The sequence below is a fragment of the Condylostylus longicornis genome, unplaced genomic scaffold (genome assembly GCF_029603195.1).
Source record: "Condylostylus longicornis isolate FDR11 unplaced genomic scaffold, ASM2960319v2 ptg000075l, whole genome shotgun sequence".
In the NCBI taxonomy this organism is placed as follows: Eukaryota; Metazoa; Arthropoda; class Insecta; order Diptera; family Dolichopodidae; genus Condylostylus; species Condylostylus longicornis.
The window spans coordinates 1939383-2227740 of record NW_026578043.1 but is presented as its reverse complement, the minus strand read 5'-3'; the positions used below and the strand labels follow the sequence as shown (position 1 = coordinate 2227740).

Below are 288358 nucleotides of genomic sequence, written 5' to 3'. Positions count from 1 at the left end.
AACTAATTAATTAATTTTTAATTTATTAAGTAATTTTTTGTATTTCTTTAATCTAATTGAAATATAGAACTAATACATCAAATCTAAGTTAATTACTGTAAAAATTTCGATTCGCAGCCATGGCAGTTTCAGAGATAAACTAGAAGAAGAGAGGAAATTTAGTTGAAGAAAACACTAACACCATATTTAGGAATGTAAAGAGATTAAGATAAATTCATTTTTAAGAAACATTCATGTTATAACAGAGTTCGATTTTGTAATAGGAGTTTTGACTGCATTAATTAATTCTATTTTGAATTACTGATTTTCTCTTATTATTGAAATTATAGCAAAAACTTTTTTCAAATTTGCCAACTACATAAGTGTTATTTTTAATGTTAAAATAAAAATCTTATGTGCGGTTTTAATGAAAAAATCCTTGAATTAATTTAATTTTTTTTCTTGATAATTTTTTTTAAAAATCAATATTTTATAAAAAAAATTTTTTTAGAAATATTATTTATTTTATGATATTAATAATAATTTTATATTTTTTTGTTTCTTTACAGGTGAGTGTTAAATATATTTCAAATATGATACACAAAGGTAAAATAATTTGATAATACTTGTATGCCTATTATGAATTTTGTCAGTGAACCCACAATTTGTGTTTAATATTTTTAATTTTAAAAGTTGAATTTTGTCTTATTGAAATATTCACATATTTATTTTATTTAGAACTAACATAAATTTTTACAAGTTGCCTTAATCAAGTTTAAAGGTTCTTAATTTCAGCAGTAATTTGGACTTCCAACCACCTTTATTCTATTAAAGTTTGATCAACTTAACAAATAATACAAAACCTAAGCTTTGAACTCATATGAATCGCGTTTTCTCAACTTACTGAATTTATATAACGGCATTATGTAACGGCATAAATATAAAAATGAATACAAATTTTTAAAATATTTACGAAATATGAAATTTTTTTGAAAATATTTGAAATTTTTCTAAAACCCAATCAATAATTTAAAAAAAAAAAACAAAAAAAATTTTTATTATTTTTCAGTTTTACAACAGAAAAATCAATAAATTTTTAATGAAAATTATGAAATCGCGTGTCGCTTCTGTAATCGCTTTTGTAATGCGGCAAAATACCAAAACATTAAAAAAAAATTTCTTTCTGCTTTTAAAAATAACTATAAAGAAAAAAAACTCATTGCCCATTCAATATCAATTAATATTCATAAATTTTTCATTATAGCAATTTTATGCATATAACAATATAGTCTTGCACATCTCCATAATTTTAAAAGTTTACATTAAAAATGAATAATAGATAAAACATAAAATGATAACGTAAAAGACCCAAGAACAACAACGCCTTTGAAACACAACAATAAATAAATAAGAGCAGCACATTAATAAAATAAATATGTACGATATGTATATATGGAGATAGTATAGGTCTACCAAATACATAAGCATTTAAAAAACATAAAATTTTTAATTGAAAATTTTGTACAAAATGTACAGAGGCAGAGTAAAAATGAAATAAAAATTCATTATTTCAAAAATGCAGAAACAAAAAAAAAAATTCGTATAAAAAAATTTTTTTTATGAAAATAAAGCAAAAAAAAATAAAAATTTTATAGTTGAATATTAATAGACATTGAACTGGATGATGAGGGAGAATTTTATATTGCATCGCATCAGAGAAATATTTCCTTTTTAACTTAAGTATTCGCGTATAGTAAATGGCAGGATGAATGAATAAAATGAACTTTGGACCATTATTATGTGAAATATATGTATATTTGCTTTTATATACATATACATAAATAAGTACTTATATAGAAGATACTCGTGAAAACACAGGCATAAATATGTATTAATATTTATATACGTATATGTTTAAAAAATTAAAAGACATCGTTTTTTAGAAGTGCAATGGCAAACGCATCACAAAAATAATTTCAGCAACATTATTTATTTATGTATAGATACTTTCAGCAATATACGTTTATGTAAGTGCTTTAATATTGTGTTCGTGCTCATAATTTTTTATAGAAATTCCCAGAAAACCAAAATGAGTACAAAAGAAAATTTATATTATTTCTTAAAGAGCACAAGATTTCAAATTTCGAGAGAATATCCACTTGACATTAAGAGCATTTTTTCGTTCTTTCTTTTCTACTCTGCAAATAAATATTTTATAATGATGAGAGATGACACAATTCTATATAAGAATTTATTCATTATGCATAATTTCTTTTTTGTTTTTCTTTTTCCTTTAAATATCTAAAATGAAATATTTAATTTGATCTTCATCTTAATGTTTATTCGAAAGTACATTGTAGAAGTGACCAATATTTAAAAAAAAAAATACATTGGAACAAATTTATATCAGTAATATTCAATGCAATAAATTTATTGCAAATTAAATTTTGCATATTTTTAGGCTACAGAAAAGAAAATCATTAAAGAAGAACTTTATATTATTTAAATAAAAATATCAGGGAATTTAATTTTTTATTTTTTCAATTTTTTTTAACATTAGAAATTTAAGTAAGAACTATACAAGTTAATTTATGAATTTATGTGCGCTTATGTGTAAATTTTTTTAAATTTATGTGGCATAAATTGTGTCTTCGTTTAATTTTTTAGTTCAGTATTTCACTTTTTGTTTTTTTTTATAAATTTAATGTAATAAAAAATGTGCAATGGAACTAAAATCATAAAATTAATTTAAAAAAAAAAAATTTTTTTTTTTAATTTATTATACAATAAATTTTATTTTATGCACAATTATTCATACGTAAACTGACAATGAGTGTGAAAGTTTTGAAAGATCGAAATGAATTTTATACCACTGTTTGAAAATGATTGTTCACAACATAAGAATCAAATAAAATTAAGTAATAATTGGGAATATTAATAAAAATTCACTTTTATATGTGTAAAAAATTCAAAACTAAGTGAATCTTTTCAACCACGTTAAAAAATTCTCTAAAAATAAGTAAACGTTTATCCTTGTCCTGAAAATTCTATTAAGTTACCCTTAATTTTATGGCAAAAAAAGAAAACGAAAACTATTGAATACAATTTTTTTCCGGAAATTCAAACATACTATTTTTAAATTTCAATTCTTGAAGGACCAAAATGTGACTCATAGACATGTTTTGTGTATCTAGAAAATTCCTTGTAAAATTACTTATTGCAAGTATCTAGTTCCAAATAATGTCAATTTATAATTTGATATGAATTGAAAAGGTGGACAAATTCATCTTTAAATCATTATTTTTTCAATAAATATCACAAAAATTAAAAAAATTTCTTCCCTTAGTTTTTCTAGAGCATCTTTGTATTCTATGTTTTGTTTTCTAGAACAATTTTTCTAATAAATCAACCAAAAAATTTTATTTAAGCATGTATAAATTTTATTTTTTTAACATTAATGTGTAAAATATTGTAAAATAGAAATCAATTGGAAAAATTACAAAAAAAAAATGTAGGTCTCTTGAAGCACATCCAAAGTATTTTACACAACAAATAAATGGGGAAATTCACAATTATGCAATATTTAAAATCAGATTTCAACGCAGAGTTTTTTACTATAAATTTTTGCATTTTGTAAAAGATACTCGTAACATAAGAAATTATGATATGTATTGAAATAATCTATGTATACTAACTTCTGCAAACACAATGTCGAAAAGCCATGGAATCAAGTTCTAAACCTCTTTAGTAATTGGAAAAGTAGTAAATATAAAAATTTAAAAGAGATTAATTATTCTCTTCAAAAATGAATATGATTCGCAAGGAAATTTCTTAAGCCGATTTCAATGATTCCATAATGAAGCTTTAAATTCCATACTCTATATTTTAATTTATTAAACCCGTATAATCTTATGTAAAGTTAAAAAATTAATTAAAATATGAAATTTTCAATAATTACGAATTTAATTAAAAACTTGCAAAATACAATGAATAAATTAAAATCTATTCAATTAATTTTCACCAATTTTATCTAAAAGTGTTACTTTTTTCACACGCAATAATAATCACTTCTAATTTGGATCAATTTTAACAAACTGAAATCGTTTCAATTCCATAATGATTAATGCTTTTTGGAGTGTGTAATAATTTTGAATTTTTATGCAGTACTAAACTGCTTCACTACAATATGTGTATTTTAATGAACTAAATTCGATCATATTTGTAACTATATAAAAGCAGTATTATTATTGCATTTTACATGAATCTATATTACAAATATATATATATGTATACATATAAATATATTTTTATAACATCTTTGTAAATTGTATATTGCACTAATTTTATGCTCCTATAAATATTTCATTTCCATCATTTTTTTTTTTCATTTTCTTGTACTTTTTTAATAATATTGTTTGCTTTATAAAATGCTTGTATGCTTTTCAATTATTATTAATAACAAAAATGTTGTAAAAATATTAAATGCACAATTTTCTTTTACATATTTTTCCTTTGTGCTTCTTTTGAAAATGAGATATTACAAAAAAAAAAGAAAAACTGAAATCATGATATTTTATTTCTAGATATTTTTACATTTTACAATTTTTAAACTATAAATTCTTTTCTACAATACATAAACAGGGTGATTGTTTTAGAAATGTTTTGATATAAGGATGTCACATAATGGGTACCAAAAATTGATAAAATTTTGATATAGAATTAAATATCGATTCTAAGACGTTTTTATAGCTTAAATTGAGGTTAAACAACTAAGATTGGATTAGGATAGGTTCAATTTCAATTATTTGGCAACTGCACTTGAAAACTGTTTTCTCAAATTAAGTAAAGTCTTCCAGGAATTAAGTAAAAACTTTCAATAATTCACGTGAAAATTCGGCATTGCAGAAGTCAATCTAATAGTGAAAATTTAGTTCTTAACAAATATTTTACTGCACATTTTTAATCCTCTATTAAATTCCAGGCAATTGAATAGCAATTATAAATGAACCATCCTGAGAATTTTTAAAATTTTAAGATACCCTATATTATACTCATTTTTTTGCAAATTATTATGTAAACAAATATACATCTAATAATTAAAAATTAATACATCAAAAGCACTAAAAGGCAAAGAAAAACAATATTAATTGCAAATTTTTTTATGTTTATCTATAAATACGTAAGAATAGTTGTATTTCATATTATGTGTTTGTAATTTGGCGATCATCTTCAGCTTCTATTTAGTCTTATAATAAAATAAATAGTACTTATACTTACGAGTGTATGTACATATGTGTACACGTATCATACATTCTTTTATTTTCAATAGAAAATAAAATAGTTCAAAAGCATATTTTTTTTGAGTAATTTAGTTTAGATTATTTTATCTTTGATTCAAGTATTCTGTATATTTGCAATTCAATTCATTTCAATTGTCTTAATTTTTAGTATAAGTAGTTTAAAAATGACAGTAGAGTTCTGAAAAATAGCATTTCCTTCACTTTAATAACATAAACACAAAAAAAAACTTTTGGTTTCTTTTTAATATGTTATTGAATTACTACAATACTTAAACTAAATCATTGCTATACGTAAATTGTTATTTGAATATTAAATCACCTAGTCCGTATTTTGATCACAAATACTTGATTATCGTTTTTACCTGATCTTTACTGTTTCTCTAAACTAAAATTTATTTTTAATATGAAAATATTCAGTTAATTTAAGCTAATAATTCTATCAGGGTTATATTTCATTCTTAACGTGCGTTACATTCATATATACATATATGTATGTACATAATAATTGCATAAATATTTTAGCTAATTGAAATGCTTAACAAAATTGTAGGTTATAGTTAAGTATTATTTAAAATTTTAGTTCAATTTAAACAATATGCGTACATGTAATATAAAATTATTGTCCCAAGATAATATTTATTTTTTTTTTTTTTAAAAATCGAGAGTAAATGCTCAGTATATAATTTATATTTTTAATTAATTTTCTAAATATAAAATTATTTATATAAATAATAAATGGAGTCAAAAAATTTAAAGAGAACGGGTTTTTTTTTAATTTTTAAACTAAAATTAAAAAAGAAGAAATTAAAGAATTTTCCAGTAGCTGCTGCAATTAAAATTCTAAATTATAAAAAATATGACGCAATGGATTGCTATTTAATTTTTATTAAATTCTCATTTAATGAAAGAAGTAGGGTGATATTAGATTTATCAACTATATACTAAAAAACGAGTGAAATTTTTATTTTATGCTTATAATAAAAGTTTTCTCGTAAAACTTTTAATATTTAATATTGTTAAACTATTAACAATAATAGTATAATAATTATTCTATTATGTATATATCTGCATATTCTATTATATATATATCTTTTTTATATATATTTTATATTTACCAAGTTTTGGTAAAGATATATATAATAAAGATGGTTATTAGAACGTTAGAGTAATAAATTCGGATCGAAACATTGATTTATAAAACCGGCTACTTAAATTATCGTTTTAAGTAAACCAAAATATATCAAATTATTTTGGTGTATGTACGTGTGTATGTACGTTTAGGATTAGAAAAGAAAATATTGAAAGAGTGTTATAAACATAACACACACATACTTACATTGGACGTTTAAGTAAGTTCATAAAGATAAATAATCAAATTTTTTTGGGAGAATGTGGATTTGAAATGGAATTTGGGTTATAGAAATTTGGAACATATTTCAAAGAATATATCATGATAATGATTTTCGTGCATTAATAAGGTTTTTAGAAAAAATAATCAATATTAAATTATTTTAACAACTGCAATAAAATAGAACCATCAACAAATCGTTCGGGCTACATACCGTTATACCTATATATTGTGTACGTTTCTTCTGGACAATTAATTTATTTTAATTTTATTATTTTAGGTTTTGTGAAATTTTAATAATTTTATATTATACGTTATTCATTATAATGTACATATAATAAAAGTGTGTAATTCTAAAGACATTATTCATTTTAAAATACATGATAGGTTGTATAAATAATTTATAATACATACTTAATATATTAAATATTAAAAAAATGGATTGGTCCACATCCTGTTCTATAAATAGGTAAACATATTACATTCATACATTCATATGTACATAAGTATATCAAAAATCTTGGCTCTAATCAAAATCGATAATTCATAATAAGCAATAAATAAATGTAAAAAATTTTAATGTGTACTAAAATTAGAAAATTAGAATCACCAATAAGACTTTTAATACCTATATTATTTTTAACAAATTAATCATTATTATAATTTATTACAAAAATTTATTCAGTTTAATATAATATACATAATATTATTAAAACATATAACATTTGTATATATAAGATAATAAAATGTAATACAATAACAAAATACTGTTATGGCACACAAAAATATCATTATAAACATAAAGAAATTAGGAAGTATCAGAGTATAACTTATACGATTATATAATAAATATTATTATTATTAAAACATAATATTAAAATATTAAATAATATGAAAAAAAAATATTTATTACCATGATGATGAGCTATATATACTATCGCATAATAATAATAACAATAAAAATTAATATATACACATTATTATAATTTTATACGTATACATATACTTATACGAATATATATTATACACGCATTACAACAGCAATTCGTTCACCCATATTACAAGTATAGTTGAAATTATTTTGTACCTTTTTTTGCCTTTTGTTGTTTATTTTTCTTTTAAATTATTCATTGACTTTATGCTATAAAAATATAAAAATACGTAAGGTAATAAAAAAAAACAGTATATGCATATATACAATTTTTTTTTAACACCAAAGCAATAAAAATTCATCTCATCAGCATAATGCTATCATTATTATTAGAGTAGGAGTAAAGATTAACATAAATACCTAAAAACTTAAAATTTTGATACAAATTTATACTGATATACATATGTATGTGTGTGTATGTTCAGTATTATAAATTTGTGTTGACAAAGTGCTCCTAGTATTAATAAAATTTTTAAAAATAGTAGTGAAGACATTGCACTTTATTATTTATTAGAATTTCCTAATATATATATAAAACATACATATAACAATAGATTTGAATTTAAACATGTATAACAGTTAGAGATAGATTACAAGGTGTAGTACCGTGACAATAAAATAAAATAAACTGATTTAGACTAAAATATATGATTTTTGAAAGAATATAACAAGCAGTGTCGAATTTAAATGTGAGAGGTTCTAAGTTATAATAAGGAATGATGTTTTACTATAGATAACTCTATGTTCACAATATTTTTAAGTTCTAAGTAAGTTATTTCCTAATAAACTTTTATAATAAGTGAGTTTATTTTAAAAAAATTTATATTTTTATTCAAAAATTGAGTAAAAAGCAAATTTTCGTTATTCGAACGCCAAGTACCTTTTTAACCCACAAGAATATCATATAATATTTTTGTTACACTTGCATAGTAGTAAAAGGCTTGAAATCGAGTGAATTATTTTTCAATTATTTGCGTTCTATTTAAATCTATATAAATATCGTAAATATTTAAGCTTTTAAGCAATATGGTCCTAGCCGTTTCTGAGTAGCTTACACTGTCATATACCAATGACATACAATCCTTACGTATAACAATACACAATTAAAATATATGTGTAATAAAATTAAAAATCTCATTGAAAATAAATCAATCTCGAAACATAGCTCGTTTTAAATTACAAAATTACTCTTAAAATTTTTATCTATTGACCAATGTTTTCATTATAATATTTAAATTTAAGGTCCTCTAAATTAATTTTAAAGTATTTTACATTTTCAAATATAGCTTCAATAAAACTATATACATAGGTATAGAGAAATAAAAAATTATGAGATGAATTTATAATTTCCAAATCTACTATACAGATTATTATACCGGAAATGAATAAAAGCGATATCTTCCTTCATTTAAGGATCTCTTGTTTTGTTTTTATAATTTTTCACTTTTGTTTTTTTTTTCATTTTCATTTTTTATCATAATATCCTGTCAGCGGAATACCTTGTATATTCTGTATATAGAAAATGTTATATATACAAATTATAAGTATATACAATTTACATTTATGTTTGTGCAATCATATCTGTACTTTTAATGGTATGTATATAAAAAAGAGAGAACTTTATCAAAATATTATAATAAAAGGATATAAAAATAGGAATATGATTTTGAATAGAATTTAATATTCTACAATAATAATAATAATAAAAAGAAAATAAATAAAGGTTTATATGATGGAAGGTATATATACAATTTTAGAATTCGTAGATTCATTATAGCCCGTAAAAACTTCCTTATATATTTGTAATAAGTTTCTATGTATATATATACATGTAATACACAAACACCCATTTAATATGTTAGTATTGCAATAATAATATTTTAGGTATTCATTTGAATTAAAAAAAAAAAACGTTTAATATCACCATTATTCTACCATTTTATAATTCAGAAGAAAAAAAAAATTACGATTTTTATTCTCATTTTTATTTCTCGTATATTTTTTTTGACGTACATATTTAAGTGCCTATCCAATTATGTCATTTTCTATTTCTATTCTATTCTACACCTATAACACTATTTAATATACGTATATATATACATATTTGTGTACAATAAATACGAATATAATATGTTTGATTCTATGTATTCTATGTATTGTCTATGTGTATTTTGATTAAATGTGCTAAGCGACGTACTAAAGGTACTAAAAAAAAAAGTAGTGATCCTGGGTATTTTGCATATTTTGTTGCTTAGTAAAAAAAAAAGTAAAAAAAAAAATTTATCTCTCATAGTCCTTATTATCCTTCCTTTTATTTACCATTTTTTTTTGTTGTTATTGTCACATTTTTCTTAATGAGTTTTAATATTTTTTTTGTAGGGCATTTTAGATCTTAATCGTTAAATAGCCTTAATGTTGTTGCTTTGTTTTTTTTTTCCTGTTTTTTAATTTTATTGAGTTTTTTTTTTATTTTTTGTGTGACTTCAACTGATTTTGTATATATTTTATGTAATATACGTAGATATTATGTAGACAGATTAATAAATCAGTTAAGAATTTGCATAAAACTAAAATAATGACCATAAATTTAAAATAATTTTGAAAAATTAAGATTATCAAAGTTTTTACAAAATTATTTTGATTTTATTACAAATAATTTTTATTTTTAAATTTTTGTGATTTATGGCGCACTGTTTAAAAGCTCTTGTAGAATCTTATTACAATAAAATCTGTGTGGGTTTAGAGAGGTTCTGTTATGGTACATAAATGAAAAATTTTAAACGCCACTATGACGGATGAAACACACTTGAGATTTACTTTTTCATTTTATCCACTGATAACCAAAAAAAATAAACTCATAATGTCGGTGGAGTTCAAGTAGCATTCAATACATTATAAAAAAAATATTTTGGAAATCTTTAAACTCGCAATTTCTAGCTCAATATAGGAGGCACTTTTTTTTTTGGTTTTAATATTTTACTAAGTTCTAGATCACTTCAGCCTTTAGATTTTCAAAATTGTGCACATAATGTTTGACCTCTAGAATATTTTTGAAATTTCCTTCGTTAATAAGATCCGTCAAGAAATAAACGTTGAACGTTTCACGAAATAAACATTTGAAAGAGTTTCACGTAGCATATACCATTCACTCCCATAGTTGGATGAGAATTTGATTAACTAGAGCACATTTTGTATAGTAATATGGGCTTAATATAAAAATCCATATATTTATAGCAGCTCACTCTTAGTAACCTATTTACTAATTTTATTTTTTTGAATTTCTCTATTTGATTTTCGAGTTCTCACATTTTTTTTTTATAAATTATTAAAAATTCGTTGATTTTTTCTCGAGTCCCGAAAAATCCACGCTTTTAAATTCAAACAAATTTTTAAATTAGTTTATGCTAAGTTTAGGTCCAATAAATTTTAGATAATATGAAATATTGATTTCCTTTTCCTGAGTGCGCTAAAATAATCCCAAATAATATATAAATGTGTACCTGGTGATTTATTGTACTCAATTTTTTACATAAATTTCGAACGTGATATTTATAAGTATTACACTCAACAAAATATCTACCGTTTAATTCCTAAAATATTATTATAATTCTAATTATAGTCGTACGTATTTTTATATTACATTTTGCGTATATGTATTTGTACTTGGGTATGTTTTTAAAATTTACTTATGAATTTAACACCGGAAACAGTCACTTGAAACTTTAGAATTAGATTTTGTGTTTTTTTTTCTTGCTCTTTTGTAATACGAGTAATGTCGGCTTTTTAAGTAATAGAAAGGAAAATCTACGCACATAGATTTACTAAATGTGCTTCGTACCTAACAAACACCCTTATATTATAAAAATTAAATTTCTATTCTTTTCGTATATGGGATTAATTAAATCCCTTTAATAATTATCTGTGAATGTATGTACATTTAGTTATAGAACTAATCTCCTGTATATGTACACAAATATAACAGTTCTATGGATGGTATAAGTTCATTGAATTTAAATAAAGGTTAAAAATATAATTTTTTGTTTTTGTATATACAAATGTATAACTATAAAGAAATTTACTTACAAAATAATAGAATTAAATGTATAAGAAATGATTTTGTAGATTTTCACTATTCAGGATGTTTAAAGCAATTTTACCAACTCTACACCTCAAATATACCTGCAGTTAGGCATGAAATAGTACAGAAAATTTAATAACAACAACAATAAATGATTATCATATTAAAAATTTATGTCATGTCTTTTGGTACATCCTTCTCTTGTTTTCTTTTTCAAATAATATTGCCCTCCAAAACCAAGTGTTGTAATTCCTTTGATAAGAAGAAGGAAAAGGAAAAGAAGGAGAATAATAACAACTATACAATAAAAACGGTTTATTATAATAATTTATTTATGTAAATTAAGGTTTAAAAATAAAAATAAAATTTATTTTCGGAACAAAATAATTTTCAAATTTGAAATTATAATGCGTTCTAATTGTCCATAAGAGATTTTTGCATATAGAATTTTAAATAGAAAATTGTTTTATTTAGAAAATATTTGTAATTTACAAATTTTAGAAATTTTATGCTTAACAATTTTATGTTTAAAATTAATTTTAAAAATTTTTAAGCGAATCTTATATAATTTTTAAATTTCTCCTTTAAGGTTCTACAATTAAATTTTATCATGACTTTTATCCAAAAAATATTGTAATTATCGAAATTCTTTCTTCTTGATTTTGCTTAAAATAAATAATTCACTAATTTTGTTAAAATGTAATTTGAATAAGTAAATCAATTATAGAACTACAGAAACTTGTAGTAAAATTGCTTTATTCTGAATACATACAAGAGGAAAATAGTATGTCCTTTAAATATGTAGGTACATATTATTATATGAATGTATGTATACCTTATATAAGATACATACTATTTTCCCCTTATAATTTATTTTATAGATGACTCTTTTTGGTGATCAACTTATATTCTTTTCTAAAAATTTTCAACTTGGGGCATTTTTCTGTATTTCATTGCCAAATTTTGAAGCAACTGCATCCGACATGGTTATTCTCAGCATTGGATCGTCCTCAATGAAGTCTTCGGTATTACTGTGAGCTAACTTTCGCTCTGCCTCGTTCTCGCCTAAGAGAAGTCAGTAAGCCGTTAGCCGAGTTTTTTCATTAATAGGAGCTGCAATGATGGCAACACAATCATTACCTACAACGCAGCGGTGTGACCTATGTACATTGCTCCAATACTTCTCATGCAGGCCAACCTCTGAAGCTTTTAGAGCTTGGCCTGCACTCCCATCTACTGAACCTTACGGCATTTTGCGATTGACGAGTGGGTGACGATAAGTCTAACAAGGGCCGTGCATAGCCACATTGCTATCCCAGAACTCATACCTCAGGTCCTGCTAATAAAGCTCCTACACGATCATAAGGCCATTTCAGCCCTACCGATGATCTTGTCTATATGGATATTTCAGTAGAGGCCATCATCCTGGGTTACTATCAGATACTTCACCTCCCTAGAGTTATCAATACGTTCACCAAGTAGAATTGGACCCATTACTTTATTCCTGCTTCTACGTTTGGTGACGGCAACAAAGCTACTTTCGCTGTATCTTATATTTATTATAACGGCCTGTCGTTATGAAATGTATCGGTTTCAAAGTCCGCTAATTGTAGAATCAAATAAATTCAACCTATATAATGATAAGCACAATGTGTTAAAAGACGTTAAAAAATCATAACCTACAAAATGATCAAATTAAAGAAATTGTATTTTTTGTGTAAATTTCAGCCATTGTAATTGAAGATCTAGTGACGTAAAATGTCAATTTCCCATTCAAATTAAACAAAAAATTGAGAAAAAAAAATAAATTACAAATAATTTACAAAATATTATTTCCTACTTACATAATATATTTATTTATGTATACATATATATATATGTATATATAAATTTTAAATAACAATTAATACTTAAGTTCAACTTGCCACATAAAACACAAGGTCAATTCCATAAAAACATAAAATTCTTGATCGTTCACCGAAACGAAATAATGATAATTTATTCTTTTAATAAGTATGTGTAAAGTTTTTCATTGTTCTTGTTATATTGTTTTAGTATGAAGAGTTCTCACATAAATTTTAAAAAATAATTCTAACTTTTCTACTACTTTCAACATTGTAAGTATAGGGTAAAATTAAATTTAATAAACATTTGAAAATATCAAAAAGATTTAAATGTATAAAAAGAAAACTGAAGGAAGAGAACCTTTTAAACAAAAAATACAGAAGAGGGGGAACTTTTAATTAACACAACTTTAATCACTTTAAATTATTTTAAGACACATTGTAACTATTTTTAGAAGCAACCGCACTACACTTTTTCAAAAACACTTTTAGTTTTTAATTTTAATATTACAGAATTTATTAATGAGTTTTTCTTACATTTCTCACTGTACAGGATGATATAAATTTTTATTTAGAGGGAAATTTGTTTTTTGAAAGGAAACATAAGTGATTTTTGAGAGAAATTTAAGAATTATATGTGAAGTCTTTACTTAAGAGCAAGAACTCCAAGTTAATGAGATATAAAAAAAAGTTCCTATAATAAAATATTTGGTGGTATTTATAAAATTTTTTAAAATCGAAACATTTTGGAGTTTTCCGCTTTATAAAAATATAGTACATAATTAGTTTGCAATAATTATTGCAACATATGATTTTGCAGTTTAATGGTCGAGAATGAAGACCGAAATTTAAATTCAAAGAGAACTACGCTGTACTCTGCAACGAAGATTTTGCTAAACTTCCATACCAAGTTAAAGTTACTACGAAAATGTCTGCGTATTCTTGTGACTCGGTGATTATATCTTCTATATATAATTAAAAAATCTAAGATTGGAAATGATGTTGAAACCGGCATTTTTAATGAGGCAGTGAAGCCATTTCAGCTGTTTACTATAAGCTGTCAGGCCAATTTCAACGGTTTACTAACTTAAAGTTTTTGCATTGAATCTTTGTATATACATTTTAAATTCCTTTCAATTTTGTATATTGAACTTCCAACATTTATTATAGAATCTATCATTCATTTAAGGTCCAACAATCAATCGAGTTGTTTAAAAATTTTCAGAAAAAGTGCAATGTTCCTGTAAATTTAAAGTACATAAATAAAATTTTTAAACACCATATTAAAAAAATGTTTACTATATTTACCATATTATAAAAATTCTAATAATAATTACAAGAAGTCAGAATTTATAATTATTGTATACACCAATGTATGTATGTATATTCAAGAGTATGTATAATTGTACTTTGTATTTAAAAAACAAAAATTCGTATTTCTGTATACTCTAAGGATTAACATTAGGGAGGGGAGGTGAAGAGAAAGAGAAAAAAACAATAAAAACATTATACATTGTAATTTTGTTGAGTGGTGAGTTAAGGTAGAAAAATGTGTATGTAACGTAATAGTAACGTAATATTTACTCATCTTTATGTTTAATACGAAAATGTATACGAACATAGATAAATACATGTTAGAGCGTACTAATTATATATTACATATATACATACTGTACTTTAATACATTTTCACATACACATTACATGTAGTTATGCATTAATCTTTAACAATTTCCATTCATCCACATTGCATATACAAAGAGGTTTTATACATATAACAGTTATATATATATAAATGCATAATATTATCATATTTAGATTATAAAAAGTCCTTGCTTTCTTATAATACTCATCGTATCCGATAACCTCTGTAGTAAAAATACACAAAAAAAATTCTGATTTTTTTTGCACGTTTTTAAAGAAATAGATTACATTATTATAATGCAGATCCATACTTTTTATAATAATTTGAGAGCATAAAAGTTAAAAGCATATGATAATTACACTAACATTATGATAAAAGATTATGTATATTATACATGTACAAGATATCCCAAGTAAAAAAAACTAGAGTACGAGAAAATATATTCGAATGAAATGGGCTCGATTTGAAATTAAACTAAACGGCAAGTATAAAGAATTCCCATGCAAAATTATTGAATCCAAATCCTGAATTAGAATTCTTAAGAATTTTTATTTGTGAAAGTTGACCACAGGTCTTGGCTCTCAGTATAGCAGGCTTAAGGTTGAAATATATCCAAATTCTTATTATATACTTTTTCCTTGAATTTAGTTGAAAAAACTGCATAAAAATTTTTCAAGGGACCTCTTACCTACACCTTATCATTTTTAATTAAAAGTTCCTATTGCCTGCTTATACAACTTCTTATTACTTATATTATGATCTTTTTATAAAAATCCCGCTTATTCTAGTCTTATTTTTGCGGAACACTCTATAAAATTAAAAATTTTGGATGGAGAATGTATTATTAAAGTCGGATATGTCATCCCCATTTCATATCATTATATTTTGAAATGTTTTATATGTTTTGCTTCTTGTTTTGGTTGCATTTTATTCGCATATTATCACTTATTTTACAATAGGTACATACATACACACATATACGTTATGAGGTATACATAATACGTTTCTGAAAAATTTCTTAAAATATAATCAGTTTTTAAGTTGAGAAAGAATTAATCTTGGAGTGTTATATGTACATATATAATATGTATATATAATCATGCATTTACATATATGTATGTATATTAATATAAAATGTTATACTTTGTAGAGTTCATTAAAATCTTAATACTTAAATAATATTCGAGTATTGTAAGTATCTATATAATATGTAGAAAATTTTTAATATTAAAAAACAAATTATAAAGAGTTCCCCTGTCACCTATTTTGTAATCATAATCACCATTCTTCTAAAAATTAAAAACATGAAAATTGTTTTACATTATAAGATACTTTTAGAGAAAATTATACTTTAAGATTTTAATAATTTTCTTTTAATATTATATAATATACTTAAAAAAATATTATTCTTTCATTATCGTAAAATAATTTTTAAAACGTAAAAACTTTAAAATTTCAAATCATTAAATGTTTTATGTGATTTAAAAGATTCTTTTTTTCTAATATATGAAATTACCAATTTTATGTGGAAACAGCAGATGGGGCTCCCACCTTCTCAATGGAAAATCAATTCTGTTCTATGCATTTTATGTATTACCTTATCATTATTATTTTCCAATTCATTTAAATAAAATTCTAGAGTTAAATTTGAGAGGACCAATTGTCACTTATTAATAACCGATTATTTGTTTCATTTTAAAAGTGTAGTCGGAAATTTAAGTAATTTGTAGTAAAAAATTGATAATTCGAACCTGAAATATTAGATCTGTGTTAGGCAACCTCTAAAAGGAATATAACCATTACATGCGGTCGTCCACTATTTTTGCATCCCTGTATTTAATCAAAAAGTATAGTTTACAAATTTTTGACTAAAACCATAATTAAAATCAATTTTAGATTGAATTTATTTCATTTTTAAATTGTTATTCTCATATTTTCAAATATTGATTTGTATGTTGCTACAATTATGGAGCAACATCTGAATTCGGGTTTAATTGTTCATTATCTTGTTATAAATTCGAGTACAATATTTCCATATAGTTGTGTCCATATTGCATCAATGTGTTCGTGTTTTTACTGGTTTCATCACTATACATTGTCCGATAAAATATCTTTTGCACAAACTAAACAAATTTTGCTCACTTTTCTGTAGATTTTACCAGGATGACAAGGAGACGACTATACATATTCTGTGTGACTGTCCTATTCTGAGTGTCAAAAGGTAAAGATTGTTTAGGTGAGGATTTCGTAGAATTGAAGAGCTCAAGTCCAACTCCCTGAGGTTTATCTCCGGGTATTTACTTGTAACCGGGATAGTTTAAATGGAATATAGGAGGGCTACAGTAAGGCATGGTTGGCTGCAGTGATCGAAGGGGACGAATTGCTTTACCTATATCTCGTTTCAACATTTTACATCTACAATGTTACGCCAATATTTGGCTGAAGTACCTCAGTTAGTTCCAAATCAATTAAAAAAAAAACTATATGAAAATATACAACTTTTTAGGACACCAAATTTTATTATTTATTTTATAAATTTTTTGTATGGTTTTCAATAAGACTACTTGTGATACTAACAACCTTAAGTATTTAAAATACATATTGTTTTTTCTTACTATAAAATTAACAAAATATTAAAACTGTGCAATGGATTAATTTTTGTTTCTAATTGTAATGATAAGGGTTAAAAACTTAATACATGCACATATATTATGCAAATTATTAATATCTCCATATATAAAAATACAGATATGAAAATATCAACATAATACTATATTTATGTGTAAGTATATATGCATAATAATTAAAAAAAAACTATGAGAATGAAGACATGAAGAGGTCTGCTTATTGCTTTCGTTTGCTATATAAAATCATCATATTATATACGAGTATATTTTATATATGAAAAAGAATGACTTTTAATAACTTCACCTACAATTTTACAATATTGTTGTGTAAAAAATAAAATTTTTCCGGCCGGTGAAAAATATAAACCGGAGGAAAAATACAATACTGTAAAAATGTTTTAATATTTTTGTTGTCAGTTTTTCTACTTATATTTTGTACTTATTGCCATCACCTCCTCCACATCTCATAATGTACTTATTTTTATATGATTTTAAGGTTTTTTTTTTTTAACTATATTTACTCGTCTATCTTTTGTTTTCTTTTTAAATTTTTTTTATATATTATATTTGTATATATATTTTTATATAAATCTATTTACAAGCATAATGCTTATTATATAAAATTTTTTAAGAGATTCCTTATAGTAAATAAAAAAAAAAATTGCTATACTACGTTTAAATAATGTCGTATACATATATATGAATAAAGTACACATTTATGGCATATTATAGTATACAACAAAAAAATTTAATAATATATTTGTATTGTTGTGTATGTTCGACGATAGTGCAAGTTGTATACACATATTTAATAATTATACAATTTTACTGTTTTCATATTTTTTTTTATTTTTGTTGCCATTATTTTACTATACATTTTTACTCTACTACAGTAAATAATAATGATAATTTTGTTTTGTACTCTCTGCCATAGTACACGGTACGATGACTTTTAAAGTTGTAGGTACTTCTTCTTATAAAATATGCGGCAACCAAAACTTGATTCGCACATGGATAAAGGAAAATGATTTCGCTTTTTTTTTTTATACATTTTGTTTTTTTCTTTTTTTTTGTTGTTTTATTTTCATTTTTTAATTTTTATGCTTGCAATTTTCATCATTTTATATACTTAGTATATCTTTCTTTTTATATCCTATTTTGAATAGAAGTTCAAGGAGATTTTTTGTAAAATGTATACCCATATAGTAAAAGAAGATAACAACAGAACAAAATATATCACTCACAATATATTAAAAACAAAAGAAAAATTATAGTAAAAATAGAAAAAAAAATAAAAGGATAATCAGAGGGAAGGTTAAGAGGAAGTTTTAAAAAATCTTTTCAATTTTTATTTTGCGTTTTTACTTTTCTTTTTGTTATTATTGTTGTTCTTCAGTCTACACTTTACTCTTCTATACAAAATCTATTTAATATTTTTAAATTTAAAAGGAATTTTTAATAAAATTTACTTTAATTCTATTGATTTAAAAGAGAAATTTTATATGCAAAATAAATTTTAAACACGGACTGTTTTTATATTTGAATGCTTTTATGAGTTTAATTTTAAGAAACTGTTCAATTACTCCCATTTTAGATTCGAGATCCTATTAATTTCTGGTTATTTGTAAATCTCTTATAATGTCTACGTTACCTATGCCTTCATTTTGAAAACGATGCCACAATTCCACAATGTCAAGGCAAAACAAAATTTTTGTATGCAGTTATTGCCCTTCCTAAACGAATTAATCACATTTTTTGAATCCTTTCCCTTCTTTAAGGCTGGAAAATGAAAAGAGATGTTTTAAACCTCAGTTTTCAAAGTATGATTCATTCAAATATCTAATTAATAAAATTACATTTTATGAATAAAATTATAGATAATTTTATCATTTAAATGCATTCCTGTTACACACATTTATACTTACACATGAATTTTTACGATTTATTTATAAAAAGCCCGTTATATTATTTATTAAATAAAAATTTAGACAATATTTTTTAATTCTATTTCACACTATACTTTAGGGTATGACAATTCCAAATTTCAATATTGTGAATGATTTCAAAATGATTGACAATTTAATAGATATTTTAATACAAATGTCAAATTTGACTAAATAAAAACAATTTTAAAGAAATAAGGGAAAATATTGTTGAAAATTTATAAAAAAATGTCAATCAGAAAGCATTTTACTTTCTCATTTAATGGATAAACGATTTTGTAAACTAAAAGTTATTATTTTTACTTAAATGAAATTTTTATAAATGAAAAAAGCCTCTAGTTCTAAATATTTCAATTAATTTCTTCATATTAATTTCGAAATAATTAAAGTTTATAACTGTTACCAGAAATTAAATATTAAATAATATTTTTGGTCATTTTTTATTCACCCTTCTGTTTTTTAAACAAAACGTTATAAAAAAACGTTTTCAAATAGAAATGTCAAACTTTGTCAAAAGCTTTCTACAAATATAAAAATATTTTTTGTTTTTTAGCGCATGCTTTATTTTCCCAAATAAAAACAAAAACTTTCATGAATTACAGAAAATTATCAAAAGATGTCACTACTTGATTATCCTTTAAAAATATCCTTAAAGTCAATAACATTTCGAATGTATATACAACAAATATGTATATATATACAGACTTATATAAACACAAATGATGAATTTTCATTTTCAAAAATTTTTTCTTTCTCATTTTTGAATTTTTTTTTCTCGAATATTTTCTCATTTTTCTTTAAAAATCTTTAAAATTTTTCTCTTTTTTTTGAGCAAGAGAAATGCTCTCATTATTTTCCTTGTGTTTTCAGTTCGGGCTTACTTAATTTTTCCTACTTAACATTACATATACTGTCAGGATAGTAATTATAAAATGAGTAAATTGAGATAAGTTCTCTTTACAAAAATTAATTTTAAATTTTCAATTTTTGTTGAAATACCTAAAGTCAAAAAATTAAAGAGATATAAAATATGAGAACATATGTATGAAAATAAGAAAAATGTTAAGATATCTATTTTTAATCTGTCAGTGCGTCTATGCTAAAAACATATAAAAATAAAAATATATTTTCGTGATTTACTCGTATTTACTCTAAAATAATGACAAATAAGAGAATAATAATATAATTTTGGAAAACAAAATAATAAGCAAAATATAGTTTTTTCTCTATACACACAAATAATTATTTTATATATTTTAATCACATATTCTGCATTTTTAAAAATTGACATTATAAATACACAGACTTGGACATTGAGAACAAAAGAGAAATTGTGAGAGGGATAAATGATGACTTAACATTGTTTTGTGTTCTTTCTTTTCAAATATCAATGAAATTCTGTGTCATATTATATTTTCCCATTTCACATTGACAACTGTTTTAAAAAAATGTTACAAGACAAATTAAAAATAAATTATATGATGTTGATATTTCGTTCAAGATATTCCAAATTTGTTTCTTATATAACAAATTTTACGGTTTTAATCAAGTGTGCTTTAATAATATACCAGTAATTTTTATAAAAATATTTTATACCTTATTATATTAATTTTAATTTAATCTAATGTCCAGACCTATATTATTCCCGTTACATAAAATTTTATTAGTACAAAAAATAAATAAAATTGTGTACCTATACGATACGATACGCATATACCTATATGTATATGCGTATACATTGCATATATTTTTGAGAGAAATCATGCAGTACCAGTTTAATATGTACCATAAAAATATAAAGAGAAATTTAAGAAAATAAATTCTAAAAAGAAAAACTAAATGGAAAAACCCAATAAACACAAAATAAGAATAAATGTGAACACGAGATATGAGAAAATGAGCGAAAAATAGAATCAAATACAAAAAAAAAAATTTATATTGCCGGGATTTTCCTCATAATATACAAAATATATAATAACAAAACGAAATAATAATGAGAAAAACAAAAAGCAAAAAAAATGAGAAAGAAAAATAAATAAAATGAAAAATATAAAAAACAAGAAAACATGATGATATTTTCAAAGTATCAGTCAGTTCTTTTTCTTATGGCATGATGTTCGGTCGGTTTTGTAATCAATAAAGAATATTTTCGTTTGAAAATGAATTTTATGGGAATTTAATAAATAATAAAAAAAAATAATATTTATGTACATACATGTGTATTTGGAAAAAATATTATTGAAAATGCCGAATATAAATTTTAAATAATTTCTTCTTAAAATAGTGAATTAAATTTAAATTTTAATGAGAAAAAAAACAGATTTTAAACTTAATTTTATTCAAAATTGAAAAAAATAATTATTAATAAAATTTTAATTTAAATGTGAATTTAATAAAAAATTTAATGCTGATATATTTATAATAATCACTTATTTATTCATTATAATACTCGTAGTTTAAATTGAAATTTCATACTAAAATTAATTTGTTTTTTTTAATATTCTATAAACAGTGTGCTTGAAACTAACTTTTATACATGCATATGTACAGAACATGTATAAAATTTTATGCATCCTATATTCCTTTAATATTTCATCTTTAACAATTATTATGATTTTGTAAAAAAAAAAGGAAAAATTTTTTTTTTTCTTTGTTGATTATTACGATCCAGGAAATTTCTCTTTTATTCCTAAGTATATATGAGTACATGTAGGTACATATAATTCTTATATAATATGCATATACTGCAATTCTTATATGCATATTTGCACTCATTTAAAAAATTACAAAAACAATAGAATTAAGAATATTGTAAAAAATCAGAATGCATTTTATATACCATTGTAATATATTGTTTTAATATAATATTGAAATTATTATACACATTATTACTTATGTGCAATATTAGTTTGTTAAATTATATTTATGTATAATATAAATTGCATATGTATACTTATTATGTGAAAATTTTTTAATATTTTTGTAAATTTTTAGTTCATAAACTGTATAAGCATTATACATACAATTTATTAATTTTGGTTTTTTTTTTTTTAATTGTGTTGAACGAAAAGGTTATATTTCGATTTGTACATGAAAATTGCAAAAAAAAAAATACCGGTATATATACACTTGTTTTTATGCAATTGTTTTTGATATACATATATATATATATACTTTTTTATGTATACATTATATACTAAATAATATTTAGATTTTAACATAGCACAAAAACAAAATTATTAATCCGGGTTATCCTTTTAATTTTGTTATTGTTTTGTGTATACGTGATTTACATATTATATATATATGTATGTAAGTTTGATTGGTATATACATATATACAATTATACCGGGTATTTTATTACACGAGAATAAGAAAATAATAGTTTTTTTTTTTGTGAAAAGTAAAATTATAATTTAGAAAATTTAATATACTAAAAAAATATTAAAATAAATTAAAAGGATTTTAAAAGAATATACGTAAATGAATATGAAAAAATAAAATAATATAAAAAATGCAATAACAAGAATATAATTAAAAAATATTTTAGAATATCAAGAAATGAAAAAAAAAATTAACTAAAATTTACAGGAAAAATTGAAAATTGTTTAAGAATAAAAAAATTAATGATGAAATATTGTAATCAATAATAAAAATTTTTATATACCAAAAATTTAATTGTGCTTATTAAAGATTTTTTCTCCATCAGAATTAATAAACATTTATAGGTATGTATGTATATATATTATTACATAGTATTAGTTATTAAATATAATTTTTATTCTATATATATGTAAAAAATATATAGTATGTATTTTAATACAGCTGCATATTACACCACGTTCTATATAACCATTGAAAAAAAATTAAGTTAAAAATTATAAAATTTACGACATTAAACTCTCTTTATGTAGAAACGAAATAATATATGTGTGTACATTATGTATAATTAAATGTTTCTTGAAACACTTAATTGAAATCTCTTGAAATGTTTTTTTAACCCTTATGTGTTAAAGGTATATTAGTATAATATACGTTTTGATCCTTTATACTTGTGTACGATGCATTTTACAAAATAAATATGTGAAATTAAATTAAATCAATAATTTAATTTAATTTAAATATTTAGATTTTCTTATTTTGAATTATAAAAATCTTGCATTTTCTTGACAATAGTAAATAATTAATCCTATTAGGAATCTGAATATATTTCGATTATGATGAAGATCTTGTTTAGTGGAGGCATTTGGTGATTGTGCTGAAAATCATGAAATATCAATTGCAATATACAAAACAAAATTGGTGCAGAGATTTTGGAAGCCCATTTTAAAACAATATTAATTCAAACTACATTTTTTTAAAGGATACAGGATTATATTGAATAATAAAAAACATTAATTACTATATATTGCCGCTAAATATAATTGAAATAATTCTATTGACTCTAAACAACAGGTTCTGTTTCAATGTGAATTGGGACTCCCTTTTTGACATATTAAGAAAAGCTTTAACAGCAACATGCTTATTTGTTGATTGATTTGATTGAGTTAATCAGTTACGAAAAAAGAGTGAAGTTCTTATTAATAACTGCATGTTATTTCTTTCAAAAAAAATATATCAAAACAGGCTTCATCTTTAATTATGCTTCAAAGAAACATACTTACACGTATATGAACTATTTTCACTAATACTATCACTTATATAACAAAATTTAATTGTTAATTGCTAATCAAACTAATTGCAATTAAAACAACTTATCGTGATTTTCAGAAAATCGCGATAATTAAATTCAGAAATCTTAATTAAATCACGATAATTCAGAAAATTAAAAAAAAAATTAATTTTTTTAGTATTAAAATATAAAGATCATAAAAAAAGGCTCAAACCTCAATTCAATAAAACTAACCCTGTACGAAAATCATAACAATTTATGCTTAGATCGTGCAGTTACACAATAATAATAATTAAATATCATTTTTATTAAGTTAATTGAATTATTAATTACCAAAATTTATAGTTATAAATCTGAAATTATTTTATTGAAATTGTAAAATTATAAACAACGAGAACACCAGCATTTAATAACCATTGTCAAGTTTTTTTTTCTCCAAAAATTTCCTCTTGTACCGAAAATGAATTTCATGTTATACCTATACTGACGGAAATTTCGTGCCACCCATATTTCATCAATTGGGGTTTTTTTGTACTATTTTTGTTATTACCATTTTTCAATATTTTTTGTCACAATTTGTTGCGATAAGATATGTAAATAATTCCATATGAAATACACCATTTTTTTTTAGGTTGTGTTATACGGAAATGAATTAATTTTTTTACTTTAATTTATTAAAAAATTCAATATAAATAAAAAAAGAAAAGTTTTTTAAATTTGCCTAAATAAAATTCTTTTTTACATATTATACCAGTATATATACATAACATACTCACATATTTACTGATATTTTCTATATATACTATTATTTAAATAATTTATGATTTTTTAAGTGTTTATTTTGTTTTATTTTCTGACTTATAAATATTTTATTAGTTATCCTTGCAAAGTTAAATATTTTTTCCCATTTAGTTAAGTGTATGTATAATATGTATACAAAATATATATATATATGAAAGAAAAATACACACACATGTATGTAGTACTTAATTATACACATACAAGGATTTTAATTTTTTTGTTTTGCAAAAACAAGGTCGAATTTTTTTTATTAAAACACAAAAATAAAAATATAACAAAATTGAATATTAAAAGATATTATAAACATTTACCTTGATTGTATATAAATTTTAATTGTTTTCCTATATAATATTCATTTATTTTTAATATTATGGGTTCAGTAAAATTAATTGAAAATTTGCATATTGAAAATCATAAATTATAAGTAGTATAAATAAATTTAAAAATTAAATTTAAATAGAACAAATAAAATCAAATTCGCAGTAAAAAACGTGTTGGAACTTAATTAAGAAATCAGCAAGACATTTATTGTAGAATTCTCATTATGGCAGAAAAAATTTAGTAGATTTGGTAGGAGTTTTGTAATTTAATTCGATTACTTTATACAATATCGATATAAAATTCTGAGTAAATACTGATTTATTAGAAAAAAATAATCATATTTAATTAACCAAGTAAAGTCACTCACTCCACTTCAAAATGAAATTTACTCTGAGTAGGAAGTTTCGCTTATTAATTTTCTTTAAAAAATTGAATTTTAGTAGTACGATTTATTCCAATTTTCCAAAAAAAATAGAAAAAGTGCATATTTTATTTAAAAAGTGCATATTTTATTTACTCTCGGCAAATTCTTTTAATATATTATAAATTGTAGATTTTTACAACCAGGATAACAGTTCACTACGACCACATATAAAGATCTATTGTTCTCCTCACTATTCTTTGAATACGGAACATGCCTTACATTACGCGCTCGAAACTCACTCCCTTTATGAATTCAAGGAACTTGTGAGTCGCGGAAGATCGTAATTTTGCCGCTGTGCTCCCATTATTTCCCTTCACCTATGGGTGAAAGCGTCACAATCTTCCATAATGTGTCCTTTGAAGACTATACTTTACAAAATCATTTTTGTAGTAAGTGTTCACTACTTTCTTACTATATACTATTGCTATGAAAATATTTCCGATACATTCCTTCAATTATTGCAATAATTTTACATGAAAATTTTTCAACAATCTCTTCAATTTTTCACAATTTATTTAAGTACTAAGAAAATACTGAAAAAGTACATGTATATAACAATTGACAAAAGCCATTTTAATATCATATTACGTATTTGAATTTTGCTGTTTTACCCCATTTCATACAAATAAAAATAATTGTGATTTAATTTTTAAAATAGATAGTTTTTGAAATATGGACAATATTTCGTTACTTCTTCTATTGTACATTTATTTTAGAAAAAAAAAAATATTTGTGCAAGGAGAGATTTCCTTGGAATTACAAGTAAATTCAATAAAATAACAATGCATATTTTTTAATGTTTTTACTTGAAATAAGAATATCTGATAGTGTCTATCACTCAATATTCAATATACACATGTATATACAATACTACTGTGTTTTGTATACAGAAATAGAATCCTTTTAATCATAATGAAAGTTATCTACAACATATTTTATAAATTGTTATATAAATTGATTTATTTGTTATAACTCTATGTATATGTACGTTTCATATCATGTGTGTATATTTAAAGATTGCTTATCATAGAAAATTTAATTCAATTAAATATATATAATAAATTTATATAATATAAAGAAACAATATAATGCAATTAGAATATAAAAAATAAATATTATTGCAATAATAAAAAATTAAATCAAAATTTGCTGACAATATCATTTTCAATTTCTTTATACATATAAATACGTTTGTATGTATACAAAATTTGTTTATAAAAGAAGAAATCAATTTTTGTTTCAATATTTTATTTATAAATGTTATATACAAAAAAATTTAAATATTGATATACAAAGTAATAAAAATTGTTATGGAAATAAAAATAGGACGATAAAATCTGGGAATGAAATTATATAATAAAATGGAAATTTTTAGGACACTTTCAGAACATTTTTTTTTTTGTTATAATAAGGATTTTAAATTCGTAAGTCATAAAATATTTCAAGAATAATATTTATAAAATTTTTTAATTCAAAATTTCGTATAATATATTTGGATTGATACTCGCTTGTCAGATAGTTGAAACCATGGGAGATTTTAACGTAGTTTGCTCAATTTATCGTAGACTCTTTTCAGTAGCAAAGTAAAAGATTCGAGTTATGGAAAAAATTTAATAGATTAGTGTACAGTCAAAGAGTAAATTCGGAGTAAAATCACCGATAATTATTGGATTTTATTCATTCATTGAATGAATATCGTGTTTGTTACCAATTTATTTTAGATTTTTGTGAAAATTTTTCAATTACTCAAATATCGAATTCTAATTTTTCGATATATGGCGTAAATTTTTACTGTCATCAACTTTTTATTACTACAATCATTATTGAAAATATTCAAATTCATATGGTTTCAATAATTATATATAAAAAAAATTTTGCAATATTGCTCAATAAGTACTTTTCTCCTTTATATATACGTATCAATAAATTTTATGGGCTAAACGAAATTTCCTGTAACAAAAAATATTCACAAATTATTAATTTTTGCTCATACTCAAATTATTGTGCTCGTCTATAACACGAAATCCTGGGTACAACCATTTAAATTCATATTTGTAGATTTGTATAAAATTTTATGGATAATCTCACACATACTCTAATTTTTGCTTAAATATGAAAAGGAAGTGTAAAATTTTTAAACCAAATATGACGAGTAAAGAAAATATAAATTTTGTCTACGATAACAAAACATAAATAAAAGTACAAGCATTCTTAAAAAATTTCCTAAAAAAATTTATTAAAAAATAAATAAGTGGAATGGAAAGATTCCATATATGTATATAATTCTTTCTCAGTGACTAAGTTCATATACTTACACTTAAATATAAATATATGAATTCATCTTAAGCATGAATGAAAGATCTTAAGTAGATTAAAAATATCATATAAGTGCCATTGCCATACAATTTAAAAAAACAAAAATTAATCTCTATTTAAATATTAAGGTAGCTAACTGTATATTTAAAAGTAAATACAGAAATTAATTATTTTGATTAGATAAAATATTTTCTTTTAAAAAATAATAATTGAAATTAAAAAAAATACACAAAATCACATAATATCAACTTTCATATATTTATATTAAAAATATTTTGGTTTTATAACTAGTTTTTCTAGGAATTAGGCGAATTGACGCAAAAACTTGGGAATAAAAATATTTGTTTAGATTTAAATACTTTCTTAGAAAAACTAAACTTTCTATTTATTATTTTATTAATTATTTAAACTGTTATACAGTAGCTAAAATGATTTATGAATATTTAATAATTTATTGTGGAAAAAAGTGAGCGAAATAAAATTACACTATTTTACCCTATATATATAGGGTAAATGTTACCTGTATTAGGAAACAATTTTTCATTTCTCGACAAAACTAGTTTTGTAAATTATTAAAATTCAGAAATAATTTCATATTTTACACGTTAGATTTTAGTTTTATTCGTGAGTATAGTACCTGTAATTTTTGTATTAAATATTTTCGGATTTCTTACACCAAATGAAATTAGTTTATTCAATTAAATACAAAATAATCTTTTATTCATGATCTGATTAAACGAATCTTTAAAACGCATGCTTCTTCGTTCTATTTCGTATAATATCGCGAATATAATCTTAAAATTTAAATGCTCTTGCTATTTTCTTTAATTCAATACAAAATTTCAAAATTAAAGCTATAAATACAATCTTTAATTATTAAAATTTAATTTACTAAGTATATATATAAAAGCAAGATAAATCTATATAATATACATATGCATATGTAATATGATATGTGAAACTTTGTGTATTTATATACAATTTTTGATTCAATTATAATTTCATTATTCGCTCTAATTAATATCAATTAGTATACCATATCATATTTATATATATACATAATATTTAACTAGGTGATTTAAATTTTACATTTTAACCATCATCATCATAATTATTTTGTATAGATGTAGGCATAATATGTTACTTTATGAAATAAAAATGTATTAATATAGAGAAAATGTTGAAAAACCATAATTTTTATACAAATAGAAAGTTTATTTGTTTTGCATTTTTATTTTGCAGTCTGATATTACACTTATAAATATAACAGTTAAGTATAGTATTTTCAATAAATATGAAATGAAGATGAATATTATGAACTTTTTGATTTTTTTTTTTTTTTGCTGGTTGAACCACAACCTTTTTCTTTCTCTTTTCTTATAATAAATTGTGCCAAATATGCATTAATAATGAAAAAAAATGAAAAATAAAAAACGAAATATAGGTTAAAAGAATAGAATATTTGCCAAATATGAAAATTGTTATATATTTCACTTCCCCTTTTCCTCCCCTTTCCCTTCCTATCTCTCTCTCTTTCTATCTCTTTATCCCCAATATACTCATTATTTTATGTCTAACACTATATTGGCGTCACTTATTTAATTTAATATTCAATTTTCCTATAGCGCTTTCAAAAAAAAGAAAAAGGCTTTTTACTCTGTAAATAGGAAAAAAAATGCAATTTAATTTTAGCATTTTTTTTTTATTAATTTTTTTAAATAATGCACAAGTAAGAATTCTAAGGAAGTAATTTTTTTTTTGCAAAAATATAGAAACATAAAAAATTCTTTTGTTTTCAAATTCAGCACAATTTAAATAAAGTGTATTGTTAGTGAAATTAAATTTTTTTTGGCAAATATTTTCATTTAATTTTCATTTTAATAAAAAATGCATATTTTTTGTTTTTTTTGGATAAATGGTGACAATTTAAGTTTATTGGGAGAAAATGGGGGGTTCTGTGCTTTTAAAGTTATAACCTTATTTTTGTTAATTTTATAGATAAAATTTAATTCAATTTATTGGACATACAAAATACATATTTAAATTTAATTTTAATAAAATAACTTTGTTTGGGAGAACCACTTGAATATTGACAATTAATAATTGTGTTGAGAGTCTCTACTCTTTTTTATTGAAATAATAAAATTTTCATTATCGATCAAATTATTACTCACTATTTAAAAATACGCATTAGCTTTTGTACTGTACTGTCTTAACTATTTTAACAGCCTTCAATGCAAAAACATTGGAAAAATAAATTATTTTTGCATATATTTAGGCGTTTTAAGAATAGTTTTTTTAAGAATAGTTAGTTATTTCTGTCGTTTCGAATAATTAATATGATTATTTATCTTAGTAAACCCACGTTATGTCGGGGTCTAGATCAACAGTTTATTATTTCATTTGCATTTAAAAAATTCAAAAGTAAAAATAAATCATTTTGGTATCCAAAATTTTTTTGTAACCATAGTGAATTCATCTTTGAAAATGCATATTTACATGAAAAATAAGAACTCAAAGGTAATTGAAAAAATTCACTTACTTATAGACTCGTAAATTACAATACTTTCTCTCTAAAACACATTTGTATTTTAAAATAGAAACGCAATAAACAATGAAAACAGAAAAAAAAAATTATTTCTTTTATGTCAATCAAAAAAGTAATTAAAAGGTAAATTTTTTACATAGAAAATCTAAAGGTTTAGTATGTCAACATATTCGAAAGGAAATTTAAGAATGCATACATAAAGATTGACGAAAGTTAATTAAAAAGGAAATTAGATGAAAGAAGAAAAAAATTGTACACATCATTTTTTTTTATAAAATTTTAGTTTTAAAACTTTTCTAAGAGAAATACTCAAAAATAAATGAATTTTTTATAATATTTCTGTGGTTACGAGACAAAATCGGATAACTTAAATTTCTGTACTTTAATTTTTGTAGCTTAAAAATTTTGAGCTTTAATTTTGTAATTTGCCTATAAATTGATTTAAAAAATTCTTTTTAATTGAAATTTTCATCGATTGTAAAAATATTCCTAAATAACAGTATTAAAAACAGCTTTTATTTTTTAGAAATTAAATCTAAATTTTGAGCTTAATTTGTTCAAAACAAGTTTTTCCGGATCTATCAAAATTTTGCTCTATAATATAACAAGTAAAATTCACCAGATGAAGACAATTGAAGGCAATTTTGATGATAACAAAGCGATAAGTAATAATTAGGTTTCAAATTTTAAATTTAATATAAAATCCTACAAATCGTATAGAGTCTTCATTTTTAAACTCTCAATATTATCACATAATCGATTTAAGATGGCTAATTTTCAATCCAGAAATTTATTAAGCTTTTTTTTCATATTATTCAAATAAAAAAAATGCACGAAATTTAATTTCCAATAAAAATTTCTTACGAATATTTTATCCTTCACCGTAAATTCTCTTTTATTAATTTATATTTTTTTTCTACACTCTTAAATAAATTTACGATAAAAAACTATAATAATATTATCCTTAAAAAATACTAAAGGAAATTAATTTCGAAATAAAATAAATAATGAATTCAATCTTTGCAAAAAAAAAAAATAAAAAATTTGAAAAAAATTAGAAAACAATACCATTAAAAACAATAGAAATAGCAAGCGCCAAACACAGGCAAAAATTTCTATTTTATAAACTTTCATATAAATTAATTAACTTTACTTTTAAACCACTTTTTAAAAGGTTAAAAAGGATATTTAACAAAGGTCATAATTTTACCGCAGCACAAAAAAGAAAACAAAAACAAATGAAGAGCAAAATATAAAAAAGTCTATACAAACACAAATACATACATACCCATAACACATACATATAAAAAATTATTAAATTTAACGTTGAATGTTATTGTTATATAACTGTTTTTTTTTTGCTTTGTTTTCTCTGGTTTTTTTATTTTTGCCTTTGTAAAGCTTTCTCTAACCAAGACAATTAGGATATGAAAGTTTTTTTCAGAATTGCGTGGTTTTGATAAACAAAAAGAAAAAAAGTTAAATAAAAACAAGAATAAGAGAACAAAATTGAAAACGATAAAACCACAAAGGATAAATAACAGTAAACCAAGAAATATACCAGATTATATAAAGGTTTTCTTCTCTCTATAATGATATTCTCTCGTCTTTTAATTTTTAATTAAAATTTCACATTTTATATCTTTTTTTTTTCATTTTATTTTAGTGTTTTTAACTTAATCTTTAATAGCAACTAACATAATACAGCTATAAGTGTATACGTATATTTTGATACCTTAAAATGTGAAATAGAGTCTTATATGATATAATAAGAAGAAATACGTCCTTCACGTGTATAGTCATATGCATGTGTATAATCGAGAATTATGGTTTCTTAATTAGTGTAGAAAACCCTAACTATATTTGAATTTTGTAGGAAATTTTAGTTTCTGCTATACATACATAAATAATATATGCATTTAGATAAGTAATTATTTACATAATATAAGCACGTAACAATGAATTTTTCCGATTGTCCATATTCTATCAATAATACGAGTATTATTTAAAATTTCACGCATACATTTAATATTTTGAAGAATACAGTGTCATGCCACATTTAGGACAGTTATTTCCTACTCTTCTCTTATTTCGATTCTTAAATTACATTCATGATATTTAAAATAATTCTAACCTTACATGTTTTCAAAATAATATGCAGAAATGTGAACCTTTGCTCAAATAAAGCTAAGAAATCTTTAAAACTCTTAAATTCTTAAAAGAATTAATTTCTGTGAAGAAGTTTTCAAGTTGTCGAAATCATTCTTATGGAAACACAAAATTGCAAGACATTCTCTAAGAAAATATAAAACCATACGTAATAAAACCATCACTACCCTTAACAAAACTGCCAATCTTCTAATATAAAATTTTTTAATTTTAGAAAATAAAATATTTTTATTAACACCATTTTAATAAAACAGCTTGTATTTTATATATACACTACATATACATACATATGTATGTTTTATATTCATGTATTTATATGTTTGCATTTAGATCTGTGGTTAATGTCCTTTAAATTTAAATGAAAAAATCGTGTGTCTGGGATCTTAATTTGTTTTTTATTATCTCCTCTTCTTTTTTTTCTTATTTTTATTATTATACATTTTATTTATAGTGTCGTGAAAGGAACTTACTATTTATTTTGTCATGTTTTAATGTAATTTAAGTCAGATGTCTTGAAGATTATTTTAAAGAAGAAGAAAAAAAAACCCATGTATGTATATATGTAGGTATATGAGCAATGTAATAATTATTTTTTCACATGTTTATATACAATATATTTAATAATACTATTGTTGCCTTACAAATAAAACAAAGAATTATATAAGTGAAGAAAATAGAAAAAAAAATATTATTCCTTAAAGCTATAAAAGGACTCAAGCTATACATGTATACGAACCTCGTCTTACGAAAATTTTAATTTTTAAAGATGACAATAGATTCTCTCTTCTATCACATCACATACAACGTTACCAATACACAGTGCAAAACATTATTATACTAAGAATTTCTGAGGCAAAGAAAATATTGCATTTTTTAAATTAAATAGCAATGATAAAAAAATTCTTGATTTTGTTCACATACGGAATTATTGTTAATTTTAATTTTCTTATACTTTTAAAAGGACAAGTCAAATTACAAATTTTTATTACCCCAATTAAATAATTGAAATTAGAATGAGTTTAAATTTATATGGGTGTGCCCAATAGTTTTAATAATATTATCTATTGTTGTACGATATAAAAATTTATTACATTTTAATAGAAATAAAAAACAAAAACACAAAAATGTTTTAATAATAGTTTTTGGAAACTTAAATTGAATTCTAATAATAAAATTCCAATACTATTAGAATGAGTAAGTAGAAGTGGAATACATTTTTTTCTATGTGTTCTTGAAAAAGGACATATTTTTCCTTGTATAAATTTGATTGTAATGTTTTGAAACTATTTTTATGTGTACATAAATATTTGGAAATGAGAAAAAATCGCTTAACTATATTTAGATTAAAAGTTCGAAATCGAATTAATTTTTTATTTTTTTCAATAAATTTTATGAGATTTTGATTAATTTCGTCGTAGTTCATTTACGAGTACGGTGTTAACACTAGGATTTCATTGGAATTTGATTAAATTGATAAATAAATCCTTAAGTATATTCTATAGATTAAATAAAATATTAAGATAAAATTTAATTATAAATCAAGAAATTTTATTTTAAAAAATTTAATCTAATAAGCAGTGGTTAGGGTAACAAAATTTTAATCAAAAGGTTCTCAAGAATTAAAATCTCGTTAACATTCACCTTTAAATATTTTTATAGTATTTAAATATTAATAATAATACATACATAAGTAGGAAAATATTGTTGAAACATTGAATAAACAATTAATTATAATATACGCCTGTAGCATATTATGAAAATAAAGCAAAAATAATTATTCTTTGTATACTTTTTTTTATACTCATATATAAATATTAAATATTGAAAATAAAATAAATAATAATTATTTTTCATTAATTAATAATCAGATATATGTAATTATTTAGGTCAAGTTATACAAGTTTTAAATAGGGTTTTAATTTTACAAATTATTGTTAAAAGAAAAATTTTAGTATATAAAATTACATTTATTTGAATCGCCTCCTATGTATGGGCATAGATAGATTCTTACAAGAATGTGATGCCAAACATATCGAATGGGATTCTAGAATAACCTCAACTTGGAGCAGATAACTAATGGAAGGTATTCAAGAATCAGAATGTTGTTATCATCCTACCGGAAATTTGACTTATTTGCCTACAGATGTTGACAAATCCCAGATTGACTTCTTTATTAAAAAAAATTTGGATAAAAATTTCTTTTAGACAATTCCAATAATAATTTTCTCACACTAAATTAAAACGTAAATAATATTAAAAATCATTTGTTAGCCCATATTCTTAATAATTTCTTTAATAATAATTTGTCATTAAATGACACGAGAACGTGAAATTTAAAAGTGTTTTATTTCATCATAAACTACATATTTTAAAGCATTCAAATGCATTCAAATTTATATTTCTTTTTCGTAAATGTGATGAACTAATTCTTAGCCTCCACCTGGGGCATAAGTTAAAAATTTTAAAATAGAAAATATATTTTTGTGTAATTTTTATTTTTCGGTTTTTAAATAAATGACACACTCTAGCCTCCCTTTTGCTATAAAAATAGAAAATATACGGAAGAAATTGAAAAATATTAAAAAAAATAAAAATAAGAATGGAATATTAAAACCATTTTACATAATTAGTAATCGTACTTTTTGTTTAATATTTTTACAAAATAATTTATTTTTGATTCTTTTTTTCTTTGTGTAAAGAGAAACAAAATGATTTTTGGCTTCTCATTCGAAAAAAGAAAAATATTGCTTATTTTTTACCATTTCGTTTTTTACATGTGTAAAAAATAACATTAAGTATAAATTCATTATGGTTATGCCATATCAAAAGAAAATATTAAGAAGTAGAAACAGCGAAATTTGTTTTTTCTGTTATAAAAAAATTCAATGGTACAATGTAATGGACTTTGATTAATATCAGAAATAAATTGTGTACATTTCATGTTTGACCTAAAACACAAGATGAATTGATAACGAAATAAAATTTCTTTTATAATTTTGTATAGACTGTATAAGTGGAATGATTGATAACTCTCTGTTAACTGAGTGAGAGACAATACGATACATACAAATTGCACGTAAATTTAATTGTAATAAAACAATTACTGGCATATGTGATATTATCAATGTTTCAAATATTTTATATAGGTATATATATGTCTGGGGACAGTTAACAATAAAATCATGTGACATGACTAAACAGAAAACAGCGATTTCCTCAAGCATTGCAATATAACAATATAACAACTCTTCAAAAATTAAGAAATCACAATCCTGTACAATTAAAATAACACTTTTGCAATAATTTTAATTAAATATTATTATGACACTGTTATCTAATAAGCAATTTTCTCATTTTTTGAGAGAAATTGTCCTAAACAAAAGATTTCAGAGTTTATGAATAGTACCTTTACATACATACAAGATGTTATACTAAAAATTAATAAAGGAGTAACATAATAACGTTGTAAAGTATACAGTTTACATGTACGACAAAATCTAAAATTTAATCTGAGTCTGATAAAATTCGTATATGTAATCAAAATTTGATATTAAAATTTTTCTGACAGCAAACAATATAAATATAACACTAAATCTCGTGAGATTTTCTGTTAAATTTTTTAAAAGTAAAATAGCTACAACTAATTACCTGAAAGAGTTTAGAATAGAACAATCAATTAATTTTTATTTTGATTATAATTTTTGCAGTAGAGTTATTAAATTTTGATATATAATCTGAGCTCTATCAGATAACTTGTGTTGGATATGTAAACAACAGTAATCGGAATTTGTCGTAAATATCTTATATTTTGTCGTACATGTAAATATATATAGACAGCACCCAACAGCTGTATTTGTAATTTTAATGGGAATATTTTTTTTTTAAATTTATACCATATTTAAATGTTATTCAGTTCATTTAGTATAACAGTTTAATTAAGTTGAAAGAATGTTAACAGAAGAGCTTACATTATATTATAGCTGTATATGTAAGTACCTTTCTTATTACTGTACAAACACACATATGTACGTACAGTAATGAGAGTAATTAACATGTAGAGATTAAAAAGACTATAATTTTTATTTAAATAAAATTAAAATTTCTTATAAGTTTTGTGATATTTTTAACTTAAATAAAAAATACTAGGTTCCTTTCTCATTCTTATGTCAAATGTCATTAAATAGCGTAAATATTATGCTTTAAATATTAATGTGCTGGAATATATTTTTCAGTTTCAGGGCTCATTAAATATGTTCTAAATTTTAAATTTTAAATTTTTTTTTTTGCCGTTTTCACATTAGTAAGTATAAAATATTCAAAGAATTTTGACATTTTCGTATTCGTGCCATCGGATTTTATACATACATATTTTACTGTATACATACATATGAGTATGTATTATGTTAGTATGTATAGGAGCAAAAATGTTCTTTTGTAAAAATATAAAAATTGCTTATTACGATGTTTATCATTTTACATACATATACACACATATTTTGTTTTTTTTTGTAAAGAAGTGTCAAAAAATTGCGAAATAATCATTTAACTAAGATGTAAAAACACAATTTTCAACATAAATATTTTTTTTTTGCTTGTTTTTTTTTTCAAATCTTTTGTATAATTTTGTCATATTATTGCTACAATTTTCATATTTTACATAACATTACAAGAGACATACATACATATATTTTATCTATTTTTATTACAACAATTTGTATAGCAATTTGTAGGGCATAAAATATTATGCTCATTTTTTTTCTAATAAAAAAATTTTGTTTACTATTTGTGTCTTTTAATAATTTTTAATGTTGCACATTTAGTTTTATATTTTAATGAGTGCCCAATTTAATTAAATGAAATTTGGATATTTTCAAATAAAATTGAATTTTATTAAGTTTATATTATTTTGAAGATAAAAATCAACATATGGCATTATTGAAAATTAAAATTCATTATATCTGAGCGTTGGCGAGAAAAATATCACAACTTTATCTTTACTTATTCATTCTAATCTCATTTCTATAATCTTTATTAATCTAGTTTAATATTCAAATGAATTTTATAAACGATATTTAAAACAAAGCAATTTATTGAGATTTAAAAAAAAATTATTAAGTAATCGAAAATATTAATTATACGTGTGCATAATTAAGTCACGCACAATTATGTCACGTCTTGATGTGTGTCACGTGTGTTCTTTTGTGTTAACAGCAAAGTAATTCTTATAACTTTAGAAACCATCCATATAAATTTTTTGAATCCTACTTAAAATCACTTTATCTATAGAAAACCATCGGTAAACTTTTGTGGTTCATGGTCAAATATGTATGTACTATGTGTGTACGAGTATTGGCCACTCGAATTTCTTACATTACCTGCTTACAAGAATAAATTGACATTTTCAACTGACAAATAATAAATTTGTATCGAATTTTATGTACTTATGTCCATTATCTATAGTTGAGTTCTAAAAAAAATTTTCTAATTTTAATATTGCTATCGAATATTGTTTTTTGCTACAAGCAAAATGATGGGCCGTATTTTGAAGTAGAATGGGCCGCACTTTGCCGACATCTGATCTATAGTAATCGATTTCTGTAAACTAGAGAAATAAATTCAATGAATTGACGTTAGAGTAAAATTTACATTATTTACCTCAAAATATAACGAAATTTGATACCAATTGATGTAACAAAAATTAGTAATTTTAATGTTATACTTATGTCCTTGAATAAAATGGAATGTCTTTTAACAATCAAACCTATAAGTATGATTATATTCACGTCTTTTATAAAAAAAAAAATAATCTGCATAAAGTAATTTGCATGTTAATACAATCTGTCAACACTTTTCATCCGTATCAAGAATATTGTGATACACAAAATTTCAAATTTTTTAAAAATAAATTTTCCTTTTTTTTGTATTCAACTTAAAATTAAGAAAAAATTCAGGTCATTTGATATTGCATTCGCTTACAATCAATTATCACAAATTGCAGAAACTTTTCAAAATATTTAATTTTTGGAATAGTATTACAAAAAAATTTCAAATGACAAGACAACAAAAAAATTTTTTTGAAAATTTTCTCTTTTGATGTTTTTAAATTTTGTACACAAAAATTTTGTTTTACTTTTTAATGAAAGCATCAATGCTAAAGGAACAGCAGCACGTTTTTGTTTTTTTTGATTTCGTAAACACGTCAAGAAACATTAGTGAGTGCATATTAAAATTCTTTTGGAATTTTTTTTTTCAATAATAATTTTTCAAGTTCTTTGAATTTCTTATTCACTCGAATTGAGTTTTTTTTTTTGATTTGTCATTTTAAATCTAAAAAGGCTTAACGATGTGCAAGTTAAGCTTCCGTTTGATGTTTAGTAATTGTGACAAGTACAAGCTTTCAGTTAATCTTTTCTTTCTTTGCTAAAAAAAAAGTATATTAAGTAAATGAAAGATAAATTTATAAATAAAATTTCTTTATTCGAAATTTTTTTATTATTGTTGTTTTTTCTGCTGTTGTTTATGCCCTTTTTTTTCATACAATTCAATTTGTTTTGATTAAAAAATAAGAAAATTGCGCAACATGGGGGATTTTTTTTTTTTTTGGATGAAATTTTTATGTTTGTACAGATTTTTTTTTTGTTTACTTTCACATTTCTTGATTTCGTTGTCAATTTTTAAATTTTTTTTTTTTTCAATTGTACATATAAACTTTTTAAATTGTTAGGAATTTAGACGCACGTAACAGTAAAAAAATTGGAAATTCTTAAACATTCGGGAATTAAGATTGTTCCGCTTAAAAGAACTCGCTAAGAAAGGGAAGAAACACTTGCATATAATGAAAATATCAATTTTTTTTCAAAAATTGATGAAGGTTTTCGTACTATAAAATTTTTGGAAACATTAGTTTAAAAAAGCTGATTTGTAAATTTTGTTGAAAATTTTAGTATTTTGAACAGTTTCTCTATTCTTAGGTATAACGAAAGGTATTTATAATTCCTAGAAAATTTCTTTAAAATTTAATTTCAGCATTCTTCAATATTAATGTCAAATTAAATTATTATCATCTTGAAACCATCTTCATGGTTTCAAAAATATTTATTGTTATTTTGTAAATTTCAATACTAATATTGCCTCTCTTCGAAGGAACACACTTAAATTTTTTGGTAATATTTTAAAAATTCTTATTGAAAACGACTTTATTCAAAATAATTTAAATCTCTCACGCCTTCGACAGAGTAAATGTAAATAATAAGTTTGAATTAAAATTCTAGTATGAATTCCAATCCAAATATGCTACTTTCATAAAATATAAAATTCGTCTTAATTCCGAACTTTATCAATTGGAAAGACAAAATATTTGAAAGGGAAATAACCGTTCATCGAATTTACATTTAATATAAAAATTTAAGAAATTCAGTAAAACAGTTCTCGAGTCAAAATATTGTGTGTAGAATAGAATATGCTACTGATAGTGACGTACAGCTACATAATACATAATAATATGTGCTATTGCCATTATACCAACCACGGCATACATACATATATGGACATGATATGTACATATATTTAAGTACGTTTGTTTATTATGTACGTTTGCAATATAAGTGTTTGGTATTAAGCAAAATGAAAATAGTCAAAATATATTTTAATGGAATTCAATCAAATTGAAATGGAATCATCATGCATCTGTGATTTTAATTGTATAATGAATAAGTGATGAATTAGAAATTTAAGAATATTTTTTTTAATTAAATTTCTTGTTTTTAATTTTTGTATATCACTTTGAAAAAAAAAAAAGAAAAAAAGAGGAAATGGAGGCAGAATTAAAAACTTTTTAACTTTTGAAATTTTGTTCCACAAGCAATTTTTTTATCTTGTATATACACATATTCATACACACATATTCGTATTTAATTTTCTGTTATAAAGCATATCTACAAATATACTAGGTTTCATTTGCTCTATACGCAGAATATCTACATATACTAAGTTTTATTATAGAAATACTAATATATACGTATTCCTACGTATATTAGGAAGAATATAGAAAATTGGAAATATAGATAAATGGGTTCATTGTGTTCATAGACCGTATTTTATTTGATATTAAGTGTAAGAGAGTAATTTGAACTTGAACCAAAATTGATGATTTTTTTAGTGTTTTCTTTTCTTGTAATTTAATATTATTCAATTAATTATTCAATATTTTCATAATTCTATAGGAAATTCTTATGGGTACCAAATTTTAAATTATACTAATAAAGGAGATATTCTTAAAATTTAAATTTAATTTAAAAATTTATATTACGTACATGTAGCGTCTATATCTTGTATATAGATTGTAACTAAAAATAAAAAATTGCACCTATAAATTTTGTGGTCAAATGAATTCGCTCTATAATGCTGCGCTACTACAGGAAATGTTTTTCAATTATTACGCCTTTATTGAACGATTTGCTGTACATTTCTTTTAAGGGCCTTTATCAATCCTAAAATTAAATTGTACATATAACATTATGGAACATAAAGCTTAAATTTTCTCAATTATAAATTCCTTGATTGATGATTTTCTCAAATTAACTTTAATATAGCTCAATTATTATAAATATACAAAAAAATAACAATGCAATTAACTAATTTCCATTTGAAATTGCAAATCTTCGTTATTATTTCTGTTATACTTTTTACATATACATATATACAAACCACAAATATAACTCTTTTTTTCTATTATCAACTAGAATACAAAAAGAACAGATAATTTTTTCCTATTTTTATTTTCTTCCTTGAATCCTTAATCATTCTGAAAAATATTTAATGGCAATAAACTCGTTTAGTATTTTTTTTTTTTTTGTATAATCTATCCCTTCTTAAACGCAAATAAAAAAAGTTAAATGTTAAAACAAATAAATGTGAAAAATACAGAGAAAAAAAAAAATTACAAACACTATAAAACGCGCTCCATTCTATTAAAAAAAAAAAAAGTTGAAATTTTTGCAATTTAAAACCATAATTTTAAATATTACCGAGAATTGAAAATCACGTTCAATAACTTCTTATAATATAACAAATCGTTATTTTTTGTGTAATGGCAAACAATGTTCTAGGGATGAGATACAAAATGATAAAGGCAACAATTCATAATGATTATTTTTTTTCCATGCTTAACTCCTTCACAGTCTTAATAAAAAAAAAAAAAAAACAAAAATGAGATATTGAAAAAGAATGCCATTCTTATACAAGTTTAAGAGCTTTTTTTTTTTTGCGCAATTCGATAATGAGATGGTTTTCTGTTTTTTATTACAAAAAATAAAATAAAAAAAGTTAAATAACTTTTTCCTTAAGTGTTTTTTGTTTTCTCTATAGAGACATGAAAAACTGTGAACACTCTCTTCTACGTCCACCTTATATATAATAATTTTTGTAAAAACTTAAAGAAAAATTTTCTCTTCATTCCTTGTAGACATTTCAAGGACAGAACATTATGTTAATGACACTCCTTTTAAGGAAAAGCGAGAGGCAAAATGAAATGAAAAAAACAACAACAACAACCGCAAACAAGATGCAAAATAGTAACCAAAAAAAAATGAAGAGAATCATCATTATCTCTATATAGAGTTGTAATAGTAGTTGTAATACGCCAGTACTATTAAGATTATTGGTCTTATAGTACTATACAGCTTAAGAAATCTATACAATTTAGTGGCATTAGTGGCAAATAGTACCATAATGGTAGTATTACAAAGAAAACAAAAAAAAAATATGTTAAATAAGTACTTCAAAAATTTTTATAGTATTTTCAAGTTGAATTTACAATATGTGTGTTTTTATAGTTATTTATTTGTAATCTCGTGTATTACGATATTTTTTATATTTTTAAAAAAAAATTTCTGTATTTACTTATATTAAAGAACTACTACACCTTTATTTGTAAGAAGAGACTTATTATTCCAATATTCAAAGTTTTAAAGTAGAGAAAAATATGCAAAATTTAAATTTATCATTGAATTAGAAGAGTTTTAATGATTGCGTTTTAGTGATTAGAGTGATTGTGTGTTTCAAAGCGAAGATTGTATGTAGGTTTGTTATGTCAACAAATAATTGGTAACCATGTAGATTACTGTAAAGCAATGTGAACAACTATTTGACGGTAATTTCTTTATAACTCTGTAGCTCAGTTAGAGAGCGTTCGAAATTTTTCGAAAACATTTTTATGCCTTTCTCAGTTGACAGTTTTTTCGCTTTTACAGTATTAACTGCTTTTGCAGACGCTTGCAATGTGAAGAACTATTTCCCGGTAATTTCTTTATAACTCTGTAGCTCAGTTAGGGAGCGTTCGAAATTTTCCGAAAACATTTTTATGCCTTTCTCAGTTGACAGTTTTTTCTTTTTTACAGTATTAACTGCTTTTGCAGACGCTTGCAATGTGAAGAACTATTTCCCGGTAATTTCTTTATAACTCTGTAGCTCAGTTAGAGAGCGTTCGAAATTTTCCGAAAACATTTTTATGCCTTTCTCAGTTGACAGTTTTTTCGTTTTTTCAGTATTAAATGCTTTTACAGGCACTTTAATTTGGCGTTTTTTCCGGTAGTACAAACTTTCACCACTCACGGAGTCCAGTCTTTCCCAGTGTACAAATTTTACTGCATTTTCAAACATTTTCAAATTTTCAGTATTCGAGTATTGAAAAGCTCAAAATAAGTAGAATGTCCATAAACAATATTGTCTCAGAGCAATAATCTAATTGCCCTTTGATTCTAATTCCAATTAAATTATATTTAAGCTGCAAATGAATGATCCTGCCAGTTTCCAATTTGATCACTAAATTCAAACTCTAATATAAATTTCGGAATTGGTCTTGTTCTATATTTTCTTCATTATTATTGTCTTTTATCATTCATAAGATTCTTTCAAATACAATATCTGTAGACTGTGCACGTTCTACTTAATCAACTCCATTGCTTTATACATATATTTTTTTTTTTCAAAAATAAAATTCAACTTTAAAATTTAAATTTATAGAATTTGAGAAAATTCGTGACAAATCAAATATCATGTTCGAAAAATAATGTTAGTATAAAAATTTCCAATTTATATTTATGAATGATTATCTGCACATGTTGTACAATGTACATATATACACAAACACAGTTGTATTATAATGAAAAATCTTATATGTAAAATTGTATACAAAGTTTCCTTTCAACTCACTTTGTATAATATGCAAAACGTAATAATAATATTTAAAATTCCTTGTTTCTTTAAAGGTGTACTATTAGTAAAAAAATTTCATTAATTTCTTTTACTTCTTCATCCTTATAATATTAATTTATCATCCCATTTTAAATAAAATATATAGACTTAAACATATACGTTGTGTAAGATCACATATACAAATAAATAAGAACTCGTATAAGAACAGTTCCTGTATTGTATACAATAACATAATGGATAATAAAAACCAAAAAGAATAAGGAAAAATAATAAGTTACATAAGATTTGATACTTGAATTTACAACTTCTGTATATACTTAGTATATTCGTATATATAACATACTATTATTGTGTATGTGAAAGGATATACAAGGAACCCATTTATATGACAGTATATTAAGTAAAAGAAGAGAATTGAAGAATTCCTTTAAAATATTTATTTTCCAAGACTATCAAATATAAAAATTCTATGTATACATAGGCATAGAGGAACCGCATGTATGTAGAAAAAGAAAAAAGAGCAAGGCTATATTATGATCATCTAAAAGCCAATGGATGAACTTCGTATTATAAAAATGAAGGAAGTGTTTCCTTATAGACAAGTATATAATGTACAAGAATATGGAAATAAACACTGCAATTCAATGTACATCGTTCGCTGTAAATATAAAAATATCATATTATATACCCATAAATACACAAATACAAACACAATATACTGAATGCAAAATTTATAATACGGAATAAAAATGCATCCCTCTTTCAATTATTTATTATATTGAAGTTGAATTCCATCGCATCTTTTATACATTATTTATTTTTTAGTGTGTGTGTGTGTGCATATATATCTTTATTGCCGGCAATAATAATATACATATATGTATATATATTATATACATACATATAACAAGATATCGTGTGACATTATATGGAATAAATTTATTCCGGGATGAAGATATTCTTAAAAGAATAAAAATAATATAGAAAAACTTTAGGAGAAAAAAATTTTTTTTTTATCGTTTTTTTCATCATTCTCTAGTCTGCATTTTCACATAGTTGCATCAAAGTAAAAATATTTTTTTTAAATTTTTTTTTTTTTGTTTTTTTTTTTAAAAAGGAATTCTTTTAAAATTTTCTTTCTTCCACATGAAAATTTCACAGATAAAAATTTTTTACAAATTTTTTATTTATTTGGTTTTTTTTTTTATTTTTTTTTTCGGTAGCAAAGTGAAATTTTAAAAATAAATTATTGTGCATAAATTTAAAAATTTTTATGTGCCATTTCATACAATATTAAATAATAAAATTTTGTAAATTCGCGATTGACTAAAATGGAATATTTGAATTTGCAAAAAAAACGGGTATAAGCCATAAGAAAAGATTGCCAGAATAAATTAAGGAAATTGCTGGATTTTCTGGAGTACTGCTCAAAATTGCGATTTTTGGTATATGAAGGATTTAAAAATTTACAACTTATATACAATTTTTTAATACAAGAGATTTTCAAGTTAGCCTCATCGGGCTGTGACATAGATGTTGATTTGCAGTTTCAATGTAAATTAGCATTATTAAATTAATTAATGTTAGTTTGCATTGGTCCAAAATAGAACTATATGATTCTAAAGAAATTAATATTATTAACAATAATTAAAAGTACGAAAGATAGCTCATTACAATTGTGGCTGTAATATGAGTCCTTTCTTCTATATATCTTAAAAATAATATACAAGTAAGTTCACAAGAAAATATATGTAAAAAATTTTATAAATATACCGAAATGAATTCTTAATAAATTTAAAATTATTTATTCTAATAATTATTATTAACTATTTTTATATAAAAATTATGTATATATAGTATAATGAAAACTTACCATTATGAATAACCTAACCTTGCCACACATTTTACTCATATAATAAGCTGCCTACATACGAACATTTTATATATTTATATTTTTTCTCTGTGTGATTTCATATTTTATTTTTTCTCAACCCTGAACAGAAAGCATGTCAATGCCTTACTCTTATACTTACTCTTATACTATATTTCTTAAGCATAATTACATGTACATATATACAATACAAATATATTATAGTGAGTGATGCACTTAATAATAAAATATTTGTAGAATTTTCTTTTGTTCGGTTTTTTTTTCTTATTTTCTTTACACTTATGAGACATAACACTAAAGCTTCGCAAATTAAGTGTATTCTATATTTTAAGTTTCTTATTTCTCGATTGCAATTTTCATTAAAATTTTTACAAATACAGAGGCATAAAAATATCTTGTATAGGTCTACACATGATGCAAATCGTTGTGTGCACAATATAAAGTTCAGGGCTAATATTTTGAAAAAAAAACTTTTTTTATTCTTTAATTTATTTTCTTAGAAAATTAAACTTTGAATTTCTAAATGAAAATTAAAAATATTAAAAAGAAAATAATAAATAAAATATGAAAATTAAAAATTGGTAACATAACAAATTTTTTTTAGTGAAAAATACTTAAAAAAAAAGCATTTTTCTCCTTGTCTATTTTAAAATCAGGTTACCAATTTACCTCAATTTTACCTTAAACGATCATTAAGTAGAAATGTGCCGGATTTAAGATTAAGTACCAAAAAATATCGTACTTAATCATAAAGATTTCGTATTTTATGATAACGAATACAGTGAAATCTCTATATAATGAATCCCAAAAAATTAACAAAATTAATACTGGTCTATACAAAAAAAAAACAAAAAATTTAATTATACCATAGATTAATTAATATATTGTTGTCTAAATAAGAAATTTTTGTTATATTGGCTGCCAAATATATAAAGAGTTCACTGTATTCACATGCATTATGGAATTTAAATTTGCATAGACCTTTTTCATAAAATGTAAATGCAAAATGTAGAGATCAACTCTACACTCTACGGAGGCCTTATACAAACCGGTGCAGTGGTGAAGCGTTAAAATTTCTGAACGTCATAATAGTAAGTTTTATTTATATACGATATAATTTCAATAACTAAGAAATTTAAAATATTTTCGCGTTAAATAATAAAAATAACAAATACCTTCATATAATATTTAAGTATGTACATAAATTATTACATATTCATATTGCATTAAATTAACATTTGTGTATATTTTTGCAAAAATACTTAATAATTATTTAAAATATTTAAATTTTAATTATAACCTACACATACTTATACATATTAATAAATATAATATCAGTAAAATTTCTTAAAATTTAACTTCAAAAACACAAATTGTGTATTATTTTTACTTTATTCTTCCTCGAGTAATAAATAACATAAAACTCTTTAATTAAATACTCTTAGTTTCTTCTTATAAAATTCAAATGAAAAATATTATATTATTTATTTGTACAATATTAAAATATCAGTTGAAAGACTCCATTATTCTAAACTTGCAAAGCATGAGCGTAATATAAAATAATTTTATTTACAAAAATGTGAATAAATTATTTACACATATTAGATGGCATACGTTTTGCACTGCTCACATCTGTAATTGTATAATAATTAAGATGGCAAGAAACAAAAATATTATTATTAAAAATTCCTGGAACATCACATACTTAATTATTGTTTGTATAACAGAACGCAATTTAATATATGTAAGAAGCATAAGATATTATTTATGCTTATTTTTAGCATACAAGGACCATATTTCTTAAAATTATTATTACACAAATTATATAAGATTAACATATAAGGTTCTTTGACTTTCATGTATATAAAGAGAATTTGTGTATAGAAGCATTATCGGCATTTCACATTTAATAAAATACAATTTTAATAGCTTAATTTACTGATCAAGTAATTATACGATATGTTGTATGGACTCAGAGTCAAAACGCAATTATTTCATTAAGAAATCGCATTTAAAAAATAGGGTTTTAAATTTTTTTATGAAAAATGTCTCAAACTTTTCGACTAGTTTGATTCTTCAAGTTTAGGCATTCAAACAATTCAAAAGCCTTTTTCTCATTCAAGCAAAATTGTTATACAAAATGTTAACAAAATTAGGCGTGTCTTTGATTACAAGCAAAAAATTGCAAAGTCGGGAAAGTCAAGATTTGAATTCTTTATTAATCCATGGAAATATTCGAAATTCGCAATATTCGAAAAAATCAAAAAATAGTGTCAATACTCGTAATACTAATTACTAAACTTATAGCAATACGAACTTCTTTATTAATTATTTTAATTTTTATTGCATTCATTTTTATTTATAATAAAAAATATTTCTTTTTATATTTTCAGGTAAGAAAGAATAGCCATCTTAAATATAACACCAATACATATAATATGCATTTGATGCAAGTAATGTAAGTTAAATTTAATTGCTTTAGTAGAATAAATTGTAGAAAAATATTGTGTCATCCGGTCATGAGCCGTAACGAGATTATAAAATATTACTTAGTTAACAAGTAGGAACCCATATGTTTCAATTACATCTTAAAATATCTATTTAATGAATTTAACATTATTTTTTCATTAATTTTTCAATATTCTTTTCATTTGATTATAAAATAACCTCGTTAACTATTAAGACCCTTAAATGTGTCTATTTTAAAAAGTCTTACACTATATACGTAATATATATTTTAAAATATAATTAATTATATTTTAGCCCTTATATAAAATTTAACAATATTGTTTAAATTATTTTTCCATCTTACAATAATTATAATTTATGATTATTTTTCATTATTATAAAATATTTTATATTAAAATTTTTCTATATAGTATAGTAGGAGTAACAATTCGGTCCTTGAACTTGTCAAAACTAACAAAACTAACAAGCATTTCCTAAGAATTTAATTTAACCATGAAAATACAAAAAAACAAAAAAAAATTTTTTCCCTCATTTTTTGTTTATTTTGTTAAAAATAAAATACAATGAACCTTCAATTTTATTCTTTGCAGCATGAAAAATTAATTTTTTACGTTATAGGGATCCTATGTACGAGAATGTATACATACATATATGTAAATAAAATGTGTGTAAATTTATATACCCTTAAAGAGACAAAAAGGAGAGAAAGAAAAAAAAATTTTTTTTTTTATTAATTTTTTTTTTTCGAAACCCTTAAAATACAAAACAATTGCCTTGACTGATCCCGCAGATCCTAAAAATAAAAAAAAAAATGCTTAAAAATTATATGAGTGTGTCATGTGTGTGTGTGTTTTTTTTAAAGACCTAAAATTAAAGATGAACATCTGATGTTGATAAAGATCTCTATCGCATTATACGAGTTTCGTTTCTTGTTTCTTCTTTAAATCACAAAATAATAAACTACTAAAGAAGGCATTTAATAAAAAGATACAGAAACATTTTATTTTTAGGATTGAATTCGAAGTCTTTAATTTTTGATACAAAAAGAAATTATTTTGGAAATACAATCAATTTTAATAATTTATTGTAAGTTAACCATAGGATATTTAAATGTATATGATGAGTGTGTATCACTAAATAAGATCATTAAATATATGGATAAGTCAATTTTCCAAATGAATTTCTGGAAGTCGAAGATAAATTTGTTAAATCAGCTTATACACTTTAGTTTGGTTTATTAGTGCTGAAATTTTTACATATAGAACCGGTTTTAGTGCATTGTGAACTTATTTAATACCTGGAATTGAAAACCTCTGAAAGGTCTAAAATATTCTACATCATATTAGTTTTGAATAAAATCTTTCACCGTTCATTGCAGTTTTGGAATGGTTCATTTTGAAAGTGCCCTATAGTTAATTTTAAATAAAAATTGTTTGTGTTCTATTATTCTTATTTTCCAGCCCAAAAACATGTCAACTTTTGGTTTTCCCTTTGCTTTGGGAATAAAAGAGTTTTGAAATTACAAATGAACTCAAGTCACTTTTAAAGTAAACCATCGGATTTGCAAGAAATCTCAATAAAATTGTCAAAACATAAAGAATTTAAACTTTTCATTCTTATAAAGAACGCTTAATAATTCTTATAAAGAACGCATTCTTATAAAGAACGCTTAGAATAAAAAGTAATCAATTTGGTAAGAATTCTACTTTAATTCTCTTTTCTGTGAACATTTCTCTTTTTTTCAAGGAAACGACAAAAAGATTCCCACTCTAACGTTGTCCCTAGAGTAAGAATCTGTTCAGATACTTATAGTTTATTAAATATTCGAACAATGCATAAGTAAAAGAACAATTGTAATCACGAAATTATTCTTGGGAATGGAAAATGAAATCTTAAATAAGTACCCATAACTTGCAACTGAATTCATCAAGGATAATATAGAAAACTGTTCACTTACACCCATAACTTATATACGTGCAATGCATATGGAGAAAAAGAAATGTTTTTGTTGAACATGCACATCACCAAGCTGTGAACATCAGTTGTCAGTTTTTTTTTTTCTCATAACAACCAAAATACATGTGCGCATACGACTTTAAAATAAGAAAAGAAAATAAGTTCATAAGAAGAAATCGTAAATTACAAAATTTAACATTTATTGTCGATTTTTAATTTACATACTATGTGTATTATGCGTGCGCTTATATTTTATACACACGTATCTTAATCTTTAAATTTTCATTTCATTGTTTACATTTGAATTTCAAGTTCGGGCTCTTTTGTAATTAAAAACTTTTGTTTCAAATTTTCAAAACTAAAATTAGAAAATTAAATATATAGTACTTTCTTTATATATATATATATATAGGTACTTTCTCGTGACAAAGATAATAATGTTACTAAGGCCAGGCACATTTTATTGGAAGAGAAATTTATAGTAATATAAAACTGGAAATAAATTTTGGGATTATTTATTTGAGATTGAAATTACTAGTGTATTATAGGTTTACTTGGTGTCTTTTATGATTTAGGTTCAAAAATAGGTTGACAAATCAATTAAAATTAAAATAATTAGGGCTATAATTGCTTTTTTTTTAGTATATAATAAAATTTAATTTTAATAAAATTAACATTAAATTTTTTATACAGTGAAAGTTTATTTTATATTTATTTTACATGATCTTTGGGATTTTTATTGTTCAGTATACGGAGGAAAATTTAATTCCAAATATTTTTTATATGCAATAATTTTAATTAATAAAAAAAAATCTAATACTGATTAAAACAAAAATTGATTGCTTTCCAAATTACTAAATGTACGAAATTTTTGGATTTACATAAGGTTAGGCACTCAGCACACTTTCCTTCTTGCAGTAAAGTTTAACAAACAATATTTTCCGTGTAAATACTAAATAGTTATGAAATATCCCAAGCTACACACATATTTGAATAATTTTTAATCCCTCATTTTTAAGTGTTTAACATGAAATGAAAATTGGAGGAATTATTAATTGTAAATAATTGCAGAATTTCATGAAACAAGGACTTGTTAATTGTTAATTTTGGTTAATTAAATACAACCGTAGTTTATTAATTGCGAAAATTCAAATTAATGACCCCGGTATGAACAATAGTTCTAAATGGGGCCTTAAACAATTATTTATCAAATTATAAAATTTACAAACTATTTTACTATGAAAACATTTTTTATCTTTTATTTTTTTTTTTATTTTTAATTTTTTACAAGTTTCTTTTTTTTGTGTTATTAAACACTTGTGGTTCATGGAATTTTATGCCCTTAAATTAAATTCTTTTTTTTTTTGTCTTCAACTTTTGAAAGCAAATAAATTAAAAATTTATTAAAAGAAAGAGCGAAAATTTTTTTATTGTTTTTTAGTAAAACTACAATTTAAAACAATTTACTATTTACTATGATAAATAACTCTTTTTAAAACCATGATAAAACAAGAAAAAAAACTAAAGCGACTATACAAACGTACAAGCTTCTCACACTATTATTTATGAATAAAAGTTTACTATGTACAAAATTATTATAAATTTTCTACTACACTTAGTATCTGTGAGTAGTCGTAAAATGTTGATGGTTAGTTCTTTTTAAAAGCTTTTCCTTCATTCTTCTTGGTTTTTTAAGTTTTTGGTTTTTTGAAATTTTATGTTGGGTTACAGAAGATAAGAATTTTATCTTTTGAAGAATTTTTAAAATAATAAAGTTGTAGATATAATAAGCACCACCTAAGAAAAAACCAAAAAGGAAAATTGTTAAGAAAACTCTAGTGGGTAAAAAAGAAATTCTTTAAATAGATTAACTCTTTTTTTGTAGATCTAGTTATAGTATAGAGACTTCACAATTTATATTCACTTGTTATATATACAGTATATATACACTATAGAGAAAAAATGTGATAATAAGAGGTTTCAAAACACTATAAAAAATATTCTGAAAAATTTCCTCATGGTTAGCACAATTTTTATGTAAAAAATATTCTTGTAAAAAATTACTATTCTCTCATATACCATGCAACGTACATAGAATACCCAGAAGTGTTAAGAATTACTTTCCAACATAGAAATAACAGACCATATCTATGTACATATGCATGTTGTTTATATTTCCCGGTTGGTTAATTTTCGATTGTATACCTCTATTAGCACATTTCCATTATACCAATACTCGTATTAGTAAACATTTTTAAGTAATATCAAAGAATTGCTCTTTAAATTGAAATTTTAAAAACAATTTTTGTTTAACACAATAATAAAATCAAAAATTGATATTGGAACTTTAGGCGAAAATGGGTTAATCATATACAAAACATGTTCATACTTAATTAAAAAACATTTTTAGAAATCTAATAAATTGGCATGCTGAGTATCATTGAGCCAAAATCCTAAAATGCGTCAATTTGTAAGAAAATCTTTTATAATAACTGTAGTTTACCTTAAATTTTATTCATAAGTAATTATCGGAAAAATTTAACCTTTGTCACGCTGAATAACTCAGTTTATTTTTAGTAATCGTTGAGCCTATCTTTACTGCAGGTACTCTTTTAAGATGAACTCTATACAAGTAAATGAATTTATTTTCACAAAATTTCAGGAAATTTGAAATTATAAAATTTCGATTTAAATTTATCGAAACCGGGTTGAATAAAACTTAAAAATTGCTAAACAATCTTATAGTAAAGCTTCTTTAAAATTAAAATTTTTTATTGGTTAATTCTAAAAACCGAGAGAGTATGAAAATTGAAATTTGGTTTATTTTTCTTTCTTTTGTTTTTTGTTTTTGTACAGAATTCTTTAAAAAATTCTCACAAATATTTAATGAATTCACCATAAAAAAAAATTTTGTTTTTTGAAAGTGGATTTCCTGGTATAGGAGACTTTTATAGTAAAAATATTTATTCTTTTCTCTTCATTCTCAGCTTGTAAGAGCACAAAAACAAAATAAAAAAGTTAAAAAAAGTTAAAAAATTTTAAAAGTTTACCTTTAATTTACTATTTTACTACATTCTGTGTACATTGGGAAATAAATTTTACTAAAAGGAAATTTTTAAGTACATCTATTACTACATATATATACCTAGTTACTTTATATTTGATTTAGTTGGCAAAAATAAATTGAAACTTTGAAAGTAAAATAATTTGAAATTTTCATTTAAAATACATTTTTTTTTGTATTACATAAATGTTTACAAACAAAATGTAATTTCTAATAATGTCCTCACATTGCCGTATATAAAGCTTTTTTCTCAACAACTCAGTACAATTAGAAAATTATAGAAACTTATTAATTTTTTATAACAATTTCAAAAATTCATGAATTTTGTTTTAATTGGAAATAATTTTGCATCCTTAAAACTAGTAAAACAAATAATTATCATAATTTCCATATTTAATGAATTTCCAAAAATTTTATAGCTTAATGATGTGACAAGAAACTTTTTTAAAAAGAAAATTTTGTATGATTTTGTATGATATTTAAAAATTGAAACCTACAATTTCATATCCGCTCACTTGTGTTACTTAATAAAAAAAGTTGTTTATTACAATTTCTTAAAAGATAACACTAAAAGGCTTTCCAAATATTCTGTTTAGAACAAAAATTTTTAAGTTTTTGTCACCTTCTTGTCGTGTCCACTCACCTAGACTAATCGCAAGAAATTGTAAAAACGTCCGCTCCGTTCTTCCTAGATCCTAGAATCAAAAAGTTATGTATAATATTAGCAGCTTTTCTTAAGATATAATTAAAATTTTAATAGATTAAAACTTTTGCCTGAGGTTATACATGCCAAATATCTAATTATAGAACCGTTCCTTTCTCCTCTTCACATTAAACCATCGTTTATACGTTCACAGGCCCGATTCGGACTTGTTTGATACCTTACGTAGTTTTCAAAAGTCACACCTTTCTTCTCGCCCAGTCTTCCTCACCCTTTTTCAAACCAATAAACAATATGCAATAAACATTGTATATTGCGTATGTGATAAATCACCTTCTTGGAACTTTGTCTTATAGGTGTACCTATGTACATGTTATCAAGTTAATTTCACTGCAAATAGAAAAAAAATGCAAATGCTTTGCATATATGGTAGATCCGGCGCTGTGTGTTCACATAATATTCAAAAATATCGAAATATTCACCCCTTTAATCTTTTATATGGAAATTTTCAGCAAAATACTGAGATTACTGTATTGAAAAAATCTTGTCTAAAATTCAATTTGTTTATTTTTTTTTTCTATTTACCGAAATATCATATACATACATACAATGCATACAATACAATATATCGAAATTATATTGGCGCCATAAAAATTTTCAATTTTACTCATAAAAAACAAAATATGATTTTCTGAAAAATTGCAATCTTTTTTTCCTTTAATGGTTATTATACATGGATATAGCACAATATATTTATATATTATACATATTATATATTACACACATATATTTTACCTTCTAAATTGCCTAAAAATGTTTCTTGTAATTCAATATCTTACTAATACAAACTATCCAAAATCTTAATAACAATATATAGCAAGCTACTTATTGTATTAAATAACAATAATTTCAAAATTCAACATTAATCTCATTTCTGTCAAAAAAAAAACTTATTTTTATTCTTCCCCAAACAAAAGAAAAAACAACTAAATTAAATGACTTCCCTCAATTTCTGGTTAATTTTAGAATAATTTCTAAAATAAGAAAAAATATAAGAAGGGATTCAATCAAATCGAACGCATATCTCGTTGCCGCGTATACATGACGTATGTATGTACGTAGTGAAAGCATGGGTACAGATTTAAAATATATGTATACATGTGCATTTTACATAATATTCTATCTACATACGTATATCATGTACATATATATACATACATACCTACATATAATAAACAAATAAATCGATTTACTTCATTCTTCTATGAATTAATCAATATTTTTTATTCCCTTTATATACATACAAATAATATATAAGCGTTTGTACATTGTTTATACATACATATATATGTACATATATATTTATTTTTTATTATTATTCTGAAATTATAAGATTTTTCATCTCAATTGTTTATTATTGTATAAAACGTTTAATAGCAAAAACAAAAATAAAATTGTAATGTGTGTGCAATCTACAATAAGCATAAATGCCGTAAATTCACATAATACATATTATTAAATAATAATATATGTACCTTCATGTGCATTCATTCATACACACATATATTATATAACAAAAAATTCGATGGGGATATTTTTTTATTTATAGGAATGCCGAATATTTTTTGATGCTTTCTGCAATATAAATAAAGCACAAATACAATTTTATATTTTGTGTTATAAAAATGATGCAGATTGTATATTTGTGTATGTATAGTTATTTATAACAGAAATACATATATACATACAAACATGTATGTAATAAGGTAGCAAAATATGCTTTTATTTTTCTTCTATTATATAAGAAAGATAAAAAAAATGAGCCAAAAAAATATGTACATAGTAAAACCCTCATAGAAATATTAGTAGGGGAGCTAAATTAATTTATTTTTACATACAAACGTAATATATATTGTATGTACATATTATATTTTATGTACTAAATAGTGTATATAATTTATAAAAGTTTAATATTTATTTTTCCTATTCTATTTATCATATTATATAATAATGTTTAGTTTATTTTCTATATTTTATTTTGTTATAAACATTAAATGAAATTGAAAAATGGGAAAATTTTATTAAGAATGCCAAAATGTTAAGAAAACTACATACATAATATTATGTGTAGTGCTTGTGTGCACTTGTGTGTGTATATACACTGTATATTTCTCGTTATATATATAACATTATTTTATTATGATATTAATAGGGCCATTGAACTAGAAAATATACATATACTATTTATAATAAATATAAACACATAAATATGTTATATATGTACATGTATGTATGTTCATGTATGAACATTTGTACAGTGTACTATCTTTGCTTTAAACAAATTGTATGAATATTTTTATTTAATTTGAAATGTTCTTCTCTTTGAATTTTCATTAAGTTCACTATTTTTTTTATATGCATGTATACTATGTATTATTTTGTGTGTATATGCATGAATGTACGAAAAATTATATGAAAATTTAATCAAATACGACACGGTCATAAAATCAATGCTGAAACTTAATAAAATAATTTTTAGAAAAAATATCAAAAAAATTATCAAATTTGAATACTTAGAATATTAAAATAATAAATTTGAATAAATGAATAAATGTATGTGTGTGTATATAAACAAATTTATAATACAGGTTGGATATAATAAGTGTGTACGTATGTATGTTTTTTGAAAAATAATAAAATAACGTCATAAAATTGTACTTTAATTAAAATTTTTTTTTAATAAAAAATTTTACGACAGTAAATCTTTTTTTTCATTCTTAAATTAAAATTAAAGGAATCCTACTGACGGAAAGTTTAAGACACTTAAGTGTTTAATTCGAACTCAATTATAAGTTTGAAACCGTACTCTTTGTTTTATTTAACCTGCAATTTCTTCCTGTCTTAATATCGTTTTAAAATGTAAAGTTTATATTTTATGAGTTCTTAATTCTTGTTTTCTCCGGAACCCGCAACTGTTGAGGGTTGTGTTTTAACGAACACTGTAATGTGCAGAATAAATCTTTTCTCATTAAAAAAAAACTATAATTTAGAGAGCTTAGAGATAAGTTTTAGCTTATATATATAGAATAAGTATTTCTATTTCTTTTAGAAAAGTTAATATTAAAAAAAATTATGAAAAAGTTTAACAAATAATAACGAAATGCATATTGAAAATAGCCTCTAATATATCACCCAAAATATAAGTTTTTTCCTATTGAGCTCATTGTATATAAAAATATTCAAATGTTATTTGCAATATCTATATACATAACGATACATAACGAAAATATCACTTATTGGAAGTAACGCAAAGAAAAAATTTATATCCAAAGGTATTTTCAAAATTTTAAAACCAATTTATTTGAAAAAAGTTGTGTATTACACCTTCATTCAGTCGTATTTTACTTGTTTGAATATGAATGCCATGAAACTTTTAAGTGCGCTTTAAAAATCAGAAAATTTTGCATTAGCACGTTTCAACTCCGTTATCAATTCTGAAATACTGTAAGAAAAACGATCTTCTAATTGAAATTTTGAAACGTAACTCAAACACCAGTTTTATGAATAGTCTTTTCTTCTACTACAGAAGTGACATTACACATAGGAAATAAATTTCGTACTAAAACATTTGATTCACTTGCAGCAACTTCCCCATCGCCTTCCATTATTTTATATTTTTTTTTAACACTAAAAACTACTCAAAGTAGTTTACAAAATTAATGAACAAAAAAAAAAAGGAATCTCTTTTTTTTTTTTACATAATTAAAAAAATTTCCTATTGTAGTTGAAGAAGTGTAGATTTTTTAATATTCATGCATAAAAGAAATATTAAAATAATTGCATGTAATTTATACCAAAAGAAAAAAGTGATAAATTGTACTTTGTTTTATAATTATTTGAATTTATTATACGCTATGATTATACAGTTGAAAATAATTAAATATTCTTAAAAAACAAAAAATAGAATCTGGAGCTATTAAAAAATTAAAATCGGAAATATTTCCTTTTCCAAAAAAAAAAATGGAGTAAAATAGCAAACAATCATAACAAAACAACTGAAATGAGTGAAAACACTATAAAAATATTAAGAAAAAAAAAATTATTTTTTACCTCATTCCCTTTACTCATTTAATGGAATATTCCTTTTTTAACTGCATTAAAAGCAAAATCGTATCTTTAAAAAAGTACAGATTTTTTTCACTTGCTTTCATCTCAATAAAAATGAACATCATAACTAGTACTACATTACTGCTACTAAGTATATATGGTATGGCGTATGATTTTATAGGGGAGTTTACATAATATTTTTGTTGTTTCTCATTTAAAACATTCTTTAACTTCTTGTACATATAGTCACATACTACCCTCATTCTAACAAGACAAAAAAAAAATGCAAAATTATTTCCGCTTCTATAACATTTATTTTTATGTTGGTACATATGTGTATGCGGTATAGAGCAAAACGATTACATTATCCAGGAAAAGGAATGCCGCCGTAATTTTTTTGTTGATATTTTTAATTTTTTTTTTTTTCTTTTTGTTTTTCTTATATACATAATATTATATTATATGTATATTTGTTTCATTGTTCGAAATGAACTTAAGGGTAAGAAACTGGGTTAATGGTAAATTGCACATCTGATAAATATTTTACTCTCTTTTCCTATATACAATGTATGACATATTTAAATAATATTATATATATGCTTACATGGTAATATATTATGTATTTCTATTAAAATTCGAATATATAGGTATACGTTGGTATTATAATATTTTACTTCTAAAGTTTTGGCTCATATACGGTATTCATAAAATAATTTTTACAGTGACATGTCCATTAAAAATTATTAAATGTACATATACTTGCATATGTATGTATGTATGTATTTAAGTCAAATTATATTCGACGCTAGGTTTGGTTTCACAAATTTGGGACTCAGTTAATAATTTTGATTGATTTTGGAATTTTTTATGTTTTTGCAAAGCGTACCAAACAATTATCCACAAATCCAATTTGTACCAAAGAATTTTCCGATTAAATTTCCGACAAATTTCTTGTAATAAGTATGTTATTCCAAAAATTTCAAACAATTAATTATTTTTTTTGAATTTTTATGTTTTTATGCAATGGAACAAAATTGAACGGTTTTATGTAAAAAATTAATTTCGTTATACCAACATTGTACAAGAAAAATTTCCAACGAAATACTATTTAGAAATTTTGTCTAATCGGTGAATTGTGTGCATATCTGTTATTGCATTGATTAATTTCATATGAAATCTAAATTCCTCAACACCATGTTATGTAAAAAGATTCTAATTGGGTTGATAATATTTTTACTTAGCTCCAATGTTATGAATAAAAGTGTAAGAAATCCTAAAAAAAAATTTAAGATTTACACTTATTTATTAGTGACAAGCCATGTTAAGAGAAAGCACGTATTTAGCTTAACATAAATCAAAAATTTGATTCGAAACTTCTTTTGTCAAACATGATTTCTTAAAGTCATTGTCAGCTCACACATGTCTCAATTGAAATTATTACAATAGAAACAAGAAAATTATTTAGAAGTTGTACTGTGTATCATATTTACGTTCATACATCACAAGATTACATTTACGACATAAAGGTACAAAAATATTATGTTCAAAGATAAAAAAAAAATGGCTAAAGGCGAATATCTGTAGGTAGTCATTGTATGTGCAACATTATTATTTTTAATATGTTTTTTTTTTAGGTTTTTCTTGATTTTTTGTTGTTGTTGTTACTTTTAATAAAAAGCTTTCCTTAAAATAATTTTATAGGTGATTTAACAATATGGTATTAAATTTTACCAAGTTACAGTTATAAAACCAAAACAAGAACAAGAGAAAGATCAACATTGTACAAAAGAGCAAAAAAAAAAGAGCATGTAATTTAATTGTGGGAGGATTTTTGTTTTTCTTTTTTTTTTGAATTTTTAATTTTGTTGAATATTTGTTATTATTTTCATAAAAGGATTTTTAAAGGATACAATATTTCCTATAATACCACCTATATTTCCATGTATATTGACTTGGATAATTAAAAACCTAACAAAGATTTTAATGTTCTATTTTATAAAAGGTAACAAGAAAACAATTTAGGGGTATTCTTGAGGGTTTTATCGTTTTATATTTTAACAACTTATTTTGTTGTTCATGTAATGTTTTAAGGTAAACCCAAAAAATTAAGAATGATATGTTAAAGAATGCATTAGTAGCGGACAGTTACATGAAATATTTAAGCAAAAGATTTTATCCAACTAAATTCATTACTACGAGTATAGTACAATAATTTATTTTGTAAGTTATTGAACAATAATAGCAATGTTTTTCAAGAAAATTTTAAAATAGATTAAGAATATTATGGTTTCTCTTTAAAATAACAACACTTCTGAGTAATTATTAAAGTTCTACAACAAGGAAACGAAAGAGAAAATGTAATCTTAAAATTTCTATTTAGAAAACTGAAAAAGATGAAATTTTAATGTAGGAATAAATAGCACTCATCTGTAAGTGTTTGTCTTTGAGGTATCGTTCTATGTATATACAATTTCAAGTTCAAAATTTAAACTCATTGAGAAAACTATATAAGACAATGAGCAATGAGTTGTAATGAAAGTCTAGGATGAAAAATAATAACGCCATAAGTAATAATATTTTGAATAAAAATTTAATACTTATAAAAATTCAAAAATTTTATTATAATGCTAATAAAAAATAGGTTAACATACTTTAATTAAAATTCTTGACCTGAGTAACCGATTAAATGGTAAAATACAAACATATGTGTATATTGTGTTGAATTTACGTTAATTGCTAAGGTACAATGTAAAAAATATTTAACTAGTTTCTATTACATAGAATACAAATTTTAATATGTATTTTTTGGATTAAAGAGAAAATTCAATTCGATTGCCTTAAAAAAATTAAAAATTGTTTTCGATTTTTGCATAATATTTTAAGGCGCCTTATAATATTCTCCGGGACATTTTGCAAATGCAAAGGAAACTCGGTTATTAAGCTGAAAATTTTTATAACAACAGAAAGACGTTATTTAAATGCTTCTGGCACTTATTTTTAAGTCAGTGAAGGAAAAATTTTGTATAAGTTGGAATTTGCATGACTCTATTATTTTCTCAATACCTCTTAAACGAGATCAGATAGAATTGTGACACATATACCAAAGTGAAGCCCAATTGACAACAAAATTTTCAGCTATGCCAAAATTTGTAAAAGCTCCAAAGTTAAAATTTAAAATTTTTCGAACTTCAAAGCAATGTGATTCCAAAATCTGAACAGATTATAACTAATCTAGATATTCATAAATAAGCCCTTACTCTGAGGTTTCCAAATCATATTTATTAATGCGCCTGTCTTACACAGACACGGAACTATACTTAAAATTTTAAAAAGTAAAAACCATTTGTCAAAATTAACTTTAAACCATACTCCATAATATTGTCTCCATACAAAGCAGTGCACTTTGATATGGAACACCCGGCATACATATATTTAATAGATTTTTTGAAAATTTTCAAAAATTTTAATTTTTGTTTTTTAACAATTCAATTATAGTTTTCAACACACTTACATGTATGAATATAAATCTTACTCAAATTGTGCATAATACTGTTATAATAATGATGAATCTTTCTTTGATTTTCTGTATATAATAAACTCAAATGTCATCATCATTATATTATGATGATTTTCATCAATAATAAATTTCATCGCTCATATGCATGTATGTATGTGCAATTTTCTTTTGAAGTTTAATTTATAAAAGGCTTTATAATCAAAAAATAATATATTGCAAAAGGAATATAATATGTTTCGAAAGTACATACCCAAGAAACTCATATATATATATATACTAATATTATCGAATATTTTGGCATAAAAAGTGTTCGTTCATACATGCTACACAAAATATTTGAATGTAATCATATAGAAAATGTAGACTACTTTTTATAAAAAATAGTTTGAAAGGATCTTTTGTGAAATGTAGGTGGTGCATATGTTTGTGCATAGAGGATCATATTAATGTTTTGTAACAAGATTCTTTTACACTAAATTTTTTGTATATATACATATATACAAGAATGTATAATTTATATTTCATATAGGTAATGAAAATGATTTTAAATTATAATGTAAAATCTTTTAATTTAAATTTTCATAGTGTTAAATCTAAATGACTGTGTTATGACATAAATGACATATGTGTTATGACTTTGCTGTGTGATCAAAAAAGATTTCAGTCGTATTTTGTGTACAAATTGAAACACAATAATTTCATAATACAGAACTAATTTCTATGTGCAGTTGACTTATGTCTTAAAGTAGAAATTTTTGAAAACTTCTTGTAGATTTTATACAAAATATACAATTCATTCATTTTTTACTTAAGCAAAACCACATTATTGTAAACAAAATATGATTAAGAAGTTTTATGTATTCAATTAATAATTTGGTTACATAATTAACCATAGGCCATAGTAAAAAATATGTTGTACATACCCATATGTAGTTGTATTTATAAGCAACTGAGAAATTTTCGTAATTATCATTAATTTTATTCTATTTAATTTTGTTATTCAAATTAGAATTTTTTTGTTCCATCTTATCTTTTATATAATGGCACTACTACTACACATATGCGTATATAAACGTATAATATATACATACTACATAGAATATATATTCATTTTGTCTTACTCTAAATTAAATAACCTTATTGTTAACAATAAATTTGTTAACATTAATACTCGTATTAAGAAAAATAAAAAAAAAAACCCCATAAGTAGAGAAATCATAATGAAATATACAATTTTCTTTTCATTTAATTGAATTATTTGAATTGCACACAAATACATACACACATACACATAATTATTTAATTTATTTGCTTACAAAATATTTATTTTTGGAAATTTTCACTAGAAAAATAGCGAATTATGAGGTTTTTGTCTTTATACAAGCAATAATTTGGTTTTCTCAGAAAAGTTTCTATATGAAAAAAAATCAACAAGGCAACCAACCAACCAACCTATATAAAATCAGCGAATATAAAAAATTTTTGTTTTTTTTTTTTTGCAATTATAATTTATTAAAAAGTAGAAAAATAAAAGAGAAAAATTAAATTCATTGTTCTAACAAAAAAAAAAAATTGTTCTGTACGGTAATGAATTAAGCTACAATTAAAAAATATGGAACGACAAACTATAAATGTGTGTTTATTTTGAGTCATTTTAATTTAAAAGTTTGTGATAAAAAGCTTGAAAAAATTAAAATACTTTTAAATTAAAAGATTTTAACAGATGTACAAAGCCTTAAAAAAAAATTTTAATTTATTTTTTCTTTCTTTCTGCTACATAAATTTGAATGAATAATTTTTCAATTTATGATTTTTCTTTTCATTATTAAGGCGCGAAAATTGTAAAAATTTTAATTTTAATTTTATGTTAAAATTTAAATACAATTTTTTTAACACCATGTATTGTGTATAATAAGATTTTAAGGAATACCTTTGATTTGGGATTTGTTTAACGTATATACATAAGCATTTAATTAAAGGCGATTCTCTAAAATCTGAAAAATCTTTAATTTATTTGTTTACCTAAATTTTCTAAACGGTTTTTTTTTGCATGCCGCCATACATGCATTCCCATGCTTGATTATAATACCATGTAATTTAATTAATATTAAATAATTTTTATTTAAATTCAATTATTAATTTAATTATAATTTTTTATCTTAAAAATTTGTATTAATTATTATAAAATCAATTATTATTTCAATTATTATATTAGAATTACTATATTACCTTTTCCTCCTTCTTATTATTAGTGCTTGTTGCACTAATAATAAGAAGGAGGAAAAGGAATAACTTTGCTTTTATATAAGTAGAATTTTGCATAATTAGCGGTATTCGTAGAGATGCTACAAGAACATGATTTTCTGATATTATTTTAGTTAGAATAAAGACGCAGCAATATATATAAACACTTAGTATGCATGTTTTGTAAATCAATACTAATTAAAATAAATCAAATTTTGACAATTCATATTGAACTGGTGCTAGTATTCTATATTGGGTGGAGATATTTAAACCAAAAAATATAATTCAATTAGCTCTCCAAACAAACACACTTCAGACTATATATAAAAAAATAAAAAAAAATTATTACTGTAAATAGTAAGTGATTGACTGTGAGTAAGCTAAATAATCTGATCATATTTCAGTTTAAACTATACGGCACTGACAATAAGACAAAACTGCTCAATTTAACTTAATAGCGAAATCGAGATATTACATTATTTCAATTCGCCGTAAAATTTCATTGAACTCGAACTACATATTCTAAAGTAATTACAATAAATTAAAAAATTGTCTGTTTACAATATGCTACCGGATTTTCAAATCTAACACATGAAATTGTCAAAAAAATACAATTGGCATGAAATTCTACTCTACAAATTCGATTTTTTAATACTCGAAATTATAACTAATTTTGAATTGTAGGCAGTTTTGTTCGATTATTGCAGAAATTTTAATTTCTTATTCATATGTATATAGAAATATTTAAATATAATTAAATTATATATTTCAAAAATTCTTTAAATAAAATAGTAATAATAAGGATGTACACACACAACTACATACAAAATGTGAGCGAAAAATCCAATTCGCAAAAATTTTCATTCAACTTTTATTTTTAGGTTTTATGGTAAACAAAAAATTCCAATTCCAAAAATATTAAAAATTTTTTCGTATATGCTAAAAAATAATTACGCATTAAAAATCAAATTGACTCATCTGAATTTTTTTTAAGTAAATATTTTTTCTATCTCAATTTTTTTTTGTTTTGCTATTTTGTTGTTTTATTATTATTTATTTTTGAAATAATTTTTCATTAATCATCATGGTGATAAATTAATCACATCACCAAAAAAAAAAAAATATTTTCTTTCACGTGATTATGTTTTTCTTCGCCTTCCACTATCATCACACTATCATTATATCATCATCCTTATTATCATGATGATCATCGTTTGTTGAAAAAGGAAATAAACAATTTAAATATTACCGGGGCATCTGGAAAAACAAAAATAAAAAATTTTTAATTTCTTTTGTTTTCTTTTTTTTTTCCATTTTTTATTATTAAATTGTCACTTATAATAGCAATAAAGTCTAAGAAATTTTACTAATTAATCGGATTAATTATTTTTTTTTTTTACTCTAAAAACGTAAATAGGAATTAATTTCATTAGGATGAAATGAAGTAAACATTAGAATTTTTTCTCTTGTTGTAGTTTTTTTTAGGTCATATAAATTTTGATGCTTCTAAATTAAATGCTATTCTAAATAATAATAAGGATCAAAGAAAATTTTTTTTTTTTAATTCATTCAATTTATAAAAATTTTTGCGTTAATTTCGGTTTAATTCATAAAAATAAATAAACATTAGTCAATAATTAATTATTAAATATTTCCGTAGAAAAGAAAATTAGAACAATTTCAATTATATAAGGAAATAAAGATTTACATTCGAAAAATTGTTGTACAATAAATTTTTAATTAGAATATTGTATGATTTGTATGTGTATATGATTTAAGGTTTGTTATATATTTAATCTGTTTTTTATTTTAAATCACATAGGTTTCAATAAATAATGTATTCAGTAAATAATGTGTTATATTTCTCTTGTAAGAACGAATCTTCTATAATTAAATATATTTACTGTTTGGACGGAAAGGTTTTGAAGCGAGTTAGTCTTATAAGTGATCTTGAGTTCATACTCAACCAGAGAGTTGTCTTTAAGGTTCACCTTAATATGATTATAAATAAAGTTAATTCTAAATTAGGTTTCGTTATGAGATGAGCTAAGGAGTTAGCTGATCCCCATGTTGGGAAACATCTTTATTTATCATATGTGATTTAGGTGGTTCGAATCCTTTCAGGTTACCGCAGTAAGAAAATTGGCTATTATTGTTAGACTTGCAAACGTTGCGCTCTCGTAGGATAATCTTTGACGTGGTTTTTATTCATTAACTTGTTTCGGAGATCGTTATTTCGCCGTTTTGTCTTTAAGGGGGAATTCCAACAACTTGAGATCGGTGGAACTTTTCGATACTCGTCATCACAGTACGGATTGTATTAGAAATGAGCAGATAACTAGGATATTTCGTGGGGTCAATTCTAACTCTAGTAATTTTGATATTGGCATTGGTAAAGGTGCTCTGAGGTCTATACCCTTAGGAATTTAAATTGTGTTGAACAGTGGGATAGTATTGCAGGTCAACTCAATTTGTTTTTGGAATTTTTCCTTCTTTTTTTGTTTGTTTTCCGTAAAATTAGATTTCAAAATTTTTTTATATTTTTCGTACTAATATACACTAACCTTTACTAACTCACCACTATTTCTTTTTCCGTTTTCATCAAGTGATGACGACTTTGCTAGAGCGCATTTTGTGCGTCAAAGTGATGATTGTTTCTGGGTCTTTTATGCAATATTAATTTGCATGGCAATTGACGTTTGGGCTAAGCTTTGTGCCTGATATATATACATTTTAACTGAACTAGAGCTATAAATAGCTTTTCTTAAATTTTTTCTAAATTAATTTCTACGTTATTTAGATTAAATTTAGTTGACTAAAAAAAAAATGAAAATTTCATAATGTCATAAAATACAAAATTTAAAACTTTATACTCATTTAACTTTTAGAATTTTAAATACTTTTAAAAACTTTTAACATAGTTTGTAAAAAAAATCAGCCATTATCACTAAAGTTTAAAAAAACTTTTTAATTTTCTTCTTACTTTAAACTTTTTTAACATAATTTCAGTACAATAAATTCAGAATTCCAATTAATTTTTTTTCTTAAAGAGAAACTATGAAAAACTCTGAATGAAATTTTGATTTAGAGTCATGACTTTGATTACTTTTCGTTCTTATATGTACAAGAAAACTCACAATTTGATTTTAAATAATCGCGTATCTAACAAATTATACAGGAATTTTAACATCTACGCTTATTCCTATAAAAATATTATGAATGAATTTTTCCTTCAATTGATAAATTTTAAAAAAAGCCGTGTAATAAAAGTTCTTTTTTTTTATAAAAACTTTTCTAAAATATTTTCTTGCAAAAATTTAGATAAATTTATTTTACTTATTTTTTAAAATAGAGAAAATTTTCTTATAAATGCTTATTAACTTGAAGAATTTCGCATATAAATCTGCTCACGTGCGTCAATAATTTAAAAGAATGCTTTTATTTTATGGAACAACATAGTTAATTGCGGAAACAAACAATAAATTTAAATTGAAAGATTGAATATTTAAAGATATTTTAAGTAATTTGTAAAATAAATATTTATTTTGTAGTAGAATTTGGGACAATCTTTATAACAAAACAAAAAACTTATTATAATGGTTTCGTATGATGCAAAATTAAAATATTTTTTTGAATCTGTGTTAAGTATTCAGTTTCAGTTTTGAATGTTATTTGACTATTGTGACATAATTTTGGTGGTTGACGTTGATACTTGTTTGCTTTAAACAAAATATTGTTCTTCTCACGCACCCTCTTGCCCATCATTCTTCAAATAGATTTTATTGTTATAGAATAGAGGGTGTTTAGAGAGTCGAGAAACATAAGAGAAAGACTTTTCATACACGCCCAGTACATATAAACATGTAAGCAGACCGATAACATTAATGATGACCGATTACTGATAAAACTAAACCATTTTTTCAAATTGCGAGGCCCTTAATACACCACTAATAATTTAACAGGAGAAGCTGTTAACTACGAGATAGTTAATGATTTTAGCATTCATTTTTATTTATTTTTAATTTTTCGAATTGGACACCAACCTTTTTTTTGTATACACGAATGGAAATTCATACCACTACTTTTGGTGACTGCTGCGTCCCAAAGTGCATATATAATTTTGCTGTTTTTTTCGTACTATACATGTATTGTGACATAAGATGTGGTTGCGGCCGATAAAAGAATTTTCTAAGATTTTTTAAAAATAACATAATTTAATAAAAATATTATTTAATTTCTCCCAAATCTAATTATACCAAATTCTATATTCAATTTTCAAGTGAATGGGGAATAATAAACACAATTTTGATTTTTTCAAAATTAAATAGACAAGTTACACTTCACGCTTTATATACTACTCATTACCAATAATTTAATAATATCGAGATGCTTATGATATTTTACATTAGGATAAGTTTTTTTTACGAACATAAAATTAAACGAAAAATGAACTTCTCTCGAAGTGCCATAAAAAGAAAATAGCAAAATTCAGTATGAAATAAGTAAAGAAACTGAATAATCTTTATTATTGTATCAATAAGAAACCACCAAAATTTTTGAAAGAAAATCAGTTTTAATTTAATTTCTATAAATTGTATGCAAAAAAAATTTAACTTTAAGGAATTTTTTCACCTCAATACCCCTCCCCTCCTCGTCCTCTTGATTTTCCGTCTTAATTTCCTTTTTCTTCGTTTTCCAATGCAGATTCTAAATAACTTTTATATTTCTTCTTATTTTGTTTATTATAAAAAGAAAAACTATTATAAACAGATTTACGATACATACACAAACATACATAAATAAATATTAAATATGAATGAAAATTTATATTAAATTGAAAATTTGAAAATATTCCGCAACTAAAAAACATACATGCAAGAAAAAAAAAACAAAACACTATAAAAAAGTGAATAAAAATGAGAGAGCAAAAAAAAAAAAGAAAAGAGAACAAAAATTTGCTACAAGCCAAGCAGTGAATAAAAAAAAAATTATAATATTATGATGAACGTACAAAATATAACCAGGATCAGGATGAACAAGAAAAAAAAATAACGTTTTTAAAAAACCCGAACAACAAAAACAAGTACGTATATTGCTTTTACAAATAAAAAATCATAAAATGAATAAGCCTGCAGATGAAAACTTTTTTCTCACTCTTTATACACCTAAAAAACATTATTCTGGGGTATACAAGGTTTTTCAATATGAGATGAGAAAATGTAAAAATTAAAAGAATCTTAATCAAATGGAGTCACACTTTTTTCAGTCAATATAATTTAAGTGATTGAAATTTGTACTTTATAAGTTGCACTTGTATCTCGATGCAAAGAACCCTTCTTTTTGAAGGAGGATTTACCAATTTTATTTTTTATTGTATTACCATAGCAGCTTACAAATAAAATTAATAAAATTTATAATTTAAATAAATTGTGTAGGTTAGGTTAGGTTAGGATGTCGCGGCTCCCCGAATTGTACACATAGGCCAACTAGTCCCGTTATGATACCGCCGGATCTCTTCCCTTCCGCTCCTCACCTGAATCAGCCCGAAACCCTCAAAAATCGGTTCAAATTCCTAACGTTATAATTTATATATTGTAATAAATTGTGTAAGTTTTACTGCAACTTCACTTTGCATCCAAATTTCATTGTTGATGAGTTGCGGCATTAATTACATTTGCATCAGTTTTAGTGTAATTTGGCAAATTAAACAGCAAAGCCTGTATTACAGATAGCCATAATACTCAATTCATTATAGATATTTAAAGGCTATATCCATTGTATTTAGAAAAAATGTACACACGATAAAGATGAAGGAGGCTAGTGATCCGTTAATAGCTTTTGGAAACAGAAGAACAGACAAAAAAACAGGACAAAGTAACATTTTCTTTGAAATGTAGCAATTGCAAAAAATCATATAATTCATGTACATACATGTATTAACAACCCTATATACAATGTACATACCAATAATAACAATGTAAGTAACTAAAGAAAAAATTAAATTTTTTTTTTATGAAAATAAAAGAAAAACTTGGTATAGAGCAAGGAGTCTAAAAAGAATGAAGAAAACAAAACGAAAAAAATTGCTTGAAACTTTATTTTATCCCATTGCTTCATTATCCCACAACAAATGTTTGTGTTTATGCCAAAAATTGGTAAAAATCATGTACACCATAAACGTGTTTTCCATTCTGTTATTGTATTTTGTCATTCTTTTGGTATTTTTCTTTTTTTTTGCACATAAACTAGGAAAAACAATTTTTTTTTTATCTTACCTAAAAAATAAAAAAAAATATAAGAAAAGTTTTGTGGCAAGAAAAGTCATTTTAAGCTCTTGAAAAAAAAAATTTTTTTTTTGTGTTTCTCTTCTATTTTTCACTTATTCTTCTTCTGTGTTTTTTTTTTTTTGGAAAGAAAGTTGTATGTATGCCATCAAAATATTCTTCTAGGAATATAAAACTTTTCAACTAGATCCTATTTAACTAGGATCTTCTTCTTCGAAAAACAAAAAAATGAATTAAAGTTAAAAGTTGAAAAAAGAAACAGGAAAACAAAAATTGAAAAAATTCTCATAAATTGCCAATAACTTTAAAAATATATAGGAGCCGAACTGAACACCATTTTTTTTGTTTTAATACCAAATAGGCTGTGCACGTATTGTACATAAACCAATTGAAATAAATAAAACTCATTTCTACTACATTGCAAAGTTCTATACGATATTGTAAGTACATTTACAATTTAAATAAAGTAGATTTTCGTTTTTCATCTTGGAAAAGAAGTTTAATATAAGTGCTTGACATGCCTTTATATATATATACTGACTGCTTATACTAGATTATTCTAATAAATAATTATGTAAATATATATAGACTCTCATAATGTTGTGTAAAAACTGTTCCTTGTTAATAATATTATTTTGTTATAATGTAAAAAATTCATTACCATTGATTCTCTTCTCTTGTACTACTAATCCACTGGTGCATATTCAAACGATCACTATTTTTTTCATACGCTATTATCTTAGACTGGCAATAATGTTGGCATACTCCTCTCTGTATCTGGAACTGTGAACTAATTCTTCTATCGTTTCTGAGCCATGACATTTGTTTTCATCCAATGTCTCTCTTGCTTTCCATTTTGCCTTTAATAATTAATTGGAGTAGCTAGTAGCATTGATTGAACACTTAAAATTGTTAAGCTTTATAAATTTCAATTTAGATAATTAAATAATTAAATAATTTTAACAAATTATTATTTGTTAATTAAACTATAGATTTAATTTAGTAACTCCAAGAAACAAAGAACAAAGAACCAAGAACAAAGTATATTTTCCAAAATTATTATCGTACTCGTATTAATTGAAGAAGAAAATAATTTTAAGTGAGAACCCTTCGATCAACCTTAGATTCGAAATAATGTCGGATTTTATTGAATTTTCAATTGAATTTCACAGAAAATCTTCAATAAATCAAGCAAATTATTGGGTTTTCAACTTTCTGTATACCACAGTTTTGGTTTTTGTTCCAAGCATGTAATTTGTGGATGATTTTCCGAAATCACTATCTTAAATTTAAAAGAGAATTGCAAAAGAAAATTGGAATAGTCTTAGATAACTCGAAAATTTGTTAATTATTGAAACAACAAAATTTTCTTTGATAATTTTCAAAATAAAGAAATTTTTCAATATTACATTTCTGTTGTAGTTGAACCCTGTAGGAGTCGAAAGTTCTATACTACATTCTTCTTTTGCATTAAGATAAATATATAATATCATAATTAATTTTCTAGAAAAAAATTTATATACCTCAAATACAATTTAATTGAAACCCATTTTCTAAATTTTATTGTTCCATGTGTAGCTATTATATTCGCACATATATATATGGGTATGTAAATAAATTCATTCACGATCATTAAAAACACCATATTATATAATTTCGAAATGTGTTTCGAAAATAAAAATAAATTTTTTTTTATTAATTTAAGTAGGAATTCTAATACGCTTTTCTTTTAGGTGCTGCTTATCACGTTTCTCTATTAAATTTTTAATTATTAAAAACGTTTCTACATTAATTTTAAAACAATAAAAATTCATATTATCTACAATACATAGAAAAAAAAATTTTTAATTCTTTAAAATTTTACTTAATAGCTATTAGATCAAATTAGTAGATGACTCATAAAAATTTTTATTGCATATACAGACAAAGAAAATATGAACACTAGAACCAATAAAAAAAGTTCAAATGTATAAAGTTACAACATAAAAATATGACTAAAATGACCAGCCAGTCACGAAATGACTAAATTGCTTTTAGCTTTTTATAACAAAAGAACATATTCAGTGTAATTAAGTTTTCATATTTAAGAATGGTAAAAAGATTAAGTTCAGTTTTTGCCGGTAAGATGAAATGAAAATTTTAAAAAATGAATTAAATTTTGTATGCAGTACATGTAGGTGTGAATGTGCATAATTTTTTAATTGAATTTTAAAAATAAAAAAAAAAAATTCAAAAATTTTCGAGTTGATTTTTTTAAATATAGGAAAAGCTCATATGTTATTGTGATCACAACTTTTTTATGACGCAAATGAATAAAATTTACATAATATAAATTTTCCTGTTACCGTTTACATTTACCGTTTTTTTCTGTTACCGTTTACGGCTTTAAACACAAACTCAGACAAAATAATGGTTAAATATTTCTATTATGAAGTAGCACAAGCAAATGCCAATTTTTTAAAATGGCTTTTTAAATTAAACTTAAGCTTAAACAGTAGAAATTTCGAATTTTTAACGTTTTATATGGCTTCCACATATTTTGCCTTCTAAAACTAGCAAAATTTCAATTTTCAGTAATTTCAAATCTATACGACCTTTGTTATAGTGTGTTTTCTCCTAAAATTGTAGTTTTCCAATTAAACCAATTCCATAGTTCAATTTAACCTTTAAATAATTGTTATCATTTCCCCCTACACGTATGCAATAATTTTGTTTAACAATTGATTTAAACGCTTAAATCAAATGTGCTTCTTTAGAAATCTTTACATGTGTTCGAATTATTTTATAATATAATGTTAATATTTTATGAACTCTTTTTTTTTTTTTTATTTTAAACCAAAATATACCACATAAAATCACTTAACATTGCAGCACACTGACATATTAAATTGTATTTAGGGGCTCAGAAAGATTTATATAAATCCACAATAATTTTTACTATATGAGAAGGTCACCTAAATATTACCCTGTGGAATATACACCATATGTGCCTCCATTATCCACAAAAAATGAAAGTTATAAATATTTTTTGGCAAACAAACTGAATAGGTCAAATTTTAATATTATTTTCGCTCCAATAACCTGACCGAACCTATTCTAGAAAATATTAAAAAAAAAAAATTACTTTTTCTCAAATAAAAAATTGAAAGTATTCATTTTCGTTTTCTTGAAGGAAAGGAGTAAAAGTTAAATAAAAAAAGTTTTTTTTTTTTTTTTGAAAAATTGTTTTTAAAAACTTGGACATTAAATAAATTTTTATCAAAAGTATGAAGTATGTCAAAACGCTATATATTATATGAGTTTTTTTCTTTGTTATTGTTTCTCTAAACTCCTCAATCTTAGATTAAATAAAAATTTATATATAATTTGCTTGTAAAAGAATAACAATATTTCCGGAGTATAATGGAAAAATTTAACATCTCATTAATTTTTCAGTACATCCTTTATCCTCCTTCCGTTTTAGTGAGTACTTATGTATTCACTATTTTTTTTTCCTTTGGTTTAATGCCCTTTAAAGAACGTCTTCATTTTTGTCTATTTCAAAGTAAAAAATAGAGTGATACTATATTCATCATTCCGCTTAAATAACTATTATTTATTTTGTATATATACTTATTATATGAAATTTTTCCAATTTATTATATTATGAGTTTATATTACGAAAATAAAAATGAATGAATTTGAAATAAACCTTAAATATGGAAAATTTATAAATAAGAAGGGACACACATTTTTACTATGTACATATATATATATTATAACTAATAAATTTTACTGTCATTTTATTTTTATTAAAAAACATCAACTAAATACTCGTAACAAAGAACTAGAAAAACACATACAAATTGAAATAGAAATGAAGAACAAAAAGAAAATTTTTAGTTCAATAATTTGTGGTACAGCATATATAATCTAGATTAAGTTTATATATGCACATATATACATAGTACCTATATACGGTTTAACTGTTATACATAGTTGCCCATATGTATATTGTATATAAAAAATAAAAATTTTTGGATATTTCATAAAAATGAAACTACACACATATTTTAATATTGTAAATAGTAAATAGTATAAACCATATTTATAACTAAACTCCTATTACTTCTATATAAACACGTACATAAGGATATTTCTTATATTTATATAATATAATTGAAAGAAGAAAGAAGGTTATTCTTTTTCTAGTATAATATAATAATTTTTTGCGGTTCTTTATATTTTTATTATTATTATTATTATCATTATTAATATACATGTATATATATATTGGTTATGTTGTTTATGTATAAATGCATTCTTACATTATATATGGATGTCCTTTAAGTTGATTAAATTCAACAATATTGTACAATTTTATGTTATACGATGATTATTTTTCTTTCCCTTTTCATTTTTAGTTTCTTATAAGAAATACCAAAAATTATAAATATTTCGGCATCATATTTTGTGTATAAATATAAAATTTATATAAAGAAATACGATCTTTTTGAATTTAATAAGAATCGCCCTCAAAACGAAGTATTTCTCTATTGTATAGTATTTATTTCATAAAAAATAATAAATCAAAATTACGTTTTATGATTTATACAATTACCAAAACTAAAACTCTCATAATCTCAAGAATTAATGTTATCGCATTTTTTAACTAATAGAAAAGTCGAAAAATCAAGCAAATCTAAAACTAGAGGTGTATTGGATATTCAAAATTTGAAAACTTTGAATATATATACATTTTGTAAAATATTATATTAATAAATAACGGGAATTCGAAATACTACATTTTAATTTCGAAATTTCAAAATATGATGTATGTAAATTTAAAATTCGAAAATTCGAAGTTAAAATAAAATTTCAAAATTTCGAATTATTAAATTAAAATCTGGAATTTCGAAATATTGAATATTAATTTTAAAATTTTCAGAATATTAGAATATTAGATTCATGTTTCGAAGTATTGGATATTAATTTCAAAATTTGGCAATATAATATCAAAATTTTAAAATATTGAATTTAAATTTCAAAACTTTTAAAATTCTAAAATTTTATTTCGAAATTACTGATAAATATGAGACCAGAGCATAATAATATTTGCTCATCGAATCTCTAAAATTTGTACGAATATAATAACATATATTTGTTTGACAACATTTTCAAATATAATTTACTAAATTTAATTTACCTTTCTATACTTTCTGTATTAAATTAAAATTCTAAAAAACATTGTTTTTAATTGAGTAAAAAAAAAATCTTAACTTTTAATAAAAATATAAAATGCTTGTATTCTCTTTCGATTTCATATGTTGAAAATTGAAAATATCCAAAACTCTAGCATGAATCACATTAATTTTATATATTAAATCAGCAACCAGCCAACCAGCCAATCAACCAACTAACTGTACACAATAAAATGTCATCATCATATCCTCTCAATTCTTTCAATATTGTTTTAAAATCCCCTAAAAGCATGCTAAAATAAATGAAAAGAACAAAAATTACTATAAAGTCGAAAACAATCCACAATTGAAACATTTTCGAAAAAAAAATATATATATATATATACAATATTGTTACCGTATTATATTGTAATATACCGTTAACCTAATTTTGAATTTTATTATTCGGCTGTTGTTCACTTTTTTGTTTTTCAGTTATACTGTTATTATTTTGTATTTTTTTTTTTTATTTTTGTTATCACTTTTATTATCAGATATTTATTGAAGTTTTGTTGCTATTTTTTTACACTATGTTCATGTACAAATATATATATATATACAAATAAAAAAATATTATATAGAATTTTACGCCCTCAATTCCTTATATTAAATAACACTTTAAACATGTATCAAATATCAAATGATAAAATAGGAGGAAAAAATTTTTCTAACACAACTGTAAAAGATATTATAGAAAAATTATTTTCAGTTAAAAGGATAATTTTCATTTTTGATCGACAAAAAAGGATCAAATCGTAAATATATAGGCAAAAAAAAAAAAAAAACAAATAATAAAATTTAATGGGATAAAGGAATAATATAAAATAAATATCGTAAATAAAAAAATAAATGTTTTGTTATATAAATACACACTTTATATATAATTACGTATGTATGTACGATTATATATTACATTTCTACTATACGTTATTGTTGTACGGAAGTAAAAGAATCTTGTTAATTGATTTTTATTGTACCTACATTAATATTTTTTTTGTTTCTCGTTTATAAAATAAAATTTTATGAAAATTAAAATGTAAAAATTATTTAATTGACAAGTAACATTTTTTTTTTCTTAATTAATTCTAATAGGAATATTAAATAGTAAATATAAAAGGAAAAATTATTCAAATGGGATGTAAACGACACATGACAAAATCAGTTTTGAAATTACAAATTTATTATAATGAAAAGCAAAATTGTAATGAACATATTAAATACACACATACATAAATCAATATTAAAGAATGGAATAAACGCTCTAGATACATAAAGTTTGATTGCAGTTTCTGTGTACCTTTTTCATTTTCGGATATTCAACGAAAATTTCATAAAATTTGCGTATAATTTGAATATTTTGAACAAATATAATTCTCATTTTTTATAGTCGGTTTCGAAAGAAAATTTGTATACTTTGGCTCATTCAGATTTCAATGATTATTTCATGCATGTGTTCTGTACATTTTAACGTCATCTCCATTTCAGATTAATGTGATTTTCAGTTTTTGATTCATGTTAATGAATTTGTTTTTTCGCGAAATATTAGTTTGCAGGATAGTTGATGTTTGTAGTCTCAGGATTCGTTTAACAATAATAACATTTCTCGTTCTAAAATTTACATAAAAATCTGTACGTGCACCTTCTTTAAAGACACCTTTGCTAAGAAGCAGAGGTGAATATTGAAATTTTTCTTCTGTAATTTTTGTTTTCATTCAGTAAATAATTTAAATATTTAAGAGTGTTAAGAATAAATCGCGGTTATTTATTTAAAAAAATATGCCCTATAATATTATTAAAATTGAAGCATCTTAGACTTTAATATTATTAATAATTTTATAGATCGGTACTTGTGATATAATATACAATTATATATATTCATAATCATTATAATATATACTCATTACAAGAGTTGATATTAAATTGTTCAATATGCCCCTAAATATATGCAAAAAAATACAAAATTATAAAGTCAATAAATCTTTATAATTTAAATTTTGGCTACCAAAACATGCTTAGTTAAACGTTTAATTTTTTTTTTATAAAAAATTTTTCACCATTAAGGAATTATAAATAAGTCGAAATAAGGCGTGAGGAAAGGATAAAGCCATAGTATTTAAATTTTTCTTAAAAATATTAACATAAAAATCAAAGCTCTTAAGCAATTATGGTTTTTCTTAAAAAGCCAATTTTGTCTCATCAATAATACTTAAAATACCAAAAAAAAGGAACTACCATCATGGCATGTTATTGAAATTATAAAAAGCCAAAAAAACATGACACACGAAGATTAATAATTTTTTATGACGCATCATTTTTTTTGCCTTATGTTAAAATACTTAACCCTTTTTTCTTGCTCCCTAATTTTCAAAACATAATTTTGACAAAGTAATAACAAAGAGAAGAAAAAAATTGAGAGAATATAAAAAAATGATGTCCTTTTATAAGAAGAAAAGCTTACATAACTTATAAAGAAACAAAATATTTACTATTCTTGAGCAACTAAAAAAAAAAAACATTAATATTTCTATATATCTTTGTTATCCTGTTTGAAAACTCTTCCTCTCCCATGTTGTCCCTCCCTCTCTCTGACTCCTTATCTCCTCCTCATCTTCTTCTCGGTCTCTCTCCCTCCTTTTAATATTATTGCTATTTTAATTTTTCTTCTTCATTTTTTTTTTCTTAATTTTATATGACATTATCTTGTTTATCATAAAAATCAATCGGAAATCAATCAAAAAACTAACTGTTATCCACACATATCTATTCACCATTACACATGTCTGTACACTTATCATTATTATGTACTCAAGCATCGTATATCCTTAAATAAAATATTTTATTGGGAATTTTTTTTGAAGTATTCAAAAAAAAACAAAAAGAAATTCATCCAATTCAGTAATTTTTAAGAAAGGAAAAAAGAAAATATAATATCGAATGTTGTTTTTGTTTATTTCGAAAAAAAAGGACATAATAAAGGGTATAAAAATATAATATCTGTCTAAAAGATAACAATTGAAAATAAAAAAATAAAGTATTAAAGTTTACTCTGCCGCATATATTGAAACGATAAATATTTAGAGAAAGAATCAGATACACACTCACGAATACATATATAACTACTTCAAACAAGTGAATATATGTACACATATATATATATGAACGAAGACATGTTATTGATGATATAAATGTGATATTTTTTCAATAACTTTTCTGGGAACAATTTATGAAATTCAACAGAATTTTTTAATGTTTTTGATTTTGTTTTGGGTACATGGTACAGCAAAAGTTACTTGGATTTTAACTCAGTAATTATAAGGAGTTTTTCAAACAACACCAACTAAAGCTTTTCCCTTTTCCTAAATGGAACACATCCCCGCATCATATAAAGCGAGAAATCGGCTAAAACGAACCGCTACAAAAATTTAAGAAATTAAAGCAACACAAATGCTATAAAATTTATATTAAACTATTAGTAAATTATTTTATTCCCGATCTTTTCCGGTCAATAATAAAAAATACATTATTTTTATCAGGTAATATTAAAGATTAATACAAGTTACTAATATGGAATGCTGTTTTACAATTAATATTGAGTCTTAGTACAATTGAGGCTTTGTATACAATTAATTGAATCTGTACTAAATCCAAAATGTGTTTTGATATTCATTTTCCAAAGAAAAACATTTAATCATTTCTAATTACTACCAACTAATCTTTTCTTATTCTAATCTTTTTCTTATTCTAATCCTTAGTGGAACACTCTGTATACGGTTATATTGTATGTGAATAAAATACGGTCATTGCCGTTAATATTCTTTTGTTATTCTAAACATTATATTTAAAGTATGTACGTACGCATATACATAAAAGGAAAATTTTATATGCTTAAAATTCACAAATGAAATATCAAAAATGCTTTCATCAAATTAAAACTGATGATTCATTTTAAAAATTAGAAAATTTCATAAGAAGTTGAAATGATTTATTTCTTTTATCTTGAATCCTATTTCTTGAATCCTATACTTAAATATTGAGTTCTTAATAATATATTCTAAAATTTTTATAGTTTACTTTTGTCAGTAAACATTTGGTAATCTTACAAGAATTTGGATATTAAGAAATTAAAAAAAAAATTTTTTAAAGAATTTCTTAATTAAACTATAAAACTTAAGTAGTAATATGCTAATTTTCGAGTCTAAAATTTTAATAAAATTCTTCCTTGATTATGTACGTCTCCATTTTTTGACTACAAACGTATATAATGTAATCATGAGTAACGATTTCAAAATTTCACCTAAAAGCCATAATTATTTACAATTTTTTGGTCACATATAGATACAGAATAATGCTAATACACTTACCAATTCAATTTTCACTTTCAATAATTTAATATTGAAGTTACAAAAGCCATTTTTTTTTATAATTTTTGAATTCGTATTCAATTCAATTACAAAAAACCTTAAGAAGGTGTCAAATACAATTGAATATATCGAAAGTCTATTGAAATTTCAATAATATTTAAAAATAATTCTTATAATAATCACAGTTCATTTGATATTTTTTCAAAGAAGACGTCAACACATGAAAAAAAAAAATAACAACTTAACTCATTTATTAACTTAATACTTCCACCTTTTATATTTTTTCTACAGAAACTTTATACTTATATTAATATTATTGCAATTATTGACGGAATACAAAAAAGAAAACTAACAATAAAATTTCTAATCTATAATCTGATTCAATTACCTATAGAAAATCCAATTATTCCCGACGATAATTTTTCAACACACAAATAAAATAAGCAAAATCAAATATTAAAAAAAAGCCGATTTTTCTTTCCTTTCGCCAAATAAGTAACTATTATATTTTCCTATCATAGACTTCTATCTTTTTCTTTTATACCTGCATGTTGCTATATAAAATTTAATTTTTATATACATTTTTCTTTTCGATATTATTAGCTCATTTAATTATAAGGATTATCGGAAATTACATAATAAAATCCTTAAAATGATTATTGAATTGATATACTTGAACAGGCAAGCTTTCATTTACGTTATACTCATTATACTTATGTATACCATAGGTATGTAAGTATATAATATAGATTATAGAGACATAAAAGTATAGAAATTAACAATATTTTATTTTCAGAATCTTCATAATCTTCGTCACAAAACAAAAATTTCTTATAAAAATGTTGAAGTATGTTAGTATAGCAATGTACGGGTATACATTGTATATTATATTCTGTGGTGATAAGACAAAACTGCTTAAGTTAATTTAGCAGAAAAACGTAGTAATAATGTTGATATACAGAATCGTAATACAACGTGTAGTTGTTTAATTAACAAGCAATGTGTCTATTACACTAATAATAATAACTTAATGGAAATGTCTTCTGCTGAACAGAAGGAAGCCGTATTCAAAGGAACGAATTAAAAGCAGAAAAATTAAAAAAATTTTTCTCCTCGAACTGGACTTGAACTAGTGAGCTACCGCTTTCTAGCCGGACGGTCTACCAACTGAGCTACAGAGGTATGAAGAAATTGCCGACAAAATGTTCTTCACATTGCTTTATACTGTAATCCACAAGATTACTTACTAAGTATTGTTTACATTGAGATGCTACTTGAAATGTTGATATTATTTATTAGAAATAAAACCTTTAATACAATTTATACAAAGTTAGGAGTTAAAGATACGTTTAAATTATTTCAAGGTTATATCAAATGTGTAAGCAAATACTGATAGATTGAAAAAAATTTAAAATTATTCAATTTAGGCTATTTGAGTCAGTTGATAATCCAGTATTAAAATTACAGAAATGTACGAAAATTAAAAATAAAATTATAATATCTTACAAAAGTTACATGCCTATATAAAATCAGATTTTACACAATAAAACAAATTTACACACAAAAAATTTTAATATCTGCTAGCAAATGCAAGCAATTAACCTCTCTTTTCTGCTGGCAAAAGTAATTTATATAATACGTACATATAATGGAAAATAATTTCTTAAAATCTTTGCAAATAACATTTTCTATTTTAAAAATTAAAATTATTTTTCCTTAAAATATATAATGAGATGACTTAAAGTGAAGAAATAGTAGATCAAAAATAAAATTTATGTATATTAAATCGAGATAACTTTATTCGAGAGATTACTGTCGGGCTTCCGTAACACGAATCATAATTTTACGACAAAAATAATTCGTATGGTGGATACTTTGCGTTATGATGGAGTAAAAAAAAATATTTATTATGCAAAATGCAACAAAACAGTTCGTATCGTATAATAAATGAGAATTTCGTCTGATGAGTGTTCGTATTGCAGGGGTTTGAATGTGTACACATACATATGTACATATCTGTAATATAAATATTAATATAATATTATTATTAACAATTATTATTTTTCTTAAAAAAATATGTCGCAACATATTTTTGTAATAAAACAAAAAAAGAATAATATTAAATTAAAATTTTTCTTATATTTTTTCATAAAAATTCTTTGTTCCCCTTACAAAAATTCTTCCAAATTGTTGTATAAACTTTGTGTATCAGTATTTTAAGTACGCATAAATGTATATTTAACTCATACTTTACACACATAAATGAACATAATTCTTAAAGTACTATAAATAACATGACTAGCTATACAGCTACATACTTATTTTAAAAACAAAAATTTTAAAAGCTATTTAAATGCTATCAATTTAATATCATTTTCATAGTTTCTTTTTTTTATTTTTCTATCTACATAAAGCTTAAAAAGCAACATGTGTTTTACAATATACTTACTCGTTAACTATATACGTATATATAGTATATAAAATATTTATATTATACGTACATATTATAGGAAATAAATGGAAATAACAATAATACAAAAGGCAAGAATTTCTATAAAAAAAAGAAAATGAAATATAATTTAAACTATAATACAAGTTGAAAAGTGCGATATATTTTTCATGTTAACTTTATTGTTATTATTAGATTAAAATCTGTCGTGTCGGCGTATAGAGCCGACGACAGCAACAACAAATATAAAATTCTATAATATAATCAAATAAAAATATTCGTATGAGCTTATGCGAGTAATAAGAGACTTAAACAAAACTTTTATACTTAAATTCTCTTCAATATAAATTACACACTTATTATAAATGTTTACTCTTTATTATATAAGCTATGAGTAGTAAATAGATGTACTTTACATATAATATACGCAATAAATATCCCTTTTCTTTTCTTTTAACAACAGATTTTAAATTTTTAAGTAATATTGAAGTTATTGTAACAAAATATTATGTGAAACATATTGCTTTTTTTTTTCTTTTTGCATAAAGACGCTCATATCATGTATACACAATAAATGTGTGTAATCATATAATGCATACAATATCCTAGACAAAGGAACAGAAAAAAAAATAAGAAAAGAAAATGAAAAATTAAAAAACAAAATCCTTTCACTTTAAAAAAAAAAAAAAACAAAATTTCATTTATGGTATATGCGATGCGATGACTGCTCTGGAACGTTGTGATAAGACACGTTTTATATACTATGATTAAATTTTATATTTTTCATTTTGAATATTATACTTTTTTATATACGTTTTTCTTTTTTCGGTAAATTATTTTTTATATAGTGCCATTTGTTTCCATTTCAGTAAGTTGAAATAAAAAAAAAAAAAAATAATTCGATAGAAAAATAAAAGGGGTGAACGGAAATTATATACGATGACTAAAAGTGTTCATATCTTTATTTAATTATCAAAAGTATTAAAATTTTTAAATTGTCTTTATAATAATATTTTTTTAGTATTACAGATTAAATTGAAGTTAAAAAGAAAAATATTATTATACAGGATGTTTCGCATAAAATGGCAAATAATTTCAGGGGTGATTCTTTGATCAATTTCCAGCAAAAAATTTTTCACCAAGGCAGGGGGGTTGGGTGGCGAGATAACTCTATATTGTATGGTTCCGAAGTTATGAGCATTTGTTTACACGCAGAAAAAGTTCGGTACCATTTTTTCAAACAGGCTGTACATTGAAAACGAGTATATCTGCTCCGCCCATACAATCTTACGCTGAAAATTGATCAAAGAATCATCCGATTTGAAATTATTTGCCATCTTAAACGAAACACTTTGTATAACAGAAAATTCTTGAACAGATTTGAAATTATTTGCCATCTTAAACGAAACACTTTGTTTAACAGAAAATTCATTCTAAATTCTAATTATAATATGAAAAATGTCACAAAAGAAACTTGTTATTTGACAACAAGACAAAATTTAGATTTGATTTTAGAACATTTTTCGAAAATTTTTGATTTAAAAAGGTATGAAATCGGTTTGATAATTTAAATTCAATGTCTTAAGTCAATTTACTTCAGTAAGAGGCTCTATATATTTAATTGATAAAGATTCAATTTAAATTAAAATATGTCACAAATATTTCCAAAAAAACGTGCCGTAATTTTGATATTTTTAATAAAAAATTTTCAACAGGGTTTCACCTCATTTTGACGCAATAAAAATTTTAGAAAACAATCGGTTTCTGTTGTTACTTTTCTTTAACAAATTGTCTTAGTAATTTTTCACTGAAGTATTGTACATACTTACATTATGATATATGTATACTACTCGTATATCCAATTAGCTAATCTAAATTATTAATAAGTTTCTTATTCTGAAACATTTTTAAAATAAAATTGTCAGTTCAATATCGTAAAAAATCTGAAAATATAATAATATAAATTATTTTATACCAACAATTATTAAGTTTAATATTTTTACTTTAATCATCAAATTGCACGCGTGGTCATTGGCTCTACTAAAAAATATTGAAATTTCAAATATCATCAATATTATATACATACATATAAAATATTGGCAAAATGGTGATAAAATTTTTGCAATAAAACAAAAAAAAAAAATCTTTTTTGTGAAATTGAGTGTAAATTTAGAAATAAGTTAAAAATTTACTTGGAAATTTTAAAAAAAATATCCAGATAAAATTATTCAATTTTTTTTTGAAATAAATTTTTGGATTTCATCTTGTAGAAAACAAGAAATTTTTCTATATGGTTTATTGAACTTAATATTTGTTCAACTTTATAAAAGCCTGGAAAATTTCATGTTTTTTTTTGGAAAATTTAAAAAAATACCATCGAAATTATTCTGTTTAAATTTTATATAAAATTATTTAAATTTTTTATTGTAACCGGGTTTAATACGAGTATTGTATAATAAAATTTATGAAGCAAATCATACTTTATGATCTAATATAATTTAAGGATCTCTGTTCTTCTTTTGTTTTAATAATACAATTTGTATTTTTTTGCATTATTATATTGTATAATAAGTTATTTCAATTATATAACAATTTCCTCGAGCGGAACCATTATAAAAATATTATTTGTTTATTATAAATTTTTCTATGTATAATTTTATATGATTAGATTTTTCCTTAAGTTGAACGAGCTATTTTTTTTCTTCTTCTTAAAATATAAAATAATAATGCACCTAGAGAACAATATTACGGTATAACAGTAAATACGGAATGGACTAAATTCCGATCAAACTAAATACTATAGCACGTATATATATAGAGTAGCATCTTTCCTTAAACAATTGAAAACAGTTTTTTTAAAAAACTAGATTAGATCGTTTCAATTCTTCTCTTTTCTTCTAATAAAATAAAATATTAACCCTAAAATTTCAATTATCTCTAAATTTACCTCTAAAAGAAGCGCATTATCAAAAGTTTGACAAAAAAACGGGATAACGGTTAATTTTAATACAATATGATATAAAACAATACGGTATTACGGTAGAAGAAATAAGTAGGTACTTTTCTGCGTTTGCGAAACTTAAAAAATGTTTGCGGGTGCGATATTATACGATAAGTAATTTAAAATTGTTTTAGTTTAAATAATGTGACAGTATTATTCTATGGGTGCGATAAATGTATATATTATAAGAATATAAGCATTTTCCTATTTTATATTGTACATAGTTACGTTTTGATTTAAACCTTATGCTTAATAAATTGCCAAAAGCAACATCATAGTACATACTCAAATATATTTATTTAAGATAACGATAAAAGGAAAGTGGAAAGGAACTAGTCTTATATATTCGTGTAATAAATAGAATTTTTGCGTTTGACTATTTAGAATACAAAACTTCAATGTATATTTTGAAAATGCTTCATAAGCAATCCTTCTATATAATGGGTAAAAGAAGAAAGTGATAAAAGAAAAAAATTAAGAAAGAACAATTTTTTATTTCTCTGTTTACGTAAAGGATGTGGGTAGCTTTACACATAAATTTTGTCATTTTATTGCGTTTTTCTCCTAATAAAACTCTTATATTTTTTTTCTAAGCAAATAATATTATATTTTTTTTTTAGCTAACTCAAGTAAAATTTTAATCGTTTGAAGCTTAAACACCCCTCTATACAAATTAATCTATGATAAAAGTGTAAAGTAAATTTTGAAATGATTTTAATTTTAATATTACCGGCATTTTTTTACTTCTTCTAGATTATTATACATATACGAGTACATATACTAATTTACATACATTCGTATAAATATTTACCTTTATTCTTCTAGATTTTATTAATCGAAAAAATAAATAATTTTGAGTGGTAAATTAAGGGTTTGTGTATAGTTATTAAGAATTTAAGCTATCTTAAGGGATATGGTAGTGAAAATTGTTATAAATATAAAAGAATTTTTGGGGAAATTATAATTATTTTTTAAGATTAGAAATAATTTATATTAAATTAGTTTTTCTTCTTAAACATTTCATATTAAGGTTAAAATGTATTAAAGAAGGGTGTTAAAAATCATTAAAATTCTATTTAATAATTTGTTTCTCCAAAAATATAATAAAGTTTATCCGATAATTTATACTTGTTAAATTTAAATTTAAAAGAAAAGCAATTAAAAAGCATTAAAATTTTTTTTATTTTTAAAATTTTAATTTAAATAACAATTTCTAATTTGTTTTTTATTTCATTTAATATAGGGATTAGAAATATCAACATCAACAACCCAATTAATAACACCGCCATCATTTAATAATAATATAACAGCAACAACAACAACAACAACACATCATTTGACCGGTATTAATAATATATCACCAGCAAAATTACGACCTAAAAGTGATTTACAAAGAAATAAATCGAACGAACGTACAAATTCATATCGATTTTCAATGGCTAATTTAGAAGAAACACATGAATCTGAATTAGATGCAATATTAGGTGAACTTAGTTTACTTGAACATACAAATTCAACAACAGAATTAAGACATGGTAGAACACATAGTCGTTCAAATTCAACAGTATCTGGTGCTACAAATTCAACAATATCATCATCATCAGAAAGTGGTAATGGTTCTGAAAATGGTGTTGCATTACGTGAACCACGTACTGAAAGTCCAGATAATGATTCAGCATTTAGTGATACTGTATCATTATTATCATCAGAATCATCAGCATCATCTGGTGTTGTTAGTGCAGCACATTTAAAACAACAACATGCTGCTGGTAATATACAACAAATTGATAGTGCTAAAGCAGCAAAAATTCAATTAGCATTACAAAAATTAGAGCATGCATCAATAAGACGATTATTTGTTAAAGCATTTTCAGCTGATGGTGCATCAAAATCATTACTTGTTGATGAAAGAATGTCATGTGGACATGTAACAAGATTATTAGCTGATAAAAATCATGTTCAAATGGAACCACATTGGGCATTAGTTGAACATTTAACAGATTTACAAATGGGTATGTAAAATATTTTAATATTTCTTTCTTTCTCTTTTAGTATTTAAATATTTTGATTTATTATCAAGTCATGTAGAAATTTTTTAAAGTTTTTTAAAATTTTTATAATGATACTTTATTTTATTGGAATTTTCAACTTTTTATAGCATTATAATAACCAATATTGCCTACAATTATAATTTACGTACAATTATCATTGCTATTAGCTATCTATTACAATGGTAAAGCGTAACTTTTGGTTCTTTTCTAAGGTATTTTATGTACCTTTATCAAAAATCCATAATATTTATTGTTAATATAAATTTATTCAAAATACCTGCTTATACATTTATATATTTCGGGTCAATTTATTTTTTTATATAAATAATAATAGTCCTTAAAATATCCTTAAAATAAAAATTTTCTTTTTTTACCCTAAATTACAATATTAAAATTTATTTCGAAACTTTTCATATTATTAATAATCTTTTATATAAATAATATAGAAATATATATATATACATATATATATACATATATATATATTGAAAAGTTCTTTTATTATATTATTTTGGCTCTTCAAAATTTATGGGAAGGTTTCCTTTTTAAAAACTTTTTTGTTTTTTTCAAAATAAATTTGTTTCTTGCCTTATTATTTTCTATAAAACTTCTATACCATGTTCAAAATCAAAAATATTAATATCGCTTAGCAATAATTTGTAATTCTAATTTATTCTGTAATATTTATATAATAATAATAATATAAGAAGACCTATTAAACATAAATCTGTTACTCATTCAACTCGATCTTAATAATGTAACATGTTTTCCGTAATAATATATTAGAGGCACTATAACAACTTAAATAGAAAATGTACCTATTTACTAGTACTCGTATATATAAGTTTCTATATACTCTATACTTTAAATGTAAACATGAGCAATGATAGGTACTCCAAATGAAGTTATGTATGTAGAAATGTGTGTTGTATAATATAACAAGACAAACTTTATACATTATTATATATAGAGTTAAGAGGATTTTGAAAAAGAAGATCCTAAATTTTTTATAAAAGAAAAAAAGAAGGAACCTACAAAATAAATATAGAAACAACAATTTTTATACATGAATGATTATTAATGAGTAAATTATTATTGATATATTTTTGTTGTGTTATCGAGAACTTTTTTACATGATTTAAACTTTTTGTATATCTTGTCTACATATTGATTTATTGTACATACTTTTACGTATAATAAATTAATTTGTGTATATCTTAAAAGAAAAACTTTATCAAAAAAAAAGTTATATAATGTATGGGATTTCAAAATTTAGTTTATAATATTAAAATTTTCCCATTTGAGTTTCATGAATACTCATAAAACTTTTGAAAATTGTATGCAGCCTGAAAATATGCAAAATTATATTGAGAGACCTGTGAGTTTTCAGATTTTCACCTGGTTTGAAGATTTCTAGATTCGAAATACTACGCAAATCTAAGATATTGATCTTACTAAGAAAAATGGCTGTATTCTTCTAACAAAATCGGTTCCAACGAAAAATCCGACCATAGCGAATATTTGTGCCTGAGCAGTATCTTGATTTTTATCTAAGTTTCTGAACCAATGTGTTTTCTTCTTTATTAAAAGAACCAAAGCAATAGTGTTGTGTTTTGTATAATTTGATCTCAAAAATTTTATAATTAAAATTTTATTTTAAAGTTTGGTTGAAATAATTTCAAGATGCAATTACATGATTTTAAGCTGTTAAAAATATGAAGTTTAAAGTCAATAATAAAATTTTGTATGACATAACAAAATTATATTATGTACTTATATAAGCATAAGAGCTTCCGTTTGAATATTCGAAAAATCTCAGAATAAATTTTTTGATAATAATACCAACAATTTCTATTACCGAAATTGCTTTGAAATTCTTAAATTTTTTAAATATTTACATCATATGTATAATTTCAAATTAGTCATTTTCATTACATCATTCTCTTCTACAATATTCTTACCAAATATCTAATCAACATTTTCAAAAGTTAAACAGAATAAGTTTTTACAATACATACATATGTATGTGCGTACATAATTAGTAATTATACTTTATCAGTAAATGAACTTGATCTAAATTAGAAGAAAACAAAAAATTTATAACCTTAACGTATAATAATTAAATAACTTCAATGATAAAAATAAAATATGAAAATATTTACTTAGAATGTTATCTTTAAGAAAAAAATCGAAATAAAGTTAGATGAATCCAATGGTTTGTAAAGTAGTACTTTTCCTTTCAATAAGTGAAAATAGTGCTTTTAAAAGCAATTCGAAAATTTAAACTATTTAAATTATGTACTTCAATTTATATACGAATATATTTCAAAGATTGCATATATTCGGAATAAGACAAGAAAAAAAATTGAAAGAAGCGTTAACATAATGGTCAAATTTTAGGGTTGATTGCGTAAATTAAGAAAAATAATTATGAAGGCATTGTATACTCGTAATAGTCAAAAAATGGTATTTTAATGTCTTTGGGGGACTATAACATTTAGGGGAGGGAGATAGGTAATAATTTTCTTTTACGGAAATAAGTTTCTAGACATATGGACATAATTTAGGCATTCTATCTTCAAAGGTGTAGCAGTTTTGTGTACATGGACGGACAGAGTAAAATTAATAAGCACTTTTATTCAAAATTTTTTTTGAAACAAAAGCAACATTTGAAAAATCTAATTATTTTTTTTTTTTATATAAATTTAGTCAGAATACTAAATTTAATTTTTATGATAATACCAATAATTATACATTGGTTAAAATATTATATAAAAACTTGTTGAATTAATTTGAATTAACCTCAAAAACACCTCTATATAAAAAGAGAAAAACAACCACCATTTCAAATGTAAATTAAAATTTATTGATGAAATTTAAAGTGTAAAAGAAAAAAAAAATATTTTTAATATTATCGCGCGTCGCCCAAATGGAAAAGAAAAAACTGTTGGAATAAACTTCTTTTCTACCCACAAATTCAAATTAAAATTAAAATTCTCTTGTACAAACTTACACCGGTCGGTACCTACCTATAATTTTACTTACTTTATATATACATACACATATACCAAATAAATATATTAAGAAATATTAAAGAAACGAACAAAAAAATAAGCAAATATAAAATAGGCCACTTTTGCAAATTAAAACAATAATAAACTGGAAAGAAAAAATAATATTATAAAAATAAAAGAAATGAGAACGCCAAATATAAGAAAATTTTAAGTCTAGAAACTACATATGTATGTCTATGTATACACAAATAACTATACGAATAATAGCTAAGATATAGACTGTTAAAATATAAAATCAACTGCTCTTACAATGCTCGAGGTACACAAATGTATGGCTATTGCCTTAAACACAATATTGTACATTGTATAATGGTTAGTATATTGAAATGCTTAAAGCACAAAATTATGAACTATAATATGCATGCATACATACTATGTATACATTATATATAAGTGTATTTATATTCTTGTTAATATAAATTATATAATATATAATATATGCATATATAATATAAATAAACAATGAAATTGTTTAGAACTATTTTGTATATACTGCATATTGTTATAAAGACATTTTCATATTAAAATTTTTAATACAAAGTGTTTTAAAAATATAAGTTAACTAAAAACAAAAATTATGAGCTAGAACATAAAGTAAGATGCTAAATTAATACGGATTAATAAATCGGTTTTTCTTATTTGAGTACCTAAAATCGAAAGCTCAAATAATTTTACATTTTTTAAAGAATTTTAATTAATAATATAGTTTAATACCAATAGTATGTTATAGTAGTGGATGACGGAGCAGCAAGATTTATATCATTTCTAAGTTTTTATTTTGTATAACCTGGAACTTTTTTACATAAAGTAAAAATAAACATTATAAACAATACTTATTTTAGGTACCGTTAACATATGCGACAAAATCCAATATTTACTCTGAATCTGATCTATAAACATTGTGTTTGACATCACATTTTGTATTATGGTCTATATTAGAAATTACACTATTCTCATCAGATTTATTACGAGATTATTTAAAAATAAATCAAGTTTTATAGAATTTATCCAATATAGAATTTTTGTACGAGTTTTACTCATTTCAATTTTGATTATAATTTTTGTAGCAAAATTATTGAATTTTGGCGTAAAGTCCGAGCTACGTCAGATAATTTCAATTTGACATGTAAACAATCATCAGATTTTACCTCAGATTTTTTTTAGATTTTGTCGTACTTATGTAGTAACGACATCTTATACAACATTTTTATTTATTTTCAAAATTATTCTTTTCTTTTTTTAATAAAAAATCAAATAAAAAACTTTTAAATTTTATATTGGTGACAACATCTGTTCATAATTTTCAATTTTTTGATTGATGAAATATTATTGTTGATATTAATAATTTCATAAATGTTTTTCTCTCTCTCTCTCTCTCTTTCTCTCTTTTAATACACATTTTTAATGGCATAATATAAAATTTATTTTTTAAATTTTACAATACTTTTAAATTGTTACTTTTTAAAAATAAAATAATATGAATGATATTAAAGAAATTTTATTATAGTCCGATCATATGTTGAGTATGCAAGTTAAAAAACTTTAAAATAGTTATTCGTCTTTTGTTCTTCTCAAATAATTGTAATATTAAACTGTTATACATACATTAGTATTATAATTAAATTTAATTTTTAAAAGATTTATAAAATTTATAATCGTGACTTGAGTTCCATTAAATTTTTTTATTATATATTTTTCAATTTTGATTAAAAACTTTGATAATTAGAAATAAAATAATTAATAAATTTTGTAAATCAAAACTGAATAACAATTGTTTAATACCGTAAAATATTGAATACCGTAAAATATTTAATACCGTAAAATATTAAATATCGTAAAATTATGCTGCTTAAACAGAATCAATTTCTCTACTCATTTATTTCATAAAATATTTAAAATTTAATTGAAACTTATCAATTAATTAGTACAATTTTTACAATTTTCAATTCGTAAAAATTACAAGTTAAATCAACAACTGTGAATAAGAGCAAGATACTGTCTTTAATATAAGTACAAAATAAAATATATTTTACAACAATTAATGCGGATGATAGCTGAATTTTTGTGAATAAATAATGTATAGTATGATGTGTAATTAATCTTTGATTGTTAATTTCATAAGTCTATTATTTGCAATTAACACTAACATCAACAAGTAATTGTAGTTCGCAAGGACATAATACGACATCAGGATTGCAATTCTTGTAGGTTCACATAAACAATAAAATTTTTTTCCAATTCAAATGGTACGCAATTGTTATTCTTTCTAGTTACACCCAAGGAATTCACAAAATGAGTTTTGCAAAAATAATTGCATATATTTAGGATGACATCACAAACGGTTAGCACGCTCATATATTAATTATTCTTTAGTAATAAAATTTTTTATATTTTAAAGAAACTATTTCTCGATTACTTGTATTTTACTCCTGAATATTAACACAAGCTAGCACTTTGGTTTTAATTTTAATTTCATTGGTGTTTTAAAATATGCAGACGCAATATTTTTTCAAAAGTTTAATTTATATATTCACGCAGATATAGAATATAAAAAGGATCATAATTTTTATAATTTTTTTTATCTCGTTATCCTTTAATATCTCCTTATTTTTGTATTTTAATAATATTAGGATCATTTTTATTTTGACCCTCTGTGTACATACGCTCTTTTTTTTTACTGTTTGTTTTTGTTTTTTTTTGTAGTTTTTATGTGATTCTTATGTCTGTACATAATATAAAATTCGCGACTGCAGACTATATTATAATAATGTGGTCTAGTATAACCCTGCAATATCAAACAACAAAAAAAAAAGACTAAGAGAAAAAAAAACAAAAAGAAAGAGTGAATGAAGGCAATAAAAACTTTTTTTTTGTAAAATTACTGAGAATATTTTGTTGTTATATGCCTGTATTTGTTCAAATTTATTTGTTAATGTTATTGTAACTTACTCGTTTCAAGAAAGCGTTTTATATTATATACATAACGCTATATAGGTACTTCTATATACTTTTATTTTACCCCATAGAATATTGTATATAAAATAAAAGCAATCTAACAACAATAAAAAAAAATAAAATATAAAAATTGAGAGAAAAAAAAATAAATAAGTATAGACTTTTATATTGTATAACAGTATATAACTATTGTAATACGTTAGTATTATTGTTATTTTTTCCTAAATTTTAGCACGTGCAACCAATTTACTTAAAAAAATATTGTGTTCTTTTTCCTCTTCTTATATTTAAGAATACCATAGCTGATTATAATGGTACATACGTGCATATATACTTGCAAAAGAATATTAAATATACGTATACATATACATATGTATATAAATATGTTATACATGTACATACTTTATAGTTTAAAAACACTGAAACTGTTTTTTTTTGTTTTTCTTTATCTTTTCAATATGAAATTTTATACTTCCGGTCTTTAATTTTTGTAAAGCTCAACATTTTTTAGTTAATTATTTCATATTTTCAACTGCACCTTTACAATAAAAAAAAATAACATTTTTTTAATGAAAAGAGCACTAAAAACATAATATGGAAAACAAAACAAAGGAAAAAAAAAACATTTTTTTAAGAATTATACAATATTTTAAGAGTGCACTTTTTTCCATAATGACATAAATATTTTTATATATATATATATATATAGATATTATTAACACGAGTAAAAACATGCATTTGACATCAGAAAACAACTTGAGATCTTAATTATTTTAATAAGTAAAAATAAACATTTACATAATTCTTTTTTGTTTTTTGTAAAATTTTCATATTTCACATAAAATTTTGTCAGCTAATTTAAAATTTTTTATAAAATATGCATTTATATATGTAGCATATATATATATATAAAATATGTATTTACGATTTTAAGTAATATCGTAATAAAAATTTCCTTAAAGCAAAAATACAAAATTCGCCGTACAGTATGCAATATTAATGTCATACAGAAAAGACTTTTTGCAAATACGTAATTATATACATACCTTGACTTCCAAAACACAGTGAAATGATAAAATTTACAATGTATCATGTTCCAAAATGTATATTAGAAGCTATTGACATTGTATACAATTCGAATACGCAGTCGAAACGTAAAACAAAAGCAAATCGTGCAACGAATTATCATTTGGAAATTATTTTAGTAATTCCAGCATTTGTTTTCAGAAAAATATATTTTCTGATAAAAAAAAATTTTGAGATTAGTAAAATATTTTAAAATATTTCTGAAAACAACAAAGAAATATGAGAAATCACAAAGGCAAGAGAACAAAAAAGTATTAAAATTAAATTATTAAAAATCTTTTAAAAAATATTTTAGTATTTTTTTTATTATAATTATTTATTTACACGAGATGGGTACTTATTTCAAAAATTTTAACAACAAAAATAATATTTTTTCAAACAAAGATTTATTACATGCAAATTTAACCCTCTGCACTCCGTTGTCGCCGTGTTTGCGACATTATCAGTAAAAGCTCCGTATCAGTAAATCCGCTGTGGCCGTAGCGATGATATGATTGTTTTGCTGCCCCGGCACTCTTAATAGTTAGGTAAGCAAAATAGTCTGTGCTTATCTCATAGTGTTTATGATACGTTTATTATGCTTATATTGTAACAAGAATAAAAAGTGCTCTATTTAAGTTTATTTCGTTACACGTTACACGTTAAATCCACTGCTCATCATAAATGTACATACATATATATACAACTGAGAAAACAGTTACAAATATTATATAAATAGGGGACCCTATTTTACAGTTTTGTGTGTACACAAAACAAAAAATGCAGTCAGAATTTCTTTATAAAAGATGAGACCAAAATCAATTGGTTCATCTTTAGTCGGATAAAAGTTTTAATTTACCAATTAATGTTTTTTTTGTTCCGGGCACTCTCACAAATACTTTATCCGCTCCTGTATTTAAATATCAAAATATTGTAATCATCCCATTTTATTAAAAATTTTTAATTTCTAAAAAAAATTACTTTGCAGACAATCTAATTAAAATTCTATATTTGTCTTTTATTAAACATTTATTTTGAACTTAAGTCAAAAAGCTATAAACATTTTCTTGAGGCAATAAAAAATCAAATAATTTCAATCAAAATCAAACAATACTGTAATTTCTTTTTTTGCAAAAATCTAATTTTTGAATACTTTAATTAAGCATTCAAAACTTTAAACATTCACAAGACCAAATTTTCCAAGATAAAAAAAGTTTTCTTTTTGTTCTTGAAAGATAAAAGTTGGAAAAAACGGTAGGCTCTAGATATTTTTAAATAAAGGGTATAGCATTTACATTTTTGAGTTTTTGTTTATATATATAAAAATTTTGAAAAGACTTCAAGGACAGATTTCGAGAATTTTTTCCCATAAATCCTTAAAAATTAAAAAAATCAGCAAAAAAAAAACTCTACTTTTTCAATTATCATCTAATTAGACAAAACTTAAGTTAAAAATAAAAAGAAAAAAATTAATACTCGTAATCGCCTTGTTGATAAAAAGAAATTTTAAAAAAGAAATTAAAAAGTGAAAATTTTTCTTTAAATACCTAAGTGTATTACAGTTTTGAAATGAAATTGGCATAAAATCAAATGGAATTTATCGTTTATCGTTTATAATGCTTAACAAAATAATAACATGCAATTAATGTGTGTGGGCGCATTTTAAAATCAATTATCACTGTTAAAAAAAAAAACTAAGAAAAATAAATAGTAAATATTAATAACCTCAAATAATTAATATATAAATAAAAACTACGGCAGGCTAGTCACCTACCTAGTTAAACCCTATGACGCTATGAAACTAGTGCATGAGAAATCATGCACTAGCCCTATGCTCCTTCTAGGAGTGAACAAAGGAAAAAAAAAAAAAATCACTGTTATACCAAAAGTTTCCTTCTGATAGGAAACGTGTGTTCTAAATTAGTCGAAAGGAAAGACTTCATTAAGTGTTAACAGCTAAATAACTTATTGCGGTATAGTCTGCAATTGTAGTTGATTGTGTTTTTATAAAAAACGTCCCCAATACTTTAACACAATTTAACCCAATTTAACATTTTAATTTTTAATCTGATATTTGTTCTCGTATTCGGGAAGAAAATTCCTTCAATTATTTATTTGTTTTTCTATAACAAATAGCTTTGTGTAATATTGAGAAATTTTTATTTAGTATCTTATTTTTACATTTAATTGCCTTGAAAATTTTCAAAGAAATTTTTGTTTTTTTCGCTCTGCTAAAAGAAAAATATATATGTATACCGAAAATTAAATAATAAATTTTTGTTAATTGAATTTCTTTTTTTATATAAAAACTTTTTTTTTTACTAAAATATTTATTTAACTTTTTAAAGAAAACACAATAGGAGTAAATTTCTAAGAAAATTATTAACTTTTTCATTTGCCGGATCTAATTTTTTACGAAATGAAAATAAAATTTTTTGTTTATATTTTCCGAAAATCTTAGAACCATAGAATTATTTTTTCAAATTAATTTTTGAATTATTTTTAAGGCCCACCTAAAGTTTTTATAGCAAAATGTTCATTAGAATACCGTTTCAAAACCAATCTGTATGTGAACGCGTGCACACATAAGTATTCAGAAATTTTATTTATTTCTAAAATCCTTTCGCTTTGTTTTCAAGAAAATAAAAAAAATATTTGTACACTTACGTTAATTAGACACCTTAAGATGGATGGCTTGTATCATTTTTTTAGTAGAAGACTTGCATTAAATATTCAAAAATTTTTAAAAATTGAAGCGATAAGTGGACAAAGGGGTTAACTAACATTTTGACGAAAATCGATCTCTTCGGATAGAACATCATTAAATTTCATATACATATTTTCAAACTGTGATTACTCATATAGCTGGAAATTTAATAGAAGGCGAGATTGACAGTGAACATGTGAGTTAAGTAACAAAAAAATTAATACTTTTACAATTTGTTAATGAAAAAATGTGTTAAGATGCAAATGTAAATTAACCCCTTTGTCCACTTACCACTTCAATTGTTAAAAAATTTTTAAAAACTTAAAAATTTGTGACCTATGTTTCTGATTCGTGTGAACTATGTTCGTAGAATATTGTAAATTTGCTCCGTTTGCAATGCTTAGAAATAATTATAATTAAAAAAAAAGGGTTGGAAACTATTTGCATTTATTGTACAAAAATAAATTTTTATAAAAATTAAATAATTATAAATTTTGTATTTTCGACTTTGTATTTTGGGTCTGTAATTCAAAATTTATTCATTTGCTAATGGATTCTATGTATTTTTGTATATATGTACAATGTAAAATAATAAACATTATTCATACATAATTTAGTAGGTTTTTTGTTATATTTTTTTTCAAAATTAAATTTATTCTAATGAGTCTTAACCATAAAAAATTAACAAATCTGAAAAGTTTTTCATCACATTTTTAAATTTATTTACCTTAAATTTATCTATGTATATGTATAAATTATCATCCTTTTTCCAGTTAATACATTAGGGTAACCATATTGTAAAATTTTCGCAATTAAAGTAAAATAAACAAAATTTTTTCAAAATCTCGCAAAATAATAGAATTTATCTTTATGTTAATATAAAATTTTACTATTTAATAACAGCAACAGCTATTCAACTTTTGTTTCTATCCCATTTGGTAACCCATAAAAAATTCATATAATGCTATCATTGAAAATTTTTTCAAAAAAAAAAAAATATTTTATTTTTACAACAAATTTCTATTAAAAAATTCTTTAACTTCATTTATATTTAATTTTAAATTTTTTTTTTCAGAGAGACTGTTCGAAGATCATGAGCTATTAGTTGATAATTTAATGATGTGGAGTCCTGATTCAAAAAATCGTGTCCTTTTCTTACAACGTAATGATAAAGTTTCATTATTTTGTGCACCAGAAAAATATTTACCTGGAACTCAAATGGCTCCCGGAAGTGAACATGATGAACATACTCGTTCAATGTTATTGGATGAATTTTTCAATACTCCAAATGGTGGTGGTAATAGTAATAGTGGTCAAATACAAATGGATGGACCATTATATATGAAAAGTGATTATAAAAAAGCCTGGAAACGTTATCATTTTGTTTTAAGAGCCTCTGGATTATATTATTTTCCAAAAGAGAAAACAAAATCACCTAGAGATTTATTATGTTTAACATTATTTACTGGACATAATGTTTATAAAGGAATTGGTTGGAAGAAAAAACATAAAGCACCTACTGATTTCACTTTTGCATTAAAATCTCCAGCTGAACAATGTACAGCGAAAGCGAGTAGATCTTTAAAAATGTTGTGTGCTGAAGATCCAGAAACTGTTGATAAATGGGTAACAGCAATACGTATTGCAAAATATGGTAAAGCAATTTTTGATAATCATAAAACTTTAGTAGAGGATTTGACCCGTGAGGAATTAGATAAATTTTCAGCAGCTAGAAGTAATTCAATTGGAAGTATAATATCTTCAGTTCCCTCTCAATGTAGTAGTAATATGTCTGTACCACAATCAGCATCTAATGGAAGATTATCTCGTGCATCAAGTTCTAGTTCTAGTGGTTGTTTATCTGATGATAATAATGGTTTTGATTCAGAATTTACTACTGGTACTATTAAAAGAAAACCATCAATGAAACCAAATTTACCCTTAACATCGATGACAAGACAACTTAAAGAAGTTGGTGAAACTACAGTTGTTGGTAATGCAAATGGTGATATTAGTAATCCAACATCACCTGAGCGTGGCGGTACACTAACAAGACGTCACAGTCGACGAAGAAGCGAAGAAAGTAATAGTAGTGGAACACTTAAACGTCGTCAGCCACCAACTCGTGGCTCTATAGAAAGTATGAACTCATCAAATGCTTCAACACCTACACCGACACCAAGCACTCCAGGAACTCCATTAGCTACACAAGCTAATATAAACAGTTCATTACTAAGTCCACTTGAGCAAATGCCTTCCAATATGACAGATTCTATGTTTTCACTTCCTCCACCACCACCTGAGGAAGTAGATGCTTCAATGAGTGCGTCAACATTTTCATTAGATTCGCTGCCTCCGCCGCCACCTCCAAATGAATTAATTGATGGAAAAGAATTATCGGGTTCACAAATGTCATTAGTTAGCCTCCCTCCACCACCACCAGAAGTAAAGCCCGTGATATTGATTCAACAGCAGCATAAACAACAACAATCACCAATTAAAGTTCCGACAACAAATAACGTTCCTGAACCGCCAAAAGAAATTAATGCAACTCAAAAATTAATTTATAACAGTAAAACGTTGCCAGTGGTCACAATTGATAATAAAAAGGAAATCTCCTCGCCAGTAGCTATATCAAAAACAATGAAACCAAGTATAAAAGCTCCACCATATAAATCACCACCAGCTTATAATGGTAATGGTCCAACACCTGCATTGAAACCATTAACAAATTCAGTTTCATCGCCATCAACGCAAAAAAGTGTTTCATTTGCTGATTCTCCAGTACTTTTAAGAAGAAAAGTTTGTTTTGAGGATCAAGTTCAACAACAACAAATACACCCGCAACAATTATCACCAAGAAAAACATTATCAAATACAACAAATTCTAATGCACCATTACCACCACCACGAGCTGAAGCTACAAGATTATCAACAAATTTAACTTCACCAAAACGATTATCCGATTCGACATCAAATCCGCCCAGAGATTTTTTGAAAGATTTACAAAGAGTTATGAGAAAAAAATGGCAAGTTGCACAAAAATGTAAATTAGAACCAGCAACAACGCCCCATGAAGTTTTAGGTTTTAGAGATTTTAATGATGAACTTGGACTTGGTCCAAATCATCAATCACATTTTTATAGAGAAACAGCAAATGTTAGTAATTGGGTGCAAGAACATTACGGTAATATGACAAGTAATAATACACCGAATGAATATGCTCTTTATGAGAATTTAGGTAACGATATCAATATGATAGATCAATATAATGGTGTTGCACATCAATCAATAATAGTTCCAATAAAGAAAAGACCTCCACCACCTCCACCTAAAAGGAGTGAATCAACGCAACTAACACATAGAGCATAGATAAAATAAAATATATAATATATTATTAACGAAAATTACAATAATAATAATAACTTGAAAAATTAACAGATAATGAGATTTTAAGGTAAATTTGAAATTTTTTTTTATTTTTTACTATTAGAATTTTATTTAAAAATTCTGTTTTTATAATTTTATATTTAATTATTATTGATTATTATTTCTGTTATTTTCTTTTTAGTAATTTTTTATGTGCAAAAATGAATAACTATCAGACTGAAGAAAATGTTAAACATATTTTATGTATTCGAAGTACATAATTAAATATTTGCCAAATTGTTCACACATCTTATACAACTTCCAGCTAAATAGAACTACAACTTCTAGATTTTTATTTGACTATACAGAACGAAATTTAAATGTTATACATAAATAGTACATCCAGTATTGTAATTAAAAGTAAATAACAATCATTTTTTATAATCCAATTGATGTCAAAAAAAAAAAAATATCCAATTGAAATTTTATGTAATTGCAAAAAATATGTTAATGGAGTACATTACTAAATAATAATATAAACATATATACATATACATAAAATAAAATTAAAAATACTAATGTAAAAAATACAACAGTAAAATTTTTGCCTTTAAATTTGTTAGCTTCAAATAATCATCATTAATTATTGTGAGATTTAATGCCAAACTTTATTCTTGAAAATATTTTAAATTATTAAATTGATCCGTCAATAAATTGGTTTTCAAATTTTTAATTATAAATGTATTTGTAAACTTGCTATTATGTTTACTTGTATAATATACTCATTATGGTTGTAAAATATATTAAACATTTTAATTTCAATGCATTTGTAAAAACTTTTGTATATATTATAACTATAAAATTAACTTATCATTAATTATTTATTTTGCTTAAAATTTAAACACTTAAGAAAACATTTTTCCTCAAATTTTTTTTATAAATTTACTACAAATAGAATTTTAAATATCAATTTTATATTATACAAAGAACAAAAAATTGATTTGTGTTATTTATTTCAAACAATTATTCCTTTATTTATTTTCAAATTAATTTTCAAATTTTGTTTTAATTATATCCAATAGTTCTAAATTATATTTCATTCAAAAATTTCATATATAAATTTTAAAATTTAATTAATTTTAAATATTGGATTTGACATTAAATTTCACAAAATATCTTCAGCTGATTATAAAATATTATATTTGCATTTATAAAAATTTTTTAAATAAAAATAATAATAAAATTACTGTTAATTAAAAAATTATTTTTATTATATAAAAATTTAGCAAAAACATAAAAAAAAAAGAAAATAATTAAAGAACAAAGTCGAAAATGTGATCAAAAATATTTGTTAAGCTTAAAAAGAATAAAGCAGTTTTTTTTTCTAACTCTTATCATTATTAGCGCATGTATTTTTAGCTATTTTAGATTTAAAAGCTTCTAAATACAAAAAATGTTATATAACAAAAAAAAATAAAAGTATATTAATTTGTTTTTTTTTATTTATTTTATAAATTTTTTATTTTTTACTTATACATACATACAAATAAATCTCGTATATATTATATAAAAAAAAAAGAAAATCAAATTAATTAATTTAAAAATCAAAATAATTTTTTTTCAATTATTTCAAGATGTGCATATTTTGTTATAGATCGTAAATGTTTATTATACCTTATTTTTATAACTGTAATTTCGTTATAATTAATGGTTTACCAATAATTAATAATTAATTAATTTATAATAAGTTTTTTTTTTATATTACCTTCAAAACAATATTAAATGTAATCAAACTTTAAGTATATTTTGCTTTCTATTACTCCTACAGATTCGTATGTAATTGACTAGTAAAATTTTAATAAAAATTTTAAGAATTGAAAAAAACAAGTAAATTAAATTTTAATTAATTGAATTTCCCAATAAATACGAATTGTTAGACGTTATCATTTAGCTTTCATTTAATTTTGATTCATTTGAGTGTTAACAATTTTTATTTTTATCGTTTAAATTGGTAAATAAATAACTTTTGTTTTTTTGTCTAAAAACTTAATTTGTCGAAATTATTTAATTGAAATGCAAAAACGCAATTATTTCTTGTCATGTATGATTTTCATTATTATGAAAAATAAACAAAATTATCAAAAATACACCATTTACCAAAAAATTTTTATCCCATATTATAAATATATAATATCTACAGAAATTTCAAGATTTTTTTAAATGGAAAGCAAAATATCATTGAGAAGAAGAAATATTGTAAAAAATTTTATTGTTTTTGTTTATGTTTTTGTTTTTTGTCTTTGACAAAATCATAAAACTTTTAATTAATGCATTTATATTGTGCTACTTTTTTTTTTACTTAAATAAAATATCATACATTTATTTGTGCATTATTTTCACATATCATTTTTAATTTATACATGTATTTTTTTTTGTGTAATAATATCGTAAATAGAAAAATTAAAATATCTTAATTTTTCATTTATAATTTATAATTATTTTAATATTATTTTGTATTAAAAAAAATGGTGCCATAACGGCTTTATAATTAAAATAATAATTAATTATGAATATATAATTAAAACATAAAATTGAATTATACAAACATTTTTTGAAATTTAATACGAAATGTTCTCTCATTTTAGATAACTTTCAATACAATTTTTTTAGTAAAATAAAATTTTTATAAAGTGTAGTATTTGTAATATAGGTATTTTTATAAATAATTTTTGAAAATTAAATTTGTTAAATAAAAATAACTAAAAACCTATTTTACATTATAACTTCTTTATTTATAATTACTATATTGTAATATCCTTATTGTATGGTATAAACTAAATGAATGATGTTATTAATATAGTAATATATTTTTACAAAATTGTCAACTGAAACTAGTACAGAAACTTTTTCCAGTTTATCCAAGTAAATTATTTCAATTTTATAAAATATTGAAAATAATTTTATATCGTTTTCATTAAATATGTAAAACAATAAAAATGTAAATTAATAACATCATCTTACAATATGAATTGAAATTTTTTGGACAATATTGCCTTTAATAAAATGCATCCACGAAAGCGCACGAAATCTAATACAAAATATTGTCAGCTAATAAAGAATTAAAAAAAAAAATCGTTTCATGGTTTAAAGAAAATCTAATTTCAACAATTCATACTTAATTATTTAAATTAGCAGATGATATCTGTAAACAACATTTTGTGAATTACATAATACCATACAATTTAATAATGTTTTATAATTAACAATATTAATAATATAAAAACTTTCTAGACAACAATTATATGTAATATCATGAGAATAAAAAAATTATTTTATATTTTAATAAAAAATATGTAAAATAGGTTTTTAAACTTATACTAAAACAAATTTTCGCTAATATAAAAATTTTTTATTTCATCAAATCATTTTAATCCAAAAAAATTCAAATAAAAGAATATTATAAAAGAAAAATTTCAAAAACTAAACTGTGCTAGAAAAATGTTTAAAAAACACATAATTTTAAAATTAAATAAAAAGAAAAAATATTATAAAAAAAAATTAAGAAAAATTTTTAAGTAAAATTATAAATATTTATATATATTTATATTAAAAACAAAATTAAATAAATTGGCATTAAAATAACATTTCGTTTTAGAAAAATATTTTAGAATTTACTTACACATAAATTTACAAAATATTTAAAATTAATTGGTTTAATTTCTTTAAATTAATATTATATCATTAAAAAAAAACAAATTCTTGAAGTAAATTTTTAATTGTACTATTTTTCTTTTATAAATTCAAAATATATAAAATATAAATTTTTTTCTTTAATTTTTTGAACAAACAAAAGTAGAAAATACTTAAGAATTTTTAATATTTATATAAAAAAAAGCAACAAGCAAAAAAAAAATAAAACAGTAAACAAAGTAAATGTACCATAAAAAAATAAAATATTATATAAAAAAAAATAAAAAAAAAAATAAATTTAGTAATAAAAATAATTAATTAATTAAATTAAATAAAAAAACATTTGAAAAGAAGAAAAAACCAAATTGGTGCTTTTTAATATTTAAGTGTAACTTTTACAAAAACAAAAAAAAATATATATGAAATGAAAAAAAAAGAAATAAATTTAAATAAACAAAAAATAAAACTAGTAAAATAATATTAAAATCTTTAATAAAATCATTTAATGTAATGCTTTTATTAAATATCTTTATACTAAAACACAAATATAACACAAATTTTTTAATTTACACTCAAAATATAAGCAGAAAAATCTAATAATTGAAGTTATAAATAAAAAAAAAATTACAAAATTAATTATTAAAAACAATACAAATTCAAAAACTATAATGAATAAAATGGTTTCTTAATAAAGCTCCAATCAATTATATTTAATTCACTTTATATTTGATTTTGGAATCGTATACAATTTTAACAAAGCAATATGGAAAGCTGCATTAAACCCATATAAGATTATAAAGGAAATGTTAGAGACAATTTGTTATTCTAAAAAAATTTCAAAAAATAAATTTCAGAAAGTTCAATCTTATCGGACTTAATCGACAATTAATATTTTAATTCAATTAACAAATTAGTACTGACCGTACTTATAAGGTGTTTAAACTTAAAATGAAAAATCGCAATAAATTCTTTTTTGATTAACGATATTTTATACAATTCATAATATAATTCTATATATTCATTATTATCTGCAATAATTCTAAATATAAAATAAAATTTTTATATTTAGAATTAAGTATTGCAAACAAATTTGTTTCAAATTTATAGAATTTCTTATATGCAATAATAAAAACAATTTATTATCCTTATGCACATTCAATGGAATCATTGTAATTAAAATCAATAAAAATACAAAAAAAAAAATATAATGTTTGAAAATTCGATTTTGAAAATTTTTTGAATTTGCTACGCCGAATTACACCTTTATTATATGTACATTATATTTATTAATATAATATATATGTACATATATTTATTAATATAATAAATACACCAATTAATAAAGGTTATATACATAACAAAATAACAATTGTAAAGTGAATGTTTTTATTCTTGAAATAAATTATTATTTTAAAGTACATTTATATATGTATATACGAATAACAAATAATTTTCATAATTTATAAATTAATATAAAACTTCATTAATATAATATATATAATTAATATTATTGTGATAATTGTATTTATTACAAAATTTTTACTACTTAATTATTATACGTTTTAATAATTAAGTATAATATAATATGATCAAAAACACTGCCTAATAAAAAAAATTTTATATAGTAAATAAATAAATAGATTAAGAATGAATTTCAGAAAATTTTAAAAATTCTATGTATTCTATGAAAAATATCGCTTAATCGTTATATAAAGGCCAATGAGTGTAAAAAAAAAAGAACACAACGATTCAAATTTATATTAAAAATTTCGAAAATTTTTGTAAATTTAACAATTTTTTTTAGATAAATTTACAATAATTACAATTCCAATTATATTTCAAATTGCCAAATATATATATTATTCACATATATTATATATATAGCTTTAAAACATAAATTTATCAATTTTTAGAAAAACTATAAATATCGATCGATTCAAATTTAAAGTGTAATTAAATTTTAAATTGATTGGAGCACTAAATTTTCATAAAACAATAATTTAAAACAGAATTTCAAAATTTTAAATTTTTTTTTTTTTTTTTGATACAAGAAATAATTAATATAAAAAAATATACAATTTCAGAATTTAAACGAAGAAAACAAAATACAATAAATTATTACGATAATTATTAATAATAATTATTATACAAATGAAAAATTTTGAAATTTTACAAAAAAATTTTATAAACGAACAAAAGAAAAAAAGAATCTTTTTTATTTTCTTTTTTATATTCTTTTCGTAATTTTATAATATTTCTAATTTTATAAAATATTAAAACCAAAAAACAACAAAAAAAAAAAAAACAAAAATAATAATTAATACAAATAATAAACTTTTTACGCATTTATATATAAAAATTAAATTAAATAAAACAATAATAATTAAATTAAATTAAACCAACAAAAAATAAAATAAATGAAGAATTTTTTGGAACAAAGAATTAAAAAAATAAAATTTAAATCAAACTTAAACAGCAAAACTCTCCTACTCAAGTATTAGATAGTTTAACATTAACATTTATATAATGGTATTGAAATACAAACTCTACTCGCAAAAATAAAAATAAATAAAAAATAAACGCAAAAACAAAAAAACAACACTATGAAATAAAATAATAATAAAATAAACTTGAAATATTATATAAAAATATTTATATTTGAAATTAAATACAAATTTGTACACAAAATATAAAATAATAATCTTCTATAACACACCCAAAAAAAATAACAAAATAAAATAAAATTATTAAACAAGACAGCCGCCGTAAACTATAATTAATTTCTTTTTTTTTTTACAAAATTTATTTATTTAAAAAATTAATAAAAACAAAAAAAAAAAAAGAAATAAAAAACTTTACTTAAAAAAACAAAATGAATTAAAATTTTTCATTTTAAAATATGCAATTTATACCCTTTTGATTATATTATTATTATTTTAATATAATTTCATGTAAAAATAAAATTTATATATTAAAATAACTTTAATTATTTTTACATAAAAAAAAAATTTTTTATGTTAAATTTAAATTTTGTAAATATATTTTGATAATGTTATATTAAAATATAAAAAAAAATATTGATACATTAAATATTTTTATTTTCTATTATAAAAAAGTAAACAAAAAAAAAATTTAATATTATATTATTAAATTAATTTGTAATTTGTAAATCTCTACTTTAAAAATGAATTGAAAAAAATTAAAAAAAAAAAATATTTATATCTATAATTAAACTTATTATTATTGTTAATGTAATATTAAAAAACGACAAAAAAAAAAACATTTCGGCTACAAAGAACAACTTCAATAGAAAGTTCGGTTTTTTTTTTTTTGTTTTCTCAAAAATCAACTATTATAATAATAATTATGTATTTTTTTATAATAAAATGAACATAAATAAATTAAAAATTAATTAAATTGTATGCACAAATATGATGTTTTAAAAAAAATTTAGTTACTTTTTTAACAATTTTCGTTTTAATAAAATTATAATTTAAAAATCTCCTGTAAGCGAATAGATTGAACTTGGCGAATCTCGTGATAATATCAAATTATGATCCGTGAATGATTTCCATTCGCCAGATATTAAACGTTGCCATAGCAATTAAAACCGTTTTTTCATTTTTATATTTAATCGGCTAACTTATCACAATATAGAATTTCTGTTCTTCAACATAATATCCCACGTCTCAAATTATAATTATAAAGAAAAAATTACAAACTTAATTAAGTTGAGTTTATTGATTAATCAAACTATGAATTTTTTATAATTAATGTAAAAATGTTCTTGGTCAACCCATGCTTTCTTCTTTTTTGTTTTTGTTTTTTTTCTTGGAAAAAAACATACATAGCTATAATAAATGTTTGGAATTTTCGAAATGTATAAATTTTCTCCTCTTAATGTATTTTTAAGTAAAACGAAAACTAAAATTTAAAAATATACAAAAAAGAAAAGAAAAGAAATTTAGAAATGATGAGAAAAGAAAATTATTGCCAAAATTTGAAATCAAAAAGATAATGGAAATTAAAAAAAAAAAATTAGAATCGGAAAAATGTAATTTTGATTAAATTAGCGAAAAATTCATTTTTTTTTTCTTTTATAATAAATTTTACTAAATAAATACCTAATTGTATAAATTAAATTATGAAATACACAAAAAAAAAAAAAAATAAATATTTAAAATGCATTTTAGAATACAGAATATAGAATATAAGGTTACGATTGTATTGCAAAATATGAAAAAAAAAATGAAAGGTAAAAAAAAGAATTGATATTGATAAGTAAGCAAAAAGGAAAAATGTTTAAAAACTAAAGATAAAAGTATATATATATAATATATTAAACCTATATATTAAAAAAAATAAATAATAAATAAAAGAAAAAGAGAACTATGATATATGTAAAACTTTATCTAAAAATTAAATTTAAAACAGAAATACAGGCGCAAAAATAAAATAAAATCCTATATAAAATATAAAAAATATTGTTTTATTTTATTAAATTTCATTATGAATTCCATTATATAGAAAAAACTATAAATAATATGCATACCTACCTATATATTTTATAAGTCAAAATTTGTTGATTCTATTGGGCTTCTAATATCCAAGAACTATATTTTTCAGTACTAACCAGTGCTCGAAGTGAGGCGGGATGGAGTGGGATGCCATCCCAGTACTTTTAAATAATTGGAAATCCATCCCACTACTTAATAGGAGAGAAAAATGCGTTCCGGAACATAATTTTTAAAATTTAAGAAAATTTTCTAATGAATTTTAAAAATTTATTTAACCAAAAATTAAATATATGTAATTTTAAATAAGACCAATTTCAAATAGTAACGTATAATTTTTTTCTATTAATGAAATTTTCGTTACTACATAGTAGTATATGCATTTCTTTGGTAACAATTTGCACAGTTTTTGATTCAATTTTTAGTTGATTTAATTTTGAATATAAATATTCTCGTTAGTTTACTTCCAAAGTTTGGTAAATTTTGTTTAGTTATTTTTTTTAAAAATAACTAAAATAATACTTTTTTTTTTTTTACCATCCCACCACTTTGAGTACCACTGGTGCTAACGACCACTGGTTTCACTTCGACCACTGGTGCTAACGACAAAAATGAAAATTTGAAATCTCATTCCTGAATAAAATCAAGTTCATTTTTCGTTTTATAAATTAAATATAGTAAACTAATAAGTAAGTTACAATTATAATTAAATTAATAACCAAATCCAATAAGCAAAGTACTGTTTATATATTATATTAGGGCTTCTTAAACTTTTTTATATAGCGACCCCCTTCAAGCTTAGGCAATTTTAAACGACCCCCTCCTCCATATAATGAAATATAATATATTAACCGTAGATGTAGATGTAATATCGCACTATTTTACAATGTAAATTAAATAAGGATTAAAGAATACGTAACCATTCATTTCACATATATATAATTGGAAACGTTGATGGGATATCGGTTGTAATAAAACACAATAAATAGAATGACATAAAACTATGTATATCTATATATTCAATAGAAAAAATAAACTTTTGTAACAATTTTTGACCTCCTTTCAGTAGTCTCGACCCACAGTTTAAGAAGTCCTGTATTATATGATAGAATTAAATTTAGAATTAGCACTACCAAAAGTGAATATTTACCTTCAAAATGAAATTATTTTGGTCATTTTTTTGTGTCAAACTTTAAATTTTTAAAAGTTTTTATATACAAAAAAATCTTTAAAATTAAGATTTTTTAATACTATTGAAGTTTTTCAGAATAAAGATTTTTTACACCTTTTTCCATATTTTCGAATATTTGGGAAATACGATACAGAGAAATACAGATATATGGAAAAAGGTGTAAAAAAGTGAATTCAATTTTATATTAATGGACTTGACGCATAAACTTAATGCGCATACGACTTATGACATCATATATCATTTTGCATGAAATTAGCTTTTTTTTTGGTATCTGATTGGATTCGAATTTTCCCACTTCTTTCAATTAAACTTCAATTGAAAATCTCTTATCGTTCGTGAAGATTTTGTTTAATCAAATTAATGTTCTGTTGACGTTTAAACTTGATGTCAAAATCACAGACAAATATTTTTGTTATGTCAAGGTTAAAATACAATAATTTTGCTACGAAAATTATACCTAAAACAAAAAAATCAACTATAATCACTGTTCCAAACTTTTACAAAAAATAAATTATCACTATTTCACTTTAAAAAATGTAACAGTAACTCTGTTGGCAAAGTTTGATGTCAAACAGATTTTACAAATACAAATTTTATCTGAATCTGAGATTCTGAATGACATATACAAGTACATCTCAAAGTTGTTTTACGTTTCGTAAATAACAAAAATCACTAAGCCTAAGTAAGCCACTGCATTACTGGCTTTTTTATAAAAGCAGTGACAAAATCTGAATTGTCTCTACCAAAAAATATTAGTTAGTAGAAATAAGATAGAGATACAGAATTGAAACATTTTTTGGTTATGAAACTGAAAATTAAATAGGTATTTTTTTTTTTTTGGAACAAAATAAACTTTAAAATAATAAAAAAAAAAACGAAAAAAAAAAATAAAAAAAATTTAAATTTGAGGATTTTAAAAAATATGGTGTGATGATTTTGATGTCAGTAATGTTAATTATTTCGTCTTTCATTTTACACATACGCAAAAAAGTTTGGACAAATTTCGTACAAATCCTTTTATCTCGCTATATTGAGATATGCTTGCCGAATGTGACCGTTAAGCTAAAATATACTCTTTACTGACTGACTCTGTATATGATTTTTGAAAACACAGTGCCAAAAGTAAAAAATATTTTTGGGCTTGGCACTGTGTTTCAATCTTGACATAACAAAAATTTTACTGTCAGTCGTAGTTGTAATCATTAATTTTAATTCTGACATTTCAAGTGATGTGACAACTACTGTTTTTGTAAATTAGTTTTTTTTTGGCTAAATATTTTATTAGCAATAAACATAGCGTTTTCATTCTACTAAAACAAAAGTATTTATCTGAAAGTTACCATTTATTCTATCGTAATTAAAAATTTTTGCCGATAATCTGTTAAATACATTTTTAAAAAGTTTGGAAACATGGCCGAAAAAAAGAAACTGAAAAAATCGGTATGAAAAACATTGATTCAATATGAAAATGATAACATACATATATAATTTTAGAAGGAAGAAATTGCTAGGGAATTCGATCTTCCAGAAAGAAAAAGTAAAATTGCCACAATAATGAAACAAGATGACCAAGCATATTGTCTTTGTCGTTCATCAGATTGCTCAAGATTTATGATGTATGTATGCTTAAAAAAATAACTTGTTTTATGTGTATATAACAAAAAAATTGTAGATGCTGCGATGGATGCGAAGAATGGTATCATGGGGACTGCATTAACATTTCTGAAAAGGAAGCTAAGCATATTAAACACTACTATTGCCAAAGATGTAAGGAGGTTGATCCATCTTTGCAGACTGTTTTTCGATTAGTTCCAGCTGAAAAAATTGCTATGCCAACTAATGCTGTGACGCCAGATGTTATACAAACAACTCCACCGAAAAAGAAAAAGGAAAAAGAAAAGTCAAATGTTACAACACCGAGCTCTGCTGGACAAAATTCAGCAATAAGTTCAACACCAAGATGTGGAACTTGCGAAGGATGCCAGCGACCAAGTTGTGGTATGTGTGATGGTTGCCTATCTAGAAAAATTGGAAGAAAGCCGCGGTGCGAACAGAGAATTTGCCTGTATCAGAAGAAAAAGGAAAGGAAAACGACAAATCGCATAAAAAAAAGAAAAAGGTCTGTAAGTCCAGAAATATTTATGAATCCAGAATTAGAGGGTCTTAGACAATGTCGTGGTCCAGGGTGTACATATAATGCTCGTCCACAGTCAAAATATTGCTCTGATGCATGTGGAATGAAATTAGCGACGAATAGAATTTTTCAGGTTTTACCTCAAAGAATTCAAGAGTGGACCTTGACAAGATGTCGTGCTGAGGAAGAAAATAAAAAGCAATTAGACAGTATTCGGAAAAAACAGGCAACTGTCAGTTATACTTTAGCCCAACTTGATAAAAGGCATGCGGAATTAGATTTATTAGTTGAAAGAGCAAAAAGTTGCACGCTAGATCCAAAAGCGCTAGATAATAATGACATTGAAGGTAAAAAATTGTCATATTTATAATTTTTATTCACTAAAAGCTGTAATATTTTAGATGAACAGTCTATGTATTGCATTACTTGTGGACATGAAATACATTCACGAACTGCCATTCGTCATATGGAAAAATGTTTTAATAAATATGAGAGTCAAGCAAGTTTCGGCAGTATTTTTAAAACCAGAATTGAGGGAAACTCTATGTTTTGCGATTTTTACAATGCAGCAAGTGGGACTTATTGTAAGCGTTTAAGAGTTCTTTGCCCTGAACATTGTAAAGATCCTAAAGTTTTGGATACTGATGTTTGCGGTTGCCCATTAGTGCAAAATGTTTTCACTTTAACCGGGGAATTTTGCCGTGCCCCCAAAAAAAATTGCTTTAAGCATTATGTGTGGGAGAAAATTCGCAGAGCTGAAATTGATTTAGAGCGCGTTCGGCAATGGCTTAAAATGGATGACTTATTAGATCAAGAAAGACAAATTCGTGCAAGTATGACTAGTCGGGCAGGTGTTTTAGGTCTTATGTTGCATTCAACATACAATCATGAGGTTATCGAAGAACTTTGTAGAGTAGCTCAATTAAAACAACAACAGGAACAGAATCAACAAAGTCAGTTGCTTCAACAGGAAATGAATTTGCAGCACAAGACTGCAACTAAGAACACTCAAAAACAACATTCATCATACCAGAATCAACACAATCAACCAATAAGTTGTTCGACACAAATAAACAAATCAAACAAAAGCAAAAACTACCAAGCAAATACTTATTACTCCCAAATGTAGGAATTTTAAATTGCTTGTTTATAATACAAATCTAAAATCGTTTTGTTAATAGTTTCTGGGAGTAGTTTATAAAATTGCGCTAACTACAAAGTAAAAAAAGTATACATCTTACATCTACAAATTTAAAACTTTATATGCATACCCAAGTAAGTGTGTCCACCAATTTGTAGCTTATAAATTAAGCAATAAAAAAATATTAAAAATTGGTTTGTAAAAAATTTGTTTTAATAAAGTTAATTTTTACTTAAGTTACTAATTTTTTAATTGTAAAACTGAACTTCTATTTAAAACTTCATAAACAAATAATGTAGATGAAAATTTAAACAGAAAACAAATAACAAGTCATTTATTTCCTTCTTTTATGAGGATTTTTTCCTCGAATTTTGTTTAACAATCTAAAATTGGGCTTTTTCTCTATTCGCCTTCCTTGACTTTTTAATTGACGTATATCTCTATTCTTCTGTCTTTTAGCCAATTTTTTATTTTCTAAGCGATTGAATCTCTCCTTCATTTTAAATACTTTACTTTTTTTGATTGATTTAAGAGTAACTTTCTGCATCATTTTGTTAACATCGCGTTTTGTGTTGAGAGCTCCATTTTTTTGTTTTCCAGTATTTTCTTTCTCTTTAGTTGGAAATTTCAAAGTTGTTTTCTTCGGTCTTGTCAAAGACATACCGGGTATTTCCTCGGGTTCACTTTCAACTTCTTCATTTGTATTGACTTCTTCTTCACTTTCGCTGAATTCATTTTGACCTAAAAAGTTGCGTTTTTCAGCTATTTCCTTAGTAGTCAATTCTATTACTTTTACAGTAACATCATCGTTTTCTTCAGCATATTTTTCTTGTTCAATTATATCATCCTCAAAGGGCAGTGGAGCATAAGATTTTTTTAACTTATTGACATCATTTTTTGCTTCTTCTCGGATCCTTTTACGCTCATTTTTTACCATTTCCTCTAACTCTAACTTAGCACGTTTCCTTCTCTCATTTTTTCTTTTACGAAATCCAGTTAAAAAATCCCTAAAGGAAAAAATTATTACATAAAATCAAATGATAATTCACAAACTATTTTACTTTCTTGATTTTTCATCGTATATTATTTCTAATTTTGGTTTTTTAGGCAACTTTTTCTTTCTACCCATGTCTTACGATTTTTTGGAGAAAATAAAAATGTTTGACGTTGACGTTTGATATTTTTACTATACCAAATTGACGTTAAATACGCTTAAGCTTAAATTCAATTGCATTTCACGTGGTAAACAACAAATGAATATTTGATTGCCATCCCTGGCATCATTGAATAATCCATACATCTTTCGGCAAAAAAAGTAAACAAAATAAAAATTTACAAGTTTTACAGAATTTTTTAATAGAAATATGAAAGGAAAAAAATTTATCAGATTATGTTTTTTTTTTAAATAAAAAGACTGTCTTTCCTCTGAAAAAATTTATTCTTTTTATGAATAATAAGAAAATATGCAATATTTTTTTAATATTATATTAATTTGACAAATTTGTTCTAATTGTCTCATTTCAAATGTTCACTTATTTTACTATAGTGGATTGTCAAAATCATATGAATCGTCATAAATTATAAATTTTTTTTTACGGAAACGGGGAAGATCTCTTTAGAAAGAAAAGGAAAGATAAACTTTACTGCCAGTTTATTAAAATTGTATGTCTCAGAAATGAGTACATCTTGAAATTATTTAGTATGCAGTTAGATAAAATAATTTGTTTGTTGAATTTTAAATTTGAGTGTTTACACAGACAATTTATTGGCATTTTTTAATAAATATTTAATATTCATTTAATATGCCGAAATTCCTGGTTAAATTACCAGTAAGAAAATTTTCTATAAAAATTGTGAGCATATAATAGTCTACCAATTTAAAATATATTATTAAAATATATATTATTATTAGATAAGCAATCTTTTGTATGTATTAAAACTTTGTTGTCAAAAACTTGCTTTAAAACTTTGGTGAATTAAAAATCTAAAAATTTCCGCACGGCAACCGCACCGGATACATATTTTAAATTATATATTGACACGTCTATCTAACGTTTTGACGTTTTATACAAAACAAATGTCAATCATATAGTTTAAATTATAATAAATTAATAATGCCGCGCAGTAATAAGAAATAAAATAACGGATAATGTACCAGGAATGATGTGAATTTTTTTATTGTATACCGTATATAGCATTAAAGCTTAGGACAAAGTAGGCAGCCCTTGGATACATTTGCATTATCTACCCACCAATTTTATTTAAAATTAGTAGTTACTACAACAAAGTTAATCCAAGCTCAGTTTTTGAGCAACTTAGCAAGCTGTACCACAAGATTTTTGTAGAAAAAAAAAGACGCATTGAAAGAGAACTATAAACCTGTATGTATGCATATAGATGTATAAGTAAACACATATAGGTAGGTATAGAAAAATTTTTTAAACGGCTTATACTAATATGAAACATTTAAAATTTAAAGAATTAAATTTTTTGTTTAAGGATAAGATGTCTCCTTTACTGGTTTAAATAGAGAACACAACATTATGCTTTCTTTGCAAGACACTTTCTTTACTTTCATTGTTGGACGAAATGTTTTTACTAAATTTCTAAGGCCCACCTTAATAGGCATGCATACGTGATATAGTATAACTATGTTTGAATTGGAATACATATACATATATAAGAAGGTTATATAAGGATATGGAATATATGTATATTATATAAGGATACATTCCATAACTGGGTTCAAGCAAATTATTAGCACATTAATCTGGATTCAGTACTTTTCGATATTTAAAGTGAATTAAGCACGCAAATCCTATATCTATTAGATTTATGAAATAAAGATGTGCTTGAAAAATATTAATAAGGAAACAACCGCAAAGGAACAGACATGTAAGTAGGTTTATTGTAATAAATTTAAACGAAAATGTAAATAAAAGGTCATAAATTTTTTTTTTTATTTTGCATAACAAATTCAATTAAATTGTATATTTTTATTTTTTTTTGTTTTTTTTTTTATTAATTAAATACAATTTATTTTAAGCTAAAGTGTGAAAAAATGTTTCTGATTTTGTTCTTTTTTTTTAATTTTTTATTTTATACATAATTAAAGATAATTTTTAATATTATTAAATTTTTTTCTTTTTTTTTATTTCTTTATAATTCTAATAAAAATAAGATCCTTACAAAAATAAAAAATTGAAAAAAAAAAAAATGAAACAAAATTTTTTTATTGGTTCCTACTTTTATAAAATCAAATTAAATTTTTTGAAAACAAAAAGGAAAAATTGTAAAACATTTTTAAAAATAAAATAAAGGTGTTTTAAAAATAATATCGGTAAAAAAAAAAATAAATTCTTAATAATTTTAGGGTTTCTTTTTTTTTTACTTATTTTTGTTTTTTTTTTGACAATAAAGTATAGTTTTATTTGATTTTTTTTTACCATTACTTTGGTTTTTTCTTTTTACATTGTGCATTTTTATTTTGATTAAAACAATTACATTTTTTTTTTTGTTTTTTATAAGAATACAAATTTAATTTTGTGTTAAATAAATTTTGAGTTAGACAAAAAAAAAAAATAACTTAAATACCAAATGTTTTATATAATTAAGAAATTTACGCTTAAATGTCTGTAATGTTTAGTATTTGTTTTTGCTGATTTCAATGTAATTTGAGAGGCAATATAATTTTAATCCTAAGTTTTTACGGTGATATTTTATGGCTTTTTAATCGTCCATATAAAAATTGTTTATTTTATTTTTGTATTTTTTTTTGTTTTGTTGGTTTTACTTTGTTTATATTGTTAAAATTTCCTATATATTTCAATAAAGTACGCACTAAGATTTTGGTTTGTTATCCTTTTTTTTTTTTTTTAAATAACTCAAAATAAATTTAACGTATATTTCAAAAAATTTTCAAATTAATAAAACATTGTAATTAATTTTATACTTAAATAGAAAATACGTACATGTAAAAATGAACAGTTTTTGCCTTGTTTGTTAATTTTGTTTAATATTTTTGTTTTTTTTTTTGTTTTTTTTTTTTTATTTTCTTTTTTTTTTTTTTTTGGGATAAAAAATTAAATTACCTTTTTTTTTATTTTTTATTCATTTTGTTACTATATTTATTTCATAGTTATATTAAACATTCCTTACAATAATTCAAGCCTAAAAAGTTTATGCTCTTATATTAATGCTTTGCATACGACATAATTTTCAAGAATTTGTATGGCGAAATATTTTTTGATTTTTTTTTTAGTTTTTATTTTTTTATATATTAAAAATTATTATTAATTTATTTTTTTTATATTGAATTATTTTTAAAGCAAAAAAGTTGAGTCTTTTTTTTTTTTTAGTTTTGAATTTAATTCGTCAATATATAAATAGTATAATTATATTTAACTTGTTAAATCAATAACAAAAAAAAAAATAGAAAATATTTAGTGTCTATTCTTATAACCCTTTTCAAATAAAAGAAGTAATTAAAATAAAATATTATGTATGTATATATAATTATTTATTAATTTTTTTAATGAATTAAATAGAATTTTTTTTCGTATATTTCAAATTAATTTGTTTGTGGACCTGCCACCCTATTTTTTTAATATTAAAAAAAAAAAACAAAAGAAATTAAATATAAAAACAATTAACTTTTGGTTTTTATATGAAATTTCTTTTTTTTACAACAAATATGTTTTTTTTTCAAAACATTTTTAATATTTAAAATTATCTTTGAAAAAGAATGAAAAGAAAGCATAATAAATAATATACACGTATGAAACAAATGAATATTTATTTGAAATAAATCCTTAAAATTTGAAAAAAAAATTTTTTAATATAAAAAAATTGAATTGAAATATTTAAACTCATATTATATATGATGAAAACCGTTTCCATGTAATAGCTGGGGAAGAAGCTATTAAAGGAAAAACTTTATAACATAAAGTATAACAAAATTAAATATATAAATATTGAAATAATCAATTTTCTAATTAATTTTTCTTATACATGTATTTAATATCAATAATATAATAATAAATTCCAACGACTAAAGAGACATTTTCGATAAACATTCAATAAAATATTTTAATTATTAATTCCATATAATTATATTTTAAAATACCTTCTAAATTTCTTTAACAAACATTATACCAACTACTTTTTTCCTAAATGTAAATATACATTTACTAATTTTTGTTTTTTTTTTTGTTTTTTTGTCATTTGAAATACAATACATATTGAATTGAACTATGTTAAATAAAATTCTTATAGTGTAGTAGTTAAAGAAAATTTTTCTATCTAATAAATAAAATTAATTTTTATATTTGTAAAGAAAAGTAAAACAATTCTTTATAGCTTATACGCTTTTAACTTTCATAATTTCTTTTTTTTTCTGTATTATAATAAATTATATTTTTCTGTATAAATTAGTATTGTACATAATTTCGGTCAAAATTTGAAATTAACAGATTCGGGTGGTATTATAGTTTTAAATAGAATTTTTTTTTTAATTTATATAAAGAAAACTCAACATTATTTAAATTAATTAATTAATTAATTTATAATTAATTTGTACATGAAAAAAGCGTTCGTTATCATTATTGTTGCTATTTTTTTTTTGTTAAAAGGAGAAAAAAAATGTTATGAATACTTATTATTAAGTTTTAATTTAAATTTTAACTGAATATCTATTCTAATAATAAATATGTACAAATTCTGTACATTTTTTTTTTATATTTAGCAGATCTTTTTAGTTTCTTTTTATACCTTATCTAATCCATTTTGCCTAGCTCAATCCAAAAATAATTGGAAAATATAGTTTAAAATTTTTATAAAATTAATAATAATAAGGAAAACTAGTATAATTTATGAAATAAAACAATTAAATTTAAATTTGACAATAAAATTAATAACCATTATTTTAAAAATAATTCAATTTTTTTTTTTTTATTTTTAGATTTTTTTTTGTCTTTAAAGCTAAGTCATATATTTCAACCATACTCACTCTTTGAAGAAGTTTTTTTTTTTTTAATTTTTTTAAATAGTAAATTAAAAAAAAATGAAGGCTGAGTTTTAGCATTAAATAACGGAAAGAAATTTTCTTTTTAATAAAAATTATTAAGTTTTGTAAAAATTTTACTGTTTTACAATTATAATAAATTTAATTTTATTATTTTTATTAAATAAATTTTATTTTTAGTACTTTTTTTTAAGTTTTTTTTTAATTTTTTTTTGTTATTTTTAATTTTTCCTAAGATCACAAAAAAATTTTATTAAATTTTTTTATTTGCATTTTTTTGCTTATTTTTTTTTTATTTTATTTAAAAAATTAGTTATTTTAACTAACTTAAAATTGCTGGTTTATCGGTTAAATTTTATATACTTTATACAGTTTTCAGCTCATTTTTAAGTGAGGAATAAGAAATTTAAAATTAGATATTGAAATTTTTTTTGCCTCGTTTTTCAGTAATATGTTATTGAAGTAATATGAAATATGTACTTAAATAAAAAAAGTTTTAATTCCTAGAGAAATTCGGTATATGATTTCATTCTATAACATAAGTATATTACGATATTATTTAGAACCCAAAAATAATTTGGATTCGTTTTCAGTTGAGCGCTGCCAGTTTTATTAAAGAAATAGAAGTTTTTAACGAAAATTATGTATAAGTAATTAATTATTGTACTAAAATTTAGATAAATTATTTAAATTACTTATTAAGATTAATAACGAAATTTTGTTAAACTTGTAATAGAAAAAATAACAACAAAATACTTTTATAAACTATAAGTACTAATCATATTGGAAATTTATGAAATGAGATAATTATAAATGTAATTAAATAGTAGATGAAATTTTAATTTACGCAATTTTTTAATTTAATCATGGTTATTATTCATGATTAAGTAAAAAAAAAATATTATATCAAATAAATATACATATATATATATATATATATATATATATATATATATATATATATATATCAAGCTTAGTTTAATTTATTTTTAGCAGCGCCATTTGCTAAATTACTATTTTAAAGAAATTGAATTACAATAAATAAAATTTGAAAAAACACATTGTAGGAGTTAATTTTGAAATTTATATAATGAAATTCAAAAAAAAAAATAAAAAGACTGTTTTTAAAAATTCAGAAATTATTACTATTTTTCTATTATAAGCAATTTTAGAAGAATTTGAATATAATTAATGTAATGTCGTTTGATTCGCTACAATGAAAGCTTTATGTGATAAGTTATGGACGAATTTTTACAAATTATTCATTGTGCATTATTAAAATTTCTTATTCCACTCTTAAAAAAGTTATATTTGAAAATTTATTAAAAATTACTCTAAAAATTTTTTGTTAATTTTTTTTTCGCAGAATTTTTAAAAAATTTTCAACACGTTTTTAGTTTCCCGTTGATTTAATTTTTTTACTTTTTTTTTTTTTTAATTATTTTTATGATAAAAAAATATTTATGTATATAAATATCGAAATAAAAAAACTGCATTTTTTTTTATTTTTTTTTTTTTTATTTGTAGTTATTGACGTGCGTGGTATTTTTTTTTTTATATATATTTCACTTAAAAACTTTTCAGCATTGTTTATTAGTTTTTTTTTTAATTAATTATTATATATATTTTTTTGTATTCTAGCATTTTATTATTTATTTATAGTTAAATGTATTATTTTACAATGTATGTATTTTGTTTTAGCTAAAATGTATGTGTTAACAAAGAAGCATTTATTTTATTTTTATTTATATACTTAATTAATTTAATTATTTCATGTTGTTTTTTTTTTTTTATTTTTTTTTGTAGTGGTTTTATTTTTAATAAGTCAGTTAATTAATTTTTATACAGTTGATAATTTTTTTTTTTAAATTTTTTTTTTTAGCTTTTTCATATTTTTTAGGTTTTCATTTTGTTCCAACGATTTTGAAAACGTAAACTGCTTTATATATCTATTTTATATTTTAAAAATATATACAAATATATTTATATAAATATAATAATATTTGAATGTTTTTATGTATATGTACATTTATATATAAATATAAATAATATTTATATTTTTGTATTTTCTAATAAATTACTTTATTTGTTAATTTTTTTTTATTTCAATTTATTTCATACTATACAATCAATTTTATACGAACTAAATATCTTTCGATTCGTTTCTTATATAACAAAAAAAAAAATATTTTTTTTTTTATTTAAAATTTTTATTTTAATAATTTTTTACTGTTTCTCTTTTTTGTGTTTCTGAACAAAGGATTTTTCGATTGTTTTTGTTTTTTCTTTTTAAATTCACTTTTCTATTTGATACAATTTTTTTTTGTTTTTTTTTTTGTTTGTTAGAACTTTATTTTTAGTCTTTAAATTCTTATTTTTTCCCAGTTTTTAAATTTAGATTTTTTTTAAGTCTATATATTTATATTTGATTTCACTTTTTTTTTAAATATTTTTTTAAGTTTCGTATAAAATTTCGCACTAATTTAATTGTTTTAATTTTTTTATAGAGTTTTATACAATAATATTTATTGATTAATTTATTTTACATAATTTTCAACGTTGTACAACGACATTTTGTTTTATTTAATTATAACGTCTTTTTTCGCGTAGTTTCTATTTTTATATTTAATTAATGAAAATTGGTATCTAATATTTCTTTTTCTGTAGTGGTTTTTTTTTCTCAATTTTATAATTATTTTTTTCATATATTTAATTTTTTTTTCTTTAAATATACTTTATTATTTTACAATTATTATAATTTATCCTAAAGTTTAATCTATTCGCTCGCCCCACCCCTCACAATTAATGAATGCACGCAGAATGCAAAAATTATTTTAAAATTAAAAATCGTTTTTGTTTTCTTTTTTTTTTGTAATTTTTAATGTAATTAATCGTTTTTATTAAGTAAAACAAAACAAATAAACAAATGAAAATGTTTCAAAAAAGTAATTTTAGAAAGTAAAATTTTGTATATCGTCGAAATTTTTTTTTTTTACTTTGTATATCAATTTATTAAAAAGAAAAATAAATTAATATTTAATTTTAGATATATAAGCTTTATAATAATTGTATTTATATATAATAATATTCATATTAAGTAAAAGTAAAATAAAATTAAAATTTTCAAAATATAAATGTAATTAAAAAGTAAAAAAAAATGTATAATTGTGCAGATTTTTTTCAATAAGAAGCCTTAAATAACAGCAGTTTTTGTTTTTTATTTTAACAATTTTCTATATTATTTTCATTATTTATTTATGTTTATATCAATTTAAGTATTTGTTAAAAATAAGTTTTGTATTGGCTATATGATATTTATATGCATTTATGTATATCAAAGAGTTTTTTTTTTGCTTTTTGTTTTTGTTTTTTTTTTTACTGGATAACATTTCGAGTAATGATATATTTATATAATAATATATATATATATATATATATATATATATATATATATATAAGTATATATATGTATATATATGTATTTGAATATATTTAGTTCTCTTCATTTGACTATTTTTGTTTGTTAAACATTTATGGAGGGTTTCAGTTACAATGTAATGCATTTTGTTTTCATTATATGTAAAATGTTTGCTCTTTTCTCCGCAATATATAATAATATTCTTAAATATGTTTTCAAGTTTGAACATTCATCATTATAAACATGTATTTATGTTAAATTAGAATGTTCACAATTTAGACTATTGATCTTAAAAAATTGTACATGAAGCAATGCATAATTTTTTTTTCATATAATTTTGTGTATATTTAATTTAAAATTATAATGCAAAATTGATTTCATTAAGTTATTAATTAAGTTTTTAGTAAATAAATTTAAAATTTTGATGTTAACCAAAAGTAAAAAAATTATTTTAATTATTTATTTTTTCACATACAATTTTTAGTTTAAAATAAAGAATTTTCAAGAAATAATTAAACTTTAATAAAAAATTATAAATATTTTTTTAAATTATTATACCGTTTACTAAATATATATTTAATTTTTTTTCCATTATAATTTTTATTGATTAAAAGTTAAATTTCAGAATTTTCTTATATGTTTTCTTAAAAATTGATACACTCATGTCGCATTTTAAATATTGGACGGAGCATAAATAATTTTGATTTTTGTTTTATTATTTTACAAAAGGAACGCTCTTTAAATATAGGCACCGAATTTGATAACTGTGTACAAATATTTAATTTAATTTATATTAAAAAAAAATTCAAAACTATCAAATTTTATATTGATAGAAATAATTAAAGAGATCAAAATATTTAAATATAAAAAAGATACAAATTGTATTTTTGGAATATAATTTAAAATAGAGATGTATGTAAATAAATTATTGAAAATTTAAATCATTTTCAAAAAATATGTATGCAATTTTCATAATTAAAATTATGTTATGAAAAATGTGTAAAGGTGAATGAGAGCCTGAAAATTCTGAAATAATTTAATCAATTTTAAATTCTTTTTGTAGACACATGTAAATTGTATGCAACGAATATGCGTATTTTTTTAAATCAGTTTTTTTCCGTCATTGAAATATAACGTAACTCATCCATTAATAAAGGCGGACATGTTTTGCGTGAAATTCCAGAAATCTTTTCATATTTTTCGATTTTAGTTTTTGTGATCGTATTGAAAGCCAATAATATAATTTATTTTTAAGTTTTGCGATTTTTTTTTTTTTAAATACATCTTAACAATTTAAATATTTGTAAATTTGTATTGTCACGTGAGTGATTTTTTTTTACGTTTGCCAATGATATGCCAAAAAAAAACTTTAAAAATTGTGGCAAATAAAAATTGAAATACAAAAATTGTATTAAAAAAGCGTGAAATTTAGTATTTCATATATAAAATATGTATGTATATATTTAATTTGCAGCAAAATAAAATTCGCAAAGAAAATATTAAAAAGCAAAAGAGTGCGTTTGAAAAAACACCAAGTTTATATAATTATAATATAAAATTATAGTTTTATACGAAAACATTAATTTAAAGTTATTAATTTAATTATTATATAATAAAAATATTATTGCTATAATATATGTATATTTATTATAAATTTCTGTATTATTAATTGTAATAATTCAAAATAGTTTTAACTAATGCAATATGTATATATAAGAATTGTCATAAATGTAGATGTGTATATAATAGCTAGTTGCTATACTAGTTACTGTACTAACTAATAAAAGTTTTACATCCACTTTATATCAAATAAATTGAAAAATGAAAAAAACATCATTATTAAATGTTTGAAGAATTGTAACTTGAAATTTTTGAAAAATTTAATGCATAATATGCGAAGTAATGTTTTTTTTTTCAAATACTCATTCAATATATTTTGTGTTATGTTAGTTTAAATATTTTTGTATTTTTTAATTTTATTTTGTTCATATACATATTTATTGTCAATTTCAATGATATTACATGTCAAATATACGAGTATTTGGAATTTATTGAATTACTTTTGCTTTTATAATTAGCCAATTTTTGTTAGTATCTGTAAGATTATCGGTATATTAATAATTATTAGCGATTACTTGTTTAAAAAACAAGTATGATGTATTCATTATACATACATATCATTTTAAATTAGTTATAAATGTATGAATTTAATAATTATTAATAGTAAAATTTGTAAGTTGTTAATAGTAGTAAATTTTGTTTTTTGTAATTAATCTTGAATAATATTGAATATGTATTTATTAGTTGAAAATAAAAATTTATAATTATATTATAATTTTATGATATTCGATGTTGATATTAGATACTAAATAAATTTATTCAATAATTTTTTAGAAATTATAAGTAGTGATAATAATCAAAAAGTATATTGTTATTATAATGTTGTATATTTTGTATTATTATTTACTATTTGGTTATATATAATATTTGCAAAAAAAATAAGGTGCTTTTTCTTCAATTAAACATAAATAGGATAAATTGACATTGAGTTTAAATTTTTTTTCTTTTTTTGATAATATATTGAAATATAGTATTAATTTCAAATAGATTTTAGTTTTGAACAATTTAACATCTTTGAACAATTTTTCCAACATACATATTTTCATACAACTTTCTAAAATGTTAAGCTCGCATTCAAAGTCATGTTTTTTGTTTTTTCAATAGAAGTTTTCTCAATAATTATTTTAATCGAATTTTGAATTTGATTTTTGTTAATTAATTTTTTCTATTTTTGTTTGTAGCTTTTTTAATATTTTATTTATGTTTCATATTGGATGGTTGTTTATTAAAATAATTATTTTGTTTTTTTTTTTTTGTTTTTGTCGAAATATTTTAGGAAAATTTAGATAGTTTTCAACACTTATTCAATGTCAGAGCTTTCTTATTTCTTTTATATTAAAATTTATTCAATATTTACTTAAGTTTTTATGTTTGAATTAAAGATATTTTTGTTTTGTTTCACAATATTGAAATAGTTTTTCGTTTCGATTTTCAAGAAATCAAATTTAGACCACAATATAATTACTTATTTTTTTTTTTCAGATATTTTCTTTGTTATTTTTTATTTTCTGAATAGTTTTTTTTTTTACGCCTCAGATATTATTTAGTCTATTTACACTTCACATACATTTGTAAACTCTTGGGAAAAAATGTTTTAATTATTCTGAATTAAATAAATTAATTTTGTTTTTTTATATTTTAAAAAAATTTTAACTTTTCAAAATTTTATCTGTTTCCTTTTCAAAAATTTCAAAATAAATTTTATAATGTCTGCTTTTATAATATTTCAATGCAAAGTTTATACATATGCTATATTTTTTTTTCCTTTCATTTGTAACTTGCTGATAATAGTTAAAAAATCCCTTTTAAAAGTATTAATTTTGATTGATTAGTAATTTTATTTTATGGTTTACTTTTCTTTTAATTTTTATTTTAGTATTTGGTATGTTTTTAATTTTATTTAATTTTTTTTTATATGGTTGTATGGTTTGTGCACCCCAACTCCAAGATTTTCTGGTATTGTTATAAATATTTAAATTAAAATTTAAAAAAAAAATCATCGCCATTATTGGATAGTTAATTCGATTTAATTTTAGTAGTTGTTAATATATTTTTTTGAATTTCAATGTTCTTGCAGTTATTTTGTAATTTTTTGTGTAAATAATGATTTTAATTGCCTTTGATTGTTTAGCTTTTTACTTACATATTTCCTTTTAGTTAAAATATTAATTTTAGTATTGAATAACCCGTTTTTTTTTTGTTTTTTTACTTCCGTCTTTACGTCACTGTTGTTAGCTATGACTTGATTTTATTTTTTTAAAAACATTACGCTAAATTCATTTTTTAGACTAAATTTATTCTTATAAGTTATAATTTTTTTTATTTAATTTCAACATTATTATTTTGTTATTTTTAATTACTATTTTTTTTTATATGGCAGTCGGCTTCCATTGTATTTTCAATGTTATAAAATTTTTTAATTTAACATAATTATTATATTTGTTTATAATTTTGTATATTCATTTTTTTATACATATTTTTTTACATTTAGAAAGAATATTTAATAGTAGGTATTTGTCATTTGTCGCAAAATTTTTTAGGGATATTCTCTGGTAAGATAATAATAATATTTTTTTTTGATTGATTTGGAAATTTTAGGTAAACTGATTTTGAAGTTTGAGAATAAATTTTATAAACTGAAAGCGTGGAATGTTACATAATATGTATGTTTAATGATAAATATATTAATAATAAAGCAATTATTGTATTAATCAACTATATGTATAAAGCATTTAAATTTGGAATTGAGTTTACTAATATACGTCACGTATATACTTATACGTTTATATATATATGAGTTACTAGACCATGGGAGAATACTTGTAAAATTTTTTAATAATATAAATATTTTAAAACTTTTAGAAAATATATTTAAATCTTAACTACACATGAGCGAAAATTAGTGTAATATGGGGTGTCTTTTTCGAATATCCCTAATGGTAATAGTTTGCATTTTGTTAGATTATACTTCTTTCTAAATATCTATTTTATTTTTATTATGTTTGTTTTTTTATATAAAACTTAATATAATTATTAATATTATAAATCAAGATTTTTTTTATTATCTGCACCAATTAAAGATTAACTTTAATTTGAAAAAGAAAACAAAACGAAAAAAAAAATACTTTCCTGAAATGTATATTTTTGAACCATTTCATGTATTTTAATTAAATTAAATGAAAAAAAAAAACGAAAACTAAAAATATACATTTTTTGTTGAAATTATTTTAGATTAGTTATCTAACATTCTTTTTTTACAATTATTTCATACTTATTTTTCTTATTGACGATTTGAATTTTGTTTTTTCTTTTGAATTTTTAATAACTAAGAAATATTTTTATATAAATTTCTTCTTCCTTTAAATAAATTGAAATTATTTCAAAATTTAAATTAAAGAAACAAGATTTACTTTAACTTAAAAGACTATGAAAAAAAAAATTAAAAAATTAGATTAATTCTGTCGTGCTTCTTGGAGAGGGGGGCGAGGCCTGGCTCAGACATCCGCTGTTTTAGATGTTATACTGGGTGATCTTGAGTGTATTACAACCTTATGACCGTTTTTAGTGATGTAACCATCACTTTCAACTAAAACTGCTGTCTGACGGCCTTGTTGGTCACCACTACCCCCACTACCTGGACTAAGAGGACCGTCAGTTGTTTCTTTATGTTGTAATTCTGATGGACTATTTACACCAGCGCTACCTACATTACTATTACTTTTTGATGGTATACTTCCACCGTTTTTACCATCACGTCCTGTATTATTTTCATCATCATCGTCATCATCGTCATCCTCGCCCCCGCCATCAGTATAATCTGTATCACCTTCATGGCCATCATCTTTATGTAATTTGTGCTTCCGCCATGCGTTTTGTATTAAACGCGCACAATATTCTTCTCTTTGTCGCCATAAAGTAGATGATACAGGTTCATACCCAGCTTCTTCGGGTCTAGCCGCAATTTCACCAATTTCGCCGGTTTCTTCAATTGGATTACCTTTACGAGCGAAAAAATCTTTCGTTAAGGCATCCAATATATCAACACAAAACATAAGATCACCGCGACATATTGGTATATCCATTGATATAATTTTATATTTATTTGGTTTATGGATTTGTAATGGCGGTTCGAGTACGTCTAAAAATTCTGATAATTGATCGTAGCGAATATATTGTGTTCCATCTGGATCAAATTGCTGCCATATTTCATAGTACATGTCATAATCATCATCGGTTAAACCTTCTTGAACATCTTCAGTAGCCTGGCTGTAATTTTCGAGAATAACAGCAATGTACATGTTAATCACAATTAAGAAGCTTATAACTAAATATGATAGTAAATAAGTGATTCCAACTGTTGCTGAACCACAATTTCCAGTTTCACCCAAATCTGGATTTGGTTTAACACAATCTTCTTCATTAATTATAGCATCTAGAACACCGTCCCAACCAGCTGACGTTGACATCTGATCAGTTTTAGAATTTTCCAATATTTTTCATTATCAAAAAAAATGAAAAAAAAAAATACATGCAAAAAATTTAAATATTAGATTTAAGTTATCTTACCTTGGATCAAATGCAACTATTTAAAAATTTCTTAACCATAAAGTAAATTGAACAACTTCATTGTAAATTTTTATTAATTTCATTAAATTAAATGGTTTTTATAATTTTTAAATTGTTGCATATATGTTTAAAGTTTCTTTTTCACTTATTAATACCTTATGATAACTAATAAAGCTTAAATTCGAATTTAATAAATTACCTGGAACAGGATTATCATACTCTGTCCAAACGTTTCGAAATTATAAACATCATCTATACCACTTTTTCGTTTTACATGCATAAAAAATGACATCCCAAATATTGCAAAGATGAACATTACAAGAAATAGCAATAGGCAAATATTAAATAAGGCTGGTAGGGACATGGCCAGGGCAAAAAGTAATGTTCGAATACCTTTCGCACCTTTGACCAAACGTAGAACACGACCTACTTTAGCTACACGAACAACACGAAGTAATGTTGGTGATACAAAATATTTTTCGATAATGTCGCTAAGAACAAGACCTGTTGAATAGAATGTGATGTGTGTGTTTTTTTTTTTTAAGAGAGTGAAAGAAAAATAATAAGGTGGAATAGATATAGGAATTGGCGAAGGATATTTGTATTTTTTGTTTTTATTAAAGGAATTATTTTCGTGCATTATGATGGAATTATTATTGAATTAATGAAAAAAAGAAACAAATTTAATTAAAAAAATAAAGAAACGATATGAAAAAAGTCATGAAAGAAAAAATGAAATGGAAAATTTATTTTATTAATTTAATGATTTTATATACTTTTTAATGTAAGTAAGTACAACACCCATTTTGTTTTTAATCAAAAAACTTTTTTTCTTGTTTGTTTTTATGTATAAATAAAATTTAAAGCTTAGTTTAAAACTGAAACTTAAAATTTTAAGAAGCATGTAAAAATTAAATTGATTAAAAGTATAAGTACTAAATTCAATTAAAATCTTTATTAAAAATTATTTAATAAAGTGAAAAATCAAATGCAACAAAAATCTTAAATGAAAATTAAAATGTTATAAAAATGTGATTTAAATTTAACAAAACGTTCAGTATTTTGAATAAAAATTTTTTAATTAAAATCTTTTATTTAATTTTTAATAATTCAGAAGATTTTTTACTTTAACCGAATTAATCTAGGTCTAATTTCATTAACGTAATATTTTTATTATAACATTTCATACTTAGGATTTGATTTTAGAGGAAAATTTTCGGTTTTTTTTTATTAATATAAAATTTATAATTATAAATCTATTATTCGGACATAGATTTGAAGCGAATATAATTCCTCGGTAAATGATTTGAACAATTTAATATGGAAGCTTAATTTTTTAAAATTTACATTAATTCGAATTGTAATATTTAAATTTTAAACTGCCTACTTTTGTTTAATTTCAATTATAACAAGAATTTAAATAATAAGTGTTTATTTAATTTTTCCGTTAATATATTTTGTTAAATTCAAATACAAATATATAGAAAAAAATTATATAAAATTAAATATAATTTTAAAAAAATAAAATTAAATTAATTGAAAAATAAAAACACAGCAATGTTAAACTTATAATTTAATAATTTGTTTAAATTATTTTTGATTTCAAATTTTTTGTGTTTTTTTTTTTTTTTTTTTTTTTTTTTGTAATGTAGTTGTACTGACCTAGGATGGATAATACGACGACTACAACATCAAATAAATTCCATGGCTCAACAAAATAATGATATCGTAATGCGAATATTTTGAGTAGACATTCTGCACTGAATATAACAACGAATATCATGTTCAGATAGTCTAATACTTTATTATAATAGTCCGGTGCATTATATTTATCGAGTGTCATTGTAAACATATTTAAGCCAATAAATAACATTATAACAATATCGAATTTTTTATCTGTTACTATTTCAAATACTATTGCTTGTGGTCGCCACTGGAGAAATGAAATTTTCGAAAAACGAAGTGTTTTTGTATTTTCGAAAAAAAAGAGTAAAATATGAAAAAAGAAATATTCTTAGTTAGATTTAATGTTTGATATTGAATTTGGCTAAATTAATTTACATTTATAATAATTTTTTTTTTTTAAACAATTAACAAATTAGACAACAATTAATATTAAGACACAAATAATATTAAACATTTACTGATTTAAATTAAATAATTCAATATTTAGTAAGTAAGTACATTTAGCGAATTAATAGCAATAAAGAACTTAAAAATAAATTAAAAAAATTTTGTTTTTTTGAAATTGTATACAGTACTATGTTCGATAGGCTTTATTATTTTTGTTTTGTAAAATATATATATATTTTGTAGCTATAAAATTATAAAAAATTGCGTGATAGCGTAAAACATTTTTGTATAACGATTAAATTTGAACTCTTTTTTTGCATTTTATAAATTAATTATATAGCATTTAACATCTATAACTTATATACCATTTTTAAGATTGGCCAATTAGAAAATGTCTTTTGAATCAATAGTTGTTAACTTTTGCATTGATTCTTTAATGAATTTTTATATATATAATATATATATATATATATATATTTGATATGAATCATGTATATATAGACGATTCAAAAATGTTGTGTTATATTTTCTTATATAAGAAAATATGAGTTAGTGTATTTTTGTATGTATTTTTAGAGTTGGTATGTTAAATTTAAAATTGAAATTAAATAATAAATACTAAGTTCAGTGCATATTTTTTTGTTTCCATTTATTATTGTGTATACATTAAAACAAATTAATAATTTTATTGCCAATTGTTACATAAATTTTACAACAAAAACACAAAAAAAAAAAAAGGACACAAATTATAAATTACTATAAAATTGTGTGACTAAACTACAGAAATTAATTAAAATCTAATTAGTTTTTTAACTAATTAATAAATTTTTTTATGTTGTTTTTTTTGTAGTTATCATATATAATTTGAAAATGAGAATTTAATGGAAGATTTTGAATAAAAAATTTTTAGACATTTTGTAAATAGCTAATCAGTATAATGGTCTAAAAGTTTTAAAAAGAGCTTTTATAGCATTGTAATAATATTTATGTATGTAATTTACGAAGCATTTACGACATTGTAAAATAAAATCTTTAGCTGCAGATTATTTTATTAATTTAAGACATTGGTTTTTAATCATTATATTTAAATTTAACGAAGCTGCATTAAAAATTGTTAATTAAAAAATTCGCAGAAGTGCTTTAATTTCCTTAATTATATTTCTAATTAATATTTAGAATATTTTAAAGCACTTTATTATTAAATGTGATTGAATTTTAATTGAAAACTTTTTTTAGAATTTTTATTTTTAATTAATATTTTGTAGTAAAAGCAGTATGGTTTTGTTTTTATTTTAAAATTGAATATTATTTGAAAGAAAGCATTTTATTTTAACTTTGTTATTTTAAGTAATCAAAAATAAAACGTTTGATTTTTTTTATATATAAGCTGGTATTTATCAATTTTATTTTCTTTTAAAAATAATTTTATATATTTTCCTTTACTTTTCTTATATATATATATATGTATTTAAGAAAAGAATGCAAGCAATTTACTCATATATTTTCATTTAACAATTTTAGCTTTAACATAAAAAAATTGAACTAAAGGATTAACAACAACATAAATATGGTATGTAGTATACTGAATTTGAATATTATAAAAGGGAATAATTATTTCAAGAATGTTGGAGGACTACCTAAATAATGTTGACGCTGTGGTTAAATGGTAACACCTACATACACTTATAAAATATCACTTTTAACTTTTTATTTTTTTTTTTTGTTGTAGGGAACAAATAATTTAACATTATATGTTTGTAACATGGATAGAACATTTAAAGCGTTGTAACATAATAATAACAGTATGTATGTAATTCATTAATAATAATAACAATAACATGTACATGTATTGAACTTAATAATAATAACAGTTTATATTTTAATTAATAATAAGAAATTTTCACTAAGAATGATTTAAGGCTTTATGAACTTAAAAATTTATTTTATACTTTAATAAATTAATATAAACTTTATTAAATATTTTTTAAAATTATAAATAAGCATGTAAATATTTTCTTATTTTATATTTTGAATAATTAAGCATTTGTAATTTTGTACAAATAATTTCTGTATAATTTCTTTTTACTTTCATTTAGATTGATAAATTTTGTTTTTGCATTTTTTACTCAAAATTGTAATAGTAGTGAGGTAGATTTGTAATAAAGAATTCTTATTGAGCCTTGATGTTTTATATTTACTTGATAAAAAGATATGTACTTATATTTTAAATTAAGACATGCATACGAAAATTAATATTACAAAAACTATTCTTAATTTATTGTAATTGAAAATGAATATAATATTTAGTTTTTTTTAAGAAGATTTGTGTATGCCATGTTGTAGAATCAGTAAGATTATATTTGAAATATTTGAAACTGAGGCCATAAATCTTTGAAACTAATATCGTATGCCAATTTTGTTTGAAAATTTTAAGTTTTTTTTATTTCAAATAGCCTATACATGAAAATCAAAAACTTTTCATTTAAATTAAATAAAGGCTCAATTTTATTTTATACATAAATACTAATTGAAAATATACAGAGATTATTTGCTTTTGTCTTATAAAGAAATTCGAATTAAGTTTTTTAAAATTATTAATTTTTATTAATATTGTTTTTAATAAATTTAACTCAATTCAAATTTAAATTAAAACCAATTTACTTCCATTGAAGAAATATTATCTTTCATAATTTGATTATAAATTTAGAATGGACAATTTTTTTTTAAATGCATATAATTTTAGAAAAATGAAATATACTTTTTAAAAAGCTTTAAATTTTTGTTATATATAGAATTAAACTGCTTGAACATTACTAAAACAACTTGAACAATTTACGATATAAACGAGCTCTCAAGTAGTATAAAAATATGTTAATGTCAATTCTTAAAACAATTCACTTGCACCTCCTTCAAAAGACAAAATATTGTTACATATATATAATATATGCATTACATAATAATGTATTAATAATTTGTTCAGTAGTAAGAGCTCATGAAGTTAGAATACCAGTTTTAGAAGAATATAAAATAAGAAATTGAAACATTTTTCCACCTTCAAATCAGAAATATGATAGTTTCCTTTTAAAATAATGCAAAAAAAGTTTATTAACTTTAATAATATTTAACAAAGAAAAAATCAAACATTTCTTTAAAATTCATCTGTAAAATTATTGAATATTTTTAGACTTCTTTTAAATCCTGCATGTACTAAAGTATATAGCAAAGCTGAATTTGTTAGTTTCTTTTATTGATGGTGGACTTTGATATAGTTCAAATTTTTAGCAAATTTTTGAATACAATTATGATTTTTAATACGAAGCAAATCCTTCAATTATGTTAAGTTTATAAGTAAATGCTAAAGAAAGAATAAATTTTTTTTAAAAAATTAGCATGAAAATCAATAGTTATCAAATTAATAGAGTAATTAGAAATAATCTTACAAAATTTAAAGCAAAACTAATTTTGGGTAAGAGTAAATTGGTTTTAATATTATTTTAGCAAATTGTATTATTTATATATATTAATATAAAATTTTGATGAAGTTAAATTTTAAGTCAACATAAAAAATTAATTATATATTTTTGGAAACTTAATTTAAACAAAGCGTCAAAGGGTTTTAGCTTGAATATTATAATTAAAGCATTTTAAATAATAATAAAATGAGTTTAATAAAGGGATTTTTTTATATCTAACTTTTTAAATTGATTAAAATAATTTGAGAAAAGCTTTATTGAATAAATTTCAATAATATTAGGTATAGTTTAAGGATTTTAATTGTTTTCTATAGGGTTTATTTACTTTACCTGATAAAATTCACTTTTAATTTATTAGAATTGTGACATTTTTTTTAATTTAATTTTTGTATGTTTGATGTATTAATGTTTTTAGTGACTTGTATATAATATATTGAAGTATATTGAAAATATAATTTTAAAATTATTAAATAATTTAAAAAGCTTTATGTTGAGGTAACGAAAACATAATATTCATGCAAGTTTTATTTTCGAATATATTGAATTTAATGGTAAGACGAAAGTTATTTTGAGAAAAATGTCATAATTAATCATAAGTTCATCACATAATTAATTTCTTTTCTAGTAATAAATCAATTAGTATTAGAAATAATATTAGTAAGTTAAAGTGAATTTAATGTTGGTGTCGAAACTACCGGAAACTATATTACGACATAATTTAGTAACCTAGTAAACAAATTAATTCAATTTTTTTTTTATATTTGCCAGTGTAGTTTTATCAAGTTTATTTTAAAATTGAAGCATTTCTTTATACAAACGAAATTTAAAATTACTTGCATATTATTAAATTTCTAGTAGTTTATTAAATAGGATCAATTTTTATTATTCCAATATAAAATTTAATTTTTATCTTAAAAAAAACTTCAATATATTACTATGATTTAAATTTCAAAATTACTTACAAATTTTGTAGAATACTTTATGATAGTTTTGTATCTGATAATATGTATTTGATTTTTCACCTTCAAATTAACTTAATATGAAAAATGATATTATATGATATTGATTTTAAAAGAATTTTTTTATAAAGATTTTGTATATTTTGATATTATTGTAAATAAGCAATATAGTTATTTTGTTAAATTAAAAGTGAACACACTTGTTATCGCATATTTAATTGATGTAAGCCACATTAGAGACAATAATTTTTTGTATTAGAAACGTAAAAATTTTTATTCGAAAAGAAAGTTGTTTTCATAAAGTTTTGAACATTTTCCAAATAACATTTTCTGTGACATTTTAAGTAAATTGCTTTTTCATATAAACATATTTTTTTTGTTGTATAAAATCAATTTTTATGTATACTCGTAGAATACTTAAAAACGAATTTATAAATTATCACTTAAAATTATTCTTTTGTTTTTTTATTTTTTTTAAGTAAAAAACCTCACAATTTTGTTGTATACAGTTACTAGTATATTTTAACTTGCTTTTAAAAAAAAAACATATTAAACAATCAAATATTCGCTTTTTACTATATCTTAGAATTTTGTTTTCTAAGTTTGATTGTATATAAGTAATACTTCATGGAGAAAAAAATGTACATATGTATGACCATGTTGTTTCTTAAAATTCCTTTTTTTTAGTTAATGAGAAAAAGTCTGATGCTAGAATTTTTTGTAATTTTTTATTAATGAAGAAGCAGAGCTAATATACTTCCAAACTATTTCGAAAAATTGTCTTGAATTTGGTTTCCTTTTTTTGTTATTTTTTTCTTTTTTTTATTAACAATTAACTTAACAAATGCAATTTAATAATATCTAATTTATAAATTAGTTTTTTTTTTGTACTTACATATTACAAGTTATAAATATTCCTTAATTGATAAATTTTCTTAAAAAAATACCTTTGTGTAAGTGTCTCATTATATGGTTTCAAAAATAATTTAAACCAACGAAATTCATTAAAAATGATATTTACTAACTACTAGATCATATACAATTCTTTTAAACTTAAATTAAACTTCTTAAAATTCTTTTAAACTTAAACTTCTTTTAAACAGGGAGTGAATTAAGTATTTTCAACAATTCTTGTGTGTTCAAATGAATATTAAGGTTTTAAAAAATATTGAACTTTTAATTTTAAATGCACTGCAAAGTAAATATAAAAATTAATAAATATTGTCTATTGATTTCTTAGTAAGATTGGAAGATAATTCATTTGTTTTGAAAAATTTTTTCATTTTTGATTTTTTAATATTAAAAAATCAGTGTATCTACAAAGAATGTAAAAAATTTTAGACAATATTTTCCTCACATATAACTTTATCCGTAAATGTTTTTAACACACACACCTATAAATTAATTTTTATTACCATAAGATTTGTTAGATAAATGTTAAAATTTGAGTAATATTGCTTGTTTTTTTTTCTATTCTTTCAAGATAAAGAAATTAATATTTTAGAAAACATCATTTTTATATAGAATTCCCTTGGTTGCAATAGCCTATCTAAGTTTTATTTAGTGTGTAATTTGTTCCAGTTGTATGTTATAGTTGTTTATTCCTTGAAATTTTTGGCATTGTTCTATGTTGTTTTGTTATAAAAGGTAGAAATAAATTATTTATTGAAAAATGTGTTTATTTTCAAAGGCACCCGAATGTTTTTTCTCCTTATACATATTATATTGTTTATATATTTCTATATATTGTTTTATTTGTGCATAATAATTGTGTATTTTATGTAAATTAAAATAAAAATTAACAAAAATTGTTATCATTTTATACTATTAATAATATAAAAGTATCTTTTAAGTTCATTCCAAACCAATATTTTCAAGGATTAAGGAAATTGTTTTTGTAATTTTTTTTTACAAAAAAATAAAAAAAAATCTACAAAGGATATCTCCATAACATAAGGGTGCATTTTTTTTTTGTTTTGTTTCTGTTAAATAATATGTATATAATTGAGTGTAAAAAAATATTTTGTGTTCTTTTATATGCTAATATAATTGTTGTGTTTTCAAAAATCAAAACTGTTATTTGCTGTTTTTGTAAGGATTTGATTCTATTATGGCTTTGTGTTTGAGAGTGTATTTTTGTTTTATAAGTGTGTTCGGACATATTTTGTTATATATTTTGGTTTTGTATTTGAATAGTAATATGTTTTAAGGAAAATTTAGAGATATGTTTTGGTGTTCATAATGTCATATTAGTATTTTAAAAACTGTTTTGAAAAATTTCATATGTTGTATAAAAATTTTGATTTTATGTTGTGTTATTTATATATTTTTAATATAGAAGTATATATAGTATTTTTGTAAATAGTTTATTTTAATAGTTTATTATTAAAATAAGTTTCAGAATGGACGAACTCGCACAATACACCTATTTTTCTTTTATTTCAAAACGAAATTGTTTAGTATTCTTATTATAATTTGTCGCATAATTACTAGTATCTTAAAACGATTGTAAATTATTTGATTTAGTTTTCTTTTTTTTAATATATTTTAAAATATGAAATTCATTTCAAATTTTTCTTTTGATCTGAATCATAATTTTAATTATTCAGAATGGAAAAATTATTTTTAAGAGGAAGTTTAGTTAAAATTTAGTAAAGATTTTCAATGAATTTTTTGTCTGAATAAGAAGTATATAACAAATTAATAAATAAAAGTTTATTTATTATGTACGAATTTTATTTATGTAGATTTTGTGGATAAAACGACGCAAATTGAATTTGAAAAATTTTGTATTTATTATTAAAGAGTAAAAATTTTAGCTTAGATTTTATACACAACATTTTTTTATAGTGATTGAAAAAATTAAAATTATTTTTCGAAGTAATTGCATTATATAGAAAGCTTAAATAGCATCCGAAAAATGAGAAAAAGTTTATTTAAATTGTAAAATTAGAAAATTTGTACGGTTATTGTGTTCATAGTAAATTGTTTGTAATAGAAAGTACATAGGTAGGCATCAGAAGCAATTAAGTAAAATAAATATATATAATATTTCAGACCATATGAAAAATTTAAAACAAATATTTTAGAAAATTGTATAAATACAACTTTAATTTAGTTTTAAGACAAAGTAATTACGCTCTCAAAACTTGTGTTTCTTTTGCTACAAGTATTGATAATTTAATGGTATTATGAAAGTTTATGTTTTCATTATTACTAAATTTAATATAATCCTAACTATATGTATATGTATATTGTAAGAAAGACTAGAAATTAATTTATTTTAACTACAATCTTCTAAACATTCCTTTAATACCATTATTATTACAATTATCTATATTTTTATTCTAACTTTCTAATGTATATATATATGTGTAATATGTATAAAAATGTATAAGTTTTAAAATGTTAATCTATAAGTTATTTATATAGTTACAAAAGTTTTAATGAATCTATATATTGTAGTGTTAATGTTAAAATTAAAAGTTATCTAAATATATGCATACATATAACCATGTCTTATTCATGTTTTGAATTAGTTTAATATTTACAATTATATTTGTACTATATTATGTATTTTAGGTTTTATACTCTAAGTTTTCAATTAACTCAAACTATACTTATAGGGGGAGTTTAATTATTCTATATAGTTACAAAGGTATATAGTTATAATATATGTAAAGTTTAATTATGTAAAAATGTATTATAGGTATATGTGTTTAATTTTTTATTTTACTAAAAATTTGTATACTTATCTAAATGTACATATTTATTAGATTATAGTTTTGTCTAAAATGTAAGAAAATACTTATAACTTCTACAGAATGAAATTTACTTATTATGATTTTTTACACTATATCAAAGTTTTTTCTTTAATTTTTTTTTTATTTAAATAAATTCAAGACAAAATAAAAGTAATGAAATTATTGGAAGAATATTTCTATTTTTTATTTTTTTATTTTTTTTCTTTGTGTTCCAATTTATGCGCTAAATTAGTTGTATTTCTAAATTTATTATCTAACTTTATGTATTGAGGTTTTTTAATGTTGCATGCATATTATTAATTTTATGTAATTAGATACTAAATTTCACAGTCATTTTTTTACAATTGGACAAATGTACAAATGTATATGATTTTCGTTTAACTCTGACAGGGTTGTTGTTACTTTTTTCAATTTTTTAAAATTAAATTAATAATAGAATCTTAGAAAATGTATGTAGAATTTTTTTGTAGATTCTGGTACATATTACCTTTTTTAGTATTATTAATAAAATAAAATATTGTTTACATCAATATATTTGCTTATAGTATTAATATATGACTTACCTTTACACCTACATTATTAAAATTTATAAATTTGACCGACTTTTATTATATAAATTGAATAAATCAAATTTAAATAGGAAACCGACCGCATTATAGTTTTTGTTTTTGTATAAGAGATATATTTATGAAATTCATTTTAGCAAGTATACTAAGAACAAAATCAATTAATATTAGAACTTTATTGGATATATCTTTAAGTTTTATTGGATATGTATACCTCTAAGATGTGGATATACCTCTGAACAGTCACTGATTTTTGAAAACACGATGTGGCATCATATTAAACCAACCATAAACGTGATTAGTTTTTTAAAGTCACGATTCGTTCTACAAGTTGCAGGGTTTGTACACTATAAAAATAATGAAATTTGACATCCAATCACAATAGGGACCTATTGTGGGATCTTGTTTAAGTGGTGAATTAGAGGACTACGTTAAATTAAATCTAAAACTAAAAATTTTTTAGAGCTCCATAAAAGGAAGGAATTCAACTCAGAGGACTCAAAAGACAATTTACAATACAAAAAAAGGCTGGAAAAATTTAGTTTCCGTTGAAATCGGAATAATGTATCTTCCCAAAATTAAATTTTTATGAATATTTATTTATGTGTATAAATTTTTATTCTCCTATTGTTTAAGCAATGCGGTGGTCGGTAAAACATTGAGCTTTGTTTGCTCATAAATATAGTTTAGTATCTGAAAATTTCTTTTATTTTATAATTTTATAAGGACAACAATTCTAGGAATTAAAATTAAATATAAACTTGAAAAGAAAATGAAAAAAATATGTTTGAAAAATCATAAGAATTATTAAAAAATACAGAAAAACAAGAGTTTCTTAACTAGCAAATTTGATGTTGTTGAAATGTTGTTGAATTATTAAACAAAATTAAAATAATCAATTTCTATATATTTAATATAGATGATTTAACGAAAGCGTATTTAATTTTTTTATAGTACTTAAAGCTTAGTTTATTGATAAAACTCAATATATTTACTGATATTTTGTTTTATAATTATCTCAAAAAGAAAAAAAATTAATGGTTTGTTTAATAATTCTTTTTTATTTGATTAATTATGTATTAAATTAAATGACGGGTAAATTTGTAATAGAATTAATATTTAAAAATCATTATTAAAAAGAAAGAAAAATATGTATTTTTCTTAATAAAAGAATATAAAGGACTATGAATTATACTAGAAAAATTTTGAAGAATTGAAAAATCTAAATATATGTAAAAAATTGAAAATGTCAACCTCTAACATGCAAGAAATATGTAAAAAATAAATACAATGATTTTTATTATGCATGTTATTAATTAAGAAAAATATTTACATCATCCAATTAGACACATTTTCTCACATGCATTTATAATATTAATTATGATAAATATATAAACTTAAGATAGATTTCAAAAATATTGGAAATTGAAAATTTTAGTGTTACTGCAATTGTTTTTAGTCAGTATGATTTTTTAATTAAATAGGTCATAGATGATATTTATATGTATTACAACTTCCATAATAATTATATAAAACTTATTACGGCTTTACGTAAAATAATTAGTATCGTAATTTAATGAGATATTTACATATGTTTTGATAAATAGTCGGTAAGCCAATCGTTGGATAATAATTTTACCCAAGAAGTTTGGAAAATAACAGTTGATAGTAGTATGTTAATCAAACATCAATTTTATTATATAGCAGTGAAATTTTAGTCTTAATATTAAATATTTGAAATTTCTGACCGCTATATACATGTATAACAAAAAATTCGGATTCTGTTGGTTATTTGGTTGGTTGACGTAGGCGGTGCAAAACGCACAAATGTACCATTTTTCTATCACAACTTGTGACCTGGACCCTTTTAGAAATCTGTCTAGATTCCCGACAGATGTTTCGAGACAAAAGTAATGCTATTTCAATTGTTACTTAGTATAATATTGTTGGTAGTAAATTATATTTATTACTATAGTATAGTTACTAGTAATAATCACTTAAGAGAAGGTTTACGATAACAATTAATTAGCTTGTAACACTAAATAATAAGTTACTTTCAATTTCCCATTTTTTAATTTTTTGATTAATTATTATTGAATTTCAAAATCGTTTTACATGATATTTTTTTTTATTTTGAATAAAATTTAAAATGCATAATTAAAATATATACACATACAACTATTATATATGATTAGTAAAATAAAGTTTAGCAGAAAGGAGTTTTGACAAAGATATCGGTTTCCATTTTGAGAATCACAAAGATATTAAAAATTATTAAAAAGAAAAAAGAAAATGTACTTATAAATGAAAAAAAAATTATTATTTACATTATATTTAAAATGCAAGCATGCTTCTTATATTTTATTGGAAATAGAGGAAATACTAAAATTATAAAAGAAAAAAAGGAGAGTTTCATAACTATTTTATGTTCTATCCATTACATAATTATTAACTAATATACATGTACAATATATATAAAGAGAATAATAAAAGAGATAGCATTCAAAATTACGACTAATATTTATACGACTAATGCAATAGTTAATATATATATAGGAAGTATTTAAAAAAGTTTTATATATGAAATTCTATTTATATAACCATAGAGAGTGATCATGCCAAATATCTATTTAAGTATATTGATTTATAGTTCATAAAAATGTTTCTTATTACATTTCTTTTGTATACATTACAATGAATTTGGAGAAGTTGTTGTTTTTCATTTTTTTTTTAAATAAATTTCAATGTTAATAATATGAAAAATTATGTGTAGTATTATACTTTATGTATATATTAAACGTTTACCATTTAATTCTACTAAAATATACTATAGTATAGTTGAAATATAATTATGTATATGAGTACCTGTATATATAATGTACTATATATATATAAAAATATTTATATAGTGAAAATATATTGTATCTTATACTACATATATGGAAACGTTTTCAATTTACATGTTCAATATATTTCAATGATGAGATTAGAATAAAATGTATTTATATATAATATAAATAAAAAAAAATATAAAAAAAAAATTAATACTGTAAAAATTCTAAATTTCTATTATTTTCTAATATTTAAATCTAAAGTTTTGCAAAGATTATTTTATCCGTTTTTTATTAAATTGAAAAAAAGGACAAAAATTTATCTAATTTTGCAAAACATCCTAAATAAAGATAAAGGCCAATGCATCATAAATTAAATTTTTGCCTCTGTATGCTTTAATTTCCATTTTTTTTATTATAATATTTTTAAATTATTAAAAAAGAAAGCATAAAAGTCAAAAATTTTTTTCTTTGCAATTAGAAATTAAATTATTTTTGGAATGTTTCTTTTGCAATAAGAAATTTCTTCGTTTTGTACTTGCATGATCATTGTTATATAAGTAATTAACGTGAATTATCGAAGTTTTTTGAAAAGTTTTAAAGTGTAAGCTTTATTAGTCGTATTTTAATTTATTACACTGGTTTTTTTTTAATAACGTAGATGATGGGCAATATTTAAAATAAATTTTCGTAGATTTTTTTATTTACGTAAGTAATTGCTTGCTATTTTTATTTTTTTAAAGTAGCTATACATTAAAAATTTTTCAAGAATCCAAAAAATCAATTATTTTATCAAAGTAGTATATATGTATATACTATATTTATATAAGGTGCTTTAAAATCAATACTTAACAATGAAATCAGAAATATGTTTTTTTTATATAATTTTCAAATAAAATAAGATGGGTCAGAAGTAATTTTATTATGTTTTCAGGATGTTTCATAAGAAAGTTGAGACTTAAAACCAAATTTTATATTGGATAGATGGTCACAATGTAGAGTGACAGCGATTTCCAAAAGAATAACAAACGAAGTCAGAGAAAAAATAAAAGACAATTATAAATACCGGATAAATAAAAAATTTGAGCAAATTTAACAAGTGGAATATGAAGAATATAAATTTTTATAACAAATTAGCAATTTCACATGTAGACAGCATGGATTTTAGCGCATGTTTACAAAACAAGGAAACCTAATTAGAGGACGCTCAAGTATCAAACAAACTGATGTGACTTGTTTCTCGCGATTGGATCATTCAAAATTTAGATATTTTCGGTATACCGGGTTGAATTAAAACAACTTCATTTGTCAAAAATTGCCGTTAATGGTAGACAACACAAACTACAGACAATGGAATTGAAAGAGAAAACGAAATATTAACAAATTGTAATTTAAATTATTGCTTAGCATTACATAATACAGAATATTGTATACGAGTATTATAGTTATGTTACTATGCTTAAAATAAGTTATAAGAATGTAGTTTCTTTAAATATTTTATCTGTCATATGAATACATTATTAGATTTTGTATTTTCTTAAAAAGTAAATTGCTAATAAATTTGTTAAAAATTTAAAAGTAAAAAAATTGTTAAATTGTCTTATATTAAATAGTTTATGCAGCTTTAAAAACCACTCTTTCTGTATATCAACTTTTCGAGGAGCACAACTATTTTTTCAAAAATTATATTTCAAATTTCCTTTGATAATATTTTCCTGTGAATAAATATACATTTAAATATATATTTAATTTTATATGATTTATAAAATTATCATTAATATTATAAATTAATTAAATAATTCTATATATTATTAAGAAATTATATTAGGGCTTATTATTAAGTCCTACATGTGCTTAAGAACATATATTATAATTCTGTTGGTTGAAATTTATTGTAAGAAAACAAAAGCAGACAACATACTTATATTAACTAAGTTTTAATTCAACATATATTTTTGTTTAACAATTATTAGTGCGTAATTGTGTTTTTAAATTTTAATATTGCAATTAACAATATTTTGTGCATTATAAGTACATTGTAATATTAATATTTGTTTAATATAATTGATTGATTTCTATCTTGTGTATTTGTAAAATGAGATACAACTAATTGAATTAGACTACAGACTTTGATTAATTGCAATTGTCACAAAATTTATTTATTCGAAAAACGTTTCAAACTTAAGTATATACTATTAATTAGTTGAAAATGCTGTTTTGTTCTATTTTGCGTTCGAAAAGGAAATTATTGTAACAAAAGTATTAAAGGACCCGTCGCAAAGTTCAGTTTCCGTTGTCTATCATAGATTGTGGTTTATATTTTTGTACAAATATTGTATTTATATAGTATTTTTACCTATATAATAACATATTTCATATAGCAACAGTAATATAATTATAATATAGTAGTTTTGTTTTGTTTTTAACAAAGCAATTTTCGTTTGAAACAAAAGCCAAATAAATTATTAACAGAAGCGTGATAAAAAGCAGAGTATTTTTTTTTTGTTTTGCTAAGTATTGTTTTAAATAATATTTTAATGTTATTTTAAAGCACCTTTGATATTTTAGCATAAATGTATATATACTTTATTTTGATAAATTAATAATTTTAATTTTTTTTTACCAAAAAGTTGTGTTTAAGTAGCTTTAAGTTATTGTTATATTTATGATTTTAATTTTTAAAAGAAAATAAAAAATAATAATACCTCTTGAAAATATTAAAACCATAAGGTTTCGTTTTTTTTTGGAAATTTTCAAAGATAAATTTTAAAATTAAAATTGAAAGCTTTTTAATTTTTTTTTTAATATCTATAAGTTAAATGAATCTAAAGCTTGAAAAACATTTTTTTTTTTGATTTGTTATAAGCATTGTTTTCATTAAAACGAATAACATTTTTTTTCAAGTAAATAAATAAAATTAACAATTTAATTAAAAAATTAATGAAAGCATTTAATAAACATATAAAAATGTAATTAACCATTTTAAATATAACAGGAAGATCAATTAGAGATCCCAGCGTTAATATAGCATATAAAGATCTCAACAAAATTAACAGATAAAAACTTGAACTTAATTTTGTGTGTTATTTTTTTTTTGTAATCTTTTTTTTTTTTTAAGAAAATGTTAGCAAATTGCAGCTTTTAAACTATAAAATAAACGATATTAAATTGAATATTTCCTTTTAATATATTTATAAAAGGAAATGAAAGTAATTTCATTTGGTTTATTTAAGCAATAAAAATAAAAATTAAAAATAAATTTTTATTATTTTAGAACTATAAAGCTTTCAAAATGTACACATATATGTATATATATATATATGAAAGTATATATATAAGAAGCTTAAAGCTTTTGTACTTAATTTTTTTTTGTTTGATTTGCTTTTAAAATTGATAAATTTCATAATTAAAATTGTAAAATATTTATTTAATTTTTTTTTTTGAAAATTAAATAAGAGAAAGGAACAAAAAAAAAATATTTTAATTATTTAATTTACTTTAGGTTTTGTCATTTTGAAAGTATAAAACAACATTTAACACACACACATATAATATTAAAGTTATGAAAACAAAAACTAATTTTTTTTTCTGTTTTTTTTTAGTATTTTTACCCTAGGTCTAGGCGTCGCTTTTAATGGTTTCTTGGAGCCCATCTTTTTCATAGCATTGTAGTACTTTTTCTGATCGTCAGTCATAAACATTTCCAATGATCCGCCGGCCTTTTTCTTTTGCTCATTAAAATTATCGATGATGACACCAATGAATAGATTTAATGTGAAAAATGATCCAAATATAATGAAGAATACAAAATATAAATACATGTAGATATTTATTTCGCGTATCGGTTGTTTGTCCACCTGTTTTTTTCGATACGTATACAATTATTTTTTTTTTGTTTTGTTTTTTGATTTTTGTTTTTTTTTTTCATCATAATTATTAAATAAGGTATACGAAATTATTTGAAGTTTTGTATCGAAAAAATAAAATTATTTTATTTATATTTTTTATATTATTATATTTTCATATAAATTATTATTTTATAAAATAATATTAATATTAAAATTATTTTTAATATATTTAAACAAATTTTGCGAATTGATTTTTTTAGGAAAACCCGATGATTAAATTTTATGATGAACAAATTGAAAGTGAAATTGATTATTTTTAAAACGAATTTTTTTTCATTAATATTATGATAAATGAAATTTTGAAATATTACAATTTTGAAATTTTCAAATTATTAGTGTGTAAATGAAATGATTAAAAGAAAAAAAAAACAGTAAGAAAAATAATATGAAATTGAAAAAAAAATAAAGGAAACAAAATGTAATGAAAATTTTGTAAAAAAAAATGATTATGAATCGGATAATTTGAAATAATGCAAAAATGAGAATAATGATGGATTTGAAATATTGAAAATGTTTTAAAAAATTCAAGGATTTAGTAAGGATTGTGCAATTTGTTTGTTTGGTTTTGAAAATTGTTTGTTTTTTTTTTTTATTTAAATATATATTTAAATATTAATTTTAAATATTATATTAATGTGATAATAATGTTGGTTTAAAATAAAAAGAAAAAAGAAAAAAATGAAAAGGAGAATATTAATATAATTTGTGAATTTTTTCTTATTTTTTTTTTGTTCAAATTTTGTTGGAAACAAAAAAAACTTTATTTTTTTTTATTAAAAACAAATTCTTTATCTAAATTTTTATACTCTGAAAGTATCAATTTTTAATAAAACGATCGATAAATTTGATAACCATATGAAAAAAAAAATAATAATTGAAATTATTAATAAAGTTTTCATTGTTCACTCTTGTCACTTATAATATTGATTGAAGAAATTGTGTAAAAATTGTTTAATGATAAATTAAACATTTTTAACCAAAAACTTTTTAATTATTTAATGTAAATATTTCATTATATTTAGATTAAGGATTAACATTTATAAACAGAACAAAATGAAAAAGAATATAGGAATTTTTGAATTTAATTTTTATTTTCTCTTTTTCACATAATTTTCTTCAGTCAAAGTCAATTTTTTTTTCTGTTTACTTTTTTTTTTTTTAAATAAAACTTTAAATTAAAAAAAAAAATGAATCTAAAAAAGTGTCTTCGAAAATATTTTCATTTTAAGTTAAAATGAAATTAAAAAAAAAATATTATATTATTCCTTAAGTATTAGTAATAAAAAATTATTAAAAACAAAAAATCCAGTTGAAAATTTTTCGTTTTTAAGTAATTTTTTCTTAATAATAACATTAAATTTTATCATACTTCTCTTGAATCGATGGCATCGTTCATGATTTGTATCCAACCTTTAAATGTCGCCACTTGAAATAAACATAGATAGGCATTGCCAACATGATCAAAATTCATTGGTGAATTCGACCATGTATAATTTTCTATTTCGCATGCATTTTTATTGGGTATAATCTCATGACTTATTGTACTACCATTTCCATCGACACACTATGTTTTTTTTTTTTTTTTTTTTTAATAATATATGTTTAATAATAATATATTATTTATGTATTTATATATCCATATATGCAAATATTTATTTATTATGTATATATATATCATATATGTATATAAAATACAAATGTTTTATTTGAATATAATAATATATATATTTTTTTTTTTGTGTGTGTTTATTTTTAATTTGTGTGTTTTGATTATGATGTTATATAACATTATATATAATATAATGGCCGATTGATTTGATTTTGAAAATTTGAAATAAAAAAAGAAAGAATTTGAATAATATAAAAGTTAGAAACTATTTTTTCCATTTTAAATATTTTTTAATATTAAAAAAAAAAAAGAAAAAAGAATTTTTGTTAAAGAAATAAAAATATAAGCATTGAAAAATTTAAAAAATTTAAATAAAATTTAAAAAAGCGTCTTTTTTTTTTTTAAATTTAAAAGGAATAAATAAATGAATATAAAATATGTAAAATGAAATAAAAATATTATTGTTCAACTACAAATAGTAGCGTTTTTGAAATGAAAAATCATATGTAAAATAAATATTAAACAAAAACATATAGGAAATATTTATTTTATTTTGGTTAGTTATTTTGAAAGGTATATATACATGTGTTATATATTATACTATATATAAAATAAATAATGTATGTATGTTACTTATACAATATTAGTTGTATATACTTGTGTAAATGTTAACTAACCAAAATTTCAAACTCACTGATACATTATATTTTTGTTTTTTCTTTTTTGTTTAACAAAGCACTTTCGTTTTAATTTCTTACAGTAAACATGTAAGTTTTGTTTTAATATTTACCTTAAAATATTTTCCAGCAAAAAGCTGTACACCCATAATGGCAAAAATAAGCCAAAATATTAGACACACCAATAGCACATTGAAGATGGACGGTATAGCTTGAACCAGCGCATTAACGACGACCTATAAAATTTTGAATTTTGTTTTTTTGTTTTTTTTTAGTTAAATAATCATTATCAAATTTGTTTTAATGTCAATTAATAATATGTTTGTTTTTGTTTTGTATATATATATAATTTGGATGGTTTTTTTTTTTAAATTTGGATTTAAGAGTTTGGTATTTTTTTTTTTAAGTTTTTTTTTTTTTTTTGGTTTATTTTTGGACGTGGATATAAAATAAGGGTGTAAATTGTATTTGTATATGAAAATATATATTTTTTTTTTAATTACACTATGTTCACATTACAATGTTAAGTATTATGAAATTGAAATAAAATAAAATGATGAAAATGTTTTAAGCAATGAAAAATTACAAATTATATAAATAATATGTAATTATGCATTAATAGTTTTATTATATATAAATATATAATAATAAATATATAAATATTCATAATACTTAGCAGTGTAATGTAAGCATAGTTTAATGTTTTTAATTTTAATATTAATGTAAAAATATATTGTATAAAATATAAAAATTTATTAAATATAAATGTAAATATATTTAGTGAATAAAAATATTGTGATGCATTATAAAAATGAGTGTTGACATTATTTGTTAAAAAAAAACAAGTTTTTGATTAGATATTATTACATATCATTTAAAATAAAAAAACAAAATCATTAATTTTTGAAAATATTGAGAAGTATAAAATTATTTAAAAAACAAAAACTATATAGATATTAAGTTTATAAATCTCATTTTCACTTCTAAATAACTTACCTTAGTATAATTTTTAATAAATTTATAAATTTATTTTTTTATAAATATAAATACATATATTATATTTAAACAATTTGTTAACCTTATTTTTATATTCTGAAGATTAAATCTTATATTAAACAGTTTTTTATTACATTAAAAATTTATTTGGTTATCATTTAATTGCTGCTTTAATTTGGTAGATTAGTTTAAAAAATCTTACAAATTACAGGACATTAATTAGAATTGTTGTAAACAATATATGTTACGATATTTTGCCTATGTATGTACTTATATATATTTGAAAAACTAAAATCCTTATTATATAATTATTTATTTTTTTTGTTAAAATTATTTATAAATTATTTAATAATTTTGTAAAAATTCACATTTTACTCTTAATTAAATTTTATAAATATTTAAACACTCAAAAATATCTATATATATGGTGTGCATTAAAATATATAGGATTAACAAAAAAAAAAAAAATAATATGAAGTGGACAATTACTTCATATCCATAATATACATAAAATATTTTTATGCATTTATTAAAAAATATTTTTTATTTTCGAATGAGGAATCCTATTGAAAAGGGAATAGCTATAAATATTATTATTTTATTCCATGAACTATATAGATATCTCTTTATTGATATCCCTATTTGTATAATATAACTTAGAAAATATATTGAAATAAAGATTATTATTCGTTGATTAGTTATTATTAGTTGATTGTATAAATAATTTTTCATCAAATTCATCTAAACTTTATAATTGTATACCTCAATTTATTTATTTGATTAAATTTTTTTTCATTTTATATGTTTATTAAAATAATCAAATAATACATTTGAGGAATACAAAATAACTTTTAGAGTTTTTGTGAATGCGAAATTGTTTCGAGCACCTTGACGTATGTATATAATATAATTTTAAAAATTTATTTATAACACGATGTTTGTTTGTTAATTGTATAGGTTGATAACTACATTTTAATATACAATTAAATTGATTTTGTGAATTTTTAACCAACGTTTTTAGAGAACGTAAACGTCTTCTACAGTTTTTGATATTTTAAAATGTAACAAAGAATGGGTGTTAACGAATAGCTAATAATTTTTTTATTTCAATCTAATTTTAAGATAAAATATACGCGAATTATATTTTATTAATGTAAATATAATTAAAAATGAGATTAACTGATTCAACACAATTATAATATTAATTAAATTTTCTAAAAATGTTTAGCTTATTTATAATAGATTTTTGAATCAATATACAATACAGTAATAATATGTTCTAGGAGAATGTTATACAATATTTTTACTCAGTCTTAGCGCTCAGTTTTAAAATGAGTTATTAATATTTTCGGTACTATATAAATCAAACTCTATTTATATAATAAAGTTGAAAGTTTGAAATAAAAAAAAAATTGTTAACGTATCTAAGTTATAAAACTCCACAGTGAAAATATATTAGTGTTCATTTTATATTAAAAAAAAAACTTTATTAGTTCCATTCCCTTTAAAAACATGCGAATTTTGCTTTTTTTTTTCTAATACTAATAAAAAACCATTGTTCAAATGATCAACACTTTATCAAAATACGAAATTGAAATTATATTTATCTAAAAAAAATATCGTCTATAAAGTGTTCAATTCAATATAATAATTATTTTAGTTTGAAAATTTTTAATTAATTATTCTTAAATAAAGTCTCATATATATTTAAGTAAATTTTTAAATTAAATTTTAATTAATAATGTATCAAAACCACCTACCACTTCATAACAATATTGTAATAATCTACTATATTTGTGCAATCAGTGAAATCAAATAAACTTTTATAAAATATCTCATAAATGATTTTTGTTTAATAATGTTCCTTTTTTTTAAATGAAGAAAGTTTTATATTTTTTTATATAGAGATCTAAACAAATTGATTTTTATTTAAATGTTATGCAAGAAATGTTAAGAAAAATTTCAACTTTATGAACACAAAGTATGGCTATTTAAATTTTTTTTTGGTTAAAATCTTTACGTTTAGTTTTTAAATAATTAAGTATATAGATATTTATTAAATTAAATATTAATAATTGCTTATATGAAAAAGTTTATGAAGTGAACTTATATTATAGAACAAAAAAAAAATAAACACTTATGCTAAATATGCTATTTTAGCAAAACTAATTACTAAATTGTTTTATAAATTTGTGTTTTATACATTTCATTATTGAGTTAGGCTTTTTAAAAGTTCTTAAAAAGCAATTCTCATTTGTAATATCAAAGTATTTTAATTAAAAATTGTTTTTGTTTTATACTACCAGAAAAAAAAACTTGTTTGAAATTACTAGAATAAATCTAAAATTTTTAATTACTTTTAATTGAATTTGTGTTCCAGTTTTATTATATTTATTTTAAAATCAAAACTTTCATTAATCTCAACTTTTAGATTTTTTTTAATTGAGAATTTTTTGTTGGAATTTGAATTATAAATTACCCTTTTTATAGCACTGAATAAATTTCGAGTAGTTTTAATTATTGATAATTGTTATTAGATTTTATAACGAAAAAGACGTAAAATTGTAATAAACTTTTATTTTTCCTTTGGCAAATTAATAAAGTTTGAATTTGTTCAGGTGTCTGAACAAATGTGGTAAATGAAAATAAATGAATAATTGTGGTAAATGCTATTAACAATTATGATTAAAATTTAGTCTTAATATTTCTGTTGCTGATATTTTTTTTATATTGTTTTTAAAATTGATTTCAGATTAAATGTAAATATCAAATTAGTTTTTTCAATATCTTAATCAATTTTTTTCAAATTGATTTTTAGAAATAATATTTGACGTAAATGTATATAGGTATACACCAATTGTATTACAAATTTAGAAAAAATTCAGAAAAAATTTATTTTACTAATAACCTCAAATATAATACATACACTTTTTAGGGCCGAAATTAGTTATTAAACTAGTAACATAATTTAGCAAAATAACAAAAACATCAATTCCGAAATTAATTATCTTTTTCTTATAAATTAAACTTACAATACAATTGTAGAATACACAATTGTTATTTTAATGAAATATTTCTTAATAATATAATCTAAACTCATTTAATTTTACTTAAAAAACTTAATTTTCATTATAAAAAAAAAAACCAATTCCTGTTTACGAAAAATTATAATTTAAACGTGCATATATATGTATGTAAAATTATTCATAATTATTTATTTACTTAACATAAATATATAATAATATTGATTAAACCTGCTACTTCTAAATTATTTATGCAGTTTTGTATGCAATTTATAATAATATTTCACTCTTTTCATATTATTCACTTATTATTTATTATATACTACAAAAATTATAAAATTAAATATATTATTAATAATTATACTTTTCAATTAAGTTATTACACATTCATATGCTTTGTACTCGTATAATGTATTATATAATTTTAAAATGTAAATTTTTGTATCCATTTTTTAAGAATTATTTAATTTTTTATTAGATGTAATTAAAAATATTATCCAATAAATATCAAATAAATTATCAATAAATTACGATTATAATGAATGAAACCAATTTTGTATTAGTATACAAACGACAAAAATTAAGATTTTTTGTTTTTGTTTTTTAGTGAGAATGAGATTTTTTTTTTTTTAATATACAATACTTACTTAATAATACAATATTATTTAATTAGTATTTTACAACAAAATTTTATTATTTAATCAAATGTAAATTTATATTTATTGATTAATTACTTCTCAGCAATTTTCTAAATTAATTATATATTATATATAATATATTAATTTAATCTAAAAAATATATTGTATCTACTTTTATAAAAAACAAATTTTATAATAAAATATAGTGAAGCCAAAATGCAAAGAAAAAATAAAAATATTTATTTAGTGCATTTTTAAAATATAATATATTTTGAGTGAACAAAAATGAAGATACAAAAAGAATGATATGAAGATTGCATTGTAAAAAAATTGCAAAAATTATTATACAAATATATTGTATTAAACAAAAAAAAAATATATATATGTAACACTAATTACTAATGTATTCATACAATAATTAAAAAAATTGAAGACTTCACTATTAATTTCAAACATTCAATTTTAACATTTTCAAAAACATTTCCATGCACTGTCTTTTTTACAAAATTAAAAAAAAAAAAATTATTTATTTATAATACATAGTTGGAAGTTTTAATAATTATACTCGTATCATACATGAATACAAAATAATATATTCTAAGTAAAGAAAAAAGTGCTTAGTTGATTCTGTGATATTTTTTTTATGTCTTAAGTTGATAAATGCTTTTTTTTTTTTACATTATATTAATTGAAAACATGACTATGTATTTTATATAAAAAGGAAAATTATTCAAAAGATTCAAAGAGATTTAAAAATATGTGAATTGAAAAGGGTTTTTTCTATTTTAATTTACCATGCTTTAATTTGATCGTAAAGGAAATATGTGTTATTAATATAAAATATAATTAATTTTAATGCTATTTTTAATTATTAATAAATAACCTTTATTGTGTTACCAACACAATATTATTTTGGTTGTATATGTATTTCTTTTATAATTATATAATTTAATTCAATATTTTGGACGATAATCAGAGTTATTTTCATAGAAAGTTTTTTATAATTTTTAATATTAATATATTCTTAAAAATTATTATTCTAGAAAATAATTAAAATTTCGTACAAAATATTGTACTCGTATTATAAAAATATTAATAAATTATAATATTTTCTGCATTTCAATAAAAAAGAAATTACATATTCGTATATAGCATTAAATATAATTAAAATTTTAAATTGATTTATGATAATGAAAAAAATATTATTTAAAAATTATTTTAAATAGAATCTTAAAAATGGATGCAGTAGTTAATTTGTATTTCGAAAGATAAATTATCATATATATGTATATATATGTATTTAAAGTGAAATCATAACATATGATATTTAAAAAAATTATCTAAGATAATACGAAAATTGTGGGGTGGATATAATATTGATATTTTGATTATTTTTACATGATGTTGAGATATTTTTATTTATTAAAATACTTACATGGTAATATTTTGTTATATAAATGTATATATATATATGTATATATTTTCTTTTTTTTAATTAAGAATTGTGAAAAAAAAAACATTTTCAATCTATGTCATTTTATATTCTTTTGAAAATATTATTGTATATAAAATGATAGATTTGAAATGTATTAAAAATAATATCGATATTTTTATTTTTTTTTTTTCAGTTTTTTTCTATTTTTCTTTTTGGACATAGCACCTTTATCAACTAAGTACTTCAATGAAGAAAACTATAGCCTTTTTAATATTTTTAGTATAATATATTTATACTAACATTTTATAAATTTATATTTTTAACAAGGAATTTGTGTTAACATATAGCGTTAAAAAAGCTGTGATTTAAAATGATTAAACAATTGATTAACATTTATCAATACAGTTTTTAAAATTTTTGAAAAACATAAATCATTTTTAAATATACATAAAATTATATATATATATAACTATATATAAAAAAAATACTCGGATAATTTTCAAGCCTAATTTTTATTTGTAAACGAATTACACATATATTTTATTTCTATGGATTTTTATTTAAATGATATTTTTTAATGTTTTGAATACATGTATGTATAATAGAAATAATAAAAAAACAATTAGGAATGTATTTTATTTTGATATAAGACGATATTGATGAAATTCTGAAATTATGCGGTGCACGTTTTTTTATGTTTTATTGATGTAAATACAACAGAAAGTTATTTAAAAATTATAAATAAAAATATTGAATGTTAAAAAGAAATTCTGATTTGATTGTTAAATTTTCATAATGGTTAATAATATAACATTTGTTTGATAAATGCATAATATTATCACTTATAATCAATTAAATTAAAACTGCCATTAAATTAAAAAAAAAAAAAGACTATGTTAAAAATTGTATATTTTGTATGCATGTATTTTGTATGCATCCATTTTAAAAGTGCGTTTCATTTAATTAGCGTAGCGTATTCTGTTATTGTTGTTTTTAGACAACAAAAAAAAATATGGGCACTCAAAATACAAAAAATTTATGTGATATAATTTTTATAAAAATTTAGCTGTTTTTGATTCTAGTTATGGAAATATTGGGTAGCTACATTTTTAGGAATAGAGTTTTAATTATTCTAAATATTAAATTACTTTTATTTATGCTTACTGTAATTGAATAAAAATTATTGTTTATGCATATTTTAGGATTTTTTCCACCGTTTATTCTAAAGGAAATAATGTTGGATTGAATCAATGGTTTGTAAAGAAGCACTTTTCCTGCTAAAGGTTGCAAAATACTTGGTTCTAACGAAATAAATTGTTGCTCAATATCTAAAAGCTGTTTCAGATTTCTACAGCTTATCGTCTAGAACAGAAACGGTATTAAATTTTGAAAAAAAAAAAAATAGAGTTAAGATAACGGTTAATTTTAATAGTCATTTTGTTTTTTTTAAGGTCTAACTGAGCTAAGCCGTGATAGAAGAAACTCAACACTACTTTTCTGCGTTTACAGAATTTAAAAAATGATCGTGTGTTCGTTATAATAAAAAGTAAAAAAAAAAAAAAAAAAACATTTTTACAAATTTGTACGACTATAATTTGTAAAAATTATCTCCTATGGAAATAAATTTTTTACACAAAAACAATTTCAGCTTTCTGTCTTAAATGGTGTAGAGGTTTTGGGAACATAGACACGGAAAGACGAAAGTACGGACGGACGGGACAGAATGAATCTAATAAGCACTTTTTCTCAATTTTTTATGGAAAAGTGCCAAAAATATATAAATATTCACTTATGTTTTCAAGAAAATTATGTAATAAAACATTCTTCGAGGGCCTTTCAGTTTCAGAATATAACTAATTTATGTGCTACACACAGAGAAAAATTTCTTTGATTTTTATATTACAGTATCTTAACTTTATGAAAAAATAAGAGAATTCCTAACATTTAACATATAATATTAAATTATATTATATGAAAATGTATTTTATTTCAAAATATTATTTATATTAGTTAAAAATTTAAAAATAAACTATTTTATTTTAATATATATATTTTATATATAATAAATATATGTTTTATTCTAAAAACAGCTAAAATTTAAACCGAAATTTGTCTAAATCAATATTTTTTTATTTTGCATTTGTGGTCGCATGTAATTGTAAGCAAAAAAAAACTGTATTATTTTTTTGAGTGTATAAAAAGAAATAATGTTAAAACTTCAAACAAATTTCAAATCTTGTTTTTGAATACAAATATTGAAACGAAAAAATATAGTATTTATGTATTTATAATATTTATGTATTTTTTTTCTCACTTTTTTTTTCTATATAAAATTACTACAATTCATTCCAATTCAAATAAAAAATGCGTTGTTGTGTTTAATTGGTAAAAATTAAAAAAAAAATGAACTAAATGGTAAATGGTATAAATAAAAGCTCCATTTTTAAAGAAAATTATTTAGATTCTTTTGAATTAAATTTTAAAATTAAATTTTCTTTTAACACTAATTATACCTAAACGAGCAAGTGAGTAAATACTCACGGATGAGTGAATTTAAAAATTTTTTATAAAAGTATCAATCAAGTAGAATTTGTTTTGAGAATTTATTTCAAACATTCGAAATTTTAAAATGTATTATTTCATTAGCTTTAAAATTCATTTAATATCGAAATATAAAATTTCTTAACAATATAAATTATTTACAAATATAAAAGTTTTATGATTTTGCATAATTAAAAAACCTCTTGTATTTTTACTATTTAACAAAAACTTTAAAGCTTTTGTTTTTAAACATACTTTTGGTCTATTTCATTAAAGAAGTAGTTTAATTTTTTTGCTAGAAATTTGAATATTGCATGCCCGTAGGTACAGGAAATTTAGCATATAGTGTTATAGCTAAATTTTAGCTAACAATTCTTTTGTTTTATCTGATATAATTAACAATGTTCCAAAAATTGTATCAGAAATAAACTACTTTTTGGAATTTCATTTACTTAATATTTATTTCGTTACAACGGAAATGTTACAGAGGGAATAAAAACGAAAAAGAAAAGAAAAAAATGCAGCGAGAACAGAAACTTTAACGGAAACTATATCAAAATCAAATAAAATGGTTATAAAAATTAATTTTAAATCTTTAACGTTAAATTAACTTCCAAACAAATTTAATTGAACAAAAATAAAAAAAAATATTTATCTATAACGAAATATTTTATTTTTTTTGTTAGTTTACAAGATGCATAAATAATTGTGTTTAAAATTTTATATGTTTTGTTTTTACTTATATATATATATTTATTTTTTTAGTGAAATGTATATATTTCTGAAGGCATAATGTTTGATTATTATAGTTAGTTGTTAAAAATTATGTTATGACAATGTCGATATAAAATGACCAAAAATAAAGGAATTAAAAATAAAAGATGGCATACTAAACTACTTTACCTCATTTCAAAAAATTACAAAATGAATTTTAAATGAGGTTATAAAATATGATTTGTAATGATTTAATGTTAAATTTTCTGTTTTTTTCTTTTTTGATTTTTTTTTTTGTTTTGCAGACAAATAATGTACGTACCCTCATGCCCTGCATACGGGACATGGCACGTAGAGGTCTCAGTGCTCTTAATGTTCGCATAGTTTTGAAGGCTTGAATACCACCGGCTCCAACAAGTGAAGCGACAAAGTTGATAAGCGATACCTGAACATTTTTATTTTGTTTTTTTTTTTTTTTTGGTTTAATTATTTTTAAGCAGTTTAAAGAAATATATTGATTTTTTTTTAAATATTATTTTACAGTTTTTAGTGATTTTTAATGTCGTATTTATTTTTGTGATATATTTTATTTTTTTTAATATTTATATGTATATATATATTGTTATATTTTTATATAGAAATAATTTAACAAAGGAAAAGAGAAAAGAAAAATGTTTCATTAATATTTTATCCTATTTTTTTTTTTTTCAAATTATTTAAATGTTCATTAAATAAAACTAACAATGAAAAATTGAATTAAAAAAAAGAAAAAAAAAAAAGTATTGAAAGAATTGAAACAAAAGTGAAAAATAAAATATATAATTGAAAATTTTGTGTTGAAAATTGGAAAATTCCGACAATTTTTTTTAATTAAATATTATTATAGTAAAATATTCTAGAATATATTTAATTCCCAATTATTTGTTTCATTATTAAAACACAAAACTGTTCTAATTTTTTATTGTATCCCATTAAAAATATATTTTTTACTGATTTTTTCTAACTAGAAATTTAATTATTGCTTTTTCCTGATAATAATTTTGATACACTCATTATACGATTTCTATTTAGTAAATTAAATAATTAATAATTAAAGTATTTTAAAAGACTAATTTGTTTTAAAAAAATTTCATTGGATGCTGGTTTTTTTTAAATATTCAGTATTGCCGCTAAATCGAATCCAAAAATTATTAAAACAAAAAAAAAACTAGTTTTCACCTGAACAATTTTATTTTTCCTTGACTTAACTTAAAAGAGTAGTTTCCAATTTAAACCTTTTGCATCGTTATTTAATTTAATCATAATAATCTTTTCCATTTAATCTTTGTATTTAATTTGAATTTTATTGGTCTGTTGTCAATATTGAAAATATTAACTATTCCGAGAATGCCAAACACAACAAAAATGTATGTTTATTCAAAGTTTTTCTTTTATTAAAATGTGTTTTGATTGTAAGTTATATTTGGACATCAAGATTTTTCTTTATAATTTGAAAAGCATTTAGTAGAGCTCTATAAAGATATTTAAAGCAATAGTACATCGAATTCCTTTACATATTTATATATAAATGAAAAATAATATAGAACACAAAAACAATAAAATAAACAATAAATATAAGCACTCTTAAAAATTCATAAATTATAATAAAACAAAAATTAAAGTTTTTTTTAGCAAATTTTTTTATTCCAAATGTATATATTAAGTTTAATGAAAATAAGAAAAAATATGGACATTTTACAAAAAAAAAAGAAAATAATTTTTTAATAGAATTAAATTTCACAACTATTGTGTTTGCATTTCAATATTTATATAGCAAGAAATTTGGAAAGAACCCAAAATGAAAAAAATGACTATCAAAAGAAAAATTCTCAAAAAATAAAGACAAATCAAGGGTACAATGTAGAACATAAAAAAAAATTGAACAAATTAATTAAATTCACAAAAGAACTAAAAAAGAACAATTTATTGAATATTCACAATAAAATTTATTTTGGCTGTACCACAAAGTTATTATCCCAGTGTTATAGCATATAAATGTGAAGTTTATAGTTTTTTTTTCAAATTTCTTAAGTTTTTAATTAGAAAAATATTAGAGATAATTATGGAAGATTTTAACATGATATTGGTTTGGCATACTTTAAAAAATTTGGATTTAGTTAATAACTATTCAAAAATGCATAGATTTTGTGTTACAAAAAAAATATTTTATTAAATTTTTTCAAGTTTTGACTGCTTGAATTAATTTTATCAAACAGTTGGTAATTTTTTATGAAATAAATATTCAATTTCTGATTAAATAAATATAAATTTATTTTTATTATAAAATTTACTACATTATTAGTGTATTGAAGGGTTTATCTAATTAAGTAAAGTTTTATGAAATCTCAAATGTTTTCAAATATTGTTAAATAGAAAATTATAAAATATTAGTTTTTGTAAGTAAAAATTTCTCAAAAATTAAGTTTTGAAGATTTATGTTCTACGAATTAATAATAAAAAATATTCCGACACTGGGATAGTATTTAGCTGCTATTCAAAAATTTTTTTTTTTACTTTTTTTTCTTACTCGTATATAATTAGAAAATCAATATGAAAAAAAAACATTGAAGGCACATCTCTTTATTGCTTTACAATTGACAACATTTAATACCGAAATAATTTGTAATCATATTTAATTATACTTTTACAGAAATTAAATATTATTGTACATATATATAGTATATTATGTACATACATAAATATATATATAAATACAGATGTATAAAATTAAAGACATTTTGAGATAGTCTATAATATTTTCCTCAATATATAAAGTTTTTACAGCTTTTTTTTTAGCCTATTTAGATAAAACTACTTACTCTCATACCCTCCCATCTAGAAACAGCCCTTAAAGGTCTTAAAGCGCGAAGAGTTCTCATAGAACGCATGCCTTGGCTGTCACCAAATCCAAGCATTATACCAGCCAAATTTATTAAGGAAAGCTATAGCATGTATATATATATATAGTTAAAAATTTATCAGATAAATATAAAATTGGGATTTATTCGATTTCATTATACCAAAGATCAATAAAATAAAATGTCCCAACATTAATTGTTAAAAAAAATACAGAGTATGATAGATTACTTGAAATATCGTAGTAATATAAGTTACATATTTGTAACATTTGCAATCCTAAACATTTTTATTAACATTCATTTTCATTCTATCATTTTCTGATTTTTTATACATTTAAATTGGACATTATTTTTATAAAATACCATCTTTTTTTGAAATTTTATAGTAATATTATTTACATTCGAAAATCCTGAAAAAAATCTTTAAGTATGGTATAATTTATATTGAATTTTTTAATGTTTCTGTCGGCATTTAAACTTAAAAATGAGTTTATACGTAAATATAATTAAATAAAAATGTTTATAACAAATTTTCAACAGAATTCAAAATAATAGAAAAAAAATAACATTATGTATAAATGTAGGTAATTTAAAATAATTAAATTATAAAATTAACTAAATATTTAAAACAATAATACCCATATTTCTATTATAATATTCGAAAATTTCAACGCGGTTATCTTACCATTACAATAACAAAATCAAGCCAGCACCACGCATTCGTAAAATAAACTTTAAAGCCCAAAGCCAAAAATTTGATTAACATTTCTATGAAAAATATCACTGTAAATATTCTGTCCATATAATAAAGGATATCTTGTAATATTGGTCGATGGGGAAGATGAACATCCTCTAGAGCCTAAAAAGAAAATATTAAAATTTTTTACAATTTTTCTTCTTTTATTTGTAATTTAAAATTAGCCCTTAGAACCATAGTACATATGTAAATATTTATTTTTATGTTAACATAAAAATACATTATGTTTTTACTTAAAACGAACTTACGGTTACGTCTTTACTTACCAAAGCTAAACTACTGAGTAAAATCAATGTAATGACAGCTGTTTCAAAATATTTATTTTCAATTAATTGAAAAGTTTTCAGTCGTAAATTACCCCATCCTTGCCAAAATGGTGAATCTTCATCACCGGCTAAGAATGGGAATTTCTGATAATATGAGTCTGGGCAGCAATCAGCTGGATATTCATCTAATATTACTTCATTATCGTGTGCATGTATAATAATATCACCATCTAGTGCACCTTCTTCACCTTCACCTTCTTCGTCGCATTCTTCATCTAAACCTAAATCTTCTTTACTAACATCACGTTTTTCTTCGCCATCCATTGTTTCAGCGCTACCCTTATGACTTTCATCCTTGAATGGTCGATTCTTATGGCTACCATATGAATTAATGCTGGCAGTGTCATCGTCCTGCAAGGACAAACCTCTATGGTTTAATTCGTGTTCCAGTCTATTGTCTTGGTGGTTAATCGAATTTCCAATCATCTACAAGTTATTGATATTAATATAATTTTAGTTCAAACATAAAAATTAAAAAAAGCAATAATTTTAATAAAAAATTTATTTTACCGTTGCATTATTTAATAATTTTCCTTTTTTCGATTTATTATTTTTTAGATCACCGTGTATTGTAAATTCCATTCCATCACCTATTGCAACTTCCAGTTGATTTTGTTCCTTTGTACCCTTTTTCAGAAGTCCATCAGCCAGGATGTCATCGGGTCCTAACTCGAACTCATTATCACCATGTTCTGCAGATATACAACGACAAACCCCCTTGCCTATCGTATCCGTTTCGTTTGATAGTTTTTTTTTTATTTATATTTATTTTTAAAATTTAGATATCCAACAGATTTTGTTCAAATTCCGTTGTACATTTTTTCAAATTCAATTGATTGCAAAATTTTGTAATTTTTTATTTGCATTTTTTTTTATATATTTTATATCACGAAACGGAGTGATGAGCATTCATGAAAGAAGGGGGCCAAATTCATGTCAAGAGCGATATTACAATTTTCAAAATTTTTTTGTAAATTTATTTTACAACCACATTTATAAGTGCCAATAACAATCAATATATGTATACATATATATATATTTAAATATACATATATGTATATACATATGTTGTAAAGAAATAATTACATTAACAGCAACAACCATATAGAGAGAATCACAAATAAAATTAATTAACAGCATTCAACACGATAAAATAAATTAAAAAAATAAAGTAACTTGAATTAAATTAAACTGATTTGATAAGGATAAATATAAAATTAATTTAAATACGAGTACACATATATTAAATATATGTATTTATGCATTACATATTTTTTATAATTTAAAAAAAATTTTCAAAGAAAATCTTTCCTATATATTACATTGGTGTATGGTTGAAATTCATAACTATTATGTAATACAGCAACTTTATTGAATAATTGATTCAAATAAATTTTTTTTTGTATAGAAATTCGCTGTTTATAAGATAATTTAAGAGAGTGCTTTATTAATAAGCATTTTGTAAAAACATTTTGAGGAGAGAAAACCAAAATTACATTTTATTATTTGATTAAGTTTTTACAATTATTTTTTAAAAAAGAAGGGAATAGAATTTATATTTAATAAGTTAAAGTTTTTAGAATGCATGTATCTTTTTTGAATACGGCTCTATAAGTTAAACTTTTTAATAACCTTGAAATTTTTAATTTATACGTAATATTCGAGCAATTTTATAATTATGTATATTATTTCAAATAAGTAAACAAAATTGCATATAATATATACATATATATAATTTTGAAATTTTTTGTATTTTGAAATCGAATTATTGCTCTTTGATTTTGTCGTTGGGATATATCCAAATAGAAATTATGAAAACTTTTACTAAAAAAAATTTTCATAATTTCATAGTAAATTATATAATTAAAAAGAAGTTTAAAATAAAAAAAAATCTGAAATATTAATGGAGGGGGAGCTGACTTAATAAATGCCAATATTATCGGATAATGTAGAAAGTCGAAAAGGTGATTTAATATTTAGCCAATTTTTTAACAATGTTAGAATTCAAAACTATTCTATTATTCATTACGTGACATACAATTCCAGTTATAAGTACTAAATAAATGTTTGAAGTTTTAATTGTTATTAATATCTACATAATATTATTATTATTTGTTTTATAAATAACTAATGATGCTTTTAAAATTTAATAATAATTTTACATTTATATATTACTAATGTAGGACGTGATAAGTTTAATTCATTTTTAATGACTTTAATGTAATTTCGGAAAATTTATCATCGACATTTTTTATTTAATTTATATCAAAATTTAAAATGTAACAAGTTAATGAATTTATTGCGAAAATCAAAATATTCAAGATATCGTAAAAAATATGTTGAATACAAATTATGTAGGTATATTTAAAAATTGTCACATTAATTTATGTAATTAGATCAATGTTAACAAATAAATTGAAAACAATAAATTTCTTTTTTTGAAAATGTAAAATATTTTAGTTAAGTCTTTTGAAGAATTTTTAAAAATATGCTGCTTTATAGCATTAACTTTGAAATCTTCAATTCCTATAGTCATTTTTTCTGTGTTAAGCTACAAAATATAATTTATAACTTATCACGTATAATATTTATTTATGAAATAAGTAAAAAAAATAATAATAAATTTTTCCTTTCTTTCACTAATTCAATATAATTTTTCTATTTTACTTCATATATCTAATATAATATAATATATATAGTTAGTAATTTCTAAATTTTAGACGAAACTTAATAATTTTCAACTTTTTTATACAGTATGTATTAAGATCTAAAAATTAAATCAACTCCTTCAAATAAAAAAAATATACAAAATAAAATATAACAACATAAAAACATAAAAATTTTACTATTTATAAAAACAAGTTACAGTAATATTAAAATATAATTTTAAGTATTCTAAAATGAAAAAATTAAATTAGGCATACGAACCAACAAAAACTATTCAAACAAAAAATCAAAATATAAATAAATTGAAATCAAAAACAAATAAGTATACTATCTAAAACTATTAAAATTAATTACAACATCAATATGGAAGGGTAAAATCCACTGTTTTACTTTAATTTAATATCACAATAATTTATGATTTTTTTAACAAATACAAAATGATTTCCTGTTTTTTTCTTATTAATTATTTTGTTAATTTAACGATATTTATATACACATAATCTATTTATACTTGTACAATGCAACAAAAAACTAAATTACTAGTGAATGTTTAAGGAAACTAAAACTAAACAAAGCAGTTTGATAAATTATAAAAGTATTCTAAGAGTACGTATAACATCATGGAGATCTGTCAATTTTAAAATAAAATTGCTTATTTCTTAAACTAAACCTTCAAATTTTAAATATTTATAACTAAATATGTATACTGTTTGCTAATAGTATTAAAATAATTCCTTTTTCATAAATTATCAAACTACTTATGTATAAATGAAAATAAAATTATTAAAATTAAAAATAACAAGCGGTTCTATACCTCTGATATAGTTACTTTTTTCAACTATATAAATAAAATATATTCGTTCATGTTGTAAATCGAAACTTTAAAGTATTAATTTTAAATTCAACAACATATTTGAACCGAACCGAAAGAAATCCACAAACGTATTAAATAATAAGTGACGCTTTTCTGAAGAATTAATGTCATTGAAATTATTTTTTTTTTTTAATTTTTAGTTTGTGTCGTAAGTTTGTATAGTGTAAGCATAGTTCAATTCTAGTTTTATTAGGTTGAGTACAATTATAACAACCATAATAGTATTTTAGATTTATAAATAAAAGAGTTTAGTATACATAACTCTCATGTTATTTTACCAATGATCTTATTTTGCCATTTAACTTTTAGATTTTTTATAAGACTTATATAATCAAAAATGTTAATATTTTCTTAAAACATTATTAAAATTTCATCATTAATATAGTTTTTTGTTTTTTATGACTTTCAAAGGCAAGTTATGCGATAATCAATTTTATGCATATTAAATGAATAAATTTTTGGATTTTTGTTTTCAAAAAATAGGTTGTTGAATTCAAGAAATATAATGAATTTGAAATAAAAAAATAGTGCTTCAAACTATACACAACTAGGATAAATTTTTATAATTTGAATTACTTTAAAAAAAATATTTTAATTTCTAATAAGAAAATATAATATGAATTCATTCATAAGATGATTCAATTTTGATCAATGTAATAAAAAAAAATCAAAACGACATGAATTGCGAGTATATGCAGAGGTAATTAGTTTACGAATGATCATTTTGAAAAAATTCTATATTATTCGTATAAATTGGAAATAAATTACATTAAAAAATATCCAAAGATACATAAATGGCGTATATATCTATTTCTTTGGGATACGCTTATTTTTTATTTGATTTTGTAATATTTATACGAATAATATTTTAATTTACATTTCGTATTATTTTTATTATGCATATATTTTCATAGTGATTTATTAATTTATTGTATTCTTTTTTTATTTTTGAAAAATTGCCATTTTTTTTTCTTGTATTAAATTAAATTTAACTTAACAAAGAAAAACAAGTGGATAAAAACCTTCATTCCATATCCAACTGATGTGGTTGGTCCTCTCACCTGGCGGTTGATCACTTATTTGATTTGTCAATTTATTACGTATCGATTTAAAAAAATTTATAACTAAATTTTTAACCCATTTTTTAAAACGTGCTATTCTATTAAAGGCTTCGGCTATTTTGTTAGTATCGTTGTCGGCGGCTGGTGCTGCTAAACTTGATGAACCAAAATTAGACAAAAGCAAGGCTAAGAAAAGATTAAGTACCTAAAATGTATATATAAAGAAAAGTTTTATTATCCTTATTTTTTGCTTGTATGTTAATTATGTATATATATATATATGTACATATAAATCTAGTTATATAGAAAATTTTGTATGTATGTATGTACTTACGACCAAATTTCCAATAACAACTGTAGCTAAAAAGAATGGAATGCATGAAAAATCACCAACATGCATACAATCCCACATTGATTCGATCCATTCTCCACATAAGACACGAAATACTATCATGAATGAATGCATGAAATCAGTAAAATTCCATCGAGGTAGTTCTCCACCATCAAATTTATCTTGATGATCTAAATTTCAAAATCATAAATAATAAATCATTAATATTATATTAATTTTGAAGCATAAAACGTGGTTAATAGATTCATTCATTTTTATTTCTGAAATTTTTCACAATTAAAAAAAAACGTCAAAAGTTTTTATATACTTTCTAAGTTATGTAGAACCAGTTCAAGAATAAAGAAACAAATATCTTATATTTTAAGCAGCTTTTCAGAATTTGTATTTAAAAATAGCTATACATGTATAAACTTATAAGTTTTTCAAATATTGTGAAAATTTTCGTTATTGGAAATTTTCGAATACTGAAGTGAAAACAAAGTTTGGAAAATAAAATTATAAATGTATTCCCTATTGACTTTTTTATTTTTTTGGCAATAAAAACATCAAAAATTCAATTTTGAAAACTTCAAATTCAAAAAATTGTTCGTATATTCATCACCAGAGAGCTCTGACGAACAAAATTGCTATTGTGAATTACAATAATATGTATATGAATATTATTTTGAATATTTTCCATTACAGTTCACAAATAAAGAATACTTAATCATAGCATTAGTAATTATTACAAAAGTTAATTTGTATTTTATATATACATTCATAGTTTGCATTGTGAAAAATTTTAGAAATAATTATTTATAAATATATCGTTTTATTTATATTTATTAAGAGTAAGAAAAAACAATAAAAAGCGTGGAAGCAGAAATAGATTTAGAATAGAAAAAGAATAGAATTTTTTTTAAAATAATTGTTAAGTGGCAAGAAATTTACAGTAATTACATACGTATACATTTTATTTTTTTTTTTTTATTACACTTTTTTATATTGTCAATATAAAGTAGTTAAAAAAATGATTAATTCCCAAATTACACGATTATAGTTTTCAAAAAAATGTTATATACAAATGAATGTTTATTCTGCGATTTTTTTTAACATTATAATTATTATCTAAATAAAATAATCAAATTATTAATAAACTTATATTTTGTATTAAATGATACTACTGTGCAAATACAGTTAATTATTAAAAGTGTAAAAGTAGGATTTTAGTGTTATTTTGTATACAATTTAGTAAGCTGATCAAAAAAATGTTGACATTTATAAGCAAAAAAACATGCAACTATAATTAAATAATACAAAGCAATAAAAATAATAATCGTATTTGGAAATATTTACAAAAGTAGAAATGTGTTATAAAGAAAGAATATAGTTAAGATATACATACATATTAGAATTATTGAAGATATAAAAAAAATTGAAAGAGGAAAAAAATGCGCTTGTCTTTTTTTTTTATGTTTGATTAATCTGATTTAGAATATAAAATTAAAAAAATTAGAGATGAAAAACGGCGAAAACCTTCTTGTTTTTTTTTTACCTCAACGATATTCAACTGCAATTCGAATAAGTAAGTACGTATAATACTTTTGTTTTTTATCTTAATTGTATTGAAAAGCATAACTTTTAAATTTATTCTGATATATAAAGATTATAATTAAAGACTAGTATATCAGAAAACAGTCAAGAACGGAATTACTATATACCCAGTACTTATTGACAAACAATCTCGCGTTAATGGTTTTTGATTATTCTTGGCTAACTAACCAATAAGATTTCATTGTTATTGATTGCTAATTATATTATATATAATGGTTGATAATATTATAAAATTTAAAAAAAAATTTATTTGACAAACGAAATTTAAAACAAAATCTTAAAAATTATCTCAAAAGCAATATTAATTAATCTATTCTTAAGTTTGAATTTTTTTTATTGCTCTATTTATTGCTAAATTGGATGTATTTTTTATATTTTTAAAAAATAATATCGAATGTATAAAACAATATATAAAAACAATTTTAATCATTTAATTTCGATAAAAAAAAATTATTCACATTTTTATACATTTTTAGTTAAAAAATTTGGAATTAGATTAATTTTTATAAATTTTAATTAGGTATACCTATATAATATGATGCTAATTCGATAAAAAGAAATCAATAATCGAAATTTGATTTAGAATTTACATAATTGACATATATGTATTATTGTTTTAATGTTGAACACCGCCAAATTTGGAATTAAATCAAAACACAAAAGAAAAAAAAAAGAGTTGATCGCGTTATCTAATTAATTTTTTTACAACATCAACCCTGTTATTCGCTTCCGATTTCCACGCTAAGAAAGTTTAATGTGTCTGAGATCAGAAAAAAAGTAATGATACAATTATAATATCACAAGAATATAGCCTGGACCGACAAAAAAACAATACTTAACTTGTAAAATATTACGTTATTTATATTTAAAATTTATAATAAAATAATAATATAAAACAATCAAATTGTTCCTTATAATCATTAAATCAATAGTTATTTGAATAATAATATTGTTTTCACAAATAAAATATTTTAGGAATTTGAATGTTTATAGAAACTGGGTGTGCAAAATGATATATTTTATTTCTTTTTTCATAAGGATGGTAATTTTATGATCATTTTCATTTCTAGAACATATAGTTATGACCGTACACTATGTAAGGTTTCATATGTTCCTATGTATGTATAACATTCTATACTATATAAGGGAACGACTTTTGAGTTCTGAAATTATTTTTTTTTTAAGAATTATAAAATAACAAAATTTAAAATATAAAAAATACATGTATACTTAATAAAACATCGATATTACAAAAGAAAAATAACATTAAAACGCATGTATAATAAAATTACAAAATTGTTGAAAACACTTAAACAGATATTTTGTGTACTTTTTTTTTATTATTTTTTCATATAAAATATTTCTTGCATTTGTTTACACGAATGTATTACATTACGCAACATCTTTACAAAAAAAAAAACAAATAATCCATATTTATTCAACTATTTTGGTTGCGTTATTTTTTTTATTTTTTCAAATCAAATTTAATTTTCTTACCGGTATAATTTTTTCCAAAAAGTTGCATTCCCATCACGGCAAATATGAAGATGATAATACACAATACAAACGTTAGATTACCCAAAGCGCCCATAGTACGGCCCATAATCGAAATTAGTAAATTTAGTGTCGGCCAAGATTTTGCTAGTTTAAATACTCGAAGCTTTATTTGTTTTTTAATTTTTTTTTGGTTATAATGTTTGTTTTTAATTTTATTTTCATTTGAATTTTGATTAATTTTCATTCATAAATGTTTTATTAAATTGTAATTGGATTTATTTTTAACCATTGTTTTTTTTTTTTTGTTTGATGAAATAATAAAGATGTATATAATAATTTTTGTTTTGAATATGTTTTAATATATAATTGCATTCATCGATCATAAAAGCCGGGCAAAGCAAATTATATATATAGTTTTGGTTATATATATATGTATATTCAAATATATAGATATATGTATATAAATATTATGTAACGTAAATAAAAAGAGAAGAAAGAAGTATTTAAATAGTAGTATATAAAATAATTAATAAATATTATGTAAAATTCTATTAAAATTAAGTAGAATTTTTTTATATATATAGATTTTATAATTAATATAATTATGTTTATGTGCTTGTCTATTCTACAAAATAATGCTATTATATTTATGAATTAAATTTATTCGCTATCAGATATAAACAAATTCTGATTTTATTTTGATCATCTATAGTTACCCGTACTTATTATATAGAATTTATTATTAAATAAGAATTTTCATAAATATTTTAGCATTATTTTTTTTCTTTTATAATTGTCAAACTAAACTTCATTTTCTAAATTAACTTCTGTTATTCGATCAATTAATAAATTCCTATTCATTCCAATTAACTTAAAATAGTTTTATATTATATTTTACATATAAGAATTTCTATAATAATTAAATAAATTCAAATTAATTTTTCATTCATTTTCAAATGTATAACTATATATATATGTATGTATTTAGAAAATGGTGTGTTAAATCCTGGAAATATACACAGTATATACGAGTAATATTATATTTTTATGTAACAAGAAAAAAAAAACTTCCTAAAAAATAAAAAAGATTCAAAACAGAATGTTATATTAACAGCGTTTTATTTTATATTAAATATTTTATTAATAAATAATATAGTCTTCTATAGTATTAGGTGCTTTTTTAATATATATTTTGAATTCCAAGTACATATTTTGTAAAAGCCAAAAAAGATTTTATTTAAAACGCATTAAAAATGTAAAAAAAATTCAAAGAGATACTAAAAAAAAATAGAACTCATAATACAATTGATATATAAGTATTCACAAATGAATGGGGAAAATTTCATAAATTTGCCAGCATTCATATAAAATTTATAAACTATTCATATATTATCATTCATCAAGAATTAATAAGAGTCAAAAGAATTATTTCAATTATATTTTATATATTTATGTATGTATATAGGTATTGTATTATTATTATAATAAAGTATAATATATTATATATAATAATATGTATTATATATCATTTAAAAGAAATAAAAAGAAGAAAATTTGAAAATTCGATATTATTGTAAAATTGAAATTAATATATCAGCTAAAAAAGATTGAATGCGAAAGTTTGGATTTTATTAATTTTTTTTTGTTTTTTAATCATTATAATAAAATGTCATCGCATTGCATTGCAATTATGTTAAAAGTTATTCGAAGTTATTTTTGACGTCTTGTCAAATTTCTCTAACCTGTATAATTTTTGCCAAATAATTGCATCCCCATAACGGCAAATATGAAGATGATAATACACAATACAAATGTTAGATTGCCTAAGGCACCAACAGTGCGTCCCATTATTGAAATGAGTAAATTTAAAGTTGGCCAGGATTTAGCTAATTTAAAAACACGTAACTGGAAAAATGTTATATAATGTAGACACAAACAAAACACAAAAAAATGCAAAAAGAAAATAATAAAAATTCGAATACTTTCATTTTACAATCAAATTTATATGTGTTCGATTAAATATTTTGTTGTATAAGTATTTTGAAAAATTTCTATCTTTTTTTTAACCTTATTTACTTAAAAGTAATTTCAGATATATTATGCAACATAAAGAAAAAATTGGAGATTAGTTTTAAATTTTAAAAATTTTTCTCAATTAAATACGTTTATTTTGTTTTAGTTTTAAAATACAAAGTCACATAGACTGTAAAATATGTTACAAGTATACACTACGATATGTCAATTTATATCGTTATTAAACGGAAAATTATCAGAATGTGTCAAATGTTTATTAAAAATGCAGAACTGATCAGCTACTACGATTTACTCAAATAGAGTTGGATATGATTTTTGCTGATTTCAATAATTTAATATTTTATCATAATTGCCAATAAGAATCTGCATTTAATAGACTGTTTTTATTTTACAAAATGCAATTGAATATGTATTAGTTTCAGAGTTTGGCAATAATATGCATACATATGTTGAAATAAAATTCTTTTTTAATTTTTATTGTGCACAAATTCTCTGAAATTACTTCACCTCTCTATTTATTTAATTTTTGTTGTGCTCTATAATAATTAAACTGATTTTCTAATCTATTCACTTAAATTTTAGAAAAAAAAAATTAGCACTTTAAAGTTTAGTTTTCTTTTTCTCTTATAATTAATTATGTTTGTAAATAATATTCTATGTAACTTATAACTATATTAATTATACCTGAAAAATATTACAATTCAATTTGTAATAATATAATTAAGAAATAAAGTGATTCAATTAAACAAAAAAAACAACCAAAAAAATATACTCACCAATCGAAATGAACGTAATACAGATAAACCTTGAACTCCTTCTAAACCAAGTTCAAGTAATGATAAAGCTACAATTATAAAATCAAAAATGTTCCACCCCTCTTGGAAATAATATTTTGGACTCATTGCTACTAATTTCAAAGTGGCTTCGATGGCAAATGTTGCCGTGAAAAACTAAAATAAATTTTTTATTTAATAATAAGTAAATATTTTAATTACATCATTTATCAAGTACGAAAAATTTTTATTACATTATTAATAAATTTTAAAGTTAGAACCGTTTATTATAAAGAAAAGAAAATGAATTTTAATACTTACATAATTACCACTTTTTAATGCTTTTTCCATATCTTTATTCATATCATGATGATCTAATGCCATAAATAATGTATTGACAACAATACATAATGTTATAAAAAGTTCTACAAATGGATCGAAAACTAGCCATGACACCCAACCTTGAAATATTAACCAAGGCCGACAACAATCCCAAACGCAAAATATCTCGATTCCCTTTAATATAACTTCTAATGCTTTATCTTTGAATGTTGGACCGTCTTCGTCGTCGTCTTCCTCTGTTGGAAAATAGTAAACAGAAACTGAACATAAAAGTTTTAAATTAGTGAATATGTGGCACTTTGACTCAACCATTTTTAGATTTTTCAATTTCTAAATAAATATCAATTTCTTTGTTTTTATTATATTTCTTTTATATAATTATATTATATTGAAATTACATTTTACAAAAAAAAAAAAAAAAAAAAAAAACTATTATTTTTCTTGTAACTTAAACTGTTATACAAGTATAGTAGTTTTCAATAATAAATTTAATTGTTTTCCTTTTTTTTTAATTTATTTTTAACTCGTTTTAATGTTCCACTGTTTTTGTATAGTGTGTTTTATATTTAATGTTTTATATGTTTCAATATATTTTTGGGTGGGGGAAAAAGAGGCTCACTTCATTTTCGTTATTTGGAAAAGGAGCGCAATTTATTTTGATTGAAAATAAGTCATTTTTGTATATATATTATTTGAAAGTTGTATATTGTGGAATTTTGTAGGAAAGTAAAACAAAAAAAAAAAACAAAGTAAAAAAATTAAGTTGTAGATGCCATATCGTAAAATTTTTTGTATGTAATTATAATAGATATAGAGAATCTAAAAAATTAAAATTTTGCCATTTTAAGTAGTAATATTTATGAGAAAACATCAAAAGCCTAATTTTATTATTATTTTTTTTCTGATAATTGAGTTGAGTTTGTGGTGTGTGTGTGTGTATTTTTAAATAATGTGAAATATTCATAATAATGTATGTACTTTAGTAAAAAATCATTTAATATTAATAAAAAGTATTTTAATTCGAATTAATTAAAATAAATTATGTGTGAAGTTTGACGTGTTTGTGTAATAACATCGATCGTGATACAAAATATATTTAAGGTCAGTTTTGTTTTCTATTGAGGTATGTATAAATTTCTAAAAATTCTACTGAAAGCAAATTATTTTATACAATTCTTTTATCCGTTTTTAAGCAGAAAATCATTAATATTTTATATAAAAATGAAAATTTTTCAATGGAATTTCCATTGAAATTCCTTGCTTTCAGCATTATTTTGTTTTTTAACGTAAAAATTTTTTTACAATCATACAATACAAAGTTTATCAAATATATATCGCAATTTTGTCAAAGACATAATTTGAAAATTGCTTTATAATTTTAAATACATCAAAAATTTCTGAACTTTAAATAGCTGTTAATTATAAAACACTAGACTATTTAAAATTTTATGCTCTTTGTATCGTTTCATTGTAAATAAAATTTAGCTTTTAATAGAGTTAATTCTGAGAAAGTTTCTGGTTTTGATTTTTATAAATTTTATGAGTTCCATATTTATAAACAAAAAGTTTTTCACTTCTTTAAGCTGCATTTGACAGCTTAAAATACAATTTTTGAATATCTATACTGCGTAATAAAAACTGTATTTTTACTTTTTGAAATATGTAATATTGTAGAAAGTTTTCGACATTTAATATAGAACTTAAAACTTTGTAGTGAAAACGTTTTTTTTTTTTTTACAAAACATGAAACTCAAGGTATATTTAAAATAATTATATTATAATGAAATTATCGCATTTTCTATCTACTGTAATTAAGCTATTATGACCGTAAATGAAATTTTATGGTCTTTCAAAAAAAAAAAAATAAAAAATGTATATTTCTAAAGCTAAGAAGGATAAGGTAATTTTGCTTTTTTTGTTAATTAATTTGAAATTACATTTCCTATATTTGTAATTTCTGCAAGTCATAAAATTACGATAATAAACATTCAAAACAAAATTAATTTCTAATATGTATTATCATTTGAATTTAACTAATTAAAAATAGAATACTATGCTGGCAACATTAAAAATGGCATTTTGAAACAGCAAGCGTGCTTCCGTTATTCAAATTTACAATATTTTAATATATTTATCACGTTTATTATTTATTATTTTATAAAAATTAAATAACAAAGTTTTTATTCTTAAATTTTAGATATGATATTCAATTAATCGATAATTTGTATAACAAGGACAGATGTGTACTTATGTAATATCTACTGGATTATTAAGGATTAATGTTTTATTAAAAATATTCTCTTGATTTTTTGTTTTCTCTTCAAAACTCATAATTTAGGATTTAGAATATTAGTTTCATTAAAAACTGATGATAATATTTTTGAAATTAAATATAATTATCCAAAAAATCAGATTTAAAATTAAAAAACTAAGTTTAATTTTTAAATGGGAATCTAAATTAGTAATTAATACAGAAAGAAACTGTTTAATTTTCAAAAAAAAAGTGAATTTAACAGATAAAATGAAAAACAACTTCTAAAGAAGACCAATATATTATAGAGAAAATTTAAAAAACCACAAATTTTTCTTTCCTTTCAAATATCAAAGCCTTACATATATTAATTTATTAGTATTTATTATGAGTTAATTTAAATGTTTAATATACATATTTATTGCAATTTCCTAATTTGATTCAAAACAGCAAAAGAGAATATATATTACTGATTTTGTTTTGTTTTAAAATCAACCAGACTCAATATTAAAGCTTCTTAGCTGATATTAAAGCTTCCTACTAATACTTTAGTATTTTTTTATAATTTCTTTAGAAAATATTTATTTCTTGGAGGAATTGCAGGTCATAAATAAAACTCAGTTATTAATTGTGTCTTTTAAAGTTACTTTTCTTTAGAAATTATGACTAAAATAAGTTTTGATCACTTAATTAAATTTTAAAATAATCAATATCCGAAACTATTTGTATTTTTTAATTATTAAAGCAAAAAATAAATTTTAATTTTTAAATAATTATTTATTTTAAGGATTTTAATTAAGTTTCTTATCTTTAATAAATTATGAGAGAAAGGATTTCTATGTAAATAATATTTAGTTTAGAGCAAATTTTAAATTCAAATTCAAATTACATTATAGACTGCTTTCACATCTATGTACATACAAATCCTTTCATTAATTCAGTTTTAAATATTCTAAGTTAAAAGGACATTTCGTTTAAACAAAACTACACACTAAATCTAAATATATTTATCATTTTATAATTTAATTTTTTATTCTTCGTCAGTTGAAAGGTGGTAAAATTTCATATTGTAAGAATAAATTTGAACAAACTAAGGGACCAGAAAAAGAATAATACTAAATAATTTTTCTAAAAACGTACTTTTTGTAAAGGAAAACATTTTTTTTTTTCATTAAAAAATTGTAATTGTATTATTTTATGTAAGTTTTATTTGTTTTGTAAAATAGCACATTAAATATAATATTCGTGCATATATAGTGTAAAATTTAGAAGTAAGATTTTTAGTAAAATTTATTTAGATAATGGATTTTAATATCTTTCGCTATAGGTGAAGTGAGCGCAATGCTTAATTTAAATTTAATTACTACTTTTATGTAGCGTTCAAATATAATTTATAAAAAAGAAATGGTGTATTTTTTTATGTTTTAGTATTTTTTTGTTTTAAAAAATATTTCATAAACATTTGGTAAAGGATCCAATTGAATAGAAAATGTATTAATTGTTTTTTAAATTTCTTTTGTTCTGATTATAGAATAATTGATTTGTTTATATTTTTCTTTTTTCTTTAAATTTGTTTGTTTTTTTTTTTTAATAAATTTTCAATCAAATAAAAAAAAGAAATATGTATTTAATATTTTAAAATTCTAATTGAGAATAACTACAATAACACTCTAATTTACTTTATAGCTACTATATATTTAGCTACTATATAAAATTAATAAAATGCGTTAATAAAAGAAAAATTGTGATTTTAAATTTACTAATTCTATAAATTTCAAACTACAAAATTTTTTTTAATGCTTATATATAGATAAGAATGTTCATAAAAATAAAAAAAAAGAAAGAAACTGAAAACAAAATAAAAATTTACTTATACTAAATGCTTTTATCAATCATGCAATTGCGCTATATATACTTACTACTTTTTTTTTTGTTGTTATAAAATTTCAAAATAAAGAAAAAAATTAAAAATGTTATGAAATAAATTTAAATTATATTTGATAAGAAAAAATTTTAAACGAATATTGAAATTAATTATTTTTATAATGATTTTGCGAAAAAAAATGTTATATATTTAACAAGGCTTATATAAGATTAAAAATAAGAATTTTTCATTCCATTCTAATTAATTATAATATAGAGGCATGTATATATTTATGATATTGAATAAAAATAGATATTAAAAATTTCATTCCATTTATAATTAAAATATATAGTGGGATATACGATATTGAGAGGATATTATTATAAATGAATTATATTACGCTCTTATAAAGAATGCATGGACAAAATTATATAGCTCAATAAACTTAATTTTGTTTTATTAATAATGTATTTGTATATTTTTTAATTATAATAAAAACTAGTAAAATAATTGACAAATGTTTTTGATACATTACATTTTGAAATTTTAAAAAAAATTTAATTCAAACAGAATAATATAATCACGTAATACCAATTTATTTTAAATCTCATTATACTCGTATTGCTTATGTTTTTTAACTATATTCGTATTAAGTGACATGAACACAAATTTTTCGTAACATAACACCGACAATATTTCATTAAAATGTTAATTGCTTTTCGAAATTTTGTAAATTTAGTCTTATATAAATTTAACTGTATATTATATTAATTAATATTATTTGCAACTATATTAACATGTATCTAAGGTCGAAATTGATCTACAGTTAAGACCGTAATGCATCAATAACATTTTAGAAAAGTTTTTATTATAAAAGGTTAAAAAATACAAAACCAATTTTTATATTGTATCGTATAATTCTTATTGTATATGAAAGCTATGTTATAAGTACAAATTAAATTTTCCGAAAACTTTAAAAATAATTTTTTGTCTGAAAAAAAAAAATTAAACAAAATTTATTATTGAAAAAAAAAACAAAAGGAACAAATTCATATTTATTGAGCTTATTCTGTTTTTGATCAAATTAAATGTTATATTTGTCGATTTTGTGAATTCGAAAGAAACAAATTAATTATATTTAAGTGGAAATATTCAATTTCTAATAAAATTATTGTTTTTTATATTATAAGAGTTGAAAAAAAAATCTTAAAGTATATAAAGGAATAAAATTTAAATTAAAACCTCTCTTTCCCTCATATGCATATTCAAATATAAAATATATATAATTCATATTTGATTTTTATATTCAAAAAAAAAAAAAAAGTTAATAATTTTAATTTTGATTTTTTCAAGATAAAATTTTTTTTTAGCCAATTTTTTTTTTTAAATATATATAATTATAAAAATAAAATTTAAAAATTCTTTTTTTTTTTAAAGTTAAACATTTAACCCTTTGAAATCCTTTGGTGACCAGTTTTTTATTTTTTTTACCAGAAATTACACAGCATCAGCAAAAAAGGGATGAGTCAGGCACATTTAGTTATAATTTATTATTAAAAATATTTTTTTTTTTGTTTTATTGCTAAAATAATTTTTCTTTTTCTAATTAAAAAAAAAATATACGAAATAAAAAACAAAAACTTATTAAAAATCTGTAATCAGAAATAAATTAAGAAAAAATATTCAAGGGTTTTTTTTTTGTTGTTTATTATGAAAAATTTAATAAAAAAAATATTATTTAATTTGTAATTATGATTTTTTTTTTAATTTTCTCAAATATTAATTAGATTTAAAATAATTAACCCTCGGTTTTTTTTGCAAATTAAACTGAAATGTATATATACATATATATATATATTAATATGTATATATATACATGTTATAAGAAACAAAAAATAATAATTTCAATATGTATATACAAAAAAATAAAAAAAAATATGATATTAAAAATGAAAAATTCGCAAAACAAAATTAATTGCATATTTATATTGCCTAAATTTGAATTTCAAAAAAATAATATATTATATTATAAAATTATATTTTTTTTATTTTGCTTGGAATTTTATTTATTATATTAATGCCCATTTTAATAGCAAGTAGTCATCGCCATGTAGACTGCTCCATTTAGGGCACAAAATAATTATAAATTAATTTTATTAATTAATCAATTCAATTTACATTGTTTACAAATGCCATGAAGGGATTTGAAAGGACTTTAAAAAATTTTTATTAAATAGTTTTCAAAAAAATTAGAAATTTACACACTATTGTTAGGAATTGACATTGACTAACAATTTTTGTTGCATACGTATATATATATATATATATGTGTATTAGCAAAGAGTATACATATGAACAGATATAAAATTAATATAAGAAAATTAATGATTTTGAAATGTATGTACGATGTACAAACTAATATTTATGTCAAACTCTATAAAACTTTTATATTATTTTTTGAAATTCACTTGTTGTATAATCAAAAACTAAAAATAAACAAAATATATATGTATATGCAAAAAATTTAAGAAACTAAAGAAACTTATAATTTAATATACCTTTTTACATACAAAACTATAAACTGTTAAATTATAAAATAATATTCCAAAAAAATAAATTAATTTCGTATTACTTTAAAGCTTTTAAATCAACATAAAAACTTTAAATATTCATTTTTTTAATAAATTATTGTAGCAATAAAATTTATATAAGCAAAAAAGTTTTTCATTAAAAACATATCAAACAATTTCTTTCTTTACAGAACAAAAAAAAAAATTTAATATGTATAAATAAGTAAAATAAATAAAATTCAAAACAAACATCATATATTAAGAGATTTTCATAAACGCAATACTATGAAAATTAATAAGTTCGAAAAGTAATACTTCGAAAACATAACGTGAGAAATATGCAATATTTTTTAACTATTCAATATGATCAAATTTTCGTATGATATAACTGTCGCTCTCTCTACGAATTTCGGTACATTACGAAAAATTAATCTTGTTTAACGCTAAAATTATGTAAGCAATATTTATTAACACAAATATAGCCCTGTTTTTGCTATATATTGCGATATATTGCGCTTATGAAAAGGTCTTATATATATTATAACAAGAAATAAATGCATATAATAAAAAAAAAATCATAAATTTTTGAATTATAAAACATTTAAAAAAACAAAAATTAAAAACAAAATAAATGCAAGCATTTTGAAATTTTCATTTTTTTTTAATACAATAAAAAATATAAACCAAAACACACAAAAAAAAAGAAACAGGAACAAAAAATAAACGAACAATACAGTTAAAATATATATATATATATAAAAACATATAATTATGTAAGTATATTTAGAATATTTATTATATAAGTAGCATAATAAACAAATTCAATATTCCATTCAAATAATATTTTGAATCAAAATTAAAAATATTTGAATTTTTACTTTTATCTTATTTTTTTTGCTAGTACTAAATTTACTCTCTAACATAAAATATTTAAATATTTTTAAATCATATTTCAATCTCATAAAGTACGTTACAATCTCATAAAGTACCTAGACCCGATCGTCTTTCTCGCTATTTTACTCAGCAAATGAGAAGAAAGTGAGCAACTATCATGTATTTGTATAATATATTTTTTGAGTTACTCCGTAGAATTACTCCATATTGTTTATTCATTTTATTCTAAAAAAATGACTAATCTTATTGGAAATATGAAATATTCATTAGAAAAACGGATAATTCTCATTAGAAAGTAAATAAAAAGAGACTAGAGAGTAAAAAAGTGAGTATAGATAAAATTGAATATAGATAAAATAAATAACTATAAGATTATAACGGTTTCCTAGAAAATGAAGGTATCATTAAATGTGTATTGCAAATTGTAATACACTATAAAAATATGAATAAAATACAAATTTTAAATTTTTTTCATATTTTTGAAACTATTATGATCAATAAAATTAAAATATGTTAGTAGGAGAGGAAAACAAAAGAGCATATTATATATTCAATTCCGTCCTTTTTACCGTCCGCATTGCATGCAATAAAGGAGGTAATTTTTAGTTGATTTCTTATCGATTTTACTTTCAACGAGAGTGAATCTTATTGAATTTATATTAAAACATCAAAAAAAATAAACTGAACCTTAGTTTTCTGTTAAGAAAAATTTTCTGTATGTATTTGGTTCATTTTCAAACTCATATAGATCTAGAGTAAGTATTTGAAATTCTTATTTAAAATTTTGATTCAATATATTTTTACTGTTACATTTCATAAATAAATAAATAATGATTTTGAAAAAAACAAGCTTAAAAACAAACTATTTGAATTTTCTTCTTTTTTTTTTGTTTCATACAACTTTACTATTGGAAATTTGATTTTTTTTATATATAAAGTATTAATTATATATTTTGTTTTTAAATATAAAATTAATATGTTATTTAAAAAGTATTCAATACGAAAAACCAAAACTGAAACACAAAATGAATAAAGAGAGGAGAAAAAAAAAGAAAAATTAAATAGTAAAATTGTGTCAGGAGGAGTTATTAATCTCTTCCTTGAATTCGGTATTTAGTTTGTAGTATTATTGTATTAAAAATAATATAAATGACATAAATGAAATAAATAAAATAAAAAATATATATATTTTAATACGAAATATTGTATAAGATAAGATAAAAGAAAAAAAATTAAATTAAATTAAAATAAAGTTTTTTTTTTTGTAACCAAGTATATTTTATAATAATTTTTTGAACATTAAAGCAACTATATATATTTATATATATAGAATAATAACAGTATGTAAAACATTTGAATTAAAAAACAAAAACACATACAAACGCATACTAATTTGAATATTTTAATTTACCTCCCCGATCGCTTGTTCGACTCTGCCGACCAGCGGCTTGTTCTATAATATCATTTAATACCATAACATCTAAAAAATAAAAATAATAAATATTATTTTTAATATAAAACATATGTATATAATATGTGCAATAAAACTAATTACCTTTCATGTCGACTACTGTTTGCGTTTGGACGGGCTCAATAAAAGGATTGTCGGGTTGTTTAACTTTACCAGCTTCATCTGTACAGTCTGTTGATGGGTCCTAAAAATTATTATTAATATAAAAATATTATTTTTAACTTAATTTTAACTCAAAGATTTTATGTAGTTATATATATAAAAATAATTTTATATTTTTGTTATATATACTTATATAGTGCGTTAAATTTGTGCTTTGAAGACGAAAATGTTATAATGTTTTTGTTTTTAACTTACATAATATCACTTAGCAAAGCTCATTTTAAATTAATTCCTACACATTTTTTTTTCATATATTGTACATAAACGTACGTATATATATATTTATATAATCATATATTAATAAATTTAATATTAAATACCACATTCTATATAACATATCTTCTATCATGTGGTACTTAATCAGTGTGTTCATTATACCATTTATATTATACAATTATAAATAATATTTATTAATATTTTGTATTGCATTTAAGATTAAATTTATTTATTTGTTTATTTATTTATTATTTTTTTTTATAAATATATTATGTTAATGAGAAAAAACAAAATAAACTATATATGAATAAACATTGAAGAAACAAACTTACATAATCACGATGGCCCGAAAATTTATTGTCTACATAACAGCTGGTTCCATTCGATGGTGCTATAGATTGGTTTCTACGCGATCTATTCATTAATTTACTTTCTTTAGTCATACCGCCTAATAAGTCACCATGGGATGTATATGATATTCTAGATTGATGCGAGGTATAAGAGGAATGACGTGATCCTATTTTTTTAATTTTTTTTGATATTATTTTTATTTTATAAATTGAAACAGAAAAGAAAAAGAAAAACGCATTATAAATCTTGTATTTATATACATGAACAGACTACCTAGGTTTCCATAGTATACGGGAACTATTATCGCGCCATTCTCTTCAGACATTGGTGTTACTGCATTTGAATCATCTGCATATGGTAGATGTTCTTGTGCATCCAGATATGTTGATAAAACTAACGGCTTACGATCACTACCTGGAACACCGAATCGTCCACGACCGTTTCGTATCGTAAACTGAAATTTACGAGAAAAATTTTTGTAATAATTTTGTATTGATACGGATTATGTACATATATTATAATGTTATATTCATTTAAAATGTAATATAGAAATTCGATTGAAAATTTCAATATTAATCTAAATTTTTTAATTATAACAATTTTAAAAATTAATTTTATCAAGTACGTAAAATATAAAAAGAAATTGTTTAGTAAAATAATAAAAATATTACTGTTCTCTTAATTAATTTGATATAAATATTTAAAATTAAAATATAGTAATAAACGGAAAATTTTAATTGTTTTAAAGTGGAAACCCGTATACTCATTTAACTAAAGACTCTATGACTTTACTCGTGTCTAATGATGAACATTTATGTTGTGATACTGAAATTATCCGTGAAAAAATTATTTGAACTTCGAATATGTACAAACATATAGGGTATAGCATTTATAAGAATAACATATTATATATTTATCCAATTAAAAAAGTATATTTATATTAAATTCCCATTCTCCTTTTGTATATGACCGCTTAAATATTATATTCTATTTAAAATGGAACTTATTCAATTGTAGAACTTTTAAACAATAAACATTTTTCGTACTTGATTTATTTTCCTTTTAATTAATAATTCAAATAAGAAAAATTCAAGAAATAAAATTTGGATATAACATAAAAAAAAGATATACCTGATGTGAACCACGTGATCCTCTTCGAGGATTAAAAGGTGATCCAGGTAAAGATAGAGAAGCCTATTCATGAAAAAAAAAAAACAAAATAGTGAAAGAGAGAAAGAGAGAGAAGAAAAAAAAATCATTTGTTTTGTTCATATAATCTTGTCTTTTTGTTTTGTAATTAAGTTTTTACCAATTAATTCTGGTTTTAATATCAATTAATACCAAAAAAAAAAAAACTATATTTTTCATTCATTAAATATTAATTTTAAATTATCATTAATACTCGTATAAAAATTTTTTTTTTCTCAAATATCATTTTTTTTTTCAAAAATTATTTTTAAAGCCAAATTCATTAAATTGAATGTAAATATTATTTTGCCCATTAATTATAATTATTGACTTTGATTTTATTAAGGTATTTGTAAAAATTTAGACAAAAATTGTTTTAAATTAATAAAGTTAAAGAACTTTATTTTTCAAAATCAATATTATATGGTTTAGTTTTTTTTTTTATTATAATAATTATATGGTAATTAATTCAATGTAATTCAATTAAATTTAATATATATAATTAAAAAAAAAAATTATCTAATTTTATTATGCTGCTGCTGCTAGGGGAAATTTGGGATTTTAAAAATTTTTAAAAGACCTACCTTTTTATATTCGTTGGAGCCAAATTTTTGAAGTTTTTACATATTTTTAATTATTTAAAGATGGTATAATTTTTTCATATATTATTATACATATTAATTTTCAAGTTATATTATATATTTTGAAAATCTATGTATTTAATAAATAATGTTATATTATTTTGAATATTAATTCAATTCTCAAAACTTCAAAATTTTGTAATGCTCGGACCTCACTCATAAAATTCTCTATTTTAAAACAATTTCTACTTATAAAGATATTACAATTATATCTATATAATTATATACGGAAATATTATCTCTAAAGATGATGCAATACAAATAAGTATATGTATATATATATATAGATAAACTTTATTTCAAATAAAATTGATGAATAAATGAAAAATAAATATGTATGTATAATATTATTGTTTCTTTTCCGAAATATTTTTAAAATACATAACTAAGTATAATAATATAATTTTGATATATTTTCAATTTTTAGAATAAAAATTATATAAAATGTATGTATTTTTATAGAAATTATAATAAAAATCTGAGAAAAAGGAAAATAAAAACAAAAAAAAAAAAATTTTTTTTTTGTTATTTTACTACTTTTTCAATAAAGTTTTTGAAATAAAGTTTTGAGCATTCAAGAAAAAATAAATTTTAATTTCATCAAAATTCAAAACCAAATTTTTTGTATGTATATATATAATATAAAAATGAGTATGTACTTAAATATGTATAAAGAATAAAAACTTGCACTTAAATTTAAATACTCTTTTTCTATTGATTAGAATAATAGGTTATCAATAAATTCAACAAATTTCAAACATATTGTTCAAGAAAGAAAGAAATTTTTCATTTATATACAATATTTTCTATATAAGTGTTAAGAGATATAGATACTTATAATGTTCTATGTATATACGAAATTATCTACGTAAAAATATAATAGAAATAAATTTAATAAAAAAAAAAAAATTAATGGGAGGGTAAAACAGTCAAAATAATGATAAATTATATAAAATGTTTTATTTTTGAATTTTAATAATAATAATGATATTGAAGATAAACTAAAATGCTATTGATTTTTATGCTAACGATCCTTTTATATATATCGTAATGTTAAGAAATAAATTTAACATAACAGCAACAGCACCAATTTTTTTTTTGTTTCCTAGCTGTAGGTGTACACAAAATACAGCCATATGTTTATTCATACAATATTTCGCATAATTTAAATAAGATATAGATATAAATTGTTGCTAAAAATTTGAGTAAAGATCAAAGAAACTAAATTTAGCTGACCAATTGATACTCGTAGAAATATAAGTTTTTTGAATTTTATAAGTTTCATGAATTTAATTGAATAAATAATCATTAAAGAATTTCATGTACTATCAAATAATTTTAATGTAATAAAATATAATATCAACTAGTAAAATGATGACCTAATCAATATTTATATTGAATTTTCAAAATTAAATTTTGTTAAAATTATTATATTGATGTTTTCTTTTCTCTTGATCTTAATTACTAATTTCTAGATCACTAATTATATTTTTAATTAAATTTTTCCTATTTTATTTAAATAATTGAATAGAATGTTAATTAAAATTATTTTTTTTTTTCATTTTTTATTCTTATTATGTTTTCATGATTATAATGAAGAATTCCACAAATATTTGTTACAGCTGAAATATTAATAATAAATATAGTTTAGGTTTACTAGATCTTCAAACTTTCGGCAAAATTTAGTAATATTTACAGTAAATGGCAAAGTTGTTGAATATAGATTATATCATTTCGTATTAAAAGAATTTTTGCGAGGTTTTAAATTTAAACTTTGTTTTTTATTTCTCGGTTTTTTAGTCAAAAACTATAAAACAAATTCGATATCCAATTTTCTTTTAATTTTAATTATGAAATATTGCATATTAAACAATAACATTTGCATTTAAATATTATAGAATATTAATTATATACATACAAAAAATTTTGATTTTGTATTATTTAGTTGAAATTCGAAATAAATTTTATAGCATAGATTCTTATTACTGAAGAATTTAATCAAAACAATATTTCGTATAAAAACTATATTTGTATTTAAAAATAAATTCGGATATTTTTATAAATCTTATATAAATTAAATATTGTTTAATTTTTTGTTATATTAACTTTGAAAAAAAAAAAATTGTTGCTTTGCCAAATGGTATAATGTAATGTTTTTTTTTTATTTAAATACGTAGTGAAAAAAATCAATTGGTAATACAAATTGAAAATGGAAAGCATTAAAAAATGTTGATCACTATGTGAAATATTTAGTGTAATTTATAAATTAAAACGTGTATAAAAAATGCAACGAAATCTCAATTTTCTATTTTTAAATAATCTAACATTTCTAATTGAAATAGTTATTTACGGAAAAAGAGAATGTTTTCGCTTTTTTTTTGTAAAAGCGAAAATTTTTTTTGTGAAAGTAAAAAAAATTTTACAAAATTCAAAACCTTGTATTTATTTGTATCTTTTAAATAACTTTCAAGATATTTTATTTTAACGTAAAATTCAATGTTATCAGCATCATTTTAGATAATACATTACTTTGTTTGTAAAATCTCGTTTTTCAATATGTTAAAAAAAATCGGAAAACAAAAGAATTTTTCTGCGTCCGAATGGCAAACAATAAAAGGGTTGTTATTAGTTATAATAACTTTTATTAATTACAACTGAAAAATATATGAAAAAATTGAAAGTAACGAATTTTGAATGTATATTTAATTCTCTTGAAATATTTCTTTAAATGGTTTGAAAAATTTATTGGAATTCCCGCCATTTAATTACATATTTATAATAACTCCGAAATGATTTTAATTTTGCAAAACCTTACAATTATTTTAATTCAATACCAATATCCCTTAAAAATGACATTATTACAATAAAGTTGGATCAAACTAATGGTTTGTAAAAAATAACTTTTTTCCCTAAAACAAGTAAAAGTTATTCTATTATATTTTAAACTACTTTCATACATATACAAAATATTTCAAATGATTGCATATATCTAGGATGAGAAAAAAAAAAAATTAATGAGGCGTTAACATATGGGACGAATTCAATGGTTAATTGCGTGAGTTAATACAAATTATTAATATTTTTTGATGGCATGGCTTATATCATTTGATTTCACTATTTATAGATATTTAAGAAGCTTGCAGTTTAATAATTTTTTAATTCACATTTTAGTGGTGGAAAAAAATTTTCTTTTAACAAAGAAAAAGCATTTTTAAAAAGCTGTTAAAATTTTAAACTTCTGTAAATTATCGTCATGAACAAAAACGATAACATTGGAAAAGAAATGGATGTTAGGCATAGGTTAATTTCAAGTGCCATTTTGTCTTTTCTATGCTTATCTATTCTATACGGCGATAATAGAAACCACTACTTTTCTGTATCTGCTAAATTTTAGAAATGTTTATGCTTTCGTTACAATAAATAGTTAAAAAGAGCAATTTTAGAATCTTGAGTGAATATAACTTTTAGAGAGGGAGAGATAGGTAAAAATTAAATATACTTAATTTATACAGAAATTAGTTTTTAGTAAAGATTTATTCATTTGTAAAATTTCAGCTTTCTATCTCAGAGGGTGTAGAAGTTTTTAGAGGACGGACGGATGGGCAGACAAAGTAAACTTAATACATATTTTTTTCAAATGTTTTTGGAAAATTGTTAAAAATGGGTTAAATCGTTGCAGTGCATAGCTGTCTGAAATTCTTCAACTATTTATTTTATAAAAAAAAGGACTTTTTTGGAACTAATACATTTTTTTTTCATTATAATATTATTGTGATTAAAGGCAGGCGCGTGTTACTAATTTTAAAATATTTGCAAAAATATTCTATTTATTTTTTGTTATTTTTAACTGTCCTTTACAAAAAAAAAAAATTAACAATTTTAATAAAATTACATACTAAAATAAGTATGCAAAATATTGATTTTTTTTTCGGCTTTAAAAATAATCTTTTTGTTCTAAATAAGCTGCAAAAATTTGTTGGCTGTTTTAAGTAAATCAAAAATAAAATAATATGTATTTATTTTTGTTAACAGAAAAAAAAACCCAAAAAAAAAAAACATTTATGTTGAAATCTTGCAAAAATGTAAAAAAATATTAAAAAATAAAACAAGTAGAAAAGTTTTGTAAGTAGCAATAATGAAAATTAAAAAAGAAAAACTGTATTACATGTAGGTAGGTACTAAATTGTCATACTAAAACTATGAAAAAATAAAATAAAAAGTTAGTAAGGATATGAAGTCAAAGTTAGTACAAATGTATGTATATCATATATATACATTTTCACATTTACATATGAATATGAATTTTAAAGGTTAAAATCAATATTTTGTTGAAAAATATGGAGCAGATACGTAATTTGTGTTTTTATATCTTGTATGTATGTTTATTTAACCGAATTTTTTCAATAATAATAACGCTTTGGACATAATCAACCGTTGTGAGTAGATACATATTGAATAACATGTTTGACGGTCGGTATAGACCTTATTAATAAAACAAGTTATTAGTTATTATTTGTCTCGATCACTTTAATTCACCTATAGAGTTTCTTAATTGGGTCTCATATATTCTTTGAACTTACATAAACATATGTACATAATATTATTTGTGTAATAATTTAAAAGGCAAATTATAGCTAAAAGAAGTTACGGACTTCTATGGACGTATATTAGACAGAAAACATGTACTATACTAGTAGGTGTATAATGCTATAAAAAATTTTGTTCGCAATGAGGTATTCCATGAGAATATTTTGAGAAAAAAGAAATTTAGAAAATATTATTTAATTGCCAGTAAATGTTTTATAGTAAAAATTCTGTCGGACAGCATTGGCATTTGAAAAACGTGGTGTCATCGGGAGTTGATTTTGTTTGAAGACAAAAAGAACTCCACATAAAACATTTCCCCGATGGGAAATTTTTAGACTAAAAAACAAGAGGTGGATAGCAGGAGCCAGGAGTATTTCTTTTGAAAAAATACAAAGGCAGATTTTAATATTAGAGCTTGAGAAACACAATAAGTGCACAATTTTTATTTTGATTACATCCATAAATAACTTTATACAACTTTACCAAAAAGTGACGAACATACAGGTTATGCTTGATTTTGACATGAAGTCGAAAATGTATTGCTACAAAGTTTCGATGTTTTGTTTTCAATTAATATGAAAGACAAGGAATTTCCGGCTGCAGTATTTTTTAAATAAGAGAAGCCAAAAATATAATCTTTGAATAAAAGAAGGATGAAATATGTTTTAAGTTTTTCAAATTTGTTCTTGTAATATTAAAATCTCTTCATATATGTTTCATTATAAATGAAAGTATATCAAGTATGTATGAGCATAATAAACATTTTGTTTGAATTTCCCGTTAAAACATCGGAAATCTCATGGTATTTCATTAATTCATTAATTAAGGTGGTAAAATGAAATTAATATAAAATATGTATGTATTAACAAACGATTTTCAAAAAAGGATATGTATGTATCATCTACCAGGTATACAAATAGATTAGAAACTAAAATACATAGTTCAAAACATGCTTTGTATATTTTTTTAATTACTATGTTTTTGCTTTATCTAAACCTGTGTAGAATTATTTAATTTTTTCTCCCTTTTTGAATTTGGTTAAAAAAAAGTTTTGATTTCGGTTATAAAATTCCTTCCTTTTCATAGTTTTAATAAATTAAAAACTAGTAAACTCAAAACATAAAGTATACCGTTAATTAAACAAAAACATAAAAAATCAAAAAATCAATAGGCATTTTCAATTTAATTTGCATTTTTCAAATTTTTAAAATAAAAATTTTTGTGGAAATCGAAAGCAATTAAAGATAGAGCAGCATAAGTACATTTATATTTGAAAGATAGTTAATATTTAGTATGTTTTATAAGAAGAGTGATATAAAAAATTAATTAAAAAAATTTTTCTTGATATCAGGACATATCACTGACATACATACATACATATGCATATATATGCAAAAACATACATACATACGTATTGGAAAGAAAAAAAAGAAACAAAACATTCTTGAACGAATCTCATTTTATTTACACAAAAATTAATAAAAAATTAATAATGAAAGTTTGAAACAAAAAATTAAAAAAAAAATCTTTAAAATTAAATGAAACATTATTAAATATTAACAAAATAACGGTATATGTATAAGAGAAAAAAAAAACTAAAATACAAACATAATCGAATAGAATGAACAACAGAACAAAAAGAAAACATGACACATTAACACATAGCCCGGTCATACTTACCGTACTGACTTTACGGACCTTAGTTGCGGATGGATAAGCTGTAGGTGCGGTTGGTCTTTGCATTTCGCTCACCGACTCCAATCCTTCGCTACGGATGGACATTTTCTCCTTGTTGTTGTCATCGTTGCCCTTTTCCTGTCCAACGAATAGCTCATAACTGTGACACGAAAAATCAGATGGACTTTTTACCATTTCAGCATGTTGTGATGCCTCGGCAGCCGCAGCAGCAGCCGCTGCTCTGTCCTCCAGTTTTGCAGCTTTTGCGGCAGCAGCCTCTTCAGCCTCCTAACATTATTTGATTTTAATAAAGTAAAAAATTAAAAATTTAATAAATTAATACTAAGTAATGGTATAAACACGAAAGTTGATTTTTTCTAGGGACATATAAAACTATACGAAATTTGTCTATTTAAATCAAATCCATTTAATAAGAAGAAGGGACATTTAAGTAAAAAAATATAAAGTACGGGAAATATTATTACATACGAGAAGAGAATATCCTTGAGTGAAACTAATAGGAGCTCTATACATGAAAAACTCTAGAACTTCGGTTAATTAAAAATTTTAATATTTTTAAGACTATTATTTTTTGACAGCATTTTCACTTCTGTCTATAGTGTTTAGTTTAATACAGCGAGGATTATATTTTCTTCTTAAAATGTTCCCATTAAATTAACCATGGTTTGATTTTATCTAAACAAATTTCGTATAAAAATGTTTCTATATGTCGAATTATAAAAAATAGTATATTTTTACTCTAATAGCTTCTTCTTCGGCAGCTTCTTCTTCTTCAGCTTTCTTTTGTAATTCATCGTATGACATGGCGACAATAGCCAATATCAAGTTAACGAGATAGAATGAGCCTAAGAATATAATTACAATAAAAAATAACATATGCCATGGGCCAGCTGATCGTAAAACTAATTGATATAAATTTTCCCAATAATCTTGTGTCATAAGGCGAAAGGCTGATAAAAATGCCCAACCAAAGGAATCAAAACTAGTATAACCATAATCTGGATTATCTCCATAACCTTGCAAACATACATAATCTTCTCCACATGTACTGTAAAAATATAAAGTAAAAATTTAAATATTATTACCTCGATTTTGCATATTAATATTGACTTAACATACGGCAAAATAAATTGAAATTTTTAAGTAAATCTAAATTTTACTTTAATTGTGATGCTTTACTCACCCAGCACCTGATGAATTACCACATAATGGTATATTGCCATCTTTATTTACAAACCAATGACTTTCATTTCTGCAAAACATTTCCCAATTTTCATCGGTAAGATTACCCCATGAACCGTCAAGGGGAAATCTTAAAACGCACTTTTGTGTTAAAACACCCATATAAATTTGAAGGCCCATCAGAGCGAACACTGATAATGAAAACATTGTTAAAATTATCACATCGCGCAGATTTTTAACTGATTCTATGACAGCACCAACGATGGTTTTTAAGCCTAAAATTTAAAAATAAAGATTAATATAATTAATTGTATTATGTACATTATATATATACATGTATATATATATATTGAAACTAATTTTATATTGATAAATTTTATAAATTATACATACCTGGAACAATAGCTACCGTTTTGAGAGCTCGCAGCACTCTGAACGTTCTTAAGGCCGCGAGATTACCCAAATCTATACCCATGGTCACATAGCTATATATGAATAAAAATAATAACGAATTATATATGTATAATTTATATTGAAAATATTTTATCATAAAAATAAAATTTATTAATTAAATACATAATATTTTTAGATACCAAATATATTTTCAACAATGTGAATTGCTTGAAGCATTGATAGTTTTACAAAATTCCTAAAAATTTGAATTTATTTAATTTTTTTTCCCAATTCTGATTCTCAGTTCGAAAATATTTAAGAATTTTTGTCAAAAATGACATAATTTGACAAACAAAATTAAAATAATAAATAGTTCACTTTTTAATATTACTTGATCTTAAAATTTTAAAAATTTTTTAAAGTCTCATTAAGGTACAGACGTGTAGTTTAGTTTTGTGTACACATTATTATAAAATAATTGAAATACACAAATGTTAGATATTTAGTTCCTTGTTAATTATTAATTCATTTATAGATAATTAATATATAAATATTTAAGTGCATAAAAGCGAATATACACTAACCATTAAGAAAAAAAGCCGCAAGACATTTTTTTCAATAACTTTAATTTTATGGTAGTAAATAAGTAAAAGATTATAAAACGTAAGAAATCCCCCTTCATCTCCCCCTTTCCTCTATTTCTCATCATTTCTCTGTCCCTCCATCTCTCCATCATTCTCTCTCTTTTCCGTCTCCCGATTTCTCTCTTTCTCTCCTATTGCATGTAAGTTATATTCTAAAAATGAATTTTAACGGCAACTATCAGATCTTATCTTATTGAATTCTTATTATCATACAATAGTGTTAAAATATTGCACTAACATCGCGAACTGATCTGTATATAAAATTTGGAGAAGTTTGGACATTTAGAAGTAACCGAAAATTGAATTACAAAATTTGACCGCAATAATCCCTGCTCCGTTTAAGAAAAAAAAAACTTGTACTTTTTGGCATGATTGCGAATTATTTTGAATATATAGGTCTGTAATTTTACTTATGTGTATATATATATTTTACATATATATATTATACAACCACTTACAGAAACCATAACTTTTTTGAGGTGGATTTCCTCGTTCTTGTCAGTAAGTTTATGTAATTGAATATTTTATAAGTGAATGTTGTGAAATTGATATTTTCAAGACCTTGATCAATTATTAAAATTTTTGTTCGAACATAAATGCAACCAAATATATTAAATATAAGAAAGGGATGAGATTTACTTGAGTAAAAGTAATAATTTAATAAAACAATACAAATTGTATGTCAAAATAAGTACAAATAATGAAGAGACTTCATTATCCTAGATAACACGCGTTAAAATAATATATGTTTTGTCCTTAAATTTATTGATTTTCTTTTAAATTTCTTTTTGCATTTTCATTTATCTTATATTTTATCATTTTTACTTTGCGGCTTTTCGTTTTTATTATATTTTATGTTTCTATTTGTACTAAGTTGCTCCATATATCAATATTTCTTTAATAAACAAACATAAAAATGACATTCAAATAATAATCCGAAATAAATATACTCAATATATGTATTTGTATGTCAAAAGTAATATACATAAATATTTAAAATAATCCTTATTATACACACATGTACCACTAATGCATTTATTTATATATGTATGCATAAATATAGAAATTTTATTCATAGAATATTTATTTTTGATTGTATTTCTTATATAAAAATTACTTAAGGTGGCAAATTTTATACAAATTTATAATTTTATGCATATATGAATGTGTATATTAAATATATACATATATGTTCATATGTGTGTGAATACGTAAATAAATGTATTATGGTAGGGACATCGTTTTGAAAGATTTAGTCTTGTTTGTTAACTTAAAAAAAAAAATAACAAAATTTTAAAATTAATTTATTTAAATTTTTAACAATACGACTGACATTATGCAGGAAAATTTTGTTGATTCTAAATGAAATTTTGCAAAAATTTTAATTAAGAAAGAACGTAAAAATGTTTTCTAAAAAAAAAAATAAACTAGGATCAATGAATCTACAATTCATAAGTATGTATATACGAATAACAAAATTACTACATGATATCAACTACTCGTACTATAAAATATTTCTTTCGACAGTTCTCTCTTTTCTGTAAGAGAAATTTAATTTCAAAAATGAAAATTTATAAATTCTCTATGTAACAATATTTACTTTAGGCTTTTTAAAAAATATTTTTTTTATTGCTATATAAAACCTCTATATATATAATATATCATGCTATATATACTCAGCAATAATATTATTTTAAATTGTTAAAAAAAAATTTGAATTGCCATTAAATTATCACATATCTAAGTTATTAAAAAAAAAAAACAAAAATGAACAGGTTCTTAAAATTGATGAATCATAATTTCATTTCAAATTATTTACAATTAGAATTTAAAAATGGAAATTAATTTTAAAAGAATATTGAAAAACGTTTTCTATATATATTAGAAAATATTTAGAAGTGGTGTAAGGAGCAAAAATGAAGGAAAAAACCACTGTATATCTAATCTTCGTTTACAAATTGTCTATCTGGGCAATATTACTTAAAAAAAAAAACAGTAACAAAACGCAAATAAGAATAATAAAGGATAATGGCAACAAAATGTAGGTATATATTTTTACTTGCCTGCTACCTATAAGGACATTCATATGTATATAAAAAGTATACAAAAAAAAAATTCTTTCTTATTTTACAACTTATTAATTATTTCTGTTTTTATATTTTTTCCTTTCGTTTTATTTTCCTGACTTTCGTTTTTGTTTTTCATTTCTGTTTTATTTTTTTTTTTTTGAATTTAATACCTTAAGTTATAGATTTCTATACATACATACCATATACAATATATACCTAACCACTTTCAACCTACACACACTATATATTATGAAAAGAAAAATAATAAAGATCCTTGTATCTTAAAAAAATTTTCAAAGAGACATTTTTTTTACATAGTAGGTACTTTGATACTTGAATTTTTAATCCTGACCTGCATTCAAGTGACATTGAGTTTTATTTCTCTTTTCATTTTATATTTGCTTTTTCGTTTTTTTTTTTTTGTTCTGCTTGCTGTTCATTGAAAAATTAAAATAGTCTTAGTTTAAAAAAGGACGAAAAAAAGAAACAAAAATGTTATTACAACAAATTTAGTATTATTGTTTTTTTTTTCTTCTCTCTAATATGACATTGTCCTTGCTTTTCGATCTTAAAGATGTAAAAATTATAACCTATATTACCTTAGCATATTTGAAAAAAAAAAACAAACAGAAAAAGAAAAATCTAGGTGAAGATATTCTTCAGTCTTTCGTCTTGTCACAGTCATGTAATTTAGTGTATGGTCAAGTTCATTTCTCATCTTGAGAAATAACAAAAAAAAAGTAAAATAAATTAATAACAAGAAGACAAGATTTGTTAATGAAATAACAAAATTTTTATCCTTAATTTGTTTTTTAAAGGACTCTAAATTTCAATTTCAAAAAGAAAAAAAAAGTGAAAAATAATAGGTTTTTTATGATTTTTATTTTTGATAATTAAACTTATGATAATTTATTTGGTTTTTTTTTTATATTTACTTTTATATGACAACTACTAATTGTGCAGCCTAATAGTGTATCTCGGTTTTTCATCTCACATTTTATTCACTTTCAAATCAGGATTTTCCGTTTTTCTAATGGACATTTAATTTTTTCAATAAGATTACCCATTTTTTCAATTGGATTTTTCTATTTTTTCTTAAATTATCGACTGAACGTCTCACAAAGTAAATAAATTTTGTTTACATTTTAGAAAAAAACGAAATACGCAATACGGAATAATTCTTCTCTCATATATTTGTATAATGTAATAGGTTCTCACTTTCTTCTCAGTTAGCGAATAAAATAGCGAGATACACGATCAGTCTCTTAATTCTAATATAATATTTTCTCTCATATAAATTAGAATTCTCATTTCTTAATTAGAGACCTAATAATATTACATGTCATATCTCCAATAATATTAAATTCTCATTTTTTTAAATAGCATTTCTCGACTTTTTTTCTTAATATATTTTCTGAACCAGTTTATTTTGTAGACTTGTCACTTAATAATTTAAATTATAGTATTGTCACACAACGTAGCTTCTACCTTTGTAGAATGTAGAACAATATTTTCCTCACTTTCATCTATATCGTTGACTAAAACGCTTTAACACTTAAACAATTTGAAAAAAGTGGTTCGCATATTTTTTAACTCGTTTTTTTTCTTATTTGAGAAACTCATCGTCGTATTATATAATGTTAGATCCTGCACGAGACCTTAAAAAATTTTATTATTGTATTTACTCATAAATTCAAGCCCTTTTAAAGGACAACAAAACTCTGTATACCATGTAGGAAAAAAAAACCTGTATTCTAATATCATGTACCTAAAGTTATGCAATTATAAACTCGATTATTAAATAAAAAGAGAAAAAAGCAAAAATTCTTATTCAATACAAATTTATAAATTATTTATATAAAATATACAAATATGTATATATTTTAATTTGAATACAAATATATATATATTTGCATAATTATGTCTTATTTTGAATTTTAAACTATTCAAAGTAAACGATATACAATAAAATAGAGCAAATAATATGTGTAAGAGGTTTATTTACAATAATTTGAGTTTATTGAGAATACAGTAAATATCCGTATATATACGAAAATAATTTTGTAATTTTTAGTATATAAAATATATATAATTGTTTATTTCAAAATAAGCAATTATATATATTTCAATAGGGGTGCTATATAGCAATAATTTTCTCATTTCGACTTTTCAACGGAAATGCATTTCTTTATCATAAGAAAATGCAAATAAATAATTTTTAAATAGTGGCAGTCAGTCTGTAAACTTTTGTAATAATTTGATTTCTGCGTTTTACTTTTTGTTTGGGTAACTATATCGAGTTTCAGGAATCGGAACTTTATTACGAACCGATTACCAACAACTGACCTTTTACTGGTGCGGCAACCAATTTTACAATTTCGATAACATTTGAAGAAATTCTAAATTAGTTTTCTGGAAATTTAATATTTCACCTTTGATTGTTAAAGTTATGAACTACTCCATATTTTTTTTTTTTTTTGGGAACATAAGTAGTCTTTTATTAGGGTATGACTCTACATTTTGCTCCATATCAAATAAACTAATTAACATATATTTTTGAAAATATGCATCTGAGTTCTGTTTATAAATGAAACTATTTAAAACGAGAATACATAGAGTTGACCGCAACAACACTATGATATCCTCACGAATAGCGTTACAAAAGGATAGTATTCAATTTATAATACGCTCATTGCATACACATTCATTCTTACAGGTGTCTTTTGTTTGTCGGTCACACTTTTGATAACATTTTTAAATGGCTCTTACATGAAAACAGCTTAACGTAGAAAGCTGAGTCCTGGACCTTTAGATACACTCATTGTGTGACTTTTTTGAGTAATTTTTGAGTGCTTTTTTAAGAGATTTTTTTAAGTGACTTTTTGAGTGACTTTTTTGAGTGATTTTCTTGACAATGATATTTTGGTAATTTTCTTATGGTAGGAAGCCGCGGTTTTTGTTTTTTTTTAGCTGAAGTTTTTTCAAACAGATTTTTTAAGTGATTTTTTTGAGCGATTTTTTTGAGTGATTGATTTTTTACTAATTGTTCTAATAATAATTTTGATTTCTTGAACACTTCTGTAAATAAAAAATTTTCTTTTGATACTTCAAAGGGCTTTTTAAAAAAGTAATCCCGGTATTATTATAATATATAATATTCTTCTAGAATATACTTAAAAAATCTATTTTAATGAAAAAAAACTCAAAAAAAAGTAAGTGGAACAATTTCATTTCAAATTTAATTTAAAAAAATATTATTTTTCTTTGAAAATCAGTATATCATAGTGTTATTAAACTGTTATACTAATTTATTATTTAATATATTCACAAATCATAAAAAAACCTTATCATATATTTTCTTTTCATATAAAATTGATTTTATTTACATAATATTGGAATAGCATCCTAAAATTTTTCTATTGATTATACTTAAAACTTTAAAAAAGAATGAAAAACTAATTATGTTATATATTGCAACTAGTTTTCCTTTCTTTTTCTAAAATAATGTACAAATAATTTAAAAGCATTTTTTATATATTTATATATATATATGTATAAATATAAAAAGAGACAAGAACAAAAAAAAAATTAATAAGGTTTTTGAAAACGTGTAAAATATTAAAGTCTAGTTCGAGTACTGTTTATTTCAAATAGTTTAATTTAAAAAATTTTTCAATGAAAATGAATATTTATATTTTATATTTTTGTATTTTTTTTTATTTTTTAATAATCATTATAAATGTAATGTGTAAGTATGTATATGTATACGGTAAATATAATAAAGGAAGAATAAGAAAAAATCTGAGCGCAATTTCTTGACACTAAGAATGAACATTCCTTTTCATAAAGTACATACTTACAATAAGCCATCATAATCATGATAGAAAATAAGGACACTTAAGTTTTAAGAATCCTTTTAAAGAAAAAGAAAAAAAAAATTTTTTTTTTTCAATTTTTTTTTTTAGTTTTTAATTTTTTTTTTTTATTTTTATCTTTAGTATAAGACACAGTTGAGTGTCTTACCGTATACATATGTTAGTATGTATACAATAAATATGTACAATATGAAATAAATTATAGGTTCGTGATGTAGAGGCAAACATATAATGTAGATATATGAATATATTCAGAAGATTTATAAATATTATATTTCATATTATTTACATAATAATTTCATGAAATAGATACTGAAAACAGAATTAAATTAAAGAGTTTAATAAGGATACTGATTTAATTTATGTATAAATATATATGTATGTGATATTATGTGTGTAATATGCCATTATTTGTTTCAGTGTTGCAGAATTTTTTTTTATAATTAACATAATCACTTGTAAAGAAAAGTAAAAGAAAAAGAGAAATACGTAAATATGGAAATTTTTATATTTTATATAGGGAGAAATTTTTTTAGAGCATGAATATTCTCAGTGTTTCTTTTTTGTTTCAAATAAACTCAATGTTTTTATATAAATAATAAAATAGATTTGATGTGCATAAATGTTTGTGTTAATTTCAAAGTAAAATAACTAAAATAAATTAATATGCAATTCTGAATTAAAAATTAAAATAGAAACTTATAGGAATGAAATTCTTATACATTAACGTATGTAATCAAAATATACGTTACATAATATTATGTAATTTATTGTATAAATATAGTAAATGCTCTCTTTATTATTATCATTATTATTATTAAGAAATGAATACAGAAAAAGAGATTTCAAGTAAAATGAGCATTCGTATTTTCTTTTTGTACAGGAATTTATTGCAAGAATGAACTTGTGTACAAAAAGTACATTTTCTAAACTTTTTATTTTAGCATTGGAATACGAAAAAGAACAAATATTGCGTTCGAAAAAAGTTCGAAACTATTAACATATAGCAATATAGTTTTTATGTTTTATGCTGTTTCGTAATACAATATATTTAATTATATTGTATGCATAATAAAATAACATTATTAAAAAAATAAAAAAATCTGATGTGTTCTGCACATAATCGAGAAAATGCTCTTTTAACACTTCTTTGCAGTTTTAAGGTTGTAAAGCTTTTGGTCAATATACCTAGAAAATGTGAATTTTGCTCTTAGTAGATTTAACTTTTTGCTATTCCAATTATGGTATTCAATCATACCATAATTCAAATATTAAATTTCAAAAAAAAATTCCATCAATTAGTTCAGTAGATATGCCAAAAAGAGTGAAATCGGATTTCCGAGCCCTAATATTTCCAAAAAATTTTTGGGATTTTCAATGAACTTAATTGATTATTTCTTTTCATATGCTCTTATATGTAAAATCCAGTTCCCGAGACCTGACATATCCTAAAAGTTGAACAATCATTTTTATTGTATATGCAATTGAATTGGTATATGTAAACAATTTAGTTTCTTGAGGTGGAGCAATTTATTGGATTCGAAATATTAACTAATTGAGAGAGAAAAAATATTATGGGTTACAACATATTAGTTATTTGAACTCTGCTTTAACTAATAATTCCAAAAATTTTAAAATTCTGAATAGATTAAATATTAAATATTTTTATAGATTATAAAATAGGAAAAAGACTTTAATAATAACGAAAAATATCATGCCAATTTAGAAAATAATTTATCTTTATAATAATGGAATATGAAACAGAAATTTTCGAGTTTTTATAAAATCGAAATTTTCAACAATTTTTTTTTTTTTGTTAACAATGAATCTTGTATTCAAATATTCATTTCTAAACTGATGAGTGCATATTCATAATTTCTTTGTTATCTAAAAAAAATTTTAAAATTTGGATTTTATTATTTTCATTTTGTCATTTTTGGTTTTTTGCTTTTATTTATTTGTTTTTTATATTTTTTAATTTTAAAACACCTACACAAAAAATTTTTTACTTAATGAAACACTGAAATAAATAATAAGTAAACAATAACAATTCTATTCTTTCATTATACATTTTACGTTTTAATATTATATGTATCCTTGTAAGTTAAAAAGTAATTCCATAGTATTAGTTTATACTTATAATAATACATAATATATGTATGTATATAATATATATATATTTTTATTTAAATTCACATATGCATAAATATTTATTATATTCTTTGTTTATGTCAAAGATTCTGAAAGAGTTCTAATGACATCAGTCGTTTTTTTCTCAAAATTATTGATTTTATTATTCATATACAAACATACGTTCATGTATATACATATACTTTATTAATGTATATGATGAAATTATGATGATATTTTCATATAAAAAGGATATTTGTTCATTTCGTTTTTTTATCAAGTATGTACATACACTAAGAAGTTGTGTATATACATATAAACAAATACATTATCTAATGATGAAAATTTGTAATATGTTATATACATTCATATGTAAATATTTTATATGAGTGCATTTATAATATTTTAGAATAATATCCAAATCATGTTATATTTAAGTGTCACGTTTTAACCGCACATTTAGTTTCCCTATTTTATTTGTATATTATTATAATAATTTTCCTTGTCTTCTAATTTATTTTAATATTAAAACAATATTTTTTAATTTATAAATATAATATTTTTGATTTAATTTATAATTATTGATTTCCTATAATTATGTAATTAACTATTCCAAAGATATAAAGCGAAAAGAATATATCAATATTAAATTATGATAAATAAATGCAAATACAATTTTGTATAAAATATAGAAATTTTCATAAATTAAATATAATTATAATAAAAATAAAATATAATAATAACCATTATAACAATAATAAAAACAAATCTAATTTGAATAATATAACAAAATGGAACCTAATATTGAAAAAATATTTGACCATGCATTGAGTATTTCTCACATATTAGTACGTTCTCGTTAATTAATAAGGTTTCTAAAAACATAAAAAATAGAATTTTAAGGATACCTCATACAAATCATTTTACCTCTTATAACCGATGGTGACACAAAGAACTTTTGCTTTAGTATTTTTTGGTGCTTTAAAAAGTCAAAAAGAGCCTTGAAAAATATAAGCTTTATAAGAATGTATATTTCACGTTATCAAAACTTTCAAGATAATTTTGGGTCAATATTCGCCTCAAGATGATGACAAAATATTTTTAATTTACCAAAATTATTGAGATTTCAAATTCAATTGATCAAATTGGTATTCTTTCTAGTCTCATAATTATAACAATAAAACTTTTTAAAATTAAACCTTTTATTTTAAAAATTTTCAATTAAATATAAGTATTTGTTAGGGTCGATTTTTCTTGTCATCTTGATAATAATAATTTGACTCAAAACAATTGTAATATTTACAAAAGAATGAGTTTTTATAAAAATGAGAAAATTTTTTATTCATTTTTTTTTTTCAGTGTAATCGAACTGAGCATAGGAGAAACTGCATTATGCGCGCATTATAATATAAGATTGCTCTTAATTAACCGTTTTAATATCTTTAGTTCAAACATATACATATTTATTTAATGCATTAATAAAATCATCAAAATATTTCATTAAAAGAATTTTTTTTTTATATTTTATTAAATTAACAAAACAATGAAAAATCAAAGAAAGGCAAACTCACGCTAAAGCTATTACTACGAAGTCCAGCCAATTCCATGCATCTCTAAGATACGTAAACGGGCTTAATATGAAACCTCGTGCCATCACTTTAACAGCTGATTCAAATGTGTAGATTCCGGTGAATATCACCCTAAAAACGAATGAATTTTATAAAATAAGAAATAAAACCGAAAAAATAAAATATTTAAAATAGCAATATAATAAAATGAAAAATTAAACAGAAATAAACTAAAATTGAAAAAACTATATTTTATTATATAAAAAATATATGTAAATATATCAAAAACAAAAAATTAATACAAAAGGAAAAATTTAATAACTTTAAAAAAAAAAATAATAAATTTATTTATTTTTTTTTTTAATAAATAGTTTTGGTATAAAATTTCTTTCATCTTAATAACTGTATTAATATTTATGTAAAATGTACACATGTATATATGTATTTGTACTTTAGAAATTCAAAAAAAAAAATTGTATAACAGTTTTCAAAAGAAAATAATTTTTTGTATATATGTGAATAATTTTTAGTATATTTGTATAATAAAAGTGTGTGTTCAAATATGTTTTGAAAATGAAAATGAAAAATAATATTAAAAATAATAAAAGAAAAAACTATAAAATTTTACATTAAATTAAAAGAAATTTCAAAAAATAAAAAAGAATTTTTTTTTTTTTAACTTATACAAATTATGGATGTCGACTTTTTCCTTCATTCATTCTTCATCTTTTTTAAAGCGAACATAAAAATTTTTTTTTTTGTTATTTTTCTTTTCTTTTTTTATGTTCAATCTATTTTAAATAATGTATAAGGTATGTATGTTACACCTGTAGTAGTAGTTAAATTTTTTTTTTTGCAAAATTTTAAGTTTTCTTTCTATTTTTTTGATTATTTACTTTTCTTTTGGTTTCTTCTTTCATAAAAAGGGTTTTTTTTTTAGTAACAATGGCACTTACGATTTTACAATACAAAATATATAATATATATAATAAAATAATTTTTTATATGTATATATATATATACATATATATATATGTATATATATTTATTAATAAAAATATTATACAATATATATATATAATATTATGATTTGTGTATTAATAGATAACAGAATTAAAAATATATATCTCACTTACGATATGCTTCTTTTACAATAGTGACTTCTTACGATAATCAAATTTACGATATTCTGTAATATGATGAGACGATTTGATATGTATTTCTATTATAATAATTTTAAAATATAAACTGAATAATTTACATTAAATTTTTTTTTTTTTGTGTTAATTTAAATATCTAAGGGAATAAAATATACAATGGTGAAACTGATTATAACAAATATGTATGTGCATATTGCATGTATGTATAAGTTGAATTTTTGTCAATTAGCAAAAAAATTTGAAAATTTAAAGTTTGAAGTTTTGTTTTTGAAACTTTTATTTTAAGTAAGTCGGAGAGAAAATTAATATTTGTAATTTAATGTAAATAACTATTTGTGTTCTAGAAAGTCTCGTGTTTAATATATTTATATAACAATAACTTTGTAATAAGTATATATTTAAAAATACAATAATTTGTAAGTATTTAATTTTAGTTAAAAGAAAATTTGAAATTTTATTGTAAATATTTAATATTTAATCACCATTATGGCTTCATTGAATATAATCTATTATTATGAATATAAATCTTTAAAAATACATATTGGTTTAATAAATGTTATTAACATATTTGCCAGCTCTTTGATGTTACTATCTAAATTAAATATTTACTAAGTTAAAAATTAAATAAGTTTTCGACCATGTTACATAGGCGATGCGTGAATGTAGGCAGTAACAATAATGGTCGAAAATATGTTTTAAAAGGAAAATTCCTTTGAATTGAAACGAATATTAGGCATTTACTCTTGAAAATTTCGTGAAATTATAATTTGTATATTTTTATATGTCTTTATAATTATTTCTCTGATTTTGTTATAAACAGTTGCCTTTGTAAATTTCTATAATGAAATTTCGAATATTTATACAAATTAATATTAAACAAGAATACTTATCTGCACCAAAAAAAAAAAAATCATAACCAATCTATAGATTGTAATATTCTTTTCCAATTAAATATAATGTATAAAAAGTCAATTCGATTATTTTCGTTTCGATTATTATATTCAATTATTATCAATAAATTGGAATAATTAAAATAAATTTTCAATTTATGAAAGTTGAGTTTTTTGTTTTTTTTGGCGTAGACAAGTATTATTTATTTTTCTATAGAAAATAGGAAAAAATTACAATTAAATTTTTCAATCTATTTATATATAATTTTTAATATACATGTTCGTAAATTATGATATAATTAATTTAAATTGAATATTTGATGATTTTATTTTTGTTAATTAATTATCAATATAATTTTGTTGCTAAAAAACTAGAACTATACTTGTATAAATTTTCCATTTTTTTTTAATATACTACTGTTACTATAGAAAAATATATAGAAAACTATTAAATAATTTTATATTTAATGTACATAATGTCCTAAAATGTTATAATGGCCTGGCTAAAAAATTTGTGAAATTTAATAATTTTTGTGCCCAAAACTTCTCAAGGCAAAATTAATATTTGAAAAAATTTGATGGACTCTCGGAATTTTAAATGATATTTCAACTTAACTCTTTCAAATTTAAGTACTTAATTTATAAATTGGTTAAAATATTTGTTAAAGTTAATCAAATTTTCGAATGTGTTTGTCCAAAAATGTACAATTTCCACATTTTTCTCATGTTAATCTAATTACAGTAGAATTATTCAAAATAAGCAAAAATTTTACAAGGTTAATATAGATCTGAATATTGCAAATTCAAAAATTATAATACTTCCATCTGAGTTTTTACATTACTAGCGCTGGTTTGATTATTTTATTTATTTTTTAAAAATAAAGATACACTGCAATTTTTTTATTTCTTCATGAACAAAAATTTGGAAAATGGTGAACGAAACTGTTGAAATAAAAATTTATGGCATTAAATTTTTGATAAAAAACTACTGTAATCAGGTTGTTTCGAAGAGAAGTTTTCAATTACGACGGAAGATATTTTATTATTTACCATTTCGATTGCTTTAGTTTTAGGACATCTATAAATATATGTAACTTTTTTTTCTGAATATTTAAAAATATGATCCTATGAATATGACAAAAAATTGTATAACGGTCTACAATTTAATCTAAAATAAAAGTAAAATTTAAATACTTACATATATATAAAAATTTGTTTATAATTTTATAAAATTTAAATATACGTGATGATTATTATTAACTAATTTTTTTTACTAAATCAACTAATATGTAAAACTGAATATAACATTTTTTTTTAATGTTTGTTGCGTTTATAAATCGTATAATTTTTTTTAAACTACCATAATAAAATTACATAATATATATATATATATATATATTTATGTTTTAATTATAATTCAAAAAACTATATTTTAAATATTATTATTTTATAATTTTTTATAATGTGTTTTGCTATTAATATAACAATATTTTTCTATAAATCTATAAATTTATACTTTTAAAAGAAAAATATCTACCACTTTAAAATATTTAAAATTAAAAATAAAAGAAATTTATAATTACATTTAAAAGAAATAAAAAAGATGAATATGAAAAGGTTTCCTGACAAACCTGTTTAATTAACTTATTAACTTTAGATTTTATTATCAATGTTATATTGTATTTTATTTATTCTATGAAATTAGCAGTTAGACTGTTATCATGATTTTTAGAATTTGGCTTTTCGATTATTTGTTTATAAACCTTACAATTAACTCCCTTATTTTGGCATCAAAACAAATCTTCACTCTCTTATTATCAAGAATTTTAGTATAATAATTTCATTCAAAAGTTTTATTTCTCAAATTATTTTTGATTGGCAATATTTTATCAACAAAAAATTTGTTATTTCGGAAATTGAAATAGAAAAAACGAAATTGCAATATAAAATTAATTTGTATACATGTGAATTTCATTCTCATATATTTGGCAATTTCATTTCTTTCCTGGAACAATCATGAATATATTGCTATAAATGCAGAAAGAAATCGATTATTTCAAAATATATTTACAAATTAATACGGGTATTTGTAAATTATTCAATTATTCTGTTGAAAAAATTAAACTGAGAATATATTTTTTTTTCTTCTAAATCTATAAAATTCTTAGTTCATCGAAAAATTATGAGTTTTTTTTAAAAAGCTATTGAAAGCATATATATATATATATCAAAGCCATAGGGAGAGATGTAATTTTTTTTAATACATAGTGAGAAACTTATCTGACATATACGACAAAATACAGTAAATTAAATTAATTGGCTCAACTCAAAAATATTCTTTTATTTATTCGTAATTTAAACGTATTTAATCAATTCTTTGTTGAAGTACATTAATATAACATTATTCCTAATAATTTAGAATCCTATTTCCTATATGACTTTGTCATTATATATGAAATTTTAAATTTTATTAAAAATTTTAATTATACATTAAGTGAATAATCATTATTATTTTATGCTAAATTATATTTAATCCAAACAATATTTCTTAACTATAACAATAATAAATTTAATAGAAATTATGAAAATCAAAAAATTTTGAATTACATTGTAGAAGTTAACAAAACAAAAAAAAAAAAAAGAAATTATTAAATAAATTCACGAAAATTGTTTTACAAATTCTTATAAAAAAAATTTTAATATAATTTTACATTTCATCATTACATACATACATACATATATAATATAAGTGTCATAAATTTTTAAAATTATTATATTTTTTTTGTAAATTCGAATAAGAATATTATTTTAATTCTATAATATATAATATTATTATATAAAAAAAAAATTTAAATTCTACTTCAGGTTATATAATTTATATAATGTATATAATTATATTTAAATATCTACTATATATATAATATAAAATTAAAAACAAAAAAAATATCACAAATAAAAATAAATTTTAAAACATGATAAAACAAAAAGAAAAATCAAAAAAAAAATATACATCTATTTAATAAAATTATAATATAAATAAATAATTTTGTATATACGAGTATATTTGTATATAGATAATATTGAAAATCTAAAATCTATAAAAATTATAAAATATAAAAAACTAATACAATATTATAATTATAGCTAATTTTATCCTTGCTTATTTATTTATTTATTATATAATTTATTTAAATTAATAAAAAAAATTTAATTAATTTTTACACTTACTCTGTAGATTCCACTGTTGGTGTGGTAGGCATTATCATCAATATACAATTAGTGAGAATAGTTGTTATTATAAAAAGTGAAAATAGTGGATGTACTAAAATATAAATAGCTACTCGGCGAATTGGATTGAATGGATCGAGCAGCCACATTGCTTTTGTTGCGGAAAAACGAAAAATATCTTTGCCTTTACTTATTACTACAAACGTCTGAAAAAATAAGTAAAATGAAAAAAAAAATGTATTTATGTAAGCAATATAACAAAAATTATTAAAATTTAAAAACAATATTTAATATTTTAAAATTTAATATTGAAATTTGTTTCTGCAAATTATATTCATGCTGACATAAGGATTTTTGTTGTAACTGGATATTTGCTATATTTGTAAAAATATAACGAATTTCCAGTTACTTTTAAATTTTCCTACTTAAAAAATAATTCTTTATTTGAAATTTACTGTGACTATAAACCTGCAGTTATACAGAATTCGAGGCATTTTTCCTTATAATTTGTAATTGCTGAATTTTTTGTATTTATGTTTATTGTATTTCAGCAATCTTGAAAATGTAGTGTGAAATTGTAGTATGTTAAAACAAAGTGAGCTGACTTTCTTGAAAATGAAGTTGTAGTATGTTAAAACAAAGTAAGCTGACACCATAAGCTAAATTGTCATTATTTGTATCATATATAGTACTTTACTATATGCTATTAAAGGTTAATTTATTTTACCTAATAATTTGCCACAATGAAAAAATTTATATTTTTCTAATATTTACTCCATTTGCAATATATATGTCTGTACACACTTTATATAATATAAAATCAACTTTGTTTCTCTTATTCCGATTCATATTAGTTTAATGAACTTTGATAAAATCGATTTTGATTGAAATTTCTAAACAAGTTTCAGCAGCATAAAGTTATATGAACAATACAATTTAATTAAATTTTTCTTTCTCATTTAAAAATATTAAAAATTTTGAATCCCAATAAATATGCAATATTTTTTTTTTGTAATATTATGAATTTCAAGGTATTGCTCATTTTATATGAATATCTTTAAGTATACTTATATAAGTACATATATATAAAATAGTATAAATGTATATATTTAATTTGTTATATGCTAAAATTTATATGTTTATATCATTGTGTGCTGTGTATAAGATACAAAAAGAAAAAAAATCTTTAATTTTCAACCTTGTCCTATTTTAAACAATAAAATTACTTATATTCCTTTTAGTTCATATTACATGTTGTAAATTATATACAAATCTCTATACATGCATATTATTATTTGAATATATCAATAATGTTATATTTTTTTATATGTGCATACAGTATATAAAAATAATTATAACAAAAGGGCAATTTTATATCATATTGTTTTTTGGTTTTATAAAAGTAAAGTCTTTTTTCCTTGTTCATTTTCATGTTATGCGACAGATAAACATAGTTGTAAGGTATAAAAATTTTCCAACTACTTAATTGTATATTACTTGCAATTAATCAATAATATTCGACTCTCGTTATACAATTTAAAAAGTAATTGAATTTTACATATTTTCAAAGACAAATATTTGAAAGCTGATTTTCTTAAAATTGAAGAAAAAATTACATTTTAATTTTTATTATACAAAATGAAACGGATACAAAATTAATTTTGAAAACTAGTAAAAATTTGTTAATTATTCAAATGACTATATAATTATTATTTTTTTAAAGAAATGTTAAAAAATTTACAAAAAGAAATAAAGCAATAAAGGAAGTGGGAAATTATAACAGATTTTCGCATTTATGCGGACGAATTATTGTTCAAAATTAGTTGAAATTTGAGTTACATGTACATGTATAAGTTGTTTGAAATTTGATATACGAGTATAAAATGGTTTCACTACAACAGTTATGTGTGTAATATTACACATATGTCGTGAAGTAGGTCTGTTTCTAATAATACATATATTTGGAATTAAAGAAAACTTGTTTACTATAGAAGTTTATTATAGTAGTTACATTTATTCGTTTTTAACACTTTTCGAGAAAAATTAAAAAAAAAATGCTAACTAGTTTCACTTCGTCTGTTCGTGGAAATGCTTTCAAAACTTTTAAGGTGGAAAATTTCATATATAAATAGATTTGTACAAGAAACTTATTTTCAAAATTTGAAAAATTTTTGCCTATCTCCCCCCTTCTAAGAGTTTTAATCCTTCAAAGACCTAGAAATTCCATTTTTTGATTACTTATGTAAAAGAAACTATAAACATTTTTGAGATTTTGCAAAAACCAAAAAATTATTTGCAGCTGGCCTCTTCCACTGCGATACAGCATATTTGAATATTCAAAAAGCCAAATGACTGTCAATATTAACCGTTATCTAAAGCACGCTTTCTTCAAATTGTCGATTTCGTTTTTCTTCTGTACAATAGGTTGTAGGAGTCTGAAATTTTAGCAGCTTTAGATATTAGTAAATAGTTTATTGCTTTAGAACAAAATTTTTTTCAATCTACTCCCTCTGAAGCTATCTCTTCTCGAAATTTGTAAAATTCAAATTTTCAGAACCATATATCTCCGAAACTGTAAGCTTTTCCAAATTTTTATAAATGCAGAAAAAAACCGGTATATTCTATAAATGTAATTATTTTTGTTAACTAATAAAATTAACCCTTAAATTCGAGCCTTATGTTAGAGCCTACTTAAATTTTTTTTCTATTGCATCCCAGAAGTATGCAATTTTTGAAATTTTTTGTGAAATTAGAGTAATTTAAATGGAAATTTCCTACTTTACAAACCACTGGTTTGACTCAACTTTATTATTTCATATTAAAGATAAAATACCCAGCTAAAATTTGTGAAAAAAATATAAAAAATTAATATATAATAAAAACAAAATACTTTATCGCCATAATTTAAAAAAGAAAGAAAGAAAAAAAGCATTAGTCGCTTTTATGTAAGCATATTTTTTTTTCTTTCTATTTCTTATATATTAGAAATCCAAATTGATGACCTTGTTGTTTAATATATTCTAGTTATACACGTATTTATACATATAAATTTAGAATTATTTTTTAAATAGAAAAAAGGCGGAAACATTTTCAGGTCCTTTATAATTTTTTTTCTTTTCAAGAATAATAGCATTTCATTTTATATGCGATGACATCCTTTCGTTATTTATTTAACATAAAAGTGCAAATTTTATATTTTTTTTTCATTTCTTATATGTATATATATGTATGTATGGAGTTGTTTATATGCGATATGAAAATTTCAAGAAATTTCAAGAAATAAATAGAAAACAAAAAAAAAAATTGAAATCAAAAATTTTGTAAATGAACAATTAATACTGAAGTTGTCGACTTAAAATTATGATTTAGCAAATTTGAATGAAGGAATGAATTTTGAGTAGTTTTTAGAAAATTAATTTTAAAAAATAACCTAAAATAACAATTAAATGGTAATTGTTTTTTAAAAAAATTAAATTATAATCATTAAAAAATTTCTTTATGCATTCACAAATTTTGTTTTTTTTTTTCGTTATTGTAAGGTGAAATATTTGAAATCGTGATGGTATACGCAATTATTTTTTGACTATATTTACTAAAACAAAGCATTCCTTCAATATTCATAATTTTTATATAATGTTATTTGACAATTGGACTTGATATAATTATTATAAGTGTAGAAATCCGCATAATTAACTCCTAAAAATATACATTGATGTTAAGTTGCAGTAAGTTGAGATATAATGACATCTTTTTTAAGAAAATATTCAAATAAATGTAGTAAATACATCGAAAGAGAAGTGTACAAGATTTGATTAAATTATAGGAAAAAAAGTAAATTTTTAAAGGATTTCGGTACATATTTTTCAACGGCCCCGTAATATTATGTAATAGGAAAATATTTTTATTATTTCCATTGTTGATGGTAAATTCCAAATTTTCGCTATTCAAATATAGAAAACTTTTATAATAATTATGAAAATAAAATTACATTCATATTGCTTTCATTTTAAAAATAATTTCGTATTTAAAAATAAAATAAAAACGAATTAAAATTAAATTATCCACACATATAAAACAATCATAAATTCGTTCCAAAATTTTACAGACATTTCGCATTATATGTAGCTACTGTTTTTTTTGTCTGTTTTTAAATAAGGAAAAAAAAAGAGATATGCGGTATAAAGGATAGTGTATCGATTGAATTGCAGTGCTTTTGCGTACACCATATTGACGAAAACAGGAAAAAAAAATCAAAAGAAAGTTAAAATAAAACTTAAAACAAAAAAAAAAAAAATTCGATTTCATTTTTGTTTTTTTTGTGTTGTTTCAAATAGCGGTTTTCTATTTTAATAAACAATCACAAAAGAATTTTCTTGTACCTTCTAGTACTTTTTAAAGAAATCGAAAGAACAGAAAATTTGTGAAAAAAATTTTACAAGACACAAGATTTTTTCCTTTTTTTTGTTTTTTTATAGAAAAAACTTCACAACAAATTTTAAAACAAATTTTTTCTTTTGTTTTGATAAGTAGTGTTTTGTTTTTGTATCCCAATTTCCATATATGTGTTTTCTCATATGTGAAAAAGAAAAAATTTATGTAGGTATATAAGATGTAAAAATTTAAATTGAAATTTCCCTCGATTACATTTGAGATACATACATATATAAAAATATCTATTAAAATAATTTGTGCAAAAAAATTATCGATTCAAATTTATACTTTTTTATTTTTTAAATTTGTAAATTCAATTAAAAACAATTGTTGATTAATAAAACAAAAATCTATGCTCATATATTTTAATAAAATATTTTTTTCTTTTATTTTCCTATTGGAGGCGCTCGTGAACCTAAAAATACTCTTTTTTTTTTGTTAAAAAATTATAATTTCTAATTCTTTATTTATTGAACAAATGAGTATTTATTTGAATTCATTAATAATTATAATTGAAAATAGTTTTTCCAACAATTTACGCTCTCCGAGCAAAAATTTGAATCCGCACTGCAATTTTAGTATTGTTCACATAAAATATTTAAATATTAATTTTCTATTAAATATTTAAAAATATAATTAATTTTCTAAGATTTCATGCCGGATAGTTTCAACATTCTAAAATTTAATGTATGCTTTAATAAAATTTTATTTTAAAGAAAACACGAATAATATAAGGTAAAAAAATTAAATTTGCATAAAAAAAATTCTCTTAGTACTAAATATAAAGCGATAAAATTGAAATATTTGTAAATATTTAAAATTTGTTCAAAAATTCTTATGCTTTATTTTAATGGAGTCAATGACTATTGCATATTGGAAATATATTTTCATTGAATTTGTATATACAGGGTGATTCTGAAAAAATAAAACAAGGGAAAAATTTGATTTTCCCTAAAGTTTGAATGCTTGATATTCCAAAAGTATATAAAATACAGAATCAAACAACATGTTTATTATAAGCACTTTACTAGGCCTTTCAGAAATTGTTTGTTTGAAGTTCCTATAATTTTCAGAACGGAAGTTATAATCAATAAAACTTGGATAAGTAAAAATTTCGCGAAAATTCGTTAAAATCCCTGGAACTCGGAAACCCTTGAAATTTGACAGACAGTCATGAACAAATGTTTTACCCATTTTCGATCCTCTAACGAATGGTATATGTTGTTGTATACCTTTCAGAATCACCCTGTATATATGTGTATGTCTTTTGGATCAAAGGATAAAATTTTAATGTTCCAGGTTTTTTTCAAAAAATTATTTTGAAATTTCATTTTCGTATACATTTGTAATGTATGCCACTTTACTGTGATGTAGAATTTCACATATAAAGATAAGAATATAAAACACTTTTATTTTAACTTTAAATTTTAAAAATAAATTGATTTAATTTAACGAAAATATTTTTAATGGATTAAATTTTTTTAACGTAAAAACAAATTTCAAAAATGTTTTACTCTTAATAATAATAAATCAGCTCTACATTAAAAAAAAAAAAAACTGATTTTGAAGTTAAGATTTGGATTGAGAGAGAATAAATCATAGTTGATATAATAAACAGAAACACTTTGTGATTATTATACTATCTAAGAAATAGAACTAGGGAAATTTCCTCAGAAGGTTATCGTAAAAAAATATTACTCACATTCTGTTCAAGTCAAAGTGAAAATCACACAAAAAATTGTATACTACAATTTTACTCATAAATTTCATTGATAAATAAAATATATTATATCAATGCAATATACAAAGCGAATTCAAATAGTTAAAAAAAAATTGAGCTTCGTAAATTTCTTTTGTCAGCCATTGCCATTATTAAAAATAATTTTTGTAATGTGATTTCAAATTTTCATATCAAATAAATTTTAATTATATACTTACCAGTATATTCGAATAGAAGGGATCAATATCCTCGAGAGGAGTGGAGGCCAGTTCCGGCGGGAAGCCGCCCTGCAGTCGAACTGGTATGGGTACACCCTGTTCAAGTGCAGGATCCGGTTGTGGACCTTCATCCTCGTCGTCGTCGTCATATCGTATCTGTTTTTTTTATAATAGTTTTTTTTATTTTACGTTATAATTTTATTTGTGTTTTTGATTATTTTCCATAATTGAAGATCATCATCATTTTCATAGACATTTTCATAGCCGATAATTGAAGAGTTTTTCATAGACGTTTTTCACATAAGTGAAATGAAAAATATTAAAAATTTTCGTATATTAGTTAAATAAATAATTAAATATATTGGTTTTTAATTATATTATATAATTTATAAGTAATTTATTAAAATTTTGTAGAGTTCTTTTCAAAAATTTCTAAATATATTTTGTTTCTAATATTTAAAATAAAAACAAAAAATAAATAAAAATAAAATAAATAACAGAAAACTTGCAAAAATTTTAAATCAAAAACTTAAAAATTGTATTGAAGAAAGAAAGAACAAGAAAAGAATATTATATAACAGAAATTGTCAGGACTATAATTAACATGATCTCTATTAATAAGAAAAATATTAACATTATTTCTATTAATTTTATAAAATAAATAAATTTCATCAAATATAAAAACCGATTTTTTGTGACATTTTGCTAGAAATTTTGAATTTAATTTGTTTTTTAATTTTTATATTATCTATGTATCTAAAATTTTTGTTTTAATCATTCTCAAGCTCGTTTCAAAAAATTAAAAAATATATATAATTATTAACCCTAAATTGAAAATAATTGCTATAAGTATATATGTGCGCATATGTTTGCCTTAATGTTATATTTAGTGGAAAATCAAGTTTTTGCTGCAGAATAAACGTTTCTGCATATAAACGAAAAATATTTAACTAACTTTATTGGATTTCCGTAAATATTTCTATTTGAATATTGGAAGCTAACAACTTAATTATTGGATCTCTATGAAATTGATAAATTAACATTAATTGTTGTATTACAAATACAACTTACTAGTTACATTTTTTTTTTTTTCCTTCTTCACTCCTAGAAGGAGCATAGGGCTAGTGCATGATTTTCTCATGCACTAGTTTCATAGCGTCATAGAGTTTAACTAGGTAGGTGACTAGCCTGCCGTAACTAGTTACATTAATTTTGAATATTATTCAATTCGACATTTTTATATGAGTCATAATTAATAATTAAAAGTACAAGCTTTTCATAATACTAGCTTTGCATATCGTAATTGCAACTTTAAGTGAAAATGCTCATATTTTAAAATTTGTAAATATATTTCAACTACTTTATTATAGAATTTTCAATTCAAAAATTGTAAGTAAGATTCTTATATCATAGTATATAAAGGGTTTGTTGTAAAAAAGGTTTGATTTGATAATAACATACATCAATTATTGATTCATTTACTGACAATTACAATTAAGAATATATTTTTTCTTCATTGATGGAATATCATCTTAATTTCGTTCTTGTAAAGGTGTTCATTAAGGATTTTTATTTAAGAAAATTTAAAATTATATTGTATATATTTTTTATAACAATTATTTTCATATATAAAACATTCTCAATTAATATTTTTGTAATTTAACATGCAAATTCATCTATAATTAATTTCTTGTTTTCATTTTGTTAAAATCATACCCAAAACATAATTTTCACAATATGTTTTAGAATATCAATATAATTTTTATAAAAAAAAAATGAAAATATTGAAAACTGCTAGTAATATTTGAAAATTTCGAAAATTAATTACTATTAAGAGATTTATTGAAACAATATCGATCAAATGATTGAATTTTAAGAAAAGGTATTAGTAATATTTTGTAGGATTTTATTTAAATTCACGAAATATATAATAAAATTTTCTCTTCCTAAATTAATTTCTTGAATGTCTAAGTCAATTATATTCTTTTTACTATAAACAAGCATTATATTTTATAAAATTAATTGATTGTCAAAGTATCAATAAAGAATATTTTTTTATGCATGATTAAACATTAATAAGTTGCAAAAAACCATTACAATACAAAAATTATTTCTTCTTCTAATGGACGACACTATCACACCTTAATTTAATGTTAGTACTAAAAGTTAATTTATAGTCTATTAAAAATTTCCTTTATTCCATCATTTTACTGGAATTTCAGAAGGATATTCACATGGAATATTAATGATAATGAACTTTGTACAAATCCCAGTATAATAACCTTTTAAATATTGATTAACTTTTGAATTTTACAAAGAGTAAAACAAAAGAAAATTTTTCGACTTATGGAAATTTTTCACCTGAAATAAATAACATTTTTTAAACTTTATGAGAAAATTTTACGATTTCATATTATGCGGTTCATTTGTCACAAACAACATTTTTAAAATGAATTCTTTCTTCAATATGAAAATTTGTTGTTCGAAATGAAAATTTTTCGAACGAGTTATTTTCACTAGCAGTTTTGTTAGTTCAAGTTTTTGTATATTAGTTTTTCTAATTTTTATTTTTTCATAAGTATTTTTTACTATTTAAAAAATTCATTCAATTTAAATTAATTAACTATATATTTCATTCAAAATCTCTCTAATTTCTAGTTTCATTCATTCTATTATGTAATAAGTAAATAATATGAAAATTTAATTTCATAATTTTTCTTTTTTAAATGAAAAACTTCAATAATAATATTAATAAATTACATTCCGAATGTTATTTGTCCCAAAAATTTCATTCATTAAAAAAAATTAATTAAAGAAATAATAAATAGAAATTAAAAATAAAAAAAAAAATATACAAGATTCAATTTGTAATTTCAAAAAAATAGTTTTGTCTGAATATTTTTTTTTTGTAAATTCTAGTGCCATGAATTAACATCATTTAAAGTTAATTTATATGATTTTATTTCAATTCTTAATCCTTTACATCCATTTTGTATAATATGCATTCATTTTTTATAATAATATTTTAAAATATTTTCGTATATGTATGGGTGTATATGTTATAATATAGTTTTATTAATATAATTTTTAAATATTAAACTCTAATAATATAAATAATAACAATAAATAAAAAATTTACTGAATAATTTTATAACTTAATAAATTTTCAGTATGATAGAAATTACTTGATGATAACAGTTTTTGATTTTAATAAATTTTAATATTTTTAAAGCTTCTGTTTTGAATATTATTGCAGGATCATACGATTTGAAATCTGTAACATTTGAGAAATTAAAAATTTTAAATTTTATATTGCTCGCAATTTATTTATTCATTTTTAAGGTAAAAAAGACATGAAATGTAGTAGATTAAGGGTTAGTAAAAATTTAATTTTCAAATTAAGAACTGCAAATAATATTTTGCAGATATGCAATAATATTTTTTCTGTAAATATGCAATAATATTATTTCTCATGAAATGGCAATAATATTTCCCACAAAAAAAAAACATTATTATTTTTATAAAATGTATTTATTATCACTCGTCGTGATATATTTTTAAATCAACGTATTCTTTCTATTGTTATCAAATTTATTGAATGTAATTTTTACATTATTGGAGAGTTTATTCAACAAACTTCTGTTATATGTGTATTATGATGATTAAATCTGCATTGGTAACTGCACAATAATTTTGTAAAAAAAAAAATCAATTAAATTCAACTTTTTAACTATATAAAATGCATATAACCTGATAATATTCATTTTTGTACAATTCGAATGATTAATTTGCCGAATTGTGCAGAAATGTGTATTAAATATAAATTTATATTATATGCTTTATTTTCTAGTTCAAAAATTAATTCAGTAATATTTTTATTTTTTAAATATTTTCATTACAATCTTGGATTTTTTTTTTTTAAATAAAATCATATAAATTAAATTCGTATGAGTTCAATTCATGGTCCCTGAAAAATCCTTCAATATTAATTATTTAATTATCTCTTAAATCTTTTTCTAATCTTAAATGCATTTATTTAGAATAATAGTTTTCTAATATAAAATATAGAGTAAAATTTTTAAGAGAAAATGAAAAAAAAAATTCTTATAATTTATTTTATTTTTAATAAACGAAAATTAAAAAGGAAAAAGAAAACGATAGAAAGAGAAAGAAGGAAATGTGAAAATAGAGAAAAGTTGTGTTGTTAGAAGAAAAGCAGAAAAAAAAATTATTATTTTTTTTTTTTTTTCGTTTTCTTCTAACATTATTTTTAAGCATTTTCGAGGCTATTTTTATTCGTGGTTTAGATAAAAAATTTAAAAAAAAAAAATAAATATAGGATAAAAATAAAGGATTAAAATTAATTTTGTTTGTAAGTCTTTTTTCTTTCGCGTTTATATTTTTTTTTTTTGTGTATTTTCATTTTTGTGTCATCAACAAGCTTTAAGAAAACATAACAAAATTAAAAAATAAAACAATAATTACGAAAATAAAAAAGTAACAAGTTAAATATTAAAAGCACAAAAAAATTGCAATGCAGTTCATTCGCAAAAGCTTAAAAACAAAAAATTTGTGCTGCAATAAGCGAAACATTTTTTTTGTAAATATTTTTGTTGTATTCTGCTTGCATCTTATTTCTATATAGCTTAGCTTAAATATATATTCAAATTCAATATATTTTTTTTTTATATTAAATGCATAATGCAAAAAATCACAAAAAAAAAAAACAACACATTTACAACAATACATATACATAAATATTGTAATTCACAACATTAAATTTATTTGCAGTCACATAGAAAAAAAAACAATTGCACAAAAAAGTATAAATATATTTTTTATTAACATGCTGTTTTTCTCCTTTTTTATTTAAATTATTAAATTGTTTATTAAAATTATAGAAAAAAAATTAATAAAAGAAATGTATATAGTTTTTAATATTTTAGTAAATATAAGTATTATGTCAGATTATGTCAGTATTTATTGAAAAATCACTTAAGTAAAGGAGAACAAATAAAATGTTAAAGTTTAAGAAATATGAAGGTATATTTATAAAATAATTTAAGAAAACTTAAAATATTTTGTTTCTTTGAATATATTCCATTAAATTAAAAAACCTGAAAAAATTTAATAAAACCCTTTTTTGTTATAATATTAAATTCAATATATTAATATGTTTCGATAATTGAATATAACAATTATTTATATTAATATTTGTTGATCTACTAATTTTATAATTATTAATTGTGATTTTGCACATATATAATCGATAATTTCGAAGCACACAACCGATAGGCAGCCAAGAGTATTTTTTGTTTTAAGTAAAAAGAAAAGAGGAAGATGACAATGACGTGTAGCACAATAATATTATATTTGGAAATATACATATTGGCAAATAATGTCAATTATCATATACAGTGCAGCGTTATCATTTCGAAAATATTGTATAATTTATTAACGGAATAACTTTTTTTTTCATTTTAAATCGGTGAAGTTAAAGGAATTTAAAAGTTAATACTTGCTCCAAGAATACTCTTAGAAAAAGAAATATATTTTTCTTTTTTATAAATTTTTTTAATTTTTTTATAGTTACACATTTACAATTTTTTAGCATGTTGTTCGAAGGTTCAATAATAATTCATTTAATTATTGATATTTTCATATAATAAGTAATGTTTTCCCTACAAAATTCTTTTGAAATTAAGTAGACAAATTATATTATCTGCCATTATTTTTAACTTGAATTAATATACTATAATGAGTTCTTGTTGGTATTCCTTCTGTATCAGAAAAGTGTAAAATAAAATTTTTAATTGAGTTTAGAAGGAAGTGTTTAATAAAACTGGAATGAATAAATCGCTATTATTCAGGAATTATAGAGATTTTTTCTTGATATAATATTAAAATGAGTTTAATAATAAAAGATAAATGATAAACAATTTAAATAACTTGATGTTTGTGTTATAGAATAAGCGTTTTTAAAGTTTTTAATTTTTTTCACAGATTTATTATACTTAATTTTCACAGATTCTAATAAACTTGAAGTAAGGATAATATGATTTATACAAATTTAAAGTTTTCTTTTCAAAAATTAAAAATATTTATTTTTTGTTGGCAATAACTGTTGAGAAAGAAACTATATTTTTCTGTTATATAAGATTTTCAAAGATTAATGCTTCCCACTTTAGACGATTTATTGCAAGTTATCTTTATTTCAATAAAAATTGGCAATTAAACAAATATCTTTATTTGCTTCTGTTTATACATATTTATATATAGTTTATTGTAAAAACTATGAACGATAGTTGGAAAATTTAAGAAGAACCAACAAATTGTAGACTATGTGTGAAAGTGTAAAAGAAAAAAGCGTTTGCAAATGAAATTTTATTTTATAAATTTGTTTTTTTACGATTTGGCCTTATAAATCAATTTTTTTAACATAACAAGTTATAATAATAAAAATACATAATTTCAATAGAGAATCTTTAATAGGCATTTCTAAAGTATAAATCTTTAATATAAATAATTAACTAATAAACTGATTTTGTTATTGCAAAAATGAATTGGCAGATGAAAATTATAAGTATAGACAATTAAGTTATTTCAAAAGTTGATTTGTAATCTTTAATATTTTTTGATATTTTATTTAAAAAAATTGTTTTTGCATAAAAGAATATAATTATAAAGGAGACCCGTATTGCATTAGCTACTTTTACATTCACTTTTGCTTTTTGCTTTTATAATAAGAGAATGAATTACTCAAGAAGGCTAAACTATTTAGAAAATCAAACATTTGTGCCTATGTTTCTATTATTATTCAATACTAGATTCTTGCTATTATTGTGTTTCGGAATTTTGATGAAACACATTTTTTTTCATGATAAAGAAATGCGAAAAAATTACGTACATAATACTGCAACAGAATATATGTGATTCCTTTCACTTGAAAATTGTACGAATATATAAAACTCGAACTAATTTTTTTCCCACATGGTAAGAAAAAGAGATGAGACACAGACCCTGAGAGAAATGTCATTGAAAACTTGTATGCAATAAAAAATACATAGAAGGTTTAATACATAAAAATTTAAATTCTTCTTTGTTTCATTTAACAAAATTTTCATTCAAAAACAAGAACAAAAATGGTATTAAAACTAATTATACCTACACCCTTTAACCTTAGTTAAAACCTCAATTAAATATATGCAGAACCATATAGGTATATTATAAATTACTGAAAATGTTGGTACTATAAGACTGTACCTAAAAAAAATGTGAGAATTTTTATGTTACAATAAAATAAAATAACCTTAACACAAATAATTACGTAACCTTGTCAAGTTGAAAAAGTTTTTCTTAATAAAATTGATTAGTTAAATAATAAGTTATAATAAAATAGAACAAAAAAAAAAAAGAACTGTCAAATTAAGTAGGACAAAAATATTCTATCAGATTTGTATAAAATATTTTTTCCAATTTGTTTTTGTTTTTTTTTTTAAGTATTCTACCCTAATCCTTTTAAGTCTAAAATGTTGAAATGTAAAATAATATTCTTATTAAAATATTATTTTTAATTAATTTAGACACTTATATGTATGTACAAGTATGTATGTACACATGAATGTACTTTAATTTTCAATTATGATAATATATTCAATTAAACACATACATAATATAAGTATGTATGTACATCATCTACCACCTGTTGTAATTACTATTCTAATAAAGGTGTTGTGTCGCACGAAAATTGAAGAAGCAACGCAAAAAACAAAATTGTGGTTTATATTTTGTTTTTTTTTTGTTTCTTTTTTTTTTGTTTTTCATATAATTACACTTAAAAAAAGTTGTAACATTGTTTTTTTTTTTTCGTTTGTTTAATGTCATGGGCCAGGACATTAAGTCTGGGGACTATAATTTTTTCCCATATTAATTTAAAATTTTGTTATACACATATTATTTTATTATATTTTTTTTCTTATGCTTTTCTCTATAAAATTAAAATAAAATAATGAAAAATTTCAAGTTGATAAAGTGGAAGAAAAATAGAAAAAACTGGAATAACAATAGCCCTTCCTACATTTATATATGACATTTTTGTAATAATTTTATATATTTACATGTATATACAAATATATAATGACAAACAATTATTAATATGGTTCATATTTTTTATTCATTTAAGAGGGTATATAGGGTTATTTAATACGTTAGATATAGAACTCTTGAAATTTTTGAATTAGCAATGAACTACCACTTGTATATTGTTTTGCAACTTAAGATTCTGTTTTAATATTTTATTTGCATGGATCTGTTAGAATGTGAAATCTTTTATTGTAAATCTTTACTTTGTTTAAAATAAATGTAAAATAGTTAGGAGTTCTCCTATTATTAAAATATTAGAAGTTTTCCTGTTTCTTTGGAACAGCTTAAACGTGTATTTGGCATTTTCATCTTACTCATATCACTTTCAAAATAAAATTCTCCAGTTCTTTAATTGATATTATATTTTTACAATAAGATTACTCATGTTTTCAATTGGATTTTTGCAGTTTTTCGCGAATAATCGACTGAACGTCTCATTTTCAACAACAAAGTGAATAATAGTTCTTCTCACTCGAAAATTACATTATACAAGTATATGATAGTTACTCAATTTCTTCTCACTTGGCGAGCAAAATGGCGAAATAAATGTTATTGACTATATAAGCAAATCTTTATTATTTTACAATAAATATTATACATAATTTTAAGACAAAATATTTTATTAAAAATAATCTTTTATATTATTGAATGACCCTATTCTACAAAAAATAACATATTTATGTTAATTCATTTTTAATGTAGAAATATTCTATGCATGTATAACTGCTCTTTTAACTTATACATTCATATTATACATGTTTTTATAAAGCAAGTTGTAACAATATAATTCAAATAAAACCCACGCATATTTGAAATATTATCGTTTCTATAATGTGCTATATATCAAACCATCCCACTAATTTTCTGTCAGACATACATATTATGGAAAATAATATGTGACATTACCCTATAGTACAAAACTATGAATAGAATAAAAAATCAACAAAAACATTTATACAGCGCATTACAATGATCTCATTCCAGTCATATTACCGATATTATAATAAAGAAATATATATGAAAGGATAATAAGGATAGTTATATAGTGGATACTTTTTCCTTTTTATTTTCGTATATTTTTATAATTTTTAATTTTGTCTTGTTTTTTTTATATTTTTTTGCTTTCCTCTATAATTGTATGTATATATAGTAGTTGAAAATTACTATTATACAGTTATCCTTTATGTTTTCTTACTGTTTTGTTTTTTTTTTTTCTACCGTTTTGAATTCGCTATTCCCTTAGGATTTTTACAATTGTTTAAATAAAATATGGAAATTTTTAAATTTAATATATTTCATTTGTTTTTTTTTCCCCCTTTTTCCATTTTTTTAATTATTTTAATTTTATAAAATTAAATATAATAATATAACAAAAGAGTTGTAACCCTGTGAAATATTATAAAAAAATTTTAAACTCAATAATAAGGATCGTGGAAATTTTTTTTATTTAAAATAAGGAAATAGTCGCCCATTACAGGATATATATAATAATTGAAAATATAAAAATTATAATGAAGGATCGGCATCTCTGTAAATTACTCAATTATGTAGTAAATGCCATGTATATACTTTATTCGACGCGCAGTTCAATTAGTCTAAAATGCTTTATTTCAAGCGTCTAATTTATAGCAAAACTTTTTATATTGTACGTGATAATTAAAAGATTTAATTATAAATTTTTGGAATTACTTTATTTCGAATTTTTTTATAATAGTTTCCTTCTCTTAATACATAGATTATAATGTTGATTATATTTTTAAATTTTAACTTACAAATTAGAATTGCAAAAGACGATGAAATTTATATTGCATTTTTATATAGAAAAGAGAAAAAAAAAAACAAATTAAAATAAATTTTCCGATTACGTCAATGTTCCGTGATTTCACAATATTTTTGATTTTCTAGGAAAATTTTCAAATGTTCTCCATTTTTATTATTCTTTTATGTTATACTTAGCTATATTGTGCTATAATATAAAAAAAAATAATTTTTACGATGCAATTTCAATGTCTCATACGTTATGTAAAACAGTAGTATGCTTATGTTAATTTATTTAAAAATACTTTTTTGTTTTTTGAATTAGTATGATATACATACTTATATTTTTATAAGTACTAACATTTATAAGTCAAATTGTATATGTATACGGAGAGTAATTCAATAATTATTTTTGCGAAAAAAAAATTCATTAAAATTTCAATACACAACATTGTTTATAAAAGAAATCTTAAGCATAGACGTTTTTTTAACCAAAAAATTTTTATGACTTCAAAGTGAATAAGATACCACAATTTTATTAAGGAACATACTTGGTATAACTTTGGTATACGTATGTATTTTGTTTTCTCTTACTAAAGTTTTTTAATAATGCACAAAAGTATATGTACAATTCTAGTTTGAATATATTTTTTATTCTATTTTTTTTTAACACTGTTGTACAATCTATCGATTTTTATTGAATTGTGTTTTCTCTATATTCTTTTGAGATTCATCAACTCTTGTTTTTTATATAAACATGAAGATATAATATGAATATGCATTTATTATATGCCAATAGATATGAGAATAAAAATAGTAAAATAATTCTTAAAATATGCAGCAGATAAAAGAGCATTAATTGCATTACTATGCTTGGGCTAAAATATTTGAATTTATAAATTGTTAAAGGAAAGTATTCTAAATTTTCGTATTCAATTTTAATTTATGAAGGAAAGAGTTCTGTCTAATCAATGAAGTAATGTTAGAATATAAAAAAAAATCGTACCCTACAAAGGTTGTTAGTTAAGAAAAATGGTTAATATTTTAAGAAAAGATTTTAATTTTTCTTTGTTATACTCTAATAGAGACAGTTTAAATAATTTTATTTTCAAAGAACGTCTCCAGAAAATAAATCAATATCCGCAGTTCATTTTATGAAATACAAAGTTAACAGTTTCTCGCAATATTATGTAGTTCTGAATAAAATCATAACAAAAACAAATAAAAAATTTAAATAATTTTCCAATCCTTTTTCTTGCATTAGATTTCTTTTCTAATGCTTAGAAAGTATGGAATGGAAAAAATAAATAAATAAATTTTTGTATGAACTTTTTCTTTACTCTATTTATGGTTTTTCTACGAATAATATTTTACTCCTTTTTATTACAATTATGCATATAGAAATTATCTTTCTATATATAAATATAAAATGTAATTTATTATTTTATTTACTTATTTTACTATAAAAATGTTCAAGATTATAAAATGGATTGGGAAAATAATGGAACAGGTGTGTCCGTTTTCAAAGTATAACATATTAGAAAGGCTTATGTTATAATAGTTGAGTAATTAAAAAGTCCAACATAGTATACGTATAATATACACATGTGTATATCATTATGTGTACGTACATACATATAATATTTAAAGTATATGCAATTAGTTAAATATTGTAGCGCTTGTAAATATTATTTTTGTTAAAGTAAAATTTAAACAGAATTATCTGCAAGTATGTATACCATATAATTCCAAAAAAATAATATGTTCTACATATTTTATATATACATAATGAAAAATTTTATGAACTTATATAAAATTAATTTATTCTGAATTAGACATGTTTTCCTGTAAATAGGAAAAGATGTATAATAAAAATGTTTTTCATTACAATATTGTATAACATTATAGGAGAGCATCTGCTCATGCATAATAATATAAAATCAAACATGTTTATTGTTTTGTTCGATAATTTTTCTCTAATTTTTAATATTGATAAGTATTGTATCAAAAATTTTAAAATTTTAGAAGTAAAAAAAAACAGATTTCATAAAAAGTAAACTAAGAAAATGTGCTTAATAATTGGTGTTTGTCACCATTATCTATTTTGCATGAAGATTCTGGTATATAAGAATGAAATTTAATTTAATGTTTTACCTACAGATTTATTTGATTTGAGCCATAGTTTTCCAGATAAAGCTCTTCAAAGTCAGAATTTTTTTTTAAAAGACTCGAAATTTCTCTATAATTTTTATATTTTTTTTTGTTTTATTTATTTCGATGCGGTACGACGAAGCCCATATAACATTTTCCTGTATCTCTCATAGTTTTCCCAGAAAAAGGTGTTAAATGCATTTAAAAACATTTTTCATGTAAACAACATCCACAAATATTTTTTTTTAGTTTAGTATGTATAATTTGGAATTTGTCATATTTTTGCTGGAAATTGATCATAGAATCATCCCTGAAATTATTTTCGACCTTATGCGAAACAGCCTGTATTATTATTTCAGTAGAAATAATAATATTTGACATAATACTTTTGCATTTACAAAACAAATTTTAAATCTTTAATATTGAAAATATGTATATTTCCGTTAAGAACCCCGTTCCATTATCATACAATTCTTGGCTACTCTATGACGTAGATTAGGGATCTATATTTCGTTGTATGGAATGCACCGCGTAATTAATTTTTACAATTGATTGATGCTGTTTTCAACAATTTGTATTTTGTTTGATAATACATTATGTATTTATAATATGCAAGTTATATAACCTTGCCATTATTTTAAATGGTATAATTAAAAATAGCTTAAAAATAGAAATTTCCAATTGATGTAAATAAAAATTTCAAATTTCGTATAATTTACGTATAAATTCTAAATTACTTTTAATTGGGCAATAATTGTGTCTTGCAAAAAACGCATTCCATAATTAATATACTTTCTATTAAAAAACATAACAATAACTTCTACTCTTGATTTCATCATAAGAACAATTAAAATCGAGTTTTTTAATTGTAATTTATTAATTCATAAAAAACTAATAATGCACACTATAAGTATTCCTTAAACAAAAATATATTATCACTATTAATAGAAGGAAAAATTTTCATACAAGAAAAAACGGAAAAAAAAAATTAAAGTTGATTAATAATAATTTTCAAATACTTAATTATATGGGTAAAATGCACTATCAACGAATGATCTTCATTCTCATAATGATCTAAATATTCTCAAACTGAACTTGAATCCTACAGAACAATAATAAAATTTAGCGACAATATTATTTTTTGATTTGTTTCTATTTTTCAATTTAATGACGTGCTCTAATACTCCCTGATCATTCATTCAAAATCATAGTTGTTTTTTCACCAACGATAAAAGTGTGCATATATGCATTAGTTTAAAGCATTAATTAAACCTTTTCAAATTTCAAAAAAAAAAAAAAAGAAAGAAAAAAAAAATTGTTGTTTTTTCTATTTTTTACCTTTTTTATGATTCCTTAATCAAAATAGAAAAACAAACCCAATACCTTACCATTTAATGATGCTAAATAACTCAATTTTCGTTATCCTTTTAAATAAAGTTCAATCATATACGAAATATCCTTATGTTTTTTTTATGTAATTTCCTGAACGTAATATCAAATCGGATGTAAATCTATTGCCGTAAGCTCATATTCAAATTAAATTCGTTCAACGTCAAACGGTAAAATCAAACAAAAACATTGCTTACTAAATTTTTTTCTAAACTTTTTTTTTTTTTGAAAATCTAATCATTTGAATTTTGTTTTTTGTTTTTGTTTTTGAACTTCTGCCACTCTAACCGTTTCTATTAGTAATCTACATTATATATACTATAGGTATATGAAAACTATACAGTGTGTGCTTGAAATCACCCTTTGACGCTGTATTACAATAATTTTATTTGACATGAACGTTATTTCATTTCTTTTTATTATTTTAGAATTCTTTTTTGAAATTCGTAATCATGACACAAGAATTTGTAATTTTTTTTTTTGTTTTTTTTTTTTTATTTACATAAAATTTTTATAATATTTAGAAAAATAAATAAGGTAATTGAAAAATAAAAGAAAATTTTGGTTGAAAGCATAATTTGAAAGCAAAAAAGTATATTGAAAAAAGGAAAGTATAAAAAAGAAAAAGAGAAAAATTAAGAAAAATTATTTAAAGAAAATTCTATAATTTGTAAGAAATGGGAAGCTTTAGTGTGTTATATTCGAGTATGTGTAAGTATATTTATGTTTAGAAGAAAAACGAAAAGATATAATTTGTTATTTTTTGTGTTTGAAAATATTAAGAAGCAAATTTTAAAAGTTTTAAAAGGCGTAAAACAAAAAGCTTGTAAATTAACAAAATTTTTCACAAATAATTTAATTTTCACTCATTACGTTCTTGGTTTACGAAATTACAATATTCATTTGTAATTTTTGTCAAGATTTCTCTATTAATCGTATATCTAATAATTTATTGAATCGATCATTAAAAAATCGATTAGTTTCAAAATTTCAAAGAACATTTAGAAAAATATTAAAAATTTTTCGCCTGAATAATTAATTTTCCTTAGTTTTCAAAATTAAAAGCAAATTAAATTTAATTTTAATAATATGATATTATTCTGATTGCTATTAAAATTTTTCCCATTACAAAATTTGATTTCCAATTGTAAATTTTTTATCAAAATAATTTTTGTCTAATTTATTAACAAATTTTTTAATTTGTGGCTTATTAGCATTGTAATTTAAATTTATTTAAATTTTAACTTATTATGAAAGTTAAGAATACAAACATTCTATCGTTTTTTGGAAGCTTATGTACTCGTATTAAAATATTGATGAAAATTCGTTCTTTTATTAAAAATGAATATTTCAAGTACAATTGTATTGAATCTCTAGTATCGTTTTTAATATACGATTTGTTTCTTTTTTACTTGTTAACTTTATTATTTCAATTGTTCTCTAATTATTTTGCAATAAATTTATTCATGAGCTTATCCTAGAAAATATTATTTATTTTGTGAAAAATTTTAATTTACCAATTTTTGCTCTTTGTTTTTTAAAATTCAATTTGTGTAGAAAAAAAAATTTTTGTAAAATATAAAAAAAAATTTTTAATAATTGCAAAGCAAAATTTGAATTTTTTTTTTTTTGATAAATCAAGCAATTTTTGTTTATAATTAATTTATAAATTATAAATATTTTAAATTTATTTTTTTTGGGCAAGCAATTTTACACACATAAAAGCAACACATATCTCAATATCGATAAAAATTCATTTTTGATTTTTTTTTCTTTTGGGATAAAGCAAATTTTTTTTGGAAAAAAAAATTGATAAAATTAAAGCGCTTTGTAATATAAAAAAATAGTATAAATTTTTTTTTTCGTTAAAGCACTGTTAATTTAAGTATATATATATAAAAAAAAATAATATAGAAAATTCTATTAAATTTTTTTTTTACTCAAAAAGGATAAAAAATGAATTAAATATTCAAAAAGAATAAATAAAAAAAATTAAATATAAAAATTATATTGGAAAAACATATAAAAAAATTAATTTGAAAAAATTAAAAATTTTAATTGATAAAAATAATAAATTAAATAATATTAATAAATTTAAAAAAAAAAAAAGAGAAATAAAAAAATGAAAAAAAAATAAATCTTACTTCTTTTTGCTTTTTCTTGCGACCATATTGCGGCTGGAAAATAATTTCAAAAAAGAAAGAAAAAAAGATACGGAAAGATCCATTATGTAAAAATGTTTGCAAGACGTTCATAGGTTTTTTTTTTCAAAAAAATTTTTTTTTCATATTTTTGATTTTGTAAATGGAAGAAAGTTAAAGAAAAAATGAAAAAATTATTAAAATAATAAATAATAATATTTTAGTTTTATATTATTCTTTAGTATATAATTGTTTTTTATAGTTTGTTATTTTTTTTTTTTTCAAAAATAAAATAGCAAAAAAAATGGTATATGGTAAAATATAGAAATAATTTGGTTTTAATATTTTCATTTTTTTCGAATTTTCCTTAATTATGAAAAATCAATTAAATTTTATAGTAAATTAAGTCAGAATTGGGCAATGCAAACTTTTCCATTTTGGAGTTGATTTCTTTTTCATTCATTTATAGGGGCTAGAGAGAGAGATAGAAAGCCAATTAAAATATAATTATAATTTTAATTAAATGAAAAAAAAGACCAATACCATAGAATAATAAAATATTTGAATTTTCATTACAATTACAAAAAAAAAAAATAATAAATTAGAAAAAATTAAGGATCCAAAAATTAAATTGGAATTTGCATCGAATTTATTCTGACTTTATATTTGATTTTTTTTTCTAATAGTTTTCAAATGAGAAAAGAAAATAAAATTAATGATTTTTTTTTTTTTTTTTTTGAAAAATTATGACAGAAAATGTTTAAATATATGGGAGGGGGAAAAATAATGAAGAAAAATAATATTTATTATATAAAATGTATGTATATAGATGAAATTTTAATTATTTTTAATTTATTAAAATTTTTTCAGTATATATATACGATTTAATCATATATATTATATAATATTAAACTTTAAGTTGTATGTTGCTTATTAAAAAGTTTACAAAATGATAACCTATAAAAATAATATTTTTTTAATGTATTAGTTTATATTTTATGTTATTTATTATTATGTATATATTATAATATAAAATTTCTATGTACTTAAAAAAAAAAAAATTAATTTTTTGTTTTTAAAAAAGCTTATATTATATAATTATAATGTATAGGCTGTTAAAATGAAAAAAATTTTGAATTAAACTTTTACCTTTATATTTGTATAGCTTAAATAAAATGGTTGCTTTTATAATAGAATCGAGTTAAAAAAATTAAATAAATTTAAAATATTATATTGGTATATTTTAAGTAGATCATATATCAATTTGAAATATTGTATTTAAAAGGGAATAATTTGAGTGGACGGCAGCAAAACTCAAATACAAATCCTTATGAATAATTGTAATATAAAATTATTGCAAAATCTCAAAAATTGTAAGAGAATTTGAGATTTTCTTCATGTTTTTTAAGAATTTTATAAATAAAATATAAATATTAGTATTATTATTGAATAACAATATTTTAAATTATTGCTGTTAACAATAAACATTTTTTTGAAATTATTTATTACTGTACTACATTTTACTAAAATTTTATAAAAGAAATTATTGGATTTATATTTAAGTTCAAATAAAAATTATTTGTAAAATTAAGTTTTCTTAAAGAAAATTATTTAATAAGAAATTTAATTGTGTGTAACTTATTGGTTACTTTAGAAAATCGAAATACAAATTGTTACTCATCCTGTTAAAAAAATGTTGTTTTTAAAATGTCACATACATTTTTTAAGTGTTATTTTCTTAAAAGGTAAAAGCATTCATAATTCTGTTTATTTATTTTTTTAAATATGTTTAAATTCTACTTTTATTCTACTTTTATGAAAATATTTTATGTATAATATTTAAATAACAAAAAATTATGTATATTTATGAAAGTTTATAAAACTCCTATACAAAAAAAAAAAAAAAACAAAAAAAAAAAGAATGAAATTTTATATTGAAATGAGATTTCTAATATGAAAATGTATATATATGTAAATTGTATTAATATATTGTTATAATATATTAGGTACTTGTGTAATAATATTTAGGAATAATACAAAAGTTTTCAATAAATTTCTTTTGAAAAAAAAAATTATTATATTATAATCGCCGCATTTTTCTTTTCTATTAAAAAAAATAATAATAATAAAATTTAAAATAAATTAATAGAGAATTAAATATAAATTAAATTAATATATAATAAAAAAATAAAACTAAAATTAAAAAAATAAATAATAAATATTGATTAAATAATAAAAAGTTTCTTTTTTTCCAACTTTTAATAGGATTTTTTCAAAACCTTGTATCTCCAAAATTAACAAAAAAAAAAATAAATAAATAAAAATAATAATAATAAAGGTAATAAACAATCAATTGAAGCCAAATATATTTAAATGTAAGGTATATAAAATATTATGTATATATATATAAATATAACTATAAATTTTTATATATTTAATATAATGTATCGAGAAAAACGTTTACTTATTTTAATAAAAAATTCTGATGAATGTTAATCTAACAATATTATTCTATGTTAATCATTGTCAAGTGAACACACAAAATGTCATAGGACGAAATATTGTGGCAACCATATAGGAAACGTATCTATTTTTAAGAAATGTATTGTTAGATAATGAGAAAAAATATTATACTCAATAATTTTTATTAATTTTTTTAATTATAATGTCAAAAATTTAAACTGTTATATTTTTGTTAGATTTTAAAATATTATATACAATTATGTTGTCAATCAAATATTTGGAATTTAATTAATAGTTAGGTGTAAAAAAAATTGGGAATTCTTATTATATAAGTAGTAACTCGTATACGAATAAAAATACTATTGTATTTATACTGTTTTTAATAATTTCTCTTTAATTTAAAAATTAGATCAGAAATTATTATATAATGGCCATTTTGGACCGTTCAATTTAATTTTAATTAGGTTTACTTACTTATTTATTATAAATTTTTTCATGGCACCCTTATAACTCTATAGGATTTTATACGGGCCCTAATATAAATTTTAATTTTTGTAATTAATATAATTACAAATAAAATATTTTGTATATTAATAAAAGTAATAAAATAACTTTCATTGAATTTGCTTATTAATTATAAAACATAAAAATGAAAAAATTCAAATTTTATATTTTTTTCTGATATTCTGAAGGTAGTTTTGCATTAATTAAATATGTGATATATATTTAATTTTTCCCAACAAATTACGAACTGCGGAAGTGGAATTTAAAGGACATATTTGCGAGTAAGATTTGTATGACCAATTCTTAAATAAGTTTTAAATGATTGGTGTATTCGTGAAATTAATTATTAGCTATAACCGAAGAACAGTTCAACATGTTTAAAGTAAGTAAATCGTTTCTCCTAAATTTAAGCAATATTTTTTATTATTGTAAAACTAAATAATATTGAATAGGTATTACAATATAAAATATTATTAAAATTTATTAAAATAGAAAAATAAAAGATACGAAAACATAAAAATTACATATTTAAGTTTTCATTGATTTCTTTTCATATTTAATATTTAAATTTAAATTACTTATCTTTGAAAGACATCAAATATTTAATTATATTATACGTTTACATTAAATAAATATAAATGGTATATAAGTAAGTAGTATAGGTTTTCACAAATTTACAGGATTTACTTTACACAACACACACACATCATGTAGAATAAAATAAGTGTTTTTTTTTTTATATAAAAAAATTAATTTGTTTTAAGTATAGTTTTATAATAAAACGTTTAATAATAAAAATTGGTAAAAAAAAAATTTAAAAATTATATATATATATATATGTATATATACACGGAAAAGGAAACATAAAATAAAACGAAAACAAAAACGAAAAAGATCAATGAAAATTTATTCTTTTCATAATAATTTAAACATACATATATAGATAAATATAAAACGTATATTATATTATTTTTGAGGCAAGAATAGGTACAATATTCACCTACATTATTATAAAATATATGTATATATATAAAAATTAACTATATATATATGTATATATAGATAAGAAACAAATGTTTACTTTAAATAGAATTTTGGTTAAAATTAAAAATTTTGAAATTGTATTCGAAATTAAAATTCTTTATTGTATTTATTAAAAAAATAATATAATAAAAAAAAATTTGTGTATATTTTTTATTAAAATTTTTATAAAAAAAATTGTATATTAAATTTAAAAATATATAAGCTTAAACATAAATTAAATAAAATTGTCAAATATGTGAATTAAATAAAATAAATGGTAATAGCGAATTAAATTAAATAAAATTAAATTTGATAATATTAATTATGTTAAGTAAACATTTGTTATTAATTTTTATTAATATTTTATTTTTATTAATTTTTAATCAATTTACATTTATACATAAATTTTCACAATGCTACCAATTAAATACCAACGAGAAAATACAGTGTTCAAAAAATAATATAAAAGAAAATATAAATTATTTTTTTATTGTTAAACTAAAATATTAACTTTTAAATTTTAATATTGTAAAATATAATATATATTTAAATTAATTTAAAATATATTTTTTTTTAACAATTAACGGGTTAATTTACAATTAAAAATAAAATCAAAAGAAAAAAACATATATATATAAATCTATATATATATATATATATATTTGTAGCAAAATAATAATAAATAAATAAAATACTAAATTAAAATAACAGAAAATCATCTTAAGTATATGTAGAAAATATGGTATTTTAATATAATATTAACTCCATTTTAAAATTTTATTGAATTCGCTCAAATATGGAATTCAGTGAAATTTAAGTAATGAGAAAAACATTTTAATATAGGGTTGTTAAAATTTTATTATGTAATTTTACAGGGATTGATGCAAAATAATTTTGAAATCTATTATAAAAAATATTAATAATTTTTTTAAGCATTGTCATAATAAAACTATTTTAAACGGAAATACTAATTTTTATAATTTTTAAATTTTGTCAAAAAAAATCATTATAATTCACAATGCCCTCATAATATAGTTACTAAAAATAGAATCGAAATTTCAATTAGTTTAATTGGAGCATAAAATTCTAAATTGAAATCGATAATATGACTTTATAATTGTTATTACTTCCATATGTAACACTGAATATATTTTTATTCAAACTAACAAAAAAAACAAAAACCAAAAATATTAATTTGTCATCATTAATTATATAGAATAAAAAAAAATTACGTATATATGAGTTCACATACTTATATACTTAATAATTTTTTATTGTTTTAATTTTTCTCAACTTCAATGTTATAAATAAAAAAAAAATTAAAATAAAAAGTAGTTGTAATGGTCTGACGCACACAATATATTGCGTAGGTTGCATGGTGGTAAGGTGCTATAGTTTAAAAAAAAATTTTCCTAATGATACAAGCAACAGAATAGGTTATAAAAGTATATTCCTTTTTCTCAAAAAAAAAAAAGGAAAAGAAAATTTTATATTAAAAAATTTAACTCTTCAGAAAGATTGGCGCCTTTTGATCGTCGCCAAATTCCAATTCCGTATTATACAATAAAATTTATAGTTACAATTTTGAATTTTCTTATTATGTTATAAATTATATATTCGTATAAATATATATACGTACAATTTTATAATTTGTTCTAAATATAGATTAATTTATAATAAGTTACGTCATAATTTAATTAATTATATTATGTACTGCATTTTGATTTAAAATAAAACAGAAATTGTTTATGCAGCAGATTTTTTTTTTAAATAATATATACGAAGTTTGTATTCGAATTACAGTATTGAATGTATACTTTAAATTTTTAAAATTATTTTATTAATAATCTCAAAGTCAAAGAAATAAATTGTTTTCATTTCAAACAACAGAATTAGAAATTCGAATTTGTATTAGAATTTCTGTTTAATATTGTAACAAACATTTTCTCAAATATTATTGATAAATTTTATTAACTGAAATTTAAGGTTTACGTATGACGATAAAATTCATTAGGGAAATTATTAATTATTCTTGTGAACTCATGAAATTTTGGGAGAGCAATTGAAAAGTAAAATTTCTAAGGAATAAGTAAATTGAAATAATTCTATTCTCAATATTTTAATTGAATTTAAAGGGGAATTCATGAATATGTATAGTCAGTCATATATTATCAAAACTTAGCGAACTATAATTTGTTGAACATTAAAAGAAAGTCTTATAATAATTGTTTAACTACAAAATTGACTACGGAATGCTAATTTTTCTATTAAAGCAAAATTTGAGAGAATTATAGTTAAAAAATGTTTCTCTTTTATTAACTTCCACATTGCTGTCTCAAATACAAATACTACATCTTAATCCTAAACTTAAATAGAGTTAAATTAGAAACAATCATTTAAACACCATATAAACATATCTACATATACATACATATATTTCACGTATACATACGTGGAATATATTTTTATAAGAAATTAAAAAATAAACAAAAAAAAACTAATTTTCCTTTCTGGCTAAATATACCTATATTTTAATTATTTTTAGCTGTTTTCTAAAATAGCTAATTTTTTAGCTAATAAAACTTTGTGTAGGGGATTCACAATTAATACACGATACATATTTAAATAATAAATATACATAATAATGTAGAGAAACAGTGTAAATATATATGTATATTTTTAAATTAATTTTAATTTAGTTTTTATTAAACTTAAAAAACAAAAGTAATACAAGGAAAATACGGGGAAAATAATTAAGAAAAACAAAAAAAACAATTAAGAAAAAATAAATAAATAAATAAAACAAAAAAATGCTATCATTTTTTATTTAGTGAAATTTTTTACACAAACACCTATACAAAAATTTTAACGTTAATAAATATGTATATATATATATATATGTTAATAAATGTATATATATATATATATATAAATATATATATATAGAAAATGATGTTAAAAAAATTGAAAGAAAAAAAAAAGGACATTATTGTCTTTTAAGTAGAGGAATATTAAGTATACTATGTTTTTTTTTCTTTTTTTTTTTTGTATTATTTAAGGAATTAACTATATAACATTTCAACTTGACATAAACTGTGGTCACTGACACAAAAATTATTTTTGGAATTACAAACGAATTATATACGTTCTTCTATCAAATAATTAAATATTTTCAAGTTATATGCTATTTTAAAAGAAGAATTTTTTTAATAGTTTTATAAGAATTTTCTATTCAACTAAAAAGGCTCTTTACTTTAAAGTGATTGTATTAAAATATTAAGAGGATTCTACCAACAAATTTGTATTAACATTTATTTTTACAATAGAAATTATGAATATGATGGAGCTTATATCAATCTATATTATTATTTCACATCAAAGTTCTATTTTCAATTTTTATATAATTTTCAATAAAATTATTAAAATTCAGATTTTTAATCAAAATAAAAAAGTTCTCCAAATTCTCAATTTTCAAAATAAATAATAATTGATAATTACAGCACTTAAAAAGAATAAAAATCAAAAATTGTGAAAATTTTTTGATTTTTTACATTTTATTAGGACCCTTAAAATCTTCACATAGAAATGGACCTTTTAACCTTTGAGGACTTAAATTAAAGCTTATTAAGTAAAACTCTATAAAAAAATTTTAAAATTTCATAAAATTTCGTACGAAATTATCGGTAAGAGAAAACTAAGAAATTAAAAATAGGGGAAAATATGATTTTTTCTTAAAGTTCGAATGCTTCGTATTCCGAAAGCACATAAAATACAAAATCAAGAAATATACTGATTTTAAGCCCTTTACTATGCTTTTCTAAAATTGTTTTTTAAGTCAGTATCTTTTTCAGAGCCGGAGTTATAAGAAAAAAAAACTTGAACAAATAGAAATTTCGTGAAAATTCATTAAAAATTTGGAAACTCTTGAGATTTGGTACCTAGTATGCAAAACAAAAGTTTTACTCATTTTCGATTCTCTAATGGTATATGTTGTTATCTAATTTCCTGAATCACCCTATATATCAAAAAGTTCCGTCAAAAATAATATATATAGAAGGGGAATCTAAATTTTCATATACAAACTGGTTTTATAAGAAATTTCGGGAATCACTTTCTAAAAGTGAGTTCACTTTTTTAAACCTAATAGAAATTAAAAAGGAAAATCTGATTACATTTATTAGACCAGAAATTTGTATGGTATTTGTATGGTATTATTTGTTATATAATTCTATATAATTGCTAGATTTGCATTTGATCTTGAATTAATTCATAATGTAGATACATAGTTTATGTCGAGTTGAAATTCGGAGGTAATAGTAAAACTTTTTAAAATAAGAAATATTCAAGATAATTTTTTTGTGTGCTTTTTTTTTTGATTGAAAAAAATTTACGATATTTTTAATATATTTAAAAAATATGTAAATGAATAAAAATTACAAGTTATACTTTATTTTATAAAAAATATGTGTATGTATTCGTATATATATATATATATTTATTTTTTTTTTAAATATTTATTGAATTATAATTATTTTTCTTTTTATATTTTTATACATTTAGAATACATTAATATAATATAAATATAATGGTTAAATGAGGATTTTTTTTTGTACTGAACGGTGAATTAATAAGGGTTATTAAAAAAAACAGATTTTTTTTTTAAATATTTTTGATGGATTTAAAAAAAAAAAGAATAGAAAAAGAAAATTTGATTTGACACAAATATTTATAATAAAATATTATGTTTTTTGAGTGAGAAATATGAGAAAATATAATATATAAAATATATATATATAGATGTATTTAAATAACAAAAACGTTTATATTAAAAAAAATGTCAATGGTTTTCAATATTAAATAATAAAAAAAAAGATAAAAAATATCGAAATTAAAAAATACATAAAAAATTTTGGTATAAATTTTTTTTTTTATAAATAAAATAAATTTTTACACATTTATATATATATTTGTTAAAAAAAGAAAAAATAAAAACATAAAAAATAAATTACATCAATGAATTATTTTCGTAAATGATTTTCATTTTTGAGTAGCTTAGAATTAAAAAATCTCAATTTCAATTCAATCACACAGTAGTTAGCTACACAGTATTTGCTACACAGTTAACTACTGTGTAGTGTTGGATTTGTAACATTGCACTGTATGCACTTACAGTGGATATGGTATCATATGCGTATGGTAATTAATGAATAATATTTAATTATTAGAAAATTATTAAATAATTGCGTTCATAAGAGCGAAACGCATTTCACCGCGCTTTGTTTAAAAAAAAAATTTAATATTTTTTTATTTTTAATTCCAAGTCACTCATTTGAATATAAAATTATATTTTATATGTAAGTATATGTATTTATTATTAAAAGCAACAAATTATTGATGATGAAAAAAAGAAATTCTTTTTTATCTTGTTGTTTTTGTTTCTTTTTTTTTTAATGAATTTTTGTTGTCATTGTTACTTTTTTTTTTTTAATTATATTGCATTTTTATTTACAATTTTTGTTTTGATAGTTTTTTTTATATTGTACGTTTAAAATTAAAATACAAAACATTGCATTAGAATATTGAAGAAAAAAAAATTATAATATTATATATATATATATATAATAATATAAAGATTAGAACTTGTATATAGAAAATATAAAAATATTAAATAAATAAATTGAAAATTTACCACCTCTCCCTCGGCTCTCTTCCTTTCCAGCTCTTTTTGTTTGGCATGTTCAACGGCAATACGGGCTTCTATAGCCACCAATGATTCACGGGTAAAGGGACGGAACAAACTGCGTTCTTCCTCAGATATCGAGTCGGAGTCTTCTGTCATTGTCTATACGGCCAACGATGAGAGCCTCAGATTTCCAAGGCCTAAAAATATTATATTGGAAAAAAAAAAATTTAAAAAAATAATTAAAATATAGAAATATTTTAGAATGAATTGATCAAATTGAAAAAAAAAAATTACTCATTTAGTATTTTCTACGACACTTATGGATGTAGGTGAAGATATTAGATAGATTTAAAAATCTGGCGATTCATTGTTTTATGAATTAGAAAGATTATTGACTGGAATTGCCACACAATATTTGGTTTTATTTAATAACTGGCATCAAGTAAAAAATATTACTGTATAAAGTAGAAATTCATGAATTATTATAAATAAAAGTAACTTTTTCGTATTTTGAATGTCTATATCGCAAATATCTATTTGTTTCTTAACATTTAAAGTGTATCGCAATTTTTTGATTTATAAATGAATGAAAATCAAGAAAATAAAGGAAAAATTTTAAAATACTACAATTATGTAAGACAGAAGAATTATGTGATTGAAACATTTAAGTTTTAGAACAAAAATTTTAGCAATAGGATGCAGTTAAAAAATAAAATATAATTTTGTTCAAAGGAACATATTAGTAATTTACTAATACTTAGTCTTAACAATAATAGTGAAAGTTTTGTAGTAATTTTGAATGTAATTTTGAAAGTTTTATATTTATGGAGTATATTTTGTTACATTTTACGTACAGATAAAAATTAATCAATGCTTAAAATATAAAATATATATTTTTTAAATTTTACTTCTAAGAATACATTTGCCAAAAAAATTTAATATATGACCTTTTCAAAAAATATCCATTTACATCTATAAAGGAAACAAATCGTTACAATATCTAACTAGAAACATTATACCGCATTTATATTATATGATCAGTCTAATTTTTAAAATTCACGCACTTTACATTTTTGTATAGAAAATATCTAAATGTATATATGTATATATATATATATATATACACTATAAGAATTTATATATATACACACTATAAGAATTTTTACTTTTGTATATGTATTTTTTCTAATAATAATTTTTTTGGTTAAATTCTATATCATTTTTCTTGATTCTTAAGTATATGTAAACAAAATAGAGTATTTAACCTTATACTTATTATATTGATTATGCATGTATATGTATGTAATTTTATGAAAGTGAAGTTAAAATGAAAGTAAAAGATATTTTGTATATTTGTATGTGTATATAACAGAAAAATAACTTACATGAGGCACATGGATGTCGCCTTCTACGCTATAGTTACAACTATATCCGAGGCGCCATTTTCGTGAGGCGCCCGCCGGCTATCACGAATTCTGTAAATAAAAAAAAAGAAAATGAAATAATTATTATTATATAGAGCAAAAAAAAAAGACGTATAAAAGACATATATGTATATATAGTAAATATATTATAACAATTTAATATTCTTCAAAAATCATCATAAATATTATATATGTAAAATAATTGTTATTTGATATTTTTTTTTTTTGAATAAATTTTCTTTTTTATGATTTAAAATCAAACTAATGGGTATACCTTTTACTAAAAATATTTATTTTGCAAAATATAGTTCAAAGTAATGAGGAAATAGATATAAAATATTAATATTAGGGGTCAAAATAATAATGTCCTTAATTATAGTATGTTCACTATTACCGTACGAATATAAAACGCTGTTAGTAGTGCTAGCACTATTTGCATTCAATATTTGCAAAATTAATGCACGTCTAAATGGAATTACTTCATAAGTAGAACAGTTTTCCCGATTGGTAATTTTTTTGTGTACAGGAGCAAAAATTATTCAAAATAGGCTTAATTATATAAATATTGAATTAAAATCTTAAAGAAAACACAACTCAATTTTTTCAGTAATGAAACAATTCCAATTACTTAATTTTCATAAATTTTATTACCAAAATAATTTCAGAAAAACAATATTAAGTAAAACAGGAAGTTTTTAAAATCATAAAGCACTGAAAATTTTATAAAGTTCAATATTATTAAAATTATTAATTTGGGATCGAGAGAACAATATGTTAGAATAAGCTTCCTTAATATTAGTTCCAGACAATTGTTAGTGAAAACCTTCAAAGATACTTTTTTTTTTAATTATTTTGTACAAATTTTTTAAATTTTGATGCACGAATAATTTATTGATTTTATTATAATCACAAAACATAAATTTCATGTCTTTATTATTTCCTTAAAGACAATAAAAACAATTCGTTAATTTTATAGTTAAAAATAATGTTGAATAATCGATAGGCGTAGTCAATATCAACCTTTACATATTACGTATATATACATACTTAAATTATAAATATATACTTAATTAAAAGGTTAAGTATAGACTAATATATTGGATGAGGAATTAAATAAGCTTGAAAGAATAATAAATATTATTATTTCTGGAAAATTTTGAAAAATTAAACGTAAAAACTTGAACATGAAACTCAAAATTGAAAGTCAAATGAATATATTTCGTGATATACATATTTTAATAATTACAAAATACTTATTTTATAAAATATTTTTGTCAAAAATAAGAGGAAATAACAAGAGAACAAAATATTAGCCTTATAAAATATTTAAAAGTATGTAGACATTTATTATGCCATGCAATAGAAATTTTGAATTCGACGACTTAAGTTATAGGTTCGACCAATTTGTAATTGAAATCTTGGATATTACAAGTATTTCAGGTAAATTTGAAAGGTTTTACGGCAGCACAATTCCTTAAATATTTTTATATAGAAACCTTTTATTATAAGGGTATAGTTACAATAACTTTAATATAAAATTTATTTTATATAACAATTTTTTTTTTCTTAATAAATAATAGAGTCACAATTTACTCTTTTACGTGTGATAATCTATAATATGAAATCTATAATTGACTTCGATTTGATTGACAAGTTTTACGGATCTATAAGTATATGTTCAAAGATTGTAATTGTCGTTCTACAAATTACTATAAGTTAAGATCCAAACTGCAATTTATATTATTTTACAATTCTTTCGTTGAAGAATTGTGAATCATTCTCAATTGGTGTAGTTTTCGTTTATTATTTGTGAAATTTTCTATATTTACTAGAATAAAATCTTTTAGTAATAAATTCTCTCTTTCCGAAACCCGAAAAATTTTTAATATCGTAATAATAAACCAAATAAACAATAATTCATCGTTTTAAAATCAAGAAAATTCCATGAATCCTACTTGTTTGAACCTAGTTTTTGCCTACCGCTGCCTTGAACCTATTTTTTTATTTTTAACACAGTTAAATTCATTATTTATAATTATAGGAACTCATATTACTGTTATAGGATTTTCAATTTTGTAATAATATTATTATGGTGTGTTTTGTAAAAACAAATTTCATTCCAACTCATTTCCATTCCTCAAAATGAGGAAAATTTGAACTTTCAATAACTTATGTCCCCAAAATTGTAAGCTTTTCAAATTTCTACATAAACAAAAGAGTGACGGTAAAATGTCAATATTATGTATTTACTTATCCTACATGTATGCAAAACAAAAACTTGTTATGTGTATATGTAGTGTTAAAAAAAATAATGTAAAAAAAGATATTATTTTAAATTACTCAGAAAGGCATTTTCAATAACTGAAATACTGTTTCAATGAAATGTGCTACTCACCAAACCGTTACCAATTAACAGTTTGATACAAATTTACCATTGATTTCCTTCAATAAATTATTCATATATCAAAATAATTAGAATAGCTTACAAACTTCTTTTTTCTAAATGTTTTTCACATACCATCTACACCTACAATAATATAGATATATAGAGATATCTAATACCTATACCTTTACTTGCGCACAATATTGTATACATAATATAATTTATGATTCTATTAAATATATTAATATATATATATATATGCGTATATGTATTTATAGTGGTATATATATGAAAGGTAAAATATACATTTTGTATAGATAAACAATTTATTAACAGCTGACAATTCACTTTCAATTTGACAAGGATATTTCTTTTCAAAACATAAAATAATAAAGAAAAGCAAAAAACAAAATTTAATAAAATTATTTAAAAAAAAAATGGTAAAATAAACTTTTTTCTATACAAAATTCAAAGAAATACAGTTAAATTTGGAATACAAAAAAAAAGTTAAATAAAGAAAAACATTTAGTATGGTAGCCACAATTTAATTTATAGTGTTAAATATTTAAAGATGACAAAATTTATTTATTTATTATGTATGTATATACCAAGCTTATATACACATAAATTGTATATTTTCCCATATATAATATATTAAGCTATACAGTCTTTTCTGGATATGTACATAGATAAATTCAACAAAAAGCTTTCTTTAACATTTCTTTCTTATGTGATCGCATTTTTTATACCAATATAAATATAACATGTTTGTGTGTGTATTGAAAAGAATTTAGTGAACACAAGAGTATACGCATTATTCTTATATAATACAAACACAAAACTTATTAAAATGAAATCTACTTTAAACATAAAATCAAGTTTTTCATTGTGTACATTTCGACAAATATGAATATATATTATATATATATATATATTATAAATACACACATACATATGTATAAAGGTGTATATTTTTAATATCCTTTATTAGAATTTTAGAAAAAAAAGAAATACTTCATTTTTTAAGTAAAAAATAAAAAAAAAATTTTTTTTGACTTTTATGAAAAGAAATTGATAAATTTATTGTAATCAATTTAATTTGTCAAATTCTATATTATGTTTGTATAACCTAAAATACACATACATAATACATAAATACATATACATAATTATAATATAAATTGAAATTTATATATTTATGTAGGTTCTTGTTTCATATTAATATTTAAGTGTATTTGTATATTTTTTTCACAATCTTATGTTCTGACTATCTGTTGATAAAAGAAGAAAAAAACAACAACAACAAAACGAATATTAATCTAACAAAATGATTTAATATTGAATTTTTTGTCCTTTGAGCATGAGTTATGTATTTTGTTTTTCTTTAGTTATATTTAAAAGATAAAAATCGAGAAATTTTCTTTAGAGTTCTCAGAATTTTTAACATCATACTTAAATTAACTTATACCATATATATGTATTATACATAGCAGCCACTTGATTTACTATTTCCTATCCTTTATAAGAATTTCCTACATGATTCATTATTTTTCTTATAAACAATAATTCATAAGTTTTTGTTAACATAATTTTAATAACACAATGTATGTATTAAAAAAAAAGATTTTTATTTTATTATCAAAAATTATGAATATTAGGTCATCCAATATTATAATTTTCCGGGGGCTTCATTTTATATATGTAGTTAATGACTATTTCAGAAATATTTTTAAAATAAAAAAAAAATCTTAGAAATTTCAGAAAAGAAAAAGTTATTAAAAAAAAATCAACTGATTCTCTCTAAGATTTCTTAGAATTTCAGTATTTTTCATTGCGTATTTTTTATTATAATGATAATTGGATTGCTAGGATTAATTCTAGCAAAAATTGTGTAATGTTACACGTATAAAATGCTATATACGAGTATGTAAATGTTTTAGTGTAAAAAGTCGCAAAAAACAAGCCGCGGACTTAAATTAATTATAATATACGAGTTGTATATGATAAGAATAAAATTACTTTTGTTAAAAACATTAATATGCCAATTTTAACAATGCTGTTTATTAAAATAATTAATTTTAAATCTAATACATGAAGAAGTTGAAAGCAAACTCATGAAAGTGCTAAAAATCCCAATTGATTTTATTTGATTTTTATTACTTTAATCTAAAAAATTTTTGTGAATCATAATAAAATTACAGAATGATTTTAGAGAACAGTTCACAAAAGAGTTCTCTCGATTTATTGTCTCTTGCTCGGTATTGTCTTCGAGAATAGTAGTTCATTATTATATTTACAAAATCCGTTTATACATATATAGGGTTTCTCGCAACAAAGTGCACTGTTATAATATACCATTGTTTAGGCCTTCATTAGTAGAGAAATCTTTTGTATAGAGACGATTTTCACAGCTCAACTCGTTCGGAATTACAGCAGCTTAAAGTAAATTTCGACTGATTTTTTTACTTTTTGTAATTTTAAGTATAACTCCGGACTGTTTAAGACAGGCGCATTAATAAATATGATTTGGAAACCTCAGAGTAACTGCTTTCTTACAAATATTTATATTAGTTATATTTGTAAGAAAGTCTGTTCAGATTTAGAAATCTTTTTATTTAGTTTATTTTGTAAGAAACTAAATCTGTTCAGATTTTGGAATCACATGACTTTAAAGTTCGAAAAATTTGAAATATTCACTTTTCATTTTTAAAAAACGTTAATTTTCCAGGTGAGATAACATTGGAGCTTTCTCCAATTTTAACACAGCTGGCAACATGGTAAACTGATCTGGTTTAGGAGTTATTGAGAAAAATTGAGTACTGCAAATGTTATTTTATACCAAAATTTTTTCATCAATGACTTGGAAAAATGTATAACAATCGTTTAAAATGGTGTCTCTGTACTGTTTTGCAGATATACAAATTAATAATCGAGTTTCACTCACATTTGCCAATATTAATGATCTGGAGAATATTATATGGTGCTTCTCATTGATACAGCCCTATAAGTCAGTTTCTATTTTTTATTACTTTATTCCAATTTCACGGCCATGCCTTTAATTTTAAAATTTAACACTGCACTATCGCAATATTTTAAGCAATATAATATAGTTGCAATAACACTGCAGCAACACTTATGCAATTATGATACATGCATCTTGTGTTTACTTTTTGTTTTTTCCCTTGTAAAACAATTTACATACATTAGTTTTGTTAATGTATCCTAAATATATGCAATATTTTACCAAAATTATTCTAGAACACAAAGAACAGCAAAGGTAAATTAAAAAGTTTTGAATATATTAATCCTAAACGAAATTTACATTTTATTGTTATTTAAGGAAGTATGCTAGTAAGTCAAATTTGTTTTCTAATTAAAGATGGGTTTTTGTGTTTGAAGTGTGTTTAGATAAAATTAAGCCTTTAAGGTATGAAAAATTAATTTAGTTTACGCACTTTTATTTGTATTTGCTAAGCTTTTACAATTAAATTATAACCAGATAACATTGAATATAATGTTATAAAATAAATTTGAAAAACGTTTTCATTACATCCTGTATGCAATGTACGTATATGTAAATCTAAATTTAATTTAATTTTTAGCATAATCAAATTAAAAATAATTTTGTACACATCTATTTTAAAATTTCTTAATAAACTTTTACAATATAAAAAAAAAAAAATACCCATATTAAATTTAAGTGATAAAATTGTGTAATGTGTTTTTGTTTTTTGCTTAACAGTCATTAATTTTGTAACAAAAGAATAATAAAAATAAAAAAAAAATTCTATTTTAAATGCATTAGGAAACAATTTTATTTTTAACTTTTAACTTTTGCTTTATAAATAAATTTTTTTTTTTTTTCGTAATACAACCGGAATTATTTTTGTATACATTTCCGTCTGACGACCTACACCGACGTATCAAATTCAAAATATTTTTGGAAAATTTCTTACGTCAATATACATGTACATACACACATAATTGTGTAAATATATAGAAAAGAAAGAAACCAAAAAAAAAAAAGAAAATTCAAATGAAACAAGAACCAAATATGAGCCTACTTGCCTGCTTACCCGTCTACTTATTTATGTTGGTATTTTAAACAGCAGTAATTCGCCTAAACTGCTTGCTTTCTTATTCAATATTATATACTCTTCCCAATAAAAAAATTTATTTTCTTTATTATACTTTTATGTCTTTTTATAAATGACACATGTATATATGTATATATATGAAAACAAAAACAAAAAAAAAATTGTGCTTGTGTTTCTGTCCTTCTTATTTTCTTTTTATTTTATTTTCTTCCTTACGGGAACATTTAACAAATTTAAATTTGAAATTACAACACATTTTATTATTTAAATTGATTTTTTTTTTTATTTCTCTTATTGTTTTTTGTTATTCACATCAAAAAGGATCTAATTTATGAACTTTAGAAAAATGTTTAATTTAAAATATTTAAATTTTAAGAATTTCTGTTTTTTTTTTCTGTATAATTTTTTCAACTATATGTACATATATATGGGATTTTATAGAATTATAAGGTATACTAATAGTTTCGCAATGAGAAGCATATAATACATGTAGATATGTATGTAGATTATAATATTATAATTGTGACACGAAAAAAATGAACTGTAAAGAAAGAGCTGAAATGAAAAATTCTGAAAAATTCTATTGAATTTTAGTATAGTTAATAATATGCAATGATGAAATTGAAAGGACAATTTTTTTTCTATACGTTTCTGTCCTTTATTTATTCTAGTATTTCCTTTTATTTTTCTTTTTGGTTTGTCACTTACAATTTTTTTTGTTTTTTTTTTCTGTTCTTTAGTTATTTGATCTTTACTTATACCAGTAATTTATTCCTTTTAAATTGTATTTGAAATATAGAGAAAGAAATTCGATTTCAAGAAAAAGATATTTGTAAATAGAAAATATGGTTAGTATGCGAGTATATAGAAAAATTTAGAGAAAATGTATATATGAATTAATATACACATATAGTAAAAATTCATAGATACAAATTTTATATACGAAAATATCACAAAAAAAAAATAAAATAAATGATAGAATATTGTTTTTTTTTAAATAGAAAGCGCATGTCCTGTATGACGTCACTCTACAGAGGTTTTTTTTGTGAACATTGCGGAAAGCGTGTTGTCCTGGAAACTCAATATTATTATGTATATAGAATTAAAAGGAAAAAAATATGAAAAGCACGAAACGAAGAAAATGAACAATTTTTTCTTATTAACTACTTAACTTTTATAATATTCTATACTTATTGTATATATACATAAATTATTTATTGTTTTTATATAATTATAGACATTACATGTAGCATATACTTATATATATATATATATAAATATCGCATAATATTTGCCTATATTATTTACGAGGTTGCAATTAAAAGATCCCATTAATTTATAAAAAAAAAATAATTTTTTCTTTTTGGAAACACGTAAATATAATAAGTTTGTCAATATACATACATACATATGCAAGACTATGAACACATATGGAATTATGCACAACTATATATACGTACGTACATTTATACATATATTACATACACTGTTATATATAATGTGTATGTATGTATAGTTTTGGTATATAAAGTAAAGTACTAAAAATTTGTATTTCTGACTGCGGTTATTTTTCTATTTTTCATATTTTTTTTTAATATTATATTTATTCTTGTTGCTTAATTGTATTTGTATTATATACATACATAAATTTTCAAGTTGCTCCCTTTTAATCGCATTTATATATATCGTAGTAATATTATTGTATATTCATATATACACACATAATGTATAGTCATGTAGTATGAAGAAATAAAGGAAAGATCGCAATTACTTGGTGTTACAAACAAGTAAATAGATGAAGTCACCTAAAAAATATTTATTTAATTTTATTCCTAATATAAAATTAGAAATTTAGATATATCTAGATATATATAATATAAAATAAGCAGCTTGGTTTTTGTGTAATGTTGATATGTGAACCATAAGTATTTATGTTAGTTTTATATTCTATATATGTATAATAAAATTTGTATTTAGTTGCTATTCTTTGAAAATTCTTTTTTGAATTGAAATCAAATTAGATTTTATTTTTGAATATTTACATAAAATATTTAATTAAATTTTTGAATTACTTTGAAATACAAGCCAAATTATTTATTTGTTATATAACATTATTGAAATCCTCAAAAGAACAATATGAAATAAAATTAATTTTTTTTATATTATTTGTAATTTTATTTCATTTTTTATAACAATTAATAAGAAAAACGGGGGTAAAATTCATATATTCTTCATGAAGTAATTTTGAGAGCTGGAATTTATATCGTATAATACGAATATATCACATTTGATATACTGTTCTATGAATATATCAAATTTGTAATTTTATATCAAGTATTTCGAAATTAAATTGAATACCAAAAATTGGTGAATTTTCAATAATCAGCTTAGCAAATACAATTTTTTTTAAAAATAGAAATTAACAAAATTAGTACATTAATTCTTGAGAAAAAATGATTTTGCAAATAAAAGTTTAATAAGTCTTCAACTTGTGAGTAAAAGCGTAAGATATCTTAAGTTGAAGCAAAAATAATATTTTTTGCAAAAAAAAATCCTGAATTTTGTAATAAATACAATATTAAAATGATAAAAAACTGCAAGAATACCATCAATATTATTTGATTTCTTTTTAAAGTTTCTTTTCATTTGCCGGAAACTATATGAATATTATTTAATTCATTCTTTGTTCCTGATGTACGAGAAAATTTTGTGAAATTTTCATATAAAATAGTTGATCAAAAAACCTTTCATAAACTTTGAATGTGTTACTTCTAAGCCTTTTTAGTTAATTTTTAAAAATAAATTTAAGAAATAGTTTCTTTTGGATGTTAACAAAAATTTTTATGTTAAATTAACAGATTTTTAGATCTTTAAGTATAATTGTTAATCAAGAAAATTTTCATATAAGATGACGGTCCCCAGCATGGTGCAAAAATCTTCAAAGAATAGTTGATTTTCAATATGTCAAAGCAGTTACCTCCATAATCACCTGATTTACCCCCACAGTCACCTGACCTAAACCCGATAAAAAATTTATTGGATTTATTGGAGTGTCGTATTAGGAAACATATAATTATGTCAGAAATATCATTTAAAGAAGTTCTTTTAAATGAATAGACAAATATAACATTTCAGGAGACTTCCAAATTAATTGTTAGAATGAAAAATCGTTTGAATGTTGTAATAGCAGTAAAAGGGAACTCAACAAAATATTTATAACAATTAACTAACCTTTATTAACCTTTTTCTTTTAATAACATGAAAAATAGTGTTACTGAATGAAAAAAAGTTTTATAAAAAAATTTAATTAATCTAATTTTAAAAATCCTTATTACATATTTTGTATGATTTTCTTATATTCTTTTCGCTGAAAGCCTTCTTTATCACATGAATATTTCAGAATTTAAAGTTTAAGCCAATGAACACGATTTATTGGTTTTTAAATCTTTTAACTGAATTCCTTAAATTATAAAATTTTACTTTTAAGTGTAGTTCAAAGAATTTGCAATACAACAAGTTTTTATAACAAATTTTCTAATTATTCTAAAATTTCTTTCTTCTTTTTCAATTTCTTTATTGGAAATTAAGTTAACAATAAATTTCTTATATTCTAAATTTACACAAGCAAATGTAAAACATAGACTGAAAGTAAATATAAAATAATATGGCGCATGGCGGCTTATTAACCTTGGCCCCAGCTTGACCAAGTGATTTATAAGACGGTAATGTAATACTATCATATATATATATTATACTGTAATCAATCAAATTAAAAAGAAAAAAATTAATCTAAATAAATATGGTCATGTCCAGTAAATATGTATAAGTTCAATTTTTCTCAATCGAAATATAAAGTATACAAAGATCTTTGAATAATAATTCAAATTTTTCTAAAAGAAAAGTAACAACCATTTTGTAACATGATATTATATTATAAAGCAATTCCATTATTATATTATATAGATTCAAAATACATAATATATGATTATTTTATATGCTTGAACTCAAGTTTATTTTAGTATCATAGTAAAATATATTCATTTTTTCTCATAAATCGCTATGCATATTGTATATGTATTGTGTATTATATATGCTTGGAGTACATAATTTACTATACTTTTGCAACCCACAGTATATCATAAATTTTTTATAGTAAGACTTGTGTAAAGAATTCAATATGAGTGAGCCAAAATACACTATCTGTATTTTGGTTAACTTATATAATTTAAAAATTTTATCCTTTAATTTTTTTGTTTTTTGTTTTTGTATTTTAATAAAATAATACCATTTTGTACATATATGGAATAACATTATTTTTCTTTCTCTAAATGTATAAGTATGTAACATTTAAGATCAAAAATCAAAAAAAAATTTAAAAGTATATTTTGCACGTAAAATCGTAAATTGTTCTAAAGGAACATGAGAGAAAAAATATTTGCAAATCGAACTTAAAAATAAAAATTTTATGGTCATAAATAAATTTGAACGCAATTTTACTGTATGTATACAAAATTTTTCTAATATTTTAATATCCTTAAAATATGTTACAGAAAAATTGATATTTTTTTTTTTATTTTAATGTTTAATTTTTCTTTTTAATTTTTTTTACCTTTAACATACGTTTATATCGTAATAAATTAAATAATAGTTTATTGTAGTTTTCTTTTTTTACTTTTGATATAATTTTTAAATTTACAAATATTTCCTTTAAAAATATTTTAAGATAATCTAAAATAATATAATTTCATAAATTGAGAGGAAAATTTAAATAATATTAAAACTGAAATCAGCAAATTGAGTTTTTCATAACTCGATTTTAAACAGACTTGCGGTATATAATAGTTATTTCAATATTTTAAGAAGGTATTTTGAGCAATAAGCAATCAATTTATTTTAAAAGTCAGTAACACATTATTCTTGCAGACACAATCATTGCGCTAAATCAAATAAATTGACATTGATATTAATGCTAGCGTTCTTCCAGAGTTAATATACATTTCTTAATTTTCCTAAAAAAATTTTCAAATTTCTTAATATGGTAACCACTTAAATAAAAAATTTAGCCTTTGTCAATGCTTTTTCACATAAAAAATGCCATGCTTTTCGACTCACTCAACACATACATACATTAGAAAATAGAACAGTTTTTTTTAATATTATGTGAGAATTACTACTAAATCTCACCACATAATAATGAAGTCATACGGCTTTAGGAATAAAGTGGCTGTCTGAAGAAACGCCTCAATACATTAATGAATTTTAAAATATATATGGCCCCAAAATTCAAAAGACTATTATTAGAATTATTAAATTAAAACTTATTATTGAAAAATTCTAAGAAGAAGAAGCAAAAAATCGAAAAGTTTTTAAAACAATTAAAAAAATCCAATTTTGAACAAAAGAAATTTAAAACGCCGCAGCATATGCAATACTGAAAAAATAATATTGAAAATTTTTTTATATTAAAATTAAAAATAAATTAAAAAATCATAATGTAACTGGTACAACTATTGACACTCTGAAAATTCGTTGCAATTATTAAGATCCCAATTGTTATAGCGCTTGTCGAATATTTATAATTATTACAATAAAATTATTATTTTTATTTGTTGCTCACCAATTCATTTTTGAATTATTAGAAACATTTTAAAGTTCCAAAATTTTTGTTGCATCAATTCCAAAAATTAATTTGGTGTTTGAAATTTTCATATTGTAATTAAATAATAGCAAATTTAAAATGACTTTCTAGTATAAAATAAATTACTATAAAAATTAGTACAAATAAATTCTAGTAAATACTTTCATAAATTCAATAGCAACCATTAAATAAATTTCAAATTCAATGTGAACCTTTGACTTAGAAAACAATGCGAACATGCATTTCTTGCTTAGCTTCTATTCTTACTAGAATATTAATTAGTTTCATAAGGAACTAAAACGGAAAACTATAAAAAGAAGACGATAATTTTTTTTTGAGAGAAAACAACATTATAAATCACTTCAATGACTTGAAATGAAAATTGCAGAGTACTAACCGGAAATACTAACGCAAAATACAACAAATTTTTTAAAGGTTTATTTTAAATTTGAATATTGAAATAAAAACCATCCAGAAACAAGAATTCCAATTCAATATAAAAAGAAAAAAAGGAAATGTCCTTGAAATTTTTAATACGAACTTCGTAAAATGCAAAAAAGAAAACTTAATAAAATTTTTTCAGAAGAAAAAGGTCCTTAAAAAAAGGTATTTTTTTTGTTTTTATTTTTTTTTGTACGGTTTAAGTTCATGCATAATAGCACTATTGAACATAATATGTGTTTGTTTATATATTTATAAATAATATATCCTTGTAACGCAGTCTATAAGTAACATATGTATGTATTCAATACCTATAGAAACATAAATACATTTTTGTCCCATATAATTTAAATTTACACAAAATTTATTTATATAAATGTCTACAATATTCTCTATCAAAATTGATGGGAGTGAAAAAAAATTTACATTGGTATTTTTAATAAAAGTCTACAAGGTTTGTACTGTTGTATGTCATCTATATACAAAATGCGTTTTGTTTTTATAACAAATTTTTTATTGTAATTTATATTAAAAGCAAATATTATTCTCCTTGATATTTTAAATGACAAAGAGTGTAGGATATCTGGTTTTTTTTAAGTTTTTATTGAATTTCTTTTTATTTACTACAATACAATATTTTTATATTAACAATATACAATATTTTCTACAATATTTTCTCGGTATTTTAATGAAAGTATAAATATTGAAATAAATTAAAAAATTAAAGGAAACAAAATCGATTATCGAATCCTTATACAATATGATGTACGCAGACTTTAATCCACGTAAATTGGGAAAAAGATGCCTATGAAATACTAAGGCATAGCTGGGCTATTTAAACCATCAGATTATTGGCCAGTATGAATTGTTAAAACGTTTAATTGAATACGAAAAGAACTAGACACTTAGCATTTTACGCTTCTTCTTCGTGCAAATCTCTGAGTGTTTTTGCTTTTTCATACCTCAGCAGATTTGGATCTCTCAAAAAAAGAGCCAGTTCTGACCTAGTACATAAAGTTTATTTTAAAAAGAAATTAATTTCCACATAAAATAATAAAGAAAACTGATAAATACCATTTGGTTTAAAGTATATGCCGTACTCAGAAAAGAAGGGATTAAGAAATTTTAAAAAAATTGTTATAATAAATATATAACAGTTGTCTTGTACAATTGTACACAATTTTCACTTTTTGTAAAGTTAGAATTTTTTTCCACATATACAAAAACTTAATCATCACGTCAGAGTTTATTTAACGTAGCAAATATATACAATATACACATACATTAGAATAAATGATAATAAGATATTTACATATACACATACGTGTACATTTTTACAATTTAAATTAAAGAAATATTGTCCTACATATTTTTTTATAGATATTGCACTTAACTGAATGAGACATAAAATAAATTATAATTTTGATTGAAAAAAAAATATTGGTTTTATATCTTTATAACTCTATACCAGGACCCGCTCGCACATACATACATATATACTTATTGTGTTCTAATAATATATAAATTACGTGTAACCACTTACGTACTGTTATATGGTTTAATATTCCCTTCCCAATTCCCCTTTCCTTTTAGTTGTTTTGTTTTTGTTGTATTTTTAATGCTTGTTCTCTTGGGATAGTTTTTAGTTTCTAAGCGAAATTAAAAACCTTTTAATCATACTTTATGTGTACATATATATATATGTTTATACTTATTTAATAAAAAGGTATAAACCAGTTTTATATTACATCCAATATATTGTACATTAATATATACATGTGTTTAATATATTAAAATTAATGATATATAAATTTCTAGACAGTACCGTAAAAGTATTTTTTGTCACTTCTGTAAAATGAAGAGAAAAAAACAATATAACACTGTATAGAATATTCTGTGTTACCAAGTCAGGCACATTATTGTAATCAAATTTATCCACCATATATATTGTAATGGAAGTAGATATATGGGTATTCAAATATACACATATACATACATATATATATAAATAAAATTTAATGGAATTTATTTTACATATTCGTATATTATACTTAAATATATGAATCATCTTGTATACATTCTGTTATAATATATAAAATACATATATAAATTTTTCTTATATCCTTTTTTCACTATAAAAAACCATTTCGTAATAATCCATGTCGTTGTGTAAGTATATATGCTTTTTTTTACTGGTAAATATAAATTTAATTTTTGATGACAGCTATTTTTATTGAGCGCCTAATTTTTTAACAATGTAACAAAAATAAAAGAAACACAAAAAGAACAACATATCGGTAAGTATTGGTACATACATATGTGTATATTGGGAAAATAGATTATATTATGTACTAATTGAAATTTTTTTTCCGAAATAAATGCAAATACTTACATACATACATATTCATATGTAGTTATTTGAATACAATAATGCATGTTACTATACTTATAAATCCATATATAGTAGAAATTGAATATAATTTGTGATTTTCTAACTAAAAATCATTCAATGTAACTGAAAACAACATTACAAACATTCATATGTATGTCCCCTCTGTTTATTAATACGTTACCAAAATTAAGTATTAAGATTGACCCAGTTTTAAAAAGTACTTAATAAACTTAATAAAAAATCAATTACTATTAAAATAAGAATACTATTTTATCAATAAAAATTTAATACTATTTAATCGTATGTGCAGTGATGTATACGTTTACATCAGCTACTATAGGTGCACTTATAGGTTTTAAAAAACTACAAAGTATACGAAAATAATTTTAATTCTCGTAGGTATAGTGGAGAATTAAGGAACAATAAATCTTTTAGTTAAATTTTAGTACAATTTTAGTAAACAAATTGGAAATGCGAGAGAAAAATTTAATAAAAAAAAATTGTATAAAGATATTTTTGCATATCACCTTATTTTCAGCTAAAATATAATGCATTGCTAAAATTACTAAAACATAAGTTTTTGTCACTAATGTAAACCTCAAAACAAATAACGGTAAATATCCCCTTATGATATAATTATGTACATAAACACATATTTTAAATGACCTAATCCATCACATTTTACCTTATTAAATTCAAATCATTATTAACTACTTCCTCTAACAAAATGTTCTATTCCCTAAAAGTATGCAATGAAAGTCATTAAAAGAAAATTTTAAGATACTAAGATAAGAATGTAAAAATTCTGAATTTTATTATTTGTCTAACTGACTGCAGAGTTAATCGTAATTGAGCGGATAGTTTATTTTTTAATTTAGCGAAAGTGTTCTTAGTTCAAAAAATAAGAAGGCTGGCTAGTAAGCTTTTACTAGCATCATTTTATTAGATTCAATTTTTTTTTGAGAAGTTCTTCAATTAGTTTCGGGACTAAATAGTGCTTAAATATTAAATTTAAAAAAAAAGAAATTCGCCTATGGTCTAAAATCTAATTTGTCGTGTTGTCACTCGTAGCTTTTATAATATAATATTTCAAAAATATGTTTAGTACATTTTATATAAAAATTATCAAGAGTATAAAATAGGCACGGGTGCAGTTTCTGAAATCTGACATATCTAAATTAACTGTAATATATAACTTATTATTAAACTCATACGTAACTTTTAAATTAAACTCATATATAACTTTTAATCAAAAGCGATTTAAGTGGAATTGACATACTCGAAGGAACACATAGACAGACACCCAGACAGACAGACTAATATTGCTTAAAAAAAAGTTTACTTACGTTTCTCTATCACAGATAACCCAATCCTGTTCAAAATCCGATGTGTAAAATTTTGTGCTACAATGTGATTGGGAATAACTGGAACATGTTTTAACATAAAAAGTGTTTTCCCTTGTTAAACGAAAATATGCTAGTTAACAATCAATTGATTTCATATTTAGGGAATATTCTATATAGTTATAGGCAAATTAGGCTATAAAATAATTAATATTTTATATTAATTAGTGTAGATTATATAATACCAGGACCTTGCAATTATTTGATGTATTGTATGACTTAACGTAAGTCAAATGACGTTTAGTCAAAATGAGTAATATGAAAATAAAATCTGTTAAAGCGCAACATTGCTTTATCAGATCTGTTATCTATTAACATTTCTGTTAAAGCACAATATTGTTGTTATTATGTCAATATAAAAAACTGACCCCTAATATAAATTAATTTAAATTCTGGTTAATTTAATTTATTATCCCTGAACATAATTTTTTTTTATTTAAATTTAAGAAAAAATATTTAAAGCATACAGCAATTACATTGTTTAAAAGTTAATAACAATTTGTCACAAATGTCACAATATTAAAACTTAAAATTTTTAACATTTCTATGTCATAAACTTAAGAAGAAAAAAATGCTCTACAAAAATTTTATAAAAGATAAAAAAAAAATTAAAATATAATTGCCAACTGCTATTTTTTAATTGGAATTCTCACTTTATTGTCCCTTTACAATAGTTTATTTTTTATTTTTTAAAATGTACTCATGTACTTTACATTTCTGTTTTTGTATAATCATATGAAATACTTCCTATTTTATATAATCTTAAGTGCCTCCCATTAAGGAAATGAGAGATTTTAATGGTAAAGGATAAATTCTTGAATTTTTTCTTTTTTGCTTTATAATTTAAAACAACAAAACCTGCTGGTTCTTTTTCTTTCACATAATAATTATAATATGACATTTTGTTGAATAACCACATTGAAATTTATATATTGTACAAGAGTGTCATTGTTTGAATAGAATTATTTCAAACATAATATGCACATACATAAAAAAATACATAAAAATTTAATGTAAAATCGGGTCAAAGTCAAAAATATTGTATAAAGAAAAGAAAAACGATTTCTTTGCAAATTCACTGTATTTTTACATTTGATTAGCAATAATTACATACACATACATACCTTTACAATACATACAATATATGTTTAAAAAAATAAAATGAAAATTTATATTCATTTATAAATATAATCGTCATGTGTTTATAGAATTTTAATGAGGAAAATATGCAAAAAAAAATTATAGTTAATTTAAGAATAATTTAAAATACATACAAAACTTTTGTATCTGCAATGCAAAAAATGTTTTTATACCCATGTACAAATAAAATAATTATCATAGACCAATAATTAATTAATTACAAGATAAATTGAATAAAAAATTTAAAAAATTATTGCATGTTTGTCGAACATGTATGAATAGCATTAAACTTGAATAACTTGAAGGCATATTTGTTACATAACTACTTTGATTATTAGAAAAAGATTGAAACTAACTCGATTTTTTAGATTTTGGTTCCAAAATTTTAATTTCTAAATTACGATTACTTATTTCCAATTACGATTGGCGAAATAGAATCGTGGTGTGTCCGTTATGTTATTTTAAACCAAACAGTTATATAAATGAGCTAGATATTTGCACAACAGTGAAAAGAAATCGAAAAAATTGTAACGTGAGCATTGTCATTGGAAATTGTCAAATATTATTGTATCTGTGTGCCAATGATAAGGCTTTCAAAAGCTATATAATTTGGGATGTCTTTGGATGTCGATTCCGTAAAACAAAAGTGGAATATTTTTTTCCGAACTATAATTAATAAAACTGATTTTATTATAATAATTTGTAATACGATTTCGAATAATATTTTAATGAAATATTAACAAAATAATTCCATTAAAATTGAAAGTTAAAAATTGAAAACTAGAGCTGAATAAATAGTCAAATTTAAATTTAGAAGCGATCAGTTTTCGGATATTTTAACTTCCCGAGTTATTGCCTCAAAAAATTAAACTAGATTCCTTATAGTAGTTTCACAACCTAAATATTAGGAAAATATATTCCATTTTTTATAACTACATAACTGCAAGACCTAACTTAAAGACAGTAACATTTTAAGTATAAAATGATAATTTTTCCTTTCCGAAAACTTAGTCCTTAATAATAGGAATTATTAAAAAATATAATTATATACAATTAGTAATTTCTTCTATATCTCTATAATATTCTCTGACTAACTATTGTATACACCTTTCAAATCTTTTTTACATAAATCACTGTTATGCATGTAGAATACTAATTCGTTTCCGTTTTAAAAAATAACAATATTTAAAGTTTAAATTTTACAAAAGAAAAGAAAAAAGAAAATATTATGGAAAACCAACCACAAAAATAAAACAAATAACACTACAGAAAAAAAAAAAATTACTCTAGTTAAATCGATACAACGAATGCAACATTTACACATAAACTCATAAAAAACTTCATATCCCATAGTTTTACTGCAATAAATGTTTTATTTTTACAGTATTCAATTTTTTTCTTTTTGTTTTGTTTTTTTGTATTTATTTTATATTAAAATTATTTTTAAAATGAAATATTGCTGTTGCTATTTTTTGTTCTTTTTTGTTTCCTAGAAGTTGAATAAAAATAAACAAAAAAAAAAAAGAGGAAAAAAAAAATAAATCAAAAAAGGAAACAGAATTGCTCTATATTTTTCCTTTAAGGGGGTTAGTATTTTTTTGTTGTTGTTGTTGTTTCGTTTTTAAATAATTTAAATGGTGAACTTTAAATCAAAATGAGCGCGAATTATTGATCCATCAGTATATAGCGTGGCGATATATTCGCCAATATATTAACCATATATATATATATATATATATATATATATAAATATATATGAATGTATAGTATAAGAATAAATTGCATGTTTAAATCACAAAAAAAAAAAAGAACAATAAAATTATAGAAAACGAAAAAACTAAAATAATATTATGGTTTAAAATGTTCAAAGTGAACATGCAATCTAGGCGACTCTACGTTTTACTCGTATAAACCAGTGTTTTTTTTTCTACATAGGAAATTTGTTTTTTTTTTGTTAGATTGTAATATTTTATTTAATATTTTATCCTTATTTTTTTTATTGTAGAGCAAATTTTTTTTTTCTTATACGTATATAACATATTGTTGTCTCTATATAAATGTATATATGCATAAGTATTTTGTAAAAGAATTCATTTTTTTTCGCCTGACTTTTTATCGATTATTATAGGATATTATTAGGTTTATTCACGAACATCAAAACCTATTTTAGTTATTTTTGAAGGCTAAAGTTAATGTTATGTATTATATTTAGATATTATATAAGTATATAACACATATATTATATATTATATTAACGTAATATACATATATATGCGTATATCAGAATATTATGAACTTAAAAATGTTAATTTATTTGCTATATACTCGTAATTAAAACATATGTTGTAAAAGAAAAACCCTTCTCGTATAAAAGGAATTTATAATTCAACAAAACAAAAACAAAGAAAAGAGAGAAGAGAAAATTATATGTATATAAAAATAAAAATGCATTTCATGCGATTAATTTATGCATTTTACATATATAATATACAACAATGCATAAAAAAATTGATTTTAATATGAAAAAAAGGTGATAAATAAAAATTATAAAGTATATTCTGATATAAATATACTTGTTCACATATGTACATGTATACGTGTATATACTTATTTCTGGATTTATAAAATAAACTTTTAAAATATTAATTTCATAATATTTGTTACAGAAAAAATTCCATATTTTATTAATAATTGCCATTTATATCTGAATATTAAACATATAGGCGTCAAAAAGTTTTTTTTTTTGCATTTTTTCTTTATCGTATTTTTTATTATCCTTTACTGCAGAAGAAAACAACTTAAAATTTTCCTATTTTTTTTTTTTATTTAAATGAGTTTAATTTGTATGTGTCCTTACATTATTTATTGTCAACAACAAAATATGTGAGAATGCTTGGCTTTATAATAATAATTATAAATATAAAGTATATGTATATGTATCTGTATATAATTACCATAGGGTAACAAGCTTGCACAAGCATATAAGAGTATTCACCATATATATATATGTAAAGTAATTTTTTTTATCCAAAAAGTTCATTGTTATAATGAAAAATTTTTGAGTTTAATTTCAATTCGATTTTCAATATTTTTCAAAATTATGTAGAATCGAATTATATAAATCGATTATTCATATCGACTATAAGAATCATTTAAAGATAATAAATGCAATTGCTATTATGCGACAAAATTATGATAAAAATTTTGCGTAATTTAAAGAAAATTAGGAAATAAAATAATTGGGCTTAATTTATTTGAGTTTGATGTTTTAAATCGTAGCTTTTATTTAAAAGATTTTAACTTTTTTAAAAACTATTTCTTTTAATCAGTTAGGGGCCACCAAAGAATGAAGATTTTTAACACGTTCCTTGTCCGCTGAGCCACATATGGTTTAGGAAACGTGCCTTTGATAAGCACTGATACGTTCCTGAGCCATATGTGCGTTAGGGGGTGTATGAAACTTCTAAAGCAAATTATTCGACTGGACGTAACGGAACTGTACAGATTCTGCACTGGACGTGCTATCCTATATGACTACAAAAAAAACAAATTATTTAAAAACCCTGTTTGACTTGTCGGTCAATTTTGCATTTTTGTATTGGGACAGGGAACGTGTTAAAGTGAACTGAGATTGTGGCAGTTTTTTTTAAAGTTACGATGGGTAATACATTATGTGAGCCCAAAAATGTATATTACATTATTAGTAGAAATCTACATTTTGTAAATGTTCTGAAATTCAATTGTGGAGATCCGATACATTAAATACAATCGCCTGATTTATTATGTAACTCTAAAATAAACACAAATGAAAATTTTCATTTAATTTGGCTAAGCTTTGCGCAAAAACAAACATAAAGTCTGACATCTTTCTAAAAATACTATATTTCCTGATAAGTAAAATAGCAAATGTAAAATTTAGTGCTATAGTAACCCGTATTTTATAGCATGCAATTCGGTCGATAAAATAGTAATTAATTCGGAATAAAATTGTCTGAATAATTATTCTTGTACGATAAAAAATAAAAGTTGTATGCGAAAATTTTTACTTCAAAGCTAACCTTTTAAAAAATTTAAGTATCTCACAGGCATTTCAAATAAATATATTGAAATAGCAATTATAAACATACATTTTTCTTGTATCTATGTAATTAAGGGTAATTTTTTTCTATTTACCCAATTTCTTACTTAAATGATTATTTGATTTCAATTTAATTTTATTACTGTTGATCAATAAGTCAAATATTTGAGTTTTAGAGCCTGCCATTATTAACGTTTATCATATTAGTACAGACATTATTCATTTATTTGTTATAAGCAACACTGATTTCGTGTATGTTGTATAGTTAACCTTCCTTTAAAAGGAGCCAAATATTTATTATGTAAATTTAATTTGTAGATTTTCAGTTAAAATAAGGGAAGGAATTTTTTGCGAAAAAAATAATTTTTCTCAACTTAGAGTGTCATTTCTTAATTTGACGCTTCAACTATGACTTTGTTGACAATTTTCGTCTCCCATATTCTATATACAAATGTAATATTAAAGTCACATTAATAATTACGATTCGAGGCCTACGTTTTTTTAATTAAAAGAAAATTCTTAAATCTTGGAAAATTTACACTAAAATAATTTGAATATTTTCTTAGGTTTACTTATATAAAAATGAAATTCTCCAAAATAAAATTATTTTCAATAAATATATTAATAATATACTAATACATAAATTAAATAACCTAACCTCTTTGAAAACATTATTAAAAATACAAATAATTATGAAAACCACTTATTTACATATTTTCCCCGCAATAACCTTTTTTGTTTTTTGCTTTTTTATTTTTTAATATATCAGATAAGTAAACACGAAAGCATTTATGTAAAGATGTGCATGTATTTATTTTATAAGTATATTAGGGAATATTCCCTTTTATTGAGTATTATTATATGATCATTATTATAATATATATATGACCCTATAATTTTATATACATTTTAGGTAGCTATAAGGATAGATTTAATCGTGAAAATATGTAAGGTACACGAAAATTTTCTCTAAGTTTTATTTTCCTTTTCCCCCCTCTTTAATAAAAATATTTTATTGGATAGCATTGTACCGGAGAAATAATTAAGATTAGTGAAAATAAAAGAATATTGAAGTATATAAAAGGATCTACGTATATTATTAAAAATAGAAAAAAAAGGCAAAGAAATAATGAATTAGGGTAGCTAAATGAACTGAACCGTTTAAATACAAACACCTTTATTTAGTTCCTGATATCTTAAATATACATATATAGATATATATTTATAAATAAATTCATATAAGTCTGTAATTAAACCAATACACTATCCGCTATTTCGTATTTGAATATTATATTGTATATAGTAAGTGTGTCCGCTTTTTGTAACAAGCTAGTAAGAACCTTGTGTTAATTTTGACTATTCTACTTTTTTCAAATTTTCACAACTTTATTCAAGTGTAAGATTAAACATTATATTAAAAGATTAGAAGAAGGAGTTCTCTAACAGAATTTTTTGTTAAGTTAACAGAATATTGTTAATTTTTCTTTACTGACATAATAATATGTTAGATCTCTCTAATATTAGTACGATTAGATTCCTTGTAAGCAAGCTGACCTTTAAATTGATATATTAAATTCTTTACGGCTCCGGAATTCTGTTTTTGTTCTTGTATATTGATTTTTTTTAAATAATTTTCGTTTATTTATTATTTTCTTCATTTCTTCTTATATATAAATAATTCAAAAATCGGATTATAATTAAAGTATACGTGAAGATTAATATAAAAAAAAATTTCACAGAAAAAATTAATGGTTCCTTTCTTATGCAATTATACAAGCAAATATTCAAGGTTTGTTACACTCAAAGTAAGAAATTGTAAATTTCCATGGACCTTACTTTGAAAACTTAATAAAATTTAAATTATTTAAATATTAGAGAGCAATAAATTTAAAATTTTAATTGCAGTTATTAAAGTAAAAAAGTAAAAATAATGGGACCGAGCTACAATTTAAAAAATTTGTATAAGATTATTTATTTTACCATATTTACTACGGTCAAAAGAATGGAAACACTCAGTATATGCAACGTAAGCTCAATATTTATAATATACATATTTTACACATACAAACATGCATTTTTTATAATATTATAATAAAATTTTATTATTATATTAAAATTTTTTATAGCAAATCCTTGACGATTGAACTGTAAAAACTTTAAAAAAAAAAATTATAATAATATAAATGTAAAATGTATAGAACGTAAAATATATGTTTACGTGTATGTACATTTCTTATTAAATTTATATAAATTAGTTCTTGTATACTGCACTCATATATTTTAAAAATTAGGGCCAGAATAGGTTAGTTTTATAAAAGAAAAAAATTTATTCATACATGTATGCATTTTGTCTATATACATAAGTATAGCATAAAAATTATAAAATAATTTTTTTATTGCTCATAATATTGTTTTGATCATTTAATACACAAGCTTCATTTTGCCATATAGCTTATACGTAAATTTTGTAATAATCATGAATATTTTCCAAAAATAGAAAAATCTGTATATAATAGAAATTTTTTTTTCTACTGTTATACATATAACAATACTGTATATTATTATGCTCATGCTGGGAAAATTTTCTATTTTAAATAGCCCTCATGACATATTTTTTTATTTATTTATAATTCTTAACTAAGAAAAAAAATTCATTCTCTTGGTCAACAGGAATTAAAATAATAATATAAAAATAAAAAGACTGTATTTAATGAAGCTGTTTGAACAAATTATTTATAAAAAATTTATTCAAAATAAAAAATTTAAAAAAGGGGATAGTTATTGTTATACGTAAGTGTTTTTGGTATCTCAATTGTAATAAGGCGCCACAGTGTTGCGACAATAAATGGTTGTTGATTAATTACATTTTCTTAATAGAAATAAGTCAAATTCTTCTGTCTTCTACGTATCTATATGAGAGAGAAAAAATTTGTTAAATTTTAATAGTCCATAACGCAATTTTCCAACTCAAAATTTATCTCAATATTTTAATTCAATTGCATACTATACAATTAATTATTTAATATTTATTATTTATGGGAGTGCTGTAGAAAAATAGGGCTTTTCTCCGACTAACATAATTAAATGTTCAATTAAATTTTAAATTTTATAAGAACATGTGCAATAAATCTGAAAGTTTATGAATAAATATTGCAATAATTTCTGATTATTGATAATTTTTGAAAAAATATTTAATTGAACAAAAATTTAAATAAGTTTTTTATTTAATTAATCCAATATATAAAATTATTAAAGAGAATAGATTACATGAAAATTTTTACTATTACAAAAACCTGAATATCATTTTGCTATATACAATATTGTATATACTTAAAAATAAATTTGCTACAAAAAAATTAAAATCTACGAAGAAATAAATATTATATTTAGATCTTTTATATAAAATGGTATATAATAAAGAAATATGCATGTCATAAATTTTCTACTTTATGAATTCTTTTAAAACATAGAGTAATGTAAAATCTAAGTAATATATTTATGTAAAAATTTTTTATGCTCCATTACCATATAATTACATAAAAGTTCCTATATTTGAATAAATAATTTCAAAATAAATATTTAAAAAAGTTAAATTCAAAATAATTTTATACTAAATATAATATTATTTCTATATTTATTTTTTCATTGAAAGGATAAATATTTTTTCTGAAAAATAAATTCCATAGCGTTTAGCTTCAAGCAAAAAAAAACATTTTTTTTTTTTCTTGTTATTTTTATTATTTTCGTTTTAGATATCTTTTAGATTTTAATATCAGTTGGTATTTTACACATACTCATATATATACATTCTCGTATATATATATATTTTTTTTACACTATTTGTTAATTTAATTTTATGTGTGTAGCAATATCATCTTCTGCACGTGTTCCCCTGTCTACTAATGTTTAATATATGCTTATAGGAAAATATATTGTATATTATCTATATATGTGTTATAGTCGTTATGGTATACAAGTTATTAGAAATAAACATGTTTAATAACATTTTCAGATTATTAAATAATATATTGTATTGATGAAATTCGTAAATATATAAAAGATGTTAAAAATTTTTTAAGATTTATATGAAATTCATTGTATTCACCGATATTTAATTGCAATTTATAGGTAACCACATGTATGTATATTATGCAATTATAATGATTAAAACAACTTTTTATTTCATTACAAATAATTTTATAGAATCCTAGCACTTGCATAATTTTCGTATACATGTATACGTGATTTGTGTATATAGAAACACTATTCCTGTATACTGAAGAATTCTTTGAATAATAGTTCATTAGTTAATATTTAATTATGCCATGAACTTAAATTTTATTTTTAATTTATACATACTTAAAATGTAATTACATATAATATATAATGCATATGTATAAAACAAAAGTTGATATCATTGGTTTACGCACAAACTACGCAACGACAAAATGATTGCTGAAATTAACTTAACAAGCCAGATTACCATGCACTCGCATGATTCCTTGAATATGGCAGGGAAATTTCCATTCTGTAAAAGGTGTAGGTGTTCTTCAATAGATCTTGAATAGAACAAGCAAGGTAAGAGGAAACTAGAAAGACCCGGATATATTTAAGCACAAACCGCGAGAATAAAACTGGCACAAAACAATGAAAACAATATACAATATGTGAATTGAAAGTTTTGTTAGTCTTTATCAGTATATTTCAAGTTAGAACATATTCAGACCCATATTAGATTAATTTTTATAAATTTCATTGAAAACTCCATTAATGGTTTGTTGCTTGCTTTAAATATTCATTTACATAAATAACTGAGTTCAATTTACATTTATGTTCAACTATTTGGTAAATTTAAGATCAAAGTATAAATTATAATTCATTTCTGAACATACATTTATACTATACTTCACATAATTATATGCCTTCGAATATATACCAATATTATGTTTTAATTTTTTCTCTCTATAAATCCTCTTTCGTTTAAATTTATTTTATATAAACATAAACACATAAATATTACGTCGTTCTTAACAACAAAAACAAAAAAACAAAAGTCGGAACAAAAATTAGCTCCTTTTGTTATAAGATAATTCGCTAGAAGGGTTTTGTTCATTATCTTTGACACCACTACAAAGAGATTGCTAATGGACATAATATGGCGACAATAGATTTTCACTTTACGATTTTTTATACGATTTATATAAAAATCTTTATTTTAATTAAAAAAAAAATGAGTAAAAAGATGGTTGAATTTATATTACCACCATTTGGATTTAAAAGCAATAGAAAAATCATAAATAAAATTCTGAAATAGAAAAGTTTTAACATGAAAAATTATTTTTTATACGGCTTCAAAATTTTAAAGTTTAAAATAATATTTGTAAGCCATTGTTTGAAATTTTAAGTATAAACTAATATTTGAATAATTAGTCAGAGAATTTAAAGTAAAATAAAGCAATACCAGTAGGAAACAAAAATATTTATTAAAAATTTTTTAATTTCTGATGGCTGTCACTAATTTAACTAAATTTGCTGTCTTCTATTTGAGAATACATGTTTTGCAATTTTTTTCATATATTTCATGTAAATTATAATTAAAAATTTGAAAGTGACAAATTTTCAAACGTGCGACAAAATATACATTGTAAATATGCAAACATATCACACACATATAATATCTATGTCAAAATATGTCAAAAAAAAAATTAATTTCCCATATTATATTCAATTTCAATGCGTGACCTTGTAATAAAAATTATGAAAAAAACAATTTTTAATATTCAGGAAATAATTCAAATTTCCGTTGAAAAATATTTTGTATATTTTGTATATTTAATATTTGTAAATATATAAATATGTATATGTATATATACATATTTTTATGTTTATAGATATATATCAGGTGAAAAGATATTTAATATACCTGAACATCTTTACTTAATTAGAGTTATTACAAATATGCCTACACAAAATGTATATAGAACATCATTATTTAATTAGAGATATTAAATGTACACTTACAAAAAATAAAAATATATTACATACGTATATGAATCTAAAATGTTCTTTAAGAATTATAGATTATAAAATAAGTTTTTTAAGATTAAATTTGCAATAAACGAATGCTGTTTAATTCATTATTTGAATAAAACTCTAAAGAAAAAGAAAAAAAATTGCATACGTTTAGGGGCAAATAGTAATCATCTTTAACAAAATTTTAAAATAATGTAAATTGCCATATAAAATAATAGATAGCTATTATTGAAAAATCATCAGCTTAATTGAATTTAAACCTAAATTTTCATAAAAGAAAAAATAGAACTAAAAATTAGGTAAAATCAGTATTATGCTTCATATATGATCCAAAGTTCTAGAACAATTATTTTAATTTAATATTTTACATATTTTTAAAAAATAGTTTTCATTGTAGTTTTTTTATTATACAATTTAGGCTTCCATTTATTAAAACGGTTATGTAATTTTTATACAAAAATGCTAACGATTGCATACTTTTAGCGGATCGCTTAGTTAAATTTATAATTTTACAATATAGAAATTAATGAAAAGTCAACCTATTTTATTGAATTCTGCACAAAAAAAAATCGTAATTTTCATTAGATTAGCATTTTAATTAAATATAGAACGCATATACGAAATTATTGTATCCCATATTCCGATTATAGATTTGAAATAGAAAATATTTTAAATGCTTTATTATCAGCCTAATATTCAATACACTTGATTAATTAAATGCTTGTCATATCTAAATTTTTTTCTTCTTTTTCAAATTATAACAAAATATTAAATTTAAAATTCTATACTACAATCTTCATATGAATCAAAAAAAAAATCAATGACTCAACAACTATAAATATTGTATTTTTAATAAAATTTAAAATTTTATATGAATTCAAGCTAAAATTAGATATGTGACACATTCACATATATGATTTTATTATAATCTAAGTAAAATACTCATATTATTATTACAAGACTTAAATACGATTATTTTATAATGTTCATTGCATCTATTCAACAAAAAAGAAATAATAAAAATGAAAAACAAAAAAAAAACATAAAAAATAATATCTCAAAATTCTATTATCCTTTTTTTTGAACTCCTTTTTTTTTTGATACATTTTGTTTTTTTTTTTTATTATATTTATCGTTTCGAGCGAAAAAAAAAACAGTAATAACAGCTTTTTATATTGAATTTTTTTTTTTTAACTTCATAATAATATGTTTTGTTATTATTATTTTTTCCTTTTTTATTAGCATTATGTCATCTATACAAAAAAAAAAACAAAAAACATAACAATCAAAACAAATAAATAAACAGAATGAAAAAGAAAATATAACAAAATATTTTGTTTTGTGCTCAAGAAGAACACAATATAATGTGTGTGTATATGTGTACTTTTTAAATACACTGTTATATACATTTGATAGTGCATAATTGTGCGTAGCTATATATTAAATATTTATGTGAATATATACATGTGCGTATATATAAATATATAAGAATATATAGGAATAATTTCCTTTAACAGATTCGCCTCATTCTTTAAATTTCTCTCTGTGTATACCCTCTAAGAATTTGATTTTTTTCATTTTTTCTCCTTTTTTATTGTACAAAGAAAAATGGTAATAAAAGAAATACTATAATATTTTTTTTATATTATTTTATAAAATAAAACAAAATAAAAAAAGAAAAATGAAAAATGAAAAAAAAATGAAAGAGAAAAAAAAATTAATAATTTTTGTCCTTATATAAAAATGTACAAACACAAACCCCGCATATATACATACATATATAAAATAGCAACTTTAATAAAAAAACTAAAATGGAAAAAAAATAATATTATTTTTGTTTGTCCTTTAAAAATAAGTTTTCTTATTATTGGTTATAGCAGTAATAGAATTTTCATACACTAAAAATTTTCTATTAGTAAAATTCTCAAGAGTTTTACTGGAAAATTTAAAACAAAAAATTTAAAACTAAAAATAATTTTTGATTATTTTCTTTAAATATAAAATTAAATTGGCGAATTAAAAATTAATTTAAAATTTTTATTCAAATACAAATATTATAATAAAATTTTTACTTTAAATTCTGTCTAAAGAATAAAGTGCATATAGAAAAGGAACCGTATATAACATTGAATCGATACAATGAGAAATTGCTTTAATTTTGTGATTATTGCAAGCGTTATACAATTTTATACAATTTTTTATAGAATATTAAAAACAACTTCTATATACTGAAATCAATAAATTTTTACTAAATAAATTGGAATTTTAATTAAAAGTTCAGATTTCAGGAATTGTGGTGGCCCAAAATAATGTTTACTCTTATTTTTTTATTAAATAAAATTTAATAATAAAATTCTAAACATGTTTTCATCTTAGGCATACTCGTATTACCAATATAAATTATATTTAAACAAATAAATAATTATAGAAATTTTTCAATAGAATTGTGATTTTTTCAATGTGCAATTTAAAAACAAATTCTACAATTAATTTTTTAATTAATATTAAATAAAATAAATTAAAAATATTGAATTAAATGAATTTTGAAATTAAATTTTTCTAATTAAAATTTAAATCTAATTGAAATAAATACGAAATCTATTGATTAAAATGACGAGAATTTTTAAAAATTTTTGCTAAATATAGAATATATTGGCAATAAAATTTGTAGAATAATGGCGCCACACATATTATGTACATTTTTTACATAATGCGATACTGAACTCATTTATATATATATATATATACATATTGTTTTACTGAATAAATGGTAATTTAAAATCAAAAACAAAAAGAACAAGTAAGAGAAAAACAATTTTGTTTTTTTTTTTTGTTTTTTCTTTCTTTCTTCGGTTATTATAAAGTTGCTTTATAGGAAAAATTTATTTTATTAATTCCATCTTCTTTTTTTTTTCGCAATTCTTTAATTATTATATAGAAGTACCACGACCACAAAAAAGGAAAACAAAACCAAAAAACAAAAAGAAAAAATTAACACACGATACGATAAAATTTTAAAATAAAAAAAAAGAACCAAAAAAAAAAAAAAAATTAAAACTATTTCTTCCTGAAACATAAATTTTAACATTTACATACATATATGTATGTATGTACATTAAATATACACACATACATAAATACAAATTGATATGTTTACAATAGAAAAAATTAATAAAAAAAGCAAAGAGAAAAAAACAACTAGAGTAGGTATATAATAATAAAAAAAAAACAAAAAGAAAAAACAACAACAAGAAAAATATAAAAAAATTTTTTTTCTAAAATAATCGATAAATATACAATTTGCGTATGACCTTACTTGTTCCTTTTTAAATAAAACCAAAATCAAAAGAAAATGAAATAACAAAATATTATAAACTTTATTATAAAAAGTACATATATACATACATACATACATACTTACATATGTATATATATGTATTGTGTATAACACATACATACTAGCATACATGTCAACATATATTGCATGTTAAATTTTTTAGCTTTTCATTTTCCATTATATAAATTTTTATAATAATGAAACAAATATTCATTATATATACATTATATACGTTATAATAAGTATATATACTATATGTATATATACATATGCATGTATAATATTATATTAATTTATTCTTTATAAATTCTTGCTTATTTCTCATTCAACTTAAATACATTGTTATGTTATGTAAAAAAAATTTTTTTTTAAAATGTAAGAATTTTTCAACATTGAAGTTTTTTTTAATATTTTTTCTCTGTTCTCTGTTTTATACAAAAAAATTAATACTTATATATTATTGCGAAACAAGCAAATAACTCTAAATTTAAATAAATTTTTTTTTTGTTTATTTATTTTATTGGATTTTTGCATTTCTCGTGTTGTATTTTTCCTCTCCCATTTACTTAATATTTTTTAATTTTTCCAATTGCAAAAGCAAAAATTTAAATAAAGTGAAAAAATTAAAAATTGGACGTCATATTTAAGAATAATATAGCCATATACATATGCATACATATATATTGTATATATATTTAAATCAAACATGAATTATCTGATATATAAAAATGTTAACATATGCAGAAATATATTTAATATGTAAAAGTATTTAATATGTCACAGAATGCATGAAATACAAAATAACGAAATATAAGTAAAAGTAAAGCAAAAGAAAAAAAACAGAACATAATAAAACTAAACCACGTCATTGCAGAATGAAACAATAAAAACAAGTAACAAAAAAATAAAAAGAAAGAAAGCAATAAAAATGCAAAAGCAAAAAGAAAAACGAATCAAAAAAGGATATATTATATGAACTGAAAGGATATTATTAAGTATTTTTTAAAGTATAATTTGTCTTATAACTGAATTTTCAGTTATTTCAGTTTTTTTCATATTATATTTCTTATATATAAATATTTACACATATGTACTTCTAAATAGATTAGCATATACTTGCATATATATTCTTATATGAATATTAAAAGTACAATAATTATGACACATAACTCTTGTTCATAATTAAATTTTCTAAATATATTCTCATTTTCAATTGAATATTTTATTTTGAAAATTTTCCTATTTCTCATTTGAATAAAAAATATTAAGAAATTAATTTTAATATTAATTTTGTTTTTTTTTTTTGTATTATTGCAGATATTTTTATATTATTCATAAAATTAATTTCAATTCAAAGAATATATTGTTAATTAATGATATACTCTACGAGTATAATCGAAATCAATATAGAAAGTAATAAATTGAAAAAAAATTGAAAGGAAAAAATTCTGCTTTAATTTTCTATATTTTTTAATTTCATTTGTGTTTTTTGTTATTTTTTTCTTTAGTAAAAAGCCCTATATATATGGGATGAAAAACATAATAAAAATAAGAAAATCCAGTTAAAATAAAAATTAAAAAAAGCTCTTCAAAATTCCATTTTTCCAAAAAAAAAATCAATTCAAAATTTTCCAAAAAAATAAATAATTTGTATGGATATACTTGGAAAAACTACATGGTTATATATTTAACATAATATTATATACCATTATATTATATTATAATTTTTTTCAAGGGGAAGATAAATTATATTATCTAGTATTACAAATTTTTCTATATAATATAAAAATTTTTGTTAAGTATACCAATAATTTTGAATATATTCAAATAAAATTTGCATTTTCAATTAATATATTCATTAGCTTACATTTTAAGAAATTTAAAATTAAAATTAAAATTTCACATAAATGAGTGTGCCCTTTATATGTAGTAAATACAGTATTTTATAATAATTATAAATTAAAATAATATATAAGAAAGGAAACTATTAATTATATAGCAAAAATTTATATAGGAATGAAAATTAAAACAAAAAGAATAGCATAATATATAAAAATCATTAAAGGAAAAATAAATAGTCAATACAACATTTTAGGAACAGAAAGCTTTTTATTACATTTTACACATATACATGTAGTCACGATTATGCTATTAAAGAGGAGAACGAAAAATTTTTCTCCATATTCATTTTATATACCATAATGTAAAAACTTTTGGTATTACCTTCAATTAAAAAATTATTGTCAGCTTTTTTTTTTCTAGTTTTTCTCTTCTCATATAGATAATCTATTCGAATTTTTAAATCAACTCAATATTATAGGAATATTTTGTTATAAAAGAAAGCTTTTATTACTCATGTATATATAAATACATTACATTTATTACAAATGTATATGTGTATATATGTGTGTAATCACCTATATTGTCATAACCGCTCGTATATATATGAGGCTATACACTAAATTAATATACTTATGTCATATATATTTTTTTTTTTGAAAAAAGAGTGTTAAAAAGGACATCAGTTTATTTTTCTTTGACTTGTTTTATAAAAATTTATAGAAGTATTTTAGAAAAAAATCTTTTTTTTTACTTAATTTATTTTTCAGGACAATTTTGTTTATTTTGAATTTAGAATGCAAATTACGTAAAAGCTAAAAATTAAGTATTGCAAATGTTATATAAAAATTATTTTTTTTTTAATTAATGTATGGTATTCTTCAGATTTTATAATTAAATTTCAATTATACTATAATTGGCCCAGAAAGTTGAAAAACAAAGCGTAATTTAATAATAGTGTATTACAGATTAAATACAAAATTTAAAAAAAAAATCCCTATAAGTATGCAATTTTCAGAATTGTGCTGTGTTTTTTGACAAGTACGTTTCTATTTATCTCACCACATAAAATAAGTAGTCACATAAAATTTTGAATTAATTCAAATTTAAAATTAATGCAAAATATTTTAACTATAAAAAAGTGGACTTTTTCAATATTTAGCTGAACTTTTTTTAAAAACATAAACAAAATTTTACAAAAATAAAAAATAAATAGCTAATCCGCCTTATTCTTTTATTATGTTGTCGTATTATGGTTTTATTTAAATAGATTATACGCACAAGTATTACAAATAACACTATAAATAAATGTTACATGTTATATTTAATTTGTTTTAATTTCCATTTAAAATTTATCGCATAACGTAAATGTGTTTAAGTATATCTTTATTTAGTTTAAAGAAATTTTTTTTCGAGATTTCATAAATACAAGAAAATCATAAATACAGACATATCAAAATTTGTCAAGTTTTTTACCAATTCAATTAGATTTTGTTTTTTTCTATGAAAATATTTGACTTTATTTGGTAAAAGAAAGTTACATAAAGATTTTAATTAAATGATAATAAAATACAAAATATTATCAAATTTATTTTTAATTATATTGTGAATTTTAATTTTCTTTAAATTTTGCAAATAGTTCAAATTTGAATTGATTTCATTCTTCACTCGTAGGGGGAAAATAAGACTATAGTGCATGATATCACAGATACTCATGCCTCAGTTTCATTGCGTCATAAAGTTTTGACATTATAGGTGACTAGTCTGTTGCAGGTTTTTTTCATTTCGTATTAAATATTTAAATTTATTAATATTTACTGTTTATTTTTTTTTAGTTTTTAATATCGAATATTATGAATATATGAAAATTACTTGTAGTATTGTATATTAAGCTATAATATTTAATATAATTTTAATAGTGACCTGACCGGGATTTGAACCTCTAGGCCTTTCGGTTAAAGGACCGATGCCTTAATGTTACAATACATTAGTTTCGTTGAAATTTTTTTTAAAAATAATTAATTTTCTATAACTATATGAAAAAATTTTAAATAATTGTTCAAAATTTTTGAAAATGTCCTTGAAATTATTTTTGAATTGTCTTAAAATCTTAAAATTTAATTTGATCTGATTTATGCATTCAGGCTTTCTTATTATTAATATTTTTTGAAAGTAAGCTATTGTGTTATACTTTTCAATCATTCATAATCGCATTCTTAAACTTTGCTTATAAAATAATTCTCCAAAATTATTTATTATGATTTTGATACATACTTGAGTTAGTCATTCTTCAATGATTTCATACCAATATATTTACGTTTATATCTATAGGTACATTTTGAAAAAAAATTCATCCCCATTCAATAATTCCAGAAGTATTAAGACTGATTTTTAATATTAATTAAAATTTTTGTATAAATAACAAGATTATTTAGTGTAAAAAAGATTATAATAAAAAATTTCTTTGAAAAATAAAACAAATTCTTTAATTTTCTTTTAATTAAAAATTTAATTATAAATTTTCATTTCATAAACTTACCGTTGGTTCGATATAAAAGTTGCGTATTTCGCTGTAGTTAGCAGAATAAACAATGATTGCAAATTATTTTTAGATGAATATTTATAATTTACTCCAATAATACGTTTAATTATTATTATGATTATTAATTTTAATCATTAAGAATTTTTTTGATAATTTAAATTTTATTTTTTAAGTTAATTAAATTCTATATAAATATATACATATATATATATATATATATATAGTTTCAAAATACAATTTTACATATATTTTATGCAGTTATAATATTTTATAAATAACCATTAAGAAAGTACTTATAAGTTGGATGCGATTTTTTGGTTTATCTTTATTATGCGTACAAATTTAAAAAAAATACGTTTGACGAATGACACTTTATTATTAGTAAAATAAAGAAAAAATAACAAAAATTACGATATTAATTTATAAATATTATTTTAAATAAATAAAATTTTTAAAAATAAAAATTATTTATAAATTGTAATTATTTTTTTATATGTACAAATAAATTTTATGTTTTATTATTATTTGTATATAAAATAATTTTTTTTTACTCATTCTCAATATATACGGTACATAAATTAAATTATAGAATAGATTTTTGTATTAAATTGAAACAATAAATAAATTATGTATGTAGAATATATAATAAATTTCCAAATGACCTTCCATATACTACTCAACTATATTCATCTATGTATACCATTAACATTGTAATTGAATATTTATATGTAAATATATTAAGTAATCGATTACAAGTACTAAAGTGAATACAATAAAATTCCATTACCACAAAATCAAAGAGTAATGCGTAGATTAAGATATCATAATATTTATAATAAACGAAAGTGTAATGTTATGGTCAATGTTAATTTGAGTGAGTAGGTTATTTAATATTTTTTACTCTCTTTTTTTATTTCTGAATTTATTCTGAATTGTTTAGCGATTCGAGATACAAAATAGTTATTTTGAATTCTTATATAATATTTATTTAACAATGTTCTTTTAAGTAGACAAGGTAGGTTAAGGTAGGTACATTTAACTTAAAAAAATTAACTTGAATTTGAATGTCATGGGTAAATTTAAACAGGAGTAGAATGGAGGTGTTTTTTTTTATATTTACCATAATTGTTTTTTTTTTATAGTATGTTCCATTGTATTTATGCAAGTGTTAGAAGTTATTATATAATTAGAATATTTATCGTTTTCTAAAATTAAACGATTTCGAATTTGATTTTTATTTTGAATTAATTGACAAAAAACCTTCATAAATTGAAACTCTCCCTAACACGGAAAAATTTTGATGAAAATTGTCTCTATAACATGAAATAATTCAATACAAATGCTTTTTAAGCCGAAATATTTCCAAAACAAGACAATGTTAAGATAAGTATATTGCAAAAATTTGATACAAGATACGCAGATAAGGATTTTTCTATATTCTACTTTTTCTATGACTGTAAGAGTCCGCATAATTCATTAATTAATGAATTAAATATAAATAATAAAAATAACAAAATTCAATAGCTATATGAAAATTGGAAATTTTCGAAAATTAATTTGTTTAATAGAATTTATGAATTTAGCTTGTATACACGTTAAATTATTCCTTAAATTTTATTTGATTTTCAGATTTAATGGAGTAAGTAAAAACATCATTTAAAAAAAAAAAGAAATTTTGAAAATTTCAATATTGGAAATGATAGAACACATCAAATTACTTTGACTTAAGATCTGATTTGTTAGAAAAATTGAATGAGAACTGCAAAAAATAAAATTTTACGATAAAACTTATTCCAAATAGAAAATATATTTGTACATATATGTGTATGTAAAAATTATTTTTTTATAATGAATTATATATGAATAGGTATATGTAAATAAATTAATAAATTGTTATATTTTATGCAAGTGTGTAAAAAATGTTAATACCGTATACATGTACATAAATGAATTAAATATTAAATGAAATAATTTTATATTTTTTTTATTATTCATTTCTATTTATTCATTTTACATTTAAATTATCAATATATTTACATACATGTATGTATATATGCATATGTATATATAATATAATGATGTAATATGACATAATAATGTAATGATGGTGTATGTATATATATATATATATATATATATAAATGGAAATGGATAAATTAAAATTTTTATGTTAAATAATATTAAATTGAAAGTTTTTTTTTTTATTTGCAATTTTCTATTATTCTAAATTCTAGCGTATTTTAATTTAATTCTATTTGATTTTGTTTTCGAATTAAATTTGTATATAATTACCAATTATAACTTATATGTATAAATTAAATTTTCTTTTATTTATATATATATATATATATGCATTAATTTTAATAATTTATATTTAAAATATTTTTTTTTTAATTATTTTAATTTATTTTTTATTTTATCAAAACATATAGCATAGAAAAAGCACCTTGATTGCACTTAAAAAAATTTTATTAAATATATATATATATATATATATGTATATTTATTTTTATGTGTTTTAAATTTAATTATTTTTTTTTTTATTATTTATTTTTAAATTTTTTCTTAAATAATTTTATTAAAAATTATTTTTTTTTATTACTATATTTATATTTTATTTTTGTACAGATTTATCTAATAAATTAATTTAGCTACTATTTAATTTTATTAATTTATAGCTATATATATTCATATAATATATGTATATATATATATATATATATTTTATTTCATATTATTTTATGTAATTTGTTAAAATATTTACACTCTATTCATAGAATTTACACCAATATTTTTCTTTTATATTTAGAAAAAAATAATTACTATTATTTATGTACATATATATATATATATATAGATTTTTTTAATTATTAATATTTAAATTTATACAATATTCACTGTATATTATATATATAGATTTGTATAATTATATGCTGGTATAATATAAGTATATATAAATTATGTAAATTTATAATTTGTTTTGTTAATGTTATTTTGTCTTTTGTTTTTTTTTTTATTATTTTCTTTTCTTCTATTTTTTAATAAATTAACATTTCTTTACCGTTGTATATATATTTATATATATATATATATATTTTCAAATAATATGTTTTTGTTTTTAGTTTTTATATTCTTTGTTTTTTTTTTTGTTTTTGTTTTATTATATTGTATAATTAATTATATGTTCAATCGTGCACTAAAAAGAAGAAAATAATTTTTGATTTATATTAAATAATAGTTTTGAAATGAAATTTAAAAAAAAAATAAAACTTATAATATTTTCACTTTTATTATTATTTTAAGCACATGTTTATTTTTTTTTTTATTTTATGCTTTAGAAAATTTAAAGGATAATATTTTTCTGTTATATACATATATAAAACAGATTTTTGTTCTATATAATAATATAGCTATTATGGTTCTTTATAAGTATATTTTTATATCCCTTGTAAAATGTGCAAGGTTATTGAGTTTTAATATGGGTTTTTTGATTTTGCTGCAATCAATTAAAATGTATACTCAATATAAAAAAAGTAGGTATTGGATATTTAAATAATTAAAATAAATAATTAAAAATAAATAAATAAAAATTTAAATAATTAAAAATAAATGAATTATGAAATAAAATATTAATTATTATGAAAAAAATTTAAAAAAATTATAATTTTTAAAAAGAAATTAGACAATTTTCGGTCAGTAAAATAAACTTTTAATGGAAAATTCGATTTTATACAAAATAAAAATTATTTTATTAATCATTTTTCAAGAAAAAAACAAACAAATAATTAATTACTTTAAAAAAATTTTGCAGTTATAAATTTTTAAAAGTAGCCTTTATAAAAAATCATAATAAAAAAAAATCAAAATTACATAACAAATTTAACAAATACTAAAAAAGAAAAAGAGATTTTAAGCTTAAAATTTGTTATACAAATTAATAAATAAAAATAAAATAAAAACATAAGGAAATTCAAAATTCTTTAAAAGTATATAATGAAAACTTTATGTAATAAATATGTTCTAATGCAGTTGGAGTTTTAAAATAAAATATTTAAAAAAAAAAAACAATATTTTTAATGTCACGGCAAAATTAAAATTTTCCTTCTAGTAAAAATAAGCAAATTTTGGGAATAGAAAAAAAAATTGCTCCTTTCTTTTTACTTTTCTCTTTTTCTTCCTGGAACCATAAAAGCATGTAAATATCCTTCAAATTTTTTTTTCTTTGATTTCTTATTATTTTTTTTTTTTATTTTTTATAACATATAGCGTTTTTTAGAGTTTATTAGCGTTTTCATAAAAAAAATACAATTCGTTTTATAATTTAATTATAAATTTTATAAATAATTCAATTGAAAAGGAAGAATTTTTATTAGGAACAGGATGAGAAATAATTTAGTAGTAAAAAAAAAAAAAGGAAAAATAAGCAAAAAAAAAATATTTTCGTTATTTTTTTTCCTCTAATTTATTTTATTAATATTTTTCCCCATTTTTTGTTTTTCAATTTCATTTTGCTCTTTGTTTTTCTTGTTTTTTTTTTAATATTATCTGTGTGTACTACAAGTCCATGAGTATATCCGTTACGTCTATTTATTTTTCATATATGAAAATATAAAAATGTCCTTTATTCCCTATTTGGAAAGCAAAATGAAGTTTTTGTTTTTTATTTTCTTTTTACTATTTATGTTTATTATTTTATTTTATTTTCTGTTTTGTTTTCATAAAGTAAATGATAATTTTTTGATCTTTTAAAATAAAAAAAAAAATTAATTTTTAATTTTTATTTTGTGTTTTTAGTTCTGCTTATATTTTGTTTTTCCATTTTATGTTTTTCATGGTTGCTGTTTTGTTTCTTTTTTTTTTTTGTTTTGTTTTATTTTTTGGAAAAAGCTTTTATTTGTTAGGCATTTTTTTATGTGTAAAGGACTTTATATTTTCTTTCTCTCTTTTTTAAATAAAAAAAAAAAAGCTTTTATAAATTATTATTATTTTTTTTTTTTTTTTTGATTTAATGATTCAATCCCAAGAACACTTGCACTTTATATATTTTTTTTCTTTTCTATACTTTCAATATACGTACATAATGTTATACTTTTATAATATACTATAATATATATATATATATGTATATATCGACAAATATCATATTTCGTATTTAATTCTATGTATTTAAAATGTAATATATTTTATTTTTACATATGGATTATTAACATACATATGCACATATGTATATACATATATTGTATACATATATATATATATCATATATATACGTATATTGAAATATTGAAATTATTTTCCTTATTCTTCTTCTTATTTTTTTTTAAATTTCTTATACAATTTAAAATAATTTTATGTTTTATATTATACGAATAAAAATTAAAATATTAATTTTTAACAAATCCAAAAAATAAAATTTTTTTTTTTCTAAAATAATTTTTTCAATGCACTATAATTTTTTTTTTTTTTTTGTTAGATAATATTAAAATTTTATGAAAAAAAAAATTAAAACGAAACTGTGTAAAAACCAAATAATTTTCATTTTGGAATATTTTGAAAAAAAAGTTTTACACAGTAAATTACACAATCTGAATCTAAATTTATATAAAAAAAAAAAATGAAAAAAATAAAAAAAAACGAAAAAAAAAATTATATTTGAAACGAAAAATCGTCATATTCCTTCAAAAAAGTCCTTGCGCGCATAATCCTTGGTGGAAGAAAAAAATCGAAAGTCCTTTTTTTTCCAAAGGTGACGAATAGCAAATGAAAAAAAAAGAAAGAAAGAAAGAAAAAAAAAAATGATTTTTCTTCTACTTTTTTTTTTTAATTTTATTTTTTTTTTCTTTTACCAATATAATTTTCTATTCTTACATAAAAAAAAATTAAGAAAAAAATTAAAAATTAAATTAAAGAAACAATTTATAGCAAAAAAAAAAAAAAATATTTTCATTTTTAGTTTCGTTTTTTCTAGAAATTAATTTTGAAATTTTTTTTCCATTTTTTTTTCTCTGTGTATTGAATTTTATATTTCATATTTTTTTTTCCACCATAAAACTTTTTTTTCTTTAATTTTTGATTTTTTTTTTCTTTATTAAAATATGAGTTAATTTCACTAAATTTATTTTTGATATGTTTTTAAAAATTTTAATAAAATTTTCAAATTTTTTTCATTAAATTGTATGGAAAATTATTTTTTTTTTTCTTCTCTTTTTTTTAATACAGATAATTATATACATATATATATATATATAGACATATATATATATGCATATAATTTATAAGTTCTTTTTTTTTTGTGTTTAATTCTATAGAAATATATGAATTTAAGGTACCCGTATCCGTTCTGTATTCGTGATTCGCTGAAACTGCAGTCCGCATAGAATCAACTTAAATAACTAACCTGATCTAATAAGTTTTATTAAAGAAAAGCTTCTGGAAATTAACATAGAATTTTCCAAGAAAATCTTTAATATTTAAAAAAAAGTTCATTATTTTCAATACATACTTATACATATATGTATATGTATATATATATATATTGTTATAATATTATATTTGTATAAGGAAACTTTTTGTTATATTATTTGATATATAAGAAACAAAACAAAAAGAAAAAAACCAGAATATAAAATTTTTTCTTCCTTTTTAATTTTAATAGCCCCTATTTTCCATGGTCATATTAAAAAAAACACATATGAAATTTGTTTTTGTAATTTTTATTTTATTTTCTTTCTTTTTTTCTTTCTTCATTTTAGTTCTCTTCATTTGATTCTACTATTCTTTTTTTTTGTTTTTTGATTAAAAGCTACAATATAGAATTTAAATATGAAAACCAACATACTGCACACTTTTATTTTTTTTCATATATTTCTTGTATTTATTCATTTCTCTATATTTCTGTATATACAAAAATACATACACATATGATTATATATACACACATACAAATTCATATTGTCAAAAAAAAAGTTAACCGTTATTTGTATAATATCAGACATAATGTCTCATGTTATTAGTCATATTTCCAAAGAAAAACAGAAATATAGTTTTGTATAACAAAAAAAAAAAATAACAGAGAGAGAAAAAAAAAAAAAAACATAAAAGGATAAAATTTTATATTAAAAAGCTTTATAATTAAATTTATAAATAATTTTTATTTTTATTTTTTGATTTCGTTCTTTTTTTCTTTCCAGTAAATTGTAGTAAAATTAAGAGAAACTAGTAATGTTTTTCATTTATTTATTTTTTTTTTTAATTATTTTATTGTTGTATTTTTAATAATACAAATTAATATTTTCCTTCTTTTTTCTACTTTTCTCTTTCTCTTTTGTCGTGGTATGTAACAGTATTATTATAATAACAATATTTGAATTTTGTATGTGCGTACAAAAATAATTTTTATATTCAATAAAAAAAAAAGCACGATTAGATCATGCATTTCAGATGATTAACTTCAATATTTTTTTTAATTTCTGTTTCTGCTATTTTATTTATTATCGTTTTTATTTTTAATTTTAAATTTAATTAAAAATTATTTTAATATATACATAATATTATATACATATATAAATATATGTATTGCTTTTAGAATGTCCTTGTTCTGAATTCAAGAAGTTCATCTTAATTATTAATGACATTTATGTGTAATGCATGCATGCAGTTACGCACACACTTCAATATACAAACAATATTAGTTTAATTTTTTGGAAATTTAATTTTTTTTCTGTTTAAAAACTACTTTTTTTTTTTAAATTAAAATATAAAATATTTTATTTTACAAGGACATCGTTTTAACAAAAAGAAACAAAAAACAATATTTTAAAGCTTACATTGCGTATAACAATAATACGAACAATAACTAGGAACAACATTTTGTGTAAAAGAAAAACAATAAAAATTGCATATATTACGGCGTAATGCGTAAACTCATTTTATTGCAAAATATTGAATTATTAAAAAAATGAAGTTTTTAATAAATCTAGAATTAGTTTTTTTAAAAGCTGAAAAATATTATTGTTCAAATACGTTTTTTTTGTAGTTTATAAATATATTCAATATTTTTTAACATTTTTGGTAACAAGTCCTTCAAACGAATGTAAAAAAGTCTGCATTGTATTTTATTTCGCTCTTTGCATAAATATTTTTCTCACATGTACTTAAAATAAACGCATTGTATTTTATTCAAAAAATTGTTAAAATATAAAAATTAAAATTTTTGAGGATCACAATTCATAAAAATATCGTAAAACAACTGCTTGTTTTGGAAAAAAAATACTCACATTTATAAATTTAAGCTTAATCATAAACTGAGCAATTCATAAATTAACATATTATTGAAACTTTAACGAAATCGCATGTATATCCGACACAAGAGTTCATATTCAATGAAAAATTGTTAAACATGCCGTACCGTGAGCGTTACTAATACTAATAATATGTTTAAATGCATATTACATAAAATTTATTCATTCATATAACAGAAATACTCTCAAAATACTTTTAATAGGAATTATTAATAGTAATAAAAATAGTGGCTTTTTTTTTTTTAATTACAAATATTTTTTTAAATGATATTTTATTTAAAAATATTATTCAACTGATCGCTTAACATACACACAACATAATGTATTTGTCATATACATATAAAAACATTAGAATATTACAAAAAATTCAAATATGTAAAGGATATTTTTTCCTCTATAGAAATAAATTTTAAAAATGGATAGGTGAGTAAGAGTATACATATTTAGATATGACATATTATTCATTAATTTGTATACATACCTTAAAATATTATATAAAAACCATACTCAACTTGCTTTGAATTAAACTATTATAATATGAAAAGCAAACAACAGATAAAATAAATTTTACATTTTTATGCTTTATAAAACAAAAAGAAAACAAAAAAAAAAATTATAAAAACCAAATGAATAAAAGCAAGGAAGCAAATTAAAATGTAAGCTTTTTATAATATTAAGGCAACAAAAATAAATTCATTCATACACAAAATAAATATTTTTATAGTAAAAGAAAAAGGAAGGAAAAAAAAAATTAAACATACAGATGTGGTTACTAAAAATATTTGAATATAAAAAGCTTATGTCGAATAAGCTTATTATCATCGTCATTTCTATATTAAAAAATCATTTTAAAAAAGGACATAATCCAGAAATTTAAAATTTTTCCTATTTTTTTTGGTTCTTTTATTGGAAAATATGATAAAGTAAATACAAAGTACTTTCCTTTCGCTTTTAAAACTTAAAAATTGAATTGTTTGAAAATAAGCTTTTTGAATCTAATATATGAAATAAAAGAAAAATGAAAGCATAATATTCATATTTAAATTACATATATATATTATATGAAAATACATATACATATAAGAAAAAACTTTAAAAATTATATAGAGAGAGAAAGAAAAGTTAAAATTGAATAATAAATTACATATACATAATATATATATATATATATATATATTATGTATAAAATATTTTCCAATGTACCACTTTGAAATCCAGGATAATGGAATATTTTAAAACTTTTGGGTCGGCTCCATAAAGTCGACTAAAATAACACCAAAATATATGTATGTAAATATGTTATACATATATATACTTTCAATTAATCTATTTATAATAATATGAAATATACATATAATAATCATTTGTATATGTATGCGTACATAAGTATATTTTACACTACGTATATCCATATGCATGTGTATGTGTAAATTTATAAACATATATAACACAAACAAAAATATTTTATACACAATACAATATTAAAATAGCTTTCATATACACATATATAATAAAAAAATAATTTATTTTATTTTACTAAATTTAAGTATAAAAAAATTATTTAACTTTTTTTCAAGAAGAAAAATTTAAATATAATTGCTAAAATGAACTTTAGACTTTATTACTGAAAAACTTTAACTTTAAAGCTTTTATTTTTCAGTTTTTAAACTTTAACTTGTATACCATTTGAAATATTATACAAAATATGTTAAATAGAAAAAATTTTTACAGGACTTTTTTATATAAAAGAATGCAAAATGATTGAATGCTTTTAATGGTTGCTTATGAAAATTGGATTTGATATTAAGACGCAGAGTTCTTGTTGCAATTTCACAAGAATTACCAAAAACAAAATTCATGTTAGGTGTAGAGAATAATAATTATTAAAATAATTTAGAAACAGGAAAACACATGATACGAGTAGAGTCAAATATGCATATCATATTTATATAATATCTCGACATGTTGATATGTTTCAAAATAACAAACGGAAAGAAAAATTCATAATACCTTGCGAAAATATAATTTATGTATGGTGGTAAACAAAGCTACTGTCTTGAGTATTTTTAATCGTGTGGAAGTTATAAATTTAACCATATAAAAATTAAAATTACAATACATTATTTTATTAATTATAAATAATATACATACGTTGGTTTTTTCTAAATAATCTGCATATTATTATAATTATAGAAGTTTAAAGATTTTTTAAATAAAATATGTAAATTTTTTATAAAATTTTTTAAGTCAAATTCCTCATTATTAATTGAGGAAATTTTTTACAATTCTGATAACTTTGAAATTATATTAATAATCTAAGCTACTTATATTCCGTTTTTTAAAAGTTTTGATGTCATAACATAAATTATTTCAATGCAGACACTCACGAGAGTAGAATTTTTTTTTTTAATCTGGCAAACATTTACTGTGTTTGCAATTAGTCATTCTATATGGTTGATTTTTGGTTTAATTACAGCAATCAAAGCTTGTTTTTGTTGAATTCATCAAAATTTGTAAAAAAGATTTCACAAAAAATTTTTCTTTTTTGATTGGTAGAAAATTATTTTAAAAATTCATTTTAACTATTTTAGTATATGGTTTTCTTAAGTTTATCCATTACTCGCTTCTTTACTTTACTTAAATTTTCAACAGTGACTGATTTTACCATCTCTTCATTCCTATAGGATCAATACCCTTGTAATTGGTTATATAATTGATTACATATATAGTTTTAAGTTATAATAAAAATAATAGATAAAAAAAAAGAACAAATATTAAATTACATTTAGCAAATAAATCATTACGATTTTTATTTAAGTGAAAATTTGAAAACAATATAAAATTATTTCATATTCAATTCGTATCATCATATGGGGATTTACTGAGTAAGAATCCCTTATAAAAGAGTGTCATATTTTGTAATATCCAAGAAAATATAAAATTGAACCCTTCAGAAGAAAAGATAACCTTTATAGATTCTATTAAGAAAATTCCTTTTACTGTCTTATACTAAATATCGTCAAAAAATATATACCTTTCATGTAGAAACAAAGAAAAAAAGAAAAATAAGTAAGGACAAAAAAAGTTACAGAAGTAAAATAAATAATCATTACTTCTTGTTTATATTATGCATATTCCTCTCTCTCTTTCATTCCCTCTCTTACTTTTTCCCCCTCTCTTTGTCTACATGTATCTAATTTTTAAATATTTACATCAAAAACAAAAAATGAAATAAAAAAAAAGTGTAGAATAGTTGCTATCGAGCTTTGACCCTTTTGACAATCAACATAATGAACCAGCAGTCACGTATTAATACAATTTATCAAATGAGGTCATTTTCCCATATAGAAAAATAAAAAAGAAAAAAAAAAATTAA

General features: G+C 21.4%; 4 protein-coding genes across 53 annotated transcripts; 2 read left to right on the top strand and 2 right to left on the bottom strand.

The window, feature by feature from the left end:
- Nucleotides 1-86636: 86636 nt before the first annotated feature.
- LOC129612594 (abnormal cell migration protein 10) lies at nucleotides 86637-100997 on the top strand. Its single transcript, XM_055526283.1, has 3 exons — nucleotides 86637-87394; nucleotides 98310-100691; nucleotides 100806-100997. The coding sequence occupies exons 1-2, from the start codon at nucleotides 86818-86820 to the stop codon at nucleotides 100604-100606; spliced, it is 2874 nt and encodes a 957-aa protein (XP_055382258.1). The 5' UTR covers nucleotides 86637-86817; the 3' UTR covers nucleotides 100607-100691; nucleotides 100806-100997.
- A 10241-nt stretch (nucleotides 100998-111238) lies between these two features.
- Nucleotides 111239-113439, top strand: LOC129612671 (CXXC-type zinc finger protein 1-like). Its single transcript, XM_055526428.1, has 4 exons — nucleotides 111239-111439; nucleotides 111494-111615; nucleotides 111672-112480; nucleotides 112535-113439. Exons 1-4 carry the CDS (start codon nucleotides 111410-111412, stop codon nucleotides 113260-113262), a joined length of 1689 nt encoding a protein of 562 aa, XP_055382403.1. The 5' UTR covers nucleotides 111239-111409; the 3' UTR covers nucleotides 113263-113439.
- Nucleotides 113440-113471: 32 nt separating this feature from the next.
- Nucleotides 113472-114453, bottom strand: LOC129612672 (nucleolar protein 12). Its single transcript, XM_055526429.1, has 2 exons — nucleotides 114336-114453; nucleotides 113472-114281 (listed from the first exon to the last, which is right to left on the bottom strand). The coding sequence occupies exons 1-2, from the start codon at nucleotides 114401-114403 to the stop codon at nucleotides 113609-113611; spliced, it is 741 nt and encodes a 246-aa protein (XP_055382404.1). The 5' UTR covers nucleotides 114404-114453; the 3' UTR covers nucleotides 113472-113608.
- A 12034-nt stretch (nucleotides 114454-126487) lies between these two features.
- Nucleotides 126488-283066, bottom strand: LOC129612666 (sodium channel protein para). 50 transcript variants are annotated; one of them, XM_055526377.1, is made up of 33 exons: nucleotides 283012-283066; nucleotides 279744-279878; nucleotides 276680-276866; nucleotides 241321-241410; nucleotides 239942-240132; nucleotides 230266-230298; nucleotides 214682-214837; nucleotides 208313-208518; nucleotides 203038-203166; nucleotides 192749-192840; nucleotides 192357-192630; nucleotides 191912-192221; nucleotides 191156-191440; nucleotides 184191-184253; nucleotides 183330-183513; nucleotides 183041-183225; nucleotides 182415-182514; nucleotides 182271-182339; nucleotides 173260-173540; nucleotides 172942-173115; nucleotides 170132-170294; nucleotides 167024-167211; nucleotides 166651-166894; nucleotides 162598-162809; nucleotides 162028-162513; nucleotides 161690-161863; nucleotides 158430-158552; nucleotides 148874-148996; nucleotides 147844-148038; nucleotides 146178-146423; nucleotides 130563-130833; nucleotides 129100-129404; nucleotides 126488-128800 (listed from the first exon to the last, which is right to left on the bottom strand). In XM_055526377.1, exons 5-33 carry the CDS (start codon nucleotides 240089-240091, stop codon nucleotides 127829-127831), a joined length of 6393 nt encoding a protein of 2130 aa, XP_055382352.1. In that variant the 5' UTR covers nucleotides 240092-240132; nucleotides 241321-241410; nucleotides 276680-276866; nucleotides 279744-279878; nucleotides 283012-283066; the 3' UTR covers nucleotides 126488-127828. The 50 variants fall into 50 exon arrangements, with proteins under 50 accessions (XP_055382352.1, XP_055382368.1, XP_055382351.1 ...); XM_055526393.1 differs by lacking the exons at nucleotides 279744-279878; nucleotides 283012-283066 and adding an exon at nucleotides 278975-279126 and having other exon boundaries at nucleotides 191156-191290; nucleotides 191345-191440; XM_055526376.1 differs by lacking the exons at nucleotides 170132-170294; nucleotides 279744-279878; nucleotides 283012-283066 and adding exons at nucleotides 171874-172036; nucleotides 278975-279126.
- Between the last annotated feature and the right edge of the window lie 5292 nt (nucleotides 283067-288358).

What these genes read in the sequence shown, in the direction of transcription:
- LOC129612594 (XM_055526283.1), top strand. Translation starts at nt 86,818, where the DNA reads ATGGCTAATTTAGAAGAAACACATGAATCTGAATTAGATGCAATATTA. An exon ending in TTTAACAGATTTACAAATGG is followed by an intron (nt 87,395 to 98,309) that starts GTATGTAAAATA and finishes TTTTTTTTTCAG; the next exon opens with AGAGACTGTTCGAAGATCAT.
- LOC129612671 (XM_055526428.1), top strand. Translation starts at nt 111,410, where the DNA reads ATGGCCGAAAAAAAGAAACTGAAAAAATCG. An exon ending in GATTGCTCAAGATTTATGAT is followed by an intron (nt 111,616 to 111,671) that starts GTATGTATGCTT and finishes AAAAAATTGTAG; the next exon opens with ATGCTGCGATGGATGCGAAG. An exon ending in AGATAATAATGACATTGAAG is followed by an intron (nt 112,481 to 112,534) that starts GTAAAAAATTGT and finishes GTAATATTTTAG; the next exon opens with ATGAACAGTCTATGTATTGC.
- LOC129612672 (XM_055526429.1), bottom strand. Translation starts at nt 114,403, where the DNA reads ATGGGTAGAAAGAAAAAGTTGCCTAAAAAACCAAAATTAGAAATAATA. An exon ending in TACGATGAAAAATCAAGAAA is followed by an intron (nt 114,282 to 114,335) that starts GTAAAATAGTTT and finishes TTTTTCCTTTAG; the next exon opens with GGATTTTTTAACTGGATTTC.
- LOC129612666 (XM_055526377.1), bottom strand. Translation starts at nt 240,091, where the DNA reads ATGACAGAAGACTCCGACTCGATATCTGAGGAAGAACGCAGTTTGTTC. An exon ending in TATTACGTTCATTTCGATTG is followed by an intron (nt 170,295 to 172,941) that starts GTGAGTATATTT and finishes AAACAAATAAAG; the next exon opens with CTTCGAGTATTTAAACTAGC. An exon ending in TACTCAGTAGTTTAGCTTTG is followed by an intron (nt 161,864 to 162,027) that starts GTAAGTAAAGAC and finishes TTTTCTTTTTAG; the next exon opens with GCTCTAGAGGATGTTCATCT.